This window comes from Melanerpes formicivorus, unplaced genomic scaffold, assembly GCF_026170545.1.
Source record: "Melanerpes formicivorus ecotype bairdi unplaced genomic scaffold, bMelFor1.0.p_v2 SCAF_21, whole genome shotgun sequence".
In the NCBI taxonomy this organism is placed as follows: domain Eukaryota; kingdom Metazoa; phylum Chordata; class Aves; order Piciformes; family Picidae; genus Melanerpes; species Melanerpes formicivorus.
Genome location: NW_027142373.1, coordinates 1,800,233 through 2,086,386, shown reverse-complemented (window position 1 = coordinate 2,086,386; position 286,154 = coordinate 1,800,233). Strand labels below are relative to the sequence as shown.

General features: G+C 49.4%; 1 protein-coding gene across 2 annotated transcripts; it reads left to right on the top strand.

Annotated features, from left to right (window-relative positions):
- The first annotated feature begins 119,548 nt into the window (after nucleotides 1-119,548).
- On the top strand, nucleotides 119,549-247,403 carry CA10 (carbonic anhydrase 10). 2 transcript variants are annotated; one of them, XM_068151005.1, is made up of 10 exons: nucleotides 119,549-119,762; nucleotides 120,356-120,837; nucleotides 147,518-147,592; nucleotides 172,841-172,983; nucleotides 218,451-218,636; nucleotides 238,397-238,492; nucleotides 239,492-239,564; nucleotides 243,463-243,617; nucleotides 245,832-246,006; nucleotides 247,238-247,403. In XM_068151005.1, exons 2-10 carry the CDS (start codon nucleotides 120,777-120,779, stop codon nucleotides 247,258-247,260), a joined length of 987 nt encoding a protein of 328 aa, XP_068007106.1. In that variant the 5' UTR covers nucleotides 119,549-119,762; nucleotides 120,356-120,776; the 3' UTR covers nucleotides 247,261-247,403. The 2 variants fall into 2 exon arrangements, with proteins under 2 accessions (XP_068007106.1, XP_068007105.1); XM_068151004.1 differs by lacking the exons at nucleotides 119,549-119,762; nucleotides 120,356-120,837; nucleotides 147,518-147,592 and adding an exon at nucleotides 159,870-160,245.
- The last annotated feature ends 38,751 nt before the right edge of the window (nucleotides 247,404-286,154 follow it).

Here is a 286,154-nt window from a genome sequence, read left to right as displayed (position 1 = left end):
TGTTATCTCCAAAGCCTGGCAGCCTTTCAAGCATGCCTAGGGGTACAGTTTGTAGGTGACAACACATGGCATTGCCAATCCATCCTGCCCTTTGGAAGAGCTCTTCCTTAGTTTTACAATCTAATATTCAGTGCTGAGCTGTCCTTGCTTGTAAAGTCCTGGCAGGTTTAAATGTAGAATCAGATGATCCAAGACATCTTGTCTCTGGTGAATATCAATTCCAGAGCATTGCAGTTGCCAGCAGAGCAAGGAAGATGCCTGCTCTGTGTTTGCAGACTACCAACGAGATCCCAGAGTGCTGCACAAACCACAGGCTCCTCACACAGGGTGGATGCCCCGGAGCCCCAGGAAAGCCTTGGAACCTTCCTCCCTGCTGTGCCGCAGCATTCATTCATTTTTCAATGCTAATCTGCAATAATCAATGCCCAGAGCTGTGAGAGGTGTTGCAAACAAGGTGCAGTTACAGAACTCCCAGGCTGGTTGGTCCTCAGCAGCTCCATCGTGGGCAGGGGAAGGTTCCAAGAACAACAACACTGTCAAGGGAAGCACTGAGGGAAAGAGACAGGCAATGTTTTGTAACATGGATCAAATGACAGTGAAATAAAGGATTTCAGTTCCACAAAGCTCCCAAGCACTCTGTTATTATCTGCTAGGAAGGTTTCCTGCACATGGAAATAAACATTCCAGGTGCAAGAGAGCAAACCACTCCCCGGGCTGTATTCCCAGGGACTGCAGCACTCCCAGCAGCTGCTGCCCTGTAAAATGGTGTTGGACACTGTGGGGCTGCCAGAGTGAACCCCCCCACACACACACTGCAGCTGTGCAAGCCCATGGAAAGTACTCTGCAGCCTTCCTGGAGGACCCCTTCAGGTACTGGAAGGCAACTCTGGAGTCTTCTCCAGGCTGAACACCCCCAGCTCCCTCAGCCTATCCTCACAGCAGAGCTGCTCCAGCCCTTGGATCATCTTTGTGGCCTCCTCTGGACTCACTCTCCAGGAGCTCTGTACCCCTCTCATGCTGGAGACAGCAAGACTGGAGGCAGGATTGGAAGTGAGGTCTCAGAGTAGGGCAAAGGGGAATTTTGGTGGTTTTCCTCCACTGTGTCACACACAGCTGCTTTTATTGAGCTGAGAGACAGGAGTGATGGAGGGCTTTGTTTTGACTTGCTGCAGTCAAGATGGGTGTGAAATAGTAGTGTCAGGAACTTCATAAAGTGAGACAAGAGTGAGATATCTTGAGCTAAAGTGCTTGTAAATGTTTTGATTGTGGAATAACTCTACTAATTAATGCAAACAGAGACTGGTAAATAAACTTTTAGAACACTTCAGAAGTCATTAAAGGGAGCTGAAGTGCTCAGTAAGATGCAGCAGCTTATTAAGACAGTGCAGCAGTTCATCTAAAGCTCCTTAAGCCTTTAAATTCCTACTTATTACAGAGAAGTGTGCCATAAATTATATATATTTAGGGAAAATTTAATTACAGTTGCCATTGGCTTTCTGACACCGAGACTCATTTAACATTTCAGTAAACACCCAGAAATTTGTAGGGACAACTGCAAACATTCTCCCTAGCACAGCTGAGGCTGGAAAGATTCAGGGTGTTTGGGGGGGGGGGGGGAGGGCTGATGGCATTCAGCACCCAGACCTCTTCATCTCTGGGCTTTCCCCACACCAGCTGCACATTCCAGCTTACAGATTTCACACCTCTGCTAAGTATTTATCAGCTGGGGTGGGGTTTCTGCCTTTGAAGCAGCACAGCACACCCAGAAGAGTTAATAAGGAGCAGCAGAGAAGAGTCAAGATGATCTCTCAGTAGGTGCCCAGGGTTTGCTCCTCCACAAGCAAACTTAAATCTCCTGTGTGAAGGCTGCCCCCTCGACAGCAGCTGCCCCTGCCCAGACACACTGCAGCCCTGCTTGTCTCTGTCACCATAGCTTTTGTCTGCTGTGCCACCAGGAGCATCCTCCCACCACGGCCACCTACCTCCCTGAGGCAGGTTGCTCACCACTGAGGACTTCATCCAGCTTCAGTCAAAGCCAATTGGATGGGGCCAGCCTCAAGCCTCCCTCTTTTGGCTGGGCCAAGAGGTCTGCCTCATAACATTGAGTTCAAAACCAAAGAGCCTACTGGGGCTGGGGAGCAGGGGAGAGAAACGAAACAGGGCATCAGCTGCACAAAACACATTTAGAAGAGAACCAGGCACCCATTTCCCCTCCTTCCCCCGCAAGGTTGTTTGGCAGTGACTTCAAAGGAGTTCTCCTGCTGTCAAACTGCCCTCCTGCTAAGCATAAAAAAGAAACTAATAGTGCTGCTTGCTCCTTGGAACTGTCACACACAGCTAAACATGGCCTTGAAAAACAAACAAACAAAATCAGTGTATGAATCAGCCCCCAGAAGGAGCTCCTGCTCAGTGAAGGCAGGAGCTGTACAGGACACCAGCCCCAGCTGGGATTGCTACTGGAAAAGGCAGAAGTGAGAAAACCGAGATCCTCTCACAACTGAGCTGACAAAAGTGGAAGAGATTTAAGGTTGGAGCTGAACCAAGGCCACCTGTAGGCAGAGTGGAGCTGAAGACACCCACAGGTACCAGCCAGCCCCTGAGGACAACTGTAAGACAGCAAAAGGAATAACAACAAATCCAATCCACAGGAACAGCCAAACTTTCTTGCAGCTTTCCCATTATCAGCCCTATTTGACTTGCAGCAGGAAGAACAGCAAAGGACACTGCCACATCAGCATGCTGATAGCACCAGCCCCTTCTCCAGGGACCTCTTTAACAGCACAGCATTGATCTGCTGCCAGGCTGCATGAAGGGAGTGAGCCTGGTGGGGGCATCCCCAGTGAATTGTTCAGCCCCTGCTCACTGAGCAGTCCTGGGACCTTGTGTAGTCACACAGCATCAGTGCAGCTCTGGGGCTGCTCTCTGGGGAGCAGTGTAGAACCTGGGGGCTGTTAGAGCTGGCAGGAGACCAAAGAGAGAAACCCTGCCTGCTGCTGACACCTGCTCTGCATCTGCTGCAGGCTGGGGGCCAGGCTTTGGAGTGCAGTCCGTAGCAATGGCACAGAAGGAGTCCTGCTAGGAGTGGAATCCAAAGATCACCCAAGTTTGGCCTTACAATGTTCCACCCACTTCCACTGTTGATCACTAAACATCTTTAGGAACAAGTTTTGAGGCTGCTGGAACACTGGAACAGGTTGCCCAGGGAGGTGCTTTGGGCTCCATCTGTGGAGACATTCAAGGTGAGGCTGGACAGGGCTCTGGGCAACCTGATTGAGGGGAGGATGTCCCTGCTGACTGCAGTGGGGTTGGACTGGATGAGCCTTGGAGGTCCCTTCCAGCCCAAACCATTCTATGATTCTATATCCAAAAGCCTGAGACACACCTGGGGGCATTGGACAGAAGAATCTCCCAGGCTGTTCACAGCCTTGGGAAGTGTGGAAACAGAAACACAGAACCCCCCTGTGCTGGAAGGATGGCAGACAGAGGTGGAAGGCTTAGCAGGAGACACAGCATTCCTATTCTCAGTGCTCACCATTTGAGCCCCTGCTCTGTTGTATTGATTTCATGCTGCACCAATTTAAAACAAACAGCCTAAGAGGCGATGGCTGTGCAGTAATGGTCACCCTGGAACAGACCTGGGCTGTGGAGCTGCATGCAAAGTGATTCACCAGGCCTCAGCTGGGGGGGGGGGGGGGGGGGGGGGGGGGGGGGCGCGGAAATGGAGCTGCACTGATGGGAACAGGATGAGGCATCTTGTACTGGAAGACAGACAGCCTCCTAGCATTGGTTGGGTTGGAAAAGCCCTCTGAGATCATCCACTCCAACCAGCAACCCAGCACCACCACGGCCACTAAGCCAAATCCCCAGGTTCCTGGAACACCTCCAGGGATGGGGACTCCACCACCTCCCTGGGCAGCCTGTTCCAATGTCTCCTAACTCTCCCTGGAAAGAATTTCTCCCTGAATCTGCTCTCCTCTGCCCAGCAGTCCTAGCCTTGGGAAAAGCAGCAATTTCAAGCTGCATGCCAGGCTGGCAGAGGTGAGCAGCTCTGCCCACATCAGCATTCACTCTCCTTCTGACCTCCTAAGTACTCAGCACAGCTCTTCCTAATGCTGCTAACGTTCCTTTCATTAAGGTAAAAGCAATTAGAGATTTGCATGCTTGCCTCTTTACCTTTGTTCACCATTCTAACAGCTAATGCCAGCTGCCAGCCCACCTCTAATTGAAAATTGATTTGGGATTCAATTAAATGGCTGGGCCTGGAGGGAAGGAGACTTGCACAAGTCTCAGCAGCTGGCTCCTTCCTCTGCCAGCATCCAGCCTGGATTTCCCTGCCACAATCAGGATCTGTAACAGGGGCAGTTGGAGAGATGGCTAAAGAATACACATCCATAAACTTCATCATTTAACTTCTAAGGAGGAGACATCCTCACATCACCTCAGGTGTTCCTCAACATGGTGACAGCAACTTGTGGTGGTCAGGCAGTGCTAGACCTGGAAGAGGAGCCCAGACTCCTGCTGGCTTCCTGCTTTACCAGACTCTGGGGCTTTTTCCCCTCCTTGCACAAGTGATGCCTCTTTGGGCACTTGCTTCCACAATAAGTTTCAGAAGACCTGGCAGTAGGATTGCAGGAGCTGGAGTAAAGCTTGCTTTCAGATTCCTGGAGTCTGCTTTATCATTCAAAGCAGGGGTTCCTTACCCCTTCCCAGGTCAAAACAGGAAGGATTCCAATAACAGAAGTGATCACAAGTTGTTCAGCTCTGAGTGAAAATGCTCATTCCAAGTACTTGACACTACAGTGACCCTCGTGGATCTGGGCAGATATCAGCTCTCACCAACGAGACTAAGCCAAACCTGCTCACATCTTCACAAGCCCCAAAAAGGAGCAAGGCTGAGCTGTCCTGCTTTGCTGTGTGGAAGCTGAAAAGCATCCTGGCACCTGGGCAGGGGAATACAGATTTGTGCAGCAGAAATGCACTGTGGTGACCAGTCCAGAGTGGAAAAGAATAGATGACCAAGGCAGAACCAAACACAAAGGGCAAGGAGTTGCAGGGCATCAGCAGCAAGAGAGGAATGCTCTAGACAGAGTGAGGATGCATAATCAATAGTATGAAATAGTATCCAGAGTGGAGAAAACCTCTGATCCTCTCTTTGCTGGTGTAAATCAGCCTGGTGGTGGGGGCATCAGCTGATTTCTCCACATTTAAGACAGCCAAAATGTTGGCCTCAGAACACAAGACCCTCCCTCTGAAGGTGATGAATCACCAGGCACTGAGCTGCTCTTTGCAGAAGGAAAATGTAGCCCAGCTCGTGGCGGGGAGGGGGAAGGCACAATGCTCTTTGATAAAGCTGCTTGTAACTCCACAGGCCTTAATTACCTCTTGTCGCATCAGCAGCGCTCAGCAGCTCTGTTGTGAGGACATGAAAGCTGCTCATGGCCCAAGGCAAGCCATTGAAGATGCTCCAGCATTCTTCATCCTATCACTCCTGCAACAGTCAATACAAGGCACTCCTCAGACACACCTGGAAGCCACTTTGCTCCCAGAAAGACAGGGAGGTAAAAGAAAAATCTCATGAAAAGAACCAAAGGCTTGGAAATTAACTGCAGAAAAGCACAACCAAGTCATCCCTCCGTGCTGGAATTCCACACATGGCTCTGACTCACAGCAGCAGCTAGGCATTTGTGAATTAAAGCAGTGTAAGGGCACAAAAGGCTCATTCCAGCCGAGCTCAGGAGTCCTGCAGCAGTTGTCCTTCTAGGCAAGAACCACAGCAGTCAGCTCCAGACACTTCACAGAGGCAGTGGAGAAGCACAGGGACAATTTCAGGCACTGCATTCGAGGAGAGTCCAGCCCAGAATGTCAAGGGGATTTCATTTGCTGAGGTCTGCAGGCAAACCAGACTTAACTTCAGCACTTGACCTAATCCCATCCTGAAGCAGATTTCTCCCTCGTACTCCTATTTCAATTAGTAGGGATCCTCTCACAAATTAAATCACAGCAATAAAAAAGAGGCTGACTTCCTCCAAAAGTGACAGCCTAAGACTCTGCTTTTCTCTGTCCTCTATTCTTTGGTTAAACCTCCTCTAGCCACATTTTACCTTGTGTGTCAGCAAAGGCTTCAGATGGAAACAAGGTGACCCTAGAGAGTCCCTTCCCACCCAGTGCAGTCTCTGGATCTAAGCCTCCATTCCTCCTGCAGCAGGCACTTTCTATCCTGGTCTAGCCATGCAAAGACACAAAGTGTGGCACTTTTCCTGGCTCCACTGACACAGGAGATCATCCCTGGAGAGCAGCTCTGCACAGGCTGATGAGCACATCTCACCTGGTGCAGGATGACTCTCACCCTGCTTAATCAGAAGCTATTAAAGGCTTTGTAAGCATTTGGACAGCTCCAGCCTGTGGTCTCAACGACTCAGAGGGCTTGAAGCTGCTCCATGCATCAGTTCCTAACGCACTGGGACACAGGCTGTGGACTCACTACTCCAAGGCTCTGTTTCTCATTTGCTGCCTCTTTCAGGGTTCAAGACTACTTTTGATAGCTTGCAACCATCACAACAAGAAAGCACAACACGTCACACTGCTGCTCTGTGCCTAAGGGGAGCTCAGGCTGCTAAGGCTTTGCACTCTCTCATATAGCTCCCAAATTAAATCATTAAAAAGGAATAGCCAAAAAACAAAGAGCAATCTTCGTTGTCCTGTGGCAAGAGAGTTCTGCTCTGCAGCAGAGTGCACCTGGTCTGGAACAAAACAAGGGAACAGGAGGGGGGAAAAAGCACCACAAAAGGTCACAGATGTGATGTGGAAAAGCACCATCCAGAGTAGGATGCTCTGAACTAATCACAGGTTGTTTGGGGTGGAAAAGGCCTCTGAGGCCATCCAGTCCAACCTGCAACCCAACACCACTGATGCTCTGAACTAATCACAGGTTGTTTCGGGTGGAAAAGGCCGCTGAGGCCATCCAGTCCAACCTGCAACCCAACACCACTGATGCTCTGAACTAATCACAGGTTGTTTGGGGTGGAAAAGGCCTCTGAGGCCATCCAGTCCAACCTGCAACACAACACCACTGTGGCCACCAAACCAGGGCTCCAGGTTTCTTGAACACCTCCATGGCTGGGGACTCCACCACCTCCTTGGGCAGCCTGTTTCAATCAATATAGATTTGGTTTTGTCAGAAGGCTTTGCTGCTCTTTGCTAGCACAGGAGGTCCAGGGCATCACCCAGAGAATGGCAGGAAAGGTTTTAAGGTTGTGTTGATGCTTCTGTGCCATCAGTGACTGATTAGTTCAATGCAGATCGTATTTGAGTGGTGATGGAGAAATAAACTCCCATAAACAAGCCAAGACTCACAAGTTAAGAGGATCACATTGAATAAGCTGGTGAAAGCCCTCCTGGTACTGAGTGAGGCTCCCCTGCCCAACTCAGGGTGAGAACTGGCAGGGTCAGGGCAGTAAAATGCCCCTGGAAGGTCTGAATTCCACACTCAGAAGTCCCAGACTACAGAAAGTGAGCAGCTCTCCACTTTGCTGACCACCTTTGTTCATCTTAGCTGCCTGACAAATAAAGGTGCTTGGGGCTTTTGCTTGGGCAGCTGCTGGGTCCAGTTTGGTTGCTTGAGGTTTTTGTTTGATTGTTGGGGGGTTGGGGGTGGTTTGGTTGGGGCTTTGGGGTGGTGGTTGTTGTTTTCCCCCAGGCAAACAGCTTGCCAATAGCAATTTTCTTTTCTCTGATGAGTCATTCTATAAAAGCACAAAACAAAACTGCAAAAAGAGATGAAAAACAGAGAAGTGGATTCACCTCTGTTACCCTCCAGAACACTCCGCTAAGGACAGCTTCAGAGGTGAAGAAAGCTAAAGTAAATCTGAGGCTGAGAATCAACTCTGACAAGAAAGATAATGAAAATTATTGAAATGGACACAAAGCCTTTAAGCTCCTTCCACGACCTAGGGGCAGAAGAGGCTGATGAAACACTGAATGCTCCACCAGCTGATGGTTTGACATGCAGCAGTCCAGCCCCTGGAGACCAGTGGGCAGCAACCTGCCAGAGAGGAGAAACATGAGGATGTGAACTACCTTAGAGGATGGGATTCATTCGTCCTGCTCTCAGATTGGGGTGGTGAAGGAACTCAGGGATAGGATGAGGGGCAGTGGTTTGGAACTGGAGCAGGGCAGGTTTAAGCCGGACATAAGGAGGAAGTTCTGCACAGTGAAGCTGGTGAGAGACTGGAGCAGGTTGTCCAGGGATGTGATTGAGGCCTCATCCCTGCAGACACTCAAGATCAGAGTGGATGTAGCCCTGGGCAGCCTGCTTTAGTTGGAGGTGTCCCTGCTGCCTGGGAAGGGTTGGACAAGATGCCCTTTGAGGCTCCCTCCCAGCCTGGGCACTATTCCCAGTTTCACCATGGTGCATTTGCTGCTGCAGTAATTGTCTGAAGATGCTGAGATGATGTCACTATGAGCAGCGGCACTGGGTGGTGCCAGGACAAGAACTCCAAGTCTCAGAGGACCCTGACCTATTTAGTTCCAACTTCAAGCACCCTGAATCCATTATCTGATGCATGCACCAAGCCTAAAGGAGGATGCCAGTTCCTCTTGCACACAGGTCACCCAGATGCGTGCTCCTGAGCAGATCTGACAAGCTGCAGTGTGGCATCTGCTCAGGGGCACTTGGCACTAGAGACACAAAGTGTGGCCAGTAGTGAGGAGATGAAAGTGAGGGAAGCTATAAATGCAGAAGGAGAGGGATCCTTGGTTGACCCAGGCTGGGGTTAGGTAAGGCTGGCTGCTGGAGGTGATACATGGAGTAGAGCACCCAGCAAGGAGAGTTCTCTGCACAGAAGCAAAAGGGAAGAGCAAGTACAGTGCAGAAAAGCCTCTGCAGCACTTCCAATCCCTGCCCTCTCCAGCAAACTGAGACCTGCTCTGCTCTGGAGGTTTCCAGCCTCATCTGCATGAGGTCATCCCTTAGAAACCAGCTGTAGGGAGTGAGTTGCTGTGTGCTGAAGTTCAATCCAGGCTGAACTCCATGAGATCCAGTGTGCAACCAGGCACCTCAGTCAGATGTCACTTGGTCACCACTGGAGCTTCCTGCAGCAGTTGTCCACAGAGCTGCTGAACTAGGAAGAGTCCTTAACACCACACTCCTCCCTCCAGCTGCTCTGCCAGCTCAGCTCTGCACAAATCCCAAACCTGACCAAGGAAAATGGACTTCAGGTAGCTTTAAAGGGAGAGTGCACCACTATCAAACACACATGAGTACAACTGCACCACGATCCTGGTTCATTAATGAATTGTAGGTACTAAAGGAACTCCTCAGGCCGCAACACTCTGACTTTAGATCCACCTGCAGGGACGTGCAGAGAGGTCTGAACACATCGGACGATATTGGTCGTAGGATGCCAAGTGCTTTGCTCTCCCAGAAATGCAAACTGCTCCTCCATCTAAGGAAAGATGAGGAGCAGCACAGATTGATGATGTGGAGCTAATTAAAGAGGTAAATAATTGTGGTGATGTGTTGTGAACCAAGAGAGGCCACAAAGAGTGCAGCAGGAAAGAAGAAATGTGGGGGGTTGATTAACTGCATTTCTAAAAGTAGGTAGGGCTATAAAGCACCAAATATGACTTCACTGCAGAGCAGGCTTATTGGAAAATTAAATTATACTCTAATATAAATTAAAGAGTTTGTTTTCTGTAGCCAGCACTGTTGTACTTCATTGGTAGAGCTCACTTTTTGAGAGAGAAAAGAAGTTGCCCACAACTAAGGGGAAGGCTCCAGAAGTCCCCTCCCTCCCAGGGATGGGATATCGGGGTTCAAGAGGCAGCTCAGTGCAATCTGTGTTCAGGAAAGGACTCAGCACACCTCCTGGAGCAGCACACATTCATGGCTAGGAGTGGGTCTGAGCATTGTTGAGGCTCTGACACACAAATTCCCCACACGAGATAGAGAAGGGGCAAAGAGCTTCCAACCTTCTGTCCCCCTGCCCCACCCCACACATGCAAGAGCAGAGGGAAAGTAAAAGCTTTAGCTCCAAGCCTCCCCAGCACTCAGGTACCTAGGTTTGGCCAGGACTTTGCCCATCACACAGCAGGGCACCCCCCAGTATAACCCCTGCAGGTTTGTCTGTTGGGTAGAGATTCACGAGTCTGATGTTGCATCCACTCTGGCTCTCAGCACAGCACCGGTCCTAACTCCAGCACCATTACCATGGTTACACTGCCACTGCACTCCAGCCTTGCAGCTGCCTTAGCAAGAGGCCTAGGAGCAGCACAACTCCAGGACTCACTCTGCCCATGTTCCACAGGCATCACTCAGCTCTGATCTTTGCTCTGTCAGCACAGGGCTGCACTCTCTGCTCCTTAATTGACAGCAGCACAACAATGCCATCCCTTGTGTGAAAAGCAAGCTCTTGCATATCAGAGACACAACCCAGCAAAGCTCCTAATTAGCTGCTGCCCATCTTAGGGAGCTGCTTTCCTTCAGCTCACATTCCTGTGTCACCAAGAGCCCTTTCCCCCTCCAGCAGCAGGACCACTGAAGTTGCAAAACCATCCATGACACAAAGCAGAACAGAGCTCTGACAAAGGGCTGAACTCACAGAGATGCTGTGAAAATGGTTTTAAACCAATGAACATCTCTCCAAGACCCCTAACCTGGAGCTGTAATCCCAAGGGGACACCACCTGAAGGCAAAAGGAAACCTTAATTGATGCAACAGACCTAAACCAGGAGTGACTCTGAAGGTGCAAGCAGACTTTGGTGATTTGACCTCATTCTTTTGAGCTTGTTGTGACTTTCATAGAAGAGTTCTGAGGTCCCTTCTAACCTGAGCCAATCTCCTACAGTCTCCCCACCATGCCAAGGGACACCTCTCAACTAGACTCAGCTGATCAAGGCTTCATCCAACCTGGCCTTGAACAACCCCAGAGAGGAGGCAGCCATAGCCTCCCTGGGCAGCCTATGCCAGAGTCTCACCACCCTCCTACTGAAGAACTTCTTCCTCAGCTCCAGTCTAACCCTGCTCTGCCTCAGCTTCAAACCATTCCCCCTTGGCCTGTCTTCAGACACCCTCAGGAAAAGTCCCTCTGCAGCTTTGCCTGTAGGATCCCTTCAGGTACTGGCAGACAGCTCTGAGGTCCCCCTGGAGCCTTCTCCTCTCCAGGCTGAACACCCCCAGCTCCCTCAGCCTGTGCTCACAGCAGAGCTGCTCCAGCCCTTGGATCATCTTTGTGGCCTCCTCTGGACTCACTCCAGCAACTGTGTCCTTCTTTCACACAGCTCAAGCCCCAGGATAACATCAGCATGTCTCTGGTGGGGAAGCCCCACTTTTACCCCAGCTGCCACAGCCCTTGGCCCTATCCTCTGAGGGCTGAAAAGCATCAGTAAGAAATGCCCTGAAATACAGAGCTTAAACGAGCCATGACCAAAGCAAAGATCCCTGGCTCCATTGTTAGCTGTTCTGGTTTCCCAGCCTCCCTCCAGCATTCCTGCCTTTGTACTCCTGTTGCTCTTCACTTGACATATTTCCCTGCAATGTTTCATCTCCTTGTGACTGTGAATCAGAACGTTCATTATCTGATGATTAAGTTGATAAACACTGATTCATTCTCTCTTACTTCATTAAGCTGCTCTGCTTTGCTCCTGATTTATTCCATGTCTGCCTGCGAGTTCACCTACACCTCCCGCTCTCAGAAGTGCTTTGCAGGAGCCTTGTGTCATGTTTGAGGCTTGCAGGTGAAAGGTGTCCCAGGTGTGTTTAGCCCTAAATCTATGTCCTCAATATGTCCTCATTTGAGCAGGGCCCTAGACTTTCAGTGAACTAAATGATCATAGAATCAATAGGATGGAAAAGACCTCAGAGATCATCAATTCCAACCTGCCACCCAACACCTCATGACAACTAAAGCATGGCTTCAAGTAAGCCAAGCTGCTAGAAAAGTGGTTTAAAAATCACTTTGTAGGGATGTGGAAGATTCAAGTTTCAGCAAGAATGAGTCCTGGCTTTGCCTTTCTGATCCAGATGGATGTCTGCTATGGAAATCAGGAGAAAAAGAAGTCCTAGAAGCACATCTGGAACAAGACAGACCCAAAACTGGGAAGGCAAGGCTCAAAGTGTTGCTATGAGCACAACAAGGGCACTGCACATTTAGATACACAAACATTTCCCAAAGGTTTCACAGCTCTCCTGCTCAGGACTTCAGCCTTCAACTTTTCTTAGATCTCACTCAACTCAGAACTTAATCCCACCTGCTTGCCTGCCCAGAGTTTGATTTGACCCTAATCTGAATGCCAGCACCCCTTTCAGTTCTCTATTTAATGTTTCTAAAGAGGCATTTTTCACTGACTCATATCATGGGAAACCATTAAGGAACTGGAAGAACTGAAAGAACTGAAACAAAGATGTCAGAAAGAGCTGAAGCAATCACCCCTTCAGGTCCTTAATTCAAGATGACTCATGTTTGTGCAAGAACAAGCAGGGAAATGGAAAATATCCTCTTCTGTCAAAACTGCTTAGGGGCAAGATATCCAGAGTGATTTCCACTCACAGCAAACACAACCAGGAAGCAACTGGTTTGGATTCTCTCATGTCCAGTAAGAGCTGAGCTCCCACCACACCATTAGTGATGCTGCTGTTGATGGCACCACTGCCCTGGGAATCACAGATGGTTCTTTTTAACGGGACTCTTGCTCCTGGGGATACCTACTGATCTAAACTCCCTTGAGGTCAGCCCATTAGTGAAGAGGTTCCAAAGGGGCTCATGGTGGGAGCCTTCCAAACCAGACTAAGAGCTTCAGCAGCGCCCCTGCCTTTGAGCCTGACTTCTAAGCACCCTGATGGGGAAAGCAACAAGTGCCAGGGTTAAGCCATAAGAGAATTACAGCAGTGCACTGGATGCTTCAGATGCAAGTTTCCAGGCAAGAGCAAAACAAGAAAATCAACCCAAATTCTGCAGCACACCCTCCCTGTGGCAGAGAACAGGGCCAGATCCTCACAGCAAAGCTTCTCCTCATGTTGAGGTGGAAGTCCAAAGAAGTTTCAGAGATCTTGGTCCAAGTGATGTAGTTGAAGGTGTCCCTGCTCGCTGCAGGAGGGTTGTGCCAGATGACCTTCAAGAGGCTCTTCCAACCCCAGGCATTCTGTGATTCTACTACAGGGAGCAGGTAAAAGAATTCTCATTTCCACTTAGCTCAGATCAGCTGAGAGGGGTCTCCTGAGCAGCCTTCTTCCACAAATCCATAGGGATCTCACAGCCAAGCCTTGGGCTAAGTCAAAGACTTCTCTTTTTCTTCTGCAAAATACCTGTTAATCCTTGAATCTTTTGTGGTGCAGTCCCTAAACCTCTGAGGCCCTCCAAGCTTGTAAGCTCAGATTTAGCAGGTTACTGAAGCAGCACCTCAGCAGGCACTGTAGCAGATCCCACACTGGCAGCACTTGAAAGGCAGCAGGAACAGCTCAGGCACCCTTCCCGGCAGAGCAGTTTCTCCCTTTGAGTGCAGTTTCTGTCTAAATGTTGTTCTGCATTTTGGGCCCAACCAACACCTCCTGCCACACCATCGTGGCCCTCTCTCCTCTACCTTCACTGTGCAGCTCTGCCACAGCACTCAGGTGTCAAACTGAGCTCCAGGTCATCCAGACCCACTGGATGGAAGGGATGGAGGAATCCCAGCCCAAGCTCCTTAGGTCACCTGCACATCCAGGACACAACTCCATACCTCAGCTTGGTTTTGGCAGCTTGATGCACATAGAAGGTCTCAAGTCATGATTATTACTACACCCACCTGGCAGAAGCTGCCATCCATCCCAGGAGCAAGTGACAAGCAGCAGAAACTGCTTGCCCTGGCACTCCTGGCAGGGCTGCCCATCTGTCTTGGTAACCAGGCTGCTACCTACCCCATGCCAGGCAGGCCCAGGTGAGCCACTCTGTCACCATTGCCTTCACACCTCAGAGAGCTCAGGATGCATTAGGCTGGGCCATAAACCCTCCTGCTTGTCACCTCTCCAGGTGACTGCAGCAGCATAACTGATGCTTCCATTTCACTTCTCCTGTTGTTTAAAACCGTGGCTGGTTCCTAGCTTCTCCCACATTAACTTCCCTGGCAGCATAGCCCACAGCTTCTATTTGTAACCAGAGAGCAGTTAGTCTCTCAGAAGTTCCCTTCACCTCCTGAATGGTTTCCAGACCTCACATTTAGTTAAAAAAATCACTAACTTTATTCTTGTAGATGACTACTTCAAAGGCAAATAATACACTGGTAACTTAGATGAGGTGGAACCAATAGGATCATTTAGAGAAGCAAAGGAAGCAGAGTTTGGCCCACAGCTCAAATTAGGCAAGGCTGATAAAATTCTGCAATGCTTGGGCCATCTATTCAGGGAGCTGTGACAATGCATCAGCTGCTGCAGAGCTCAATGTCACAGGGTTCTCCCTGTCAGGCTGGACGAGGCCAGCGGGAAGTGGAATCACTTAGCAGCTCCAGCACATGCAGTCTGCCAGCACTGAGCTCTGCAGGCTGCTTGGCTAGGGGCTGGCAAGCACCCCCAAACTGCAGATAGGGCAGATTCCTCCTTGGTGAGGTTGAAATGGCCTGAAATTGTGCCAGGGGAGGGTCAGGTTGGAGATGAGGACAAATTCCTTTGCTTCAAGAGTGGTCAGGGATTGGAACAGGCTGTCCAGGGAGGTGGTGGAGTCCCCATTCCTGGAGGGGTTCAAGATTGTTTAGCCTGGAGAAGAGGAGGATCAGGGGAGACCTCATTGCTCTCTACAGCTACCTGAAGGGAGGTTGTAGCCAGATGGGGGTTGGTCTCTTCTCCCAGGTAACCAGCACCAGAACAAGGGGACACAGTCTGAAGCTGCACCAGGGGAAGTTTAGGCTCGAGGTGAGGAGAAAGTTCCTCACAGAGAGAGTTGTTAGCCATTGGCATGTGCTGCCCAGGGAGGTGGTGGAGTCACTGTCCCTGAAGGGGTTCAAGAAGGGATTGGATGTGGCACGTGGTGCCATGAGGTCTGTCATGAGGTCTGTGGTGACAGGTTGGACTCGATCTTTGAGATCTCTTTCAACCTTGGTGATACTGTGATACCTGTGGCCATGGCACCTGGGGCCATGGAGGTGTTGGGTAGAAGGCTTGGGTTGGAAAAGCCCCTCAATTCCATGATTCTATTAAATTCTATTAATTCCCTTTCCCTCTCTCTCCTAGTTTACATCCCTGCCTCATAAGCTGCACAGCAGCAGTCAAAGCCAGAGTGTGCTTTGACCATGACCTAGTGCCAGAATTCTCCTCAGTTTTCCTATTTTTCTGTCTGCTGGGATTATTCCAGACACTGCTGAAGACCCAATTCCAGCTGCTGGAGGAGCAGCCATCATTTCAACAGAAGGCAAAAAGTTTGTACCCAGCTCTCCTTCACCCTCTCTCAAGAGAGGTGAACTTCTTAATCCTTTAAGCATTTATTGTTAAGCCCAGGTAGAGCCAGAAGGGAATTTCCCAGGCAAGTCAGCCCCAGTGTCCAGTAAAGGCTTCTCCTCACTGCTGTGCACAGCTCTGGGGGCATTAAGGATTCATTTGAAGATGACAACTGGAAATGGCCTCCCTGGCTGACTCTTGTGGCTCTTCCTTCCACTGAAATCAGCCCTTGCAGTATCTTCCATGCTCTGCAGAGGTTGTGTCCGTGTGCTCAAAGACAGCAGAAGAGATTTGAGCTCTCTCTTTCCATAAAGTTGTTTTTCTTTCACCACTTCCAGTTGGATCCTTCAAAGAGGTGAATCCAGAGGTGCCTGGAAGTGGCAGTGTTTGTGATTCCTCAGCATGGCCCACGTGGATGATAACTCAACAGCAGAAGACATTTGTTGCCTCCTGACTTCCCCCCCTCCCTCCTTCCCTTCAGACTGAGAACTGTCAAGGCAAAAGAGAGAGAAAAACAAACCCAAAATAAATACAAAGAAAGAAAATCTTTTCTCTTGGCTTGCATCCCTCCAAACTTTTGTGAGGCTCACAGCAGCAGTGACCCACCTGGGAAAACAATAGATCAAATCCATCCATTTTCTTGATGGATGGCCAATAACTGGGAAGTCAAATCTAGAGACTGTGCCAGCATTAAATCAGATCTGAAGGACACTGCAGGACTTGGGTCACGCCATAAATCAGGAGAAATCATTCTTTGCTCCACTTTAGATTTGTATTTACATAGGAGCCAAGTTTTAGAAAAGAGCTGACCTTGCCTTCTCTCAAGATAAAATGTCTGGCCTCCTATCAACACATCCAGGAGTTCAAAGCAGGGATTGATCTTCTGTAGTTTGGCTATTAGGCCAGGCTGGCTGGAACAAGGGTAAAAAAAAAGTTATTTCTGTGATTTGTCTAAGAAGAAACATTCTTACATCCCATGGAGAAGTTTCCAAGAGGTAATAGCAGTTGGTTTTCCATCCTGTGACTGAACTGGTGAACAAGAGAAAGCAAACCTGGCTTCAGAATCAAGCAGTGAAGTGGGACAGCACAGGAAGGGAGTTAAGCTGGTTTGTAGTCTGGATTAGAGGGGCTGTTATCAGAAGTTCTCTCAGATAAAGCCTTCCTACTTACCAGGCTCAAAGCCCATTTCATTTCTGATTCCTCTACAAGGAGGTGCTCTGAAGTTTCCAAAACTTTTCATTTTTTACATGTATTTGATCCAAAGCACTCAGACAACTGGCAAGAGACAAGGGGGCGGAATCATAGAATGGTTTGGGTTGGAAGGGACCTCCAAAGCTCATCCAGTCCAAACCCCAGCAGTCAGCAGGGACATCCTCCACTAGAGCAGGCTGCCCAGAGCCCTGTTCAGCCTGACCTTGAATATCTCCAGGGTTGGAACCCCAACCACCTCCCCAGGCAACCCGTTCCAGTGCTCCACCACTCTCATAGTAAAGAGTCTGTTCCTCACATCCAATCTAAATCTGCTCTTCCCTAGTTTGAAGCCATTGCCTCTCATCCTGTCCCTGCAGGCTTTTGCAAACAGTCTCTCTGCAGCCTTCTTGTAGCCCCTTCAGGTACTGGCAGGCTGCTGTTAGGTCTCTTTTCTCCAGGTCAAATACCCCCAGCTCCCTCAGCCTGTCCAGGCAGCAGAGGTGCTCCAGCCCCACTGAGTGAGCTCAGGTTAAACTACACAAGGTCAGCAGTCCAAAAGGACATTTCAATCCAAGCAGGGGAAGCCAGTCTGGGTTTACAGCACCTCTCCCATCCCCACATCCTACAGAGCACTGCCTTGGTGCAGTGTGTTACAGGGTTGTGTGGTAAGCAGAGAGAGAAAGCAGCCATCCCACTCTGCTTCCTATTGCTGCTATTCCAGCAGGAATACTTTCACGTGCAATTAACCATCCTTGCAATATACCAGAGACAAACAAAGGTAAATTGAAAAAAAATCCAATTAAATTAGAGACCCACAGAGGACACATTCAAGTGACCAATAAATAACACACAAAGCACTGCTGGAGCAGCTCGGTGTGCGCTGCTGGTTATCAAACGTTGAAGGGAATTCCTGGAATAACAACAGGAGGGAGAGAGAAAGCTCCATTCATTAGGGGGCTGCAGCTGTGCCAAGCAAGGGAGCCAGCACAGCTCCATGGCACAGGAACTGGCCTTGAGAAGCTGTGTCCCAGGTCCCACATCCCCCAGTGGAAAGGTTGTTGCATCTCAGCTGGCTGGTGGGGATAAAATTCCCCTCTTGCCCTCCCTACTGCACTCCAGTCCCCATCTCTGATAGATGCACAGCAGCCATCTCCACCACTTACTTTGGTGCTGTAGGTCCCAGCAAGCACTTTTGTGCTTCCCCCCCACCCCCACTGCTGCTCACTTCTTCACCTCCCCAAGCCTGCTGCCTGTCCCTGAGGCAGGGACAAAAATAATCACACCAGAACACTGCCTTTGGGGTGTCCCTTGCCTTCAGGAAGCAAGCTCTGTGACCCAGTACGTGTGAGCCGTGCAGCAGAGCTGGAAAGGGTTCAGTCACCCTGGAGCAGATCCTGAGATCCCTTAGCTCATTACCCTGGGTAATCCCCAGGTGTAACAGCTGCATGTCCTCCCTTCTGCGTGGGGAGAGAGGGGCTTGTGAGAGCAGGCTGTGCTACCCCAGCACACATCACAGAGACCATCACCTTCATCTTGACATCCACCTCTCAGATCTATAAGCAGTAAGATCCCCTCTCAGCCTTCTCAAGACCAAGCAGCCCCAATTCTCTCAGCCTGATCTCCATCTGGGTTTTTGTTTCTGCTAACAGCACTTCAGAGAACAGTGAAGTCCTTTCAAGCCTATTGACTTCAAAAGGAACTCCTTTTGCATTTGTTTTGTTCAGGTTTCTTGTTTGGTTTGCTCCCTTCGGTTTTAAGTTTCCACCCTGATTTCAGGGGCACTCGCAGCAAAACTCCCTCTGAAAGGTGCAGCGAGGCTGAGAAGTGTTTTGGGCACCACCTAAAAGAGAGGAGCCACAGCTCTTAGGTAATAGCACTGATATTAATCTTGCTCTGGGCTAAAGAATACAATTTTCTTACCGCCACATCCCTGCTATCAAAACAGCCCTGAGTTACTACAGAGCATGAAAACATTTGCATTGTATAAAGGGATTTGTTCAGTTGTTTTTCCTCTTATCATCCACATGGCAAGCAGCAGCTGAGCTGCAGGCAGGGGGAAGGTGGCACATCAGAGCTGGGATGTTCACAGCATTCCAGGAGCAGACATGAAAACACTAAGTGCAGGAGGAGTCAGCTGAACTCTCTCAACACGCTGGGGTGAAAGAGCCTTTGCACACACACACACACTTGAGAGCACACTGTGAAGTTTCTCAGCTTCTTGGTCCCTCTGTGGAAAGCCTGTGGTAGGCTTTGGATAGTCACAGTGTGCCTGTGCTGCTCACAAGGAGGGGAGCTGATTGCTTCCTGCCCTCTTAAAGTGCCTTAAATGATGCTGCACAGGGATGAGCACAAAGCCCTGGCTGGGGCTCATCACAGCATAGGGAAATGGCAATAAAGCACAAAGATATCACAGCTGGAGAAGAAACACTAACAACTTGTTCTGACCAGGAACTCCTAATTTATAGCCTGGGAAACCATTTTGCTGCACAGACATAATTTGTTCTCTCAGCCTACCTCTACTCATTTAGCACAGCTGCCTATTTAGGGACCAGCAAAGGCTATTAAGCAGCTAATGAGTTTCCAAGGAACCTGGTGGAGGTTTGAAGCAAGAATTATCTTCAGCCTGGGCTTCAGAGCTGACCTGCTGCTCCCATCATCCTCACAACTGATTCATGGCAGCTACAGGTTTGTGCACCTTGGCCTTTCTCACACAGAGGGAACAGCAACACAGCCACTCCTGTGCCACAGAGAAGGATAGCAGGGGGCTGAGCTGCAGAAGTGCTACACTGAACTAGAGTGGACTTCTCTGTTGGGGGTTAAGGAACAGAAATTAAGAGCCAGGAGAGTCCTTCCCAAGTCACCCACGGGCAGCACAAGCAGAAGGACTACAACTACCTGATGAGAGGTTGTAGCCAGGAGGAGGTTGGTCTCTTCTCCCAGGCAACCAGCACCAGGAGGACACAGTCTCAAGCTGCACCAGGGGAAGTTTAGGCTGGAGGTGAGGAGAAAGTTCCTCACAGAGAGAGTTGTTAGCCATTGGAATGTGCTGCCCAGGGAGGTGGTGGAGTCACCATCCCTGGAGGTGTTCAAGAGGAGATTGGACGAGGCACTTGGTGCCATGGTTTAGCGGTCATGAGGTCTTGGGTGACAGGTTGGACTTGATGATCTTTGAGGTCTTTTCCAACCTTATTGATTCCATGATTCTATGCAGATATTGAGGGGAATGGCAGAAACACAAGAATAAACTCTCAGAATCCTGCTGAAGCACTTCTAGAAGATCTGATTGGACTTCCCTGTCACAGGCACTCTGGCTGAAGCAGAGAGCTTTCCCCAGCAGCCTCCTGCTCGAACCGAGGCCTTTCTCAAGCAGCATCACAGAATTGTTATATCTATTCTGCTCTCTCTAACCTGGCAGCTATGCAGCATTTGAAAAGTAAAATATAGGCATCATTAAAAGCTGAAATCAAAGCACAAACAAACAAGCAAGGCAGGAGGAGGTGTGCCAGGAAGTCCAGAGAACTTCAACCAAGCTGTGGAGGGGTTTGGGTGTAGCAATGCTTTCAAACTGCTGCTGCAGGTCTGCATTAGGGCTGGAAGCAAAACTGTTGCTTTTCAGAGGCCCTTCCCCATTCTAACCAGAGCCAGCTGGATTCTTCTCTCCTAGAACCACAGCCAGGATGGGATTTTCCCTCTGTGAAGCCTTCCCAGCACTTGCTGCTGGTCTCAGGTGTGCAGCCTGTGCACAAATGGATAATACTAAAAGGTGCCTTCAGGCAGAGCCTTGAGCTATGGCAAGTAAAACAGACTGCCTTGTGAGCAGCCCCTGGCACAAGGGAAGGAGGTTCAGAGAGCAACCTCATGTTCAGGTTCCTTCTTACTCCCCTAGGTCCTTTTTCCTTTAATTCTCTCTCTCTCTTCCCCTCCTCCCCCAGCTTGGGAAAGTTCTTTGGCATCAGGCTTCTGAACTCTGAACCCTCAGCTCCCTCAGCCAGCCCCGAGCAGGAGGGGATGTCTGCCTGGCTCCCATCTCCTCTCACAAACCTTTACACCAGACCCTGCCAGCCCACAGAGGAGAGCCCTCCCTGGAGCTGCTGCTCCAGTCTAGTGTCACCTGAAGGAAGGTGCAAAGGGAAGCTGCTGTGTCTGCCAGGAGCAGGCAGGGGACCTGGGGCACAACACATCTCAGGAGAGGAAGCTCAGGCCTAGGAGCAGCTACACAAAACCACTAAGGATAGACAAGAGAGCTTTGCAAATCCTTCCCCACCTTCCCCCACAGCACACTCCCCAGCTGCCACCTTTGGTTCTGGAGTCAAGCAAAGGGACCACAAACACTTTCCTTGCACCCAGTGCAGTTGGATGTAACCCTACAGCCTCTCCATTCCCAAGAGAGTCTCTGCACAGTGACAAAACAACCTCAACATTTTGGTTAGACTGGAGAGACTCACTCAGCCCAGCCAGGACAAAGCCCCCAGAACGCAGTGCCTGCAGAGAGCTAAGCTCCACAGCTAGAAGCAGCTCTCCTGGCCCTGCTGTCCTTGCAAATAAATCTGTCTGTAAGCATAAGCTACTAAAAGTGCTTCACCCACCTCCTTCTGACATGTTTCCCAGGCTCTGCTCAGCCTCTCACTAACCTTTCATGCTTTCTTGGGCTCCCTCAGGTCACTGGGATCTCACCACCAGCAGCTGCTGCTCTCTTGTACTCCAGAGCTTAACTGGGCAGCCCCAGCTCGTGCTCTGCTCCTGCCCCCTGTAATCAAGGGCAGTCATGGGCAGCACCTGTCCTGTTTGAAAGGATCCACACCTGGAGTCAAGCTCCCCACCCCACCATCACTGGAGGCTGGTCTCTGGAGAGCACAGCACTTGGCTGTCCTTGAAATCAGAGAATCCTGCAATGGGTTGGGTTGGAAGCAGCATTAAACCTCATCCAGTGGCAACCCCCTGCCATGGGCAGGGACCCCTCCCACCAGCCCAGGTTGCTCAAGGCCTCATCCAGCCTGGCCTTGAACACCTCCAGGGAGGGAACATCCACAACCTCCTTGAACAGCCTGCTCCAGTGTATCACCACCCTCATTGTCATGAATTTCTTCCTAATCTCCAGCCTCACCTTCCCCTCCTTAGGACACTCTGATTTGCCTGCCTCAAAGTTTTCTAGGATTTCTGTTGTGTTTTTCTCCAATCTATCAGAAATAATTCTGCTGCCTGTGCCAAGCTGGCTCTCAGCTCTTCAGGAGAGTTAAAATCCACAGACAATGTCATTTGTGACTGGGTTTCAAACTCTTGCCTGTGAACTAGCAGACTGCACAACAGATGCAGGAACACAAGAGGATTCAACCAAGACAAGCCCACACAGAAGACATTGTCAGTGTCAAAACTTCCCTTTCTGCTAAACCCAAGATTGAAAACCAGGAGAGAAATCATTCCTGCAAACGAGATGTGTGTTGTAAAAGCCACCACCAGCAAGTCTCTCCTGTTCAAATCATTGTCAGGATGAAAGGTTTTGACTTAGAAGAGAAAAATATCCTCCTCCCCACAGCAGAGTCAGGGCACTACAGGTAACCTTCTCTCCATCACAGAGGCCATCTGCCAGGCTGCCTGGGGAGCCCACAAACACAAGGCTTGCTGCAGGGAGCTGCTGCTGCTGCTGGCTGTCTTCTCTGCTAGGAGAGCAGTCAGTGTGCCAGGGCAGAACTGCTGCAACAGGGCAAACCTCTGCTTCCTCTGCCAGTTTGCCTTGTCCCACTGATTCACAGATTGCACCAGGTTGGAAGGGAGCCTCAAAGCTCATCTTGTCCACCCCCCCAGCACTCAGCAGGGACACCTCCAGCTACAGCAGGCTATCCAGGGACACATCAAGTCTGATCTTGAATGTCTCCAGGGGTGATGCCTCAACCACCTCCCTGGGCAGCCTGTTCCAGTCTCTCCCCACCCTCATAGTGCAGAACTTCCTCCTGATGTCCAACCAAACCCTGCCCTGCTCCAGTCCCAAACTACTGCCCCTCATCCTGTCACTCCAGGCCCTTCTGAGCAGTCCCTTCCCAGCTCTCCTGCAGATCCCCTTCAGACACTGAAATGCAGCTCTAAGCTCTCCCTGGAGCCTTCTCTTCTCCAGGCTGAACAGCCCCAACTTTCCCAGCTTGCCTTCAGTCTGCAGCTTCCATCTTCTCTTTTGAACCCAGCAGGCATTTGTGAGGCTTGATGTTGAGGATCAGGCTCTGGATTTCCCTAGAAATGAGGGCCTGCTTTCAACAGGGGGTTGGTGTTTCTGAGGCCATGCCCTGCATTTACTGCTGCCTTTTCTCACAGAAATGCTTAACATGCACAAACTAACCCCAAGATCTGCATTCCTTTCACGTGTGCCTTGGAATTAAATGTCAAGAATACCCAAGAGAAGCTGTGTTAATGAACAGCCTTAGCCCACAGCACCCCACTATCTGTCATTCTTATTAAACACAGAGAACAAGAAGGTTACTATAAATGTTGATATTTAACCAAAAGGGAACATTTTTTGTGCATATTCATGAGGCATTAACATTAGCACCTCTTTTGTTCTGCCCAATGAGTTCAGTGATAAATAGACATAAAGCAGGGTTGAAGGTGGTTATTGAAAATAAAGCTGTGCTGGTAGCTGGCCAGCACATCAGGGATGCTGCATGCCTGGCTTTGCTCTCCCATTGCTCACTTCAGCCTCAGGTTGAGAATTTTCAGAAGCCAGCAGGAACTATTCAGAGTCTACAACTGCTCCTTAGCATGGAACCCTGGAGTGGCTCAGGTTGGAAGGGACCTCAGAGTTCATCTCCTCCAACCTCCCCACCATGCCAAGGGTCACCTCTCAAGTAGACCCAGCTGCTCAAGGCTTCATCCAGGCTGGCCTTGAACAGCCCCAGGGAGGAGGCAGCCACAGCCTCCCTGGACAACCTGTGCCAGAGTCTCACCACCCTCACACTGAAGAACTTCTTCCTCAGCTTCAAACCATTGGCCTGTCTCCAGACACCCTCAGGAAAAGACTCTCTGCAGCCTTCCTTTAGGGTCCCTTCAGGTACTGGAAGGCAGCTCTGAGGTGCCCCTGGAGTCTTCTCTTCTCCAGGCTGCACACCCCCAGCTCCCTCAGCCTGGCCTCACAGCAGAGCTGCTCCAGCCCTTGGATCATCTTTGTGGCCTCCTCTGGACTCACTCCAGCAGCTCTGTGTCCTTCTCCTGCTGGGGACAGCAGAACTGGAGGCAGGATTGGAGGTGAGGTCTGAGCACAGCCAAGGGGCAGAATCCCCTCTCCTGCCCTGCTGCCCACACTCCTCTGGCTGCAGCCCAGCACACAGCTGATGTCTCTATGTTTTCCTTTTCTGGGTTGTTTAACTAAACCTGAAAAACGTTGGAATTGAATTTGCCATTCAAAAGCTTTCCATAATTTCTCCCTCTCCTTTAATGTAAGATAAATATCAGAGATCCTCGATGATCTTAAGGGCTGGGGCTGGCAGGGTGACACTATGATGATTCATTCATGGGTTTATGTCAGGAAGTGGTGAATTCAGTGCTTGGATTATTTCAGCCTCCCAGAGCCTGTGTGTAAATATTAGCCTGGGCAAAGCTTCCACACATTTTGACACCAAATCATTTAACTGAAAACCTGAATGAAGCCCATCATTCAGATTTTTATTTTCCAAGTCATCCAGGCTGGGGAGAGGCCTTAAGCACAAGCCCTGTGAGGAGAGGCTGAGGGAGCTGGGGTTGTTTAGCCTGGAGAAGAGGAGGCTCAGGGGAGACCTTATTGCTCTCTGCGACTCCCTGAAGGGTGGTTGTAGCCAGGTGGGGGTCGGTCTCTTCTCCCAGGCATCCAGCAGGGTCCTGGGACACAAGAGAGCCCAAACCATGATCCCACCAGAGGAGAGCCCTTTCCAAATGTATGGCTGGACTGCAACTCTGCAGTGGAACCTAGTTAGCAAAAATAGGTTGTAAGAGAGAAATAGGTTTGTGGGAAAGTTGTTTTGCTCCCCTAGGGAGCAATGATTCCTGAAAGGAGAATGTGCAAGTGCCAGGGCCAGGCTATGGAACTATTTCTGCTGCCACAGTGCAGCCACTTCACCAGTCTGTTTCCTTCCCTCCTGCCACCTAGGATATGTTGGATCCTACTGCACAGGGTCTTCAGAGTAGGGACCAATTAACTACTCCTGCATTCAGCACTAGGCTGGAGTGGTGCTCTGATGACACTTGGGGCCTATGGATGCTGCTGGAATGTCTGTAAAATTACCATAAAGTGATAAAACCATAAAAAGTAATTGTCTCATGCTTCACTGGTTGACTTAATATTAATCTATAACAGTATAATTAAGGGATCTTTTACAGTTTCTCCTAAAATCAATTCTGAATCATAACAGCAGTGCTGAGCTCTCCTTCCCAGCTGAGCAGCACATGTGGCTGTGTCTGCTGTGGATGCTTTGCACAGCCCAAGTGTCCCAGCAGCAGGCTGCAGCGGCCACTGGAAGTGCTGCACTGCTCAGCAGACAGAAAGGGCTGGAGGCTGACTGCAGCTCCTCACCTGCACAAGCTGCAGTCCCTATCCCCTCTTGCAATAGCATAACAGGGAATGGACTGAAGCTTCAGGAAGGGACATTTAGCCTGGAAATGAGGAAGAAAATCTTGGCAGTGAGGGTGGGGAGACGCTGGCACAGGTTGCCCAGGGACGTAGTTGGATGTCCCCTGCCTGGAGGTGTTCAAGGTCAGGTTGGATGAGGCCTTGAGCAGCCTGGGCTGGTGGGAAGTGTCCCTGCCCATGGCACAGGCTTGGAACTGGATGATCTTAGACCACACCTTGAGTACTGTGTCCAGTTCTGGGCCCCTCAATTTAAGAAGGACATTGAGACACTTGAACGTGTCCAGAGAAGGGCAATGAGGGTGGGGAGGGATTTGGAACACAAGCCATACAAGGAGAGGCTGAGGGAGCTGGGATTGTTTAGCCTGGAGAAGAGGAGGCTCAGGGGAGAGTTTATTGCTCTCTACAACTACCTGAAGGGAGGTTGTAGCCAGATGGGGGTTGGTCTTTTCTCCCAGGCAACCAGCACTGGAACAAGAGGACACAGTCTCAAGCTGTGCCAGGGGAGTTTTAGGCTCAAGGTGAGGAGAAAGTTCTTCCCAGAGAGATTTGTTGGCCATTGGAATGTGCTGCCCAGGGAGGTGGTGGTGTCACTGTCCCTGGAGGTGTTCAAGAGGGGATTGGATGTGACATTTGGAGCCATGGTTTAGTTAGTCATGAGGTGTTGGGTGATAGGTTGGACTTGATGAACTCTGAGGTCTTTTCCAACCCACCCCATGCTGTGATTCTATGGCCCTTTTTTCTTTTGTTGGGATATGTGAATTTGACAGGGTAGGGACAATCCCTCAATCTGTGCCCACACCAATGCTTGTCTCAAGAACCAACCCCAGTGCCAGCCCCTGGCACCACCACAGCAGGAACACAACAACAATTTAACCCAATCCAGTGCTGCAGTTTCACTTCTTACCCTTTCCCTTCCTTCCACCTTGCTCTGTCTTTGGTTTACAGCTGGCTCTGGTGACTCCCTGCACTCTGCAATGTGCCTGTCAAAGAGAAATTGTCTGGTTGTGGCGTTTACAGTGCTCACCACAAGCATCACTAGCAGTGAGTGACTGAAATGAATACCAATGGAAAACAGCTCAATAATCATCTAACGAGGCAGGGAGGGCGGACATAAAAAGACTTTAATATCTCACTCTGCATCTTGCAAACTCTAAGCTCCGGTATGAAATGCCTCAAGGTAATTACTGCTAAATTTCAGGTGATTTTCTCCCTTTGGCTCCTAGTGCTGTGTGTGGCACACGAGGTACCTGTCCAAAAGTGGATTATTTTCTCACATATCCAGCCTGCCACTGTGATGGCAGCTCGGGCATGAGCTGAGCCAGAGCAGGGCAAGGCTGCACTAATTGCTCACTGCAGGACTCTCTGCCTGCCTTTAACCCTTTTTAAAGCAGACATTGCAGATGCAAGCAAATACTGCTTAAGGTAGCAAGGTCAAAACCAATTTAAAAGCAAGAAGACAAAGCCTTAAATAGTCCAATATTTACCCTGTGACAATTCCTTCCATTGGGAATTTGCTCTGCAAAAATTTGCTGTAATCCCTTCCTTAGCCAGATTCTCAGCACCCTCCACAATCCCCACTGGCTCTTTAGAGACCTGGCAGTCCCCCTTGTCACTGCCCTTTCTCACCCAGCTCCTTAAAAACCTACCCTCCTGCACGCTGCAGAGGCTCCATGGGAGACAGAGCAGGAGACAGCTGGGTGACTGCTGAGGGAGGGCAGCCAGGAGCCATCCAGAGCCATTCCTGCTGGACCTGAAACCAGTTGAGCCTGCAGTGGGACCCTGAAACCAGCTAACCAACAGTGGGAAACACCATGGATCAGCCAGGCATGGATCAGCCAGGCACGGACCAGCCGGGAACAGCTCAACCAGATGTGGATCAGCCAGAAAGGGATTAGCCAGACATGGATCAGCCAGGCACAGATCAGCCAGCAACAGATATTAGAAGAAACTTCTGCCCTGAATGGGCTCTCGACCACAGGAACAGGTTCAGAGGGAATAGTTGAATCCTCATCCCTGGAGGTGTTTAAGACCTGCAAAAGTGTGGTGCTGAGGGCCATGGTTTAGCAGCAGCCTTGGTAGAATTAGTGGTTGGAGTGGATGACCTTAAAGGCCTTTTTCACCCCAAAACACTCTATGACAGCCCTCAAAGACTGCAGTCTGTGGGCAGCTCAAGCCAGAGCAGGTCCACCTCTGAAGTTTGTGCTGATTAACAGCTAATTAAATACAATACCTTGGCTCAAGACTCTTCTGCTCATGACTGAAACACACCAAACACAGACATCAGTGGTTGTGCTCAGATCATCACTTCTCATGCTGACTGATACTGGCTTTTGGTCCTGTGCTCCCTCCCTCTATGTCTGCCTGGGGTTTTTGTCCTTCCCTGCAGTCCTCCTAGAGAGGCACTGCTCCGTGCTCAGAGTCTAGACAGCCTTGGCAAGTGACATGCAGGCTGGAGACTGGCAGTGGGAGCTGCTATCATGAAGTACTAACCTGTGTGCTTCTCCTTGAGCAGCATTCTTGATGCTGCTTAGCAGGAACTGGGTGGGCAGCTTGGCCAGTCCAAAAGCTGGCAGCTGTGCTCTCTAACATCCAGTCTGAATGCAAACTTTTGGCATCCAGATCTTGGTTCAGCATGCAAAAAGCCAGTCAGAGGTGTAAGAGGATTAACTGCCAGGCAGTGCAGAGAATGCTTCCAGTGCAATGTGCAAAGCAAAGGCTGTGCTCTTATTGCTGCCCACCAGCAAGATACTGCCAGCAGCTGCTGGGTCTGAAAGCATTCTGAGTCATGCACTGACGAAGAACAGGGTTTGTGCTTTCCTCTCTCAGCTTTGCACTGCTTATTGGTGGGAAATGGAAAGAGAGAGTCTGAGACAGTCAGAGAAGCCCAGGAAAGGGAAAAGCAAGAGTGTCAAACTGTCTCCCAATCAAAGCCATTACAGCAATGAGCTAGACAATGGGGAATGGAGAGTGTCAGTGAGCAGGGAATTAAAGAATCAACTGGAAGTGTAAATCTGAGGGGCTGGGTGTCTGTCACCTATGTTATTCATTATTCTTCTTAGCCACTGACTCAAATGAACCTTGTAAATTGAAATGTGCACTAGAATGGGGTGTTCATAAAACCCTTCTCCAGAGTTCCACAGTTTGGGCTATAATTACTTCTTTAGCACAGTTTCTTTGAGACAGTGACTGCCTCTCAAACAAGGACTGATTCTCCACAGCTCCTGCTGCCTTCCTTACAGGCTCATTGGGGAAGGCCCCGTGCTAGGCATTGCCAGTGGAAAATGGACTAACAAACACAAATGGGATGATTGATTGAAAGCCAACAAGTGCCTAAGTACTGCAAATGATTCATTCTGCTGCTCAGTCCATAGACAAAAGAGACAATGGAATGCAAGATTGAAGAGGCAGTGGCAGAGGGAAAGGAAGCCAGAGGCCAGCGTGCTGGTTACTAATCTGATGAATTTATTATTAATAAAAAGTACCTGGCAAAGAGGCTGTCACAGGGACAAAGCAGCCCTGCCACATTAGAGCTGCAGCCTGAGAGGGTCTCTGCCAAACCAAGTAATTGCAGCCCTATGCGCTTGAGCTGCAGCTGTAATAAAACAAGCAAGGATTAAACAAGTCAGTTTAAGGAACAAATCTTAATCTTGCTGTGACTCACGTGTGGAATGGCTTCTCTCTTACTCACTTGACTTTTTTAAACAGCTAATGCCAGAGCCTCATATTTCTTCTTCTCTCCTGGTCCTAAACCAGGAGAAATGCCAACACGTCAAGGAGGAGATGGGCTGAGAGCAATTCTTGTAGGGAGCTGACACAGCATTGATCTTTAGCAGCTTATCTACGGCCTTATCCAAAGCAGAGAGATCCAATCATTTAGGAATGATTTCCTTCTCCTCACTAGAGCATCCTCCTTCACATTTTTCATCTAGTTTCAATTAATGGAGGGCACTCACCAAGGTGTTTTTCTAGGTGAAATGATTCATGGTCTGGAGCTGTGAAGTTTTCCTCCTCAACTGAAGAGGGAGCTTCAACAATTTCTAAAGACAACTTATTTTTGCACCATTAAAATTAAGAGAAACTAATAATGCTGTGGATGAAAGGGTTCAGTGCAAAACCTTGTTAGCCCAAACCTTGTTGCCATGAAAACAGCACACAAAAGAGAGGCCTCAGTCAGCTCAGCCTCACGATTTCATGATAGCCAGAAGCTTCTTTGGCCCTGAGTTGTGGCAACTCAGTTGTGGTCCTGCCCTTTAGAAACTTCCACAAGTCCACTGCTAGGCTGAGGTCATGAGACAGGTTGATTGCCTGTGAGCTGTCCTGCACTTAAAAGATTTCCTTCCACTATGAAAATGGAAATGGGAAGCTGGTTCATGACTTTTGAACACTCCAGGCTGTTGGGATCCGTTGCAAGCTGTGGCCTGCACTTACAGTTCTAGTTAGCATCACTCCTTGGGAGTGAGACCTGGAGCTGCAAATGTGTCCACTTCCATGAGAGATTAGAAATCACTTCAAAGAATTCACTGAAATAAAGAAAAGGCTAAAAATTAAAAACCAGTCCCAGAGAGAAGTCTGCTTTGAGAAGATATTGATGAAGATGAGGGCAGTTCTCAGTACTAATGCAGAGCAGGAGACAGTGGGAAGAAAAGTGAGAGGAAATGAGTTTAAGTTGTGCCAGGAGAAGCTTAGGTTGGAGATGAGGAAAATTTTCTTTCCTGCAAGAGAGATGAGGGACTGGAACAGGCTGCCCAGGGAGGTGATAGAGTCCCAATCCCTGGAAGTGTTCAAGAAGCTGTAGATGTGGAGCTTCAGGATATAGTTTAGAGGTCACAGTTGGACTCAATAATCGTAATCTTAGTCTTTTCCAACCTTACTGATTCTATGATTCAGCCCCAGCACACCAAGCAGGCAGTGTTGCACTCAAGTGCTACTGCCAAGTCTCCTCCCAATGAACCTAAGGAAAGACCAAAGGCTGGAAAAGGTGGGGAAAGAAAAGAATAGTTCATTGAAACATGAAAACAGTGTGTAAAACAATCACCTAACTACCCTTAGTTATTTGAGATGCATTAGTGCACTGAACTTCTCAGACAGAATTACTTTCATATGGAAAGAGTCTTTCGTGCACCTTCACAGGCTTTAGGATCTAGCTTCCAAGATCCTAAGTAGACTTAAAGTGCCTCCTATTCCTCAGCTTTGAAACACTTCCTTTTGAGGGGCATAAAACATTCCAGCAGTGTCACCCTCACAGCTCCAGGTAGGCCTTGAAAATGGTGCAGCTATCATTTCTGCCCAGGGAGGAGGTTATGAGCAAGTTCCCTTTTACTGCAGGCTTTTTTAATCCCTATTAGGATGCTCCAAGCCCAGACACTCCATTAAATTCTTGGGTGTGATTTAAAATGCCTGTAATGATGTTTTCATTTAAATCCCACCAAATTTGTCCATAAAAGTATTTCTGGTAGACAGGAGAGGAAGAAAGAGCAGAATTTGTCCCTCCTGGCTGCCCAGCCCCTGAGTGGAACGGGAGGCATTTGCAGATGTCTCCAGCCCATTTCTTTCCTCACCAGATTTTCTCCATGTATTGTACTATTTCATTTTCACTTGTGCAACAAAGAAGAAGAACCCATAAAAAAAGATGATAGGAGAGAATTCTATGCAGGGCTTTGAAGTAAGCCTGATAATATATTCCCCAGGAACTGGATTGCCATTTGCATAATTAAATTGGCCAGAACTATCTAACTGTCCAGCTTGCAGGAGCTCAGCTCCTCTGAAATGCAGGCTCTGTACCCAGGAGATGCTGGGCAATTACACAGGTGAATTGATGGAGGAGTTGAAGGCACTGGCTGCTCAATTCCAAAGCACACCTTAATGGGAAGGTTCCAACAAGTTGGACACTCTGCAGCAGCAATTTGTTAATGTTTGGGGTAAATAACTTACAAGTGCTGAGGACGTGGAATTGTGGCTCTGAAAAAATTGAGGTCAACAGAGTTGAGCTTTTGTTTCTTTGTTCATTTTTAGGTTGCTTCTGTTTGTTTGTCTGTTTGTTTTCTTTCTTTTTGATCCAGTCAAGTAGGGAGTAGCCACAAGGATGTGGTAGTAGAGGTTGTGAAAAAGCTGACTTGGTTTCCCCCTCTGTAAATACAAACTGTACTGAGAATGGACTGAAGCCTGAGGAGGGGAGATTGAGACTGGACATGAGGAAGAAATTCTTGGCAGTGAGGGTGGGGAGACACTAGAACAGGTTGCTCAGGAAGGTTGTGGCTGCCCCCTCCATGGAGGTGTTCAAGGCCAGGCTGGATGAGGCCTTGAGCAACCTGGGCTGGTGGGAGGTGTCCCTGCCCATGGCAGGGGGTTGGAGCTGGATGATCTTGAAGGTCCCTTCCAACCCAAACCATTCCATGACAATGATGATTCGATGCTCTATCACACATGCTCTGCTTGACCCTAATCAAAAGGTGACTCATGAGCTGCCTCAATACCTTACTAGCCTCACATCCATCCATCAAAGACAATTCCCTGTGAATAATAAAGCCTGATGAGCCACCTCAAGAAGAGTTGGACCATCTGTCTGCCTCCTTCGTCATTAACATTCACCTTCAGTCTATGCTTGGCTTGTTTTATAACTACTTGAGTGACAGGAGAATTAGTTCATTCCCATGGTTTAGGATTTTTTTATTTTTTTTCCTGTAGACTCTCTTTTTTCCCCCTCCTCTCTGCATACATTTGTTAAACAGAAGGTGGGGGCGAAGTGTGTGAAGTCTAAACTAATTTGAGGCACCAGCACCGCTCCTGCTTGCAGATGTCGTGGTGCTGGCGCTTTCCATATTCATTGAAACAATTCTGCTTCTGCAGGGGCAATCAGCACACATCCTGAGGCTGCCTCTGAGGCTCAGCTACTCCCTGGAGCTGAAAACTTTGCCAAGGTCTTGCTAGTGCCGAGGGCAGCTCTTCCTCCAAATGTCCCTGCACACTGATGGCCATGCACCCCTGGTTTCTGGGCTTCTGTAAGTGAGGAGCATAGTGCACATGGGATCTGAGGAAGAAGTTCTTCAGTAGGAAGGTGGTGAGGCTCTGAACAGGTTGTCCAGGGAGGTTGTGGATGCCTCCCCCCTGGGGGTATTCAAGGCCAGCCTTCAGCAGCTGAGTCTAGTTGAGAGGTGTTCTTGCCCACAGCAGGAGGAGATGATCTCTGAGGTCCCTTCCAACCTGAGCCATTCTAGGCTTCTATGATCTTGGATCTGTCTCACAGCAGGTTTCATAAATGAAGAATGGCCTCCAGAGAAGTGCAACAACTTCTCATAGAATGGTTTGTGTCAGAAGATCATCCAGTTCCAACCCCATTGCCATGGGCAGGGACCCCACCAGCCCAGGCTGCTCTAGGGACATGATTTAGCAGCAGACTTGGTACTGTTGGGTTAATGGTTGGACTCTATGATCTTAAAGGTCTTTTCCAGCCTAAATAATCCCATGATTTCTAATAAAAAAGTGCTGTGCTAGAACAATCTCCATTTCCATTTTTAAGGTGCAGGTGGAGCTGGGCTTGTCTGCATCAGAAGGCACAAACTCACTGTGGAGAAAGCAAGTGGCATGGCATGACCTAAGCAGAGGTGGGCATTGGAGATGCACAGAAAGGGTATAAATAATAAAAGTGGATGAATAAAGAATCAATAACGTTAAACACTTCTGCAACTGTTGACAGCAAGAAAAATTGCCCTGTCAGTGAGGAAAGAACAGAGGCAGCCTCTGATGGTTTCTGCACAGCTTCACGGTGCTGCTACTTTCTTGGGGCCTTTTCCTACCAAATACCATGGAGCAGGCAAATTAAATTAAGTAGTCAAAATCAATGAAATCAAATAATTGAGCCATCATATTCTGCACTGGTGATTATTAATTGTGTGGCATTTGTCTGAGTTAAGAGGGCAGTTTGCCACAGAATGCAACAAGGTCTCTTTTCCTCCCCTTTACAAGTGCCTGCTGCTTCCATCTTTAAAGTCCTCTGCCTTCAAGGCTTGGCAGACGTCCTGAGAGCCTATTCCACTACTGCAGACACTAGTGGGCCAGAGCTTCATGGAGTGAGGGAAGTTGTCCAACCACAGGACTGTCAAGTGATGGAAATCACCAGCAGCCAAGGGGTCCTGCCTGGAGCAGACACAGCTCATCCCCCAACAGCCATGCTTGGGGGCAGGCAGTTAGGAATTGGAGGTTGCTCTGGTTTGCTCCTTTCCACAGGGGGTAAGGCTGCAAGCCATGGAATCAGGGAAGGGTTTGGGTTGGAAGGGACCTTCAAGATCATCCAATTCCAACTCCCAGCCATGGGCAGGGACACCTCCCACCAGCCCAGGTTGCACAAAGCCTCTTCCAGCCTGGTCCTGAACACCTCCATGGAGGGGGAATCCACAGCCTCCCTGGGCAACCTGTTCCAGTGTTTCCCCACCCTCACTGTCAAGAATTTCTTCCTAATATCCAGCCTCAATCTCACCTCTTCCAGCTCAAATCCATTGCCCCTCATTCTATCACAACAAGTCCTTATCAAAAGTCCCTCCCCAGCTTTCTTGTAGCCCCCTCCAGGTACTGGAATGCTGCTCCAAGGTCTCCCTGGAGCCTTCTCTCCCCCAGGTTGAACAGCCCCAGCTCTCCCAGCCTGTGCCCATAGGGGAGGTGCTCCAGTCCTTCCTATCACCCCTTTTGCCCATGCTGCTGTGTTCAGAATTATTCCTGTCCTTCAGGAAGATGGAATGAAGAAAGAATCATTGACTTCTGCTGACCCACAAACACCATGGCACTGAGTGCTTGAAATGCTTTGTTGTAGCTAGACCCAGCCCTGACACAGATGAAACTGAGCCCTCAAAAATGTCATTAGCAGAAGGCAAGGCTGTGTCTAAAGGGAGAGATCACACACACAAGGCTTGGAGGAGTCAGGCTCTGCCACACTGCTTACTCTGTCTCTGCCTTCACGGACAAATGCATGCTTCAAAGGCTCAGAAGCATTGGGTTCTTTCTTCCAGCTCTCTCAGCTGGAGCACTCATTGAAAACATTTTAAACTCCTGCAGTTAAAAAAAAAAAGAAAAAGAATGCTTCCTTCATGTGCATTTTCAAATGTTCCTAATTAAAGCATTAAACAAATCCCAAACAGAAATACCACCTCTCAGAGCTCGCCATCTGATAGGCAGGAAGGGCAGGTGGGTGGTGAATCCCAGCAGGAAAATGCCAAGAGCAAAAGAAAACTCCCCAGAGCTGGTTTTCTGCCAACCTCATCCCGTTTGAAAGAAGCTACTCAGCTTAACCCAGCCACTCACCTTCCAGTCCCCAGCACCTTCTGTTGTGAGAGCTCAGCCTTGGCTTCCAAACATGTATTAAATAATAATAATAAATGGAAAAAAAATCAACATTTATGCCAAGTGCCAGAGCAAAAGCCTCAAGTATCTGAAAGTTTAAAAGGCATTGGTAATGCAGCTGAGCTGGCTCCTCAGGTGGGATGTTGCCTGATTGATAGCCCTCTCCACCATGCTCTTTACAGCTGATTCCCTCTGAGGATGCAGGAGAGATTCATATGGATTCAGAGAAGATCCAGCAGCTATCTTACAGGAGTCTCTGCTCTCTAATCTCTTTTGCCATCATTTTTTTTAGGTGATTTCTTTTTTAGTTGATTTTTTTCCTCTTGGTATAATCTCCTCTGCTTAGAAGGTTGGCAGAAAAGGGAAGGGTCAATGAAACACAGCCTGGATTGGTCACTGCTTTGTCTGCAACTCCTCCCTGTTCTGTACTTGGTCAGCACCAGCTTCACCTTGGATAAAAACTGTGTAGCTCCACAGTCTGCAGGTGCTGAGGAGGGTGAGCAGCAGAGTGCTGCTCTGCAGAGCTCATTACAAACACACAGTGAGGGCTGGCATTTCCTCAGCTGCACTTCACACACAGCCACAGACTGCAGTGAGTCAGAGGGGACACTCAGAGCTCATCTCAGCCAAGCCCCTGCAGGCAGCGGGGACACCTCCAGCTACAGCAGGCTGTCCAGGGACACATCAAATCTGATCTTGAATGTCTCCAGGGATGTGGCCTCAACCACCTCCCTGGGCAGCCTGTTCCAGTCTCTCCCCACCCTCACTGTGCAGAACTTCCTCCTGATGTCCAACCTAAATCTCTCCTGCTCCAGTTCCAAACCATAGCCCTCATCCTATCACCACAGGCTCTTCAAACAGTCCCTTCCCAGCCTTCCCATAGGTCCCCTTCAGACACTGAAATGCAGCTCTAAGCTCTCCCTGGAGCCTTCTCTTCTTCAGGCTCAACAGCCGAAACTCTCCCAGCCTGTCCTAGTAGGAGAGGTGCTCCAGCTGAATTTCTGCCAGAAGCAAAATTATTACCCTAAAAAGAAATCAGATAAATCCAAACCTGAGCCAACAAAACTCCCCTTTCTTTGTTCCCCATCCTCTCAGGTTTTTACTTCATGAAACAATCCATTCTGTACTCAGGGCCTGTGGATGTGTGGGCGATGGGGAAATGACTTCTCACTGCACACAGGCACAGTTTTATTGGTTTGCCTTCTGCCTCTCTTTTCCTCCCTCTTGTTCACATCTTTTCTGCCTCAAATGCCTGCAACAGGATGAATTTCCTCAGCATCTGTGTTAGTTTCTCCTCAACTCATTACTCACCCCAGCTCTTATTACACTTCTCCCTGCCTTGGAGCCATCATGCCATTCTTTTGTCACCTTCTCAGTGTCAGTGGTCCTCAAAGAGCAGACAACATCCCAGGGGGAGTGTCTGCTCCCAGGCACAGCAATGGGAATGCAGAGCAATGGGATTTACTGCAGAGAGAGAGAATTCAGGTCTGATATTTGCCTATCAGAGAGCAGGATTTGGTCCCTTCCAATGAAGAATGTATTCCAGAGGAGATTCTACTGGACAAAACTTGTCCTTAGAAGTCATTCCTTTAAGATCTGGAGGAAATGAGATCTTGTGCAGAGTGGTCTGCATGCTGCCTGAATTTCTGAGCAGCACAAGTGGAGACTCTGCAGCGCATTCTCTTAATCTGCTCTGCGTGTTTTCCCCTCAGGACAGATCCATTTCTATCTCTAAACCTATCAACACAGCAGCCACTAATAGACACTTCCACATGTAAAGTCTCCAACACACACACAAGGAAATTTAAAAGAGAAATAAAAGCCCTTGACAATAGTGCACTTGATCCTCTGCAAATCCCCAGGGATGTACAGCACACAGTAAGTCAAAAATAATTAATAGGGTCAGCTCCAGAAGCTGGCAGGTGCACTGAAGCATTCTGTGCTCCTCTGAAAGAGAAACAATGCTGACACATTTGTGAAAGTTGGGGTAAACTGAATGTTGTCTCTAGAGATTGGCACTTCCCTGATGCTCGGAGGAGTTCTCCTCGCTGCCTGCCTTTGCTCCTCGGCTTAATGGGGAATGCTTTGCTTTCAATAAGGCTGTGGAAACCTAAAGGCAGGGCTGAGTGCAAAAGCCCTGCTCTGTCTGTAGCTAATCAGGAAGTGTAAAGGGGTGGCCAACATCCCTCTGAGCTGCTGCTCTGCTTTTTCACTGGAAAAAGGCCTCATTTCCATAGAGAAGACCCAGACCCAGAACATGGACCTGAGAAAGTGCTTGGTGCGTGCCTGCCTGAGCCCATCACAACCACCTCCCAACAAGCTTCAGAGCAGGGAAGTCAGTGCTTTGAACAATCTCCATTGTGTAGGAAGCCTTAAGAGGCACTTAAACTGTGCCATCCAGTCCCACCTGCATCTAAGCAGCTCCAAGGTTTGCTTTCCTAGAGACAAACAGCATCAGCAGTGGCAGGTTGAGATTTCAGTCAGCGAGCAGGAGAGGAGATTCCTCCTCTGCAAACAACAACCTGCTAAGCTGCCCTACTCAGGAACCTCTCCTTCCTAGCGCTGAAAATGCTTCCCCTGGAATATAAATTTATCCCAGCATCACCCATGATAACTTCTTCTGTCAGTCTGGAATGTAAAATAAACCCTGAGGATCTGCTGAGCTGCTCAGGAGCTGCAGTGAGCGCTGCCAGCTGAAGCCCTTCCAATTGTCTGTTGGGTCTGTTGGTAAACGTGGGGTTAGCAGGCAAACAGTGGCTGAGGCTCAGTGCTCGCAGGCACAGCTCGAACTTCTCGGTGACACTCCCGAGGCCGGCAGGCAGGACGGGAGTCATTAGGAGAGGGCTGGCAGCTCCAGCAGCACTCTCTGGTGGCTGTGACAAGTGACCTCTGCCGAGGCAGGTCAGTGCTATGAGAGGAGCCATACAGGAACCAGGGAAAGAATGAGGCAGGAGAAGCCAGCAGCCTAATGCAGGATAATTTAAAAGCTGACCCTGTACGTTAAGGCTAATGGAACTAAACAACTGTGATCCTGGAAGGAAAATGGAACCTCACTGAGAATGGAGCTACAGTACTTGAAATCTAATTAACTCTTATATCTCCCTAAAGATTTGGATCACATTTTTCTTGCTTTCATTAGCTGAAATTTGGGAGTTTTTGTCTTTGATTAAACTTAATATTAACACACACACAAACCCCAAACAGGCAGAACAGTAATCAAAAGCAGGCATCATCTGTGGCCCACTCCACATTATTAAACTCTTGCTTCTCAGTCCTTTGCAGGGTGTTTCACCAGCAGTAGGCTCACTTAGAATCAGCCAGGCTGCTAATTAGCAAAATCCTCCCCAGACCCACAGCAAGCAGATCTCTGCCTTGTACTCCACTCTGACACCTTCAGCACCAAGAACTCTGTGACCTTCCCAGAACATCCAAATCCAAACTTAGCCCAGAGCCGGGCAGTCTGAAACCTCGATGATCTCAAAGGTCTCTTCCAACCTCAACAGCTCTATGATACAATTAATTAACCTTCCTTTAATGTGTCTGGGATACATTTGGGGTAAACCCTCTGCAGGGAAATAAAATAAAAGGACAGATGAAGAGCTTTCTTTCTAACTTATTTATGAAAGAAAGAAAAAAATAATAATATAACTTAACATCTGGGTTTGGTTGGAGGTTTGTTTTTTTTCAGTTGAAGAAAGGCAGAATTAGACCACTGGGTGCCTTCAAAAGAGAGAAGTGCAAACACAGTCAGTGGTCATAAAAGAAATGAGATATATGGAGGAGTCTCTCAGCAGATAATTAAGGACAGACAATACCTCCACGCTTCCTTGATGCACTCAGAGGTGCCAAGCCTGGGGTAAGCTCTGTGGATTCTGGCTGTGCTCATCTTCTGTATCTTACAACAAATCCCAGACTAAACAGCAAAGGCATTAAAGAAAGGGAGATCAATATTTCTCAGCCTACTTTTGTTCTCCACCCTGCACCTCAGAGCCAAGACTCCCACTAATCTTTCTCTGTAGCCTTCACCATCCTGGCTGCAGAAGCATAGGCCTGCAGCTTAAAGGAGGAGATGCAGGATTTCTGCCATCTTCACCCCATGACAAGGCAGAGGTTTATCCAGCAGCAGCTGACCCCTGTGCTCGACCCAGAGTGACATGGATGGAGCCATTCCACAGAGCTGCCTCCCATGCAGCAGTGTTGGGCATTCTGGACCAGATTCTGCCTTAAGTACAGCACCTCAGACAGACAAACTGGCTGGGATTGCTGCTGGACAACTGAGGACATGCCTTGCTTAGATAAATATCATGGCTATTGGCAAAAGGATGTTTGCTCTCCAGAACTGTCACTTGGAAATATAGAATCATGGAATAGTTTGTGTTGGAAAAACCCTCAGAAATCACCCAGTCCAACATCAACCCAACACCACCATGGCCACCAAACCATGGCCCCAAGTGCCATGACCACAGGTTTCTGGAACCCCTCCAGGGCTGGGGACTCCACCACCTCCCTGGGCAGCCTGTGCCAATCCCTGACCACTCTTGCAGCACAGAAATTTTTTTCCTCATCTCCAATTTAACCCTCCCCTGGCACCATTTCAGACCTTTTCTTCTCTTTATTACCTGAGACTAAGAAGAAGAGCCCAATCCCAACCTCAATGCAACCTCCTTTCAGGGAGCTGTAGAGAGCAAGAGGTCTTGCCCTCAGCCTCCTCTTCTCCAGGCTAACCAATCTTGTCCTTGGGTACAAGATCAACCAAAGCCACCAACTGAGGGTGCTCTCACTTTGATAAGGGAGTGTTTGCACAACCTGGCTGATTTGTAAGAGCTTTCCATTAAAATTCATGATTTCAGTAATTTCTTACCTGATTTCCCATCAATGAGAAAAGAGAGAGGACGCAGATGCCCTCATTTGGAACCAGAAGTCGTCAATTAATGAGCCAGTTTAGTTCTGTGCTGCTGTTGCCTGGCACAAACAGAATTATTCAGCAAGCTAACACACATCTTTTAACATCTTCTGCAGCTCAGCTCAGCAACTCATTAAGCAGTTTGAGAGGATCAGAAGCTCTGTGTCCACCCTGAACACATCCCAGCAGCCAGTCATGGTTTCAACATATTCTGGTCTTGCTCCTTCAGCCACAAGAAGCTGAACCCAGAAGCATAGCTGGGCTGGTCCAAAGCTGGGATTTGTTAGCTCCTTTCCTGACAGCAAATTCCACAGCTAAGGATCTGTTGTGAAATTTGGGTGCTTCAACTTGATCTGGAAATGACTGAGTACAAGAAGGTTTGCAGCCCAGGAGTGTAAGTGAAATTTGGAAGCTAATTTTGTGTAAGATCACAACCTCCAAATTAAATAATAGATGGAGCCTGCCTGCTGCATCATCAAACTTTAATTAGATTCTTTGCAGCTGGATGTCTTTGATCTCAGCTAAATAAATCATGGATGTGTGGTGGTTTGTTGGGTGGGTTTTGTGTCATGCTAAACTCACATATGAAACAGAATAAGGTGTTGGAATCAGCATTGTTACAAGGAGGGAAGGAGGAGGAGGGAATTCCCCCTGGATCTTCACCTGCAGCACTGAATTCCTTCAACACCTACCTCATTCCTGCTTTCAAAATCAGGAAAAATCAACTATTTTTTCATGGCAGCACCACAACCTACAGCTGCATTGTTGGGACTTCTGAAGGGAAGACACAGGCAAATCCAAGAGCCACAAGGGCCCCTCTTGAACCCAGACTTGAACCCCTTTGCTGCTGGATGCTATCAGCTGCTGAAATGCTTTTGTGCTGCCTTTTGGGTTTTTTTTTACTTCTCCATCCTGAATTCTTGGGCAAAGTGAATCAACATCACCAAAGTTTACAGTCCCAGTCCTGCAGCAAACTGCTCCTCAGACTTAGGGCAATTTGATTCTGGTTCAGAAGATGAAATGATAAGACTATGGATAAAAGATATGGGTAGCACATGAGGAGGGAATGGATTTGTTTGCTAATTACTTGCAGCAGGCTTTGGATTTTGAGTGCCACTGGAGTTCCAAGAGCTCTGAAAACACATACACAGCCTTAACCCAGTTCTGAGGGAGATCAAAGGGAATCCCTCCAGGAGCTCCTGCTGGAGCTGGGAACTTCTCTGCTCTCTGTTTCTGAGAGCATTTTAGGGTCTGTTTTGCTCCTGCTCTGGTGACAAGAAGTGATTAAAGCCAAATGGAATTAAAATGCAACTTGCTGTAAGGGGCAGGGGAATGATTGCATCTGGGAGATCTCATCTGCTCCTGCAGGACCAGCCAGAGGCAAGAAATAACCCAGCACAAAGTACGGGAGAGGGTGACAGGGGTCAGGCTCTGGTCACGGTTATTAGTCATAAGAAAAAGTTTCTTGCTTTAAGAAGAGCATACAAATGGCTTTGTAACCCACCTGAAATCAGGTAGGATTTATCCACAAATTATTAAGGGCACTGAAATTGTTGGTCTCAGAAATGAGGATTGTTAAGCACAGCCCCACTGTAATGAAGGCAATTTAATTCTTTTCATGCTTGTGTGTGCAGTTGTTTTTGAAACATGGGAGTGCTCAAGCAGAGAAAAAGCTGCCCTGGAGCAGCTTTTATCCTTCAGAATGTAAATATCTATAATATACCTCCCAGGAGGATGTAGCAGAAGGGGCTTCCATATGAAAAAAATCTATCAATACAAGATAGCTAATCAAATCCTGCCCTATTTATGCACTGAGGACAGATTGTGATTTAAGCCCAAAGCCAGCTCTTCTAGGAAACACAGCAAGCAGAGCTCCTACAGCAGTTATTCCCCAGGCTGTCTCCCAGAGAGAGGCTTCAAGGAACACTTTTGTAACTCAGAGGACAGCAAATCCCTGGATTTCTCTCTGAACAGGATGGACATCTGCTGCATTTCATTGTGCTGTTCTCTGCACTCCTCACAACAGCCACAGCACCACTCTTCTCTCACCGTGTGATGAAAGATGTCTTCTACAGATTTGCAAACCATGAGCACAGAGCATTGCTGGCAGTCACATTTCCATGGATCCTGATTCCTTCTCATTTGCTAAACTGGTTCCTTAACCAAGAAAGCAGAAAATTCTTGCTTATCATAGACTGGTTTGGGTTGGAAGAGACCTTGGAGATCATCCAGTTCCAGCCTCCTGCCACAGACAGGGACACCTCCCACTAGAGCAGGTTGCTCAAGGCCCCATCCAGCCTGGTCTCCAAACACTGCCAGGCTTGGAGCCTCCACAGCTTCTCTGGACAACCTGCTCCAGTGCCCCACCAGCCAGTGGTGAAGACTATCCTCCTAATGTCTGATCTCAATCCAGCTTCTTCCAGCCTGAAGCCGTCACCCCTCACCCTGCCACTCCAAGCCTTTGTCAAAAGTCCCTCCCCAGCTTCCCTGTAGCCCCTTTCAGACCCTGGAAGGCTGCTCTAAGGTCTCACTGCAGCCTCAGCTCTTCTCTCCACCCTGAAGTCAGCACAGCAGAGGCTGGGGGTGTCTGCAAGTGCCTCATGGCTTTGCACACACTGCTCTCTGCTTTGCTGCTTTAGACCTCCTGTCCTCCCTAAGTCAGCAGCTGGTGGCTGACAGACCCTGCACACACACAGCACACAGGGACAGGCTGTCTCTGTATCACACCAAGAGGGTTTTCTGATTCTTCAGAGCATCTCCCTCAGTAAGCTGCACGGATTTGAAACCAAGTGTTTAGACACAGACCATTTGTACAATTTAACCTTCAGGATTTACACAGCTACAGAAGGAATCTGCTGTGTTTTCCTTCCCAGAGCAGTACATAAAAGGAATAAAAAATGCAAAGAGTGAACAGAGAAGCTTTCAAATGAAAGAAAAAAAGGGGAAAACCCCAGAGTAGCCCCTGCTCTTCCATTGCTGCATAATGGTGTGTAAAATGTTCTCCAATTTGCTGCTCACAGGACACAGTGTGGCAGGACACCAAGAATATTAATCACATTCATTTCACCTGTCACTTGCCTCCACACCTTCCCATGCCAAGCAGAAGTTCCCTGTTCTCCCTAGACTAATTGTTGTGCTTGTCCTTTTCTCTCTCAAGACGGAGCCCTCCGCCTGGCAGAGTGTCTGATCCCCTGCTGCTGCGGCACAAAGCATGCCCCGAGGCTGCCGAGGTATCCCAAAGCACCGGGGCTTGGCTGAAGAGTTCTCTCCTCAGTTCTTTCTTCCTCAGCGGTTGCTCTTAACACTACTGCAGCACAGGGTGACTCAATCCCTTCGTTTCTTTGCCACACCGAGAACGTCTTTTATAAAGTAAATAGCCAGGAGTGGCTAGGAGCTCTGCTGTGTGTGAGGAAGCCCTCGGTGCTGCATCTCCTGCCCTGCTCTCTGGAGCTTAATGGCTCTAAGATGTTCCTATGTTGAACAGCTTCTTCAGCTTAGAGCTGCCTCCCTTTAGCACTCTCTCTGTAAGCTCCAAACGCTCCCAGACCTCTGGGAACCAGCATTTAGCTTTTGGAGAATATTCCTGAAGTTACAGAGGGGTCCAGCTCAGGCCACTTGGGGAGGCTCTGATCCACAGAGTAAGAACGTGGCTGATCCTGGAAAGCCTCTAAGGATGCCAAGTTCACCATGGGCAAGGACTATTCCATTCCAAAGTGAGAGGACATTGTGAATCAAATGCACGACAGACCTTCAGAAGGAGCCATGGGCCTCAGCCTAACTACCAGCAGCACCCCAAGTCACCTATTCCAAAGGGAGCAGCAGCAGATCCCTGAGAGCAGACAGCCAGACTGAGCTGAACCTCAACTCAGAGAGACAATAACCTGGCTGCTCCTGCATGCAAACTGCTTTTGCTGGGAGGAGAGGAACTGAGACCTGGTTTCCTGCAGGAACAACGAATCAATCTCCACAGCAGTGTTTCCAGGCTGCATCACCACAGAGGACAGGAGAGCCAGGGGGATGCTCTGGTACCCAGGTACTGGGAAGGCAGCTGAATGCCACACACTGGCACAGACCTGCTGTGTGATTTGGGTCAAATCCTAGGACCACAGTGCCTGGGAGAGGCCTGAGCAGCCCCACCAAGAACACTGCATGGGCCTGTGTAGGTCAGCCTGCCCTGCTCCTCTGCAGTAGGACTGACTCATGGTGCTTATGGTGCCTGCACCACTCCAGGTAGCTCAAGCACCACTCCAGAGCCCTGCACAGCACAGACCACCTCATAGTCTGTGTAGGAAGCAGGGACAAAACCAGCAGCCTACCTCCAAGAGACAGTTTGAAGATAGACACATTGAAGAGCACTCAGGAACAGCTCAAAGTGACTTGTCCCATCCCCTGGCTCAGCAGAAGACAGCCACATACAGGCACAAACGCACACAGAGGATGCAACAACTTGTTGCTGCTGCTGGAAAGCAGAGAGACTGTGCAGAGGAAAGGCATTTCCAGGGGCTGCTTTACAAGCCAAGCAACAACTCTGTGCTCTGCACCAAGCAGCAGGCTGTAAACCTGCCATTAGTCCCCCTGAGCCTGGCTGCAGGGCTGCTGCCTGTCCAGCTGCTATTGATCACACAGAGCCGGGAATGAAAGCAGTGCATAACCCGAATTCAAAGTATGAAATGCTTTCTTCAGCTCAAAGCCTGTTTGAATCCCAACTCCTTTAAATAAATTAAAATAAAAAAAGAAGGGAAAAAAAAAAAAAAAAGGAAAGAAAAAAAAATGTAGGCTTCTAATCAGGTCAGAGTGAATTTTTCATTTCCTGGATTTGAGAGACCAAATTCTCTCTTTATTATGCATGTCACATACACTGCCACATCTTCTGAGCACCTCAGAAGCATTCTTCAGGGCAAGCTGGGTCAACTCATTTAGTCAACACTTACATAAAAGTCAGAGGCAGTTCAGGTCTCAGTCCTAGCCTGCAAACCAGGCAGTGCCCCTGCTACCACCAGTGCCTGCCTGGGGACCGTGAGGAACCGGGGCTGCACGAACTGGAGAAGCAGAGCACAGGCACAGAAGAAGAAATGAAATTGTATTCAAAACAGAGATCTAAGATGAAAAGAATCAATTACCTGCTGTTTGAGCCCTGTGTGCTCTTTAACAGAAAGATCTTTGATAAAATAGAGGCTGGAGGCTGTCAAACACACAGCTCAATGTACAGAAGGTGCTGTTTTTCTGCTGCAGCCTCTTTTGCCTGCACATGTTCTGGAAAACAAAAGCAGACTCAGAGCTGAGAGCAGCCAATTTTCTTGTTAAGTCTCTTACTGCTCCATGTTCTAACTCTTCCAGACCCTGAGTCATTCTTGAGTCAGATGTTTTCCAAGTAGGGCAGGCAAAATAGCATGGCTCAGACCACTTGAGGGAAAGATTCTGAGCAGCCTAAAATAGGCCCTTCAGATGCAAAGGCGAGATCAGGACAGGTATGAAATCAACAATGCACTGAGGTACTGTTGGAGATGACACAAGGAGGACAGGAGGGAAATAACAGCACCAAACCTGTGCAGAGATGGGAGACACTAAAGACATACCACAAGATTTTCATCTCTATTTTTGCCTCCAGCTGCTTTGCACATGTGAAGACTGTGACTCTGGGGGCATGGATGGAACTATTGATTTTCAGAGGGCTTTTGCTCTGCAGCAGCAGCTGGATTATGAATTGGTGCTGCTTTACAACTGAGGGGAATATCCCAGAATGTCTTTGCTTGGAAAAGATCTTCAAGATCATCTACTCCAACCTTCGACCCAGCATTGCAAGGTCACCACTAAACCTTGTCCCTGAGCACCAGATCCACATCTGCCTGCAGCTGTAAAGAGTCTGATCTCCTTCCCAGAGGAAGCACAGAAAACCCTCTGCCAGTTCTGGCTGGATAAGAGCATTTCAGAAAACTTCCTGTGGAAGTAATGTCAAACACCCAAAAGCACAACAAAATTCCAGTGTCACAGGAGAGCACCAGGAGCTGTTGGAGCAAGAGGACTCTGGCAGGGGTTGGAGATGCTGAGTACCTGGCAGAGCTGGATGCAGAGCAAGGCTTTTACAGAAAGAAGCAGAGCTTTCTGCTGGCTGTGTGTTTAGCAACATGACAGATCATACCCAGGAGGGGCATAGCTCAGCTCCCTTGTAATCAAGCTGAACAGCAGCACTTACCTTAATTCATGCAGCTGCCAGGGCCAGATAGGAGATGTCACCACAGTATGAAAATGGAAGATGTGATTGTTGCACAGAACGGCTCACAGCAACTTCCTTAAAATAATATCACCTTTTAAATTGTGCTCTCAGGTAGAAAAAGTCAACAGAGACACAATAAATCAGACCTCAACATCCTCTCTCTTCTAGCGCTCCTCTGAGGCACCTCTGTAATTCTGGGGAGGAAATTGTCCTGGTGGGACCTGGCTCTACAGGTCTGCCTACAGGAGTGGTGCAGCGTAGCAGATGACCTGGGTGGCCAAGGAGCAGCCACATGGATCCAGGAGGATCATTTGAGAGAGCTGAGCCTAGGCTCATCTCAGAATCTGAAGGAAATGTTTACTCCCTGCTCATTCTCTGCTTTCCCATCCCTGAATTCAGCCAGACCCTACTGCTCCCCCTGTGTGCAGGCTCCGGGGTCTGATCTGGAGACTGAGAGAGTGAAGGAGGGGGGAGGGGGGGGAAAGGAGACATTAGAGCTGCTCATTGGCTCCATGACAGCCTCACATGAGAAATGGGAATGTTTTAGCAGCTTTACTCACAGCTTTTCTATTTCCCATCAACATTTTGAGCAAATAATCAGCTTTGCTGCGGTAAATGACATTCAGTGACAAACAGTTGGAATCTGGGAGAACACTGACAGCAAACTTTGAAAAGCTGGGTTTAGAGCACAAAAACAAACCCAGCTCACTAAGAGCCTCCCAAGCTCACGTGGGAGCCAGCTCCTGAAGACCCCCCCCAGGTCCCTGCCCTCCACACAGGCTGAGAGTCCAGAGGAGTTTGGGTATGATGAATTTAATTGCACCACACGTTAGCCCTGCCATCGCCCTGCTCCTGCCTTAAATACATCTTCCACGATTACCATATTTAGAATGAATTATTTATTGCCTTAATTAACTGGGAACAAAAAAAGAACAACCTGGCTCACTACAAAAACGAAAAGAAAAAGGAAGGGAGAAAAGTGGCAATTGATAGAGAGTCATCTGGATGGGAGCACAGAGAAAGGAAATAAAATGAAATGGAAGGCAGTTTCCCTCCCTGAGCTGAGCAAAACCACTGCAAGCAAGTTTGCAGCAAGAGTTCCTACTGTCAGGAAATGGTTTTTTTGGTTGATTATCCAGAGCTGAGCACAGGAAGCAAGGAGATCCCAGGCTTTCTCCAGGGGCTCTGCAGACTTGAGAAGCTGGAGAGCCAGTTCCTGCTTCTGTCAAAGGACTTGGATTAATCCCTGTGCCTGAAATCATTCTGTGGCACTTGCATCTCTATTATCAGAGGCCCACAGATAAAACAGGGATTAGCATTGGGAGCAGAAATGAAGCAATTGCACACAGCCCTCCCCCTCCCCCTCCTCTCCTCTCCTTTCCCCCCAAGTGCTGGGGTTGGTTTGCACCCAGGGTTTAGCTGTTAGCAGGCAGGCTTCTCTCAAGCCAGACCTCCTAGGCTTGATGCTGTGCACTTGAAACTCCCATACAGGTCGCTGGGAGTGGTGTGAGCCTCTTTATGGACTGTCAGAACCGCAGGCACAGCAGCTGCATCCCTCCTACTGGGAAAAGAGCCCCCTCGCCCAAGTCTGCTAGTGGGGGCTGATTCCTTTCAATTCCTCAAGTTCCAGCAAGAGAGGTCTCCATTTATCCCCTGCCTTTGGAGGGCTCCGGGAGAAGGTGACTCATTCACAGACACATTGCTCATGGAACACCTCAGCATTTACACTGCAGGGTGCTGAGCAGCAGCCTCACCTAGTTTCATAGTTTCATTCAGGGTTGGAAGGGACCACAAGGATCATCTAGTTCCAACCCCCCTGCCACGGGCAGGGACACCCCACACTAGATCAGGCTGGACAGAGCCTCATCCAGCCTGCTCTTAAACACCCCCAGGGACGGGGCCTCGACCACCTCCCTGGACAACCCATTCCAGCCTCCTTTCAGGGAGCCGTAGAGAGCAATGAAGCCTCCCCTCAGCCTCCTCTTCTCCAGACTAAACATTCCCAGCTCACTCAGCTGTTCCTCACCAGCCCTGTTCAGATCCTTCATCTTGCCCTGATCCCTGCCAGCTCCTCAAAGCACCACTGCTGACCATACCTGACCAGCAGTGAGCCTTAGAGCTGCTGCTGGGGTTGATCCTTACCCACCAGCCGATTCTTAGCAGATTTGGGCTCTACATGCAGTTCCCTCCCCTTGTTTCCCAGTGAATGTTAGAGCTTCAGCTGCCTTTTATGCAGCTCATAAAGCCTCAGATGAATTCACTCCTAAATATGATTTTAATCTCATTTCAGAGTTTGCCTACATTGTGCTGTGTGTCACAGGGCAAATTAGCAGGGGATGAGTGATGGCTTTGGACTGAGGCATTCTGCATCTAGCTTCAAACTGGGTTGGAACCAATCTCCTGATATCAGCCAGAGCAAGTTAAATAAATAATAATCAATTCCTGTGGATTTCCCCAAGGAGATGATCTCAATTTCAGGTGGTCAGGATTTGTCACAGTTTGGAGCTGGCCTCTTCCACAGCTCTCTCAAAGCACTATCATTACGAGTTAGAAATGCTAACACCAATTATTAATATTTCCCTGGGGTCTAAAACTCTTTTTCTCACCTCTCAGACCACGGCTTAGCTTTTTCTTCTCCAGTTAATATCTAAGCAACATGAAAAGAAATCCATCAAGATGACTGCAGGCCTCAGAGGTCTGGCAGGAGGATGCTGAACCTTTCACCCAGAGGTCCTTGTTTCTGATGTGCCCTGGGCTGGTCCTGGCTGCAGCTCATTAGCATCTGAAGGCACTCTGCAAACCTGCACCTTTAAAATTCAACTTCTCAGAAAGTCAGACCAGGTATGCAGAGGAAATTCCTCCAGACAGGGTCAAATCTGTACAGAAGTGATGCTCTTCCCTTGCTGACAACAGGTTTGGTCACAAGTGAGTTTTAGACAGCCTCTTGTATCTGTCCTTGTTGTAGCCCAGGACAAACAGCCCTGCTCAGGAGCTAGGTGTCTGCCTCAGCACTGCTGAGGGACACAGCAAGAGAAAGGACATTGCTGGTGAGATACCTTCTTGCCCCCAGAGAGGGTCCAACCACAACAACACTGAGATGAAGTGACAGAAGTCCTCTCAGTTAAGCTGAGCTTGTTCCATGGATAAACAGAATTTCAGTCTCTAGGGCTGTCAGCACAGCACATTTCATAAGCTCTGAATTCTTCTGTGAAGAACAAGCAGAGAGATTTTAGATGTGAGAAGTGTGAGAAATAATTGCTGGCTGCATTGGCTGCAGTGGAGCAAGATGAGCTCCACTACAGAGCACTCGGCTGCAGGTTGCACAGAGACACATCAGCCATGACAATGTGTCTGCTGCTCATTAATGCTCCATTAATGACACTCCAAGAGCCTGCCCAGTAGAGCTACACAGATGCTCCTATTTTCCTCTCATCTCCTCCCATGTGACAGTCACAGTCCCAAGCCCTCCCTGGTGCTTTATTAAAGAAGTCCACCAGTTGATGGAATGTTGGAGTTATTGATAACCCAACCCCCTGAGCCCTTCTCTTGTTGGCTGCCTCAGTGTCAGATGTCCCTGAGCCTTTGCTGCAGAAGTCAATGGGAGCTGGGAATTGCCTTGCCCTGGGATGATGTCCTTTAGCCATCTCAGAGAGATAAATCAGCCCCTAACTGTGCTCTGAGTTTGGACAAGCATTGCAGCAACCCCCTGCACACAGCTCTGCAGACACTGAACTGAGTTGTGGAGGCATTAATGCCACAGTGACCAGCATGCAGCAGGGCACTGCAACACAGCCTTCCATTGCTTCTTGGGAACACTACATCCTGGGCACAAAACCTTCCAATCCCTCAAGGCTTTGCCTGGCCAGGTTTTAAGGAAAAAAACTTCACTATAGCAACAGAATTCCATAGGGAACCCATAAGCTTCTGCTCACAAAAGAAGGAGGTGGGGGTAGGGAATCCTAATAAATAAGGGAAAGAATCCCCAAGTTCATGAAAATGTTGCTGGTTAATGCAGTGACCTAAATCAGATGGAGTCTGCTTCTTGAAATGCAATCCTTGTAGTTAGAGGCTTGGAAATACTGAAGGTCAGGTTGTGACTTGTGTTTGGGAGCAGAAGCAACTGCGTGTGTAAGTAGTGAGGAAATGATCTCTGGAATAAGTGCTTCTCACCCTGTGGCTTCCCAAGATATTCAAAGTCAGCTCCTGCATGATTCCCCTCCCTACCAATCTCCCCCCCAGCCCAGACACAGCTAGGTCGGACATAATGTCCTTATGCTAACAAAAGAAGGATGTAATTTCTCCCTATTAATTAAATTCATCTTTTTAATCACAAGTATATTAAAATATAGATGGAGCTCGAGCCACAGATCATAAAGATGAACACCTGTGGAATGGCTTCAGCAAATAGCTTCTGCATCAATCACAGCCCATGGGCCAGGTCTTCAGCTGCAGCAGCTCTTTAATGAAGCTGATTCTGCACCACTGGAGGACACATCCTTCCCTCTCCTCCCTGGCAGCCACCTACCTCCTGCTGTTCCCTCTGTTCCATCCCCACCTTCCAGGCTCCTCTCCTCCTTTCACCCAGCACAAGGCCTCTCTAACCACTGGCTGTGTTTGCAGAGCATGTGTCCCAGGGAAGGGTCCCAGCTTCCCCACAGAGCCTGTTCTAGGCAATCATTTTGTTCCATCTGGAAGGGTACAGAGTAGAGAAATCCATAAAGAAGAGCAGAGCTGTACCACACACTGAAATGGAGGAGCTGAAGGGAATGCTCTGTGCACTTGGGTTTATGGAGGTAAATCACATCACCCTGCAGCACTTCACTGAGAGCAGCCCTGCACAAGTGCAGCTGTTGAAAACAAACTCAGAAATACAAGCAGAGAGAAGCTGCTTTTAATCTGGCATCGGAGGAGCCCCATGAAGCTCTGCTGGTTTATGTGGCTCTATTCACACTTTATCTGATACCTCCTGTCTCAGACAAGCCCTTAAAACATGGAACAACCCAGGGAACAGGGAGCTTATTCTCCCTTTGTGCTGCTCCCAGTATCCTGGGGCCTCATTCTTGCTTTAATAGCACCATAATAAACAGAATGCCTGTGCTGGCCCTTGTGATCCCAATACACAGAGAAGAAACTAATAGTAAAGTCACCTTTGGAGCTGGCTCAACCCTTCCAGCTGAGCAGCAGGCACCTCAGTGTGCCCCTCACAGCATACAAGCAGCACACAGAGCTGCCTGCTGGCACAGGGAGCCTCTGCTAAAGCCATGAGCTACATCCATCTCCCCCAGGTCACAGCACAGTAGTCAAACACAAAACCATCTTCCCACTAGAGGACACAGTCTCAAGCTGTGCCAGGGGAGGATTAGGCTGGATGTTAGGAAGAAGTTCTTCACAGAAAGAGAGATTGGCCATTGTAATGTGCTGCCCAGGGAGGTGGTAGAGGTGTTTAGGAAGAGGCTGGATGGGGTGCTTGGTGCCATGATTAGTTTAGTTGATTAGATAGTGTTGGGTGACAGGTTGGACTCAATGATCTCAAAAGTCTTTTCCAACCTGGTTAATTCTGTTCTATTCTATTCTACTAGTGCCAGTTCAGAACCTGATAAAGCTTCCAGAGAGCCCAGGGCGGGGAGTCAAGAGCTCTGACCTCCCCTGTCTGAGCTCCAGCAGCACAATCAGCACCCACCTCTTGCAGGCTGCCTCCAAAGGCTTTTCTTCTGGAGGACCTCCCCAGGCTATTTCTTCTCTTGGGCATAATGGTGACACCCCAGAATCCCCCAAACCTGAGCAGGGCTTGCTGTGGAAATGTCAGGAAAGCCCAAGGAGGTCAGAAGCCCAGACCCCAGCAGGGGATGCTCAGCCCTTGCCTTGGAGATGCTCTCATCCTTCTCCAAGTGGCTGCCATAGCTGTTCAAGCAGTTAACAGAAACACTTCCTCTGGCTTCCTGACTCTTTCTCCTCCACTCACTGGTGCTAAACCAATAAGAGCTCCAGCAGCTGATTAGTTCACTAATCTTAAGATGCTGTGGCTCCTACAGCAAGTTCTTTGATCCTAACAGCTCTCAGCTGCCACAGTTTCAGCTTCTCTATCCTCATTTCAGGCCTATTTGACTTGAGAAGCTTGTGGCCACTCTGGCTTAACTCTATTACTCTTAAGGAATGCCGTGGATGCATTTCTTATTGCTGCCTGCCTCATTCTTCTTGTGTTTTCCTGCCTCTTCCTTGTGTCAAGTCCCAGCCTACTCCCTGGCAAAACAGCCTCAGGTGCCCCTCTGCAGCTTCCAAGCAAAGCAAGGTCTCCTCTTTTACCCAGAGATGCTGGCTCCCACAGCACCACCAACACAAATGGGACTGCCAGAGGGGTGCACAGCAAAGTCTTACTGCCCAGCTGGTGGCATTTGCCTGCCATGGGCTGGGATTCTTCTGTATGGAAGACTCCTCACAGCAGGCCATGGCTTGGTGGATGTGCAGTTTGGTTTGATTTGACTCTGTTTCCTCAGCCAGACACACTATGGCTTTGCTCTATTTACTGCTGCTTCCAGTGCTAGCAGCCTGGATGTCTTGTTTATTAGAACTGGCATAATGAAAGTTTGCCACCTGATTAATTTTCATAGTGGAGCAGGGAACCTGAGGATAATGCACACTGGCTGCCAGGCTACAGATAAATTTTGTCCATTTGGTAACAAAGGCTTTGGCAGAAATAAACCCCTGCTCACTGCTCCTCTGCAGAAACATTTTGTTGGGTGAAATGATGTTTGCTTCAGGAACCCACAGGCTCAGCTGCCCCTGTCATGCACCAGGACTCCATAAACCCAGACAAACAGACTCAAGATGAAGCAAGGTCCCAGCTCTGGCATCCCTCAGGCCGAGTGATGCTAAGAGACTTAAGGACACTTTGTGGATCCGGTGCTAGTCCAGAGCCTGTTTGCCTGGCAAAGCTCCCCAGGGCAGAGAGGCAAGGACTCGCTCTGTTAATAGCCACTTCTCTGTGCCTCAGTTTCCCCAGCTGAAGTGCACATCCTGGCTCTGATTTCCCCCCACAAAGCACTGACAGCTCTGCTGATCAAGGGCCTTGCCTAAGTGCTCATTACTATCAGTTGTACTAGCAGAGTGCTCCCAGAGAACCTGAAAAGGCTTCAGAGGTGGCTTGGAGAGACCATCTGCAGGTGAAAGCCTTTCCTAATTGGCTCTGGACTGTGATGCTGAACGCCCCAATACCCATCCGGTCCGCAGGGGAACCTTTTTATCGAGGCTTCAGAGGGTTTGGGAGCTGCTGGCACCCCGAGGTGCCAGGCTTTGTGCGTGCTTCTTCCAAAGGGGAAAGGAAGGAAGAAAGAACGAACAAACTTTTGATCCTCCCCTGGTGTTATCCTCAGGGCCTGTCCTTCAGAGACATTTTAATGGGGATTAATGTTCATAACATGGGCATGTTCTAGCTGGGTGTTTGAATCCTGTGTTAGGGACAGGGCTAGAGAAAGTAAGGTGCCGGGGGGCTTTGATTTGTAGGATGGATGTGTCCTGAACAGCTCAGGCTCTGGCAAGAGAAAGAAAATAAAAAATCATCTTAAAATAATAATAATTAAAAGGAAAAAAAAAAAAAAAAAGGTTCTCTGCTCTTTTTCAAGGCAATTAATTTGGAATATAAATAATTTACACTGAAATGATTAATCAATGCATTCATTACGCTTGCATGGTGACTGTTTAGCAGCAATGAAAGTAAACAACAGCCTGCAGATTAGCCGAGAAGATGAACAACCTTAGACCTCACATCTACACATGAATATCTTAAGTGAAGATCAAACTCTCTGAGCAGAGCCAGCTTTAGCTCAGCCCACACAGAGCAGCAGGCAGGACCGAGGCAGCAGGACATCTATTCTAATATCGCAGGGTGCAGATCCTGCCCTGCTGACTGAGCATCATCTGTTAAGATTAGAGGGAGTTACACAACTTGTTGTTGGCACCGTGAAAAGTAATCGCTAATTGTGTTCAAGGAGCACAGCTCCTTGCTGTGATCCATGTGCAGGGCTGGGCTGCTTGTCTGGATTCGCCCTGAAGGCTTTTCTGGGCAGTCACCTGACTCTGTGATTCTGAAACCTGCAAAGACTCTGATCAAATTTCCCTACCAAAGGCATCAAACTGTGGCTGAAAGCAGCGATTTGAGAGAGCCCTTGGTTGGTTTGTTTCCCAGCTATCCACTTCTTGCGGTGGCTTTTCCTCAAGTGCCTGCGCCTTTGACGAATTATTGCTCGTTTGCTCCCTGCTGTGGTGCTCTGCTTCCCCATCCCTTGGGGCTGAGCAGCTCCCCTGACATTGCTGTACTGAGCCTCTTTTCTCCCGGTGCCCACCCCGGGAATGCACCTCCAGAGCTACAGGTGACAAATGAGGGTTGGGTTCCCTGCTCAGCTGTTGGATTTGTGCCTTTGCATGCAGGGTCTGTGCTCGGTGTCTTTTTCTCATGCACTTACATCTCTGTGAGCTGGCATCAAAGTGTGGCCTTTCCTTTGACTTCCTTTGCTGCTCTGCACTCAGAGGGCTTCCACAAAGCTAACTTTAGCCTGGCAGTCCTAATACCCCTGGGCTCTCCCTGCAGGCAGAGAGAAGCAGCTTCTCCTGAGGGTACCTCAGGACAGGAATCCCTCCCTGCTCCCCAGATCCTGGAAGCCCCCACTCTGCAATACTCAGACTAAAACATATCTACTGCTGCCTGCTTGTAGATCCACAGCAACCCACACCAGCTCTGCTGACACTTTCAGCTGGCTTGAAACAATCCCTTGTCCCTCCCAGCTACAGGCACATCCCTTGCTGAATGGTTTTGCCCAGCAAGCAGAACCTACGTCCCTGCAGCCTGGGACATGACAAACAGCGCAGAGTGCTGGCACTACCTCCTCTGCCACAGCAGCACCACTACTCTCTGACTTGAAAGGACAAGAAATGCAGGCTGCTCTCATTTGTCCCAGTAGAATCAGAGACCACAGAATGTTAGCAGTTGGAAGGGACCTCTGGAATCACCCAGTCCAAACCCCTTGCCAAAGCAGGGGTACCTAGGACAGGTCACCCAGGAACACATCCTGATGGGTCTGGAAAGTCTCCAGAGAAGGAGACTCCACCACCTCTCTGCCTGTTTGCTTTGCAACACACAGAGAGAGAAAAACAAACCCAACCCCAAATCCCTCAAAACCCAGCAGAAAGCTTCCTGCCATTTTCCAGATTCATTAAAATCTTTGTCTCTGGAATGAGCCATTAGAAATGAGATGCTTAATGCATTCAGTGGGATCCAGCACAGCTGCTTGACCTTTTCAGCATTCTGTGTGCTAGGTTTTGATTAGCCACGTACTGCTAGAAAATCCCTCCTGATAGCAGAGCTGGCTCCTGCCTCTGCCTGCTTCTCTGTAAGGTGAAATCACTGCAGGGTGGCAGCAGCCAGAGCAGCTCACAGCCAGCCTGCAGCCCCACAGGCTCTGCAGGAGGCTCACATGCAGGTTGTACAGCACAGAGGAGTGGGCACAGGGAGCCTCAGCTCCTGCAGCCCTCCTGAAAGACTCTTCCAGCACCAGCAGCACTGAGGAGTGAACACAAATACATTTATGGAAAGAACAAAGCTCCAGTGCTCCTCTGTTCTCAACATCCTTACAAGGAATGTTGTGCTTGGGAATATCCACACCCAGCTCAGCCTTCTCTACAGTCAGAGAGAAATCCTGGTGGGTTGGAGGGGCTGGAACATGCCCAGATGCTCACATCTGATTGCTGTGTCCATGTTGTGCAGTGCCACCTCAACACGTGAGTGCCAACAAAAGCCACAATGCCACTGCAGGAGATTCCAGCACTGAGTGAGAGACTTCCTTACCCAACAGGAGGCTGCATCACAAAGCCACAGTTTTATCCTTTAATATTATTGTTCTAAATTAAACAGAAGAGAGTGGCTACTTCCTCTTGCTGATTTAATAAGTTAATAAAAGCACTGGCAAACATCTCCTTGATGTAGTGGAGGATCCAAGAGCTCCTTCTCCTCTTGAGGAGAGCACTAAAAAAGAGCCTGCTTAGGAGATGCTGCATCCTGCACTGGGCTCAATGGAGCCAGTATTTACCAACATAAAGATTTAATTTGCTCCCTGCCTTTCTTCTCAGCTTACTCTGCCTTGACTACATTCTGGTAAGTTCTCTCCATCCCTACAAATCTCCTTCCCTGTAACACTTACAGGTGTGGCAGTGATCCTTTTTTTCATGTCCCATTCAGGGAGAGGGTTCTTCTCCAGCAGGCAAAGTGCTGTGACAGGAGAGGCAGGAGGGCGTTCTTTGACGGAGGGGAGGAGGAAAGCACCTTCCCTACCACCAGCTGGCAACAGGATCCAGCCACCCAGTTCAGTCCTCTGCCAAAAATGCAAAGCCAGGCAGAAGAGAGGCAAAGAGAAACAACCAGGCTGACAGAGCCACAGGAGGAAATTAAAACTTGACTGGAAAGGAGCAAAAGTCAATTAGAGAGAAGATAATCAGGAGGAGAATTTGAGACAAAGGCTTTCATTTCCTCTGACATTGATTGTACAATCTGGAAGGGATGAGCACAGTTTTAATGAATGTTATTTCAAAATAATTAATATATCACAGCCTGGCATGGCAGAGACAGAGGAACATTGCAGGCTTAGAAGTACTCCCCTCACTGCCTGCAGTGCTTGGTTTGGAGGAAACCAGAGCAGGAGGAAAGCACAAATACCTGTGTGAGGTGCTTCCTGCACCAAGCCTCCAGCCCCCAGGCTGAGGTGAGAAGCCACCACAAACATTAGCCCTCACACTGCCAGGACCAGCTCTGCTCAGCAGCCCTCCCAGGAACCAGTGCCCTCTGCTTAAGGCAATGTTATGCACATAAGGTAATGAACTTCTCTAACTTTGCTGGCTGCAGAGAGAGGCCAGAATGAAGACACTTGCTCAGGCCTGCTCAGCCCCTCACCCAGGCAGCTCTGGTTTGGTTCTCAGAGAGACAGGGCTGGGCTGTGGTTAATTACAACCTGCTGACTGAAACACAGCCCCAGAGCATCCTGAAATGAAAGGAAGAAGGTGCTGGAGCAGATATTGTCCAGTAAGCTCCCTTTGCAGATCAGGTGCCACCAGACCCCAAAGCAATAAACACTCTGCTTGGGCTGGGTTAGCCATGGAGCTTTGTGGGGAATTCATCCCAAATCACCAGAGTGCATCCCACAGGTTAGGTGGGCTGGGAGGGGGCAAGAAATGGAACAGTTTCCGAGAGCTGCCAATGAGTATTTACATATTCAAAGCCAGGAAAGCAGCTCTTGTAAATCAGATCCCCCCCAAATCCAATCCCCTGCCTGAGGTGGGAGCAGCAGATCCTCAGAGCTACAGATGAAGAAGTTCTGAATGCTGTGAAGTCCACAGCTGCTGAGAGTCTGCTGGGAAAGGCACTTCCTTGCCTCAGACAGGTTGAAACCAGGGCTTTTGGTTGTCTTTTAGCCACATTCCAGATGCTTCCAGAGGTCCCCAGAGGGAAGGGATCAGTCTCACCATTAGGGAAGACAGGGACTGGGAGTGAGAGGGGAGAGGTGGGGATGGTTTTGCATGTTTAACTCCTACTTCTTTTCCTTTTCCATCATGGCTGCACGATTTGGTTCCAGAGAAGTAATTATGGAAATGGGCTGAGGAGATGACATCTGAGATTTCAGAATTAGCTGAATATATGCACAAACCTTTCCACTTCTCAGAGCAGGCAGCACTGGAGGCTCCCTGTGGAGTACCTGTGAGGCATGAAGAGGCCAGAACCTGAATAAGAAGTGTTTGTAGCAGCTATTGTAGCCCTTCTCCATGCCAGGAGAAAAATTCACCCCTGTGCAAAGGAGCAGCATGAGACCCACATCCCCTTCAGCTTCCACCCCACCCCTAACAGCAATGTTTATGGGGCACCTCTGGACCCAGCAGCCCTAGGACTGCTGGACAAGCCCTAGGACTCCCCTCCTCCACCAGCACCAGGCTAACTCCTCTCCCTCCTCCTCTCCTGCAAAGCAGATTGTACAGTTCTGGAAAAGCACAGAATGGTGAAGCAGCCCCATCCAGCCTGCCTTTGAACACTGCCAGGCTTGGAGCCTCCCCAGCTTCTCTGGGCAGCCTGTTCCAGTCCCTCACCACCCTCACAGGGAAGAATTCCCTCCTAATGTTGAATCTCAATCCAGCTTCTTCCATCCTGAACCCATCACCCCTCACCCTGTCGTTGCATGCCTTTGTACAGAGTCCCTCCCCAGCTCTCCTGTAGCTTCCTTCAGATCCTGGCAGGCTGCTCTAAGGTCTCCCTGGAGCCTTCTCTTCTCCAAGCTGAGCCACCCCAGCTCTCACACTCCAGCCTTTGGATCATGCTCATGGCCTCCTCTGGATCTCATTGTATCAAACACAGGAAACCAACAACAGAAGCTGTTCAAAAGCAGAGCAAATATTTGCTTGCACAGTTCACTGCTGTCTTCTTTGAGGTATTTGCAGCAGTTGGCTTACAGCTCTTATTGCCATTTGCTAGAACCAATTTTCCTGATAAAGCACTGAACAGGTGTTTAACTAAAATCAGATCTCATACAACAACAAGGAGAAAAAAAATTAGTGCAAATTGAGAGAGAGGACAGGAAGAAAATTGCAGTGATTAAGGGGAGCACATCCCAGTAAAGGAACAGATTCTAATCACAGCCATTAGGTTAGGGGAGGTTATTCCAGTCCAAGACTGAGATAAAGCCACTGAAAAAGCTAAGGGAGTGTTCTCCATGACACAGCCACACAGCAGCCTGCCTGGGTGATCCACAAACACACCTTTAGCAAGGGAGCTAAATTCAAATGTTTTTCGCTGGGGGAGGCTGAGCTGCTTGCTCAAAGTGGTTGTGTGTTCACACCCACCACCTGAACCCAGCAGCCAGGGAGTTACAGACCACTGAAATCTGCAATCCGAGACCTTAAATGGTTTGCTTGGCTCCAGCAGAATTCAGAAGAGGCTGAGCCTGAAGTTTCTCCACTGCCCACAAACTGGAGATGCTGAAAACCAGCTGGGAGCACAGGGCTCTGGGAGCACAGGGCTCTGGGAGCACAGGGCTGTGCAGCCAAAGCTTTCTGCAGGCTTCAGGCTTTTCTGTGCTTTGGATGTTCACAGCCCACTTTCTATCAGGTAACTCACACTGCTTAACACCTAGCTATCAAATGCACAAGGTTTTTCCCAGGGTAAGTCTGGTGTGCAGGTTGTTGCTGCATGCATAAACCTGAGGTAGGTTCTGCAGCAAGCAGCTGCTCTTCTGCCTGGTGAATTTATAACCAGGGGTTTCTGCCTCCCAAGGCAAAGCTCCTCAGGGTATTATGCTTCCCAAGTACCCACCAGAAGGAGAACTCTATCTGCAGGGCCAAGTGGCCTTCAATATGAGCCCAGTATCTGCACAGGATGAAAGGGAGAAGATCTGAGCTTATTAGATACTTGTCAATAAGGGGCAAGCACACCTGACACTGCTGACAGCAGGGAAAAAAGATGAGTTTAATATTGCTCACCCCCCAGAGCAATCCAGTTAGGCAGGGACCAGAAATATTGGTATGAGCAGCAGCAATGCTGCACACTGAGCTGGCCTTGCAGCTTTCCCATGGAGTGCAGGTTGCTTTCCTGCTTCAGGCACAGAAACATCCATGTGTGATCCATGCCAGCTTCCTGTGACACATAAATATGCCCTTGGTGCACGAAGCTCCATAACCAATCCCCATCAGTGCCCACACAGAGCAGTGGCACCTGGTCTGGCACAGGCATTTGTCAGAAGCAGCAGTTCAAAGGCTTGCAGAAGAAAGAGGGGTTTAGAAGGCCATTATGAGAGTGGAGTTGTTTTGTAGCTGCTTTCACAACCATTTTGTCTTATGTGTCTTGAGTTATTGGATATTGTCCACTCTTGTCTCCATAAAGGCTCAAAACACACTCTTTCCCCAGTAATTTAGCACAGAACCTCCTCCTCCATAACTGCTCATCCAGCCCTTTACTGCTTTCTCTCTCTGATTTCCAGCATCTTTCGCTCCTCGCAACATTTTCCCTGCTGTTCTATTTCTTTAACAGAGAAAAACAACAACAGAAAAACAAACAAACAAACCAACCAACCACCAAAACCCTCAAATAACAACAAAACCCGAGCAGTGGGGGAACAAACCCCCAAACAACAACAAAAAGCAATCGAGCAAGGGAACAAAACCCCAGACAAACAAACAAAACCCCAACCCAGTCCTCCCTCATCCTAGAGCCCTGATTTATTTATCAACAAGATCCACACTGAAGGGCAAAGGAAGAAAACCTGGAAGCAGGGAGATTCCTCATTTTAATTGCAACCATTTAAAGTCACAGATGCTTCTAAATCATCAGTGAGAATCTGCTGGGTTATAAAGCAGGCTTCTTATTAACAAAATATTAATATCTGAGTCTGCTTCACTTGTCATTTGCATGGTGAAAGTGGGGATGCACAGCCAGGGGTTGCTGAGCACCCTGCTCCGGGAAGGAAGAAGTTCTGCCCACTGTTAGGAAGAAGTTCTTCACAGAAAGAGAGATTGGCCATTGGAATGGGCTGCCCAGGGAGGTGGTGGAGTCACCATCACTGGAGGTGTTCAGAAGGAGACTTGATGGGGTGCTTGGCTGCATGGTTTAGTTGATTAGATGGTGTTGGGTGATAGGTTGGACTCGACAATCTCAAAGGTCTCTTCCAACCTGGTCTATTCTATTCTATTCTATTCTATTCTATTCTATTCTATTCTATTCTATTCTATTCTATTCTATTCTATTCTATTCTATTCCAACAGGCCCTGAGGAGGTTAGTAGATCTACATTCCTCTGGCCAGCAGTGAAACCAGCCCATGCTGTAACCCATTAAAACTCCAAATGAATTAAGTGTAGAGATGCTGGAATGCAGATGGGATGCTTGGTGCCATGGTTTAGTTGATTAGATGGTGTTGGATGATAGGTTGGACTCGATGATCTCAAAGGTCTCTTCCAACCTAGTTAATTCCCTTCCCTTCCCTTCCCATCCCAATGCTATTCTAGTATTTACTGGAGGTAAAGGCAGTTCAACAACTCCCCAAAACGACAGGGTAGCCATCAAATACTCCAGAAAAGGAAATTCTCTCTTGCATTCCTTCCATTTAATTGTCATTTTGATGTTTAAAGGCATCTCAAGCTTAACCAGCCAGGGTGGCTCAGCTTTCACCTCTCAGCAGTGGCACAACTTTTGTGGCGGTTGCTCTTCCTACCGCTGCGGAGCAGGCTGAGTGCTGCTGAGTGAGTTACAGAGTGGCAGAGCTGGGAGCTGAGGCTTAGACCAAGGTAAGTGATGCAGTGTATTCCACTGAACTCCACCACCCTCCTTGCCTGGCATTCAACTGAGTTGTGTTTCCTTCCCCTCCTCTGTCAGAAATCCACATCTGCAGTGTGCACTGAACGCTCTTCATTATGATCTTGCTCCAGCACAATTGAATTTCTTCCTGTCTCTATTTCTTTCCTTTTCTCCTCCTGCTGCTAATTAAGATAAATATATCAGGAGTGCTGCTGCTGAAGGGAGAGCTGCAGTAAGTGTCACTGGGCCCTCTGATATTTCCCATTTTGCCATGAGCTGTCACCAGTGATTTAGGACCCAGTGCCAAGGATTATATTAATCTTGATGAAATTAGCAAATGCTCTGTGATGTTGACATCCCTTGGTACTAAATGACATTCCCCTGGCTGGACCATTACCCCTGTGAAAGGGGGGGAAAAAGCCAAACCAAACCCACACTTTCTCCCTCAGAGGAAGGCAAATGAGGCCATTAGGTGAAGAATTTTTTTATCCCCCAGAAAGGATGAAGGACAAATTCAAGTGTTACTGGCTATAAACACTTAGCCTCTATTTCAGCACCCTGGGTGAAAACCTGTGACAGACTCTTAAAGGATATGGAAAAGCTCATCTGAGGCCAAGGGATGAAGGAGGAAAAGAATCCTGGCCTAGTTCTGCTTGATAAAGGACCACTGTTATATAAGCAAGTAGTATGCAAGAAAGATTATCTTTGTAGCCAAAGCACACCAAAAAGAAACACAAATAGGTCTTCTTTTCTTTAACAGCAGGTTGCATAACTCTGCTGCAAACAGACACTTGCACATCTCCACCTCTTGCACCTCTTCCCAGATACAGGACAGAACAGCCTGGGGAAGAACAGCTCCATGGTCCAGTAGAGGCTGGGGGCTCATCTGTTGGAGAGCAGCTCTGGGGATAAGGACCTGCGAGTCCTGGTGGGCAGAAGGATGCCCATGAGGCACCAATGTGCCCCTGTGGCCAAGAAGGCCAAGTACATCCTGGGGAGTGGTGAGTAAATCAACAGAGGTTCTCTTCTCCCTTTACTCTGCCTCTGCCCTGGTGAGGCCACATCTGGAATATTGTGTCCAGTTCTGGGCCCCTCAGTTCAAGAAGGACCTCGGGAACTGCTTGAGAGAGTCCACCCTAGAGCCACAGAGCTGCTGTGGACAGTAGAACATCTCCCTGGGAACATAGGCTGAAGGAGCTGGGACTTGGAGCTGGGAGCAGAGGAGCCTGAGGGCTGCCCTCATTTCTGGGGATAAAGATGTGCAGGGCTGGAGGCAGGCTCTGCTCAGGGATGTCCAAGGACAGCACAAGGGCACTGGGGGCAAGCTGGAGCAGAGGAGGTGCCATGGGAACAGAAGGGAAAACTTTGTCCCTGAGAGGGTGCAGAGCCCTGGAGCAGGCTGCCCAGAGAGGTTGGGGAGTCTCCTTCTCTGGAGACTTTCCAAACCCACCTGGATGTGTTCCTGTGTGACCTGCCATGGGTGCCCCTGCTCTGGCAGGGGATTGGGCTGGATGATCTCTGGAGGTCCCTTCCTACCTCTAACATTCTGTGATCCAGGAATTCCCTAACACATTCCCAGCCTGGCAGTAGGGCAGCTGAAGTTGCTGAGCACAACTCTATGTGGAGTGTGAAACAGCTGGACAGGAGCAGAGCCCCCTGCCCTAGCCCATAAAGTTTATGAGCTCTATTGAAGGACTGCTCCTCAGTTTGATTTTCACTTAAAAAAATAGTTAAAGTGAAATAAAATCTCCCTCAGCCTCCTCAAGGCTTTCTGCTATGACTGATTAAGAACACTGCACTTAGCTCCCCAGTACATGAAAGTCATTCTTCCCAGCAATGCTGCTTCAAACTCCAAAGAATTGATTTCCACCACCCCCCCAAAAAAAAGCTTTGCATTAACATGGGAGAGAAATCTGTTCAGAGACTGCAGGCATTCAGGGACAGCCACAGGCAGATGCAAATACACACACCAGCATCTAAACCTGGAGGAAACTCAGGGATGACTTAATAATGCAGGTGCAGGAGTGTGTGGAAATAAAATTATCCTTTTGTTGCACTTCTCCTGGCACTGGAACAATCTCTGCACGCAGTCTGTCTCCTGCCTGGCCAGATCTGGATGGGTGGATCATGGCAGGTTCAGGCTTTGGGAGCCAGGTGCTGCTGGAATAGAATTTCTGCCTAGGAGAAATCTTGCCTTAGGAAAACAAATATTTGGGGGAAAGACCTCATGAGTGGAGAAAGGGATGGAGGAGCTGGCTGTCCATACAGGATCTCCCCACCAAATCCCATCCATTCCTCCTCATCCTGGCCTGTATCAGGAATAGTGTGGCCAGCAGGAGCAGGGAGGTCATTCTGCCCCTGTACACTGCAGTGGTTAGGCCACACCTTGAGTCCTGTGTCCAGTTCTGGGCCCCTCAGTTTAGGAAGGAGGTTGACTTGCTGGAACATGTCCAGAGAAGGGCAACAAAGCTGGGGAGGGGTTTGGAGCACAGCCCTGTGAGGAGAGGCTGAGGGAGCTGGGGTTGCTTAACCTGGAGAAGAGGAGGCTCAGGGGAAACCTTATTGCTGTCTACAACTACCTGAAGGGAGGTTGTAGCCAGGTGGGGGTTGGTCTCTTCTCCCAGGCAACCAGCCCCAGAACAAGAGGACACAGTCTCAAGCTGCACCAGGGGAGGTTCAGACTGGATGTTAGGAAGACATTCTTCCCAGAAAGAGTGATTGGCCATTGGAATGTGCTGCCCAGGGAGGTGGTGGAGTCACCATCACTGGAGGTGTTCAGGAGGAGACTTGATGGGGTGCTTGGCTGCATGGTTTAGTTGATTAGATGGTGTTGGATGATAGGTTGGACTCGACAATCTCAAAGGTCTCTTCCAACCTGGTCTATCCTATCCTATCCTATCCTATCCTATCCTATCCTATCCTATCCTATCCTATCCTATCCTATCCCAACAAGCCCTGAGGAGGTTAGTAGATCTACATTCCTCTGGCCAGCAGTGAAACCAGCCCATGCTGTAACCCATTAAAACTCCAAATGAATTAAGTGTAGAGATCTTGGAATGCAGATGGTTTGGGCACTACCATCACAGGCATCTTGTTTTCCCGACAGCTAAACCCAGAGAAATTACCTCCCTTGCCTGCCCAGGCTGGAGCCATTTAGAGTAAGGGGCTGCAAAATGTTCCCCTTAGGTGATGGATCATAGAATCACAGAATGCTTGGGGTTGGAAGAGACCTTTAAAGGTCACCCAGTCCAACCCTCCCCTCCCAGGGAGCAGGGACATCCTCAAGCAGAGCAATTCAACCATCAAGAAGAACCTAGAAGCCCTGAAAAAGTTCTCAACCAAAGCCCACAGCTAAACTCTGCATAGCTGAGTGTGCCTGGGCATGGAAGTCTGGCCCTGCAAGAAGGAACAGAAAGAGCTGGGGAAAGAGAGCCCCTCTGGGAGCAGCAGCACGATCCAGCTGGAGTGTTCAATGTCAGAGCTTGGCTTTAATGTGTTTTAGAGACCAATTATCACAATTAGGAGAGGGGAAAGTCACTCAGGCTCCTCATTCCATTTTCATTCATAAAAAAGGCAAATCCCTTGCTGATTAACTTTGTTCTGTGTTTGATGCTGATGAGGCAACAAAAGAGGGTAAGAAAGTAGAAGAAATGGAGGGGAAAATGGTTCCAAGCCTCTACAAAGAATTGCCAATGACATCTCTGATTGTCACAACATATCTGTGTTCTCGGTGCCAGGTTCTCTTCTGCTGTTCAAATGCTCTTTTCCCTTCACAGGACTCACCCTTCAGAGCTGCCCAACTGAAGTTCACAACAAAGCAGATTTGTTTTTTTACTGGCTTTGCTCTGCAAAGGCTACAGGAGTCCCAAACTCCACACAGGTCCCACCAGGCACAAGCTTCACAGACCTGAAATGTTCAGGGAAGGGGGAGAAGGGAGAAGGGAGAAGGGAGAAGGGAGAAGGGAGAAGGGAGAAGGGAGAAGGGAGAAGGGAGAAGGGAGAAGGGAGAAGGGAGAAGGGAGAAGGGAGAAGGGAGAAGGGAGAAGGGAGAAGGGAGAAGGGAGAAGGGAGAAGGGAGAAGGGAGAAGGGAGAAGGGAGAAGGGAGAAGGGAGAAGGGAGAAGGGAGAAGGGAGAAGGGAGAAGGGAGAAGGGAGAAGGGAGAAGGGAGAAGGGAGAAGGGAGAAGGGAGAAGGGAGAAGGGAGAAGGGAATCACAGAATGTTAGGGGTTGAAAGGGACCTCTGGAGATCATTGAATCCAACCTCCCCACCAAAACAGGATCACCCAGGGCAGGTCACACAAGAATGGGTCCAAATGGGTCTTGAAAGTCTCCAGAGGAGACTCCACAAGCTCTCTGGGCAGCCTGCTCAAGAGCTCCAGCACAGTAAAGAAGTTTTAGGGACAAAAGCAAAGGGAAGTGTACCAATTCTAGGAAGAGTAGAGATGTCAGAGCTGAGACCAACTGCACCAGGCTGCTGTGACACGAACAGCACTCCAGCAGCCCAGCTGCAGCGGGGAGCAGCTGCATGGCCAGTCCTGACACAGCCTCCGGGCTGCCCTGCAACCCCCACACCAGCTCCCACAGCAGTCCTGGCTCTTATCTGTGAGATGGCAACTCCTGCAGATCTTCAGAACTTTAATTACCTTATTTTCCTGCTTATCATTTGCATCTGTGAAGCGCCAAGGAGCAGCCTGGGTGGACTCCTGAAGCCATCTCTGAGCAAGGCCATTCTTCAGCAACAATGAAGGCTGCTTCTGCCCTGGCTCTGAGAGCAGCTTTATCTCGCTGCAGCTCTTAATGATTTCTCCTTTTGTAATATTTTACACAATCCAACAAAGCCTTTGGTGCTTCTCTTTATCCCCCTGTGCCACAGAGCACAATCACCATCAGGAGCTCCATCAAGGCTGCACAAACACCACACTCCAGCCAGGCTCCTGGGCTGAATCATTTTACTCACATGATTAACGTTTTTCTCCCCAGAAGATGGCAAATATTTGCTTTCACTTCTCTGCTTCTTTGTATTTATTGGGGGTTTTTGCTAATAAGCCAATTTGCTGTAGCAGGAATAAAAAACAAGACCTTTCCCACCACCCCCCCCCTTCTTTAAATAAAGTGAATGGAATTCAATCTCTTTCACTTACCCTGTTAAAACAAACAAGAACACAACCAACCAAGAAGCACCAAAAATCACAACTAAGCAACAATCCTGGGCATGTGCTCTAGTGGGAAGTGTCCTTGCCCATGGCAGTGGCCTTGGAAGTAGATGCTCTCATGCAGCCCAGCAGGCAGCTGTGTGCCGGCCTGAAGCTAGAGGAGTGTGGGCAGCAGGGCAAGAGAGGGGATTCTGCCCTTTGGCTCTGCTCTGCTCAGACCTCGCCTCCAATCCTGCCTCCAGTTCTGCTGTCCCCAGCAGGAGAAGGACACAGAGCTGCTGGAGTGAGTCCAGAGGAGGCCACAAAGATGATCCAAGGGCTGGAGCAGCTCTGCTGTGAGGCCAGGCTGAGGGAGTTGGGGGTGTTCAGCCTGGAGAAGAGAAGACTCCAGGGGCACCTCAGAGCTGCCTTCCAGTACCTGAAGGGATCCTGCAGGAAGGCTGCAGAGAGACTTTTCCTGAGGGTATCTGGAGACAGGCCAAGAGGGAATGGTTTGAAGCTGAGGCAGAGCAGGGTTAGACTGGAGCTAAGGAAGAACTTCAGTGTGAAGGTGGTGAGACTCTGGCACAGGCTGCCCAGGGAGGCTGTGGCTGCCTCCTCCCTGGGGATGTTCAAGGCCAGGTTGGATGAAGCCTTGAGCAGCTGAATCTAGTTGAGAGGTGTCCCTTGGCATGGTGGGGAGGTTGGAGGAGATGAGCTCTGCGGTCCCTTCCAATCTGATTCTACATAGTGAGGTTGGGGCACTAGCAGATCTTCCACTCCAGCCTGGTTATTTCACCACTGAGCAAAGTGGAACATGGAACTCCTTTGATTAATAAGATGAGATGCATCCATAAGATGAAATGTGCATTCCACAGGCCACCCACTCCTTGCAGAAGAATCAAATGAGTATGAAAAACCTGACCTGGAATTAAGAAGCCACCTGAAACCGACTCCTTGGTTAATCTCAGAAAGAACTCAAGGAAAGGAAAATTCCCAAGGTATTGCCTGGACTTTATTCTGCTGGATGAAAACATTTCTATTTGGTGAAACTGCCACTTGTAAGCCAAGCCTGTCGTTAGCCCTGGCAGCCAGCTCCAGCAAAGATGTTTTCAACTCTGCTCTCTGCCATTAAGTTCATTACTTTGATTTTCTTTCTATTGTTTGGTTGTTGGTGGGTTTTCTCCTTTTTTGTTGCTGTTGCTGTTAGGATGACAGGCAGCACAATCTACCACAGCTAATTATTGAAATGAGCAAACCTTTCAAGCTCCAAGCCCGATGCCATCTTGGAGGGGGAAGAGGGTTTTCAGCTCCTCCTTTTGAATCCCATCCACTTTGCCACTCAGCCTAATGTAACCAGCAAGCAATTAAGAGGCCACTCAGATTGCTCTGCAATTGTCACTCATCCTCCCAGGCCTCTGCTGAAATGTTTAATTCATTGCCTTTACAGATTACCATTAAGGAGCCATTAAATTTACCACAGAAGAGACTAGTGGAGACCCAGTCTTCTGCTGAGAATACCATTAAAGTTCAACTAAATGCCACTAATTATTTTAGCAGCAGTAATTACTATTTGTAGGCAACGTGGAGGGCTTTATAAAATTATTGAGTTTTACTATTTAAGGCTAATTGCAACATGTCCATCAAGAGACCACACGTGGGCACTGCCTCAAGGACCACATCTGGGCACCAAGAGAGCAACCTGCCTGGGTGGCCTGCCCAGCCACACAAATACTGCCAACACCCAGCTCAGCCCTGCCCCTGTGTTTGGGGCAGAATGTTAGGGGATGGAATGGAATGGAATGGAATGGAATGGAATGGAATGGAATGGAATGGAATGGAATAGAATAGAATAGACCAGGTTGGAAGAGACCTTCAAGATCATCGCATCCCACCTATTATCCAACACAACCTAATCAACTAAACCATGGCACCAAGCACCCCATCAAGTCTCCTCCTGAACACCTCCAATGATGGTGACTCCACCACCTCCCCAGGCAGCCCATTCCAATGGGCAATCATTCCCTCTGTGTAGAATTTCCTCCTAACCTCCAGCCTAAACCTCCCCTGGTGCAGTTTGAGATTGTGTCCTCTTGTTCTGGTGCTGTTTGCCTGGGAGAAGAGACCAACCCCCTCCTGTCTGCAACCTCCCTTAAGGTAGTTGTAGACAGCAATAAGGTCACCCCTGAGCCTTCTTCTCCAGGCTAAGCAACCCCAGTTCCCTCAGCCTCTCCCTATAGAGATCATCCATTCCAACCCCTCTGCCAGAGCAGGGTCACCCAGGGCAGGTCACATAGGAACACATCCAGATGGGTCCTGAAAGTGTCCACTGAAGGAGACTCCACAGCCTATCTGGGCAGCCTGCTCCAGGGCTCCAGCAGCCTCACAGCTAAGAATTTTTATCTCATGTTGATGTGGAACCTCCTGGTGCTCTGGAAGGCTCAGAGAAAGCTTTGCTCAGAGCTCAGTCTAGATGTGAGGCTGGTCTCTGGGTTCTGGACGCTGCACCAGCCCCAGCTCCAGAGCCAGCCTTTGCAACCATCAGCAAAGCTCAGCTGGAGACACACACAGGGCAGACAGCACAGCACCAGGGTACTCAGTACCCCTCACAGCCACTGTTGAGTGTTCTCAACTCTGAGATGCTCTGCACTGTGCTCCACAAACAGGCTGAACCCAGGCCACAGGCTCTGCTCAGTCACCCCTGCAGCACCAAGCCCTTGCTTCAGTGTGGGCAGCAGAATTCCAGGGGTCTCCCTTATTGACTGGAAGAGGAGAAGCACCTCGGGGTTATGATTGCTTCTCTGCAGTAAATAATGCAAGGATGGAGAGAACAGAAGATCTGGGGCTTAGATGAAGGTAGCCAGAGAGAATCAGTAAAACCAGACACTGCTGAACTGGATCAGTGCCTGCCTCTTAGAAATTCATCCAACATCAGGAAAAAGATTTAAGAGACCATTAAAAATGAAGAAAAGAAAAAAAAAAAAAAGAAAAGTAAGTAAAAATCATCTGGAATATTTTATAAGGCTTTAGGATGAGTTGGTAAATGTGATTTGTATGCAGAGAATGGTTTGGGCTGGAAGGGACCTTAAAGATCATCCAGCTCCAACCCCTGGGAAGGCAGCAGAACACTCCCTTGTTTTTCTAGAGGAATAGAAAAGGATCTGTTGGGAGCAGAGGAAATGTGAACATCCCCCTGAAGAAGTGGGACGAGGGAGGGGGCACCACAAACTGAGCAAGGTGAAAGGGGAGAGAGCAGGCTGTTGGGAGAGCAAGAGGGATGCTCCAGCTGCCTTCCCTTTCCTTGCCCATCTGGGAGGTGCTCACGCTTTAGCCTCAATTGAATGCACAGCAGGGTGCTGAGGAAACTCTTCAGATCGATTCTGGGCTCCTTCCAGGATGGCAGCAGGGAACAACAAAGGCTGTTTAAAGCTTTGTTTGTTTGTTCAGTCGGCATAAAGCGATTATATAAATACAAATGTCTTCAAAGAGCCAACACAAGGGCTGCAGGTAGCCTAGTGCTGCACACACGGCTGGGGAGGGAGGGCTGGTCCCTGCTCCTCTGGGCATCTGTTTGGAGGACAGGAGATACAGGGCATCATCCTTACAGAGGCTGACGGGAACTCATCCTACACAGCCCAGCCTGAGGGTTTGGATGGATTCCCCTGCGCTATCCCAGGAAATCCCTTCTTTCCCAGCCCTTGCTCTGCAGTTCCGAGCCTGCTGTATCTGTGTGCAGACACCGGTTTACAGAGCAAGTCGCCAGAGCTTTGCAAGCACAGACAGCAGGCCCTGAATCCGCTGGGCTGAGCTCTGCACGGCGTTAAGCTCTTGCTCAGGGGCATATCCGATGGTCAGTGACTCACAACCTCTGCAGTGACTGCTGCAGCTCAGCTCTGCCAGGAGGAGGGAGAGACGTCCCTCTGCATCCTTCTGCCCCGTTCCCTGAGCTGTGCCCCTCTCACAGGGCACAAATGCCTCCAGCAGCAGTGCAGACAGCAGCTGGAGCAGGACATTACCAAGGGTGTCATTTTTTCATGCATTGCCAAGGGAAGAGTTGTAGAACTTCATTTCCAAAGGCTGCAACTCAGCCCCGTTTCCACTGCCCAGTTACGAGCATTGCTCCTGTGCCTCACTGGGATGGAGGAGAATGGAGCAGCCTCCAGAGCAGGGTCTGCTCTTCAGTGCTGGCACTCAAAAAGACATTTCTGTAGAACATTGCTGTTGGATCTGGGAAGTCTGAGGCTGTGGTGCTGCTAGCAAGGGCCTTGCAGGGTTGAAATGGATTTTTCAGATGAATTTGTAGCTTCTCAGCTAATTTATGTTTTCTGCCTGGTTTGCTTAACAGTTGCTGTGCAGCTTGCTCCAGAAGTGTGGAGTCTGAGGCTGTACAAGTGCATCCTGTTGAGGAGCTGCTGTTGTCTCCAGGTGCCTATTCTGCTGGGAGCTGTTGTACACTAGTAGCACCAGGAGCTGGCTCTGCTCACAGGCTGTTCAGTACATTAAGCCTACCTGCCAGGTATGGCAGAGGAGCCAGGGAGCCACAGGGGTTAATTGGATAAGCCATAGGAAGCTAAAGCTTGAGGACAGGAGCTGGCACTTATCTAGGCAGACATATTCCCCCCCTCTCCTGCCCTGTTTTTCCCTGAAGTCCTAAGAATCCTGGATGTAGAGGGTGACCATCAGCTCAGCTGTTTGCTTCTGCGGAGCTTTCTGAGCTCTGCCTGTCTAACCCAGCTGCAGGAGCCCAGCTCAGCCCCAGGCTGGTGCCAGGTGATTGCCACACAGGCAGGATCCTTCCATCCTTGGAGCTTCAGGTGCCAGAGACCAACCAGTGATTTCTGCGCAGCTTAAGCTGTTGGGCTGTGCATGCAGAGGCAGCTCCAGAACACCCCACACCAGGCCATGCCTGTCCACCTGCTGAGCCAGACACTTGCCATCAGAAAAGCCAACTCCCCACCCCTCACCCCCCACACCTCCCCTGCCGTTTGCAAGTGTCTGTTGTGTGCAACTGGCCCAGAAGCTCCTGCAGGTAAATGTCAGCATTTCCATTAGCCACCCAGAGAAGCACTGATGTGACAATGCTGATTTCTGGCCATGGAGCCAGATGGAATATCCACTCTCCAGCCCCAGCCCTCTGGACTCAGTAGATTTAATGGCTTCTCTGTGACCCCCACAGCTGAGCTGGGCTCCAAGCCCAGGACACCTGCAGGACACAGGCACTGCCTGGGTCTGTCCAGCTTGGTGGAAAACCTTCAGCATCCAGAAAGAGCACACTAAGCTGTTTGACAAGTCCTGACTTTGCACTTCAAATATTATCAATATCTGGCAGCAAACTCTCTTTAATTAACCATCTCTAACTTTAAAGGCAGAGATTTCCTTTTAATGAAACAACAGCCCTGCTGCTTTGAGGAATTCAGAGCGAGATGAAGCTGGCACCTGATGATAATGCTGAGGAGCCTCCTTGCATCTCCTTGGCAAAGCTGATCAGAAGCTGTTTCCCCCCCACACCTCTCTCATCAGTGGCTGGATGCTGCTTTCAAGCTCAAATGCACATTTTGCTTTTTGATGATGCAATGAAACTGATGTAAATAAGTGAAAGGCAGCATCTCCAGAAAGCAGACCTTTGGAGAAGGGGGAACTGAGATCCCTCTGTAGGAAGCTGGGGAGTTTTTAAACTCTGGTGGAATCTAAGATCCAGAAAGTGTTGGAGATGAAGGTTCCAAAGTGGTTTGGTTTCTTTAAAACAATGCAGCTGGAGTTGTACCAATGTTTGTCAGAGGTTACTCAGTAAGGTCACTCTGCTTTGCACTCTCATTTCTTGTCTCATCAAGAGATACACAAACTCTTCCCTGCCTACCCATCAGCACTGCCATCTCCAGCAGGGCAGGAGCCTCGAAAGAGGTAGCAAAGTAGTGCTGAGGTCTTGGAAACCCTCACACACACACACACACACACATACACCAACCAAGCCCACCAAATCCCAAAGGCCAAACCAACCATCAGAGAAGTAAAGCAAGCCTGAGGGGAAGAGCTCCAGCCCATGAGGGGCACTTTCTGCTCCTTAACATTCAGCTTTCAGTGTGGATGAAGCTTCATTAGAGTCTAATCTCTTTAGGGCAATGAATCACCCCAGGTTTCTGTCCCAATCAATTGGCTGATGGTTTGGTTCTCCCAGCGAGATGGCAGCAGTAGGAAGGTTTCAAGAGAGCCATATCTTCACACACACAGCTCTGGCACTCCTTAGCTTAAACAGTGCACATCCCCTTTATGAGCTGCTAATAACTCCTCAGAAAATTACAGAAATTAATTATTAGCAACAGATCTCTACAGGTAAATTACCTCAAGTAGTTGTAATTCCACTTTGATCCACATTAAAGCTTCCATCTTGGTATTGATTTCTCTCGGCTTCCAGATACAGAGTCAGTGTTTAAAAAACAAGGAAGAAGGATTGCAAAGGCATTGCCACCACCCTGCACCAGCCACAGAACCTGCCTGCATCTTAAACACTTCCAAGAGGGCCCAAAGAGATGTTTCCCTGCCCTCTCTTTAGAATAAACAAGTCTGAAATCAAGTTAAAGCTCAGGAGAAGGTCTGAGCCCAGCTCTGCAGTCCCACTCCCAGCCTCTCAGGGCAAACAGAAGCAGTTTCACTCTGAAACACTTCTCCTCAAGATATTTGGTGTGTAAAATGCTGCAGTAGGTTTTTAAAGCTGAATCCTCTCTCCAGCAGAGGACACAGAGCCAGCAGCATCTGCCCCGTGGCAAAGCCCCATTCACAAAAATCCTCCTTCGAGTCAGCTGCTCCTACTCTGTACTGCAGTAACAGAGCACACAAACCACCCCCTGGTCAGCTCAGGAGCTCAGAGGTGCAGCTCTGCCATGCAAAGGATTAGGACGGAAAAGGTCAGGGGAAGAGGTAGGGGGGAAAAAAGAGTTAACCAGCAAGGAGTTTGCAGTTGGCAAGAAACAGTTTTGCAGCTCCTGGAGGAACAGATTCTGAGGGTTCTGTTAGCAGAAGGATTTGCATAGACACAATTATCTGAGAGCAGAGTGGAATTTCCAGCTCTCACTGAACATTTGCTAACTCTCCACTTTCTTCTCAGGGGTATTTGCTTTATAGTTCAATAATGTCAGGGCACAGGTCAGTCACTGGTGCTCCACAGGACATTTACCAGGAGACTGCTAATTAAATTAAACAATTTACGTAATCTCACTTTCCAGCTCTCAACCTGAGCACAAAGGCAAAGCAAGGAGAAAGAAATTAGCTCCAAAACAAATGCCTCATAATTAAAGTTTAATTTTCATAAACATGAGCAAAGTTAACAGCATTCACTATCTCAAATGAAGAAGTCAGCCTGCTCCCCTCCTGCACATACGCACTGCCACCATTAAATTTTCATGTTAATGCAGTGCTAGCAGTTCTCATATGCAAGGACTCCAAGAGTCATCTGCTCCATCGTGATCTCCTCTAGCAGCACTCAGGGAAGTCTGGGCACCCTTTACCCTGGGAGGGAAGCAGGGGAGACAAAGCCCAAGCTAAGGTGGTTCAGTGAAGTTGAGCAGAGACCAAACAGCATCGTTCTCAAGCATCCATTCCAACCCAGAGACAGTCTGATTTGCTCTGCTTGCTCTCTGCAAGCAAGCAGAGAGATGAAGTTGATATGGAGGAGTAACTGAGCGGCAGATGTAGCACAGCATCTCTCAAACCACAGCGCAACACTCAGCAGGGTCCCTGGCACTGCCCATATGAACCTGTGCTGCCAGAGCAGCCCAAACACCACCCTCAAAGGGCTGCCCAGCTCCTCACTGCAGCTGTAAACATCTGGAGCATCACTTGCTTCATCAGCCAGGTCATGACAGGACAAAACCAGAGTGGATCCACCCAAACCATTTGTCTGGAAGGGCTCTGCCAACCCCCCCACCCCCACCCCCCCCGCAGCTCCCCAGATCAATACCAGCAGCCAGACACGAAGCTTTCTATGGCAGACACAGATTTGCCTTCCAGGCCAGAGCCAAGAACGTGGCATGGAAGAGAAATACCAAACAGCAGAGGAGAGGCAGAGCTGGGCAAAAGATTTTTCTTGCTGAATATAAACAAGTTGCAGCCACTTCAGACTGCCAGAGAAGTCAGTTGGCAGAGTCAGAGAAGCCACAGCTCTCCCTGCCTCCAGTTTCCATGGACCAAAAGCAACCCCAACCCCTTCAACCACCAGCAGTGCAATGAGGGTTCCCCAGAGCTTTCAGCTCCTCAGGAGGCTGCTCTGACAATGCAGAACTGGGGCAAGGAAGTCTAAAGACCGCCTGAAAAGGTGGAGAGATTTGATTTCAAATGGGATTAAGAAAGCAGCTGGGAAGCACATTATGTTTGTATGTGGCATGAGCCTCAGAACTGTGAACCACTGCTGACTGAGTGAACACCAGGCTGCTGGGAGGCTCAGCAAGGCTCAGCCCCAAATGAGAGCATTTAGGGTGTTTTGCTTATTAATTGTCATTAGAAAAGATTAGGAAAATAGCCTCCCCTAGGAAAATCATTTGAAGCCGAAGCAGCAGGACGAGTGCACCAGGAAAAGTTGGAACAAAGGTCCAAGCACTTCCAGCATCAAACAGTTGGAGGTTTTTGTGCAAGAATAAAACAAGCAGCCCACAAAAGCTGACAGGAAATTTACTTATTCCAACAAGCCAAAAGGCTGATTTTTCTTTCCAGTTCAATCCACTCAGAGCACTGGAAGCCATAAATCTGGGCTGCACCCTTTGGGGATGCTCAGTTATGTATTAGGAGCTGATGCTGCAACGCTCTGCGCCGTGCGCCCCTGCTGCAGCAGTCAGCCTTTTTGCTGCACTTTATCTTCAGCATAACTACAGCCCCTGATAGAATTCTGCAGGAGTCCCCATTAAAAAATAGTGGTCATAAATATTTTTTTTCCCCCCCTCCTCCCCCAAAATGCAGGTAGGGATTCGGAGTCAGCTGGTTTCAAGTTTATGAAAAGCAGCAGTAATTTAAACGTGAGCTGGGGAACAATTTTCTTCTCATTTCAACTAATGCTAATGTTCAGGTTTTCATTATTAAAATTAATTGGCTTCAATTATATTAAAATCAGTGGAACTGTGTGCCACTGCCTTGATGGATAGCAGCAATAAGCACGGAGTGTGATGTCTGAAGCCTGCACTCACTGTAAGCAGGAAGCACCGACGCAGCCACAAAGGGAGAAGAGCAAAAGGAGCAGGAAACTCATCCCTTCCACTGGCAAAAGCAGTGCACATAAAACCTGTAATCCACAAAGCAAACTTCTGTCTGCACTGTAGCTGAATCCTCTCCTTCCACACTGATCTCACATTCATGGACTCACAGAGCCTGGCCACATCTCAAACTTCATCTCCTGCAAAGTTCTCTCGTGCTGACCTTCAGACACAGAGCTCATCAAATTCTGCTCTGCACTTCCTCCACCTAAGGCAGAGCCAAAGAGGCTGCTTTCCCCCACACCACCACTGCAAAGCAAACGCAGGGATTTAACTTCCCAGCAAAATGCATGGGCAGGGCTGCAGAGCAATGCCCGCAGAAAAGGGCTTTGCCGTCTTGGTGATCTTTAAAGCAGCTCTGATTGATCTTAGTTACCAACAGCTGCCACGGACGTGGGCTTGCTTCAGCCTGGAAAGCATTCAGTGGGAAACCACAAGGCTGAGGGGGGTGGAATTCTTCAATATCTGATCAATTACCAACTCCCTCACATTCATCACAAGTGACTGTTTTTCTCTGAGCTGATTCTAAGACCTTTATCTTCTAGATTTCCCTTCTTCCTTCCCCTTTTAATATGTTTGTTGAGTAGTCAGAAAACCTTCCACAGAACACAGCAGAGAAATGAGCCGGTAAAGCATTTGTGCATCCAGGCAAACCCAGGTGAAAACTGAAACCCCTCCTCATGGATGCAGGGATCCTTCTCATGGACCAGAACTGAGCATGAGGGAAGACCTGAGAAGACACTTCAGTGAGAGCTGTAACAACATCAGGCACAGACTGTGTGAGGAGGAGGACAATGCTATGGGCCAGGCTGCCACATGATCTGGAGCACTCCATCCTATCTTGAGCAGCAGAACCCACTGAGATCCACTTTACTGTGAGGCAGGAGCAGGTCCCTGCAGACTTCACTCACAAACCTTGCTTAAAAAATCTTGCAGTTGAGCTACTGAACAAGCTTGGGGTGACTCAGAGGGTCCCAGTCCTACAGTCTCAAGGTGCTACACAGAAAGCACAGCCGTGGTTATAACCATCCCCACAGTTCACCATCTGTGTTTCTGTGCCTTCCAGTGCTCCAGGAGAAGCCACAGCAGTTCACCAAGCACACTGCAGCTCCTTGCCACTGACCCTCAATAAGGTGCAGAATAAAACCCAGGGCTGCTGGCTTCAGAGGCAGAGAGGTTTAATGTCTAGAAACACAGAAATTCTGGTAGTTTAGGAACCACATTATTTACACAACCTTGAGAGAATGTGTGGTGTTTTTCATGGAGGGTTTGACACCAGCTGTAAAGTTTCCACTGAAAGACAAAAAGAGAGGAATAAAGCTACAGACAGCCTGCAGGCTTGAGATCTGGTTCTTGGAGGTTTCCATGCACTTGCAAGCCAAGCCAGCTTGCAGACAAGGTTGTGGGCCAGCAATTAGAGTTTCAGAGCTTGGCATTCATTAATTGGATTGTGGGATAGTAGTTTAAAACAGTGTTTAGAGGTGCAGGTTGTTCCTAAGCAACATTAGTCCCTCAGTCCCTGCTGCTGAGAAGAGCTCTGCTGGAGCTCTGACATCCCCTTTGCTGCACGAGCGACTTCAGGCAGGGGAAATGAGCCCACACCTTACACTCACGTTTACATCTGCTGTTTGTTGCCTTTCAGTTCTTCAGGGTAGCCTTAGAAGAGGTCTCTTTAGGGCTCCAGTGTTGTTCTGTAAACTGCTGCAGCCCTTTATCAGGGCTCTCATTTGCTGGGAGTGTGAGTTATGGATCCCTTCAATGATATCGAGCAGGCGAACGTTGCAGGGTTAGCACTGCCCAGAGCTAATGCACATCACCTGCCTGGCTGCAGATGAAACCCAACTGCCAGCATTCTCCCACCACACCACTCTTTTATTATATTATTATGACAGCGATTATCATCATCTCCTGCCTTAGGAGAGGACGAGGCAGTCAATAATCCTGTGGGGGATAGATCACACAATGGGCAGGGCTCTCCCCAGCGAGGAGCTCGCTAATGAAAGCCTTGCAGCCTGATCTGCACATTCTAATGGACCTTGAACAAAGATTGCAGCTTCCCTTTGCTTTTGCCTTTCTTTCTTTCTTCCCCCCCCCCTTTCTTAGCACACCACATGAATTTTTATTGGTATATTACTCCAGACTTGTTTTGAATACTTGGGGTCACCTTCTTTGTCGGAGCCCGCACGGAGCCCGCATAATGGCAGAGAGGGCAAAGTGGAGGGGAATGAATAAATCAGGGAAGATGCTGTGGAGCCTTTCAAGGACAGGAACTACATAGGAAGTTCGGGGGGGGGGGGGGGGGGGGGGGGGTTGGGGGCCTGTGTGTGCCCAGTTGTTAGCTTTATTTTTTTCTTTTTTAAGCTTGCCAAGACTTCACAGATGGAAAGCATCCACCAGGGCTTGGGACCAGCGATTCGTTTCACAGCATCCCAGACTGCCAGGTTAGAAAGCACCCCAAGGCTCATCTGATCCAACCTCTCCAGGCTATGGTGTAGTTGAAATGAGTCTTCAAAGTGCACAATGCAGGGGACTCCACTGCTTCCCTTGGGAGATGATTCCAGTGTCTCTTTTTTTCCTCTAAGATTAGAGTTTGTTGTCAGCCAGAAGCAGCCCTGATAATTCCAGCTCTAAATTAAGTTTGCCCAAGGGTACCAAAGAAGAGCTAATGATAAGTTAATTACAGATGTCATTAAAAATGTCACCTTATCACAGTAAGCAAAGCCTAGCCCACATTCTTCAGCTGGTAACATTCAGCCTGGAGGGAAATAATACCCTCCTAGAGCACAAAAAGCCCAACAGGATTAGGTTGGTGCAAGCAAAGCTCCAGCTCTAGCCCTGGTAGAAGAGTCTACACATGTGGAAGCCTGCCTCTGGCAGCTGGAAGCATCAGGTAGAAACCTGAGCTGAGCTACAGTGGCAAAGAACTGAGCACCCTTGGCTGCTGCTGGTGCAGGGGTGGGATAGCATCCTACAGCCTGAGCTCCTGAGGGTGGGCAAGGCTCAGAGGCAGGGATGGATGATGGCCACAATTCCTGCAGAGGGAGGAATCACCAAGAAAGACAGCTCACTTCCAAGAGAGTTGTACTTCCAGAGTCTGATGGGATCTCAGGATTTGGGAAGAGGAAGCACACAAGGAAGTGGTTCAGCTTTTAAAATAATAATCCAGATGGCCAAGATCCTGCTGTCTCCATGACAACTGAGCTGGAATGGTTCTCAGTGCCACTGCAGAGTGCCAGCTTTTAACCCTGGTGAATAAGAGGGCACTGGAGGAGGCCCATGATGTGGTTTCAGATCAGGTTTGCAGCAAGGAAGTGCTTGGGTGTGTGTGTGACCTTCTGCAAAGGAACAGAAACAGCCTTTCATTTATTGTTTGAACCAAGGAACACAGATGAGGTGCTCCCCAAATGCTTTTTCTTCAGACACCCAGCCTGCAATGTCAGAATCCCAGCCAAAACAGCCTCAACTCTCACTTCTCCAAGAGTTTTCAGAAAGTCACTGTGCAGCCAGCTCAACAAGCAGCAGCTCCCTAAGGATGAAACCCAGTGACACAAACCTCACACACACCATGTATGGAGATATCAGCTGAAGGAAAGCCAAGCTGCAGCACATTTGCCATGGAGCCACAAACAAAGCCCAGCTGGCTCTGTAAGTTGGGACCAGCAGTCAGCACAGTGGCCTTGGCCTTGTGTTCTAACAACAGGAGTCCAGAAAACATCAGTGGCCTCACCAATTCCAGGATCAATCCTTTATCAATGCAGGCATCCACCTGCATGCATCCCATCAGGTTGCTGGTCTCCAGCACCTAGTTGCATTGCTCAGTCCTGAAAGACCCAGTGAGGAAAGAAAGAAATATAGTCAAAAGATCTTCTCAGCCCTCCAGAGCACCAGGTAGAAAAGACAGTTTGGGGCAGGCACCATCCTGCCTTCACAGCCTGCATTAAATTCAGTTCCCTGAGCACTTCCCTGGAAGTGAAGGCAGACTCAAGGGGAGTAAATGCAGGAGGGAGAGGAGAAAGCACTTGGCTGGCACCCAGGAGCAGGCAGGGCAGACAGCAAGAGCTGCAGGAACAAAGCCTGGGCATGCTGTGCTCTCTAGCAGCAGCAGCAGGACAGCTTCCTCGGGCAGGACAGAAGTACAGCCAGGCACTGCTGCTGAGGATTGCTCCATAAACACCAGGCTGAACCCAGGGGATCACCAGAGATGTACTGGACAAAGAACCACAGCATCACCAAGGCATCACCACAGCATCACCAAGCATCACACCTGCAGAGAGCACAGCAAAGGGGAGGCAGCCCAAGTGAAGCATCCCTTGTTGTGACACACTCCTTCCTTAGCAAAAACAATCCCCACTTATCAAAAGTAATGACACTTGTCATCCACAGACACCCCCCCCACACACACCCCTCCGTGCTTACACGTGGCAGCAACTGGCAGACCACTGATTTAATCCTCCAGACCATTTTTTTCCAAGCCAGTGCACGCTTCAGAGCTAGGAATTTGTGTGGTGGTTTGTTGGGTTGGTGGTTTTTTTTTTTCCCCCTTAATAAATAAATGCAGCAGTTATTTTTGTCCTACCCCATTTTTATTCCAGCAGAGCCCAGCTGAGTTCAGTATTATTACTGTTAAATTACATTAGTATAAATTGAAGAATAATCAGGCCTGGAAGACTGCAATGAGATGTGCAGCTGGGGGGCTTAAGATAATGTTTTCTGAATTACAACAGGCAACAGCACAGGGTAAATGTGTTCCCTCACCCTGGCTATGTTAATAAGTTCCCTCGATTGTGCTAAACACATCAGAATGGAGCCTACCACGAGAAAACAGATAAAAATGCACAGCCCTGAAAAGCTGCACAGATATTAAACATCAGAAGTGCATTTTTAATTGTATTTGCTGAGGGAGGGGTAAAGCAGAAGCCAGTTGCTCATCTTGAGCTACAGGTGATCGGGGCCAGGAAACAAACCCCACCGAACCCAACCACCCCAGGAAACCCCAACCAACCCCAGCCACCCAAGGAAACCCCAACCAGCCCCAGCCACCCCAGGAAACTTAACCACCCCAACCAACCCCAGCCACCCCAGGAAACCCCAACCAAACCCAACCACCCAAGAAAACCCCAACCAGCCCCAGCCATCCAAGAAAACCCCAACCAGCCCCAGCCACCCCAGGAAACCCCAACCAAACCCAGCCACCCAAGGAAACCCCAACCAACCCCAGCCACCCCAGGAAACTCCAACCACCCCAACCAACCCCAGCCACCCAAGGAAACCTCAACAAACCCAGAAAACCCCAACCACCTCCAACCAATCCAAGGAAACCCCAACCACACCCAACCAACCCAAGGAAACCCCAACCACCCCCAACCAACCCCAGAAAACCCCCAACCACCCCAGAAAACCCCCAACCAACCCAAACCACCCCAGAAAACCCCCAACCAACCCAAACTACCCCAGAAAACCCCAACCAGCCCCAGCCATCCAAGAAAACCCCAACCAACCCCAATCACCCAAGGAAGCCCCAATCAGTCCCAACCACCCCAGAAAACCCCAACCAACCCCAGCCACCCAAGGAAACCCCAACCAGCCCCAACCAACCCCAGCCACCCCAGAAAACCCTCAACCAACCCCAACCACCCCAGAAAACCCCAACCAGCCCAAGAAACCACCAACCAACCCTAACTACCCCAGAAAACCCCAACCATCCCCAACCAACCCAGAAAACCCCAACCAACCCTAACTACCCCAGAAAACCCCAACCAACCCTAACTACCCCAGAAAACCCCAACCAACCCTAACTACCCCAGAAAACCCCAACCAACCCCAACCACCCCAGGAAACCCCAACCAGCCCCAACCACCCCAAGAAACCGCCAACCAACCCTAACCACCCCAGGAAACCCCAACCAACCAAAATAAATCCCTAGCCAGCCACAAAAACACAAACCCAAACATCTAAAGAGCCACAAGACTATAGCCCTGCAAAGTCCTGAAACTGAAAAGCAAATTTGACTCTTCTCCAGGCTGAAGAACCCCAACTCTTCCAGCCTGTCCCCACAGGGGAGGTTCTCTAGCCCTCTGATAATCTTTGTGGTCTCCTATGGATCTTCTCCAACAGTTTCAAGTACTTCTAGTGCTGGGGGTCCCCAGATTAGGTGGGGTCCCAACAGAGCAGAGGGGCAGAACCCTCTCCCTTGTCCTTCTGCCCTCACTGCTGCTGATTTCACTCCACTGATGTCAACGTTGCTTCAGGGATCTGTCCCCAGGCACAGTGAGAGGCTCCTGGTTTGCTTCAATAGTGTAATCCAGACCCCAAATCCAGGATTTCACGTCAGAACTCTGAATTCATCACAATTAAAGACCACAGGACAGGGGTGGGCAGTGAGAGATGCCAACGTGCCATGGTGTTTTGTGCGGGTTTCCACCAGCCAAGCTGTGGGGGGCAAAGGGGGAAATTCAGCGAAACCAAGCCCATGCTACAACATCTTGTCAGCCCTAACCATCTGCCATTAGCAAAGTTGCCTTCTCTTGCCCAGAGCTGTCACAATCTCTGCTCTCTACCTCCCAAACCCTGCCATCACCACAGGGCAGCCTCCCATTTTGCACCACTTAGAAGCACAGCATCCTCTGGTCTGAGCAGCTGTGGTGCTTGGGCAGCTCTTTGTGCCCTCTGTTCAGAGATTTTTAAATCCCAAGCCCACTCTCTGCTCTCAAATGAATTAGCCTGGGAAAAAAAAAAAAAATGAAATAAACTAATCCTCCATTAAAAATAATTGAAGATGCCACACGGAATTATTTAAGACTTCATTCCTCCTCCAATTACAGGCTGATGGATTTGCTTTGTGTGACATCTATGGACAACACTAAGCCCCTCCATTGCCGCCAAATATCACTTTAGCGTTGCTGGAGGCAAACTGTAATCCCTGGTGTCATAAATTCCACAGCCCTTACACCCCTGGGAGCAGAGCGACCCTAAACCTGCAGCAGAGATGTCCATGCAGCAAAGCTCACGCTTCTCCCGGGCTGCACCAGCCCCAGCAGCTCCCAGAGAGTCCTTGGCCCTTTTGGTGGCAGCTTTGCATGTTAAGTGCTGGTACTGACGATGCAGAGCGCCTGGGGGGGGAGGTGGGGAGGGGAGGGTTAGCTCCGAGTGAAGCTCACTCCCGAGGGTTTAGCACTCCCTGTCATTTCTAAACACGCAGCCTGCTTCCCGGAGTTTTTGCTTGCAGTATCGATTTCCTGTTAGTTTCTGCTGTGACTTATTCTTGCAGGTGTCTTAGAGCCACGGAGCGGCATCAAATCTCATCCACATCCCACAGGATGGCAGCTTCAGGAAGTCTGCCTTGAATCCTGCTCCTCAGGGAGAACCTCAGGGGCAATGTCACCCCCCATTCCATGGTTGTTTTTCAAGAGTCTTTTAATCAAATAGTGAGGTGTAGGGAAAAAAACAAAGTCAGACCCAGCTTTTCAGAGGTCCACCTCATGACTGACAGCTATTTATCATAGTATCAGTCAGGGTTGGAAGGGACCACAAGGATCATCTAGTTCCAACCCCCCTGCCATGGGCAGGGACACCCCACACTAGATCAGGCTGCCCAGAGCCTCATCCAGCCTGGGCTTAAACACCTCCAGGGACGGGGCCTCAACCACCTCCCTGGACAACCCATTCCAGGGCTTCACTACTCTCATGGTGAAGAACCTCCTCCTCACATCCAGCCTGAATCTCCCCACCTCCAGCTTCATTCCATTCCCCCTAGTCCTATCACTACCTGAGATCCTGAGAAGTCCCTCCCCAGCCTTCTTATAGGCCCCCTTCAGATACTGGAAGGCCACAATGAGGTCACCTCAGAGCTTTCTCTTCTCCAGACTGAACAGCCCCAACTCCTTCAGTCTGTCCTCATAGGAGAGGTGCTCCAGCCCTCTGCTCATCCTTGTGGCCCTTCTCTGGACACGCTCCAGCACCTCCACATCCCTCTTGTAATAGGGACTCCAGAACTGGAGGCAGTACTCCAGGTGGGGTCTCACCAGAGCTGAGTAGAGGGGGAGGATCACCTCCCTCGACCTGCTGGCCACACTTCTCCTGATGCAGCCCAGGATCTGATCGGCTTTCTGGGCTGCAAGCGCACATTGAGAGCACACATTGAGCTTCTCATCCACCAGCACCAGCATTTATTTAACCACCAGCATATATTTAAGCACCAGCAGCAGCTCCTGAGCTTGAAGCAATGTACAGGGCACGCCTGAAACACCCCACAGAATCCTAAACCTGTTGGGGGCTGGAGTAGACCTTTGAGATCATCAAGTCCAGCCTCAACGTCCCTGACAGGTTGCTACGGATGGTCAAGAGCAAGCAGGAGGAGAACTGGAAGTCAGCAGCTGGGATGGTCTGCAGTTGCTGGTGGCTTTTCTCCAGAAGCTAAGGATTTTGGACAAGTTTCACAGAATGTCTGCATTTGGACAATATCCAGCTGCTTAAACTGGTTTCTACTTCAGCCTGGCAGCAACCCGAAACAACTGAGATAGAAATTCACACATCCATCTTAAGGAGATATCAATACAGATACACACACTGAAAGCTGATGAGGTGACACAGAACTGCAGAGCAGCGTTGTATGAGTCCCAGTAGGGCAAGGAAGGAAGGAAGATCAAACCAGGAGTCTGGTGAGTGGATCCTGACAGTGTCCATCAAACCCTCCTGGCTGACTGGCATGGAGCTAATGAGCAGTCCAGGGTGAAGGTGACACAGGAGCAGGCACAGCTGCAGGAGTGAGTTCCTGTCCTCCTTGAGCAGGTGCAGAGGACAGTGCTGGCTGCTGTGTCCCCTGGCTGCTCTCATTTACAGCTCCACACCACAGCACTGCAATAACCAAACCATTTGCCAGCCACAGCTCCCCCTACCCCATCTCTTCCTGCACTCATTATTCTCCAGAAGACATTAAACCATCAAGTCAGTCCCTTCTGCTTCCTCTGGGAGAAGATGGCAGTGTGGCTTGAATGCAGAGCTGCTCAAAGGCAGCCCTGCAGCATTCTGCTTTGATTCTCCCATGGCTTCTGAATCAACAGGAAATTCTCCACCACACTGAGCTCTGTTCCAGATGCATCTATTAATGGCACCTGTCTGAATGGCAGAGGCATTAGCAGTGATTAACTGCTGATTGTTTTGCCTATCATCTTCGTTGTGTTAACATGCAAACCCAACTGGCCTTATTAAAGTATGGCTTGGAGTCTCTGACTTCAGTCACTAAATCAATATATTGTATTTTCTGGCATGGAGGAGCCTGTCTGCTATGATCTGATTCTCATGCAGGCAGCCTAAGTGTAAATAAGCCACTAAAGCAGACTAGCAATTAAAGATATGAAAAGCCTTTGATGAGTTCCTGTTCCTGTGTTGCTCCCCTGGTCAGGCAGGGGATCAGGAGCTCCACTGAAGCAACACAAGAGTCACCCCCTCGCTGTCAGGCTCCCCCACAAATAAAGGGTGGATCAAACAAAGGAAACGGTGTCCAGAAGCACAGCTCTGATAATCAGGAATGAATTAATGCTCCTCCAGTGCTTCAGAAAGCATCCCACCAGTACTCTTTCAAGAGTCCCTGTGCAATAAGCAGAGCACTTCAGGTTTCAGCTCACCACTGCCCATTCCAACAGCCATGGCTGCAATGAAAAAGGTGTTGAGAACAATCTTCAGCTGGTTCAGAATCAAATCCATCTTCATCCCACAGTTGGAAATTCAATAGAAGGTAACTTCCCACCTGTCAGACTTGTGCTAGCACTTGTGCCATGACTCATTTAAACCAAGGAGCTCATTTAGGACAAGCTGATTAGAAATGCCCTGAAATCCTCCTCACCAGGTCCTTTCTGTAGCTGGAGCATTGCTCTGCTGCTGGGATGAGAGGTGCTAGCACATCCCAGGGTTACACACAGCCTCCCACAGCCCTCTAACCTGTAGCAAAACAGTCCAGTGACTTGGAGATCCTTGCAGCTGAGGAGGTTAATTGATATCCTGCAGCTGATGCAAAGGACAAAGGGAGCTGCCACTGCTACAGGGGGAAGGAGAAGAGTTCAAAATCAACATGAATTACCCAATTTAAAGGAGGTCAGGCCAGCCAATCTGAATGGTCCTTCTTGCCCTCAGCAGCTATACACTTCCCCATGCTTACATTGTTTCCTCTGGCCTGCATTCAAGCTTGCTTGTAAATGTGTTTTATTGTGTCAGTGGTTTGCTGATGGATGGATCTAGTGCCCAGGACAAGGTCTTCACCCATAAGAGCCCACAACAGTTGAGTTTATCTAGCCCAAGATGCTTAATTATCTACACCAACAATATTTTCTTCCAGCAAACAAAGCACCAAGACACTGTCAGAGACCCAGAGGACAATCAATCAGAAGGAGCAGAGGTGCCCTGAGATGCCTCATTTTGATGAGCACTCCTCACCAACCCAGCAAGCTTGGACCTGGACTGGGACTGATAAGATAAAAGACACAAAATGGAAAGGACAGAAGTAGCCAGAGAGAAAGGGCAAGAGCAGTTCTGAAGCCAGAGCCTTGTGTCAAGAGGACAAACGTGCTTAGGGTCTCTTCAATGAAGTCAGAGTGGTCAGAGGCAGGCAGGGTATTCCTGGGGATCCCGACTGGATGAAAAGCAGGGGGATGAAGACGACATTTAGCGAATCACAGGCAGCTGGCAAACCCATGATCCCATCCTCCTTTCATCCTCATCTCCAATTGAGTATCTGTGGGGAGAAGCCTTCAGAGCACACTGGCCAGACCAATTAAGACTCCATAAACATGGCTCTGAAGAGGAGATGATCTCCCCAGTAAACAGCCACTCCAGCAGGATCACAGTGAATGCAGAGAGGGGGGGAGGGGAAAGGAGGATGCCCACGTTTGATACAGTTAGACATCCCTCTTTTAAAGGGCCCAGCATAAAAGGATGTAGCTGCACAAAGTTTCATCAGTAGGGAAGTTGCTGCTGTACAAAACCTTTCATCAGTGCATAGCCAGGGGTCATTAGCAGAGGCCTCAGGCTAGGGCATTAATTTCCCCAGGTGCCTGCAAGTCAGAGCTTGCAAAATAAGCTCTTCATTGTGTGTTTGAACAGTGTTAGAGCCTGCACCGGGTCTGGGATTCGGAGGTTTGCTTTGTTGGGAGGTTTGGGCACTTTATTTCGGGTGATGAGGTTTTTACAGCCTGGTCTTACCTTCTGGAGTATGTCCTGCATTCCAAGGTGGCCACAGGAGGGGCTGACAAGCAACACAGCTGCTGCCATCCCTCATAGTATCATGGTACTCAGCCCTGGTGAAACCCCACCTGGAGTACTGCGTCCAGTTCTGGAGCCCCTATTACAAGAGGGATGTGGAGGTGCTGGAAGGTGTCCAGAGAAGGGCCACAAGGATGAGCAGAGGGCTGGAGCACCTCTCCTATGAGGACAGACTGAAGGAGTTGGGGCTGTTCAGTCTGCAGAAGAGAAGGCTCCGAGGTGACCTCATTGTGGCCTTCCAGTATCTGAAGGGGGCCTACAGGAAGGCTGGGGAGGGACTGCTCAGGATCTCAGGTAGTGATAGGACTAGGGGGAATGGAATGAAGCTGGAGGTGGGGAGATTCAGGCTAGATGTGAGGAGGAGGTTCTTCACCATGAGAGTGGTGAAACCCTGGAATGGGTTGTCCAGGGAGGTGGTTGGGGCCCCGTCCCTGGAGGTGTTTAAGCCCAGGCTGGATGAGGCTCTGTCCAGCCTGATCTAGTGTGGGGTGTCCCTGCCCATGGCAGGGGGTTTGGAACTGGATGATCCTTGTGGTCCCTTCCAACCCTGAATGATACTATGATACTATGAAGGTGGCCACAGGAGAGGCTGACAAGCAACACAGCTGCTGCCATCCCTCCTGGATTTGCCCCACCAGCCCCCCGCAATCTGGGCAGCAGCCACCCCAGCAACGCCAGTAGAAATGTGAGCACTGACTGCAGCTTGTAGGCAAGGGAGGGAACAAGATGCTGAGCACCAGCACTGCCTCCAAGTGCTAGACCACCCATCCCCAGATCAGTCTGGCAGGGCTGAGTCACTGCCTTCCAGCCTACTTGGCTGCACCAGTTCATTATCATAGCTTATTTGAGTGCCTAATAAAATGACAGCATTGATGGAAGGTAGCAGGCATCTAACTTCCCACAGCAGCACAGTTTGTGGTCCAGGAACAGGCATGTTTACAAAGCTTCACAAGAAAGTGAAGGTAAAGAATTCTTCCACAACTGGAGCAGAAGAAATGTGTAAGAATTTTCTCAGCCTTGGCTCTTTTGGTGTTTTGTTGGGTTTGTGGGTTGTTTTTTTTCCTCACTCTCTAAGATTCTCTTTGAAGAGTAAGTTGCAGAGATATTTTGAATGTGTTGGCCAATTGAGGGGGTTTGCAAAATAAAGACAGATGGCAGTGGATTACCCAAATGTTTCCTCATGGGAAGTCAGCCATTTGCTGTGCCTCCAACGTGAAGATCCTACCCAGCTCACTTCCCTGCAGCTCACAAACCACCTGCTGCCCATGGCATGAAGAGAAGCATGGCAGGTGACCGCTGTTCTGACAGCCATGGGAACAGAGCAGTGAGGGAATCCCACAGGAAATCCTCCACACACAGCTTGCAGGATGCTGCATGACTGCAGGCAGCCAGGACCCTTGCTCTGCAGTCACCAGAAGCTGGTGTGGCTCTGGATCTGGGCTGGAAGAAGTTCCTGGTGTCCTGGGTGAGTTCTGATTTTTTCCAAGCATGAAATGGATCAGGTCAGCAGCTACTCAGAACTGTCTAGCAGTATCCCCAGTTCTCCTCTCACAAAGATACCAGGCTGGGACCAGATTAAAGGGAAAGTGCAAGCCAGCAGCCTGTGCCTGACTGAGCCAGGGGAGTGCAAATCACAACAGCAGCAGAGCAAACTTTCCAGGATTTCCACCACTCAAAAGGCAGCCAAAGATCCACTGTCTAGGAAAAGAAGCTTCCAGGTGGTGCCAGCTTGGGAACCAAAAATCTTTGTTGCTGCTCCAAACCAATCTGTTTTGCACAATGACGACCACAGCAAGAGCAGTTCTCACAGCGGGGGCTCTCCCACAGCAGCACCCAAGGGGTTCATTCCCAGGGCTGGCTGCCAGGATCACTCAGCTAAGACTTGCAAGGGGACTTTTCTTTCCATCCTTCTTCCTTTTAAACAGACCAAGAGGACAGGGCAAAGTTCCCAGTCTCTAAAGCCACGTTTTATTGCAAAGCACAACAAATAATGAAGTGGGAGAGCAGTCCTTGTGTATATAGAAGTCTCAGGTGTGCTGAGGGAGACAAAGTAAACAAAAGCTCAGAAACTCCCCCCACCCCCAGCAGCACCAGGAGGGATGAGTGCCCCATGTCCTGTTTTGCAGCACAGCTTTCCTCCAGGGGTTGCTTTGGGTTAGCTCTGTGACCCAGGTGCTTCCCTGGGCTCAGGCTCTCTCCTTTCAGCAGATTCCCAGCCTGACACCAGCGACTCTCCAGCCTGCCTCTGCCCTCACCTCTCGCACAGCTTCATTCCCTCCTTCCCCATGGTGACCCAGAGCACAGCCCATAGGACACACAGATGGATTTCCATGCCACTAGCCCCAGTCAAAGAGAAGTGTGCTGCAAGAGCACAACATACAGGCAGACAGACAGATTTCTTCCCTTCTCCTCCAGACTGCATCCTCCTAATCACAGATTCACAAATTGCATCAGGATGGAAGGGACCCTTAAAGGTCACCTAGTGCCACCCCTGCAGGCAGCAGGGACAGCTCCAGCTAGATCAGGCTGCCTAGGGACACATCAAGGCTGATCTTGGATGTCTTGAGAGATGGGGCCCCAACCACATCCCTGGGCAGCCTGTTCCAATGTTTCACCACTCTCATGGTGTAGAACTTCCTCCTGATATCCAAAACCCTCCTTCATGTCCTCACCTGCTCAATTCCCCCACAGCAGCTCCGTGCAGCAGCTTTGTGCCTTGCCAGAGCTGCAGCAGCCAGACCTGGGGGGTTTGTGCACCACATTTGTACATAGTTTGTTCTGCAAATGCCTTCCCCTAGCATGGCTCTTCCCCTGTTCAGACAACACTTTATTTTTAGGCTGTGATTCATCCCTCACCTGCTTCCCACAGCCATGCTAGGCCCCACTCAGGATGTTCCATTTCTTCCCCACAACACTGAGCACTTCACTCATATGCTTCAGACTACTGGGGCCAGTTACAAGGTTTCACTCTGAGCTGTGACAACGCCGCACAGGACAGGGCACTGAGCCTCATGATCCTGTTTGCCATCTCCAGGTCAGGGCAATCAAACAGGGATGAGCTCAGAGAGCAGCTCAGGGAAGGTGGAATCATGCTCTGCAAAGCAGGGTTCTGTGGAGCACATCCTGCCACCCAACAGAGCTCCTGGGGAATGGCATCAGGCCTCTTTCTGTCTCTGCCTGTACAGCTCAGACACTTGGTACCCTCACAGCATTCACATTTCTCCTCCCTGCACTCTCAGCTCCAGACAGACCCCCACTGACTGGGGTCCTATTCTCTTTTCTTCCTCACAACCACACGGAAAAATGGAAGAGGAGAGAGGCAGCCAAAGGCAGGAGGAAAAGAGGAAGAGCAGCTTTACTGTGCAATAACTTTGTGAAGCAGTGCTGCTGACATGTAAAACATCTCCCTTGCAGCTGCAGGAAACCATTTAAACCACCACCTCCCCAGAGGAGCAGTTCAGGTATCCCTTGTGTGACCACCTCTGTATCAAGCCACCAACACTGAGTGATGAACCTTGAGCAGCTGAGCTGCCAGTCTGTTGCTGCATTAAGAGAACTCCCATGGCACAGAATATTTTGGTTGGAAGAGACCTTCAAGATCATCCAGTCCAACCTTCAGCACTGCAAGGTAACCACTAAACCATATCCCTAAAAACCAGCTCTGGCAGGAATGGGGGAGGAAGATACTCAATGAACTGTTGCCAGTTTGGAAGGGGATGGGGGAAATGGAAGCCCCTTCCCATAGTGCTGCAAGGGACACTGGTTTGTGTCCTGTGCTCTTGGGTAAGATAGGCCAACAGCTACATTCATCTCCTGGGACCTTTGTCAGTGGTTTCAGAGGCCACTTCACTGTATTTTCACCCAGGATGCAGTTAATCAGATGAAATGAAAAGGATCATTAGGTTAATTAGGAGAACCAGGCTCACTAATGGCAATAAGCAACAGATTGCAGAGAGGAGGCTTCAGTGGATAAAATATAGTGGCAGCTACTGGCACAGAGCATCCACAGTTACTTAAATCAGCCTGGGCTGAAGAAAGAGTAAAGTCCAGGCTAAGAAAACAAGGAACCCACCAGCAGCCACCACAGGCCACAGCCAAAGCCTGGCCTGGAAAGACCTGCTGAAAAAGAGCACAGAGGAGAGCCCTGTCCTGTGGACCTCCTCCCAGCTCGGAGCCACTTCCATGGCAGCACACGTTCAAGATTTATGTCCAAAGAGATCCCCAGGAGACATCAGAAGTTGCCTGATTTGCCATGTGCAGCTCAGCCTTGACTCAGGCTCTATTCTTGCTTGTTACATTATGCCAACAGCTTCATCAAGCTCCATAATCCCCTCCATGCAGCCCACACTGTGTTCAGCACTCACAATCACCATTGTTTCCCTGATCCCTCTAATGGGATGCTGGCGTGACTAACACACAGCACTGAAGGCAGCCGGTTAATCACAGGTAATCGTCCTGGGTTACATTTGCTCCACACCAGGTATTGCTAAACCCAGCTGTTAGGTTGTCAATGAACATCAAACCTGCAGCCTTCAGCTTCTCAGACACACAGCACCTCTGAATCAGCACAATAGCGAGGCAGGGTGGGAATGCATGGCAAAAGAGCAGTGCAAAGGTAAAGAATTGCCTGCCAGAGCCTAGGGGTTCTCCACACTGCTCCTCAGCTGGTTGTGGATCTTCTCTGCATGAGAGAGGCAGAGAACAGGAGGAGCATTTGCCCTCCCTGTGAGGCTTAGGGCATTGGCATCAGCTGCTGAGAAACCAACAAATTCCTTTCTGCTTCTCCTCCAGAGGATGAAGAAAAGAATGGCAGCAACTTTGGCTGCCCTCCTCGGTGAGCAGAGGAGCTGGGGCCTGTGCTAAACCCAGTGCCAGACACTGCTGCAGGAAAGGTGGCACCGGGAACTGCTTCAGCAGGGCTCACTCTTCAGGAGAGATTCTGCTGGCTGAAGCAAGTCCCAGAGTGAAATCACACTGAGCCTGGAGACACATCACTTAGTATGGTAGAGTACTTGTGTGCCTGGCTGCAGAGAATCACAGGTTGGGCTGGAAGTGACTCTCAAAACTCATCCTGAGCAACCCCCTTGCAGCCAGCAGGGACACCTCCAGCTAGGGCTGGAGCAGCTCTGCTGTGAGGACAGGATAAGGGAGCTGGAGGTGTTCAGCCTGGAGAAGAGAATGCTCCAGGGGAGGCCTTAGAGCTGCCTTCCAGTACCTACAGGAAGGCTGCAGAGGGACTTTTCCTGCAGGTGCCTGGAGACAGGACAAGGGGGAATGGTTTGAAGCTGAGGCAGAGCAGGGTTAGGCTGGGGCTGAGGAAGTTCTTCAGCATAAGGGTGGAGAGACTCCAGAACATAAATTCCTTGATTAGGGGAAGACCTGCAGAGGCTCTGTGGCAGACAGCAGCAGTAGAGGACAAGAATACCCCAGCCTGAGGTACAGGGGCAACCCTTCCTGAGCTGGCAAAGGAGAAGCTAGACAGCAAGCTCTTAGCTAATGCTCAAGTGTCTTGTCTGAGCCATTTTCTGAAGCATCTCAACCAGAGCTACTCATTAATTTTTAAAGACTTCCTAATAAATATTGATTTGCTGATCATTGTGTGGAGACTCTTCTGTGGTGGGATTTTTTTTCTTCTTTTCCTTGCTGAATTTTTCTGTTCTGACATGAAAAAACAAAGAGCTGCACGTGGCTGGGAAGTTGTGCTTTGACATTTTGTAACAGAGGTCTTCATTTAGACCTCAGAGCTACAGGATGTTTGTAAGTTTTGTTCTAAATGTAAGAGGTCACACCTTGATGAAGTGCCTTGAATGAACTGGAAAAAGCATCTTTTTTTACCTTCAATTTGCAAACCATTCAAAGGTTGGAACCTCATGGCCCTGCTCTGAGAAAAGAAATGTTTTCCTAAGCTCTCTGATGCTCATTAGACAACAACAAAGCTTTTTATTACTCATTCTGCTTCCAGCCCATCCTCACATTCCTACTTTAAAGGCCCATTTCTCTGTTTCCCTCATGCTGAAATGTTTATGGCTGGTAATTCATGTGAAGAAATTGAACAGAATGCTTAAAAGTTACTGCAAAATGTGGTACAATATTTGGGTGGTTGAGAGGGCTCTGAATCTCTAGAGGACTCCTTCATTTGGGAGGAGAAGATGGGAAACACCTCAAGCATTTCAGTGCTGAGACTCTGCCCCTCTGCTCTGCTGAGACCTCATCTGCAGGGCTGTGTCCAGCTCTGGAGCCCTCAGCACAGGAAGGACATGGACCTGATGGAACAGCTCCAGAGGAGGCCATGAAAATAATCAGGAGGTTGGAGCAGCTTTTCTATGGGGACAGGCTGAGGGAGCTGGGGGTATTCAGCCTGGAGAGGAAAAGGTCCTGGGGAGACCTTAGAGCAGCCTTCCAGTACCTGAAGGGGCTACAAGAGGGCTGCAGAGACAGGAGAAGAGGAGATGGATTGAAATTAGTGAAGAGCAGACTTAGGTTGGATGTAAGGAACAAGTTCTGACCCATGAGGGTGTGGGAACACTGCAACAGGTTGCCCAAGGAGGTAGTTGAGGCCTCTGGGGATATTCAGGGTGAGGCTGGACAAGCAACCTGCTCTAGTGGAGAATGTGCCTGCTGAGTGCAGGGGGGTGGACTGGATGAGTTTTGGAGGTCCCTTCCAGCCCAGAGCATTCTAGCATTCTATGCTTCAACAAAAGAAAGCTGAGGTTTAGCTATCAGAATACATTTTTGGGGCAGGGTCAGAAGGTCACTTTTCATAGTAACACCAAAATAAATCACCTGCAATCTAACTTGTGAAGCCATTGCAGGAAGCAGTCATCCTTAATGCCTTCATAACACTCATTAGAAAACAAATAGTAATTGGCTGAGCAGGAACACTCCTGAGCAGTCAGATGAAGTCAGTGTTCTCCTGAATTAAATAGCTACCACCTACAAAGCAGATATGAAGCCACATCAGATGAGTGGAACCAAAGTGTGGCATGAAACAACACAGGAGGAGGGAAAACACAACACACTATTGAGAAACATCACTCCAGAAGCATCCAGAGGCCACAATATTTGCCTGATATAGTTTCTAGAGGGATTAAAAAACATCCTCCCAAGCCTGTCAAGCAGGAAAACACAAAGCTGAGATGTCAGCAGAGCTCAGAGGTTCAGCTGCAGAAGTGGAGCTGCCACTTACCTACAGCAAAAAGAGGTTAGATTGGGTTAGGGTTAGGCAAAACCAAACAGAACCTGGGGCTGAGTCAGGGTTACCAAAACTACACAACACCCAGGGCTGGGTCAGAGTTACCAAAGCAAAGATCAGAGGCATTTCTAAATGAAACAGCAGAAGGGTTTGAGGTTAGTTTTTGCAATATCTGCACAGCACAGGGTAGGTGGTATGGATTTGGAAGGTACAGAGGTAAGGGTGGCCTTGTGGAGAGGGGTGGGAGTGGTTCATCCTTCATCTGTGAGAGCCTGCAAAGTCCTGGCAGTAGCTCTTGCAGAAGCTGCGGGGTTTGCTGTCCTCTTTGTGCAGCAGTCATGCTAGAGTCACAGAAATGCCAAATGAAATCCACAGCCTGTGTTATGCAGGAGGTCAGAGAAGATGACCATAGTGGTCCCCCTGGTCCCTGTGACATGAGCAGGTGGAAATGGCAAAAGCTGTGGAGTGTCAGTAAGTCAGACCTCAGTCTGGCTTGAATATGGAACAGCCTCTGCTCCCAACAGGACTGATGCATGGCAGCCCCCATCCTGAGGGCTGAGACCAGGGCTCACAGAAACTGATTATCCCTGAACCACACCAGCACTGATCACAAACCAGAACCAAAAGCCAGGATCCTCCTTTCCTTTTTGATCCCAGCAGAGAGGATTTTAGGGATGTGCAGACATGAGAGAGCAGAGGTCAGGCTCTGTGGTTACGAGGTTGCATTGGAGGGACCAGTCAGAGCATCCCACTTCACAGAGGTCACAAACCAGCTCCTTCCCCATCCCTCCTGTCCTACCCTCTGAGCAGACCAAGGGAAGAAAGGAACATTTTCTCCTGCCTCTGTCTGTGTTCATTGATTTCCAGCTCATCCTGGTGCACTCCCTGTTCCCACATTCTCCTCAGCCACTGTGATCATCTCTCTTAAAAGGGAGGGGAAATAATGGAACTTTGGAGCTTTAGCAGCAATCTGCTGCTGAACAGACCCCTAGCGGTGTCCTCATCAATGTAAAGGCAAAAGAGCTTCCCCAAAGCATTAAACCCCCCCAGCAAGCCCCATCCTGCTGTGGCAGGGGTCCTGTCCCGAAGGCAAGTCGCAGAAGCTTGGTTGAATATTGAGACAGTGCCTGAGAAGGAATAAAACCTCCCCTGAGACTGAAGGCAGTGAATAGAACATCCAACCCTTGGCTCAGGTAGGTGGAAGGTGGCCTCAGCATCCTTAAGCATCCCTGCACAGTCTGGTTTGGCTTTATAGATGTAGTAGATTTCAGAGCCTGAATGTGTTTTGTAGAAGCAATAAATCTAAATCATTACTCCTGGAGACTCCTGGGCCCCAGGATTCCTCCCTCCACTCCCCTGCATGATCTCTACCAGAGCTACTTTAATTAGTATCTTCTGTACAATGCTACCACACAGTGTTGTTTGAGAACTACAAATACCATTGAAACAGGAGGAACAAAGGCAGCCTGGCACTGCCCATGTTGAATCACAGATGGCTCCAACCTGGCTGTGGCTGAGGAGGCAGCTTTGCTCCCCGGTCCCAGACACTGACTAATTTCTTAGCTTAGCAATAAGAACAGATTCAGCCTCAAGTTTCAGCTGCTGTGTTTGGGAGGCTTTGCTGTTATGGAGAACAATTTCCAAGTGTATTTAATTTTTTAGAACTTGTTGGGTTGCTCCAGAGAAGTTTTCCTTCCTTTTATTCTGTTTCTTGCTTTGCAGAGTCTGTTGGAATGAATAATTGAACTGTTTTCAGTAGGGGAAGGGGAGGGGGTGGAAAAACTGTGGAATAACATGAACAGTTACATAGGAATAGACCAAAAAAGTACTTGGAGTTTGGTAAACAAGCACTGAAATCAAGTCTGCATGAAAAATACATGTGAGGCTTTAACAGCAAAGAGCTCAGATTTCCCTCTTTATGCAACAGAAAGTTAATGCCAAAGGAGAAAAAAAAAAATAGATGATAGCATCAAATGTGAATCAGCACAGACAGCTGCAGCAGCTCCTGGTTCACACCTCAAGTGTTGTGGGGCTGCTGGAAAGGAGTTTCTCAGACTGGTGCCACACACCAGCAGCGCTGCGAGGAGCAGCATCCCCAGCCCCCAGCGGGCAGCTGGAGTCACCCAGCAAGCGCCTGGTCGCATGGAGAGGAAAAGGGATTTGGGTGGCTTGGGCCTGCCTTCACCCAGCACATTCCCTGCCAGCTCAACAGGCTGGTGTGGTTGGTTTGCAGGTTCTGCAGCAGCTCTCCTGTGCTGCTTTCTGCTTGTGATGGAGAAGAATGGAAGGAGAAGCAGCGCCCACCCAGACTGGCACTGCCAAAGGGCCTTTCCTCAGCTGAAACCAGGGCAGCAGAGGATTCCTGTGGAAGGGCAGGCGTGGGAAGGAGCAATTCTCCTGTTGACTTTTCAAGCCAAGGTGACTGCTTTGTGTGTGCAGGATGAAGACAACAGGGGAAATAAATACTGTTACTGAAGCTCATTAGTCATGTTCAGGGGCCAGTCGCAAACAGACCCCACTGTGCTGTGCACACAGGGTGGTGAAGGGCTCCTGCCCTGCTGCAGGAGACCTGCCTGGCTGCTGCTCCTCCCAGGAGAGCCCTTGGCTCTCCTGAGCCCCAAAAGGCAGAAACAGGAACACAACACCACCTCCTAGCCAGGAAGGCTACTACCCAAGCTAACCATAGAGCACATACCTGGTGAAAAGACCACACATAGTCCCTTCTTGCAGGTTCTAAGCTGTTTGTGAGTCAGAGACTCTGGGCAGTGTGAGCAGGTCTGCAAGCAGCAGCCTGGTTGGCTTCCCTGCAGAGCTGCCACTGCCCAGCATCCCTGCACTCAAAGGAGAAAGGATTCCTCCTGCTTTTCCAGACACAAGTCAGAACACATCATTGAATAAAAGCAGGATATTCTGTGACACAAAATGATCCCTCTCCTTCAGCAGATGCTTGCAGCACCTGGACACTGAGTGCAAAGCCCCCTTCCCTCCAAGGGTGGATGTTTGCAGGCAGGTGAAGTCCCAGCAGCTCAGTAATGCACAAAATTATAGAGTGGAAAAAACTGAGGGTGACAGCATCCAGCTGTGGCAGCAGGCACACAGAATAGAGGTAAACAGTTTAATTACCAAGGCATTGACAGCTCTGCAGAGAAATTGATGAAAGATTAAATTTCCTTTTTAATCCCTTTGCATTCCCCCCACATGAACATTTGCCTCCCAGAGGCACAACTCCAATGCCGAGTTAAATCAGCCCAGACACAGCCTGGCCATTCCTCCTCAACTCCACTTCCCTTCCACTGAGCACTGCACCACCTCTCCCTCTCCTCCTCCTCTTGTGGATGCAGAGAACCCTTTGAGGTAACTCAGACTTCCTTCTCCTGGTACACAGACAAGTGGATCTTCCCTGTGGAAGCCCTCTGCAGCTCCTAAACAGGAGTTTAAGGCTTCAATATTCTGTCAGCCTGCACAAGGTCAAGGTGCCACAGCTTCTAGCTGCCAAAACACCATTGGATCCACTGCTCTTGCCCCTCCCAAGCCACTGCCATCTCCCAGAGGTGCCACCTCCCTTGCCCACCTGGCCATTTGCTGGCCTCTTTCCCATGGCTCCTAGCACAGCAGCAGGTTACAGCTCAGAGTGAGCAGAGCCAGTTGCTCAGAGGATGCTCATGGCAGAGGCTCTACCAGGCTGAAGCAGCAAATTTTGCTATGCAAATGGCAGTGGCAGCAATCTTTGAAGAGGAGTTGTTGACAAGCTTCAGGCAAAGGGAAAACAGAAGGAAGAGAACAATTAATTCATTATTTTTCCCTGCAAAGAGCAGTGCTGAGGCAAAGGCCCATCCTGAGCATGAGTAACAGCCAGGCTGCCAGCAACCTGCTGCCATCTGAACACTCCACAGCCCTTCTTAATCAATCCTATTGATGTTCAGCACATCCATAAAGCTCAAAATAATGGCTTTACTAAACTTAAGGGAAATATAAGACCTCATTCTGTGCCTTTCAGTTTCCTCATGATGCTGCCATAATGTCCCCAGTGCAGCAGATTTCCACTTTTGCCTCTCCTTCACCTGGCACTGCAGGCACCTAGATGTTATTTTTTAATGAATGGCTCATTCAGAACAGCAAAGTCCAAATTCCTACTCCAGACCAGGCAGAAATGGAATTTAAACCAGGGACCCTCAAGCCACTGGGCTGCAGGACAGTGAGGACAAGCTCTGGGCAGACACTTTGCCTGAGTGTGTTTCAAGAGGTGTTAGGTGTTCAAGAGGGGATTGGACATGGTACTTGGTGCCATGGTCTAGTAGCCATGAGGTCTTGGGTGATAGGTTGGACTTGATGATCTTTGAGGTCTTTTCCAACCTGATTGGTTCTAGGATTCAAGCTAGGTGGGAAAACAAGGGACTCCTTTTTGTACTGGGGCTCACCCCATGCTCCTGTGTCTTCCAAAAGCCACCTTCCCCTCACACCACCAAGACATCACTGCCCAAGAACTGAGACTTAAGAAAACAAAGTTTCAGAGCTGAAATACACAGAGCTTTGTCCGAGTTCCTTGCACAAAAGGAGGATCAGAACCATTTCAGCCTTGCCTTGCAAGGGATGCAATAACAAAGGGAAGGAAGCAAAGCAGAGTGAAGATGCACACAGGGAATTGCCCACCTGATAGGTCTTGTTTGACTTGGAAAGTTTCTGGTTTACCTGACAAGTTTTCAAAGTCATCACTGAGCATCTTGAATGAGATTATTGCAGAGCTGTTTATAGCCACAGCCTGCCCTCAATCTGCCTCGTCTCAGTTTGTAATTCTTTGGAGACAATGACACTGGTTTGGTTCGTTGGGTTGTTGTTTTTTTTCCCCAGACAGAACAGCAGAAAGCAATGGCTTGGAATCTTGCCACTTTCTTATTAAAAGTGAGTATCTAGGCCCAGGCAATGTGTGCAGAGAGGAAAAAAGAAATAACTCTGTGAATCCATCATCTGAAGCACAAGTGCATGCAAATGTATTCCTCGTGTTTAAGAAGCCTCAGGAACAAAGCACACTAAGAAAGTGTGGAGTGCTCCAAATGCACCCTTGCAATGTTTGCAGTGAGCAGGTAAAAGCAGTGCAAAGGATGAGAACTCCCCACCCATTGCACACTGGCTCTGTAAAGCAGAGAGACAGAGAGCAGGAGGCCACAGGCAGATGTCCACCAGTGGAGCTGCTCAACCACAGCTTCAGCAGCAGCTGCCCCATCCACCTCTCCAAGTCCCTGCACCTTAATCCATGAACCCCTCCCCTGTTTCCCCCACCCTGAAAAGTGACAATGGACACCCAAGAGCAAGAAAGAAAAGGCAGGAGCTGCTCAGCCTAGCAAAAAGCCTCCCAGGTAACTTCAGCCCAACCAACCTCAGATGAAATATTAAACCCTAAATGCACCTTTGAATAATTTAGGTCTCCCAGGTCCATAAGTTAATTTACTTCCATGTAATTTAAATACAATTAAGATCACCTGGCAGATTTTTATCATCAGTTAATGAGTTTTGAAGGAACCTCATGGAGTTTGGAAGTTTTCTTTTCTTTGCTAAATCAGGTTTGTGACCTGACCAGTTTGAGATGTGCTCATCTGAACTCATGGCAGTGACATTTCTGGTGGCAGAGGAAGCACACAGGACGTCAGAACTTGATCTAACATCTCCTGACAGTTGTGGCTGATTAAATGCTTAACCTCTCTCTTTTCTTTTTTCTTTCCCCTGTGATGCAAAACAAAGATGAGAACCTTGCTAAACAAGGCAAGAGGCAGGACTCACCCCAAGGAGTGCAGATCAAGAAGCACCCAGGATCGTTTCATCCTGCCTCAGTCTTCATCCCACACCAAGGGGCCCTATGCTGTCAGCACACCTTGGGAAAGCTCCTGGGGAAACACCAGCAGAGGAGGCTGAGTTGTGCACAGAGAGGCCACAACTGCAGCTACAGACTTGGCTCAGCTATACCTAATGCAATTCCCCAGCCTCTCCTGCACTCCTCTGCAATTTTCAGTCTCTGCCCTGCCCGCTGTTTGCTGAGACGTTTGCATTAGTTCCACTGTCTCTTTTGAAAGGCTTCAGATTTCCAAGTTCACTTCTGTAGGCTGGGTTCAAACAGCAGACATCTCCTGAAGGTACACAGCATCAGCTCAGCAGCAAACCACACTGACCTCTGCTCATCCTACTTAGCCTCAGAAGCAGCAAGCCAGACACCAAGGGATTTCCCCCCACACCTCTTGTTTCTGGGAGGAAGGGAACAGAGAAGGTTAACATTTTCTGACAGTTTTTCCCTTCAGAAAGATCCCCTCCTGCTCCTTCCTAAAGGATCTTGATTACATCCCAGACGAGGAAAAAACTCTACAAATAAAACCACACATTGAAAATAAAGGTCCCCATCACTTCCTCTGGGAGTCAGTGTAAGACATGAGCCTCACCTTTAACACTTAGCAAGGCTAACATGGAGCTGTGCAGACCAGGCCAGGTTCATAGATTCATGGAATGGTGTGGGTGGAAGAGACCTTACAGACCCTTTCTGGGTGGTTCTGCTGTCAGAAGAACAAAGTCTCTTTCAGGCCAAGCATCCAAACACCTGCAGCCAGCTCAGAAATGCAGCAGCACTGTCTGGGGAGCTCCAGCACAGGAAGGAAGATTCCTCTCAGTTTTCCAGGTATGCTTTCTGGCCACCTGGGACTGCACCTCTGAGTAGGAACAGAGGAACATCACTTTAGATTTGGTGATGTAGAAGGTGATCAGCCCCATCCCTGGAAGTTTTTTAAGGCCAGGATGGACGTGGCTCTGGGCAACCTGATCTAGTGCAAAGTGTCCCTACCCATGGCAGGGGGGGTGGAACTGGATGATCCTTAAGGTCCCTTCCAACCCTGACAATTCTGTGATTCTGTGACCAGCATGGATGTGGCCAAGGACCATGCCAGATGCACATCCCTTCCATTGCAGGAGGATGATGGATTTTGCCCTGGTTTGTTTCATTTTCTTCCAAAGGAAGTTTTTAATCCACCCAAGACATCTGCTGCTCTGAGCAGAAAAACAACACAAAAAACCATCCTATTTGCTGCTAAATGTTCAGGGTGGTAACAACCACTGCACTCCCAGCACATCTCACAGGGAGGGAATAAAGTGTGGATGTGTGAGAGGGGAGAAAATGCACCCCCTGATTCCCTGCTGAGATGTGAGATCAGAGCAGGAACCCCTGATTAAAGCCAAAATGGACATGAAGCAGCACTGCAACTCTTGCTAGACAAGGAATTCCTTGGTGTGCTTTGCTTGAGGCTTTTGCTTTATCCATCAAACTGTCTTTATCTCACCCCAGCCCTTTCCTCACTCCTACCCTTCCAAGTCTGCCCCCATCCCACTGGAGCAGGAGTGAATGATGCCTGTGTGGGGTTCAGCTGCCAGCTGGGGTGACACCACCACAGCCTGTCTGCATCACCTCACCTTTAACAACCACCTCTGTGGATTTAGCCTCCTACAGAAAAGGAAAACAATAGAGTCAATTAAAAGGTGGCTTCCAGGTGATGTTTTAGTTTTCCTTCTTTTCACATAAAAGTGGAAAATCTAATGTTCTGCTTTCCTCCTGGAAGGGCAAAGCTTTGTCTCCTGCCCCCCTCACTGGCCTGGAGCTCAGAGCACTCTCCAACAATAATTAATGAGCAGGGCCTCACTGCTCTTCTTTAATCTAGATAAGCATCAGCAATATTTTACACCGCAGGAAGCAGGGGAACACAGGTGTTAAATGGCTTGCCCAAGGTCACACAACAAGGCTGTACCAGAGGCAGGGCTGAAATCAGCTCTCCCTTGCAAGACACCCATCCACAGCTTCTAAAAACAGCACCAGTAATGCTGCCCCTCTCAAATTACAAAGCCCTGTGGCTGCTTACTGCAGTCCAGGATCATCTTTTAAATCATTCTGAACAGAAGACCTTCCCCTCACAGATGTCCTGCTGCCCTGAAGTGGGGTGCTGAGCTAAGGAGAAGAGGAAGGGCTCAACAGGCCTCCAACAGGGCTGGATCAACCTTTTCCTGCACCTAGCAGAGCCTCTGCCCAAAAGCTCTGGGTGGACATAAAGGCAGGCCAAAGAAAAGAGGGCTGCTAGGAGATGATCTATCAGAGCCCAGCTGGAGCAGAGGGGGTGTCCCCAGGCCCTTCAGTGCAGGTGCAGCTAATGACAATGCACCACAGCTCACAGGCATTAAAGGAATGTGTGGACAGCTTCTGCCTTCTGAAATGTTGAATATGACTGCACTAGGAACCCTGATTGGGTGTGGGGAATTGCAAGTGAAGCTTCCCGATTGTACAGTGACAATCAAGCAGCTGTGACTGGGAACCAAGGGAGAAAGGCCAGCACCAGCATCGCCATCAGTCACACACCCTCTGATTCTGGGGAAGTAGCAAAGCTAACAGCTCCAGGTAGGGTCACTGGGCACAAGTGTTCACACTTAATTCTGAAGCAGCATCCACAGGTGTAGGTGGGAATGAAAGTCAGCCAGAAGGTAAAGAAACAGATAAAGGTCGTAAAAGAAAGCAACCTGCTTACAAGATGAAAAGCTCCCCTTCAAAGTGCAGCCACACAGCCCCCATTGTTTGGTTTGGTTGTCTCTGAAAGGATTGGTATTGATCCTGAGCATCTCCTGAGAAGATTCTGAAATGAATGGTCTCGGCCTCTTGCTGGCTTCTGGCTGGGATAACCCAGGAATCATCCTTAGCAGGGGATCTGACTTGCCTGAAAGGGCCCTGGGAGCCGAAGCGTTTACCCAGGCTGTACAGAGACTGTTTCTCACCTCTCACCCATTGCCCAGTGTTTGGTTTGAAGCAGGAATTCTTCCTCGGTTTGCTTTGCAAAACACAATTGGCAAGATGAAGAAAGATGTTTGATTCTTTCATACTCCTCTGGAAAACTTCAGCCTTTGTAGCACCTTCAGCCAGAGCATCCTGCTCCTTTCATCAGCGCATAATGCAAATCAGGCTCCCTCCCTTCTCTGCAGCAACACACCCTGGTTAGGGATGTCAGAGGATGTTTTATTACAAAAGTCAAACTAGGCTTTATCCACAATTTTCTAAATCTCATTAAAGGTTCTTTCATACTGCAGATAGGATACAGGAGCACTTTAAACTTTATAAATCTCTTTCTGCCGGCGCAGGGATCTGCTGCCAGCTGTGGCTGCTGCAGCTGACAAAGGGATGCCTCGGGGGTGAGTCTGTTCACATGCAGATAAGGTGGCCTGCAATGAATCACTGTCCTCAGGAAGGGACCAGCTTGTTAATAAAAGGTCAGAGATCAGAGCATCGCTGTTGTCCCACTCCTCCAGCAGCAAGAGGAGCATCGGCCGCCTTCGCTTTGCTTCCTTACCCCCCACCCCTCACTGAAGCGCTCTCGAGTCCCTGCTCCTGTTCTGCAGCCGAGCAGAGCAGCAGGATGTGCTCCTAACTAGCAGGGACTAAACAGCACTGGGCTGGCCAGGCCTCAGGCTGAGCTTCAGTTTCACTTGCGTGGTTAAGAACATTTCTCAGCAGCTTTTAAAAATGAGGCTAATAGCAGGAGCTGTGCCTTGGAGGACCTTCCTAATCAGGGATTATCCTGCAGGCCTGCCCATGCTGGCAGGTTTATTTCTCTTGACTAATTCCACTGGATTTTCTGAATGAAAACAAAGTAATGAAAGCTCCTCTCTATAAATTACCAATTTCTGTGTGGCACTCAGGGTTATGTTTCCATTTAAAACTTGTTTAGCCCCAGGCTCCCATTCAGAGAAGAACTCGGGATCACGACTAAGTGCTCTGCAGAAGCAGCACTTGAGTTGGTGCACCCTGGCCCAGCAGTCATTTCACAAGCTAAAAATTCCATAAACACCAATCAGATGCACTTAACATCTACCTTTGTATTTGCCCAGGAGCCTGGGGATACCCCAAATACCCAGGTGTGTTTTTGTCATGATGATTTACCTAGTGAAGTTTGCAGCTGAAGGCTCCAGGGCAACCACTCAGCTATCTGGACTGTCAAGACAGTCAGGTACCAGAGCCCCAGCTGGCCAGGAAGCATTGCCCAACAAAATACTACAGAACTGGAACAACCCTGCTGAAGTTCATCAAATGGACTCGAGGCAGCCTGCTGCCAGAACATAATGCTGCAAGTAAATAAACACACCAAGGCCAAACAGAGACACAGTCATGTACCAGAGAATCTCTTCATTATTACATCTTACAGCAAATGTTTTCAGAGTGATCCAAAAGCAGCAGGGCTCCAGAAGTCAGCAAGGCAAATGGGAAACCTCCCTGAGAAGCTCACTGACTGACAGATGGAGAGGACCTGGAGATCCATCAGGCTGAGGACTCCAAAGCAAGCAGCTGCTCACTGCTCCAGGGGTTTGACAAGAGTGGAGGATTGGATTTCCTTAACCTTCACAGACAGAGCCAGAACAATCCACCTGGGCAGAGCAGCACATCTGATACTGCAGCAGACTTTGGAGACTGCTCAGTGTTGTGTGGTCCTGTCCTGATATGAATTTCAGTGAAGAAAGGGAAATAATAAAGGAGACTCTTGAAAGGCAGTTTCCCTCAGCTGCTTTTCAATTTCCTTGTTAGAAACTCCTGTTACATCCCAGCTCCTCTGACCTCATCCTACCCCTAGAGGAATCTCAGGCTCTTAAAAGCATCTTTCTAGGCTTGGCCATCTTTTCATTACATAAGGGCAGAACACACTCCACACAGTTCTTGATGCTTCTGATACCTGAGGATTGCTGCCATGGCCCTGGCAGAGGCACTGGAGAGAGAATCTCCCACTACAGCATCCTATGGACTCAGCACAGCTGCTGGATTAATCCAATGCAGTGGGAGCCACAGACAAGACCAGGATGGTTAAGGCTATTTTGTGTCTCAGTTTCCCCTTTCTTTGCTCAGACATCTTCAGACATTCCCCTGCAAGGAGTAATAGGATGAGAGGGAATGGATTGGAGCTTGAGGAAGGCAGATTGACACTGGAAATCAGGAAGAAATTCTTTGCAGTGAGGGTGGTGAGACACTGGAACAGGTTGCCCAGGGAGTCTGTGGAGGTCCCCTCCCTGGAGGTGTTCAAGGCCAGGTTGGATGAGGCCTTGAGCAACCTGGGCTGGTGGGAGGTGTCCCTGCCCATGTCAGGGGGTTGGAACTGGACAATCTTTAAGATCCTTTCTAATCCAAACCATTCCATGATCCTATGAACTGACCAACAGCAGGTAGGATACCACAGCCTGACTCTCTTCTGCAGTCACAGCTGAACAAAATTGCCACAAAACTCCAGCAGCACCATTCTGCAGCAGCCTCAGCACCTCTGTGCAGATGTGCAGGGGCTCAGTGAAGCCCAGTGACACTCTCCCAGCCACAGGAGGATGGCTCTGCAGCAGGGGTTGAGTGAAGCCCAGTGACACCCTCCCAGCCACAGGAGGAAGGCTCTGCAGCAGGGGTTGAGTGAAGCCCAGTGACACCCTCCCAGCCACAGGAGGATGGCTCTGCAGCACACAGGGTCCCCACAGGGGGAGAGAGCTCTGCCGCTTCTCTCACGCAAAGTTTGAGCCCGTGCTTGGAATTCCGAGGAGCGCACAACGCACTCCAGACTGAGCACAGCTCTCGCTGCCACAATGCTCCATTTGTCCCAGTCTGTCAGCCTAAAGGACCTCTGGAGTAGGAGTAATTACAGTTATGCACACTTCATGGCCCCATTATTCTGACAAAGTGGCACAAGGAAGCCCCGATGCAGAAGAAAATCAGCTCTGCTTATTTTTTAATACAGTGACTTTAATATGGTTGTGTTTTATCTTTACTTCTGTCTATATATCTCAGCCCTCTCCCGTGCTTTTGTGTCTTGCTTCTATTGCTTGATACTACCCTGGGTCTCCTCAGAGTATTGCATCTTCAATAAAATATGGGAACATGAGGGGTGAGGAGCAAGCTCTCCATTCAAGTCACATCCTGAGTGACAGGGGACCAAAAGCCTCTGTGCTCTGAACTTCTGCCACTGCCATCCTTTCAGATGGGCTGCTGGTCCTGCTCTGACTGCAGGGCTGTCCTCAATGCTTTATTTATCAACAGCAGCTCCACACTCCCTGCATGGTGATATTCTCCACTCAGCTCCTGAGGCAGCTCACACATTTGGACTGATTTGATTCTCCTTCCTGGCAACACTCCTTGCTTTTGCCCTCCCCAGTTTTAGCAGCAAGTAAACTACAGAAAGGAGTTAATTTCTCTCTCTTAATACTCTTTCTCCCATAAACCAGATACAGGGATTGCCCTTGGACATGATGGGAAAGCTTCTGGACTTTTATTGTGCTCTTCCCGCCACACCGCATTCTGGGGAGGTCACTAGAACTGTGAGGTGAGAAGCAGGTGAGGTGGGACAGGCTGGAGGCAAGCACATCAGAGGATCTCAGTATCAAAGGAGAGGCTCTAGGGAGCCATCTCAGTAGAGCTCTGGATCTCCTTGGGGGTTTAGGTACACAGCAAGGTGTCTAGATAAACCTGACAAGGGATAGCAGATCCAGCAGCTCTTGGAAAGCCATTGGGAGATATCTGAAAAGCTCTTCAAAAGCTCCTAGAAAGATTCTAGGTCAGTGAAATCCTAGAAAAGATCCAGAGCTGGGAGTCATTAGAAAGCTCTGGGGAAGTCCTGGGAAGGTTTTGGACTGGAAAAATCCTAGAAAATATATAGGGGTTCCCAGAAAGGCTCTACATGAAAGAACTCCTGTAGGGGGAGAAGGGTAGATAATGCAAAGAAAGCTCTTCTGGAGCACCATACACAGTCATAGCTGGGAGGTGCATCTTTAAGGAAAAGGGAAAAGACACTCAGCAATGAGACACAAAGGACAAAAGAGACAGAGGAGCAAATGAAGAAATGAAGTCACCTGCTTAACCCCCTCCACTGCCAGGAGAGAAACCCCTTAGCAGCAACCACAGTGCCCTGCCAGGGTCCTTCTCTCTCCTAAGCAGAGTCTCATTGTCTGTGTTGCTGTGTCTAATGCTGCTTCCCAGTCTCTCTGGTGGAAGCCAGCTGTCAAGAGTGGTGTTCCTCCAGCTGACAAAGGTGCAGAGGGGGCTTGGGAGTGCTGTAACTGCACCAGCTGAGCGCCATGCCTGGTCCTTCATGAGCAGCAGGGGAAGCGCTGTGCCACCACCACGCTTCAGCATTTACACAACATCACAGCAGGCTTGGAATGCTCTGTGCAGAGAGAGATCTTCCTTCAGAAAGCACTCAGCTGATGAAAGAAACCTGACTGCTGTGAATGCAAAGGTGAGGAAGGTCCCTGCTTGACAAATCCGAGTTGGCAGCAGGAACTATTTTAGAAATGAAAACATGGGACAGAAAAACATCTTGGAGGAAGGCTGGAGAGGGGAGCCAAGAGAAGCAGCTGCTCTGACTGGCCTTTGGTTGTGCCAGCCTGCAGCTCCATGCAGGCTTGAGAGGTCTGGAAGGCTGATATCAGTCAGCCCCTCTGCATGACATGCCCCAAAGGTCTGTGGAGCAGAACTCCTGAGGTACAACAGAGGGCAGTTTGAGGACAAGCTCAGGAGGGGACACACTTCCCCTAACGGGGGCCAGCGCACCTCACTAGCAGGTGACTTTAACTACACCAGGCCCTCCTGGAGGGTCACAGGAGAAAGCCCAGAGCAACACAGCTCACCTCAGCTTTCACAGGAGCAGCCCAGCAGTGAGAGCTGAGGCTGCCAGAGGACAGATCATACACCAAGGGCATGGAGGAACTTCATTCCTGGAGTGCAGAGGACTGGGAAACAAAGAAGACTTTTTACCTCTTCATACAACATGAGGCTAACCTTAGAATTCCATTTTACTCTGAAATCTCTTCCAAACAGTGGCCTTTCAACAAGGCATTTCCCCTCAGGTTTTCATTTGATCTGAAATGTTCATTTCTGTGTGGGGCAACCACTGTGAAGGACTTAGGTACTGCATGGGGACCACTGGAACCACTGGAGCAGAGCTGCCCAGGCAGAGGAGCTGCTGGAGGGGAGCAGCGCTGCAATATTTCCTGGCATCATAATTAATTGCCTTGGTCTTTAGCAGAGCTGTCAGGCATCAGCCTGTAGATGCTGCAGGCAGTGAAACTTTCGTGTGCAGCACATTTGCATCACAAAAATCTGTTTGTATGAATTTGCCTTGTAGGACTCCTGTCCTTCATTCTTCAGTCTGAATCCTGCTTTAAACCACACTTGCTGCTAACAGGTTTCTAGCACTCTCTCGTTCTTTGGTAAGCAAAGGCAAGCAGGGAGGAATAGAGCTCTGAGTTTTTCCATCCATTAGCCCAGCTTTGCAGAACCAACCTGGCTTCTGCTCCCCTGGCTTCTCTGCTCTGCTCTTTCCAGGCTCTCCTGCCACCTCTGCTTTATGTCTGCTGCCTGCAGCCAAGTCTGCCTGTGATCAGCTCTGATGTGCAGAGCCTGGCACAGTTGTGCCCCTCCATCATCTGACACACCTTGAGTACTGTGCCCAGTTCTGGGACCCTCAATTTAAGAAGGGCACTGAGACTCTTGAACATGTCCAGAGAAGGGCAACGCGGCTGGGGAGAGGCCTTGATTCTATGATACTACCTTAAGAAGTGGAACTGGAAGTCCCCTTGCTCTGACCTGTTTGCACATCTCAGCTGCTTCTCAGTGCAGAAAAGTCAAGAAAAGTGGCCTTGGCTGCAGACATCTCCCCAAGGGGTCTGAACTCCCAATCATTCCTTCTTGGGCTAACAGGAATCTGGAAGTAGCACGAGAATTTGAGAATTTCCTGTCCCACTTGTGGCACCTTGAGCCACTGCTGAGCTCCAAGGCTGCCATGCTCTGCTCTGCCAGCACAGACATTTAGCAGCTAGAAGGGAGCACTCAGTTCAAAATATCTGCTGCAGGCTCCAGCTCCTCAGAGCCAACCCAGCAGCAGCAGTGTGTCACCACCTCTCTGGCAGGAGGCTGGCCACAAGGGTGACTTGCTAAAGCAAGCCATGAGGGAGAACTCACAGGTGGGATGAAAGAAAGAGAGGGATGATGAACAGGACCCGAAGGATCTGAATGCAGGAATCATACTGAGGAATGTTTCTAGTGTGGTTACTAAACCCTCCAGTGCTTCTTTTTGTTTGGTTTTTCCCCCCAAACATAAAAAAAATGAAGAAATCCTTCCCCTACTGCAGCATTGTTAACAGGCCTGCCTGGAACAGCAGCAAGTTACCTCCTTGCCTTGCTCTTCCATCTGTCCCCTTTACCAATTCTTGTCACTCCAGCACGGTTCGGTTGTCACAGAGCTTTCTCCATAAAACTGTGATTTCAAAGCAATTCCTGACTACATCCACAAATTACCAACTGCCACACATGCCCCTGGGTCTCCAGGGAAAAGCAAGCAGCCAGCCTACAGAACAACCCTCTGCAGATGGGGAAAGCACTCAAACAAATAGATGCAACTTAAACTTGTTGGGCAATTCCTTTCTGTTTTATGTGTCTGAACTGTTCAGCTCAGACAGGACAGAGGCTGCAGGCAGAATTCTCAAGGAGAGCTCTGCTCGACATTTCAAAGGTTTCCCTCCTAACCACCACACTGATTCTGCCCTGACATTGATACTGATGAAGGGACTTGTCCAGAGTCAAGGTTCTAAAGTGGGTGAGTTCTGTGCAAAATGCAAGCACTGCAGAGCATGTCCTACGTGGCATTTCCTGCAGCAATACTGCCATATAAATACCTATAGGACCAAAGAATCATGGAATTGATTGGGCTGGGAAAGCCCTCTGAGATCACCCAGTCTAACCATCAGCCCAACACCACCACAGCCACCAAAACACATCCTCAAGTGCCATGGCCACAGGTTTCTTGAACCCCTCCAGGGATGGGCACTCCAACACCTCCCTGGATAACCTGTTCCAATCCCTGACCACTCTTTCAGCAAAGAAATTGTTCCTTATCACCAACCTAACTCAGCCTTGGCACAATTTCAGGCCATTTCCTCTGATACTAAAGAGAAGGGACCAACCCCACCTCCCTCCAACCTCCTTTCAGGAAGCTGTAGAAAGCGATGAGGTCTCCCCTCAGCCTCCTCTTCTCCAGGCTGAACACCCCCAGCTCCCCCAGATGCTCCTCATCAGCCCTGGTCTTACTTCTATCATCAAGCTGCTTTCCTCACAGTGGCAAGCAGTGTTTGAGGAAGAGAGAAAGGAATCCACACAATGCAAGATGGTAATGGTAAGGAATTCCTAAAGAGCCTCCAATAAACAGAAGAAACAGATGAGAAAAACTGGGAAATTCATGGCAGTGCTAACAGATTGAGTGAAATGTGGTGGAAAATCCAACAAATTGGGAAATAAATATTGAACTTCTCAGCTGTTCAGATACTTATGAGTAATATTTACAAACTGGGAATGTATGGAACCCAAGCCAGCCAGCAGAAGATGAAATCCCAGAAAAAAACCAAGGCTTTTATTCCCTCTTTCCCAGGTTAGCAGCACAGTGACTCCCAAACTCTTTTGCCTTGATCTGCTAACTCCCAGACTGTTTTGGCTTAGGGCCTGACTTCATTTTACCTTTTCACAGAATCATAGAATGTCTCAGGTTGGAAAGAACCTTGGAGGTGATCTACTCCAACCTCCCACCAGCCCAGGTTGCTCAATGCCTCATCCAACCTGGGCTTCAACACTCCCAGGGAGGACACAGCCACAGCCTCCCTGGGCAGCCTGTGCCAGAGTCTCACCACCCTCACACTGAAGAGCTTCTTCCTCAGATCCAGCCTAACCCTGCTCTGCCTCAGCTTCAAACCATCCCCCCCCTGTTCTGTCTCCAGACACCCTCAGGAAAAGTTCCTCTGCAGCCTTCCTGCAGGATCCCTTCAGGCACTGGGAAGCAGCTCTGAGGTCCCCCTGGAGTCTTCTCTTCTCCAGTCTGAACACCCCCAACTCCCTCAGCCTGGCCTCACAGCAGAGCTGCTCCAGCCCTTAGACCAACTAGGCCTCCTCTGGACTCACTCCAGCAGCTCTGTGTCCTTCTCCTGCTGGGGAAACCAGAACTGGAGGCAGGATTGGAGGTGAGGTCTGAGCAGAGCAGAGCCAAGGGGCAGAATCCCTTCTCCCGCCCTGCTGCCCACACTCCTCTGGCCACAACCTAGGAGGATTTGCCTTTTCCTAGCCAAGGGGCAAAGCATCCAAACGTGACACCACCACCATTCCAGCTTTACATGCTTCCCCTGCATGAATACATAAATGTTAATAAACTCATTTCTAAATGATTGTCTGCAATGCTACTGTAAAATGCATAAAGAAATCTAATTAAGCACAGGGAGTCTAACAGCACTTCCCCTGCCAGTCAGCAGAGCTGCACTGGATGATGAAATTATTATGTGTGCTATTTGCTCTATACACAAATTAATTGACATTTGGGGTGGTTGTTACCACGATCCTTTTACAGGCTGCACTTGAAATAAAGTAAAACACAGAGCAAATGGAATGCAATCTAATTGAATAATGTAATCCTAGCCTCAGTCCATTTCTCCCCAATCAAAGCTGTAATAGGTTTTGTAATATTAATTATTAACGACTCGCAATTTGTAGAGCAGATTTTTAACAGTTGAGTTAGGGCCACTCATCAGCCTGCAATTTCCCCATGATCTTCTCCTTTCCTGGGATTACAGACCTGGGTATGTGAAGAAGCTTCTCTTCAAACCCCTACTGCACTCAACGGGTTCTGGCAAGGCAGAGCTCCTCCGCTCTGCACCCACGGCTCTGCTGAGAAATTCTTTGGCTCCTCTGGGCCACTTCAACAGCATCAACATCCCTAACCTCAACCCAAAATCCCCTGGGTCTGCCAAACCCATCCACACTGATCTGAGCAGAACGGTGGCTCTGGAGGGTGACAAAGGTAAGTGGAGAAGAAGTAATCAAGACAAAAAGGAACAACAAGTAGGTAAGCTCAAACGAATACCTCCCCCCAGCCCGTGGGACTGACCTGAGCACACAACCAGCAGCAAGTTCTCCATGTCGCAGCTCCAGAAGATGGCAATCCTCAAGTATCAAAACCTCCACGACCTCCAGCTCCCAAGAAGGACCCAGCTCTGCAAACACCGAGGTCACTCTCCGAAGCACTTTCCAGCTTGATGGTAGCCACAAGCAGCTATGAGTGACCACAGGGCCAGGGGCCCAAGGGGTAGAAACTTCTCCTGCTCCACCTGAGGAGCTAAGTGGTGTCAGACAGGGTGGGGGCAGCAATCAAGTGCTTAATTGTAACCACATGCTTCAACGCTGAGCAAAGCCTTCTACTGGGGCACAAAACTCGAACGTTTAGTTTAATTTACCACCTGTTACCACCTCTTGTTATTGTACTGAAGAGGGAAAACATCCACGACGTTGCTAATTAGCAATCTTATGCAGGGGGTTTCTGCTTTTGCAGCTGTGGGGTTGTTTTTTCCTTGCTGCAGGGCAGAACTGAGATTCCAGCCTGGCTATGCCACTTGCCCACATTAAACCAGGGGTTCGGTTTAGGGATACAGAGCATGAGAACAGAAAGCAATTCGTGGGACACAAAATTCAGTGTTCCTGAAGGAGTTGAGGCATTCAGCAGCAGCAGCACTTTGAAAACAAAGGGAGCTCTGCTCCATCACTTAGCTGTGAGCTCTGGTGACATTTACAACCAGCGTGTATATTTGGAGACGGTTGACAATGACATCTTTATGTTTTTGTTATCAAAGCTTCCATCTTACAATCCCCTTTGGTCCTGAGCATTGTTAAAACTGTGCCAGGGTTATGGCTGCTCATACCTTCCCTCTTCTAAGTGCTTCAATGATCAGAGAAGAGCAAAGTTTTATGATCCCTTCAAGGTATTTGAAAATGACACTAAATGGCGTTTGTAAAGATTTCTAAAAGTCAGAAGAGCCTCATTCTCTCTTGGAGGGCTTGTTCTCATCCTTTTGAATTGTGTTAGGTGCCAATTCCTCCATCTCTTTCTGGAAAAATACAAAAAGTAAATTTCCCAGCTCCCATAAATCTGATAGCAGCTGCAGGTCTGACAGCCTGGACCTTTTCTGAGCTAACAGCTTTGCTTAGGACCTCCGTGGTATTCATCTCCAGAGCCTACTGCAGGCGTGAGCTGCTGTCTTGTTGCATCCCTGGGTGCAGTATCCCCATTTTACAGAGCTTCCTAAAAATCTAACTTAGAGCCAGGCATCGGTACAAGTAAATCACCCTGGAGCTTGAGGGATGAAGAGGAAGGAGTCAGGAGAGAGCTGCAGATGAGCACAGCAGTTTGGTTCACACCGTGGCTGAGGAAGAGCCTCTCACTGTGGCTACTCCACCCTAAGCTGAGTGAGACTTTGTGCCTCTGGAAGCCTCCTGCAAAGCAACCTGAATGCCTGGGCAGTTTCCAGAACATGAATGATTCCATTTGCTGAATTACTTCTGTGATGAAAGTTATCCAGCTGGGGGGAGGCTGAATTGAGCCTGAACTCCAAAGGAGATGTGCTAAAAATCAAAGGGCGTAATTCCCAGTGGCATCAATGGGAACAGAGCTGATGCTTTATGGACATTTGCAACATGTGACAAGTTGCAGGGAACAACAGCCAATGATTAAGTGGGCACATTGGCCTCTGGGCTCAGAAAACTCAGATTCACTGCTTTTGCCTCAAAGCATCCTGGAGAAGGGAGGTGTTTGGCTGCTGAATAGCAATCTGTTGGAATACCACCTTGAGTGCAACATGCAGGAAAGCCTAAGGGCAGCCAGAAACCACACTGCTGGCTCAGAGTGCTGCCTCTTCCCTCTCAGCTGCTCTTCCCAACTGCAGACAAATCCAGAAACAGCTTTCCCAGAAAGCCCTTTCCCAAGGCTTTATACGGATAGAGTGAAGGGCAATGGCTTTGAGCTGGAAGAGGGGAGACTGAGACTGGAGATTAGGAAGAAATTCTTGACAGTAAGGGTGGGGAGGCACTGGAACAGGTTGCCCAGGGAGGTGTTCAAGGCCAGGCTGGATGAGGCCTTGAGCAACCTGCGCTGGTGGGAGGTGTCCCTCCCCATGGCAGGGGATTGGAACTGGATGATCTCTAAGTTCTCTTCCAACCCATTCCATGATTCTATGATTTGTGCATCAACACAGAAAAGTAGTGAATAGAAACAGGCAGGAATCTGAGCAAGACTGTCCCTCATTGCCCATGCCTGCAGAAAGCTAAACAACATCCAGACATGAAGCCAAGGAATAGGATTTTTCGCTCCTAGTCATACATCCTTTTTGTTGAAGCACACAGCTTGGCAGAGAACTGCTCCAGTGCTCCTGCACTGCTCACTGGGCAGTGACACAGGACATGATGTGTGCTCAGTTGGCTCCTTCCTGCCAAATGCCTTGGTGGCAAATCGCAGCACCGTGGGGAAAGCACTTTGCAAGCAGATGTGTGTGGCATGGGTTGTATCTAATCCATACATGCATGAGGTGGGAACACAGGTTCCCAACCCAATCCACTCTGAGAGCAGCACAGCCTGAAAATTTACAGCATGGCTGCCTGGAGTCACACACACCTCCTATTAATCTGGCAGTGCAATCACCACAGCTCCATGTGGCACAAGAAATTACATTAAGCAGGCACCAGGTGACAAGGAGCTGTCAAAATCTGTAATAAGGAGCCAGCAAGACCCAGATCAGCATAATTCTATTTTCCTTCAGATTGAGATGACAAAGAATCCTCAATATCAGGAAACAGAGATTGCTTTTGATCTTTTAATTAATTCAGACTGGCGCGAGAGAAGGACAGAGGCAGAAAAACAAAGGAGGAAGCTCTCTTCTCTGCTTTGTAGCTGCTGCAGGTGGCTTTAGAAGAGGCAGACAGAGGGTGACCTGCTGAGGTACATGACAGCAACTTTTGTCTCCCTTTTGCCCAACAAAGTTGGTCTGAACGAGGCAGAAACGGTCCTGCATGGATTCCAGGACAAGGAGCTGCAAGGGGAGTGCTGAAGCAGCCCATCTCTGGTGGCTGGGCCAGAAGAAGAGGGGCTGCAGAGGAGGCACCACCAGAGACCAAACTGCCCTGCTGTCACAGGGCTAGTTTGGCAAAGCTTGCACCAGTCCACAGTCTCTGAACTGAGGCAAACCCAAAGGCCGGGTGAAGAGTGTCCCTTCTCATCAGCCACCACCTCTGCAGTCAGTCATGACAGAAACAATCCCCCTCCAAATCTCCTTTTATCTTTTGGACTATTTTAGCAGGCAAGCTCGCTAACAGACTCCCTGGCTGTGGGCAAGGAGGATGTTACAAGGATATTACAAACTGGTGTAATCCCTGCACCACCCAAAGTCAGTGCTGCCTGTGGAGCTCTCCCACTCTGCCGTGTGTCTACTCAGAGGAACCTCCTTCGGTGCGGCTCGAAGCCGCCGAGGCTCCCAAAGAACCTCCCGAGGTCTACTGAGGAACTGCAAGACAGCCAAATGCTTTAAACACTTCAGTGAGTGATTTCTCACTCCCAGAGAACCGGAATCGCTGCACTTTCCATATCCCTTTTGAGTGAGAAGGCTGTTATTTCACAAACACTTGATGTCTTAACACTGTTTGCTGGAGTTCAGACATGAAAAAAGGATTTGGACGGAAGAGGAGACTTTATGATAATGAATTGACTGACTCCCAGGAAAACCACATTGATTGACTTGGTAGTTAACTGCCAGTCACGCTCCTCGTCCCTTTGTTGGGGGTGTTTTGAACTTCAAATGAATGGCATCATTATCTCCCCCACAAAGACATGAATTCCGTCTCAGTTTTGATAAAGACCATCAATACAAGAAAATAATTACCCCAGTGTCCACTGCACTGATGGATCCTTCCAAGCTGCATGTTTACAACGACCTGCTAAATTTTTTATCAGCCTCCTCAGTGAGCTCAGCACTATTTATAAGCACTGAAGAGATTCTCAGCAAACACCAAGCAGGATGGCAGGAACGATACAGGAGCACTAGAAATTAAATGGCAGCATTATCCCCCGGGATTTACAGCTATTTTCTCAGCAACCCACCTGTTGCTAGTGGCTTGCTAATGTTCACTTGCTTAGCCTCTGAACTAAAAAGGTACTTGAGCATCTTTGTCATTTAAGTGAGGCTACCTAAAAGCTTAAGCTAAAACACTGGCGGTGAGGATTGAGGTCAGGCACAGACTCAGAGGAAATTGTTACGGGCAGCAGACTGCTGACAATGCTGAAACCCCAGCAGCCCAAACAGAGCGTTTCAGCCCCAGCCTCCTTGGCTGGCTTGCCCTGGGCCACCAATGCAACACACCGCACGCAAAGGGAGGACTGGAAGCTGGCCCAGAACTGTGTTGCCTCACACCGTTTAATCCTTGAGGTTAAGGAAATAGGAACCAAAGGTTTGAGCAGACAAAATCTTACTTCTCATTTTGGAAGGAATTTGAAGCTGTGGTAAAGAATCACCTACATATGTTTGCATTCAATGCACAGAATTCTTCTGGCAGTTTTTTGTGCTTCCATCCACACAGGGTAAGCCACAGTTCAATCCATTTTGCTCAGAAGCTGCCCAGTTCAAAACAATTTCTGCAATTGATCCTTCCTGATCCAAGCTAATTTTGAGTCAAATTAGTCAAAATGCTGGCTCCAGGAACAGACCCCAGTTCTGCTATACTGATCTGGAATGTGTGACGTTGGTATAAAGCCCTTCAAGTGTGAGGATTTTGTGAGTACTTTGTGAACACTGTTTACATAGCTAAACCAAGAAGTCTTTCCCCGTAAATTTGGCTTGAAGAATCTGGGTGTCCAAATTGCAATGAACATATCAGGCACTATGAAACACAGAAATCCCAGCAGCTGCTTCCAGATAGTAAAATCCTCACCATTAAGATCCCTAAAGCATGCCTCAGAGACCCGTCTGAAACCACTCTGCAGTCGTTTTTACCTCTAGGCACATGAGTGACTTCAGCACTGAGCTCAAGCAGTTTAGCCAACTGTATAAACATGAATGGAACTCACATAAATGCAGCAAATACTAACTCCCCTCCATTCCAGATGAGTTACTGAAGGAGCCTGGAGTGGAAACTCCTGCAATGAAAGAAATGGATGCTGCAGCCAGCAGGTTTGCCTGCTTTCAGCTTAAAGCTGCACCAAGGTACACAGGAGAGTTATGTTCTGCTTCTCCCCCAAACACACTCCACTATCTGAAACCATTTCCTTCGGGACTAGATACACTGCACCAAGTGAAAGCCTGATCCATAGCTCTGCAGAAAGACTCCCCTGGATGTCAGAGGGCTGTGGAGCAGCCTACATCAACACCCAGTCAGCTTCACTGAGCTAAGCTCTCCTGTGGAGCTGCAGCAGCCAGTGAGGCCAGAAGGACCCCAACCCCAGAGTCCTGCCCATTGTCAGCCAGATGCCAGCACGGTGAGCAAATGCCAGCAGAGTGCACTGGTGATTATGGATCTGGGGTGAAGGAAATGCATGTTTGCTGAGCTCACTGCTCTATCCTCCAGGTGAGGGAAACTTTCCATTTGCCTTTGAGCCCTCCTAGGTTTTCCAGTCTGAGTCACAAAGTGCTTATCTGTCACAGGCCCCTGAAATGAGGTTTGTATGAGGATGATAACCATACCTCACCACAATGATGCACAGAAAACTTTATATATTTGAGAGTTCTGGCTCTCTGCTGGCAGCCAACGTGAGCTACCCAATTCCCCCCTGCCATTAAACTCCTATTAAAGTTCCACTGATATTGACAGGAATTAAATATGAGCTTGTGGCTTAGGAGCTGGCATTATCTCCCATCACCAAATCAATTTCTTGCTGCCCTGATGGACAACACCCCCTTTTAGGGGGTCAGCTCACTTGCTAGAGACATTCACTCTCCCACAGGCAACGCCAGAATTTCAAGGAGAGTAGTTAGGAAGAAGGCTGTGTGTGTAAATCTGAGCATCAAAGATAAGGGGCCCTTTGTGAGTTTGTTACGGCTGGATCGGGATGTTATTGAAAGAAACCGGCTGGGAAAGCCCCAAAGAGAAAACAACATTGTCTGTTTGAGTACAGGAGTTTGGTAAACATCAGTGGAAACATTTACTGAGCTTTTCCTAAAGCATGTTTAAATACCTCTGGAGCACAGGTAGAGGATGCCACCAGTGCCTTTTATAATACCAGAGGAGGAGATATCAGCCTGGATTTAAAAAGGCAAAGGAGAGTGTTGCAGCTGCTGTTTTGCATGACTCTGAAGACAGAGAACACTCAGCAAGCAAGGTCTCATTGTTTCTTCTGCTGATCCAATCCTTCACTTGAGAATGTGATCTTACAGGAATGGCTGAGGACTCCTCGCACTCCTTTATTTCATTAACTTTTCAAGAACCAGATGCAAATCATGTTTCGACCTCTTTGAAAAGCTGTACTAGTTTGGTGCTCCTGGACAACACACTCAGTGCCCAGAGCCATCCCTACACGACAGCAATGCCTGATCAATGCCTGCTCAGCCACAACTGCCTTAGCTCCCCAAATCCTATGCATTTCATTTTAGCCAAGAGAGACCAATTCTCAATTGCCTAAACTTCGGTATTCAAATGACACTCAGCATTCTGCAGTCCTTTTTGCTGCACAGTTCCATCCTTGAATGAAAAATCCATCAAAAAAAAAAATGGGAATTCTTTCAGTCATTTATCCCTGAAGCCTTGGATGGTTGTGTTCCATGCCCAGCCTCGCTGTTCTCAATGGGCAGGTGAAGGCAATTATCTTGTTAAAATCCTGAGTCTTGTTACAACCCAGGAGAAGAAAGGGAACAAACCTCAGCAGAGGCTGCTGCAGTGCAAAGAGCACTTTAGCCCGAGAACGAGCAAAACGAGAACAAGCAACAGCACGCTGAGAGCCTGCAGCCCAGCTCTGCCTTCCCCAGAGCGATGATTCTGTCCCTTCCAGTTGCTCTGAAGCATTCGGGAACCCTGAGCCACGGCAATTAACCACCGTCGGGATGGCTTGAAACCTGCCACTCCTACACATAGCTCAGAGCCGATGGAAATAACGACCTAGCCCTGGTATCTTAACGATCGTCTCCTTCCCCGCTCAGAGATCCAGGCGTCCTGATTTTGCTAGAACCCAGCCAAAGGTGCATTGCACAGGTGCGGGCTGTAGAGCTGTTTATAAACCCATCCTGTCCAATTCGTTCCACCTGCATCCCGCCGGAGGATCCGTACCGTGACCTCCGCGTCCCTGCCAAAGGCTGGGACATCAACTTGAAGCCCCAGGCACCCACAACCTCACAGCGGAAGCAGCCGCAGCAGCTGCGCGATCACCTCTCCCACCTTGTCCCGAGCCGGGACCTCCCTGTGCAGCCCAGAGCCCCTGTCCCCGCTCCTCCTCCGCGACAGACCGAGTCCCCCCGCCTCCGCCGGGCGCTGCGCCTGGGAGCAGCCCCTACCCACCCACCCCCTTCCACTACACCCCCTCCCACGCACCCCCTTCCACTACACCCCCGCATACCCCCTCAGCCGCAGCCCCCCAGCTCTGTCCCCGCCGCCTTACTGCGGGAAGGCAAACCCCGCACCGGGGGCACCGCTTTTTTTTTTCGGGGGGTGGGAAATAAATGAACCCGGACCCACGTTTCAAACAAAGTGAGCAGCGACTCCCGGGATGCGCCGGGGCGGGCAGAGCCGAGGCGGCCGTGCCGGGCAAGGTTCTTTTCCCTCCCGCCGCTCCCACCCCACCGCCGGCCCGGTCCCAGCCGCAGACTCCGCTCTCCGCGGCTCCACCGCCCCCGCCCAGGCGCCGCCTCCGCGGCGGAGCCCCCCCGCACCCCGCCCGTGCGCGCCGCCGCGCCCAGCCCCGCCGTGCCCGGCGCTGCCGCCCGCCGGCCCCCGGCACCCCGCAGCACCGGCTCCGGCTGCGGGAAATGGCGAAATAGCGGGAACCGGTGGAGGAGAGGGGGCAGAGCCGCCGGCTATGGCACCTGCTCACAGCTGAGGCGGGGGGGCTGAAGCCAGCGGCTGGGAGCCTGACCTCGATTTGTCTGGGGGGCTGCGGGCAGAGGCAGAGCCCATGAGCTGAGAAAATAAACAGCAGGAGGATTCGGGGGTAAGTAGGAGATTGCCCCGACAGAGGCACTGCTGTGCTTTGGTCTGGGGGATTGGATTGTTGAGGTTTGGGTTTGTTTTGGGTTTTTTGGTTGGTGTTTTTTTTTTTTGGGGGGGGTGGTGGTGGTATCTATAAAGAAGTGCCGCGGGCGGGGGCTGCCGTGAGCAGTGCAGCTCCGGCACTCGGCTAACTGTGGGCTGCAGCCCCCCCGCCGCCCTTCGCCGCAAGTTCGGGGCTGTTTTCCTTCTTCTTTCAATAAGTTGATCGGTACCGGTACTCTCCGCCCCGACCATGCCCGCGGCCCCCGCTGCTTGCAGGATCCCTGCTTCTGCAGCTCAGATTTTTGGGGGAGTGGGGGGTGTCCCACACAGCAGCGCCGGTGCGATGCAGCTCCCCCATCGCCGGGCGCCGTGGGGCCATTGTGGCGGGGCTGGGCCGCTCGGTGCGCGGGGCACGAAGGACCCCTGCAGTCGACTGGCGGAAATCCCGGGGAGCGCCGGAGACTGCGGAGCCCCGGCAGCAGCGCGGGTGCGGGGGTGGATGCGTGGCGGGGGCGGTGCACGGGGGCTAATCTCTTTCCGCTCCTTTTGTAGCAGCAGCAGGAGCAGAAGAGGACCCCCCCCGCCTCCATCCGCCGCCGGCCCCCCCGGCACTGCCCCGCCGAGACCTGCGGAGTTGGGGGCTGCCCGGCGCCCGCCGCCCTGGCACGGAGGCTGCGGAGCGGAGCGGCGGGGGGCTGCTGTCTATGTCGTGTGGGGAAATCTGGTGGATTTGGTTCTCGCTCGTGGAGGAAGAGCCCGGCGCCGGCACTTGGCTGCGTGGTGTTTTTTGGAGGGCGAAGGAAGGGATCTCGGCTGAGCCGTGCGGAGGCAGCGCTCGGACATGAGTTGTCAGCACATCTGGGGAATACCGGCTGCGGGTCCGAACGGGAATTTGCTGGGATCGTTTAAGCTGCGATATTGATCTTTGTTGTTTTTTTTCGCCGAGGGATGCACTTGGCATGAGAATCAGAGGATGGAAATTGTTTGGGAGGTGCTTTTTCTTCTGCAAGCGAATTTCATCGTCTGCATTTCAGGTACGCAGAAGGGCAGGGGTGGGAAATACCACACAGGGTCCCCCAAGCTTCCACATAGCAAGGGGCAGAAGGTATAGAGAGACCCACATCAAAATAGCTGAAAAATCCACGAGTGATGTGTCTTGAGTGGGTCGTGACAGAAAGGGAAAAACAGCGATGCTCCCCCCCCGCCAGCTCCAGTAACTGGGCAGTAATTGTGATCCAGTGGCTGCAGTGAGTACCTCAGTGTGCTGATCACAGATGTGTGGCATTCCTAATGTACCTGCGAGTGGGTTTAGCCGCACCACTGTGGGAATCCCGGGATTTCATAGCTCCCGAAGTTCCTAAACTCAGCCGATCCGCAGCTCTCCGAAGGGCTGCGGTTTCTTGGCAGGGCTGTCGTGCGCTGGTGCCACGGCTTGGGGTCTGCAAAGGGAGTGGGACCACTGAAGAGCGGTGCCTCAGCTTTTCAGAGGGGCTTTGCCGTGGCTGTACCCTGAAAATGAGTTTAAATAAACGGCAGTCGCGTTCGGAGGACTCCTTGGAGGCTGGGACTCCAGCGTTAGGCTGCTCGGTTTACGCTTGCGGAGCTCTCTCCCCTCCGGTATGCAGCAGTCGGTGATTTCAGTTGTCACCAGAGCTTGTCCAATTAATGAGTAGGCACGGCCGGGTGTCTGGCGTAAGGCTTTGGAACAATTTATTCTCGGGGAAAACGCTGCCTTCTGCTGCAGGAGCCCTGGCTGCCGTGCTCGTTTGTCATGTCAGTCATGCTGGAATCATCGCCTTGCAGGAGGCATGAGCAGGGAGGTGGCCGGTTTTCTAGTTTGGGACACTTCAGGGAGCCCCAGGGGGATGCAGGCTGCCAGCTTCTCCTGCTGTGCCCCTTCTCTGCGGGCTGCCTCTGCCCTCCAGCCATTGCATAAGTCCGGAAATGGGAACGCAGGCAGCACTGCTGTTGGGAGCCGGGAGATCCTGGAGGACACCCTGGTGTCCAGTCTGGAGCTGGTTAGAGGCAGGGAGCTCCAAGCTGCCTTGGGACTATGCAGAGACTGGCCTGAGCCATCTCGCAGCCACAGCTCCCAGCCAGCAGCACCCTGGCAGTGCCTGCATCCACTGCACCTTCTGCAGCACTTCCCGACTGAGCCACCCTTGCAGCCCTTGCACTGGTGGCACCAACACCAACGACTGGGGCTTGGTGTTTAGTTTGTATTGCCTGTGTCTGCCCCAAAACTCCCATATTCCGGAGCATACAGTGTTGCTGTCAGCCCACGGGGGACGTCAGCCCTTCTTTCATCCCTACAGAGTGGCACCAGGCTCCCAGGTGACACCGGCAGTACCCCAGGCTGACCTTCCACATGTGTCCATTGGTACCATCAGTACAATTCCCTCCCTCACTCTTCAGAACAGCAAAACCTGCTGCCTCTTGTCATTTAAATCTCACACTTATCTATTTAGCTCAGCGTGAGGTGCCACCTGTCCAGCTCTCCTCACAGGAGGCACTTCACAAGCATCGCACTGAGAATGGAGAAGCTCGTGGCTTTCCTGCCCATTCTGACAGTAATATCCTGAGCCAGAGAGAAGCTGTCCCATCCTGTGCGGCTCCTTATGGCGCACGTTTGGCTGCCAATTTCCTGACCTCCTCCCCTGCTTTCCTCAGACATGGGCTCCCAGGCATGGCAGTCGGCAGCGGGCTCAGTCTTGCCGCTCGGTCCTTGCTCGCCGTCTCCCTCTAGCACCAGCGCGCACCGACAGCTATCTCTGCTTTCTTTCTCGCTGGCTCGGATGCTTTGTTTAGGGGAATAAAGTGGATGAGTAACTGGTACGATGCTTTTGCTGCGTGGCCAAAGCTATGGTTTGGCTTATTTTAACCCCTTTGAGGAAGGCTGTCTGCTTTAGCCTTTCTTGCCTTGTATTTTTTTTCCCTCTTCCTAGGGATTTAAATTCTCCTCAGGAATCCCCAGTATTTGACATCTTGGTAAAAGGATTAAGATGTGTAGATATCTGACTGGCACTAATGCTTCCTATCTTTCCTCTGTCATCTTTTTTACGCTAGGGTTTGTAGCATATAATCTAGCTGGGATATCTGGGTGGCAGTGTGAGTAAGAGGAGGTGTAGCACAGCTGGTTAGGGTTCGCCTCCACACTGGGTTCCAGAAGCTGCATTTTCAGCCCTTCAGCACTGGTCATTCATTCAGTGTGTCACTTCCAAAATCCACTGGTTGAGCACGCAGCTGCAGATGACAGAACTGTGAATTAAGCAGTCTGGGAGCATTATTTTGTCCTTCTTCTCTAAGTCAGCTATTCCATCAAGGAAGCAGGCTGGTCTTGTGTGCGTGGATCCTTGCTGAACATTAGCAGTCACTCAGTTCCACATCACATAAACCCGGGAGCCCTCCTCCTAATTCCAGTGGCTGTTTGGATTAGGGCCTATTAAGGGCTGCTGCTCCAAGGGATGATGTCAGGCACTGAAAGGAATGGACTGTTGAGTTAGTTTATCAGCAATTAAACACAAATTCAATGCTATGCTGCATTGTCTTTTGCTGTGTGACATTGAAATCATGCTGAAGGTATCACTCAGGCTGTGTTTCCTCTTTGAATGAAGTAATGAAGTTACACAGTTGGCTTTTTGTTTCCCCTTTGAATTAAGTAATGAAGTCACACAGTTGGCTTTTTGGTGCCTCTCATGTTCAGGAATTTTTGTGAGACTTAAGTCTATGGGAAGTGATTTCCTCTATGAAAAGGAGGCATATATAGTTTCAAAATATTTTATACCTAAGGGGTTTTTAGCAGTCAGTTACCTGTGTGTAGGACAGGTTGCTGGCTTTGGAAGAAATGATGCTGAGATTTAAGGCTACCTGGTTATAGTTAATTTATTTTTAATTACTGGCCCTTGTGCTTGGCAAAACAATTCCCTGTGAACTTTGCAAGCTGAATAGTTTTGCTTTCCTGGCATTCTGAATTAAGGGGTTTGCTTCTTGAGATTGTGTTTGAAAATGGAATCTGGTCTCTTTGTGCAGATGCAAATGAGAAGTAGGAGCAGGCTGAAGGACCACGAAACCAATTTCCATCCTTTAGAAAGGAATGAAAGCCCTCTCTTTCCTTCTGAGTCACGATTCATGTTTACTCCTTTGAGTTGCATACTCTGTTTCCTGAGAGTCATGGTTTGTGTTATGTCTTTGGAGGCTGTGGAAGGGAAGATGTCCTGTGGATGGAATGCTGACATGAGACCTCTCTGGCTGCTGTTGCTTTGAAGATGGAGATAATCATGGCACAGGGATTTAACTGTTCCTATGGAAAGAGGATAACAGCTGTTGGTAGGGTCCAGAATTTCCTTCCTGGATAGCAATACCACCAAAGATGAGTTAGCATCAGTGTTCTCAGATGGGATGTTGTGCATCCCATAATGGCTGCCACCTTTGCTTGCAACAGACATTTGCATAAACCATCAGCAGTTTTGAAGTGATTCTAAATACCAGCCATCCGTTTCCAGAAAGGCAGCAGGATGCTGTGTGCAAACCCTTGCAGGGCACCTCATTTAAATAAGAAAATGCTGCTGTCGTGGACATCGGTTAAGAAGGTTTCTGTGTATGTTTTCTGCTAATCCATCACAATAGGATTTACAGAACCTGCATGTTCAACATCTTTGTGGCTTCCTATGGGTTGATGTATTAGCTCTGATTGCTTTGGCTTGTGGGAACTAATATGGATTAAATTCACACAATCCCAGCAGCTCCCTTCGTGCTTTGCCATCATCCTCCAGTCACATGGGGACAGATCCCTTTTATGATGTGACTTCTTTGGCCTGTTTGGCAGCACACAGGGCTCATAACTCATGCATTACCAACAGCCAAGATGCCATAAAAGCCTGCTCTCTGTCAAGGAATTTCAGTGTATATGGAGCATCTGATGGAGCATCTCCTGGCATTAAGGGCCAGGGATGTATTTGGAGCCCAGTTGCACTTCATCTTCTGTCTTACTGCTTCTGCAGTCTCTGAGCTCTTATTACCTGGCATAACACAGAGCTGTCCTGTAGGAACTCTAAATTATGCCAGGACTTGAATTATCTGTTGAGTGATGGTCTATAAGGTCTGATAATTCTTCTTCTCTTAGTATTGTTCAACATGATATAATTCAAGCTGAGGTAGTCTTGTAGAAGAGAAGAATATCAAGGCTCTGATGTCCATTAGTAGCTAACAGTCAGTGGTTCATTGTTATAGTTGGACAAAAAAATGTTGACAGCAAGTTAATTGTTCTCAAAATAGCTTTTTTCTGGCACTTTCAAGTAAAAAATGTGATATCCAAGGAGAAGGAATTGTTCACAGCATATCCTATATCCATGTGTAGGTATAGAGGGCTGAAAGGACTCGCTGTGTCCATACAGGAAGGTTTGCCATGCAGCCTTTGGCCTCCAGTCCATCACAGTGTGATCTCATGCCTTGTCCCATCACACAGCTTCACATGTGTGGGCAAACCTTCATGCCTGCACGGAGTTTGTTGATGTTACTGAAAATCCACGTGGCTCCAACCCTCCTGCTCACACTCAAACACAGGATGGAGGCCATATGCTGGATCCAAAGACTCCCAGTTCCCCAGCACTTGGATGCTTTCTCACTTCAGAGATGTTGCTGCCTTTCCTAAGGGTGTGAAGATGTTTGTGCTTTCAAATGCTATGGAAATAGCCTTGCAGCCTCCTATAAATGCCTGCTGCAGGGGTGGGCTCTTGTGGCCTGCATTTTTCACCGTTCTATTTCGGTGGCTGGTTTTGCAGCTCGAGCGTGACCAGCTAGGCGCTGAAGTGCCAACACAACACACAGATTCTGGCTTACGTAAAGGTAAGCGAAGGAAAGGTTTATGAATAGTTTTGCACATCTTCTGCTGAGCTGTTTGCCATCCAAGGAGTTGGTAATCGCTGCTATTCTTGCCCACATCTCGGTGGTGGAGATAACCCAGATTTCAGAGGGACCCCTTCGCCTGGTGGCTTTGCTCGCTGCTGATGCAGCTGAACTAGACACCAAGCCTCCAAAACCACCTTAGCAAAAGCAGGACTAAAACCTCAACTCACATAAACACTCTCAATCTGAGGTTATCTTTAAGTGTTCAAGATACAACTGATGCTACAGAGAAGTTTTGCTGATGATATTCTTGGAAAGGTTTCAGTTTTGAAATCTACAACAGCCAGATTTTAAATTCAGCAAGGGCTGAATTGGTTTTCCACTTGCATCATGAATATTCCTTGCCCACCAATGCAGAAGGGATTTCTGCTTAGCCTAGGCTGCTGGTTTGCCTATTTGCTGCTCTTGGTCAGAGTATCATTCGCTTTCCCGGTTGAAAGGTTGTAACTGAGCTGAGGGAGCTGCTGTTTATCATCATTACTGATTGTTTATGGTTAACTCAGCATGGCAAAGACTGGGGTTGGTGGCTGACCCATCTGGGCTGTTAATAGAAGAATATCTAGAACTGGTTCACCAGCATCTCATTGCTAGCTCAAGCAGCAGTCAAAATGAGCTGACAGTTAGTTATGGCCAACATGAGTACCTATAAGAGCTGAACTTAGTTGTCAGTGTGGGAAATCACCGAATCATTGAGGTTGGGAAAGACCTCCAGGATCACCAAGTTCAACTGAGAATCCTACTCTACAAGTTTCACCCCTAAACCGTATCCCCGAGCATCACATCCAAACCACCTTTAAACAGATTTTGATGCAGTACTTAGCAGCTGACAGCAGGCATGAGGAAACCTGCATTTCCAGCCACCTCGAAAGGCCTTGGAACTCCAAGAATGCTGTCAATGGCATTAGTCTCAGTGAGATTTTTGCCTTACAAATGGCAAAAACTTAAAAGCTTGGCAATGAGAAAAGCTTTCGATGGCTTTTAGAGGTCTGCGTGCTGCTGTGGAGTGCCAGGTACAGCCTACCCAGGGTTACAGCCCTAAAATACTCCATTGTCTTTTGTTCATCATGGAAAATGGCAGCTGATCAGTTCCCACATGCACACTGTGCTGAAAGCAGTGGGCAGAACTGAAGACAATGCAGGCTTTCATTGTTTGATGTATTTATTCCCATCCCCAAACACTTCTGCTTGAAAGGAGCAGATCTGTACCGTTTGTGTTTCTGTAGTGCTATCAGCATTCAACTTAAACGCCCCACAGTTTTATCTTGTGTAATATCACTGCCAAAAAAACCAACCCCACAGCAGCTGGGATTCACAAATAACTAATTAGAATGCACTTTTTAACAGGATACTAAAATAAGTACAGAGAGAAGAAATTATCCATACTCTTATCTCTTCGTTTTGATGCTTTCCCTTCTCCTCTTTATCAGTGGTGCTTAACTTGGTCAAGCTCAGGGTTGTATCCTTGTCACCTGGCATTGAAGTATGGAACAGATCCAATTGTGCACTGACTGCCCAAGGGGCTCCTGAGCACAAGCATGCAGGAAGAAGCTAAGCAACCTTCTCCCTTTCCTCCCCTTCTCTGAATGTGTTGACGTCTCCAGCTTTTGGAAGTAATGTTTAGGGAGATGGATTTAGAGGGAAAGATGTTTTTTGAGCAATCATCCTCTTGGCAGTTTTGTGGGTTGTTTCCAATTTAGGTTCTTTCCTCCTGTTAGCTACTGTAGTGCCCAGCTCTGCTTCAGGAATAGTCACCAGGATGGAGTTTTCTCTTCTTCCATGGGTAGAAAGGCTGGCAGAGCAGGACTCCTACAGAGTGTGCCTGGCTAATGCTGAGAGAAAGAGATGATGAGTGTGTGACTATGGGGAGCTGCATGGTTGGAAGTGCTGCTGGGGCCTCCACCAACCCCATGATGTCTGTGACTCCCCACTTTCTATTTCCCAGCATGCTCACCTGTGGGTTTTTGGTCCACATCCATATTCAGAGTGTTATGGCACTGGTACAGGGGTGTTGTGCCTGCTGGAAAACCAAGCAGTCTACAAGGACTCCAGAGCCTTCTCTCATTTGCCCAGTTGATCCTGAGGCTGCTATGTGGCAGTTGGTAATTGCAGGTGGGATTTCAAGTTACCTGCAGCTGCATAATTTTTATCTTCAGCAGCCCCCTCTGGCACTCTCACCAAGTTGTTATCAATTCATCTTTGCTAGGCTGCAATTGTGCCTTTGTTGTGCAGTCTCAGGTATTTAACTCACTGAGGAACAGGATGCAAAAGAGAGCAATAAATAATATGATTTGTTCCCATCAGGTAGCAGAAGTATGAGCTGAAAATCTCGTCATCATCTTCAGGTTTTGTTGTGATGCATGAATACAGAGACTGGGCAAAATGCAAAGCTTAAGAGCACGCTGAAGTGGTTTGCTGTGTCTGAGTTCTTTACTTTGAGGTGGTGGAACACTGCAACAGGTTGCCCAGGGAGGTGGTTGGGGTCCCAATCTTGGAGATCGTAGAATCAACCAGGTTGGAAAAGACCTCAGAGATCTTCAAGTCCAACCTAATACCTAATGCCTCATGACTAACTAAACCATGGCTCCAAGTGCTACATCCAAGCCTTTTTTTAACACCTCCAAGGATGGTGACTCCACTACCTCCCTGGGCAGCAGGGTGGCAAACTTGGGGACTTAAAAATCACTACTTAGAATCATAGAATCAGCAAGGTTGGAAAAGACCTCAAAGATCATGAAGTCCAACCTGTCACCCAAGACCTCATGACTACTAGACTATGGCGCCAAATGCCACATCCAATCCCCTCTTGAACTCCAGGGACGGTGACTCTACCACCTCCCTGGGCAGTCCATTCCAATGGCCAACAACTCTCTCTGTGAAGAACTTCCTTCTCACCTCGAGCCTAAACTTCCCCTGGTGCAGCTTGAGACTGTGTCCTCTTGTTCTGGTGCTGGTTGCCTGGGAGAAGAGACTAACCCCCTCCTGGCTATAACCTCCCTTCAGGTAGTTGTATATTCAAGGTGAGGCTGGGCAGGGCTCTGGGCAACCTGCTCTAGTGGAGGATGTCCCTGCTGACTGCAGAGGAGGTTGGACTGGATGACCTTTGGAAGCCCCTTCCAACCCAGAGCATTCTGTGATTCTGAGGTTTAATCTGGCATTGTGCAAACCAGTTTAGATGCAGGATGTGCTGCAGTGCTTTGCTGGAGCAAGGAGCAGCAGTGCTGTAAGAGATAAATAATGCAAAATCTTTGGAAAAGGCCAGCAAAGCTCAGCAGGAATCTTCATGATCTCTGATTAATTGATACAGTTCTGTAGGAAGATATCTTTTGATCCAGGTAAAAGAATATGAGTGCTTTGTGTGGTAAAGATAGGAGCAGTGGATAAAAGCAGCGTGTGACATAATAACTGCTGCATCCTTTTCCAAACTCCTGAAGTGGCTTGAGCAGAACTTTCACTGATATTATATAAACTGCACAGAAATAATCTCCTGGCATTTGCTGGCAATGACAGTCATCAGTTCCTACACGCTTCTTTAAACTCCTAGGTAGAAACAACCAAGTGTTTGTTTTGCACAAGCCTGGGCTGGGTATTTTGCCAGGCAGAAAGCAACTGTTGCTAATCCAGGCTGAAGGAGAGCGTGCAGCAGAACCTTTGAATCAGCTCTGGGTTCATAGGGGAGGTGTGCACTAGAATTACTCTGCCAGAGCTGCTGGGTTTAGAACACAGAATCAGTAAGGCTGGAAAAGACCTCAGAGATCATCAAGTCCAACCTGTCACCCAGCACCTCATGACTAACTAGTATCACAGTATCACTTAGGTTGGAAAGGACCTCGAGGATCATCGAGTCCAACCTATCAACACAGACCCCATGACTAAACCATGGCTCCAAGTGCCACATCCAGTCCCCTCTTGAACACCTCCAGGGACGGTGACTCCACCACCTCCCTGGGCAGCACATTCCAACAGCCAACAACTCTCTCTGGGAAGAACTTTCTCCTCACCTCCAGCCTAAACTTCTCCTGGTGCAGTTGAGACTGTGTCCTCTTGTTCTGGTGCTGGTTGCCTGGGAGAAGAGACCAACCCCCATCTGGCTACAACCTCCCTTCAGGTAGTTGTAGACAACAATAAAGTCTCCCCTGAGCCTCCTCTTCCCCAGCTCCCTCAGCCTCTCCTCACAGGGCTGTGCTCCAGACCCCTCCCCAACCTTGTTGCCCTTCTCTGGACACATTCAAGAGTCTCAATGTCCTTCTTAAATTGAGGGGCCCAGAACAGGACACAGAACTCAAGGTGAAGTGTCAAGCAGAAGGCTTCTGGTAACCAGTCCCATTAGAGACAGGATGTGACCTCTGCTGCTGGCATGCAGGTGTGGGAGGGAGCCCTGCCCAGCAGCTTTACCAGTCATGTGGGCAGCCTGGTTTTCAATCACTTTGGTCATTGCTGGATTAAAATTGAGGCTGCAGAGATTAATGGTCTGTTGTTACTAATCCACTAAACCCTGCTCCTAGATCTTTTAAGTTGACTGAACATATAGATTGTTAAGTTCCTCAGAGATATGGATTTGTAATGGTTTTAACCATCTTGGTGTTTAGTGTTAGCAGTATCCTATTATTTATTGCTCTTGGAGACACTGGTCTTGGCTGTTCTGGAGTGGAAGCGAGCTTCAGACTCTTTTTATGCTGATGTACAGCACAGTAAAAGTGTGATCTGAAATGTGTGTGGCTGAAGAAAGCTTTGCTGTTGTTTAGATACCAGCTGGCATTAGCTGTAGCTCACAGGAGAGCGATGGAAATCAAAGATTAGTTTTGCTTCAGTGTTACCAATGGTGGCCAATGTCTTCCTTCAGGCTGTCCAGCACCAGCAGTTGTCCCCTCAAGTGATGTTTGAAGATGTAGCCAACAGCAGAATGGCTGCTCAGGCTTTTGGGAAATGATGCTTTGTAAGGGAGTGCAGCACTTGGAGCATCAGGGCTCAGGGCTGCTCCCAGAGATCTAGCAAAGAGACTTCATTTCAGTGCTCAGTTTCTGTGCAGGGGGGAGAAGTTTTCCCCAGATACAGAACAAGGCACACAGACGCAGAGAAAGGGAAGAAATGAGGGAGCAGTTCATCCATCTCCTGGGATGTGAGCACAGGAGTGCAGTGGTTTGGCTTTCAGCAGGGATGTTAACACCAGCACAGTATGGGAGAGACAGGAGTTAGGGCATGGCTGGTGGAGGACATCAAGCTCTGATTGTGGCTGGGAGAGTTCTGGGGGCATTTGGTCTGAGTGAGAGCTTTGTGTTAGGCAAAGGGATGGGTGGAGCTCCTCCTGGGTGTGTTTTGGGCCCCATTTACCACACCTGTGCCTAAGGTTCTGCGCTGGAGTTGGTTTGGCTTTCAGATGTTTGTGATTTTGGGAAATACTCCATGCTGAAAAAGTCATTAAAAAAAATAAACCACAATAATTTGATGTTGAGTTCTGCTCTGGGTGGGTTTTAACTGCTGTTCTTGAACATTAGGAAGATGTGGAAAAGCCAGAGCAGAGCATCCTGCACTTTATCTGCACTTCATTAATCTGCTTGGGAAAGGGGAGGAAGCTGCATTAGTCATTTGTATAAATTAATAACTCATTAACATCACTGCAAAATACTGCAGTGCTGCTGTGAAGGGCCAGCAGGTAATAAATACCTCTGATTAGTAAATTACTACAGCTGTATTCTGTGTTTACACTAACACACAGCAGAGTAAGGTGGCTTTAACTTTGTAATGGACTTAAGCTCTGGCAGGGTAGTCTGGTGATTAAAATAAACCCTTTATTTCATGCAGCCCTCTCTCTTTCTGAACCCTGGCTTATTCCTTGCCCTTCTGCTTATCTCAGTAATAGTATGTCTTGATTAAGGCTGCAAGGAGCTTTTACATCTGTTCTTGCCACAAAGCTGTGCAGGATAAAGTAGGCCAAAGAGAACTCATCATGCAAACTATGGACCTCCAGTTATTCCTCTGCCTCCAGATTTAATATTGTGTTCAAATAAAACTGGGACTGTGGAAGGAAACCCAAAGCATTTAAGTGGATTTTGGGCAATATCTCCAAGCTTTCTGGTGGAAGGGGGAAATATCAATGGGGGAAATGTGTATGGCTGGATGGCATCTACTGAGAGGAGGCAGTGAGGTACCTGACAGCAACTAAAGCAAGGCCTGTCCTCAAGTCATGTTCTAGAGAAGAACAATTTGTGAGACCTAGACACTAATTAACCTCAACCACACAAAGGAGTTCAGGTTTGCAGCTTCACACCCAGGCTTCGAAGCTTCAGCTGCAGTTCCAAGTGGTTTAGACTTGGGTTTGAATTATAGGTTCACAGTAGGGTGGAAAAGAGTAGTCTGACCTTTAGCTAGCACTTAGGCACTGTGCAGATCCTCCTCCTCAGCTTCACCCTGCAGACAAATGAGGCACTGGCCATGGAGGTGGTGGAGTCCCCATCTCTGGAGGTGTGGCCATGGCACTTGGGGATGTAGTTTAGTGGCCATCTGGATGATCTCAGAGGGCTTTTCCAACCTTGATGACTCTATGGTTCTGTGATGTGTTGAGTAAAGAGGCATCAGGGAGCATCCTGCATCCCTGCAGTGCATTTGTGACTGCCTGCTGAGGGGCTTCATGGAGCTGAGTTGCTCTAGCCTGGTGTCAGGCTTTGCTTTCTGTTGAGACACCTTGGGGACCAGGGGCTTGACTGTCCTCTGCCCAGCACCCAGAGTGGTTGGTTATAACCCCACTGATCAGGTGAGAAGCACTGCCAGGAGTTCTTCCCAGCTTGCCTTGAGTGTAAAGCAGGCAGCAGCTTCATTTGCATAAATCTGCATAACTCCAAGGATCTTTTCTGGTGTGTAAGAGAAAGGAGGTAGCCTGGAGCATGGCTACTGAAGGATCAGCTCCTGGGGGGGCAGCATATTGGGGAGACTGGCTTGTGACCAGAAGCAAGATACCCACCAGCTCTATTAACCTGGGCTTTTACTGAATGGTTCTAGCCCAGATTTAACTCTGCCTTGGATATTGCAAGGGTTGCAGAATGAAGCTGTCCTCTGCTCATCTGGGGGCTGTTTGTGCAGCACTCCTGCAGAGAGCCCTGTTACTGATGGTCCATTTTGTTCAAGCTTTTGCCATCTCCTGCACTCCTGGTGTTGCTGTTTTTTTTCTCAGTTGCTCTTGGAGGCAATAACAGATGGCTTGCATTGCTCATTAAATCTGCAGCTACACCTCTCCAAGGACTGCAGAGATGTTGGGAAACAGACCATGGTGCTGTGGAGAGCGCTCAGAAGCTTGGAACTCTCTGTGCTATTCACGAGCAGCTTTCACCTGCAATGTTTGCAGAGCTGTGCCATGAGTTACAGATATGTTGGTGCCATCTCCTCACTTCCCAAGCCCGGGTGTGTGCCACTTTCCCACAGACTGGGAGAAATGCTGGAGGTTTGCTTTGCTTTGCTAAATGTTGGAACAGGGAGGTTAAGTTGTTGTAGATCCCATGGGTCATGGAAGGTTAGGATATAGTTTGCATTTCTTTCACAGGTGACCTGTGTCAGGGATAGGGAAGGTGACAAGGGGGCAGTACACTAAGGGGGAGTAGGATCTATCCTCAGCTCTACAGAAACACTTCAGTCCTGCCATATTGCAACTGGTGTAAGTGGGCCCAGTGAGGTGGGGAAATTGAGCTTCAATAAAGGGCATTGCCTTTGGTTCTGCATCTAAATCCTGGCCTGCATCCTGGCCTGCATCAAGGAAGAGTGTGACCAGCAGGAGCAGGGAGGTCATTCTGCCCCTGGACACTGCACTGGTTAGGCTGCACCTCGAGTACTGTGTCCAGTTCTGGGCCCCTCAGTTTAGGAAGGAGGTTGACTTGCTGGAACGAGTCCAGAGAAGGGCAACGAAGTTGGTGAGGGGATTGGAACACAAGCCCTATGAGGAGAGGCTAAGGGAGCTGGGATTGCTTAGCCTGGAGAAGAGGAGACTCAGGGGTGACCTTATCACTCTCTACAACTTCCTGAAGGGAGGTTGTAGACAGGCGGATGTTGGTCTCTTCTCCCAGACAGCCAGTACCAGAACAAGAGGACACAGTCTCAGGCTGTGCCAGGGAAGGTTCAGGTTGGATGTTAGGAAGAAGTTCTATACAGAGAGAGTGATTGCCCATTGGAATGGGCTGCCCAAGGAGGTGGTGGAGTCGCCGTCATTGGAGGTGTTCAGGAGGAGACTTGATGGGGTGCTTGGTGCCATGGGTTAGTTGTTTAGGTGGGTTGGATTGGTTGATGGGTTGGATGTGATGATCTTGAAGGTTTCTTCCAACCTGGTTTGGTTTATTCTAAATAAAGGTTTATTCTATTCTAAATAAATGGACAGAAATTGGGTTGCTGGCTTCTGTAGGAGCAGGACAATCTTTGTGTCTGAAGAATGACAGAGATGGAGCTATGGAGAGCTTGGCTGTTCAGTCATCACATCTTAACTTAAAGCACAGAAACTGTCAGAATCCTCAAAGACAAAATTGTTAACAACCTCAGTGCTGAAGTTCTTCACTACCTATCTGCTGACCTTTGAGGAGTCTCACTGCTTACTGACATTATTTCATTAGTATTTGCACATTGACTTCCTGCCAAGAAGTCAATCTGCTCTTTCTTTGCATGGCTTTGTTATTCTGAAGGTCTTCAGCTGTGGAATCAAGTCTACGATGCAACAAAGGCCTGGCAGAGCTGGAAGCTGTCCAGTAAAATCCTTCCCAGGTTAAACTGCAGTGATGCTGAAATGTTACAAGTGTTCTGTGTGGCCTCCTTTCCCTTGTGCCTCACCTAAGGTCACTGCTGCTGAGGAAGGGCAGCAGTTAGCCTGAGTTCCTGCTGCCCCCCAGAGAAGGTTCTCCTCCTTATTTACACGGTGGAATTTGCATATCAGTTGAACTTGGGCTTTGCTTTCGTTGTTCTGTCAGCCTCCAAGCAGGGTTGTTAAAGATGCCTATGATGAGCTTAATGATCCCTCTCCTGGAGCTGATTAGTTACCATGTAAATGGCAGTGTGGCTCTCATGTCAGCTTTAGGTGCTTGGCATTTCTGCACTGTTGAGGATGCTTGCACAAGCTGTCAAAAATAACCTGTAAATACCACAATTAAAAAGAGCAGGAGGAAGGGCTGACTCAAAAGCAGACTAACTGCCAGTGGCCTCCAGGAAAATACCAATTTCTTTCTGATGCAGGGTAAAAAAGGAGGAAGGTGGATGTACACCACCCCTTCCTTTTTCTTTCCTTCCCCTGGTTCCCTCCCCAAAAGGAAAGGAAGGTGGAAATGTCACCTGGAGTAGCTGGACGGAGCTAGCAACTTTCTGTAGGCAGTTAAAGAGGTTTGAACTGTGAATGTCCTATTTATTGAGCCTACAGGGCTGAGATCAGAGCTTTTATGATGGGCAGAAATAGATGAGCCTGTCAAAAGCGTGGAGCCTGGAGGATGAAGGTATCTTTTATACCTTATCATTAGCCTCTGCGCTCTGTCCTGTGGGGTGCTGGCAAGGCCTGCATTTCACAAGGGACAGACCAAAGCAATTCTCCTGTTCCAGCCCAGTGGAGTAAACAAAGAGCTGCACTCTGCAAATGCTGCAGATCCAGGCTCAGTTTCAAGGAGAGTCCAATTAGAGGTGTATGGAGGCAGCCTGGCCTGGCTCCTGGGACAGGCTGTGCATGGCTGGAGGTGTCCATCCAGTGCCTGGCAGCATGGAGCTTTTGGATGCTGCTCCAGCCTAAATGGTGCTGTGCACACTCAGCACAGCTTCACTGCTCTTGCTAAATCTCCACCTGATTGGCCCTAGCTGTGGGCTGCCTCTTCCTAGAGAGGAGAGCTGTGAGCCCTGGTTTGCTCTGCAGGTAGCAAGGGAACTTGAAGCAAGTGTGAGCAGGCAGCATTATTAGTCTCAGTTTTCCAAGGCTAATGCAGTGGAACTTCTGGCTCAGGAGATTCCTAAGCCTCTTCCTGTAATGGCTGGAAGGCTTTTAGATGAAGGATCTCTCTTTGCTGCCTAGTTTGTATTCATTTTTCTCACACTTTTGCTGCTGACTGTTGCTGCAGACCCAGCAGGTCCCCAGTTTGTTTGCCCCTGCATCCAGGGTATGGGCTAATGGGGATGGAGCAGCTCTGAGAGTCCTTTTCCAGAGGAGGTGAGGGGGGAAATGTGAGATATCTGGAACAAGAAGTGCCCATGGGTGTTAGGAGCTCAGAGCTCAACCACTGCTTTACAGTCATCCCCCACTGGGATTTCTTTCCTTCAGGACCTCTGCTACAAGCAGGAGTTTATCTCCATCCCTTGGCCTCTGGTTCTGCCCTGCAGTGCCTGCTCCTCTCCAGTTTCTCTTCACTGCTGCAGCTGCTGGGCCAGTTGCTCACTTCCCCAGGCACATCTCCTCTTCTACTCCCAGGAGCTCTTCAGTAGCCCACTCTTTAAGGGAGCACTCAAATCTCATCTGCTGGGCCCTTCCCAGGCTGGCTGATCCAATCCGCTGTTGTTCCTCCTTATCAATTCCATTCACATTTATCCTGGTTGCCAGTGTTGTGCACATCCACACACAGATGTACACACATCTCACACACATCTATTTGCATACATAAGTGTGATAAAAATGGAGTTAGCATCTGAGAGAAACAGATTTCCTTCAGAAGCCTGAAATAAGTCATCCAGCCTACATCAGCTAAGTGCCTGGGGCTGCAGCTGGGGATCTGCCTGCGGTGGGGCTGCCTGGCTGGGTGAGGACAGCTGTGCTGGGTGCTGGGTGGGAAGACAAGCAGACAGTTGGTGTGGAGGAGACGGTGCTGTGGAGTGCTGGAGGCAGGGAGAGAGAGAGAGGAGAAAATTAGTCCTGGGAGCCAGTTTGATATGATGGGAAAGAGAGAGGCAAGAGCCAAGCTTGCCAGCACTCTGGTAGGTGACCGTGACAGATGAGGCCAGTTGGTAGGGTTTGGTTAAGTCCTATTCAAAAAACAGAGTGGGGGAGAGGCAAGGGAGGAATTCAGACTCACAACTGAAATGATCTTAGCACTTTGGAAATACCAAAAGTGTGTTTGCCAGTGCAAGAAGACACAAACTTAGCAGCATCTTGTTTCCCTGCAGAGGTTGTGGGACGTTCTGAGTAAAGGAAGGGACTGCAGGAAGAGGAGATAGTGACAAAGGGACTTGAGGATTCTCTAGAGGATAGGATTTCATCACTGTCCCTGATAGAATTTGTGTTGCTTGGCAACCCACTCCAATCAAACTTTACAGGGGCGGTCACTAGTTGTATGTTGCTTGTTTTCCCCAAGGCCTGATTTGCAGAAGTGCTGAGCAGTTCCCACTAAAGCAGGGCAATGGGAGACAGTTTGTGTCTAGCAAATGCTCTGCCACAGCTGCACACTGGGGCTACAAACTGCCTCATGAAGGGTAGAGGCTAGCTGGCTCTGGAATGTATCTGCATACCTGTAGAGAAGAGACAGAACCTCTCCAGGAACACCTGGGGAGTTTGGATCATGTCCTAAATCTGTGATACTTTTTTACCTGGAAGTGCCAGGAGCAGTGGCTGCAGGGGGCTGCCAGGGCACTGAGCTCAGGGACTGGCTGAAGGCAGATGGGAGCCCAGCAGTGCTATTGCTTAAGCAGGCACTTGAGTTAGGGTTTAACCTTTTCCATGCTTTGCCTCTCTTCAGCATTTCTTTGTCTCTTTTTTTAAACCTGGGATGAGTGACAAGTCACTGAGGGGAGAAGAGCAAGCCTGACACTTGAGCTCAAAGGTGACATGGTTCCAGCATTGTTGAGACAGGATTTGCTCAGCTGCTGGCTCACCTTGGCACACTGCAGCAGTGTTAGCTGAGGGTTGCCATCATGTTTAACAGCAACAGAGAGGTTAATGCCTCCACTGGGCTGTGCGCTGAGCCTCTTGTCTGTGGCAGGGCTGTAGCTGTCCAGTGAAAACTCTCTATAGATATATGATGAGAGGTAATTAGTGATCTCTTCTAGATGATTGGCTTCATTCCCACACTGGATGCCTTCTCTTGTGGGTTGCTCTTTGCTTTCATACTCAGCAATGTAGCCTGGTGGTCCATAAAACTTTACATGTTGGGTTTTCACTCTTTGATGTAGAATTGCTATAAAAATAATTGAAGGGAATTAAATGTTGATGTTCCTATGTGGTAAAGATAGAGTTTGTTAAATGCCAGTCATGCCAAAGTGGCATTTTACTCACCCTCAAAGCCACCAAAAGGTTTTGCAGCTGAATGAATCAACCACCACCTGAAGCAGGAAATCTCTTCTTTTACTAGGAGCTATTTCTGGAGCAGGGGAGAGGGAAGGGTGCAGATCTCCTTGCAACTCAAATCCAGCCTGCTCTTATCCCTCCAAAAGCTGTTAGATTAAATACTGCCCTGGGACTGCCAGGGTGAACAGTGAGAATTGTTGGATGGCCTTGGCAGAAAAGCATGACCCCAGAACTGGTTTTGTTGGAGCAGCCTTCTGGGTTTTTTTGAGAATAACCTGACCTTACCTACCCCCCTTAATATCAGAGGTTGCTTTGTTTACTGCCCTGGCATCTCCCACCCACAGGCTGCTTCCTAATGGCAGAAACTAAGGAGAGGAACTGGCGAGTGTTTGTGAAGGGAATGTTGTGACTGCTGGGTGACCCTGCTGCTGGCACAGCCCCCAGCCAGCCAGCAGAGCTGTGCGGCAGGACTGTGAGCCCAGGGCCACCTTCATCACACCTTCCTTGGGTTGCAGTTGGGGAAGGCACAGTTAAAGAAGCGTGCACTCAGAAGGAAGGCTGCAATACAGATGGGTGACCAAAGCTCCTGTTTGTCCCAGGACCACACTCAGGGTGGATTCAAAGTCATCAGGAGAGCTCCTATCAGCTGGGAGGGTTTAGAATGCGCCCGGCGTAGGCTGCGGTGAGAGCATCATTCATCAAAGAGCTGGGGCTCTGCAGAGTGCTGCTGCACTCCTGCTAAATCTTATTAATCTTCACTCATACAAGAAAGCTCTGAGAGCTACAGGCACTGCTTGCATTACTGAGAGTTATGGACTCGGGCTCCTTATGGCGGGTGATGTACCAGAGAGATGGGCAGGCATGTGCAGCAAAGAGAGGGCCAGGAGCTGGAGGCAGGACCTGCTCCAGCACTGCAAAGCAGAGGACAGACAGAAAGGGTTTGGCCTGCAGCCTGCAGGTCAGCAGAACAATTTGAAGCAGCTGGGGCTAAGCTATTCCCCAGCTCTGGAATGGGTCTGTCAGGCAGAGGTGAGCTGTGCTTGTGCTGTCCGTGCCATAAGCCCTCTGCAACCTGCTGGTGCTGCAAAGAGTACGGAGAGATAAATCTTATCAATATGTCCTATCAAGATGTTGCTGCACAGAGCTGTGCTGGGGAAAAAACAAGCAGGTGCTGCATACACAGTGCCATAAGGATTTAAGAAAACATAAATCCTTTTAGGTATGGGCCTGGATCAGCTCCAAGCATGTGTGCAAGGGTGGGGATCAGTCTGGCTAATGCAAAATCTTCTGGTTCTGAGCTTTGTTTCAGTGTAGCTGAGTGAAAACCTGGTACTGCAGCATGCCAGTTGCAGTGAACCAGGTATGAAGCTGGAGAAAGGATTCTTTCCATGCATCCAGTTCCATCATCCAAGTTTGACCTTAAGCATCTGTCTAACAGGGCTCAAAACTGAGTTTACAGCCAGTGGTGTTGGTGATTGCCTCTGTGGGTGGGCTCTGGTTTGTGTGCACTCCCTGGATTTCCATGGAGTTCAGCATGGAGCTCCAGTCAGTGTCTTGGCCAAAGGTGGAACACTGAACAACACAAAGGTTTGGAAGTAAACCTTTAGAAGACTTTAGAGTAGAGGTAAATAAGACAGGGCAGAGCCCTGGGTGCAGGGGCAGTGCTGCCTGGGCTCCAGAGGACACTGGAACTCAGGTATCTCTGCTTTAGCTGTGCCAGGCTGCTAAGAAGCAAACATGAACATTTACATCTGCAGCCTCTGTTCCCAGGCCCGAGCTGGCTAGCCCTCACTACAAAGGAATTCTTTCCTCTTGCTACAGGCAAGGATAAAAGACTGCCTGAAACTTCTGTGGACCTTGACTTGGAAGAAACAAGAGCACAGAGATGAAAAGAAGGGAAGCTAGGAAATCTGTGATGAAACCTTTGCAGCCCCTCTTTCTGCAGACAGTTCCCCTGAACTAAATCCTCTTTGTTAATTCTTACCTGTAGTGGGGTTGATTTTTTTTTGCTTCTGTCAGTGTCCAAAGTCTCATCTCTCAAAAGCCAAGGAGAGCAAGCTCTGAGCAACAGATACCCAGCTGAAGGTGGGGTTTGTTCTGCCTGTAGAATGCTTGTGATGCACAACATTCCTGCTTGGCTGATGGGATCCTGAGCTGGACACTTTGCCTTGGTGAATGGTTTGGGGCTCATTATGACAGCCTGGGTAAGCATCATGGCACTGTGCAACCTTGGATAGCTTCTTATGCTGCAGGGTGAGAGGCTCTGCTTGCTCCTGGGCACTCAGAGTCATTTCTTACGTGGGAGTTGCTCTAACAGGCCCCAGTTATCTCAGCATCAAATACCCTTCTGCACTCCTTTTTCTTGCCTCCAGTAACACACACTGAACTTGCCACAGTTTTTCTGGGAATGTAAGTGAAGGAAGCCCTGGATCGTTAGCATGGACCTTGGGATTGGTGTTAGCCTGTAGCATCCCATTGTTTGGCAGCACACAGAACAGATCTGGTGATCCTAACCTTTTCTGGCAGCTTGAAGAGAATTTAGTGAGTTCTTTGTTATTTCAAGTTCTCCTGCACTTGCCATGTGCAGCCATGGGGATGTGCACAAACTGAGCTCCTTTGGAAGCCTGCATGATGCAGAGAGACTGCTCTGAGAGAGTCAGAATCTGCTTTAGTCTGAAACAATGCTTGTGTTGAAAAATACATCACAGCCTTAGCACCCCTGGATACTGCTCCTTGCTGGAAGAAAGGCTGGCACTTGGCAGCTCAGAAAAATTAGCTACAGAGCTTCTTTTCCCACCCATTCTGCTAAGAAATATCCAGCAACCAAGAACCAGCAGTGGCTGGAACCTGCTGAAGTGCTGTGGTGAGGGTGGAGAGCAATAAAGCCGTGCTAGGATGGGGGCAGTTTTCTGTTGGGATGCCCCTGCCTGGGGTGGATCCATCTCTTGGCTCCTCCTCTGACATCAGGTTTCTTGCAAAGCTGTTGTTGTCTGGCCAGCAAAACACTTCTCTGACATTGTGAGCTCAGAAAGCAGCCGGACAGACAGTTCAGATGCTGAGCATTTGGGGGCCCAGAGAGCTGTGAGATGGTCTGGGTTAGTGCCCTGGCTGTCAGCCCCAGGATGAGCAGAAATCTAGGGCCATGGAGCCACTTCAGTATCAGCAAAAGAATTTTGGTCTCCCCTTTGCTGCTGGCTTTTGGATGGCTGTGTGGTGTTTGTCGCAGCTCTTCGCACCTGGCCATACTGGGCAGGAGGTGACTCCTGTGTGCTCAGGACTGTACATGTTCTGTGTAGGCCCCCAGCCTGACACAGCTCTGCTGGGTTCTCAGGCCAGGCTGAAGGCATGCTTCCTTCTTTTCCAGGTGTTAAGGCCTGGGGGATGCTGTGATGGCTCTGCTGAAGCATTGTGGATCCTCTGCACAGAGTGCAGCCCTGCAGAGTGTTTCCATGGCACGCTCTGGACCACAGGTGCTTGTGTGCCGTAGAATCCCATTGGATTTGGGGCTGCTGTGTGATTTGTAGGATCAAGCACCTATTATTGATGCCATGCCATTAGGTTAATTGGAAGACCTTTATTTTTTTCCCCTTGAGTTTCCCTAAGGAGTGATGAATACTGAAATTCTGGGCACAGCTCCCTCATAGGAAGACTGCTGAGGAAATGATTTGGCTTTTCTGGAGCCAAGGATATGGGGAAAGAACAAAAAAGCTCTGCCTGTAGCAGTTCACAGGACAGTCCATGACTGTGCCATTCCTGATCTGTAACTTTCTGTTCAGAGAGTGCAGAGAGCAGCTTGTGTCAGAAACCTGATGAGACATCGATAGCTGTGTGGAAGGAACTCAGTGGTTTCCTTTTAGAGGAAGCCCTATTAATTTAGCATTAATAATGTATTGAACTTTAAAGGCTCAAGGATATTGAGGCCATTTCTTTGAAGTTGCTGAGTGTCCCCAAACCACATAGAAATTAATGGGAGTGGAAGGCATGCAGTGTGATGAAAAGAAAGAGCTGTTCTGAAGTTAATGCCACAAGATATCTTCCTGCTTCCTTCTGCATTGTTTTATAGAGCTCTTCAGACATTATAGCTAGACATGATTAAACAACTCATTGGAGAGGAACTGTCCCATCCAACACCAGACAGAGCAGCATTTGTTCCTGTCAGAGGCTGGAGGGCACTGAGACAGCCAGATTGTATTCATGGTGTTTAGGAGTCAGGAAAGCCTGAACATGCTGATGGTGACTCAGGTGAAAGTGCTGGACCTGGCTCTGGGTACCCCCCCACTGCTGCAAGGAAGTCCTTAACTCATTCCATTTCTACCCTTTCTCAAACAGTGGGATGAAAAGAAGTGATCTGACAAAGCTATTTTAGAGGTAGCTAAAGGAAAGTGCACAGTCATTGGCAAGATTAATAGCAGAGGAAGAAATGATGTTCTAGAGCCCTGCCTGCCAGTTCTGAGCAGTGGCCTTCAGAATGCCTCTTCCTTGTCTTTCTCCCTTTTCCTTGCCTTTTAAGAGTTGAAACCCTTCAGTGGAAAGGTTCACAAATAGAGCTGAGTGGAAGGGCTGCCAAGAATACCTGCAGCAGAAGATCCTATTTGCTGCAGAGATTTCTAGATGTTCCCCAAGCCTTGTGGAGTTGTGATGAGAGAGCAGCCTTGAGCCCTTGCAGACACTCATTTATAGTTCTTCACACAGCACTACTTGAGCAAGTCTCCAGCTGGACACTCAGTGGCTCTTGCCCATGGCCAGCTGCACGGGGGCAGCAGATGCAGCAGTCAGCCATGCTGCAGTGCTCTGCCACTGCTGCCTGTATGCATATCAGCCTGCTCCGAGGGAATCTCACCCTTTGGCCTGGGTTTTTAATTGGAATCTTATCAGAGGCAAAAATTATAATAAATAGGAAAGGCACAGAGCAGTCAGGTCCCTGTGCCAGAGCAGAGTTCCCATGATAGCGCCTTCCTTTTGCCCTCAGAGGTGATATAAACAGGTCACGTCCCTCTGCCTGCCTCGAATGCTGCTTGGAATTCACAGCAGCAGCGAGAGCTTTTCCACAGGGGGCTGGTGGGAGAAGGATTTGTGGAATTGCAAAGTATTAAGTTAATGAAGGAGCATTTGCATGTTTTCTGATTTATTACAAAGGGCTGTGGCATAGTTGATGAGAGCATTTTATTTACTGATCCCTTTCTAAGCCTTTGTTTGCTTTGCCTCCCTGGTGGCAGGGCTGCAGCATTTAGGAGCAGGCTCACCTCCCCTGTCCTACAACTGCTTGCTCACTAACCATGCTTTAGATAGTGCCTGAGGTGTGTGTTCCTAGGTCCTTCTCATACAAAAAAAAACCCAAAAAAAAAAAAAAAGGCTGTATAAAAACATCTCCAATAATAGCTGCAATTATGCAGGGGCTGGTTTTAAACAAGCCCAGCATTAATTACAGAGGGCTGTGCCTCCAGCACGCTGCATCTGCTGCGGTCCCCTGCTGCCAGCCCCACTTTGGCCTCCTGTGTTCCAGTTGCTTGACAAGCCATTTGGTGGAGGGAGCCCACAGCTGAAGATGTTCAGTCTGACTGTTTAGACTGACCAAGTTTCCCCCCAAAGCATCCTTGGGTTTAGCAGTCTCATGAGCAGAGTCACTGAACCCAGAGACAGGAACTTCAGAGTGTGTGCAGCACCCCAGGGGCTGCAAGTGGAGCAAAGAAGAGGAACCTTTTCCTTACAGCTTTGGTTTTAACCCACCCTGCACTCTTCTCTGGAGGGCTGCTTTTCTGTCACCCTGTACAGTGCTGTTCCAGAGCCAGGGAAGCCACCAGCAGACAGACATTCACAGCATCCTGCAGAACTCAGCCTGTAATTTAAAGCTCCACAATGGGACAGCCCTGCAGCAATCTGACAAGATGAAAGCAACACGGCTCGACTCGGTTCAGCTGCCAATAAATACTCTGTCTCCTCTTCAGAGCTGCACTGAGAGAGATCTGACATAATAGTGTTAGAGCAGCAGAGCCCTAATCTCAGCCATGGGTGCTTCCAGTGCTGAGGGACAGAGCTGCACCAAGGGGAGTCCATCCCTGGCACCAATGTGGCCTCTTGGACAGTCCCTGTGATGGCAGAGCAGGGTGCTCAGGGTAAAAACTGCTGCTGCTGAGTTACTTGTGGAGGTAGCCTGCTCCTAACAGCAAAGGGGCTGTGCAGTGTGGCCTCTGTTTTGATGCCTTGCAGAAGCAACAACCTTTCTTGGAAGCCAAAAGCATGCTCGAGGTTTTAGTGCTAAAAGCAGAAGTCTTGGACTTTTTTTAAAGCTATTTAAGCCTCTCTAGGAATCCAGAATTGCTCTCTAGACCTTTTGTCTTCTCAGGATCTTACATGCCATGTCATGGTAAGGAAAGGAGCTGCAGAGCTCTGGTAGGAGCATTAGAGTCTCAGAGTCCCCCCTGCAGGCACGAGTCCCTCTTTTTATGGCCCCCAAGTGAGGAACTGCAAGGAGAGGCACAATAGCTTGACTGAAACAAGAGGGATGCTGAGAGAATTTTGCTATTTTCAGTGTCATGAGCTGGCACATGTGAAGAATCTTTTTGCTTGGCAACAGTTGCTGAGCCATAAGGTTGAACCTGTTTACCCAGGCAGAGTGCCACGCTGTCAGATGGGCACTGCTACCCCAATTGCAGAGAGCCTGTACTGTGTGTGCATCAGGTGTAAGTGTCCCAGATAGGATTCCCAGCAAGGACTGTCCATATGGCTGCTCATGCTAATTCTGTATTCCCTTGTTCCAGCACTAATCCAGGTATGGCTCTGACCATGTTTCAAAACAGAGAACAGCTTTGTTCTCCTTTGGTAAGACCTCCTGCCCACTTGTGTACCATCCATTGGAGTGATTGTTTGGGAGAAAGTTTTAGAAGGCAAACTTTGCTCCCTGGCCTTAGCAGACCCTGTCCTGCACTCCCAACAATGAGATCATGACAAACCTTTTTCCTTTCCAAGCAAAGTCCCTGTAGGGTCCACCAGAGTAAGTCTTTGGCACCAAGCTAGGTTTAATATGCAGAGCAGAGTGGAAATCTGTGTTCAGTCACTCTCTGCACTATTTTGCAGGATGTTTTGCCTGAACTGCTATAAAATGTTGAGATTTCAAGGTTTTGGAGGGCCTAGCACTGGGGGGTTGTCTCCCTAGCTGCTCTCTCCACCTGCCTCTTGCTCTCCTCACTGGCCTCAACTACCTGTGTATCAGCAGGATTCCCACCACTGCCCCTGCCCTTAGATATTTAGGATGGCTGGGCTGCAGCATCTGATCTGGCTTATTGGTTATGTGTTGCATTTTCTTGTGTATTGAAGGGATAAGGATCTGACATCTGTGGAATGTGGAGAGTGATGCCAGGTCCTGCTCTTGGCCAGCTGAGGCAATTGCTCAGGCAGGCAGTTATTTAGCACAGAGCTTTGCTAATCTAATTGTCTTGCTCAGCTCCTGCAGCCTGCTCCATACCAGTGCATGAGGAAAATCTTCCTTTTCCTGTGTTTGGAATTGGCTTTGCTGGGTGGTGGGGCAACAGGAAGAAGTAGAGGTGCAGAGCCAGCACCTTTAGATTGTGGTTTACTTTAAGCTCTGAGTCATGGGGCACATTTTTCTTCTGGAGCTGGCTTGTACTACTGGGACTGGGTAGAGGCAGCACAGGGTTGGTTTGTTTCTGGGGCTTGTAGTGACAGGACAAGGGGCAGTGGCTTTGAGCTGAAAGAAGGGAGACTGAGGCTGGAAGAAATTCTTCACTATGGGGACGGTGAGACACTGGAAGGCTGCTCTGAGATGTTGTGGATGCCCCATCCCTAGAGGTGTTCAAGGCCTTGAGCAACCTGGGCTGGTGGGAGGCATAGGGTTGGAACTGGGTGATCTTGAAGGTCTCTTCCAACCCAAACCATTCTGTGGGTCCATGACTGCTGACAGTCAGCTGTTGTGTTGGAAAATGCACATCCTCCCTGAAGCCTTCTCAGCCTCTGTACACCTTTCTCACTCCCTTCCAGAATGCAGCTGCCTGTGGTTGGCTGGACCAGCTTTAGCTGTGGGAGTCACCACAAGATGGACTTCAATGCAATGCCATTTCCTGGGAAGCTCTAAGCAGAGGGCTTGCTGTGCTTTGGGGCTCACTCAGGACCCTTTCGTGTCACTTGCAGCCTTCTGAAATCTTTCAGGGGTTCTTCAGCAGAACACAGAGGTGCGAAAGCACCTGCAGAAACCAGTGCTGAGAGCCAAGGCCTGCAGCTCTCTGTTTTGATAGTGGATTAAGATTTGGCATTTCCTAAATGTTTGCATAGTGCAGTCCAGCACAGCAAAGCCATACAGAGTGTGAGTCCTCTGGGCAGTGATATACAGCTAAAATAATGAAGCTAGTGGCATCTGCAAGCTGCTAAGAGTGCCCAGTGAGCCATCCTTGCAGACAGAGGTGTTGCCATTCTACTGATGGAACAGGCTTCAGCACTGGGAGGAGAAATCTGCACCCACCCCACCCTACCCCCATTCCACTCCTGGGCCTGGCTTGCTGGGACAGCAGAGTGTTGGTCCTTCTGTCAGTGTGTTTAATTAACTTCAGCTTCACTTTTGTTTCTGCAATTTACAGTCAGTTAAATCATAAACATTGTTTTGTAACTGCTAGAACAGGATGTAATGGTCCTCAGCCTGGATCCTTTCAGCCTGCCTGTCACATCCTCTTTGTCATTTTTAATGATGACAACAACAAGTTTTAGTCAATTGCTGGACCCCTTCCCGGGGTAATTGTGCCTTTTGTATGTAATGTGTGATCTAGAAAGCAGGCTGCAGCTGAAAGCTGCTAAATCCAGCAGCCTCACTGGCTGTGCATTTATGGTCAGTCCTTCCTGCGCTTAATGCAAGAGATTGCAAGCATCTTAGAAACCCAAACCAGCCCAAGTTTCATGCTGCAGAAGGCAGCTGAGCTTTCTGGAGCTCGGGGAAAGAGGATTGCTCTAGACATGAAAACACCAAGCCAGATACAAGTGGAGGCAAGAGAGCTGCTGTCCTACAGAGGCTGACCACAGGTTTGTCTCTGTGCCCAGTGGAAGCACCTCCAGTGAACAGAGATTTTTGCATTTCAACCACAGAATTTGCTGCAGTTCTGATTTCCTTCTGGACAAAGATGAGTAATGACCTTATGGGGAGCAAACTGATCAAGACCTTTCTTCTCTTGGCTTCCCAGGAATTTGGAGAAGTCATTTTAGAAGTCATGGGGAGAGGAAGGGGAGAAACTGCTTCCTAGCCCCCCAGCTTGGCCTCAGAGCTTGACTCCTGTACAGGAGCACACTTTTCCTCTGCATTTTTGTCTCAGATTGAAGTTATGGGTGGCACAGCTAGCATCAATAGTGCCATAGATCCTCATTTTCTACCCCAACAGTTCAGAAGCCAAATGTGTTTTATTGCATAAGAAGCAGAGAAAAGGTCCTTTGAGATACAGATGAGTAGCATAAGTCAATAAATTGAATCACCATCACTTGGGAGCTCAAGGAATGGCCCTTCTCTAGCAGGTGCTGCCCTGTTTAGTGCTTCCAGAGTTTGTGTCATTAACTAGTTCCTATGCCTTGCCTTTATTTTATGGTTCTTTGATTATTTCTAGCTCAACAAAATTCACCAAAAATCCATGAAGGCTGGTGGGCTTACAAGGAGGTGGTCCAGGGAAGCTTTGTTCCAGGTAAGTGCTATTTAAAAATCTGAGTGTTTGTTAATCTTTTTTTCCCCCCTGGAATGATTGTGGCTGAGTCTGGGGGAGGAGTCGGGGGGAGGGGTTGGTGTGTGTTTGTTTGAATCCAAATGAAGCATAGAAAGCACCTTGGCAGATTTCCTTCTGGTTGGTTTGGGCTTACAAAGATGCTGCAGTGTATTGCTCAGAGAGTCACAGAATGCCAGGTTGGAAAGGAACTCAAGGCTCCTCTGGCCCAACCTTTCTAGGTGGTAGTAAAGTGTCCTGGTTTTAGCTCAGCCGGCAGCAGTCTGGGTTCAGCAGAGGGGGTTCCCCTTTCTCCCTGCTGAGGGCAAGGAGGAAAGGAGACAGAGGCCCAGAGTTAGGTGAGATAAGGATAGCTTGCTGCTCTGTTGCAGGGACCTCAGGTTACACAAAGGGAAAACAAAGAAATCAGGAGCAAAGGAGTCAGGCACAGAGCAGACAGAGCCGCGGGCACCACGCACAAACCCAAACCATAACAGACGCTTAAGGAGGTAACAGCCACTGTTGAAAAGCTCCAGAAGCAGGACCTTTTAGAAGAAACACCTCCTTCAGAATTACCCTAACATGTGTGGACTGGCCTAGCTCACATCCTCTGGAGCTGCTGCAGGACAGCTATGAGCAGCTCCCTGAGGCAGCCCTGAGGAGAGCAGGGGTGATGTGTGAGCACCTTTCTGGCAGACTCCTGCCTCATTCCAGCTCAACCTGCAAGCCTCAGCAGAAGAGAAATCCCAGGAATACTTACAGAACAAACAGCTAACTTTTTCTGTAGCAGCACCTAGATTTTGGAGCCTTTGAAAAGTGTCTGTAAGGCATTTCAAGGCTGCTTTTTATGGTGCTGATCTCGGGCTAACACACCACAAAGGCTCTGGAAGTGCACATGAAGTTTATCCACACCGTTAGCAGTCACGTAGCAGAGCTCGCATGAGATGCTAATTAGCACCTGAGAGGTGATAGCTGGGAGGCAGTTTGAGGAGCTGGAGCTGAAGTTGCTGACTGATGTGCACTGAAGCAAGCAGCCATAGCCATCTGCTAAGATGCTTCCTTTCCACAGCTGTGCTATGTCTTAGGGCTGGAAGTTACCACTCCCCAAGACACTAGAAGGGAGTATTTGTCCAAGATTCTGTCTCTGCAGTTCAAAACTGGCAGCTAAACTGAGCTGAGTGACATGAATACAGCTCCTCAGATGCTTGGGGGAGCAGCCACAAGTATGGAGATGACTAACTGGGGGTAATGGCCTTGTAAAACACTCCAGGATGAGTGGCTGGAGCTTGCCTGTCACAGCTTTGGCTGTGTCAGTGCTTCTCACCTACTTGTAAGCAAAGCCACTGCCTCCCTTCTTCCATGGCGAGGTCCCAGAGGACTGGAAGCTGGCCAACGTGGTGCCCATCCATAAGAAGGGCCGGTTGGATGAGCCAGGGAATTACAGGCCTGTCAGCCTGACCTCAGTGCCAGGCAAGATCATGGAACAGGTCATCCTGAGTTCAATAACACAACACTTACAGGATGGCCAAGGGATCAGGCCTAGCCAGCATGGATTTAGGAAGGGCAGGTCCTGCCTGACCAACCTGATCTCCTTCTATGATCAGGTGACCCGCCTGGTGGATGTGGGGAGGCCTGTTGATGTAGTCTACCTGGACCTCAGCAAGGCCTTTGACACCGTCCCCCATAGCAAACTGCTGGCCAAGCTGTCAGCCCATGGCTTGGACGGGAGCACACTGCGATGGGTTAGGAACTGGCTGGAGGGCCGAGCCCAGAGCGTGGTGGTGAATGGTGCCACATCCAGCTGGCAACCAGTCACTAGTGGTGTGCCCCAAGGATCAGTGCTGGGCCCTGTGCTCTTTAACATCTTTATTGATGATCTGGATGAGGGCATTGAGTCCATCATCAGTAAATTTGCTGACGACACCAAGCTGGGGGCAAGAGTTGATCTGCTGGAGGGTAGAGAGGCTCTGCAGAGAGACCTCGACAGGCTGGACAGATGGGCAGAATCCAACGGCATGAGATTTAACACATCCAAGTGCCGGGTTCTGCACATTGGCCACAACAACCCCATGCAGTGCTACAGGCTGGGGTCAGAGTGGCTAGAGAGCAGCCAGGCAGAGAGGGATCTGGGGGTGCTGGTTGATGGTAGGCTTAACATGAGCCTGCAGTGTGCCCAGGCAGCCAAGAGGGCCAATGGCATGCTGGCCTGCATCAAGAACAGTGTGGCCAGCAGGAGCAGGGAGGTCATTCTGCCCCTGTACACTGCACTGGTTAGGCCACACCTCGAGTACTGTGTCCAGTTCTGGGCCCCTCAGTTTAGGAAGGAGGTTGACTTGCTGGAACGAGTCCAGAGAAGAGCAACAAAGTTGGTGAGGGGTTTGGAACACAAGCCCTATGAGGAGAGGCTGAGGGAGCTGGGGTTGCTCAGCCTGGAGAAGAGGAGACTTAGGGGTGACCTTATCACTCTCTACAACTACCTGAAGGGAGGTTGTAGACAGGCTGATGATGGTCTCTTCTCCCAGGCACCCAGTACCAGAACAAGAGGACATAGTCTCAAGCTGCGCCAGGGGAGGTTCAGGTTGGATGTTAGGAAGAAGTTCTATACAGAGAGAGTGATTGCGCTATGGAATGGGCTGCCCGGGGAGGTGGTGGAGTCGCCGTCATTGAAGGTGTTCAGAAGGAGACTTGACAGGGTGCTTGGTGCCATGGGTTAGCTGTTTGGGTGGGTTGGATTGGTTGATGGGTTGGACACGATGATCTTGAAGGTCTCTTCCAACCTGGTTTGGTTTATTCTAATAAAGGTTTATTCTAATGTGCACTGAGGTGCATCTCAGCAAGTCCAGGTTAGAGGATGCCATTCATAAGCTTCTCTGCTCACTCCCCTGGTTTGGGGGTGTTGCATATGCTCTGGGTCCTGTGCACATTTGTCTTTGGGCAGTTCAGGAAAGTCAAACTGCACTAGGATCACAGAACTGTTTAGACTGAAAAAGAACTTTGAGATCATCAAGTCCAACCATTAGCTAACCCTACCAAGACCACCACTAAACCCTGTCCCTCAGCACCACATCTACACAGCTTTTAAATCCCTCCAGCCATGCCGATTCAACCACTGCCCTGGGCAGCCTGTTCCAGGGCTTGACAAACCTTTCAGGGAAGAAATTTTCCCTCATATCCAACCTAAGCCTTCCCTGCTGCAACTTGAGATAGATTTTAGAGAAAACTATTTTAAATGCCCTTCTAATGTAGTAGGCTCTGGACATGGGTTTGTGCCACTGGAAACCAGTGGCTTATAGTCACTGAAGTGCAGAGATGAGGTCTCAGGCCCATCACACTGTCCTTCCCAACTTCCCTTCTTGCCTCATGAGGCAGAGAAGGGAGCAGTGGTGGCTGGCAGCTTCTCTCCCTGCAGTAGCTGTGGCTCAAGTGTTTCTTAGTGCCTAGCCTTACAGGTGAGGGCGCAGGAGTTGGGGCAGGAAGGTACAGCCATGGCTGGAGCTGTGTGCAGGCTGCTGGTGCAGAAGGCACTCACCCATCCCTCACCTTATCCAAAGCAGAGGATTGCTCCCAGGATTTAAATCATGTAGGCAAACAAAACAGCAAGTAAGTGGTGCTTTAAAATGTTAATTGAATGCAGATTAGGTTCCAAATTAAACTTCAGGGAGTGTTGAAGGATGACAAATGAATACTTTTGCCAGGCATGCTGATTTGCATAACAATCCAATAATCCATAGTATTGCCACCTTCCCTGGCATGGAGTGAGGACCTGGGTCAGGATGGGTTAAAAGACATACCACCAACCTTTGAAATCTCTTCTGCCTGGATGAGTTGTGCTGCCTGTGACCACCCTGAACTGTTTGTCCATGGTGTGAAACAGAGAGATGAAACTTCAAACCCAAGCACATCTTAAGCTTTCTCCAGAGATGACCTGCTGGTCCATCCCCAGCCACACCAGGGTCTGTTTCATACCCTGAGACCTGGGAGCACTTATTGTGGCTGCCTGAAGAGCACCAAGGATGAACCTGTTGGTTGCTGCTCCTCCCCTGCTCACATTGGTACCAACTATGATGTTACTTCCAGGCCCATTTTAGCCTCCAGGAGGCTGCAGCATCCCTCAGTGTCTGCTGAATGCTGCCTGTCAGTGCTGTGGCATCACCCTGCACACACTTCAAGCCCTCTGAAGAATTAACCAGGCCTGGATAATTATTTATTGGACCAGTAATAGCAGTTTTTCTTTTAGAAAGCAATAGATTGGAACACTTCCATTTCTTCAGAGTGATGAAACTTAGGTTCTGGAAATCATTCACTTATTGATTCAGACTTGGGTCAGTGTGTGTAATATTTCAGCTCTAGGTGTCAGTTAAAGGTGGCTTGAAGGAAAAATACATTGCACCAAGTATTTTCTTGGTTTCTGTGGTGATTCTGCAAAACCTGCCTGTTTACAAACCAGGCAGGAGAAAGGAAATGGGATTGGTTTGTATTTTTGCAGGGGAGTTAGATGTGAAATGCAAACCCATCATCTCCTTTCCCAGAGAACTGCTGAGACAAGTCCTTGTGGTAGCGAGGACAAGATGAGTTGGCTGCTTTTAATTTGGGGGAAGAAGGGAGCAGTGTTGAGGGGAGACAGTTGCTGCCCTCAGCTCTAATACAAATGCTCATCTCCCTGTGAACAGTAACCAAATGGCAGCTCTGGGTTTGAGACACTCACCTGAGTGCTGTCCATAGTGAGACTGTCAGCATGAGGCTGGAACGTGAGTCTTCATCAGCTCCACATTGCCCTCAGCAGCACTGCTCTGTGTGTGTGTGCAGGGAGGAGCCCTGCTCTTTGGCTGCTGGCACTGGCAGCTTTGCTGTTACTCACAAAGAGCCTTCCTGTCAAACCCTGTCCCCTGGAGAAGGAGGTCAAGAAGAAAAGGAAATGAGGCTGAGGGCAGACGCATCATACAGCATGCAAACCCTCTGCTTACAGCCTGCCATAGTGTGCATTGCACAGAGGGAATCAGAGGATTGGTTTATCACAGTATTTATTCAGTAGCCTGCAAGAACTATTTCTGAAAGTGCCATCTGTAAGTGTAGGATTACTTAGGCTCCTCAATTAGGGGATTGCTGGTGACTGGGTTGTCTGAAACCACTCATTTGTGCCCAGGGCAAAATTCCTCCTCTCATAACACCTCTCTGAGAGGGTCAGTTGTGAATTCACTGAGCCATGAATCCACTAAACAGTCAGGAGCAACACCCAGGCTTATCATTTACCAAGTCTGCCTGCCTGTGGGTACCCAAGACCATCACCTGGAGATGCCTGGCAGCTGCTGCTCACATCCATTCCAGCACAGCTGTCCTGTGGCATCACCGCAGCGCGGTTCTTCTGGGCACATGCTCTTTGTGGTCATGGAAAGACTTCACCATCCCTTCCAAAGAGGCTCACCATAAAACACCCCTCACCCAGTTAATGCATTTGTGGCTGCCTGCTGCCCCAGCTCAGAGCTGTAAATCCCAGCATGGTTAATGACTGCCCAAAGGAGGAACCTTCCTGAACATTATTGATTGGATTTCTTTTCTGCTCCTGGAAATACCTACTTACAATTGTCACTCTGCTTTCTGAGCAGAGTGTGGCTTGCTGTGAGGGCACTTCTTCATTTTGTATTTACAAAATGTACAGAAATGCATTAGTGTTTCCAGAGCAGGCAGTCACCAACTTTACAGTCAGCACATAAACCCTGGAAATAGCAGCAGACATCATCATGGGGAAGCTGACAGGTCGTTAACCACCGCCTGCAAATGGCACTGCTGTAACTCACCAGGGCAGGCAGGCAGCAGCCCAGCCTCCTGCAGCTCTCCCCAGCCTGCTGGGAAGAGGAAAGGAACAGAAAACAACCAGGTCAGGCTGGGGGCTGGCCACTGACAGTACAGCAAGCTGGTTTTATAGGAGGCTTTTATGACCTCCCTGTAATGCATTTTTTCTGTGTCTTTAATAGCCAGGAGCTTCAGTTATGGGGTCTTGGGTGAGGGATGCAGGTCTCCACACAGAGAGGCAAATTTACAGATGCTAAATGAGATGTAGGCAAAGTAAGATAGGTAAGAGGAGCTCACAGAATGGCTTGGAGTGGAAAAGCCCTCTCAGATCCTCCAGTCCAACCACCAACCCAACACCACCATGGCCCCAGGTGCCGTGGCCACAGGTTTCTGGAACATCTCCAGGGTTCCACATCCCTGGGCAGCCTGTTCCAATGCCTGACCACTCAGGATAGAGGCTGGAAGAGAATGAAGCAGCCAGTTCAGACCCCTGTGTCATCAGGCAGCTCTGCCTCGTGTCCCTCTGCTAGTGATAAAGACAACAAAGGCTGTTGGGCAGAAGCTCTGGAGGAGCCCTTGTCTCTTGGCTGACTACATCAAGGGGCAGAGCTGCCCCAGCAGTGAAGCCACAGTAGGTAGCAGGATGGGCACTGTGGACTTGGCATTCCTTCTTCATGGACATGAGCAGATTTTCCATTTCAAAGGCTCATTCAGCAGGGCTGCAGAGTGTTCCATGTCTGTGTGCAGTGCTGGCATTGCTTCCTGCTGTGTTAGAGCTGCAGAGGTGTAGAGGGAGGGAAGCCAGGTGGCAGCCAGCTGCACAGCCACTGGGCTCAGCTTAAAGGCCAAAGGCTGGCAGGCACTAGCATCTAAACAGTACTTCAGGCAGCTGGTGAGGAGATGCAGCTTCTCTCCCTTGCTTACAAGGAGTCCTTTGGTCCTGCTGGGCTGAGTGCTGCCTCTGAAACATTAGAGCACCATTAGAGCAGGGAAGCAAGTCTGGCTGGAGCAGTCCTACCAAAGGCAGCCACTGCCAGCTGTGACAAGCCCAGGTTATTGCTTCCGCCTGACAGCAGCGGGGTTTGCTTGCTGAGGCAAGTGCTACATCCTTTCAACAAGGACATCAGCAGCTGATTCCTTTAAAAACATTAAAAATCAATATTTACAAGAGTGCTCCTTTTACAGTGGTTTTATTTCAAACCATCTCTTCCCAGCTCTAACTGGAGTGAGCTGGTTTGTGTACACAGCTGTGCAGCACAGGCTCCATCTCCCCTGGAGTGTTTGCAGTTGCATCAATAATGTGCTTCTTGAGCTGCCACCACTGTCTCCTCTGGTTCTCATGGAGGGGGTTCGGTGCTGGAGCCACCACAGCACTGACAGGGAGATGCTGCTCGTGAGAGGAGCAGTTGAAGGTTCTGCTCCTTTGGATCTTGGTCAGATGCAGTTCAAACCATCCCATGGGCCAGCTGCCCTTCTACAACCTGCAGCCAGCAATGGTGGCTAACTCCCAGCTTCAGTCCCTAGAGCTGCAGGATATGGCTGCTTTGTGTGACTCAGAGAACACAGCATCTGACATGGGAGAAGCCTCTCAGATCATGTAGACAGCCTTGCAGTATTCTCAGCCCAGGCCAAGGCTACAGAACACATGCCCTGTCCCAGCAGTGACTTCTGATTCCAGCTTGCTTTTCCTATCCAGCCATTGGACATCTCCAAATGGCTTTTTTCCCCCCCTGTCCCCAGTCTCAAATTAGGCTTTCTTAAAATAAAGAAGAGCTAAATGGCTGAAGTCTGATGGGCTAGGGCTGAGAGGCTTCCATCACAGAGCCCTGGCAGCTCTCTTATCCACTCACTGACATCTTTAGAGCTCCCCAGCATTTTAATGTGCATCTAAAATTGGTTAACAGGAGCATAAATTACAGCAAGAGACAAAGCAGTCTCTCAAGGTTTTATTGCTCATTGTAATTTCACTTTTATGGGCTTCCTGCTTTGTGGCAGGACTTGTGGCTGTGGAGTTCGAGGGGCTATGGCAGGAGGTGCCTCATGGCTGGTGAAATCAGTGGAGGTCATTCCACCTGGTTTGACCAGGCTGCCTCACAGCCACAGTCACTTGATTCTCACTGCTTCCATTCAGTTTCCCAGGTAAAAGCTCTGTCCAGCACAAATCCATTCTCAGAACTGTAAATAGTGCACCTCAATTGATTTGACATTGCCATGGAGCTCCTGTGCCCAGTTTAAGTACAAACAAGAGAGGGGGGGGAAAGGTGAAAATGAAAATGATCTATTTGTTGAGATCTGGCATAAGAGTTGTGTGCAGAGATCACAGAACCACTAAGGCTGGAAAAGCTCTTTAAGATCATCCATCCCAACCTTCTACCAGACACTTCCATGGCCACAGGTTTCTGGAACACCTCCAGGGATGGGGACTCCACCACCTCCCTGGGCAGCCTGTGCCAATCCCTGACCACTCTTGCAGCAAAGACATTTTTCCCTCGTGTCCAACCTAACCCTCACCTGGCACAGCTTGAGGCCATTACCTCTTGTCCTGTCATTAGTTACTTGGCAGAAGAGACCAACCCCCACCTCACTCCAACCTCCCTTCAGGGAGCTGTAAAGAGCAATGAGGTCTCCCCTCAGCCTCCTTTTCTCCACACTAAACACCCCCAGTTTCTCAGCTGCTCCTTGCCAGCCCTGTTCTCCAGACCATTCACCAGCATCCTTGCCCTTCTCTGGACCCACTCTAGTACCACAATGTCCTTCTTACTCTGTGGAGATGTGGCTCTTTTCCCACATCTCTAACTCGGTGTAACAACAGAGTTCCAGAGAGGGCTGAAGGGAGAACACTTAATTGAAGTGACAAAATTGCATTGAACAGCAAGACACAAAACTCTTCTGTGTGAAGCAGGTTCCTGTGTGCCCTACCATCATTTCTCCTTTGTTGCTACTGCTGTAACTACCCTTTCACAGTGCTTTGAGCTGATAGCTCAGCTGAGCAGGCACAGACACAGACACACACTAGAGAAGGGATACAGAGCTACAGGTAGTAGTTGGAGAAGATAACACAGACATTCTCCCAGCTTCTTACATCCTCACGACTCTTTATGTTCATTGGCATTCATTAATCCATCGAGCACTTTACACTTGCATTGTTTCTGCATCCCAACTCCACCTCAAACACCACCAGGCTGTAAGGAGGTAAAGCAGCTGCAGAATAGGGGCACTGAAAAATGCTGAAGGAAGAAAAAAAGTTACTCAATGTCACACCCAGGCACTCCTGATTTAGAAAGTCCAGCTGAAAACAGAGACTATTTCTGCCTAACTCCCAGAACTGGTTTAGCAGGCTGGGTCCCAGTGGCTTTTTAAGATTGATGGCCACATCTCCAAAGCCTGCTGAAGAGCTTTAAAATGCAAAGGACTGGCTGAGGAGCAGGAGCTCCGAACATGAGATACAGATCCTCCCAAAGGGCTCTGGGAATTGGGCATCCAACTCATTTAGGCAAGATGATAAGAAGAACCCAGGAGGCTCCTACTGTATCATTTAGTGCCTGAAGACCATCCTCATTCTGACTGTAAAGTTCCAAAGTACCTAAATCATCTCTAAGTAAGAATTTGAGTTGCTAGAAGAGTGTTCTCTATTCTCTTAGGGGCTGACAGTGAGGTAAATAACTGAGGTATGAGTTACCCCCACACCTCCCAACCCTTACCACATATGAAATGGAAACCCAGAGAGAGTTAGAAGACAGCAACACAGGCAGAAGTGAGTTCAGGTGAAAGCTGCTCCTGCTTCTTGCCTGCTTCTGGGATGATTTCTGGTAAACTGCTTCTAATGCACCCTTCAGGAAGCTGTTACTGAGACACTGGCATTTAATAGTCAATTTCCTGCTTGACCTTGCTCTGCAGGATGAGTTTGCATTATGCATAATGTACATAAAGATACCTCCAGCCCCCCGGTGCAGGGCCACAGCTTTACAGCAGTTTCGTGGTGCATGCTGTTGGAGAAGAGGAGGCTCCTTCTTGTGGGCCCTTGAATACAAAGCTGTTGGAATAATGTCAGCTGGCCCCAATAAGAAAATGTTTTCACAAGAGTCCTAAAGCTGTGGTTTTGCTCACCAGTGTCACACCTACAGTCACACTGCTGTATTGGACCAGAGGATGTCCTGTGCTGGGTCAGTGCTCTCTGCCTGCAAACCTGCTCGTGGGGCTGGGCTCTCCTTTGCATTCTGTGTGATTCTGGTGCTGTTCTAGACAGAACAGTTACTAAAAGCCCTGCCATTGGCTGTTCCTGGGTAAATAGATGTTTTTGTCATGCTTTGCTGTGCTAAACTTGCCTTGTGTCAGTGAAGCTCCACTTGCCCTGCACATGGCCAGTTCTGCAGCTCGGAGGGCTTGCTTCTGTAGCCAGAGGCCTCTGTCAGAAGCAGTGCAGTGGCCAGCCCAGTGACATGACAGACCTGCAGGCAGGTGCAGCTTGTGATGAAAAATTTCCTTTGGCAGCAGCAGTTTAACAAACAGAAGCAGATTCAAGTGCCCTGATTCAGAGACTCTCTACACTTGGTGTTTTCACTCCCTAACTGGACACTTCATGGTAGATACCTTCAGTGGCCCCAAGATGATCCTGTGCCTCACCTCAAATGGCTGTGGATAATCTCACAGTCCAACTTTACTTTCTCTTTCCTCCCTGCCATTCATTGCATGTGAAATGCAGAGAGAGGCACACTGTGAGATGGACACAATCCCAAATAATATCCAGGTCTCCTCTCTGCCTGCCTGAGCTATGCCCAAATTTGTCCTTTGTCAGAGTCTGAATTCACTGAGCTTAACAGAACTGATCACCTTCTACATATTGCTGGTATTGGCTCTCCTGCAGGGGATTAATTTGACTAAGGGTTGTAGGAGCCTGACTGCTGGAATCCTCTCACCTGCAGCGTTCCTGTGCACACACAACAGGCAGCTGCTGGCTCAAGCAGCAGAGGAAGCCTGGGAGGTGCTGCTCCTCTGCCCCAAATACCCATATAGTACCAGCAGGGCAGAGCAACAGAAAGGAGAGGCCCTGTTCTCATCCCCAATAGCAATGCAACTCAGCCCAGCACTCAGTCCAACATCCCTTCCAGCTGCTCTGTCTAAAATTAGGAATGCACTGGTGGGAGGAGCAGCAACCCACAGTGAACCCTGAGAATGTCACCAGCAGCCTTGGCTCTGACTGCTGGGGCCATGAGCAAGAGTTTTATGCAAAGTTGGGTTTTGCTTTGACTGAAATAAATGGGAAATTTTATTTAGCAAAAACAGCAAGCCCAGGATTTTTAAACTTGCTCAAAACTGGCAGCTAAACCCAGGACCATATGTCCCCCTGAGTGTGTGGGCAAGGCATTGCTGCAGGGCTCTAAAAATAAGTTGTTGTGTATGTTTGCTGAGGGTGGGGGTGACCTTCTGGAGATACTTGAGCTTTTAGGCATCATCTTCAACAGGAAATGAATCACCTACTGAGTTCACCATGTTCTGGAGGTATTTCTCCTGCTAAATATAGAGCCTGTGGTACCAAGCCCCTGCTCACCACTTTCGCTTTGGCTGTGCCCTAGTACGAAGGGGTGTGGGGAACAGTCTGGGTGGGGGGAGTTGCTTTTGGATTCTACCACAACCAAAATGATCATAATACAAGGTCTAAAAATAGATCAGTGAAAATGGCTACCCTTTGGTTTGTAGGTACACAGGAGGTGTAGTTGTGTGGGACTGGTGTGTAGCTCCCCTTCTAATCTCCACTGTCAAGCTGATTATAAAAACACTACAAATGCAATAAGGATTCCCTCTTGTAGAAGCATCCCAAAGCATCTCTGTCCAAAAGCTTCCTGCACATGTGAGGTAGTGAGCCTCAGGATGCAGTTCCCTCCTCCAGAGAGCTCCATTCCTCTCTACTGGAGAAACAGCCCTTCTTGACTGAGAGAACAGGAAGAGAGCAACAGCTGTCCTCACCCTGCTGAGGAGATGCCAAGATCCAGAGAACAGTGGAAGGCAGTGGATACTCTGCAGCCATAGCCTTTGGGCTGGGTCATGTGGAAGAATTCACACAGCACGCCAGAAGGAATGGAAAAAAGGCAGCAAGTCCTAAGTAAACACTTGGAGCACTGCTGTCAGCAGCTCTCCTGAGCCTCACCCTGCCATGCCCCCAACAAGACCAGCCAGAGAAGCCCTGGAAGTCTGAGCTTTGGAAAGAAATCTGCTCCTCATCAGCTCTCAGGGTGAGGAAAAGCAAGTGGCACTTGTTTTGAGATATGTGCTATGATTTCATGGGCAAGCTTCCCAGAGATTGTTTGATGAAGCAGTGAAGCCTCCTGGCAACAGGCCAGCTGGCACCCTCAGCACCACTTCATGATCTTTGGAACCCATGGGAAACAAGCAAAGCTTCCTCCACAGGTGGCTATCAGCCTCCTGACTCACTCCTCAGGCTGTGACTCTGAAATCAATATCTTCACAGGCAGTTGGACCTTCTATGGACATGGTAACCATTGCTGCTGTTTCTACATGGGATGAGCCAGTGGTTCTTGGTGTTAAGTGTCTTCACCCCCAGGTGACAGGGATTGCACTTTCCGAAGTGAAATTACTCTATCCCCCCATCTGTTGTCTTCAGGGACCCCTGCTCTCCTCCAAGTGCCTACCACAGCAAAAGAAATCAGCTTTGCAACGGCAAAGACTCAGAGTCTATCTTGAACACCAAAGTTTTCTAGCTCCAGTCCCTATCTGTTTGCTGTTGGTCCTTGTTCTGGGTTCCCTAAACCCATCCTTCCAAACACAGGAGGAGTCACTGGTTCCAGAGAGCTCTCTTAATGAATACTTTGTCTTCTACAGCACTGTGAAAGGTAAATTTTCCTCATAGCCTGGCTGTGACACCATTGTGTTTGAGCAGAAGAGTCCAGATTAATCAAGCCTTGAAAGTAGCTAATGGTGTGGACACCCCTCTGGGTCATCAAGGACTTGTCTTGGGTCACACAGACAGTTTGCATTCTGCAATGGGGGCTGAGAGGAACTTACTTCTTGCTCAGATTTTCTGCCTCCCTAACCATTACAAACAGCCCTAACACAAAACTCACTCAACCCCACCTGGGAAAGGACTTGTTTCAGGCTCCACAGCAGCTCTGTGCACCTGTGGTACCAACCCTGCAGGCCTTCAGAAGGCAAGAGGAAGGAATTCCCAAGTTCCTGGCTCTGGGAGCCGAGTGCTCTATCCACAGCCCAGTGCATTCTCCACAGCTGGGTGTGCAGATCGCTGCTGCCCTCAGGGTGCTCTTGGAAAGACTCCTCAGGATGAGAATGGACACTGGGATCAGGAAGCAGAGTCTCAAACCCAGTATTTGCATTCTGGAGGTTTTGTTTTAGAAGCTGGTAATTAAAAGAATCCCCAAGGGAAAATCATGTCAGAGCAATGAAGAACCTTAATTAGAGGCCTTGCTGCAGCCTCTGATCCTAGCTGATGGTGTTCTGGCAGTTTGAATTAGGGAATATCTGATCCACTTTCATTAGACAATGTTCCATAAGCATTTCCTTCACTCTTTCTGGCTGTAACATCAACTTAATTATAAAAAATTATTTCCCTAGGGACACACAAGTGTGAGCAATGGAAATTAGGAGAAGTCCTATCACATCTCTACAGGGCTGCCTCCTCTGGGCTTACTGTTCTCCAGAGCTACCTCAGAAAGGCTGCTCCTCAGCTGGCTTTATGAGACAGACTACAGAGTAACATGGCACAGTGGAATGCTGCATTTCTGTGTTGTGCTGTGCAGGCAAATTTATCACCACCCTTCTACTGAAGAACTTCTTCCTCAGCTCCAGGCTAACCCTGCTTTGCCTCAGCTCCAAACCATTCCCCCTGGTCCTGTCTCTAGACACCCTCAGGAAAAGTCCCTCCACAGCCTTCAGGAACTGGCAGGCAGCTCTAAAGTCCCCCCTGGAGCCTTCCCTTCTCCAGGCTGCACACCTCTAGCTCTCTCAGCCTGTCCTCACAGCAGAGGTGCTCCAGCCCTTGGATCACCTTTGTGGCCTCCTTTAGATTCCAAGTAGGAATCGCTGGGCAAGCACCAAGCAACCTGAACAGAGGGTTACAAAACTGGAAGTGGCTGGCTGAGGAAAGGTCCCTCTGACATTCACTGTTAGAGACAACAGTGGCTGTTAATAAAGCAGAGTTAATTCTACAGCAAGGAGTGAAATATTATTTAATCAGCAGCACTTCATACATAATTCAATTAACTGCCTTTGCTCATCAGCATTAACGAGAGCTGGAGCCTGGATTAATGTGCTGAGCTCCAGAGCAGCCCTCCCAGCCTGCTTCAACGCTGCCAAAACTTAATACAGCAGTGCCAGTCAAACACCAGTGTCTGAGCCCCCTGCAGCAGCCTGCTGCTGCTCCAGCCCGGCCTGGGCTCCCAGCACTGCCTGCTGCTCCCTATGCTGCAGGACCTCTGCCACCTACTCTGCTCTTTCAGTGTCCACAACCAGAGACCTCCTCACCACTGGCACCTTTGGAGAGACCCAGGCAGGCCTTGCACCTCAGGCAGCCCATCTGAGCAGTTCCTAAGAGCTTTTGGTTTAAAGTTCATCACAAAGCCCTTCCACCACTGATGGCAGCAAGAAGCTTCAGATGGGACCAGGGAAAACACTACCCAGAGGTCACAGCTGATGGAGTTGTTCAACCTGCAAACTGGAGAGTATTTTTTCAAAGGAAGAACTGAAAATGGGCAAAACTCAGTGACTATGTGAGCAAACCCAGAGAGTCTTCCTCAGTCCCCTGCAGAGGTCCCCAGTTTCAAAGGCTGTGCCCATTTGGCTCTCACCTGCTGAGTAGGGAGGACAGAACATGGCTGAGGCATGCCAGGGAGAAGTCAAATGGGGAGACCCAGGGGTTGTAAAAGACATTAAGCATACATTTAGAATTAGGTGTGGATGGTTAATTCACTGCCTTTTGGCAAGCCAGATGTATTCAGGAGGTGTCTGTAAGTCCATGCTGAACTCAGAATGTTTCAGCCAGCAGGGGAGGGGGTGCCTGGGTGCCTCTGCACCTCTGCCTTCTCCAAGCAGGCAAAGCAGTGGAGGCTGTTTTGCTCAGAAGTTCTTGTAACACACAAAGAACCACCAGGAGGGAACTTCAGGTAATCTAACCCTGGATATTTTTCTATCCAAAGCAACCTGCAGGACTTCCATGTGAAGCCTCAAGAGTCCCTGCTTTCTGCAAAGGCAGATCATTTCCCACTGGGTAGCTGGTGCTGCCTTGGCAGGAAGCACTCAGTGCTCACAGTGCTTCCTTTGGAAGCCGTTAGGAATCTCAAGCTGAGGATGTGTTGCCCCTGCAATCATCACCCTGAGGTTTCAAAAGAGTGAGGATTACTAAAAATCACAATCACAGCAGATCAGTGGAGGAAGAGCACCAGGCACTGGCAGGGCCCTGAAGTGTCTCACACCCAAACCCAGCAAAGTATTGCTGCACGTCCTGAGAGCGAGGAGCACATCACTGAGCCAGGCCCCAAGAAATGATGTATAGAGACTATTTTCTGATTAAATTGGCCACAGTTAATGCTACAGAAAATAAATTAATACTCCCCTTGTACACAAGGTAGTAGGCTGGTTATAAGTGGTGCAGGAATTGTCATTCTATTGCTCTGCTGGTTTCCCCTGGCAGCATAATGGATATATCTGTTACCCTGGCTGACAACAGCTAATAGTGCAGAACAAAGAGGAAGCATCGCTGCTGAGCTGGGTGACAATTGCCTGGCTGGCAGGCTGGGGCTCTGCCCTGCTGCTCCCTCACCATCACTGAACAGCCAGGGGAGCTCAGTCCAGACTGCAGAGAGTGTTGCTAGCACTAACCCTAGGAATTGTATGGGATTGTTTTGCCAAGGCCTTGTGGTCCTTGTTCACCTCTTTGCTCAGAAACCATTCCTGCAACAAGGGCTTCCCACCTGCCTGGCAGCACGTTCAGGGCAGGCAGGCTGCAGGCAGTTCAGAGCTGCTCTCTGCTTAGATGAATGCAGGCCAGGAGGGATTTGTATTGCAGTGTGTGCCACAACAGGTCAGCAGTGTTTCTACAGCTGCTTGAGAACTGAATTGTTTTGATTCCTCAAATACCTCTCCTAAAGCTCAGAGAGCAGAGTCATGGTGTGTGCTGCTGTGGGAGATCAAGACAGAAAGCTTCTCTTCAAAGAAAAAGCCCATCAGGGCTCAGACATCCCTGCATCTCCTGCCTGCCCAGGGCAGTGCAGACTGGGTTAAACCATCAGCAAGAAAGCATAGCCTGGCCTGCAAGCCTGGGGCTCTCTGAGAAAGCCCCAGAGGAGGCTTCAGCTGGAGCACCTGGCAGTCCTAGCAGGGTTTATGGTCACTGCCTCACCCTGGTAGCCTTGTGTTAGACATAAGCAAGAACACTACAGACCAATACTCTGTCCTTACTAAGCCTTCTGGACATTACTTCTATGAGCAGTGCCTCAATAGTGTAAGAATTAAGCCACAGCTTGAGGTCTCCACCCCCTTGAGAGTGCAAACAAACCCTGTCAGCTAACACTAAATGCATCCACACCACCTCATATCACTTCTGCTTGACAAGGAGCTGATTTGTTGCTAGTTTTGGAGCCAGCCTGGTGCACTGATGAGAGCTGCTGGCCAGGAGATGGAACCAGTTTGTTATAACCAGCAGGAGCAGTTTATCCAAGTCAGGGAACCTTTCCTTCAGTTATGTTTAGTCAAATGGAGACCAAAGGATCAAGTGGGAACTTAGGATGACTTTCTTTCCCCTTAAGCAAAACCCCCACCTGGCAGGAAAGGTGAAGGGCTGGGAGGGCTGGGAAGCTGCAGAGCCTGAGGAATTGCCAGAGCTGGTTCAGTCCCTCCTGTTTGCAGCATGGCTGTTCATGATATTGGTGACGAAGAACGTTAGCAAGCCTGACAGAGGACAACAGAGACTGGGATTGGCAGTGTTGATGAGGCTACAGATACTGCCTGAAGGCAGGGTTTGACTGCCTGCTGCATTTGCTAAGCATATCAGCAATGCATTGTGGAGCTGGTTCAGGAGCCTGCATCCATAAGAGAGGTGCCTTGAGCCCCCTCTGCACCCTTCCCCACGGCCATACATTTTCTACTCCATCTGCACATAGCCATCTAGCACTTCCCTTTCCAAACCTCCTTTTCTCAAGGAAGGTGTGACTCTATTAGCTGCTGCTGGAAAGAGCATCAACTGCTGCATCCACAGGCTGAAATGATTCACAAGATTAGATGCATTCCATCCTGGGTGAAGGTCACAAGTAATAAAGCCCCCAGGGCAGCATCTTCCAGTGAATCTTTGCTGCCAGAAAAGCAACATCCATTATCTCTTACACTGCTCCTTGGAAAGCAATTGCTGCTGGTTCCTTTGGAGCTGTTCCAGGCTTTGGCAGAGAGGAATGGGCTGTCAGGAGTGTTCTAGAGCTGCAGGCCCTCCATTCCCCCACACACAGCAGCTCTGTGTGATCTCTGTGCCTGTAAGAGATGTCAGGATTGTGCATTCTGTGCCCTGCCCCTCTGCCCAGGCAGAGCATGGGGTGCTGCTGGCACCCCTTCAAGCTGGAGCAGACAGCTGCAGCCTGGCTGAAGCCCATGCAATGCTCTGGGTCTGACCTCAGCTGTGTGCTGGCTACAGCCATTCTTCACAAGATGAAGTCATCACAAGCTACAGAAAGGAAGTCCCCATGGTTATTGCCTGACAAACCTGTGCCAGCTGCCAGTACCTTTTGTAGTGCTCCAATGGCACTGGAGAGAGACATACACAGAACCAAGAGAGCAGTTGGCCAAGGAAGGGGTCTGGGAAGATTCCTGCTGCTTTCCAGTCAGCTTGTGGAGCTGCTGGCTGGAAATAGAGAGGTGTCCTTGCAGGAGCTGTTTGAGCTGACCCTGACCATCCACCTGGCATTCACAGCTCAGCTGCTGCTCTTGGCTCTGCAGGTCAAGGCTGCATGCTCCACTTACACAGCACATCCCCAAAGCCTGCCTCACACCCAGACAGTGTCCAAGCCATGCCCGTTACCTGCATCAGTTCTTGATGACGCATCCAGAGCAAATCTGATCTGATGATTCAGTTGCTAGATTGAGCTGTGCATTTGCCTGCAGCCAGAAGCTTCCAAAGCAGCCTGGGGGAGTCTCTCTGATGTCTTTTATGTGTTCAAGTGAGATCAGGCATGGCTGGGTTAGCACTGCAATAGCAGATCAGCCATCCACGAGTGACAGCAGAGCAGACAAGCCCTTTAGCCTCCACCTTCAGGAGCCCACTCTGCCCTGGCCCTGGGGCTTACACCAGCAGCCTGCCTGAGCTGTCTGCAGTAATCCTCTCTGAGCAGCCTGTTGCCAGGGGTCCATTCTCTGACCTGACACTCAGCCCTGTTAGCTCCTGGCCTCCTGCCAGCAGCTGGGATCCTGCCACCATACACAGCCCTGCTCTGCTGCACAGCCTCCACTCTTGTCCTCTGGCTCCTTCTTTATGTAATCCCTGGCCTGTGCCTCCATCCATCAGCACAGCCACTCAGAAGGCCATTGGAGACACTGAGCAAGGGGAAGTGCTCTATGTCCTGCTCATTTCACATCCCTGAGCAGCACCCAGACCCTCTAAGAGCAAATGATCTGTCCTCTGGGGGTAACTTTGGATGGATAATTGAGATAGTACCTTGGCATAGCTTAACACCACTTGAAGGCCTTTCTTTAAGCAGATTAAAGCACTGAGAAAGTTATGGCTGGTCTGACATCCCTCAAGCTCTAGTACTTGTCACAGAGCTAACCAAGCTCTAGAGCTGATTTAGAGAGGTAAAGGGTAGGAGAGTGCAGCTCAAAATCTGTATTCTGTGCTATGTTTGCAGTCAAACACAGAAGCTTTAAAGTAACTGAGAAAACACTTGCTGGAATCATTAAACACACCTTTAGGTGAGTACTTAAGAGCCTTCCCAGCCTTGTGAAAACCAATACATTTGCAAAATGTTTCCTCCCTGACAGAACTCAGCAGTTTCATTTGCTGTATCTCTGTCCAAAAGCAGCCTCAGCAAGATCAGCAAGGTTGTTTGGGAGCTCAGAGGCACAGCAGAATTCAAACCTGAAGGCATTAATGGAGCAAAAGGTTTGAAACACGACCTTGTCACTAGAGTAGAGCAGCATGAGCAACACACCCGGCAGGTAATGCCATGGCAGAGGGATTCCAGCAGCCAGTGTTTGCCTGGAGGTTGCTACAGAAGCCAGCAGCAGCACTGAGCAGCTCACTGATAGCTGGAACAAGCAGAAGCAGGTCTGAGGTGCACACCAGCAGCTGTTTCTTCAGCTATTTGCTCCATTTAAGCTGTTTGGTGAAGGCTGGAAGGTCATTTCCTCAGCTTGTAGAGGGCCTGCAGACAGCCTGGCATCAGTGCCGCTTCCTGCCCCTTGAAGGAGTTACTTATGTTTGCAGTGGATCTTTCTGCACAAGCCACCACACTGATGGAGTTTTCACAGCCATGGAAGTGTCCCAGGCTCTCAAGACCAAGGAAACAATCCCTCCCCATCTCCCTCAGAGAATGCACTTCAGCATTGCTGCAGATCAGGCCAGCAGTGCCCAGCCCTGCACTCACCATGCTGGGTACCAGCTGGTGTCAGCTGCTGGAAGGTGCAGGAAGCTGTGGGTAGGGAGCCACAAGAAAGAGTTAAATTCCAGCTCACTGAAAGCTATCTTGGAGTACCAGCGAGCTCTGAAGCAGAGGGACAGCTCCTTGCTGCAACAAATGCTCTCGGCTCTGTAATTGTTTCTGTTCCTCCTTTCATTGTTATGTTTTCAGCACAAAGATCAATAGTATCCCAAAGACATTAAAATAAAGCTGAGTCCACAGAGGAGCCCCAGCTGCCTGCTAAGCAGTCTCACCCTGCCCTGAAACCAGCACTTCCAAATTACTTGTCTCTCAACAACTTTCTGCTCTGTTCCAGTTTCACCTCTGTGAAGCTTTCTTCACTTTTCTTCTGGTTCATCTCCAAACCCTCAGCTCTCTCTCACCCTGCCTCAGGACAGTCACATTGGGTTAGCCACAGCCCCAGTTCAAACCACAGCACAAACTCAAAGCTGAAACAGGCAGAGGAAAAACTGCTCCTGGAGATCAGGCTCAGAACCTGCTCTCCTGCATTCCAGTGCCTTCTACAAAGGGCAGAACCAGTGCAGATTTGTAGCATTTCATCCTTTCCCCTTTCTCTCTGCGTTTAAATCCAGGCCAAACTCCCTCTTCTCCACCCCCCAAATTACAGCCAGTTCCAGGCAGACTCAGCTGGGATTGCCAGGCTGCTGAAGCCTGATAGTGGCTGAGGACCAAGGGACAGGCCAGGCTGGGTTAGGAAATGCCAGCTGAGTGCCAAGGGATTGCTGCAGCATTGGTCACAGAGGGAGCCCAGCACTGGCAGGCAGAGTTGGGCTGGATGGCAGACACAGGCATGGAGCCAGCCCCTGTATGTGCTTAGTGCTGAGGAGATAGTACAGAGCCTGCTGCTTTCCTCCTTTCATTTTCAGCTCCTTTACCAAGGATTTGCTTCACCCAACACTGATATTCTGATGATCATCCCTGTGCCAGCTCCACTACACATCCCAGCTGCTTCTTAACCTCTGAACCAAACTGGCCTTGGTCTGTTCTCACTCCCATCCTGGACACAGTTGCTCTGTGAACCTTCCAGCAGCAGGAGTTTCACTGCCCCTGCACAGGCAGGCAGCACTCCCAGGACTGAGGCCTTTTAGCTGCAAGGAGAGCAGCACCTTGGTTTTCAGAAGAGCCTTTGTGCAGAAGCAGAGCAGCTCCTGTGGCTAGCCAGAGGCATTAGTATGGTGATTTGCTTCAAGTTGAGTAGGTGGAAATAATTAATGGCCTGCTTTATTGATGTACATAGATAGCTGATTCTCTCTGTGGTTTCAATTCCCAGTTTCAATAAGTAGCCTGAGATTTCATCTGAGGGGCAGTAATTACACAGGGCAAGAATAATTGCTGCACAAATGCAACCCGATTGTGTTATGTGCTACAGCCAGGGCTGGAGTCAGAGCTTAAGGATCTAACCATGGAGCTGCTGCATGAGGAAGTGCACTGCTTTCATTTAAGCTCATGAACTCTAGAATAGCCTAAGCTTAGAGAAATCTATGCTCCTGGAAGCTGAGCAAACTCCAGACAGGAAGCTCTAGTCTCAGGGCAGGGCAGCACAGGAGCAGCTTGGCTGTCATGACTCAACTGCATCTCACACTGGCAGTGACCAGCAGCAGATGCCCAGAGGCAGATGAGCAGCTATGAAAGGAGCACTGAGAAAACTGGATCACATTTGCTGCTTTTCACCTATGAAACCAATGCAGATTGCAAGTGGTGTTGCTTCTGTAGCTGCTTCTGAGCCAGAGTCCCTGCATTGCCCAGACACAACCCCAAAGTGTTTTCCCCAGTGAAAGATTGGCACAGCTACCACTGGCTCCATGTCCTGCTCATTCCAAGTACTGGTGCAGGAAGCAGGACCCTCGGGTCAGGGAGACACCAGTGGGCAGGGGTTGGTGGCAGGACAGTCTTCACCTGTATCTCATTCTGGGGGTGCAGAAGCAGAGCATGGGGTGGAACTCAGAGATATAAACAAGCCCTGAACAGCCAGACATGTGTTTAAGGAGGCAGCACTGTACTGTCCTCAGGCCTTCCACGACCTAGACCTCAGAGTCCAGTGCTGTCCAAGCTCAGGTAATTACAATGCTGCACACAGCAAGCACCTCTGATCCAACAAAGCTGCTCTCAGCATAGGGATACAGCCACACATCCATCATCAGAGGCTGCAGACAGCACCATTATCCTTATCTGCTGCACCTACAGAAGGGCATCCTCATGGGACACTGTTCTCTCTCTGCTTTGCTCTGGAGAGGGGAGGCTTGCATTCATTTAGGCAAATCCTTGGTACTCATCACCAGGAGAAGATTATTCAGTCCTTGGTTTATTGTCCTAGCTGCTATTATTTCACTGTTGTTATGCATAGGTTGGGGAAAAGCCATCAGAATCCCTCATCCTGTTGTGTCATGCTGATACCAGAGCATCTTCATCTATCTCAATAGAAATTGTTCCCAGTAAATTGAAAACAGAGAAGCTGCAGTAAGATACAGGCTGAATAAGGACAGCAGGATTTCAGCACAGGTATAAAACAGAAGTGACAACCTCCCCTGCTCCCCCAGCACACACAGGCTGTCCAGAGCCTGCCAGCAGAGAGGAAAGAGACTTGGAATGGTTCCAGTTTTCTTTCTGCTGTGAGAAGGCTGAAGGCATGACACTGATCAGGCCAAACCTTATCACTTATGGCTATGGAACTTGCTTGCTCAGAGCAGCTGCCCAGCAGTGTGGACTCAGGGGATTCATGGATGAAGGCAGAGGTGAGCAGCACAGTTCTGGTGGAACAACCAGTAGCTAGAGAACCTTGTGGATGGGATTGCAGCTGGTGTGGGGGCTGCCTGAAAGCCAGCTCAAAAAGGTAGCTGCTGGCCAACAGAGAGCAGGCTGCAGTGCCTCAGGTCCACCCACACAGCTCCTGCCCACCCACACAGAGCAGAGCCTCATGGCAGCACAAGTGTGGGGAAGGGGGCACTGAGTCATGAATGCTTAAGCCTGCCAGCTAGCTGAGCTGCAATAATAAACCAGCAAACACTTGGATATGTTTTGCTAGGTTCAGGCACTAACTTCTCTAGACTGGGCAGCTCCTCCTGTCCTTGTGTTTAGGTCAGACCTTGGTTTCCTGCATGAAACCTCCTTGGATTTCTCTGTGAAGATTCTGATCACTTCTTTGTCACTTTGAGCATCTAAGCAGCACCAGCATCTAAGCAGCACCAGCAATTACTTAATTAAGTGCAATCAGACATCAATATTGCACAATCTCCCCAGCCATTACCTAACTTGGGTCAATCACCCTTAGTGAACCTTCAGTGGAAGCACAAACAAAGCCATTCTGATCCCTGGGGTCACAGCCACCACTGCTGCCCTCTGCCCAGCCAGCCAGACCAGGAGCACCAGCAGGCACACACTGGAGAGTCCTTGACCATGAGCTTCCTGAGCATTCAGAGAGAAAACAAAACAGACTCACATGCCTGGGTGACCAGTGGGACCTCTGCAGAGCAGCATCACAGTGCTGGAGCTCCACTTTCTCCATCCTGCAGGGCAGGTGCCAGGCTTCCCTGCCAAGAGCAGAAACCAGAGTAAGACCTCCCCCTCCTAGCAGCCATTTCCCACTGCAGCTTTGCTGGAACAGCCCCAGTGACTCCAGCAGCTCTGTAAGCAGTGGGAATGGAGGACCACAGCTGTTTGAGTGCCACTCTTTTGCACTCCCCCAGTCCTGTTTGGTTCTTTAAGCAGCTTGCTGAGTGATTTACCAAGAGCAGGAGTATCTCTGCCCACAGGATGTTTCAGTAACACCAGAAATCATTTGAGCAACAGATTTCCTTTTTAATATTTTCCCCTCATGAACCCAGAGCTCTACAGTTCCACAATTAATTTACTTACTTTAGATACCAGAGGGGGATTTACCCAGGCAAGCCAGGCTAGCACAATTAACCTCAACTTCTCCATCAGACCTCTGCATAAAGAGGGATTTTCTCCCTGACTGAAGTGAGATCCTGTGGTATTTAGAAACAGCACAAATAATTAACTGTGCTCTGGTTGGGGTTTTGGTTTAATTACACCACATTCATATGATACCATTTCAAAGCATTGGCACTACCACTGGGGGAGCTGCTGGAGCCTTTCAAGCCTCCAGTGGGAATGGACCGATAGGGCAAAGAGAGAAGCTAAAAGGGTTTTTAGGACCATACTGCCTGCTCCTTTTGGTGACCACACAAAGCTTTTCTTACCTCAAAGGCATTGCAGCCACCTTTCCAAGGGGTGGCTGAGCACAGGGCTTATTATCCAAAAGAAAGATGACTGATGTCTGCTGCGGGTGTCTGCAACTCCAGCCCCTTTCCATCACCTCTGTACAAACAGTGACCTAAAGAGAACCCTAGAGCTGACCTCCCTTTGAAGCTGCATGTACTTAGGAAGCTACAGACCAACCCAAACAAAGCTTGCACCCAAGCAGGCTCAGACTTAGAGGACAAAGACTGAACTGTTCTATAAAATACAACAGGAAATCACTCACCAAGACCAGCCACTTTCCCAGGGCTGCACTGCTCAGGAGATACTTTCCACACACTTCCCCTCCAAGGAGCACCTCTCTAACAGGGTAAAGACTCCCACAAACAGGGGGTTCCAATTCAGCCAAAGCTCTTTGTGACTCCCATTAGAACAAGCACTAGAAAACCCTGCATACAACTGGCCATAGCAACCAGAGAGCTTTTATAAGGGGCTGATGGGGAAGGGCAGAACACCTGCCCCAAGACCAGAGAGGTTTTATAAGCAGCTGATGGGTAAAGGCAAAACACCTGTCCCAAGGACTCAGTTTCATGCTCTAGCCCCACTTGGTTACACACATCAGGAGATGCTCTGAGGTTATGAAAACTTTTAACAGCATGCAAAAAGGAAAAGCCAGAAAAGGCATCAAGATCTGCCCTGTGAAGTTGCCACCTGCTACACAGCACCACAGAGGAGCCATGACACAGTCAGGGTTGTCCTCTGTACCTCAGACAAGACCAAAGGGTGCAGGCATAAAGCTAAATGTGGCCTTTGTCCATCCTGGCAGCTGCTCCTTACTCATTTAGTCAGGCTTTTTTCAGCACCCAAGGAGGAGTTCAGGTTGCTCTTGGCTCTGAGCTGCAGATGAGATGCAACAGGACCTGCAGCTCCCTCAGCAGAAGCAGGCGATGGTGACTTCTCTCCTTCTCTAGTTAGGGGTACAGAAAGTAACTCAGCTTGTCAAAATGGGGAGCTCCCCCACGTTCCAGACCATTGCATGTCCAGGGGAGGAGCACTGCTTCAGCTTTTCCAACCAGAGTTTGTTTGGAGCAAAACTTTGACTAAAGAAAAGTTTGAGTGACTCGATTGAGCAATTGGCAGCACCTGTGCAGAGCGCTGGGCTGTTCTCTGGGCTCACAGGGTGTGGGTTTCTCCTACAATCATTCTGTGGTCTTTAATGAATTATTCTAAATGTGAAGGGACCTTTTAAAAGGTTGAGTGGAATGGTTTCAGTCTAAGGACACTTGGAGTGGATGCAGAATCAGCCTAAGGAGCTGAGCCCCATGCCTCTCACCCAGGAAATGTTCCCTAATGCTCACAGCAAAGCAGCTATTTGCAATTGCATCTGGGTACCTTCAGCAGAGAAAAAGCCAACAGCCTTCTTTGCTGAGACAGAACCTCCTGAAGCACTGTTTTGGTGTTTGTGTGTGAAGCATTGTGTTGGCAGAGCTGGCTGTGTGCCTGCCTCAGGTGTGTCACAGGCTCAGCCGCCTCTGCGCCGCGTGGATGTCCGCAGCCTGTCCAGGCTCCTCTCACACTTGCACTCTTTTGTGTTTTGCAGTTCCCTCCTTTTGGGGTTTGGTGAACTCAGCCTGGAATCTGTGCTCTGTTGGGAAAAGGCAGTCACCTGTCAATATTGAAACCAGCCATATGATTTTTGATCCCTTCTTAACTCCACTTCGCATAAACACAGGGGGAAGAAAGGTAGGTGTGGTGTCTGCTCCTGAGCTGAGCCTGGCCTGCAGACCTTGGCCGTTTCTTGTCTCTGAAGCAGTTACATTTTTATCTCGGGTGGAACAGCAAAAAGGCTTTGCAAATCACACTGGAAACAGCAGGAGGTGTTGGGATCCTGCTCTGCTTGCCATTGAGGGTCTGGTGGTGCCTGTGCACATCCATCAGAGCTGACGTCAGGGGATGTGAGATGGTGGTGGTGCTGCTGCAGGACAAAGTGCTTCCAACTCTGCCTCAGATTTCTGAGCAGTGCAGTGAGGTTTATCGTTCTGATCCCAGGAAGAGTGTCACTGACTCTGCTCTTTCTGTGAAAGCTGAGGTAGCTCAGATTGTTCCTGAGTTACAGCACAGCATAACACCAGTCAGGGACAGCAGAACACAGAGCTGTCAGTGAGTGTCAGAATGTTTAACGTCTTCAGCAGCCTAAGAACTCAGCTGGGGTTTGTAGCAGCTTGGGGTGCAGCAGATGTCTGATTGTTACTGTCGAAGAAACCTGGGAGATGCTCTGCCAGGTGAGATGATCTCACCCCCCTCCAGCCATCCTGCAGTGATGTCCTTCCACCCTGCCACTGAAGCAGCTCTGTTCTGGCTGTGGTCATTCTGGCTGTGGTCACTCTGCTCCAGAGAGGTTTGTACAAGGGTGGATCACAGCTCTCCTTTGAGGGAAGGCTGCAATTTGAATGCCTTTAAAACCCTTCTTTGCTGCTGGTTAAGGCCCCAGTGAGGGTTTGCTTTGGCAGGTAGTGTATTTGTGTTCAGGTTTTGGTTGTTTCCCTGTGTTAAAGCTGGAGCTGTGTTTCAGGTGGGCTGCAGCACTTCAGTTTTCAGGGCAGTGAACCAACTGATGTAGCAGCCAGGGAACGTCTTAGACAAGACTTAACTGTGATTATGCTGTACAGGGAAGGATTTCATGGAGCTGATCCTGAGAAAAATGATGAGTAAATAAAAAAGGGATTTGCTATGGTTTCAAATCAGAGTCGTAATAAGCTACCTGACATGCATGGTGAGCAAGAGAGACAGCCAGTTCCACACAGTCAGACAGCTCTTTGGAAAGGAGCTGGGAGGAGAATCAAGCCTTGGGAGAGAGCTGGGGTGGAAGAAAACACTCAGGAGGGCTTCCCTTGGAACACTAACTGCAAATTTGCAACAAAAGGCTTTGCTTTGTGAGTGAAATCTGTTCTGCTTGAGTCTGAAAACTGAAATACTCACTTGCTATTGAAAAGGACATTTCTGCTGTGTGTGCTTCACTTCTGAAATGGACTGCAGAAGGAGCAGCAGTGGTTGAGCCATGGGAACAGAGCCCAGGACCAGCCCAGAGCTATGCCAGGGACACCCCTGGGTGATGTGAGCACTGATCTCGTTCTGCTTCTCGTTCCTTACCATTATCTGGGGGTGAGGAGCACTGCTTCATTTCTGCAGAGTACTTGCCTGGGCAGTTCCCACCTCAGCAGACCCAAACTGCTCCAAACCATTCCACTGCAGAATTTTTGGCTGAAGACCTCACCTCCAGCACAACCTTTCCACTCCAGCCCACCAGGGCTTGGTTTAGTTCACTGGCAGTAATGAAGGCATTTTGGTAATGGAGGCATTTCAATAAAGCAGATTGAGACTTTCCTACAACTATTTAGATCCCTTGGGAATAAAATTGTGATTTTCTTATTTCTGAAGAAGAGGAGTGGTCCTGGAGGAGAGTCTGCAGGACCACATCACTGTTTTCCTGCACCACAGCCTACAAGGGGAGAGAAGTGCAGGCTGACCATGGCACACAGCTCACTTAGTGGTTACTTCTGAGGCTGAGAAGAAAATTCTTCCCATTCCATTCAGGAGCAAAACAATGCAAAGTGCCAGCTATTGGTGCCTCTTGGATCCAGTTTCTTGCAGTGAGCAGCAGCAGGTTGCTTTCTGGGTGCCAGCCATGGCAGCAGGCTTCAGGAACCTGCAACTTACAGCCCAGGCACCATCAGCTGTGCTGCTGAGCTGGGATGGCTGCTTCTGCTTGCTTCTACTTGCTTCTGCTTCTGCTTTTCCACTTCCCGAGAACGTGGCTGTTCAGGTCCTGGAGGCTGAGTATCATTGATACAGATAATTGGATTTCAAGATCCAGAATCTCAGCACAAGTAATGTAATGAGTTTACATGCAGATAAATTCCCCAGGAGAAATGCTGCTTTGGAGGCAGCTCCCCAGGTTTCAGCTCTCTCCCAGGCCCACCTTTGTCTCTTGATTATCCCTTCCAGTGAGCCTCAGCTGCAGCCTAGTTCAGATAAACAGCTCCTTTCCTGTAAACAATGCAAGCCCTGTTTGATATGCACCTCGCAGTGCTCACTCTGCCACACAGACAAACACTGCCTCATGTCCTCTGCTTGTTCCTTTGGAGTCACACAAGCACCAAAACAGTCAGCAGGAGGACAGCAGGGCGGCTGCTGAGGAGCCAGCAGTAGCTTGTGACAGTCAGGAAGCACTATGGGCTCCAGCCTCCAGAGCAGTGGATAGACAAACCACCTCCCTTCCCACTGAGTAGTCCTCTGCTGGGATCTCTTCCTCCACTGACCAGTGTTGGCATCTCTCTTCTTCAACAGTCCACATCTGGTCCCCCAGAATGTATCCCCAGTCTTACCTGGAGCCCATGTGCCTTTGCTCTCCTGATTCTCTGTGGACTTATTTTTGAGAGTCCTAGTCCCAAGCTTCTTTAAGCTGAACTGCAGTTCTTGCTTGTAGGGTGGTTTTTTTCCCCCCTCCTTTAGACCTTCCAGTTCATTAGAGCTTGTCACCTAAGTGATGCTGGCTCTTACTAACCACTGTTAGACCTTCCAGTTCATTAGAACTTGTCACCTAAGTGATGCTGGCTCTTACTAACCACTGTTAGACCCTCCAGTTCATTAGACCTTGTCACCTAAGTGATGCTGGCTCTTACTAACCCCTGTAGGTCATCCTCAAGAGCATTAAGTGGTAAAGATGTGGTTTAGATCCCTTTATTTGAACTCAAGGAAGGTCACTGTTGACCTTTGAGGAAACAAACAGAGGGCTTCCTGCTGGCCCAGGACTCTGCAGTGCACTCCCTAGCTCAGACTGCATAGCTGGAAGTTCTCCCTGAGATGCAGGAGCCTCCTCCTCTGGAACATTAATGAATGCAATCAGATGTTATTTAAATTGATCCCTTCATAAAGGATTGGTTCCTTCTACGCCCCACAAGCTCATGGTGATATTTAGCAGCTTCTAAGCTAAAACAGGAGAGGAGAAAAGAGATTTATGAATCGGAATCAGTTAAATGGTCTCTCTGCCAGCTAGTTCTGATTCCATGCTGCTCAATCAATCCAGAGTATTACCAGCATTTTTCTCCAGAGTGCAATAGCTGACAACTGCCAAGCTTTGCCGTGGTGATTGCTGGAAGGACAGACACTGGGGTGAGCCATCCTTCAGCGCCGCAGGAATATAAAAAATGAATTGTTAGAAGCGGTCCAGGAGGGATGGATAGCAATAAGACATCAATGTCATCTGTAAACTGATTTGTGATGAATTTTTAGAGGGTTTAATAAGATGATGTTTTGATTCAGGGTGGCTCCAGAAAGTCAAAAGCCTGACGCGAGCGGCAGAAACTTTGATGAATAAAAACTGCAGCAGAGTGGTGCTGCCTGAACAGTTGGGTAACATCTCTGATGCTTTGGCTCACCTGCATGTTCTCAGCTGTGGCAGCAAGGGAAGGCAGAAGGAGCCCAGCAGGTTAAGGTGACTTATTTGTCCCTCAGCATACTTGACCTCAGGGCAGGAAAAAACCCCAAGTGTGACTGCAGAGGGCCTTGCACCCTCGGCTGTTAGCAGCACCAAGTGCAGCACCCAGAGCTGCCTCTGTGCTGGGACTTCTGAGGCCTTACCACTTCAGTGACCCTTCCTTAAGATTGGATCAGTCTGGAGTACATGAGGACTCCAGTGTGCACCTTGGTGTGCTCTGGCTGCCTGTAGTAGTGGAGCACCTCTTCAGTGGTCAAGGAGTGCTGAGTGGGCACAAGGATGCACTTGGCAGCTCCTTCGCAGGGTCAAGGGCTCTGCTCCAGCACAGCTGCTCTGCTCGACATTTCATCTTGTCTGGTGTCACAAACAGGCTCCTTGGCTGCCCTGGGCAGCTCCTGAGTAGATCCTGGGGCTGACAAGAGGCTGTGTCATACCTGGTTGAGAGCTCAGGAGGTGCCCTCATTTTGGCAGCAGTGCTTTTCAGATGAGCTCTTAAACATTATGCCAGCTGCAGCTGGGTCCTGATTCAAGGCAGCCCACGGGATGCTTGCAGGGGGCTCTGCTGACAGGGGCACTGGGCAGTAGGAGGCTAAAGAGTCTGTGCTGCTGTTGAAGCTAGGCTAACAGCTTCTAGCCACAGCTCCTGTCCATAGCCTTCTTTTTTCCCTGCTGAGTTGTTTATTTCAGTAATTATTTCCCAGTTGTGAGTTCCTAATGATGGAGCTTCAAAAAGAGGCTGGAGCAGCAGCTGGCCTCCAACTACTTGGTGGTTTGATATATTCAAAGGAACCTTCAGTAGTACCAAGCTTGTCCTTAATGGATTTTATCTGTCTTCTGCTGTGCATCCTTCAGTGTTTGGTGTCTTGTTCAGGTTTACTCAGGTCTGCTGGGGTGGGCAGGGTGCTGGGGCAGTGGTGTGCCAGGCAGAGCTCTGGGCAGCAGTGTGGTGCTGCAGTGCAGGTTGGCTGGGCAGCAGTGGGGTGTTGCAGTGCAGGGTGGTTGGTTTTTCTCTGGCACTGCTGGTGGCTGAGGGTTTGCTTATGGACAGGAGAATTAAACCATGCCTGTGAGGATTAGAGGCTGGAAAGGAGCTTAAGGGGGAAAGTGAAGCAGCACTCAATGAACTGTATCTAATACACAGAAACAAAGCTTTGCATCAGCAGCTCCTGGGCAGGCTGGGAGCTGGCTGGCAGGGCAGGGGTGGGTATCTGTACTGCACAGAAACACCATTGCATGGGCTCCTGGTTTGCTGTTGCCCAGGGACAGCTGGAGAGAGAATCTCTGCATCCAGAGCCTCCCTGCCAAGGGGGATCTGGCGTGGGCAGGGACCTTGGAGAGCTCCCTGGATTCGCTAGCCACCCAATAGGAAATCTGTGCCTCTAAAACTCAACTTCAGACCTGAAGCTCTGGCACTTTCACTTGGCTGTTTGAGGTCTTCTCCATGCAAGTAAGCCACTGCCTACCCTTGCCCAGATGGATGCTGTGCCCAGGTGTTTTATAGTGCTTACACCACACTGCACTGCCACTGCACTTACCCTGAGCGAGGTGACAACTGAAATACTCTTACTGCTGTGTGGAAAAGGCCCACAGGCCAGAGCTGCACTAGGAGAGCATCTGCTCAGGGGTACGAGAGCTAGCTCAGAAGGAAGGACAGAGGCATGGAGACAGAGCACTGAGCTGGTACTGCACAGCAGGGCTGCAGCTCCCACAGCCAGGCTGGGCACCTCTGCATTATCCCTGCTGGGGAGGAGCTGCTGCCTGAGCAGCTCAGGATGTTTGGCTGCACTGATATTTTTCCAAATGTCAAGTTCTTTAAACGCTGTTTGAAGTCAAAGGTTTGCTCAGTTCCCCTCAGAATATCACTGCAAATATCACCAAGATGTTTGTACGTGTCCAGCTGCTTTTCAACCTCCTCTTCCTACTCTCCCAAAACAGTGCAAGGAAAGAGGAGAAATTGCTTGGCAGGAAGAAGGCTTAGCCCAGATCCATGATGAATGCTCACCTCTGCCAGCCCAGCCATAATAGCCTCATGGAATCCTTCACTCTCAGTGGCTCCTCCCGTGGTGCGTGCTGCTGCCTGGGCTCTGACAATTAGACCTCCTCCCTGCAAAGTCAGCAGAAGGTACAAAATCAGAGCCTCAGTGGTGAGCATATTGCCCACCACAGACTCCAGAACTTCTTTTCCAGCTCAAGCAGGTCAGAGATCTATTCAAGATATTCAAGAGACCTATTTTGCAGGGTTGTTTTTTTGCAAAATGAAAGTTCCATTTCATTAGCCTTTTAGGCTGTTTTGAGCCCAATCAATAAGCTTTGCTACCTGCAGCCTCTGTTGGCTCGTTGAAGCTAAGTGGGCAATCAGCTGCCTGTCCTGATGCACTCGAGATGGGCAATCACTTCACTGAATGGCTCAGATGGACACCTTTGGTGATACCAGATCCTTCAGTGAGATGTGTAATTGTCCCCAGCTTAGGCAGCTTTCATTGGATTATTATTGAGAGCAGAATTTCATGCTTGGCTGGGTGGTAAATTTAATTCATTCCCTAGCAAGGTACAGTAACAAATATGATGTAACCAGAGCTCATTCTAAGGAAGGAGAGGAAGCTCTGGACAGGCAGCCAACAAATATCAATCAGCTCAGCACTTTCATAGAACTCTACAATGGGTTGGGCTGGAAGGGACCTCAAAGCTCATCCGGATCCAACCCCCTGCCATGGGCAGGGACACCTCCCACCAGCCCAGGTTGCTCAAGGCCTCATCCAGCCTGGCCTTGAACACCTGTAGGGAGGAGGCATCCACAGCCTCCCTGGGCAACCTGTTGCAGTGTCTCCCCACCCTCATTGTCAAGAATTTAGCAAGCCACTCCTCATCCAGCCTGGATTTTTACTGCTGAGGGGTTCAAAAGTGCATGGAAGAAGGTTTCCATCCCAAGTGGGTCAGTTGTGACTGAAAAGTGTCACTTAGCTGTGATAAATGTTCATTGCTGTGGGTACCTCAACCCCAGGTAGCTTTGGTTGCATGGAATTACTTGGCACAGCCAGGAAAAAATCCAAACCCTACTGCTCTATGAAAAGCCTTTGGTTGCCTGTTGCTGCTCTTGATACCCTTCCAGAGTAGGCTCTTTACTGGTGCCTGTTGCCCTGCTCTGTGCCAAAGGAGCTGCTCTGTGTAACTCCACATTTCCCCATGTAAACAGCCCCTGTCCTGGGTATTTCCATCACCACTGTTTTAAAGTTTCAGCAGTGCAGTGCAGTGCAGACAGGTGTCCCTTGTTAGCCCTCCTGGCTTTGTCTCTCATGGTCCTTCCTCTTTTCTTTGCCTGCTCACACCTTCCTCTGCTGACTTCAGGGGAAGCTGCCCATGTGCAGGGCTGCACTTGCAAGGCTGAGCAGAGTGCCCTGCAGGGTTATATATAGCTTACATAGTCCTCCTATGGATTTATTTCATCTGTGCTTGCACACAGCTCTCACAGCGTCCCCCTGCATCATTTGGCCTGCTTAGCCTCGCCATAAAGCCTTAGCCTTAAAGGATAATGCCCATGATGGGGGAAGGATACAAGGCAATAAACAGCTTTTGCAGGTGATTAAACACACTGAGCAAAGCTGAGGCCTTTGGAAACCCCAAAAGCTGTTTATTGTAAGCAGGCAGCATGTCAGGAGGAGAAGCTGTGCTCAACAAGCCACAGCATTAAATAAAAGCTTTTCTTTGCCTCCCCTTGCAAGGGCTGGGAGGTGCTGTGGGGCTGCCTTCTTTTCACCCAGCAGATCTTCCCTCCTCGTTTTGCAGAGCCTGAGTGGCTTTGCTTGTGTCACATTTGGTGTCAGAGCAGACAGTTGCAGTGTAATTGCTTGGGATAAAAGCAGCAGAGTGGCTTTCTTCCAATAGCTGTGGAGCCTCTTGATGCTAGCCCTTTCCTCCTCTCCCCACCCCACTAGAGGCCCCTTTATTCCCACTCCTTTTTTTGCTCTTGCTATGACTCCCTTTGTCTGTGTTTCATGCTTTGGGCTTTTGGTTGGGTTTGGTTTTTGTCTTTTACCCCCCCCCTTCTTTTCAGTGATATCTTCACCTCTCCTTTCCCCAGCACTTCAAAGTTCTCCTAACAGGAATGCTGCAGCTGAAACATTTAGCCTTGAAGGAGCATACTAGAGGCAGGAGCGTTGTGAATCACAGTTGTAGTGCTGGGGAATGTCTGTTACACAGAGCCCTGCTTTTTGTTCTGGTGAGGAAGCTAACTCCCAAAAGCCTTTTCTTAACAATCACCATTCAGTAGTCCCTGTGATCACCCTGCAAGTGTGCTGAGTCTCAGGTTTTGTTTTTCAACCCAGGAGCTGCTGTTGCTCCCTGTGCCAGGCAGTGCCTAAAGCTGCCCTTTGCCATTTCCCAGCCTCAACCTCCTGGCACACAGAGGGGTATTGCCCTGGCAGTTGGTAAGGCACTGAAGTGGCACCATAGAGAGCTGCTGGCACAACCTGGGTGACAGAAAAACAATTCCCAGGCCAGAAGCCGTCGGGGAAAGTGGAGATTGTCTAGGAAAACAAGTGGAAGGAAACTTGCAGTCTAAGACAGGTGGTTGGCAGTGGTTCACAGACACATTTTTGTGTTTGTTGCTGAGAGTTACAGCCTGCCCTTTCTCACTTAGAAATTAGACCTTGAGGCTGCATCTTCTATGAAAGAGAAATATGAAAGGAATCCTGAAGTTTGGTGACTGGCTTAGACTGAGGCCATATGCTGTAAACCAGAACTCATCAGATCAAGCAGGAGTCGGGAGGAAATCTGGTTAGCAATTCCAAGTAGTTGTTTCTTTGTTGTTGTTGTTGTTGTTCTACTTTCATCTTGTCCTTTAATCATTTCTACAAGAGCAATGTGTTTTAGGGAAACCAATATTTACTCCTTTATGCATGCAAACCCACTGCAGCAGAGCTGTGAAACACCCCTATGTGCATGACATCCCTGCCTCAGATGAACGCAAATCCAGTCTAATTCTGGATTTGCACCAGTATTACTGAGGCACAAATCTACCCTTGGATATCTTTATCCATTGTGCCCTGTTCAGTCTATCTAGGCCACATCCCAAACCACTAAACCTCTGGCTGAACAGGGAGAGGTGGCATTCCTCAGGTCACCCAGAGCCAGCAGCAGCTTCCACTGGTGGTAGCCCCATGGGCAAGAGGTGAGGTCTGCAAGGAGAGGAGTGCAGCCTGTGGGGCCAGCCTGGGAGCAGGCATTGGCACCACTAAGAGACACACAGGGGAGAAGGGTTTCATCTGCAGGCATGGAATGCATCCAGAGGGCACCACAGCCTCCCACAGATCTGCTGTGCTCCTGGGGAACACACACCTGGAGGCTGTGCAGGGCAGCATGAAATGGTAGTCCCTCAGGGGGAAAAATAACCCCTGGCAGGACTGCCATGACTGGCCCTCGATGCTGTGTCAGTCAACGATGTGCTGAGAGTTTCAACAGCTGCATTTCAGCAGAACAAAGGCCAAAGGCAGCAAACTTAGGGACATGCTTTGGGAAAATCTCGTTGTTCTCCAAAGGGAACAGGAGAAGTTTGTCAGAGGCTGTCAGCCTGGCTTGGACTGGTTCCCCAAAGGGTTACTCCTCAAACTCTCCATTTACTGTTGTCCTGCCAGTCTCTGTTATGACCATGAAGCAAAGCTCCTCAGACAGCTCTTTGTGTTCCTTGCCTGCTTTGAGAAGACACAGAGCTGGTTTGAAGGAGGGAGCAGAGGACACCCAGATTTTGTCATCTTTAATCAGGGCTGGGTCTGTAAATATATTTTCTCCTTTGTTGCCAAAGAGGTGATGTTCTCCAGCCAGGAATGTGAGGTTGTGCCTATGGAGAAGATTGCTCTCCTGCTGAGCAGCCAGCTTTCAGTGGGAGCTTCTGGTTGAAGCAGATCTGGTGGAGCTTTTCCCCCTGTTGCACTTCCCATCAGAGTGTTTGTTGCTCATTTTAATTAAAACCATGAATTCTGTGATTTTTCTGCACTGTAGGGATAAATATCACAGTGAGAAATGTTTCAGGAGAAATAAAGCTGTGCCATGAGAACTCTGTTTCCAAACCACGACGCCATTTCTGGCACAGAATTTCCAGAGGAGCTTTGTGAGGGTTCTGGGACCATCTTTTCAACACCATTACAGACCTAATGCAGATTTACAAAGGTGCTGAACCCTGCTTTCATCAGCAGAACTGGGAGCCAGAATGAGTTTGTGTCTCTCCAAATCACTTCAAGAGTCTGTTAGCATCTCAAGGGCCAGGCTAATTTAAAGCCCTGACCCTTAGCCTGCTGTAAATGATCACTGAAGGCAGCGCTGTCCTCCAGCAGATTCAATTGACTTCTGATATTGTGTCTTCATCTGAATGTTTGCACTGATATGGACTGGACTGCACTTTGCATTTGCTGCATGAAAGAAAGATTGATTTGTTTCAGGTAGTTTGTAGGCTATTTTGTAATTCACATCAAGATCTGCTCTGTTCCCTCTGCATTCATATTTTACAGCACCTTAACAGATAGGTTTGATTTGACCCAACATTGCTGGCACCTTTGCGGCAGAGGCTGCACACATACAACACAGATCATTTACCTGATTCATTCCAAAACTATTTACCTTACCCTTGGGTTATTTTGTGAACCTCTGGCCTTTTGGTTCTGAGCAGCTGAAGCAGGCAAATGCAGGTACAACACAAGTTCCCAGTCCCCAGGAGTGAATGCCTTAGCCACTGCTTTGCCTCACTGTCTTTACAGTGCTCTACAACTCATCCCAACAGGGCCAAGACTTCAGAGCTTAGGCCTGAATTTGTCTAATCTCCAAAGCATCCCCTGGTGCTTGTTTTCCTCTGTCTGGACTGCTAGGAACAAATCAGATGTGACAGAAATTATTTCATCCCCACCGAAGTCAAATGAGCAGCTCTGGCACCGCCTGTGTCTGAATTTGTCCATCTTGAAGGCAAGATGAGGTTTTATTCCCTGAGGCTCAGTGGTTTATCTGCAGAACCTGAGGGGAGCTGGTGATGGTGTCTGTGGCAGGGAGGCAGCAGCACAGCCTGGATCTCTGCTCCCACAAGCAGTCAACACCAGAACAAGATGTGCATAAGCTTTAGCTGCAAAGCCCAAAGCCTGTCCTGCACACAGGCTGGAAGTCCTGCTCACTGCAATGCCAGCACAGTGCTGAAATGAGCCCTGGAGCAACCCTGCAGTAGCAATCACTGCTGGGCTCAGAGGAGCCCTGATCTTAAGGAGGTTAACTTCAAGACAAGATTCTGCTCTGTGTTGCTGTGAGTTTCAGGCTGTTCATTCATATGCTTAGGTCTAAGTTGATGTAGTTCAGGTTGGTGACTACAGCAACTCCTAGTTGCTCCTTGAGAATTCTCTGCCTAGATCAGGCCTCTTGTTTGCCTTGGTTCCTAAGTGCCAGTGCTAGAGCATGCTCAGCAGCCATAGGATTAGTCTCTGCTGGGGTCTGTTTGCTGGGTGCCATCTTCCCACACTGATCCTGGGTTCTGTTTGGTCCCTGGCTCCACTTTAGGTTACAAACATGCTAAAGCTGTGCTACATCTCAGAGAAAGGGAAAAGAACGTTCCCAGGTAAGAGGTTCTGAGTTCCCAGCCTCTCTGCATGGATGGGCCAGGATCTGGTGCCTGATTTCCCTCTGAGTGAAACCCTTCCAGCCTGTGGCTCTGTGGGCAGCAGGGGCTGTGGAAGCCGGTGGGCACGGGGCTGTGTTTACACAGCGGGAGATGTCAGATCACAGTCAGGGTGATGTGGGCATCATGGGAAACAAGGGGAGTGCTTCTAGTCCTTTCTGTGGAAACCTTCAAATTCCCATTTCATTAAAAATTCCACTCTGCAGCTGGTAGCAGAGATTAGGAGGTTTCACCATCTGTGCAGATTAATGTTTCCTAAAGGAGAACGAATGCAACAGATGAGATGTTGGCTTTGCAGCTCAGACAAAACCCAGAGCAGAATCTCCTCCCTGACTCCTGCATCTTACACCTGCTTCCTTTTAATACATGGCAGAATTGTTTAGGACAAACAATTCCAGCTTCCCTTAAAGCTGATTAATTTTAAGCCTGCAGATCACCGAGGCGTTTGTGTGCGTGTAAGGATGTCGAGTGAGTGATGGCAAGAGGTAGATTTTATCACAGGCTGGCTGAACACCTTCTTTCCATGCTCCTCTGCTCATAGCCCAGCCAAGAGTCTTCAGCCAGCCGTGCAGAGGGATCTGAAGGCAGCACCCTGTGTGCCCCAGGCTGGCTGAGCAGCCAGCAGGCAGCATGGGGGAGCTGGGCTGCGTCAGACCCACGCCCCTTTCGTTTGCAGTCTGTCTCTTTCCTTCCTGCTGGCCATAACTAATCTTTCCAGGGGAGCAAGCATGGGATCCATTGAAATGGTGTTTTTAATCAATCCTGTGTCACTGCAGATCTGACAATGCTCTAATTTTCAAATTACATCAGCTTCAGAGCACACCAAACACCCAAATAAATTCTTGGCAGCCATCGCTGCGTTGGGATGAATCAGGCACATAACTGGAGCTGCTGGCTGTGCCAGGAAAAGAGATCATTCAGCTGCTGCTTTCGTGAGGGCACAAAAAGCAAAGTGCAGTAGGCAACTGGGGTGACCTTGAGGCATCCACCCTGCTCACCAAGCTGGGTACCAGCCCTGCCTGCTGTCCAGGCACCCTGGCACATCTGCCCTGCTTGGCTTTGCTCTGAGGAATGATGGTGGCCAGCAGAGAGCTGCTGGCGCCCAACACAGGGCAGCTGATGGCAGGCTGGCCTCAGCACCCTCCTACACACAGCAAATGGGGGGATGGGGACAGCGGTCTCCTGCAGGGCCAGTGTGCCCAGGGCCTCCCTTGGTGACTGGGGTCACTATGGGGGTGTGCTTATGGAGCTTCCTGGAGCCACCATACCCTCAGAGGTGTTGGGGTGCCAGCACCCAGCACCCCAGTAGTGCAGAGCCCACTTGAGCAGCACTGGGTCTCACATCTGGGTGTTTTGCCTGCTACTGTTTCCTTGCCCCCTTGCTGTACCCACCCTGGTGATTCCTTTCTGGATCCTTTTCTGCCAAGCAAATAGTGTACAGAGTTCATTAAAGCACTTTCAGAGGAATAAAATCAGAGTTTTATGGGAAGATAGGGAAAAAATCCATTCTGTTAAATGGGAATTCTGTGGTGATTCATCACACAGTTCCCCTTGATGTGGGTTTGAAGTGGTTGGGAATGTGCTGTATGGTTTCAATTGGGGGCTTAGTCTGTTTTTTATTTCACCTCTATTTGTCTATTGCTCACTTTACACTTTCTATGTAAATATGCTGCCTGATGGGGAGCTGGAGAAGAATGGCTCTTTCCAAACTGGTGTGGTGGTGGCTGTCAGCTCCCCCTCCATTGGTTTCATTTCATCACTCTCCAAAGCAGGCTTTTTCCCTAGAAGGATGGTGCCTGAGAGGTGAAGATCTGGGAGTGGAGGGATCAAATTGTGGCTTCCTCAAGTGAACAAAACTCTCCTTGTGATATAAGTGGGAATTTCACCTGTGCAGAAGCAAAACAGAGTTTTCAATTCTGTGCCCACTGTTCTCTGTGCTCCCCTGCGTGCTGCCAGCACTCCTTAAAGCAGCTTCAAATATAGGCTGGAGAAAGGCATTTCCAGAGTGAGCTGAGATGGCAGAGGACTCCAGGAAGGGTTTGAACAGTTGGTAGCAGCCAGGAGAATGGCAGCATCTCTGTGGGACTTGGCTTTACATAGTTCATAGCACCTGGCTCAAGGGCTGTGATGCCCAATCTATGTTAGCAGTCCCCAGGCACAGCAGAAATGCAAACAGTGAGCAGCTGCCTCATGGAGACCACAAACACGTCAGCAAACACTGAGAAAAGGTTCAGGGTTGTGTAATAGGCATGTAAAAAGGGCAGCAATACTGGGACAGAGTCCACAGTGCTCCTGCAGTCAAGCTGCCTCCATGTGCTGCTGCTTGCCCTGACCTCATTCCCATCACTCCTCTGAGTACAAAGCAAAACAACACCTGGAAGTTTGAGCCTCGTATTCTGGGAGGGTTCTCCTCTGGAAAGAGCCCCAAAATACCCTGGGAAGGCTGAATAAAGCCTCAGGGCCACATTGTCTCTTTTGGAGTCGTGGGTAAAAAAGAAAAGACCATCCAAAACCTGTTCTCACCAAATGCTTCCCAGCTCCTTCTCACAGGAGCCCTGGACTGGTCCTCAGCCTTTTGAATCTGCAGCTGCATGAATGGTTTGGTCCTTTCAGAGCAGGACCTTTTGAGCTACTGCTTTTGAGTCTGGCTCTGAAATTCCTAACCTGGGGCCATCTGTCTTCTTACAAGGGCTAAAGCAGAGGCAGATCTCTGCCAGCCCTGCCTGCTCCTCCCCTCACCCTGCCTCTGAAGTGAATTGCTGAGCTAGCAGCAGTGAGGAGCAGCAAGTGCCACCTTCCCAAGGTGGAGCAGGTTTGCTTCCAGGTTGTAACCATTACAACCTGCTCCACTGGGCTGTGAAACAGAAGCCTCAAAGCAACAACTCTGTCTGTTGCCCTGAAGAGCACCCATGCCTGATGCCAGAGCTCTGGGAGAGTGGGGAAGGGCAGGACCTGCATTACAGGAAGGGAGCCTTGCTGGCTGACATCTCCAAGCTGGCAGTATAGGTTTACAGTGCTGAGAAGAGTCAGGAACAAATAAACTGCTGCTGAGGCTCAGAGCTGAGGAGCTTGGGAAGTGGAGTGGCAGTCCTTAGGCTGGGGATTGTTCTCTCAGGCTTCCACCGTGAGGTAGAAACTGGCCCCAAGCATCTGAGTCAAAGAGGTCAGAGTCTAAATGGGTCAGAGCCAGGCATTAATAAGCAGAAAGTGTAGCTCATCCTCACTGACATTTTCCTTTGCTTTTAGTTTAACAAGAACTAGCTCTCTCTGGGGCTTTTTTGAACCTGGCTGTCGTGATTTGCTTTTTAGTCTGGCTGAGTAAAGAAGGCTTGAAACATGCACTGCAGCCAGATGAAACTTTAATGGCTAAAGTGCTGGAGTAGCACAGGTTTAGTGTTAGGTTAAAAATGTTGGTTCTGACCAGAGGAGAGCAGGTTTCCATTTTTATTTGCTAACATAAACACCCCCATCAATAATTAACCTGGGACTCTATTAAGCAATACTTTGTTGTCCAAGGAGAGAATAAAAAAGGGAGCAGTGAGCACAGGCTCAGTGAGACAAATGTGGCATGGCCAGCTAGTGCAGATGTGCACTGAAAATGCAGATCTTTGCCTGACAAGGAATCTTTACAGCTCTCTGATCATTTTTTAGAGCCTACCTAGACCTGCCAGCAGAAGGAATCATTACCAGCAGGTTGTGTCTGTATTTCATAGAATCATAGAATCAACCAGGTTGGAAAAGACCTCAGAGATCATCAAGTCCAACCTATTTCCTTATAGTCCAACACACTCTGCACCATCGAGATGAGATTCAGGCCCCAGTAATAAATTAAACTACCTGCCATAGCACCAGCAGTGTCTCTGGGGGCTGCATCTGTTGACACTGAATGGATGGGACAAGATAAGAAAGATGCCCATGCTGAAAGCCATGAAGGTGGTGGTGGTGGGGGGTGTTAAAAATCTCTGAACAGCAGAGTTTGATTCAAGTGCTGATTCAGGTGTAATCCAAATGGAATGTTGATGGTCTGCTCTGAGCCACCCAACAGCTTGAGCACCCAAATGCTGCTGTTGCCCAGTGACTTTATTCCTGCAGTGTTCACCCAAGGCTCAGGAAAGGGGAAGCAGAGTCCAGTTTGGTCCTAGATGTGCTGTAACCAAAACTGATGCTACCCATGGGCAGGATTAGAGGCAGGAGCACATAGTCTGTGCATCTTTACTCAGAGGAGTAAGAGATAAGAGTTATCTTGCCCCAGGTAACCATCCCCAGGCACTGCAATGGCTTCTCAGAGTGTCTGCTCAGAGAATTCTGCAAGTTGTTAATTGTGAAAAGACAGCAAAATTGTGCCAGGAAAGACTCAGCCTGAACCTGGGTTACCCTGCTGAGCCAGGAGAACTGTGTGGAGGGACTTAGGGGCAGACCTGGAGAGCAAACTGAAGTTGAGGGTCAGGGATAGCTTCCCAGCTGCAAGAGCTCCCAGCCTGTGAAGGACTCCCTCATGTGAAACCACAAGAGAGACTCCCTCCCATTTGAGAGTCTGAGCTGAGCTGGACAGAGATTTCTATGAGGAATCATCTCAAGCAGCTTTGCAAACTCTCCTCTTCTCCTGATGTACTCAAAGCACTCAGAGAATGTAGAAGTCACTGTGGCCTTGCCAGGAAGCCCTTGTTCCTTTCTTTCCTTGTCACTGATACCCCTTGACTTGGTTTTTACATGAGGTTAAAAACATTCATTCAGGTGATTCATTACCCTTTTCCTGTACAGTCCCATGGACGTGCTGGGAGCTGTTGGCTTTTATTGTTCAGTCAGAAATTTCTCTCCACCCTCCTTTAGCCTTCCAGCCTACTCACAGAGGGCTTGGAACGCTCCTAAAATGTCTAAGTGGGCTTGACAGCACTTTGCAGAGCAATTTTTGTTTCTCTAATGCCATTCCAAGACCAGTTTATAGCCATCTCTCTACACTTCTCTCCAGTCTGGGGTGTAGAGGTCTTGCCCTCATGGCACAGGACGTGACAGCTCTTATCTGCTGTTATATTTGCTGCTGAACACAAATGCAGAGCTGCTCTGTGAGTGCTGCTGCTGCTGCCCTCCAGCTCTGCCAGCTCCTCATGCTCTGGGCAATGATTATCTGCAGTCCTTCTTCTCAGTGCTTTGTGTGCTGCAGTCGGGAAGTGTTCACCAGCACCATGAGATGTTGCATGAGGAGGGAAGGGGACTGGATTATTTAAACTGCATGGGGAAATGTGCAGAGAGCAGTGTGGCACCGGGCTTGCCCTAACTCATAACATCAGGAGCAGCCCCACAGAAACCAGTGGCCTGCCAGCACTGCAGACCCAGCCTGAGCACCAGCACAGCCAGGGCTGCCCTTTCAACAGGCACCAGCAGCCTGGCTTGCAGACCCCAATTTAGTGTGAAATCTCCTTGCTTTGTGCCTACCTCACTGTCAGCAGAGCTAAAACTAATTAAACCTGGCGCAGAGCCTCTCAGCTCCTGGTTGCTGTTTCTCCTTTAGCATCCCCCCACCCCCAAGCAGTTTCTCTCACTTTATGTGGGTTGGGGTTTTTTGGTTTTGGTTTTTGGGTGTTTTTTTTTTGCAGTAGCAATAACATTTTACTATTATTGCTTTTATTAGTCACTGTTGTGAGTCGGGAGCTGCACAAATTGGCCAAGATCTCAGGGACTCTTTTGATGTCAGAGCTGGTTTGAAACTGCCCTTGCTAAGCTGTGGATTGCAAGTGGATTGGAGCGTGCTTGGCTCGGGTCACACAGCATGGAGTGAGCAGCACAAAGTGCTCCAGATTTGTACCAGGGCAGTGGAATTAATGACCTGATTCTTGATGTGGGATTCATCTCCTGTCACTGTAACCAGCCAAGGCCACTCAGGCTCCACCAGTGCCCAGAGCTAGGCACTTCCAGAAGTTGTCTGTCCTGCTCTGGCAGGATCATTAGGGACAGGAGAGCAGGGTACCCTCTGTGGGCACCAATCAGTCTCCTCTAAGCATAGTGGCAGCCAAAACTGTTAGATTAAGATAATCAGGTATGATAAAATAAACATGAGGCAAGATGATCCTGGACCCTAGCATCTGACTCAACTGAAACAAACCAAGCAGACAAACCACCTCCTGAGGAAAAAGACTGTCTAGCTTCACTTGGCTGCTGGTTGTATGTCTGCAGAAGCATTCAGACTGTGTATGAGATAGCTGCTGCAAGGTATGGAGGTGGTCTGTGCTGTGAAGCCTTTGGGCCAGCCACACGCGGCCCAGCTCTGCAGCCTGGAGCAGCAGCCCAGCCCAGCAGGTGCCTGAGCTGCAGGGATGTGCTGGTGGTGCTGATGTGACCGTGCTGGAGGGCAGCCTGGCTTTAAATCCTGACACACAAACAAGGCTGGAGCATTACATAACTAGGCACAAGGACTTCTGCTGGCTTGGTTTGCTGTTTGAAGTGAGCCAGGCTTTGTTTATTAGTCGTTTCCCAGGGCTGCTCGTGTGCAGTGCCGCTGTAAGGAGACACTCTGGATGCTTTCTTACCCTTACCTCCAGCAAAGGAAAGATAGCACCAGGGCTCAGCTGATTCTATTATACTTCTGTAGTTTAAAAGATTTTCCAATTTTATCTATTTATAAAATTACTTGAAGCTGAGGATTAAAGGGAAAGGTTTAAAGCAGAAAAGCTGATTTAAGACTGAAGATCTTTCTTAGCAGCATCCATTTAAAGTTAATCTTTGATCATCTGTGAAGCTGATTACCTAACATATAAAACCTATAAAAATTATCCTCTCTTTTATTATGCAATACAAATATTGTATTCTTCCCAATTCAGCTGAGCATACTCAGAGGAGCTGTTAACACCACAGCAGTCACGAGTGCCAGGGAAGGGCTGTGAGCAGGCTGTGGTGGTGGCAGGAGGCAGCAGGACACTGAAAAGCTTTGTCATTGTCACTGGCAGCAGTGAAATGGAATCGCAGGATCACGGAGAGGGCTTGTAAGGCAGAGATAGACTTCTCCCAAGATAGTGAAGGGCTTAATATTTAAACATACTTGACAGAGAACATACAAGAGGTCCATGATACACTCGTACAATCCATCTATTGATTTCTCATGCTCTCCTGCCTGGATATTAAGTACTCCAGATTCTCCTCCATGTATCACTGCCAGAGGGAAAATCAAGACGGATGCTCAGCTCAGGGTTTCCTTATTGGGGCTCCTGGATGTCTGCTCCTTGCCTTCCCCTCACTCCCTGTGACACATGCTAACTGGGTTTCTCTAGCCCACTGGCCATGGCAGTAGTGCCACCACCCCGCACCCAACAGCAAAGCCACCCATGGGCGGCTGGCGGAGCTCCCGCAGCTGCCATGCTCAGGTGTCTCTGCCAACCGCCCCTTGGAAAGTGTCTGCATCTGGGCAGCCTTACACAGCAAGCAGGAAAACTCTCCTGAAGTTTTCACAGCTTCAAACTTGCTGCAAGTGGAGGAGTGCTCATAAAATCTTCTACGTTAATCCCACAAGCCAAGGGGAGGGGGGCAGATGGGAACCAAGGACAACCTCACTGCCTAGCAGAACCCAGGCAAGACTCTGGCAGTCCAAGGCCATTTCTCCGTTTCTAAACCACTCTGTGTCCATCTCAGCACTTTGATCAAGGACAGCACCACTGCATAGCTGCATTCCAGAGGTTCGGTTTAAATGCTCTGCCCACATGGGCAGCCAGGAGAGCTGCTGGGGCAGGCTCCTCTCTGCACCTTCAGAGTGACACAGAATGAAACTGCCTGAGCCCAAGGCCTGTTGGGGCTTCAGATGGGAAACCAAACCCCCTTTGCTTGCCACAGATCAGGAGCTGACACTGCCTGGATGTGAAACCTTTCCATGGGACTCCTGCATCCAGCTGGCATGCAGTGCCTGCTATGCCATGGGGTGCCTGCTATGCCTCTGTCACACCAGCCCAGCACACCCGGCATTGGGGTTTTGTGTCTATTATGTGCCCCCTGAGCTTGAAATCAAGGGCAGGCTTAGTTAGCTGTGTGTTTAGGCAAGCTCTGGATATTCATTTGGAGAAAGAAAAGATTTGTCTATTTTTGACACCCAATTTGGACACAAAAGACTAAGGGTGGGAAATTTCTGGGTGAAATGTGTCACTGGCAGAGCGGTGATGCCACTGCAGAGTGCTCTCACATTGTCTGAAATTGCAGCTGTTGAGATGATTCCAGAGAAAACCTCTTTGCTCATTAAATGTGGCTCCATTGGCACAAAAATCTGTCCTGTGGAGCACGTCTTCTGCACTCAGAGCTGAAGAGTGATGCAAAGACCCAGCCCAGGGAATCTCACAGCAGGGCTTGGGGGCAGAGTGCTGCTTGCAGACCCTAATCCACTGAACACCTGGAAGAGGGGCAAGTGGTACCCAGGCAGCACCTACTGGGGTAAAAGCAGAGCTGCTGGTCCCTTGTGCAGTTTGTTCATGCCTGGGCTTTGTTTCTCCATGACTTTAGAGGGCTTGGTGTCACACAGCACTCATTGCCATCCCTGTGTGACCTCTGTTCCCTCAGGACACTGCTGCTGAATGCAGGAAGCTGCTGGCATGCCAAGGACAGCCACGTCCTGTGCTCTGGATGACTTGGAGTGCTCAAAGAGTTGCTGTTTTAAATAGCCCAAATAATACCCTGTGCTTGCTTAGAGAAATAAAATCTAATTTATAGTAATTAAAGCACATTAACCTGATTAAAAATGATCTGCATCATCCTGTATTTACTGCCTAGCAGCTTTGCTGCCCTGGCAGCGTTGGTTTAGGCTGAGAAGGGATTGCTCTGTCACACAGGGCTGGTCAGCAGCAGGCAGAACAGGGGCAGCTGGAGACACTGAAAGGGAAGGAGGAGCTGGGAGTTCTAGGAGTGGGTCTTTAATTTCCCAAGAAGGGCTGTGAATTGTTGAGTCAACAGAGGAAGGAACCTTTATACCTTTTAGATTCACATTCCAGCCTTCTGTATTCCATCTGGAATTCAGAAGTGAGGCATTTCCTGCACACTCAGAGGGGTGGGAGCAGAGTCACTGCCACCCTCCAGCACGGTGCCACAGGAGCCCTCCAGTTGTCTTCCCTCCTGCGGGTTCAGCCTTGCAGTAACCTTACAAAGTCAGAGGCATTGCAAACTTCTGAGTGGAATTCAATCTGCCACCAATTAAGTTGTTAAAATATCCTCTGGCAGGAGAGATGGCAAAGAGGTTAAAGATCTGTTTACCATCTACAGTTACCTACTAACTGTACCTCATGGTTCCTGTTTCAGAGGGATGCAAATGATGCCTCTGGAGTGAGCTGGGAGTTCATTAGCTCAGCAATGTCCCACGGCCCAGAGCCACAGATCCTGCCTGACGCAGGATGTGCAAGGAGAGAGCTCACCTCAGAGCTTCCTGGGCTTCCAGATCTCTCTGTGCAGTGAGTGCAATGCACAGGGCACCACTGCACCTTAGCACCTTGAAGAGCATTAAACATAAATCATTCTCCTGCATCATATGCTACTTTTTAAAGGAAAAATAGGCATTGAAAAGATTTGTTCAATCCTGGGTCTGCCTTCTAGCATCAAAGATCAATGTGCACTCTGATTAAGTTGTGCTCTATAGATTTCTGCAGTCAAGTTCATCAAAGAACCCATTTCTCTTCCTCTAATGATGCTTGAACCTAAAGTTCTTCTCTGAAGTGCTTTAATTTTCACTTGGTCATTACAAGAAGACAGTGACTTAATGAACTGCAAATAGGAGAAGAAAGTAACTTAAATCATTTTTGCATCCTTTTGTGTGTGTGTGCGTGTGTGTGGTATTAGCATAACTCTTCTTTCATCATTTCAGTGCCTCCAGTGATTTCTCCACATCTGAATGTAAAAGTTAAATTATGCTGCATTTTTGCAAGCCAGTGTACCAATAAGAACACACAATCATTGGAATAATCCAGAGAAACGAACGGCAGCGAGCTGTAGGATTATTGTGCATCCTGCCACGGGAGCCTCCTGATGAGATGAAAGTCACTAAACATTTAGCATCAATGATCAGGACCTGATCTGCAAACCCTTCCTCTGTGGGGACCTTCTCCAAGAGCCAAACAAAATTCATCAGGGAACAGCACAGGGGTGGCTGCAGAGTGCAGAGCAGGAGCTGGCCCCCAGCTCACCCCCTTCACTCTGTGCACTTTAACCACACCTGGCACTTCCTCTGCCCTCTTTCCATGTTTGTTCACGTTACACTCACTTGACATCCGTAGTTTTCTTTCTACAATCTGCCTTCCCATGAATGGAAAAATGAAAGGAGGAAGTGCTTAGTACCTTGCAGTGCCAGTGGAGAGCTTGTGTTAGCCTTCAGCACTGACTGCAGGTGACGAGGTCTTTGCACTTGCCACCTCCTGGAAGGGCTCTGGCAAATATGGATAAATATAAATACAATTAATATTTGTGCTCACCTTTGAAAAACTCAAATGTAAAGCCTGAAGGAATTGCAAGTGAATTATTCCAGTTTGTAGGCACCTCTGCCACCTGACACTGAGGAGGATGAATGCTTTCTGGCAGTGATTCCACATACAGCCTAAGGAGAACACAGTGCCCTGTGTCCCCGAAGGCAGAGCTGCTCTGGCCAGGTCTGCAGCATCAGTAATCCCATTTTGCAGGAAAAACTCAGTTAGGGTCCTGGATCCTCTTCAATATTCCTGGCTCACTCCTAGTAAAATCTTCTTTTGCTGACAAAGTGAGGTGGCAGTGTTGGAATGGGAGGTGGTGGAATCCCAAATGTCTCATGAACTGACTCTGCACTGCTCTCTGGCTTGTTAAAACCTAGGAGAAATTAAATAATGCCACTTGCATTGTCACCCTCCAGTGCTGCACAGCCTGCCTCTCAAACCCTCTCAGCTCATCCTGAGAGCTACCCAAAGACCTGCTTAGAAAATTCCCAGCTAGGACCAGAAGGGAGAGAATGGATTGCTCCTGATTCTCCTGTGTCTCTCTTGCACCCTCCTCAGGCAAGCTGACAGAATTTTTGAGCCACTGCAAGCCTCTCCTTTTCTGTTCATCCTCCCTGAGAAAAGAATCCCAACCTCTTCTTTCTGGGGAATAGAGCCTGCATTAATTGCTGCTTCAAACAGCATACACTTAGAGATGGAAATGCAGGCTGAGATGAGACAGTAATGGAAATCTTGCCCCAAAAAAGGCAACAACTTTTCTCATAAGGATTCCAGCACAGCAGAAAAGAGACAGAGAAAATATGCTACAGGGCACATAAAGAATTGATTCCAAACAAAATGTGGTTCAGAGATTTCCCACCAGGCCCCAGCAGCTCCTTAATGCAGCTCATTCACAAAGTCCTCCAGGGAGCCCAGGCACTGCAGGCTGCTGATGCTGCTTCTCCACAGCTCCACGTGAAGGAGGACATTCAAATGTTCTTGAGGGTTCAGGGGTGCTGGGAGCTCCCAGAGCTGCTGACAGGCAGCTGGCTGCTCACTGGCTCTGCTCCTAACATTCCAGGCTGAAGTAGGGACAGAGGTCCCAAGGGCCAGAGCTGGGCACCCTTTCCTCATGGAGATGAAGTGGTGGCGGAGTGGCTTCGTACTCCGAGTGTACAAACCTAGTGCCAGTGATGGCTAAATGAACAGAAACAATTCCCATGGCACAGGACTCCCTTTGTAGCTCTGCAGCCACGTTATTGCTCACATCTCAACCATCTAACTCAGTAACAGTTGCAGAAATCCTGATGGAGTTCAAGGACTCTCCAGCAGCAGCCCCTGGGGTTGGCAGCCAAAGCAAGGCTGCTAGCAGTAACTGCAGGCTGGAGTGAGGGGCTCTGCTGGCTTCCTTATGCTTATTAACCCAGGTCTAAACAAGTCTGAAGAGAAGCTGGAGGCAAAAGGGTGGGTGAGAAGGGAGAGGACCAACACAGCACTAAATCCAACTTCAGTAACCATTAAATTCTTTCTGCAGTTGATGACGGTTTCTACTCTGACCCTTGGGTTGTCATTGGACCAATGATGAGAATCCTACCAGGACTGATAGGGCAATGCAGGGGAGGCTGGAGATTACTTTCCAAAGCCTTTAAAAAGTGGTGCCAGTGGTGGAGCATTCCAGAGACTTCTAAGGTCCTGTTGCTTGGGCAAGCAGTGTGGCAGTGCTCACTGTGCCCATTGCTTCCCTTTGCCCACAGTGGTATTTGCATAAGGGCTGGAGACTGCGGTGCTGTTGGTTTGGAGCTGCAATTTATTGTTCACTTAGCTGCTCTGAAACAATCCCATTTCTCAAGCCCATAGAGAATTGTCTGAATTATTCACCTTGGTTCATTATTAGAAGATATTTTATGGTGACACCACAGAAGTCATTATTTATAACATATGGGATCGTCTTTCACCAACTGTTTTTTCCTTTATCATCTTGTAAATGTCTTGAAACTCTGAAGTAAATCTTGACTCTCCCAGTCAGGAGTGCCCAGCGATGATAAACAGGCACATTATGAGCACAGGATTGCAGCTGCAGTGCTTCTCCCCCCCAGCTGCAGATTAGCTTCTGAGAAACAAAACTTCTGGAGGAGTTTTTGCTTAAGTGTCTCACTTCATCACAACACAAATGTCTGCCCTGCAGCTCGGATGCAGATGGAACAAAAATTAGGGTTAGGGAGACTGTAGGCTTCTAGTTTGGAGAGAGAGTGACCTAAATCAGAACACAGATTTAAATGTGAAGGAAAACCTGTGAGGTGCCAGGGAAAAGCAGAGTGTGTGAGAGACTCTGTGTGTGATAAATTGTGAGAGGGAGCTGAGCTGCAGTGGTTGGACTTTGGCAGATTGGTGCAACAGAGAGAAGGTGACTTCAAAAACACCAAACCAGAGCTCTTCTTTGGATTTGTGGCTACAGCACTACCAGGGATCCTCGGGAATAACGCTCACCTGTGCTACTTGATGTGGTCAAATCAGGGTAAAGAAGGCTCAAACTCAGTGAAACACCCTGGTTTGATTGTTTGTCATCCTGGTTCTGGTAAGATCAGAAGGAACCTTCCTCATTTCTGCAGAACACATTCAGTGAAATGCCAGCTCAGAAGCCTCATTGCCTAGTGTCTCAGAAGCACCTTCCTCAAGTTCAGTGGCTTTGTGGGCACGCTGACCCGAGCAATTCCACTCCAGCCAAGCCATCCATGGCTCTTAAGTAGTTCAGGACCTGGTCCCATTCTTTCTGTGTGCTCACAAATTGCTGCTACTGCAAGCCTTGAAAAAGATGCACTGGCCCAAAGCAGCCCAAAAAAGTGTCAGGCTTTATCAGCACAGCTCCCTCCCAGCTTTGCAATCCCAGAATGCAACCAAAGGGGATTTTGTATTTGTTTTGAGCCTAGGATTCTGTTCTTTGAGCTGCCTGCCTCTACACGTGTCCTGGAGGTGGGGAAAGCCAGGACACCACTCTGGAAATCCATGCTGCTGCTCTCTTCCTGGGAGCAGCACGGGAAACAGCAGCAACGTTGTAGCCAGGTGGGGGTTGGTCTCTTCTCCCAGGCAAGCAGCACTATAACAAGAGGACACAGTCTCAAGCTGTGCCAGGGGAGGTTTAGGCTGGTTGTTAGGAAGAGGTTCTTCATAGAAAGAGAGATTGGCCATTGGAATGTGCTGCCCAGGGAGGTGGTGGAGTCACCATCACTGGAGGTGTTTAGGAGAAGACTTGATGGGGTGCTTGGTGCCATGGTTTAGTTGATTAGATGGTGTTGGATGATAGGTTGGACTTGATGATCTCAAAGGTCTCTTCCAACCTGGTTAATTCTATTCTATTCTATTCTATTCTATTCTATTCTATTCTATTCTATTCTATTCTATTCTATTCTATTCTATTCTATTCTATTCGCCTGCTGCGGATGAAACGTTCTGAAAGCAAAACCAACAGGGCAGAAGTGAGGGCAGAATTTAGTTACTAGGCAGTAAATCAGGTGACGCCTTGCTGATGTAAGCCTCTGAGGAGCTAGAGTAGCAGTGTCAGGCACTGACAGGCTCCTGTGGAGCTGAGCAGAGCTTGCTCCCCATGGACCACAGCCTCTGGGCAGCCCGGGATGTGCCTCGGTGCCTGCAGATTCCCCTCTCCAGCAGGCTGTGTAAGGTTCCTGTCAGGCAGGCAGCAGCTGCTCAGGGTGGAGAGGTCTCCCCAGGGGTGCCAGCACTGGCAGATGCTCACAGCGTCCCTTGCAGAGCAGTGACACAGCCTAGGCTGAGCAGTGACGTGTGCCCTGCACAGCTGCGGAGCTGCTCCCAGCGCTGGGACGTGGGAAGTGGAGATGCCAGGGAAAGGGAGATGTAAGTCACCATTCCTGAAAGACCCAAAGCCTCCCAGCACAGAGCAGTCCATGTCTGCAGCCATTAACCCTCTGTCCCTTACTGATGAACTCCAGAGCACGCAGCAGGACCAAACATGGAAATGCCCTTTGGATTCCCCCTGAGCACTGCAAATCCTTTGCTTGTAAGCTGGCTGCTGGGGATGGACTCTGAATCGCTGCCTCTTCCAGTTACAGCCCCAAAATCGATGGGCAGGAAGGCAGATGATGGCTCTTCTCCTAAGTCTCTGCTATTATGGTCTCTGTGGAGTGAAATTCTTTACAGCTAATTAGATTTTTTTCTTTAAATACAGGCTGGCTTCTGTGTAACTCCCTTGGGTGCTTCTGGACCTCTCTGACTTTTTAAATCCATTTCTGGGAGATGAGGCATTGATTTTGAGGAGATTTAATAACCTTTTGGTGACTGTGTAATCACCTGTAGCTGCCATGCCAGCATTGCCTCAGCCCTTCCAATAACTGTAAGCAGGAGGTCAATACCTGCAGCAGTGTTTTGTGTGTCTGTGCATAGCCCACACTGCAGGCATCAGCTGGAGTCCTTAAATGTGCATCTGCTTGAGAGCATGGGTTCAGCTCCAGAAGGTGCTTCCAGGGCAGATCTTCTCCTCTGCTTAGGAGGTTAACCTAGGGAGCCACCCAGCAGAGAGCAGAAACACCCCAGTGTGGGCAGCTGCATGGGTGAGGGTGAAGAGAGAGGCAGGGTATCTCACAGCCGTCTGAGAACACTTCTCACAGCAAGAGCCTCCCTCCAGCCATCCAAAGCTTCTGGTGTCTGGGACAGTGAGGTCTGAGGCTTCAGCAGAAGCACTCTGCAGCTAGAGACTAATTGCAGAGGCATGCTGAGAAAGGGAGCAGGGTTTGATTTCTCATCCTTAGCCATCACTGACATCTGGTCTGGGCTCAGGTTGGTGCCTGCATTGGGTTTGAACTTTACCCCATGAGCTGAAACCAGAAGCAAAGATGACCCTCCCATGGAGATCCTTGCTGCTGCCACTGGGCAGAGATGCCATCTCTGGTGTCTGAGCAGCATGGGTCAGCTGGCAGAGCAGAAGTGCCCTCAGTTTCAATCTCCTGTTACTCCAACCACTGTGCTTTTGAGCTTGAGGTGAGCTGGAGAGGTAGGCTCTTGAGGTAAGCTCTGCCAGCTAGCAGCAGTGGCACACAGAGAGCATGTCTACTGGAAACAGTCCTCCAAATGCCCTTCATTTGCTTGGGTGTTGTGCAGTTGGAAAGTAATAGCTGCAAAACTCTGACTTTCCAGGGACTGTGACCACCCTGGGAAGTGCCTTCAAAATATCTGCAATCTTGTGCAGTTTAGTGATATTTGCAGCAAAATATTTGCTCTTCAGAAATGCCTTTGCAGGGGGCAGAGAGGAGCCTTCCTCTCTGCTTAGCGTGGTGGCATCTGCAGCACCAGCAGTTCCTCAGCGCTGGGGAAATCATCCTCATCCCTCCTTTTGTTTGCTCTGACGTTTTTATGGGGCTCTTCTTTTAGCACATCATTGATTGAGCTGGAAACAGCCTCATCAACTCCCTGGGAACTGCTGGGGAGAGACTCCAGCCACATTCTGCTCGCAGTTATGGCCAAGTCCTCATCGCTGTGCCACAGTTACTGGAGGGTTGCAGGGATCAGAAGCTCTAAGTCTGCACTGCCCAAGCAGCTCAAGATTTAGAAACCTTCCACAGCAGTTACTAATTGCACTTCCTTCATTAACTGCAGGTTGTTTTCCTCCTGAAGAGAGCTACCCATTAGCATTAATTAACACTACTTAATCAAGGCTCTGCGTTCCTTCTGATTTTTTAGCGACATCCACACTGAATACCTCCAAACCACAACTCCGGTTCCTCACACTGCACTTTAAGTAGCTGCTGTAGTCTCTATTCCTGGGGTTGCACTCCATGCTCTCTGGGGGTCCCCTCCAACCTCTAACATTCTGTGATTCTTGCTTTTTCCTTCAGTTTTTATGTTCTTTCTTTCCTCATGCATTCGTTCAGTTGTGCTGAGCTTGGTTCTACATGGGGGCGAAGGAGAGAGCTCTGCTGGGGCTTCAACGCCTTTGCCTCACTTGCTGATCATTGAAGTTTGAATTCTTGAGGCTGTTGCACACATCCTTGATCAGGTTTTTATTTTGAAGTTGTGTCCTATTTTATGGAGAGACCCTCTTGGCAGTGTCTGGAGTACAAATTGGAATTTGGAGGTTTGAGTTTGGGGGTGGTGGTTTTTTTTTTGATCCCTGAGCCTGATTTTCAGTGAGTGCTGCCAGCAGGGCTCCCCAGCTCCATAGAGCTGCTGCAAGTCCTGCAGTTGGGTCTGAGAGGTGGATTGTACAAACCAAGCCTTCACTGTTTTAAAGAAAGGGTTTGTTGCCAAGGGATGTGTGAGGAAAACACACGATGTGGCATGAAAACAGTCACCTGCTAAAAAAAGCATCACTCCATGTTTCTTAAGCCACCCTCAGCACGTCAGTGTCAGTTCTGAGCACTTCAGAGTGGCCAGGCAGGCAGAACCAGCGTGAGAGCTGCCCCTGTGTCCTCTTTGGCCTTGGGTGAGCATGCAGTAAGCCTGTGGAGCTCTGGGGGTTGTTCTCTGTGGCAGTCAGCTCTGAGCAGCTGGTTTGGGTGCATTTGGGTTTTGAGCAGCTTTTCAAAATAGCTCAGTTCCCAGTTAAGAAGTCTGGGAGGCATCACTCATTTTGAACCCCCAGTAGCTTCTCTTGTTCTCAGTTTGAATTTCTGGGCTCAAAACACTGCTGCAAATGTCAGAGGACAGGTGACATCCACTTAACCGGAGGGGACATCAGCTGGGGGGACCTGCTGTGCTGGCAGCTGAGCAGAGACGTGGATGGTAGAGCAAAGGTACAGCTCCATCCCCCGAGCTCCATCCCCTGCAGGACTCTGAGCAGAACATCTCCTACCTGCTCACTTCTCCTGACTTACTCCAGAGCTGCAGGCTGCTGCTGGGTGCAGTAAATAACCAAGTGCAGGCAGGAGCTGCCCGTGTCTGTCAGGTGTGTGGGCAGGAGGATGTCTGGGGCTGAGCTCACTCGGAAGCAGATGGAGCCCAGCAGGTGGGCAGATGCAAGCCATCTTCGGTGAGCCCCTGACAGAGAAAGGTCGGAACTGAGACTGAGAGGGTGTCAGAGTAACAGGGAGTGTGTGCCTGATGGCTCCAGGGGGAGGAAGCTGCCCTTCCTCCACAGACACTGCTTCCGTGCAGCGATTTAGCTATCAGCTCAGCCCCGGGGTGAAACTCCTTTAATGCTGACTGACATTTCCTTTCACTTGCAGCTCGTGCAGCTGAGTGATAACCTTTCATTTTCCTCCACCCTTATAATGTGAAGGGAAGCACCAAAGATAGCAAGAGGTAAATTGCAGGCATCAGAACTCCTTTTCTCAGAGGAGTGCAGGGCATGCATCCCTGCACTGGGAAGTGTGAGGCCATCAGCATTTGGTACTCTTTGGCTCTGCTTTGTGACTGAGAGGAGAGAATTCTCCCCAGGGCTAGCACTACCCCACCTCTGCACTTCAGCCTGGCTTGTCTTGTGCAGTCACATTGTGCCCCAACTCTCCCAAGCGTTCTGCAGTTTCTGCCCTCTCCTGAGCCACTCCTCGCAGTTCCTGGGCCCGCTGGAGCCTCTGCTTATCCATCTGCCTTAAACAACAAACCAACTTCAACCTGAAACAAAGCCAGCAGGACTTGCCCCAGCCTCCCTGCACCCCCTAGACACTCCCCCTTCTCCATCTCACCCTCTAACATGTTGTGCAAGCTCACCAGCACCTTCCCAGCCTGCTCTAACCTTACTCCTGATCTCCTTGTGCACGTGAGCCTAATTAACAGCCATCACTCAATTTATTCTTGATTTAAACATAATTAACAATATGCCTAAGTAATCATTTTGCTTATGCCTACTAACTGAAGCCAAACTTGTCAAACTGCTGCTCCATTAATTTAATTCTTCCTCCTGGTTTAGGGAAATTCAATTACCCCAATGCAGTTAGTGGCACAGTGAATGTCTGCACTTCTCTTCTGTTGCTTAGACACTTCCAGAGTATTTTCTGGATCATTATAATTTGTTGCCTAGGGAGTGCACAAGCAACAGCTGATCTCTAGGAATTGCCAGAGGTACCTGAGTGTTCTGTGCCAGCTCTGCAGCACCAGAGGCTCTGGCTTCCTTTCCCTTTGAAACCATCCAGCAAATGGCTTGCCCCCCACAATATCATTGTACAGTTGGGGAGGAAAGGGAGACGAATAATTGTTATGACTGATGGTCTGAGCTGTCCTGTCAACCCAGCACAAGTTTGCAGGGTGTTCTGGAGATGGGGAGGAAGGGAAATGTTCCTCCAAAGTGAGGAGCTCTTTTCCCTGCAGGGGCTGGGGCTGGTCTGCACCAGTTGAGGCTTGTGTTCATTTCTGCACCTTACTGAAACCTTGGCATGGCAACTGCTCCCTTCACTGGTGAGCTTCTGCCCCATGGCAGCTGGAGGGGTGGTTTCAAATATGCAGCATGTCACCTTACCTCACTAATCTGCTGGGAGCTGCACTGGCTTGGTGCTCAGCCTGGTGCCTGGCATCAGAGGAGCGTTCAGTAGCAGAGGCAGCACCCATCAGGTCTCTCAGGCACAGACCAAGCTACGCTGGCTGACGAATGCCATTCACTTGCTAGCAGAACTCTGACTCTTTGACTGCTTCTCAGCTGTGTTCCTCTATTCAGCTGCCTGGAACAAGGCAAGACAGAGAGATGCTGTTGTGATGTCTCCCAGGACTTGAAAAGAGAGCCCAGCAGCACTCCCTATTGATGCAGGGATTGCTGTCTTGTGAATACTGCTGGCATTTCAGCCCCTAGCAGCTCAAAACATAGCCTGAGTGAGGGAAGGGGTAGGCAAGGACCATGTGGGAATCCAAACGCAAATGTTCTGCCTTAGAGAGCAGAGTCTTGTTAGCTGCCAGCTTTTGAAAGCTTTGTGGTCATCTGGGGGAATCTTCAGACACCTCCACTGTGCTGTTCCAGCTCAGTGCAGGCTCCTCTGGCTGAGTACAGCTGAGGACACAGGCCTGATTTTCTGAGTGATCAGGCCTCTTAAAATCTCCCTTGATGAATAAAATAAATGATATGTGCCTCTGCTGTCATCATTTGAGTGAGAGACCTGGCTTGAAACCTCCCCAGCTGCCACTGGTGCTAGCAGAGCTGTTGAGCCGAGGGTCCTGTCTGCAGTGCAGTCTGCAGGGCTCAGTGAGCAGCACAGCAGCTTTGGTGCCTGGACACAGGCCCTCTTCAGCCACCAGCTGCTTGCATTCCGTGGCCCTGGCAGTTAAAAACAAGCCCATGTAAACCCTTACACAGATTCACTCAAAGGCTTGGAGCAATCCAATGGAATTGATCTCAGAGTAACCAGACCTTGCTCAGCGCACACACAGTGTCTGTGGTGTGTGCTGGGCGCTGGGGGGAGCCTGCAGGAGACAGAGCAGAAGTGTTTGCAGGAGCTCTGGGTTCAGCAGAGGAGCATTAGGCAAAGGGATTTCAAGCTGTGAGGGATGGCTCCACACAGGATGGCTCCAGAAGAACCACTCCAGTGGCTGGCTGTGGCCTCTTGCTACTGAGGTGTCAGGGTGACCTTTCCATGTAACTCAAGAGGTCTTCTTGTCACAACTAAAGAACATTTGGAGCTCTGGTTAGAGAGAAAAGTCTCTCCACAAGCTGGGGTAGGGTGCTGTCTCCTTCCCCAGTAGAAAGAGCCTCAGTGCAGCTGATCTTGTTGTGGTTTTGACCCCCAACCCTGGATTTCTTTCCCAGGACAATCTGCATGACAGTTCCTACACACTGCAGATCTGCAAAGTTCTGTGTCTGCCAGGAATGCTGAGAGCTCCAGGACACTGCACCACTTAGTCAGAAAATGCAAACAAACATCCCCAAGGAGATTTGAATCTTAAAGAAAAGCAAAGTATTTGCTTGAACTCTTCCCCTGTGTGCACAATGCCAGGCTGGGGTGAGGAACCCCTTGGACAGTGAACCCCTTGGACAGGTCACCACCTGCAGCCACCTCACTGGGGCAAGTGCAACACTTACCCAAGAGCTGATCTGATCTCTCAGAAGCACCCAGCTGTAGGGCATCATTGGCTGAGCATTCACAGCAGAAACCAAGTGAGCTATGCCTAAAGAGTGAGTAATCCTCACAGGGCAGCCTCCCTGTGCATCCTGAGGGCTTCATCTCCCCTCAGCTACAAACTCCAGCTCTGATTCTGCTCTCACACCAGTGGAAATCAGCAGCAGCTACACTGGAGCCACTGGATTTACACCACAGTAAATCCAGCATGAGAGAGGAATCACTCAACTGCTCATCCACAGCCATAAAGCAGCAGGCTCATAGAAATAAATGGCAAGAAGCTTCCTTGGGTCCATTCCAGCTGGTAAAAGTTATTGATAAATACATTTTAATGAGGCCCTTTTACGCTGTGCTGTATTTCACCTGATGTTTGTATGGTAATTCTCACAAACTGCTTTACTGCAGGAGCTGCAAGAGGCTTGGATGCAGCCTCCTCCATGTGTGTGTGAGAGCAGGAGGCTGGTGTGCCACATATGGAGGGGATGAACAGTTTAGGGTTCCCAAATGGCATCTTTACATAACTGTTGGCAGACTTGGGGGAGCTGGAGAGCTGCAGTGGTTAAAAAGAGAAAGGGAATCGTAAAGCTGATGATAAATAAATATTTGCACACACATGCCATGCAATAATTACTGACTTCCTCTGTCAGAAGACAAAGAGGAGCAGCTGCCAGCTCTGGTTTCCATCCTATCAAAGTTCTTAGGAAGTTTCATGGGGAACCCACAGCAGATTGGAATCAGGGGGCTTCAGGGGGCTGTTGTTTGTCTGTGCTCAGATACACACAATCAGCACCAATCCTCCTGCCTGAGCTTTGCCCTGCTGGTTCCCAGAGCTCCCATCTGAACCCAAACTGTCTCACCTCTCCCCAAGAACTGTGTGTTGCTCTTTCATCACCACTCGTCTCTGTAACTGCTGCCAGAGTGCACGATGCCCTCCCTGCTTCAGCCCCTGCTCAAGGCTGGCTGCTCACCCAGCTGATCAAATACATTTGACTCTTTTCACTGCAACAAGCTTGAGGGCCCTGTTTGTGGCATCCCTCACACGGTCACGCAGTGTTAGCTCCATTGGTGTGGAGTTAAGCCATGAATTCCAAACACAACAGCAGCGGTTCTGCCTGACTGGGCTGAGGTTGGGCTCTGGAGTATAATCAAGCTCCAGCAACTGCAAGCACCTCTTGCTGCAAATGGGAAACTGTCTGCATAGGAAATAGCATAATTAATTTAAAGGGTATTAATATTAACTAGAATTAATTAATATCAATTAGGATTAATTATTCTCTGCTGCACACCCCTAGCCTCTAAGTGGAGCACCTATGGTTTAACACTTTCAGGCAGCAGCCTGCAAAGCCTGAAGGACACTGCCTGAGATGAGTGTGCTGATCCCAAGGCTGCTCAGCCATCCCACAGCTGGCCCAGGAGAGCTTTGCTCAGCTTTGGCAGATGGAGAAGATAGATCACACAGAAGCTGGCAGCTCCTGACCGGCTGTGGGGCAGCTCCCTGGTTCTGACCCCTTCCCTTGCCCCCAGCTGGGGCTCTTTAAGAGCTCTGCTTCTACCTCTGCAAGGTGCTTGAACAGCTCCTCCTGGCAGTCCTGCAGCCTGCCCACCCCAAAGGGCTCCTTGCTCACAGCAGTGTCACCTCCTGGTCTGCAGTGCTCCCACTGATCCCTGCAACAGATCCCAAAGTGTGGAGCCAGGAAAAAAGCCCCAAGGCCCCAAGCTGGAGCCCTGCCTGGAGCACGCTGCTGATCCTTTGTGGTGTCTGTGGGCTGAGCTCTCACTAACAACTGCATGAGTAGCAGAGAGCCTGCAGATAGGCTGGTCACAGATCAGAAGGATATCAGGGAACACGAAGAAGCTCCTTAATTAATTTCTAATCCTTTTTCAGCCTTAATCTTTTCCATAGTAAGATCTGGCATTACACATTTTCTGCACACATGTTTTCTAGATGATGTAGATTAAGCCTTAGGTCTCTGATTTGCCAGAAGCAGCATGTTGGTGGGGGAGTTACTCCTGCAGCCTCAGGCTGGAATACCCCAGGATTATTCCCCCTAGGCTGATCAATTCAGCTGAAATATTCATTTAAAGTATGTGAAGTTGGGACAGTCATCCAGGATTTTAATCCCTGCTTTGTTCTGTGCTTCACCAGGCTTCGTTCAAGCTCTTTGCCATGGCTGCTGCTGCCTGCTTGGTGCATTTATCCCAGAGCTGGGCTTTGCAGAGGGCAGGAGGGCCAGGGGCAGGAGGACTGTGGAACACCCCATGGCTGGGAGCAGAGGCACACTCCAGCCATAACAACATCCTGTGGGGAGGTGGTCTGGGGCCTGGCTGGTTAGAGAACCCAAAGGTGAGGGGGTCCTGGTTAGTTAATGGCATTATGCCTGCTAATTCCTGGTGTGAATACAGAAAAGGAAAGGAGGAGCCTCTTCTGTGAGCATGGCAGATGTGGGTGCAATGAAGCCAGCCAGCAGTGTGAGATCCAAGGTGGACAAGCCTGGCATTAATCTTTTCTACTGAGCCTCCTAACAGCCTCCTCCACAGCAGCCTGTAGCAGAGTTTGAACCCTCCCAGTTCAAGAACTCTGTCCCTATAGTATTCTGTAGCAAAACAGTTCCAGGATCCTCTTGAAGGACCAGAAGGGGCTTTGGTTCAGTGCTTCCTGGAGGAGCTTCTGGCTTTCCCTGCAGTTCAACAGGAGTTTTTCATAAAGCCAGGCAGTTTTTTCCATAAGAGTTAATCAAATTTATAACTATCTGCACTACTCTCCCCTGCTCTGGCCTCAGCTGACTCTGCCAGGAGTAGCTCAGGATGTGGCTACAGCAGGGACACAGAGCAGTGCCCTCAGCCTTTCAGACTCAGAGAGGAAGGTAGGGCAGTGCTGACAGCATGGCTTGGATTGTTCCTCTGTCTGCTGCTCTCACAGCACCATCAGACCCACACTGAGATGGGAGTTTATAGTCTGTCCCACAGCCTTGGCCAGGAGAAGAATGTGTTCATGAGGCTGGGTGCAGCACAGCACCATGGAAAGGGAAGGGAAGATCTCCTGAGCATCACTGGGTGTGCAGAAGGCTCCCATTGCTGCCTGCTCTTGTTAGGGTTTGGGTGTCCTGCAGACAGCAAACTGCAGAAAGCATTCAGGAGTTCTTCTGCAAACAGCAGCAAGAGAAGGGGCCCAGAACAGGCAATGGCTTTACCCAAGGAGCAGAAGACTCTAGAGACCCTCCCTCAGGTATTTCAGTTGCTGCAGAGGTGCCCAGGAGCAGCTGCTACAGCAGGAACAGGGTTACAGCTGTGGCTGCCAACTGCCCACATCTACAGGGCAGCAAAAGGGAGACCAAACTAACCAGGCCACTGGCAGGTGAAGGGAAAGAATCCCTGTGCACAATCACAGATTAAAACATCAGGATTAGCATTTTCCCTGGAGCCTTAGGGACAGATTGAGCTGCTCCCTAGGATTATTGAAGTCACCTCCCTGTGGAAGTGTTGTGACCTGTGGGACTCTGCTTGCTCAGCACTCCTGAGAACGAGGCCATGTCTGCTGTGGTGCTGAGGTGTGGGAAGTGCTGACCTAGATCAGTGTGACTCAGACTCTGAGCATGTGTGGAGCACTTCTGCTTCATCACCTCTCTGTGGCCACATTTCTGTGTGGTGGCAGCAGAGCCAGAGCCTCAGGGGCACTGTTTGGCCTGGAGAGCAGAATTTTTATCTTAGAGGCTGTTGGTTGGATTTTGGTTTGCTTCTGAGTGGCAGGACGTAGAGGGCATGAGAGGCAGGGGCTGGGAGGGTTCCATTGTTATTATTTTATACACAAATGAGAAGAAAGTGCCCTCAGGGATGGAGGCTGCCGTGAAGGCTGGGTGCAGCATGCAACTTGGTGCCTGAAATCTCCTCTGGGAAGAGAAATTCTACCACAGGAGCAGTTAGGTGGCCCAGCCTGTCTGGTTCTCCTATGCAGCAGATCTGGCCCAGCGTCCTGACTGCAGATGAGTGTCCACAGCAGAGGGATGATGGATCTGAGTTCTAGCAAAAAAACTCCCCTCATAAATTCAGCTGTTTGCAGAGTCAGTTGATGCCCTACTTTCCAGACTGTCAGAGCAAGCAGTTCTGCACAGTCTCTGCTTATTAAAAATGGGGTCCTGAAATCGATACAGCAATATCTTCCAGGAGAGAATTCAATTTATCAACAGGTTTGTTATTTTAAAGATGATTAAAGGTCTTGTTTATTAGGCATCATCTCCACTTCAGAAAGAGTTGGTATGAGAATAATGAGACATAAGCCACAATAGACTCACAAATCTTTCAATTACTTCTGGAGTGGGTCTCTTTCTGCAAGTGAAGCCTGGGAGCAGTTCCTGTCTCTAGTCTGCATCAGTCACCAATTACATATTAAAAGCTGGCACCGCTCACAGACTCCAGTAGCTCAGGGGCAGACTCATTATTCAGAACCAGGGCATTTAAAACTGTTAGGAATACCAAGTGTGCTGAAATTTTCATTAATGCCTTGTAAGAAATACTTTCTGTGATCTGCAGGAGTTAAGTTTTGAAAGCCGCAGTTCAGCTTCTGCCTGAGTGCTGTCTGCTCGGGAAGAACAGTTAAAGCATTTCCTCTGCTGCAGGCAGGAACAGCAAACCTGGGTGGGAATGAGCCTCGTCCTCATCCCAGACAGAGGGAGCAGAGGGCTCTGCTCCGTGCAGGAGTTCATGGATTCATAGAATCACGGAATGGCTTGGGTGGAAGGGCACCTTGAGGATCATCCAGCTCCGACCTCCTGCCATAGGTAGGCACCCCTTCCACCAGCCCAGGTTGCTCAAGAACTCATCCAGCCTGGCCTTGAACACCTCCAGAGAGGGGACATCCACAGCCTCCCTGGGCAACCTGTTCCAGTGACTCACCACTCCCATTCTCGGGAATTTCTTCCTCATCTCCAGTCTCGATCTGCCCTCTCCCAGCTCAAAGCCATTGCCCCCCACCCCCGCTTCCCTGCACTGCAAGCCCTTGTCAAAAGCAGGAATGTGCACACAGAATGCATCTGCAAACCCCAGAGGTGGGCAATAAACCCCTCCCCAAGCTTTTGGGAGCATCCATCCAGCCTCTGCTCTGCACGCTGCAGAGAAGGGAAGCAATGCAGAAACAGGAGGAAACGCAAGTGCCAGGAAATGGGAATGCTGCTCCTTACCTGCACAGCAACTGCTGGTTTGAAGGAGCCTTCCTGGGAAGATAACAAAGATGAGCCTCCAACACTTTTGTTTCAACAGATTACACATTCTTGAAACTCTTTAGGATATGTATGATAAAAGAACTCTTGAAAATGAACTGCCTGGAAAGCTCAGATCCTGCCTAGCCTGAATTGTATCCCTGGCGGGAAAGCATTTATTCCCATGCTGTTTCCTAGTTCACTTCATCGCTTCCTCCTTTCCTCATGGACCCTGCTGCAAAGCCAGATGAATCTGGTTTGGGGAGCACAGTGACCAGACAAAGCAGAGGGGAAGCTGATGGTAAATTGGCACGACACAAATTGGTTTTCTAAAAGCCATTTTCAGAAGAGTTTCTCCCCACTTCTTTCAGACCTGAGCTAGCGGAAGAGAGTCTTTCACCCTGCATGGAGTAACACATGCTTAGGAGAGATGCAAGAGCAAAGATTGCTTCTTGGCATTCAGAGCTTTGTGTCCTTTTGATTCCTTGTACAAACAGTAATTTACACAAGTGCAGAGCACCTGGAGCTGCTCAGGAGAGGAGCACACTGAACAAAGGAAGAGCCCTTGCCCAGAGCCATGCAATCTAGAGACGCATCAGGGAACCTGCAGTGGGCAAGAAATCAACCAACCAACAAAACCCAAGAGATAAACACAAAGTCTCTTGGCCAGGGGCTAGCAGAAGAGTGCTCAGAAGTGAAGTCCTGGGAAGGCTTGTGACTGAAAGGGCTTTGTGTGCACATCCACAAGCAGGACAAGGGACACCTCAACAGAGCTCTGGAGCCATCAGGGGAAGGAAGGTTTGCCCCTGGGCTGCCATTCCCCCTGCAGCTCTAACTCATGCTGTAGTTCCAAATCCCCTGCATCTTCCATCCAGCTTGGGCACCGACTCCCAGACAGGTTTGAACTGGAGCTGTACTGGGACACAGAGCAGATCCCTCTGGGGAAGCTGAAATTGGTTGAGCCAGGAGATGCTCAACAGTTGAGAGCAGAAGCGCAGGCAGTCAGCTGGCTGCCTGTCACCTCTTCAGCAAGGACAGTTCTCTACCATTTACAGCCTTCTGCAAATGTGTAGAAGCCTTCAGCTCTTCTGACATCCTTTATGGGAGACCAAAATTATCCTTATCACTGCTTTAATGCAGATCCTTCAAACTAAACCCTCGTTACCGACTGCTGCACTGAATTAGGGTAATGAGCTCTCTGAGCCCCAGTTATTCCCTCAATTACTTACGGCCTTAGCCTAATTCTACACTGAGGTTAATGAACTAAAAGGAGCACACCACAAAGGTAATCTTTCCCTTTTTCATATCAGGCTTGTGCTGTGTCACAGCACAGGCTGAGACACGTCCCCGGGGTGGCTGCAGACACAGGAGTGTGAGCTCTGCAGGCAGGCAGTGCAAGTCCAGCCCCAGAGCAGCCTTCTCAAGCACAGGAGCACCACACTCCAGAAGGGGCTTGAATCCCCTGCTGATAAACCAAAGAACCTGCCACAGTGCAGGCCCAGCCCTGCCCACCCTTGAAGCACTAATTTAAAAGCCTGGCAGTGGCCTCAGCGTGGGGCCTGTGCCTCATCCCCCTGTGGTCACAGCAGACTCAGAAGGTGGCATCAGCCCCTGAGCAGTTCCCCCCTGGCTGAAGGCAGCTGTGGTGATGCCTTCTGTGCTGGGTACCTGCGTGTGGCACTTCCCTTGCTGTGTGAGGTCTCTTCAGCTCACCCTGCGTTTGTTTTCACACATTCCTCTTCCCCACCTCAGCTTGTCTACCGATGTTCAGGCTGCAGGCTTCAAGACAGTACAGAGCAGAGGACAGTGAACAGTGAGATTCACTCTGCTTTTCTACAGCAAAAAAAAAGCCAAACCCCCAAACAACCCTCCTCATTATTTCTTTTTTTCCACCCAGACAGCACATAATGGATCCCTCCTTGCAGGAAGCCCTCGGCATCGCATCACCCACTTAAAATCCTCGCTGGTCCCTCAAGCCTTAACCCAGCACTGGTGGAAGCAGGTCCCTTGCCAGTTCCTCTGTTTGTCTGTTTCAATAATTTGATTTTCATTTTCAAAATCCAGTGAATCACAGAATGAAAGCTGCAGGATGAAATTCTCCCACTGCAGGTGGTTTGAGTGTGGCTGGAATATTGCAGGTCAAGGAGAGGATGATCTCCCTATAAAGCACACAGCAGTTAGTAACACCAGGCACCATCAACTTGGCTGCATCTGCTTGAGGCTTTCTAGCTCCTAACAAGCCAAACCCATTGCATTAATAGAGTAGTGGTCATGCAATAAAGAACTTCATTAGCCTAAAAGGCAGCATGTGGCATACTGACTCTGCAGGGTGCCACCAGTGCCCCAGGTGCAGCCTCATTCACCTCTTCCTGGGGGGTGTCATTATCTCAGACTAACCACGACCCTGGAGCCCCTGCCCTTACAGTCCTATTTTTGTTGCAGAGTGGGGCAGGCATTGCTTGGGCACATTTCTGTGATCCCTGGGAGCTGACATCCTATGCTCATTAGCCAGGCAGCCTGAGCAGTTCACTGGTGAGGCTGGCTCTGGGTTTGCTACAGATTGGTCACTGAAGGGAAGCAGAGAGGCAGCACTGCGGAGGAATGAGCAGGGAAGGCTCCTCCTGAACAGGCTGCTTTAAAAAGCTCCAACAAGTGTGTGGTGCCATATGCTGCCACACCACACGCTGCATCAGGCAGGTAAATGGGTTAATTGGACTCATTAACATCACTGCCTTTGCAAAACTTTTCAGCTCAGAAGATGAAAAGCTGGTTTGAATCTTTGCACTTCTGCATTCTGCATGCTTGGCACAGGCTGTTTTTAATCAAATATTGATGCTGCTGCCTGTTGTTCTTCAAAGCTCTGCAACTACACCACAGCTCCCTCGCAGTGCGTGGCTGTGTGTCACAGCTCTGCTGGTTCCTTATCTTTATTTCCCTCCCTTCCACTTTCTGCTTCACAAACACCGCATAGGATCTGTTGGATTCTTGCCAGGAAAGGTGCCCTGGGTGCTTTCCTTCTCTGGTGGCCTCCAAGCAGCCTGCATCCCCCAGATGCTTGGTTGTGACTAGAAACCTGCTTGACTGCAGCAGCATCCCCCAGGGTTGTGCCGCACAGCTGAATCCAGCCCTCGTGGGACCAAAGCCGCGGCTTAGAGCTGTGCCACACGGAAGAGTTTTCGTCGTCCTGGCTGTCCCCCGGCAGGAGGTGGCAGCTCCGTGGGACGGGCCGGCAGCGCCCTCTGCTGGCAGCAAGGAAGGCTGCGGGAAGCAGGGCTGGGATTCGCCTGCCGCTGCCTTCGACTAAAGCAGGAAAGACTGCGAACGTGTGGCTGAGACTAACCCCGAGACACACACAGGCACAGCTAAAGAAGATCTTGACTGGGAGGGTCAGGAAGCCTGCTGATCGCTGCAAACAGCACTGGGAACGGTGTCCTCGCAGCCTGCCACTATTCCTTTCCATACTGTTGGATACAATCATTAAACCTAGACAAGAAGTTCAGTTCATGAATGCACCTAGAAGCTCCAGTTCAGGTGACCTGAGCTACAGACAAAACCCCTGCACAGGACAGTCTCATCTGAGCATGAGGAAGCCAAGAGGACAGCCTGGAGTTCCTCTTGACTCATCCATGGAGACCACAAGCAGCTGTGGGGCTTGGCATTTTTTAAGCCCTTTGGGGCCCACAGTTCAGTATCAGTGGTAAAGTTTTACCATTCCCATGGAGCTTTTCTCTTCTGCTGGGGTATGGGATCCAGGAGGAAAACGTGGAACTCAGGTGGCAGATGATCAAAACTTGGTTTTTGCAGGATATAGAACTGGGACACCACAACACCTCAAGAGGACTCTTCAATCCTTGGTGATTTGCTTCCCTGCACAGCACCAGGCCTTCTCTGGACTATGTCTATTTCTATCCTAAAGAAAGGAACATCTGACAGTGCAGATAAGATCCAAGGACACCACAGCACACAGCCACACAAGATTGATTTGCTTGCTCCCTTACATTCAGTGCAGCTCTACTGGCAGCTACTGGTGCAAGTATAAACCTTCTTGGAACTAACCTTCAGGCCACTCTTCCCTCCATGAATCCCAAATGGGCTGCTTCACTGCTTCCTAGGGGTTCCTGCAAGCAGAGAGCCTGCCCTACTCCTTGGAGAAAGGTGTCAGTGAAGGCAGAGTGGGACTGGAAGGCAAAGGATGCATCTGAGCTGCTTCTCCTTTCCTCCTGCATCCCCTGCTTGCATTTCTAGCGTGGCCTCACCCTTCAGCAGGATTCTTTTTCTGTCGTTTGTGCTGAGGGTTTTGAAGGCTATTTTAACACAGGCTGTAATGTAAAGATGTAGGCCACCAAGGAAGTTCTGAAAATATTTAGTTCAGGACTAGTTGTGGAAGAAAAGATGAAGGGAAGAAGCTGTACAGTTAACTAGGACACAAGAAGAATCCTTCCACAAGTGCAGGGCTAAAGCACATCATTAGAAAAAGATCTCTGAGGACTGCTTTGGGGGCTGGGTTGTTTTGTTGTGTTTTTTTTTCCTTGTGGTCATAAAGGTCTGTGGAATTCCAAGATAAACATACACCAAAGAGTTTGTGTGTGTTTGGGATCAGGATTTCTATTGACTTGGCTTCTGTTCCCCCTTTCAAAGAGCAGAACTGGGACATTTTTCTGATCACAGCACCAGCAAGTCCTACACAGATTCCACAGAGTATTCAGATCCTCCTTGGAAGCACAACACAGAATATCTTAGCAGCCTGTGCCTGTGTGGCTGCCTTGTATCAAGATAAAGAGAGAATAATGCTGCTGGGGAACTATGTGCACAAAGCCCTGTGAAGCAAGATTTTAAAGTAATGAGATTAAATAGAAAATAACTACATCAGGAATATGTTAATCATTTAATTAAAGTCTACCAAAGTTGAACCGTTCCACAATTAAGGCTGAAGCCCATCCACGTGCTATCTTCTGCTTGGGGATTTGATCTCAGGTAAAATTACCTGCTGGAAGCCTTCCTTGGTGTGTGAGGCAAATGGGGTCAGCTGAGGATGTGATATGATCATTAACTCTGGCAGTGGTGGACTTTGTCCCCTCAGACAGGCTCTCACTGATGTTTAACAGATGGGTTTGCACTGCAGCCTCATCTCTTGTGCCTAACGGAAGCGTGGTTATTGATCCTTCTGATAAACAGGATGGCAACATTGAGTGCTCCTTTTCCCCAAGTTTCTTTGCTGTGTTTTCCTCTCTAGGTAAAGTTTCAGGTCAAACAGAACACAGAACAAAGGAGCTACCCAGCAGCAGAGCAAGCAGCAGCACAAGAACCATCACTGTGAAGGGCTGGGCACCAAGGGTTAGTCTGCCACGTGAAGGAAATAGTTACACAGATCTTGACAGATCTGTGCAGTTATCCTGTTACACTACCCCAGAACATCTCATCCAGTCCACAGAGCAGTACCAACAATGGATCCCCTGCTTGCTGCAGCAGCAGTGAGTGTTGGCTGCAGCGGGCAGAGTCAACACCTTTCCCAGCAGTGTCCCTGTGGATCTGTGGCAGAGTGTACAGAACACAGAGAGCAGCCCTCCCCTGACCTCTGTGCCTGCAGCCTGTGACAAGGCCACATCCATCTTTGCTTTCCACAAACCAAGTGAGTTCAATGCCCTGAAAGGAGAGGCTGCCATCACTTAAGAGACTTAGTGCCATAAAATATGGAAAACCCATTTTTGTCTGTGGACTCTCAGGGTGCAAGATCAGAACCTTCTTGTCCTCTAGAGGCTGTCAGCACTGCACACAGTGAAAGGACAGCAACAACAGAAGGCAAACTGCTTTGGACTGGAGCCATTTTTTTTTTTGCATCACACTTTTCTACTGAGGATAATGCTTTGGGGGGCTTGGAGCTCACACACAGATGATGACTGCACTTACAGGACACTCTGTCCTAGCAGCTTTGAGTGGTCATACCTGAAAAGTGCCTTTTTCAAGGTGGTAAGATACTGAGTTTGTACATAAAGCAGACAAACTCCTGAACTCCACTGAAGAGTTTCTCATACCCATCCTGGTGGTGCTACCCCAAACCAAGCACAGCCTACCCTGCAGTCTTGGCAAGCCAGAAAGCCTTCAGGGATAGAAATAAAATGAGCTATTTTAGCCTTGCATTCAGATACAACCTGAGTAGATGGCAAATATGAGACACTGCTCTTGTCCTTCTAGCCAGCAGATGCCCATAAGAGGAGTGCCCATCAAACACTGCTGGGAGTGGTGGTACCTGTTGGCAGCCTCAAGAAAATAAATGGGCCTGGGCACATCCTGAAGGTGCAGCCTGGTCTGGAATCTGCAGCTGCTTGGGCACACACTCACATGAATAAGACTTCTGCTTCACTTGCACCTGAGAAGGCAGATTAAAGGGCAAGAGTATGCAGCTTTGCTGCCTTTCCTGGTGACAAGTCTTTGTGTGCTCAGGCAGGAGAGGTTTAGAGTCTCCCTTCAAGTGTCCATCCCTCCCTGCAGGTCAGACACAAGGCAGACCCTTCAGGTCAGACCCTTCAATCCACCACTGCATTGCTCACCTGGAGCTGGGAAGGGAAGCTCTGTTCTGAGGCAGCCAGAGCAGTCTCCTCTCAGACACTGCCTTTTGATGAGGGGGAAAATGAGCAAGACAAATCTTGTTCCTGGTCATCAGTTTGCCTCATATAATTTTCTCTCTCTGCTCTGCAGTCATTTGATTCATATTAGGGGTTATTTGGGTCTCTTTGGCCTTGAGAGAGAAAATAATGGTAACCTAGTTTGAGATTTGTACCAATTTAAGGGAGAAAATGGATGGTGAATATTTTGCATAGCTGCTAAATTGAGCGGTGAGTTTCCAAAGGTGAGCGAAAGGCTTTCAACCCTTCCCTCTGTTTGTTTTTAAACTACAGCTGTTCCTTCTGCTTAGCAACTTTCTGTCCCTCCCATGCAGTGCACTGAAAGTGACTTCAGTAACTGACCTCCTTGCACCTCTTCACTGAGCTGGGTGTTTAATAGCCCTGCGTGGAGCACCCAGTAGAGACCTCCGGAGCGTTGGTAAAGGAGGTCGTTGTGGTTTATTTGCAGCGAAGAGGAAGCTTTGTGCTCATTGCTGTTCCTATGTATGGCTGCTTCTTTTGAATGGGAACAAACACAACCACCAGAACATCTGTCCCCAGTCTGGGAGGCAGAGCAGGCAGGGGCTGGCTGATCTCCCCCTGGCTCTCTGTCTTTGCACACTCTGTGCCCTGTGACTTTTTCCAGCGCGCCGCAGGAGAGCAGAGTAGGAAACACACTAATTAGTATTACAGATAAAATGACACTGCAGCACCGTTAATTACTACAGTACTGATGTCGTGTGGGCTCCAGCACATAACTGCCATGTCTTTAATTTTAAACTGAAGTGCAACAAAGCATAGTATTGCTGCACTTCCCTTCCTCACAGCCAGGGCAGCGTTTGTAGCCCTGCAGGATGCTGAGAGATGAGCCGCACTGACTGGCACATGCCACTTCCCGATGGCATCAGCTGAGCAACCTCTTCCTAAGGAACTTCTGCTCTGGCAGGGGACATTGTGACAGCATTAGATCCTGTATGAGGCTTGTCCACAACCACTTTGCACAACCTTTGGTCTCTTTAACATAAAGATGGCGACTCCTGGGGAGCATTGCAGCTGTCTGAGGTGTGGTGGGAGCTGGGGGTGTAGGGTCAAGCTGTGATTAGTTTTCCACTGCTATAGCCCAAATATCTGGCAGCAGAGAGGATAAAATACTGTCAACAAAACTAAGAGACTTGCAGAGGAGGACAGTGACAGCCTAGCCTGTCCCTGCAGCTCCAGCAAGAGCTGGGCTCCTGTTTGGGAGGGATTGCAGCCCTGCTTTGTGCAGCACCTTTACTTTGGGATGACTTGGTTATAAATATTCAAAGGCAGGAGAAAATCAGTTCAATTTTGGATTTGTTCAAATGTACTGAAATGAATTGATGTCAGCTGAAATGTCCCCATTTCCAGTGCAGAAGTTTTGTAATGAAGCCATTATTCAGAGCTTGTACAAAAAATATTCTGAAGGCCTCCTTGTGTGGAAGTGAACTGAGGCTGCTCCTGTGCCAGCCCTCTGCCTTGGCCAGGGTCCATAGGTTTGTAAATTCACAGAATCACAGAATGGGTTGGGTTGGAAGGGACTTTAAAGCTCATCCAGTTTCAACCCCCTACCATGGGCAGGGACACCTCCCACCAGCCCAGGTTGCTCAAGGCCTTGAACACCTCCCAGGATGAGACATCCACAATCTCCTTGGGCAACCTGTTCCAGTGTCTCCCCACCCTCACTGCAAAGAATTTCTTCCTGACCTCCGGTCTCAGTCTGCCCCTCAAGCTTCAATCCATTGCCTCTGTACCTGAGCAAAGTGTTTGACTGTGCAGAGTGAGGTTGCTGGGGTGGAAGAGTGCCCAGGTTGTCTGGACAAAATGCCTGTTTTGCCCCCCGTGCCAGGTCAGCGGGACCATGTACAACACGGGCAGGCACGTGTCGCTGCGGCTAGACAAGGAGCACCTGGTCAACATCTCTGGGGGGCCCATGACCTACAGCCACCGCCTGGAGGAGATCCGGTTACACTTCGGGAGCGAGGACAGCCAGGGCTCCGAGCACCTCCTCAACGGCCAGGCCTTCTCCGGGGAGGTAAGGTCAGCCTGCTGAGCTGGGGCTGCACCAGCACCAGCCACCCGCCTCCCATTGCTGCCTGAAGGGATCTGCAGGCTGCTGGCGACTCAGCAAAACTGCTTCCCTTAGCACAGGGTCATAGAAATGGTTGGGAAAGCCCTCTGAGGTCATCCAGCCCAACCATCAACCCAACACCACCACGGGCACCAAACCATGGCTCCAAGTGCCATGGCCACACCTTTCTTGAACACCTCCACCACCTCCCTGGGCAGCCTGTTCCAATCCCTGACCACTCTTGCAGCAAAGAAATTTCTCCTCACCTCCAACCAAACCCTCCCCTGGCACAATTTCAGGCCATTCCCCCAGGCTCAACCTGCTGTGTTTGTTGCCTACACCTCTGGGAATAAGCAAATTGCCACCTGTGCCATCTCTTCCAGGGTCCTGGGCTGAGTCAGTCATTGCAGTTATTAAAAAGCAGGGAATTAATTGCAGAGCTGTCAAATGCTGGTGCTGTAATTAATGGTAATCATTTGCTCTGGTCGGTAAGCTGCAGGGATGTAGAACACAGCCAGTGGCAGCTCTCTCATGGAATCATTCATGTCTTACACAACTGACTTCTGGTGGCCTTCAGTCAGCTGTGCTCAGTGACCATGTGCTGTGGTGCTCCTTTAAGAGCTGGCACTCAGGTGTGCTGCAGTAAACAAGTTGTCTGCTTTGCCAGCCAGAGTCACTGCAGAGCAAGAGCCAAAGCAAAGCAGGAAGGCTGAAGGAGAGAGCAAACCTTTGGCTGGCAGATACCACACCACTTGGAACACCCTGTCAGATGTTTTACAAGGAGTTGTAAATTCATTGGCCCTGGACTACAGCAAAAGGTCAACCCATGGAGCATTGCTCTGCCACACCTGCTGTTAACTCTTAACTGGGCTCTCCTGGGTCTGAGAGCAGGGCTTTGGCAGGACTGCTAACGTTTGGTGTTTGCTAACAGAGACCTCAGGCTTCCTTAAGGGAAGCAGAGAACCTGCCTAAGTGGAAAACTCTGCCAGGCAGCCAGCCATGCACAGCTGGATCCACTGTCTGCAGCATCCATCTGGTTATCTGATTGCTCCTGCAGTGAACAGGAGCAGATCAGCATCTGCAGGGAGTGATGGTTCCTGATAGCCAGAGACACATCTCAGGGCAGGAAAAATCACTTTGTGGAGATGCATCTCCCTTGACAACAGAGCAGAGGCAAGCAGCAGGCCAGGGAGCTTAGAGCCCTTTTCAGATGTGAGATGAACTCTGTCCTTTGAGGATGTTTTTCAGAGCTCCAGACAGCTGCCTGGGGCAGCTGGACAGGTAAGTTCCTATCAGGTCAAGTATGACAATGCTCTTTGCATGTCTGGAACCCCCACCTAACATCTAAGGGAGGGGGGTTGCTCCTAGGTACTTTTTTCTGCCTGGTGAAGATGTGGACAGCACTCAGAGCAAGCTCAAGAGCACTGCAGTGGTATACCATGGCAGGAAAAACAACTCAGAAATAGCAAATTGCTTCAAAATATGCTGTGGTCTGAATGACACCGAGAGGCTTGTAATTGCCAGGCTTTAATGCTTAACTTGGTGTTAAAGGCTGTCAAGAGAGATCTCTGCAATAATCTGGTTACCTTTGAGCCCCTAATTATCACTTTAGCAGGCAGAACAACTGAACTAATGCTTAAGCAGTTTGAGTGTTAGGGCTTTAAAACTGTCTATCAGGTTATCATCAATATGTTTTGCACTGCTGACACAGAAAAGACAGGCAGGTTTGGAATGCTTAGATAAATAAATGGAGCATTTATTTGTCCCTCTGATGCATACTTGAGGCTGTCTAATTCCCTACTCTTTGCATAAGCATCCTGCTGTATTAGAATGATTAAAGAAAATCTTGGCTCAAGCAAAGTCCCCAGCTAAGACACCAATCATTGCTGTCTGCTGCCTGGTGGCTCTATGCAAAGCAGTTTTTAATGCATCAGAGCCCACAGAGTTGCTGAGAAAGGACCTTCCTCAGCCAGCAGCAGCACAGAGCACAGCACAGCGAGCAGAGTGCTGGTGGCCAGGCACTGTCTGCCCTGTTCAAACAAAAGGTCATGACCTCCAAAAATGGGGCCCTTGAACCCTCCCATGTGGCTAGGCCATAAAAATCCATTTCAATATTTTCTTGCCCCAAGCAGAAAAATTCAGGATGTGTCTCTGTGTGGCTGTGCTCTGTAGCAGCCTCATGGATGCAAGGACAAAAAGCCAAGGAGCTGAGTTGCTTGGGGTTAGACACTTTTCACAGGCTTCAAAGAAGAGACCCCAGTCCACAGCACATAAAATGTTGGACTCTTTTTTCTCTGCTCACTAAGTCACCCTTCACAAAGCCATTGGCAGAGCTTACCAACACCCAGAGATTTCAGCAGCTGCAGTGCCCAGGTAGACAAACATACATTGTAGGCTGTGCAGATGCTTTGGAACTGAGATTTGCTTTTGCTGCCTCTAAGAAATGAAATAAAATACAGGAGAATGGGAAGGAAAGGGAGAGGCTGGCAGTGCTGAGCTGCCAGCCTGCTCCTGCCACTGCCACGTCTCTAACTGCAGGCGTGGTCTGAGTGGGAAGGTCCGGGAGAGTGAGGGATCAGAGAGATCAGGGCTGCAAATCCAGCTGCTGGTATTTTTAGAAGCAGGCTGTCAGACAGCCTGGGAGAAGCATCTGGCCAGCTGGAATCATTTAATCCATCCTGCTGCATTAAACTGCAGCCTGGATTTACATCAGGAACAGTGGCTCTGGCTTCGGTGCATCTTGGACTTGCTTGCATGGTTCTAAGCAGCCTCCCCTGATGTTGGGATTGGTTATGCAGAGCAAAGCCAACTCCAAACCAAGCCCAAAGCCCCTTTCCTGGAGCAGTCCTGTAGTGTGCTGTGGCTGCAGGGATGCTGGCAGAACAAACAGGTCCTGGCCAGTCAGCAGTCAGAAGAAAGAGGCAGCACAGGCCAGCTCTCTGCTGTGCCCCCTGCTACAAACCTCTCCTATCCCCTTGCTCTCATAAGGCTCCTGCCTTCTTCCCCAGAATTTCATCACCTGGAAGATGAACATCCAACTGCACCTCCCCTGGGACTCAGGGCCTTCCCTGCTTTTCTGAACTCAGGCACATTTTCTCCACACAGTTCCCTACATTTTCCCAACATCCAGATCTCTTTCCCAGGTCTTTTTCTCTTCTGTTCCATGTAGGAAGCTTCACTGATGTGGCAATGTGTGACCCTAGCATAGTTCTTCATCAGACTGTGCTAGCACATAGTCCTTCCTCTTCCTCAGGGGAGAAGCTGGAGATGTCACTGGGCAGGGGACAGGAACCTCCTGCTCCTCCAGAGCCACATTGCTACCAAAGCAGAGTGAGCTGTAAGCCAGCCCCTGTGAGCCCTCCCAGCAGCTCTCCTGCCACAGCTGGCAGAAGGCAGTTTGAAATTCAGCCCCATCCTTTGCCACAGGCCTCCTCTGCTCCATTTTGGAGACTTTACTGGGAAGGATGCAGGTCAGGTTTAAGTGTCTCAGCCTGCAGATAAGTTTACTGTACTCCAGTGCTTATTAATGGTGAAAAATAAGCCTCTGAGGAAAGCAGCAGATGAGGGAACACATGTCTAATGGAAGGGTGCTTTAATAAAATCTCTATAACCTTCAGATTAATGTTCAGCTTCAGAGGAGAAAGTCAATAGGATAATGAATTAAATTGCTATAGGAACAGAATATAAATCAGGAAGAGGTGGTGGTATTGTCATCACTGCAGTGTGAAGAGACTATTCACAGGAGTAATTCAAAGCCAGTGGGAGGTGAGCATGGGCATTAGCTGCAAGAATGCACCTCTGTCCACCCTCCAGATTACAGAGGTGTTATCAAATATTCATAGCCATGAAAAGCAGAGTTGAAGTCCAACAGACACTTACTCATCAGCAGCTGCTTGTTGTGTTTTCCTAAACCCAGATCGATTTTATATTGGAAGTTAAATGGAGGTTTATTGCTGGTTAATAGAACACAAAATGGGATTGAACAGCACATTAGCGCAGGCTGAGGGGTATTCACACCCGGCTGTGGTCTGGCTGAGCCCTGGGAAACCCCTTTCCACCCTCTCCTGACTTCATCGGGAACTTCAGCTCTGCAGCAGGTGTGGTTTGGCACCAGGCTGCCTGCTCTGCCTCCCTTCCAAAAATCCTTGGAGTTGGAATGGGCATGGCCCATGGGAAAAGAGCAAAGAGTGTGTTCCAAGGAAGAGCACTGCTGGGATGATCCAGACAGCAGAGCTTGCTGGGGGGCACACCTGGAAACCTGTGAGACCTGTCCAAAGTATTTCTAAGTGCTCCCAAAATGCTTCCCAAAGAACAGGGAGATGATTGCTCAAGATGCTAAGCAGAAGTCTGGCTGACTGAAAAGTCACTGAGGTGCTAAGGCTGACACTGCTGTCCTGGAAGCAGCAATGGAACAGCCACAGCTGCTGCTGCTCAGAGCCAGAAGAAGTCCACAAGGGCTGAGCGTGGTCTGTCTGGACAGACCTGGCAGTTAGATCACAGCCTGCTAAGCTCTCACTCTGTGGCCTCACTTCTGAGAGAAGCAGAAGCTGGAAGGGCAGCTCACAGTGCTCTGAGGCTCCTGGGCAGTGCAGAGCACTTGAACACCCCTTAGGCTCCTAGGGAGAGCACAACATCTAAACCCCAAACCTTCCACACCCCTACAGACACAGAGCTGCTGGCTGTTCTCACCATGCCCCTCAGCTCTGTGAAGTCCTGCAACAGCTCCTGCAGTTCAGCTCAGCACCAGCCTCCTGCCTGATCCTGACCTGCTCCAGTGGAAGTGGAGAGCAAATCTGGGGCACACAGCAACTGAACAAGCAAGCACAGCCCCCCTGTCCTACAGGAGTGCAGAAAAGGACAAGCTACATATCTGCAGGTGTCCTGAGATGCTGCACTGAATTCCCAGCATCCAGTCCTGCACATCTGGGTGCCAGGGCTCATTTCTCAGGTTCCTCTCCTTAGTTTGTTCTGACCCTTGTGTACTTTCATGTCTTACATACCTCAAAGCACCTGAGTTACAGCCACTGCTGGGGGGGAGGAGGTGACAGGGAGGGATTCTTTGAAGCCAAAAGCTGAGAATGGGTGGAAAACAGAGCAGGGCCTGAGCCAACAACATCCAGGTCTACAGCACAGTGACAGCACTGCCAAATAGCAGCCAGAATAACGTGGTGGCATCCAGATGTTCTGTGAGCAGCAACAGGACAAGGTTCAAAGTACAGCTGCTGTTCCTCACTGAGGAAGCCTCTCCTGAGCTGCTCTATTGGAGTCCAGAAGAAAAATTACTTTCCAGGAGCATGGAACAGAATTTTTTTTGTGGTGTGTTTTACATCAAAAGGCTGCAAAGCCCCTACACAGCCACGTGCTAGAAATGCATCTTCATCCTGAGTGACCTTCACTGGCAGCTTCATCTTTACCACTTGGAGCAGCTGACTTGTAACTGATGTCCCTTCCTGCGTTATTTGGCCAGGCAGCCATCTTCAAGTGCTGGGTAATATACACTTGTTAAATAACAAAAGCCCGGAGCTGGAGAGTCAGGGGAAGCTGCAGAGTCAAGGGAAGGTGTAAGCAGCTATAAATCACTGGTTGGAACTGCAGGAAGGGCAACGATTCAGAGCCAGTGAGGCTGGGCTGTATCTGAACGGCTCCATTGCCCCTCTGCACTCTCAGCCTTCCATGTAATGCTGCTGCTGGACCCACACTGCCATTTCTAAAGCAAAATGAGACTCTAGAACCATGCCTGGGTTATCTGTCCTCTAGGAAAAAGCCTTAATTACACAAACCAAGTTATATAACAGCCAGACTTTATATCAGCAATAAAGAATTTTACCTCCTGTATAATCAGCTCCATAAACAGCATCCAGAGGGGGCTTCACCTTTCTGAACCTGATGAGCAGAGGAAATCCAAGCAAGGTCTCTCCCTCATTGCTTTGCCAGGGAGAGGACTGACAGACCCTGCTGCAGGTCTGCTGTGTGTTTGGTGAGAGCACAGATAAAACTGGGAAAGTTTCAGGGTTTAGTGGAAGCAAATTGTCAGAGTGTTTCTCTTGGTGTATGAACCACAGGAGTTTAGTGTTGCAGCAGAGAGGAGTGAGGATGGGCCCTGGATGCAGCTGTGGCTCTTTGTAGAGCACCAGCAGGGAAAGAGGTACAGGGGGAGCATCAAATGTTTACTTCTTGAGCAGCAAGGCTGACAATAAGCCATAACTGGTAGGAACAGGCACTGCATTTTACAATCCCAGACAACCATTAGATACCATCTGGACTGAATGATGCTTTGGAAGAGGTCTTTAAGCACTCACAATGTTTGAGACTGAGTTTCAGGTACCTGAGCAGCATTTTGATCTTTGGTTTAGGTCTCAGCTTTTTTCATGCTCTCAGATGTCTGAGGGATCTGTGTAGGCACTGGCACAGCAAACAAAGGAAGGACCTTTACAGGCTGCTATTTGGATTGGTTCCACATGGTACCAGTGCCCAGCACAAGGCTTTCAGGATGAACTGAATGCATGAGCACTGCAGACAAGGAGCCACAAAGAAGTCCCCTGGGGATCAGTAACTGTTTCTAGGAGGCCCTGTTGAGGTGAAGGCTGTGACATTTCTGGGTGTGGTGTTTGAGAGGGCCATCCTTAAAGCAATGAATGAAGGGCTGCTGAAGTCTGGGGACCAGCTGCTGTGTGGCCCTGGAGTTCTCTCCATTAGCTCAATTAGTGTGCAGTAGGACTCCTGCTCTCAAGTCACTTTGCAAATGTTTCTTGCTGTCGCCTCCTTCTGCTCTGTTGAGACACAGCCTGACAAGAGTTCTCAGCACAAGAATACGGACCTGCTGTGACAGGACAAGGGGTGATGGTTTAAACTAAAAGAGGGAGATTGAGGCTGGAGAGAAGGGAGAAATGTTTGACACTGAGGGTGGTGATAGCCTGGCACAGGCTGGCCAGAGAGGTGGGAGATGCCCTGGAACGCTCCAAGCAACCTGCTCTGGTTGCAGACATCCCTGCTGACTGCAGGGGAATTGGAGTAGGTGACCTTTAAAGGTCCCTTCCAACCCAAGCCACTCTGGAATTCTAGTCTATGATTCCATGACAGCATCCCAATTCCCTGGCTTCCTCAGTTGCACCACAGCACATCATTCTTCCTGGATCCTGCACAGGAAGTTCTGAGTGCTGGATCCCAGGAGCTCCATTTCTGGGGCCCAGTGGTTTTGCTTCTGTGTATTGGCTTCTGGAGTGTTTGTGGTAGGAGCTCCATAGATGCAGCCTGCTGGGACTGGAGAGACTCTGCACGCAGATTTGTAAAGGGTTGGGTTTGCTTTCCCTTCATTTCCATTATCCACACATATGTGGCTGTTCCCTGCCAGAAACCTTCCCTTCTTCCTAAGCTACTTCTTGACTCTTCTGGGCTAGCCATCCCTCAGCAGAACTGCAGGAGCTGTCCCAGCAAAGCACAAGCCCTGGGACAATGTCACCTTGCATCAGGGCAGCATGTGACAGAGCAAAATCTCTGCTGCACAGAACGAGAAGTGCTGCAGCTCTGGGCTGCTGAGGGAAGCAGAGCCCTTCACAGGAAATGGGGGCTGCACATTTACTCTTCTGCTACCAGCTGCTCTCTGTTTTGGCAGGGGAGGGGAGGAGAGGAGAGCCTCGGTGCACCCAGCACAGGCTGTCAAATCCAAATCCCTTTGCTGCCCTCATTTTAAAACTCAGCATCATAAAGCAATAAGGTGGAGTCTTTCTGCTTAGAGTAGCAGCTGCAGGATTTGCTCTTAAACCACTGGGACATGAAAACATTCAGCACTCTAAAGCTCCAGTGTCACTCAGGAAGCATTTGCTTTGCCTCCTTCCAAACGATGCTCATTTGCTCGGGGTGACCTGACTTGCTACAGGATGATTCTGCCTTAATTAAAGAGTAATTTGCCTCTGCAGCTAAAACACTGCACTCACTTTGAAATGGGTTTTATGTGACCTGGCAATGATTTTTCCATTACACTTCTTGCAAATCTAACTTTCCCCCCACATGCATTCAGTGTAACATTCCAGAGAAAGGAGGACTCAAGCTGGCTTCTTGCACAAAGGGTCTTGCAGTTGCTGTGGCCAAGCACAAAAGAAAACAAAACCAAGCAGAGGTGAATTTTTGCTATCTTTGCAGTTTACCAAACTGTAAAAAACAAGTGAGCAGCTACTGCAGACCTTGCCCTGGACAGAACTCTGGTGGAGGCAGTGCCCTTCTGTCTGAGCAAAGCCACATCAGCTGCTATTTGTATACCAAGCACGGACATCAGGCTGCCAAGAACTGCAGTTCCCACCTAGCCCAGCCCAGCCCGGTGCTGCCTGTGTGCCGGAGGATGAGCACCATGAGCAGAGCCCAGAGTCAGGACAGATGAGACACAAGGCTCCCAAGATGCTGGCCCAGCAGCACCGAGCACAGCAGCTCCTCAGGCAGTGGCAGGTCTGGTGCTGAGCACTGACACAGCCATGGCCCCTGGGTTGCCACAGCTCATTCAGTGCCTGTGTGCAGGCAAAGCCAGTTGGCTCTGGAGTCAGGCATGGCCCTCAGAGCCCACACTGGGCATCCACATGGGTTTTATGTTACTCTGTGCAAATGGAAGATCTTCAGACAGCAAACACGACCCTAGCTGAACAGTTTGAACTCACTGGTAGAGTTTTCCTGAGTGCCTAGCTCATACCCATGTCCAGATCAGCCAAAGGAGCCCAGACAGTAGGAAAGGTCTTCCACATCCTAGGTGGACATTTTAGTCACTGTGGCTTGGGCCCTGGATGGTGAAGGGACCACATTCTTCTAGGACTCAGTTACCCAGGAGCTGCTCCAGCTCAGAGCTCTCCCTCCTCCCTCATAGTCACCGGTGTCTAATGCCCAGTGGCAGCTTTCACCCCCACCATTAGCTCTCTGACCCTCAGTTTATTTCTGTCACTTCAGCTCCTCCTTTCCTGACTCTTTGGCCCTTACCTTATGTTCAAGAGTTTCTTCTGAGGTGTTTTTTGTGCCTCAGTCAAAAGCCAGCTAGTGCCTGTCAGCTGCAGCTGCTTTGATTGTTGTGGCAGGGCAGGCTGCGAGCTGCGGTTCCCCTTCTCATTGAGCAGGCAGGGCTGACCTGCAGCAGCACTACAGACCTCCCCTTCATTAACAGCACACAGCCACACTACCTCCCAAAGCACTCACAGCTCAGGTGTGGGGGTTTAACCATCTAGGTAGTTGGTACTTGCAGGAAAGACTGAGAAGGAAATGCTCTCTGCTGGCAAAATGGTGGCAGGCAGTGGGCTTGGGGATCTTTCCAGCTCTGAAGGGGAGAAAACTGAAGGTTCTGTTATCAATTCATAGGCAGCTGTCTGAGGTAATTACAATGAGATAATTTCTGAGGCACAGCTACCTTTAAAACAGCTGAGTGAGAGCAGGCACAACAGCATCAGTGCTGGGGCTCTGCAGAACTGGATCTGACAGTCAAAATCTCCTTTCTTTCCCTTTATCTTTCCCCATCTCTCCTTTATCTGTGCACTCTTATCTCAGTATAAACTGGCTGGACATTACTGACACAGCTGCCAAGATTTGCTGCTTTGAAAGTTGGTAGACATGAATTCATTCTCTTTAGTTACTTCTGAGCTCTTGGGGTGGGGTTTGTAATCCAGCTGCCAGGAGAACATTTCCTACCCAACAATCTCCCACAGAGCACCACGTGAGAGTTACTACTCTGCAAGCCCTATCAGAGACAAGGAGGGATCTGGAATTTAACTGGAATGGGCAGGTCCATTACTGGCCATCCCTTTCCATCATCTCAAACCTTATTTGCTCTTTCTTATCAGAATAGGAGCATGCCACTGCCATCTGCTCCCTGTAAGCGCTGCTGATAACACAGCTGGCAACACGGCCTTGATCTGCTGCCCCCTCAGCGTGGGGCTGCTCAGAGGCCCCTGGCACATCCTCCCAAATGCAGAACTCCTATCAAAACATCGTTGATAGCTTTTCCTTTCCAAGGCATATTCAGTGTGAAAAGTATACAGCTTTGCCAGAGCTCTGGCCTTACTTCTGTGGCTTTGGGGTCTGTGGATGGTCCCTAAGGAGCATTGTGACATTGAGCTGTGGAGACAATCTTTGGAGCCAGTTTTACCCAAAATACAAATTCCTACCCCAAGACTGCTCCACTTATGCTGCACTTTGGCACATTCTTTCCATTTTAACCTGCAGAGCAGTGGTTGCTCTGAGCTGATGGACAAGCTGGGGAGAATGGTGCTGCTGTGGTTCTAAGCTGTGCAATCCATCCCTGACTGTTCCTGCTTTAGGCACTGCCAGTGTCATAAGAGAGGCATCAGGCAGGGAGATTACCATGCACATCCAAGGCTGCAAATTACAGCCCAGCCCCAGGAGTGTGGTTCAGGGCAATCTTCTCTACAGGAGCCTGAAAGCTCCCATGGACCATCTGCCTGTACCCACCACCACCATTTCCTACACGAGGACAGCCCTGCTGAGGGGAGGGACAGCACAGGAAAATCCACAGATGCCTGCAAGGCAAAGTGGTGATGAAGACATCAGGTCCCCAGGCTCTTGGCTAGATCACAGGACACACTGGCAGGCAATCAGGGACGTTTCTGATAGCCTCTGCTTGCGTTTCAGCCAAACTCCTTTGCAGTGGAGGTCCCTGCAGGAGGTGCTGTGCTCCTGACACGTCAGCGATTCCCAGCAAAGTCCTGCTTCAGCAAAACGAATCCCAGCCAGCCCTGCCTGTGATCAGTGCAATGCCTTGTTCTGTGGGAAGCCCAGGGGTGTGTTCAGTTAAGAGGATTTTCACTGTTTGATTTGTAGCTTAGAGCCTCCCCATCCACTGTTCCTAAGTCACAAAAGGCACAATAGAGGAACCGTTCTTCCTCCTCGCTGGTAGAGCTGCTCCCTGGGGCAGTTAATTAGAAAAAAAAAAGGGGGGGGAAATCACCCTCATTCTTGCAGATTGTACTGAATATCTGTCTGCTTGGCTCTCCCAGGGTCTGCTTTTAGAAATCCAGGAAAATGATGAAAGGGAAAATGGTAGGGGAAAAAAAATAATAAAAAGTGAAATCAGTCCCTGTAGTTCCAAAAGCCTTTTTCCCGTGGCCTACTTGAAAATCCACACCTGCTCTGCAGCCACTCGGTTCTGGGGATGGACACTTCAAAGAGAGCTGGAAATCTTTTGTTGCAACCCTGGCTGGCAGGCTGCTTGCTTGGGGTCTCTCCCCACGAATCCTCACAGACACTGACAGCCCAGTGGCACAGGGGCATGCCAGCAAAGGTGGAGAGAGGCAGGATGTGTCCACAGTGCAGCTGTTCCGGGAGCACAAGGGAGGGTCACGGCCCCAGGGAAGCAGGATGCAATCCCTAGGATGCAAAATATTGAAACCCATCTCAATGCAACAGGTTTGGGCACCACTCTGATCTTCTTTAGGAACTTCATGGTCAGTTTTGATTATTTGATGCACACAAAGCATTGCCAAGTAATAAAGTATCTTCTCCCAGGCAGCCAGTACCAGAACAAGAGGACACAGTCTCAGGCTGCGCCAGGGGAGGTTTAGGTTGGATGTTAGGAAGAAGTTCTATACAGAAAGAGTGATTGCCCATTGGAATGGGCTGCCCAAGGAGGTGGTGGAGTCACCATCCCTGGAGGTGTTCAGGAGGAGACTTGATGGGGTGCTTGGTGCCATGGGTTAGTTGTTTAGGTGGGTTGGATTGGTTGATGGGTTGGACGCGATGATCTTGAAGGTCTCTTCCAACCTGGTTTGGTTTATTCTAAATTCTAAATAAATGGCCAATCCTGCAGGAAGTTCCAAGTGATGAGAGTGAAAAGAGAGCTTTTGAAGAGACACAGCCCTGCTGGCTATCAGAGGAGGACACTTCAGCTTTGTGATGCCATCCATCATTGGTATTCTCTTGGAAACCCATCAATGTTTTGGTTGTGATCACCAAACAATCTCTGGGCAGCTTGAAGCAGGTCGATTTTACCTGCTGGATGGTGCTCCTGGTGCTGTGATCTAGAAGTGGCAGCTGATAACTCACAGCAAATGAGCACTGTTAAACCTGGAGGTGTGCATCCTTTGAAGCACAGAACAAAACAAAAGGAGGATTCCAGAGAACCAACAGAACTGCTGAGCTGCATCATCCTGTAGCAGCTGCAGACCAGTCCCCCAGTGCTTGTGAAGAGCAAAATGTTTAAAGCACAGTTACACACAGCTTGAAGCACAGTGAAAGCAACATTTGGGAGCTTTTGCATGTCTGAAATTCAGTGATGCTAGTCATGCCACATCAGAGCCAAAAACCAGGATGCAAAGCCACTGTTGGGCAGCACAAAGAGAAGGGGCAGTGCTGTAACCTGCCAGGGAAGCTCAGCTTAGTTTTCTGTGCTTGGAGAGCAACCTGTGACATCCTCAGCGTGATGCTGGCCACAGAGCAGCAGAGCTGTCCCTTCCCACTGTGCTGGGCAGCAGTCTGGCTTCAGAGCTGTACTCACTGCCCTCTGAGCACCACTGCCAGAGGAGCCCAGGGTATATTTAAGGACCATTTTGCTCACTGAGCAATGGCACAGCTGGGCAGCGATGCTGAGAAAATGACAGATGTGAAGTGACAGGAAGAAAGAAAAGATCAGGGAGGCGTTTGGTGCCCACAAAGCCAGGGAATGCGCAGGCCTGTGTCTGGGCAGGGCCAGCATCATGGGCTGGGGTGGCACAGGCATCGTTACAGCAATGGCTGAGCAGGAGGAGTGGCTCATGACTAATGCTGGGCACATTAGTCCATGAGCTTGGGTTCGATTTCATCTTTTCATCTGCTGGCAGCACCCAGACTTGACAGGGGGCTACTGGGGTAAACTTCCAGTCAATTAAACCAAGGTGGGCAGCCTCAGTTCTGTGCAAACACACAGCCCAGCCTGGCAAAGCAGCTGAGCTGGGCTGGAAAGCAGAGAAACTGATCTCTGTGCTGGAGCAGAGAGCCAACAGCAGCTTTGGAGAGATGTAATGCCCCCATGTACTAACAAATGCACTTTCACAGCTCAGCCTCAGAGCCTTACACATTTCTTTTCTTCTTTACTTTGTTTTTTTCTGGAAATGTCCTAAAAAATCTCAACCTGGCTGTTGAGGCTCACAATTATTTTGAGCCAACCTATTTCCCTGGTGAGTTGCCCTCTTTTCTTCTGCAGCAAATTTCTTCTGCTTGACTCCCGGTTCGGCACAAAGTGATTTATTGAAAGATTGCGGTTTTGCTTCCCTCCTGCAAGGTACCAGGTTCTGAACAAGATCAAATAATCTCCTGCACTTCAGTATTGACTAATTTGAATTATTAAAACCTTTCTCCCAGGAAAAGCTGCCTGCTTGTTTGCTGAGAAACCAGCCATTTCTCATAGAATTCAGGATCATCTTTTCTTGAGGACCTCCAGACAGAATTCAGGCTTTAAGCTCAGCTCATAGTTCAAGGGTGTTTTGGTTAGAGCAGCAGGAATCAGCTTTTACCTTGCCCTTTCCCTCTGTGTCGCTCTTTAGACTCGCAGTAAGAGACTTGGCCAAGGCTGGAGGAACAGCAGCACATAACTTGTTGTGCAGTAAAACTTAATGATACATATTTGGGTTAATTAGAAAGCTAAAGACTTGCTTTGCATATATCCTGCTCTTACCAAATCAGAAATCAACCTTCTCTTAGGTATCTTTTTGCTGGTCCCCAGTCCCCATTGCCTTCATTTTCTCTGGGTTGCTTAGAGATGGTGACCATCTCAGCACACAGCACATTGCCTGCAGATGGTGACCAGCTCACCACACAGCACTGCCTGCAGATGGTGACCAGCTCACCACACAGCACTGCCTGCAGATGGTGACCATCTCACCACACAGCACACTGCCTGCAGATGGTGACCAGCTCACCACACAGCACTGCCTGCAGATGGTGACCAGCTCACCACACAGCACAGCCTGCAGATGGTGACCATCTCACCACACAGCACTGCCTGCAGATGGTGACCAGCTCACCACACAGCACACTGCCTGCAGATGGTGACCAGCTCACCACACAGCACTGCCTGCAGATGGTGACCATCTCACCTCACAGCACACTGCCTGCAGATGGTGACCAGCTCACCACACAGCACTGCCTGCAGATGGTGACCATCTCACCACACAGCACTGCCTGCAGATGGTGACCATCTCACCACACAGCACTGCCTGCAGATGGTGACCATCTCACCACACAGCACACTGCCTGCAGATGGTGACCATCTCACCACACAGCACTGCCTGCAGATGGTGACCAGCTCACCACACAGCACTGCCTGCAGATGGTGACCAGCTCACCACACAGCACACTGCCTGCAGATGGTGACCAGCTCACCACACAGCACTGCCTGCAGATGGTGACCAGCTCACCACACAGCACTGCCTGCAGATGGTGACCAGCTCACCACACAGCACACTGCCTGCAGATGGTGACCAGCTCACCACACAGCACTGCCTGCAGATGGTGACCAGCTCACCACACAGCACACTGCCTGCAGATGGTGACCATCTCACCACACAGCACTGCCTGCAGATGGTGACCATCTCACCACACAGCACACTGCCTGCAGATGGTGACCAGCTCACCACACAGAACACTGCCTGCAGATGGTGACCATCTCACCACACAGCACTGCCTGCAGATGGTGACCATCTCACCACACAGCACTGCCTACAGATGGTAACCATCTCACCACACAGCACACTGCCTGCAGGTGGTGACCATCTCACCACACAGCACTGCTTGCAGATGGTGACCATCTCACCACACAGCACACTGCCTGCAGATGGTGACCAGCTCACCACACAGCACTGCCTGCAGATGGTGACCAGCTCACCACACAGCACACTGCCTGCAGATGGTGACCAGCTCACCACACAGCACTGCTTGCAGATGGTGACCATCTCACCACACAGCACACTGCCTGCAGATGGTGACCATCTCACCACACAGCACTGCCTGCAGATGGTGACCAGCTCACCACACAGCACTGCCTGCAGATGGTGACCAGCTCACCACACAGCACACTGCCTGCAGATGGTGACCAGCTCACCACACAGCACTGCCTGCAGATGGTGACCAGCTCACCACACAGCACACTGCCTGCAGATGGTGACCATCTCACCACACAGCACTGCCTGCAGATGGTGACCATCTCACCACACAGCACACTGCCTGCAGATGGTGACCAGCTCACCACACAGAACACTGCCTGCAGATGGTGACCATCTCACCACACAGCACTGCCTGCAGATGGTGACCATCTCACCACACAGCACTGCCTACAGATGGTAACCATCTCACCACACAGCACACTGCCTGCAGGTGGTGACCATCTCACCACACAGCACTGCTTGCAGATGGTGACCATCTCACCACACAGCACACTGCCTGCAGATGGTGACCAGCTCACCACACAGCACTGCCTGCAGATGGTGACCAGCTCACCACACAGCACACTGCCTGCAGATGGTGACCAGCTCACCACACAGCACACTACCTGCAGATGGTGACCATCTCACCACACAGCACACTACCTGCAGATGGTGACCATCTCACCTCACAGCACACTGCCTGCAGATGATGACCAGCTCACCACACAGCACACTGCCTGCAGATGGTGACCAGCTCACCACACAGCACACTGCCTGCAGGTGGTGACCATCTCACCACACAGCACTGCTTGCAGATGGTAACCATCTCACCACACAGAACACTGCCTGCAGATGGTGACCATCTCACCACACAGAACACTGCTACTGCAGCACAGGGACATCAGCCCCACACTCAGCGATGGCAGCCTGACAAAGCAGTGAAGTCATACAGAAGGTCCACACTAGGGAATACCAGAATAGCTCAGGTTAGAAGGGACCCCGGAGCTCACCTGCTCCAACCCCCCTGCCATGGGCAGGGACACCTCTCAACCAGACTCAGCTGTTCAAGGTCTCATCCATTCTGACATGTGACTCTAATGCATCCTCTCATCCACCACAGCACTAATATCCCTGAGCACTTTCAGTAAGTCACTAATACAGGCATTCCAGAAATGTTTGAGGGTACTTTGATCCAGGCTGAGCTTCCTCAGACTTTGCTGTGCTTTAGCCCTCAGCTCCCATTTAGAGGTTTAAGGCTCCAATCATTGGCAGTCATCTCCATCCCAAATGCTTCTCCTCTTTTCCCAGGCTTTAATACCCTGCTCTCACTCTGTAAGGCGCTGGCAGTGCAGGTGTCCCACAGCCTCCCATCAAAGCTGTTGGCAATCTGAGCTTCTTTTTGCACCAGTAGCCTCTTCAAACACAGCCTCAGTTCTGTGCCTCCCTCACATGCAGCCTGTGCTGCTGGTTTAAAATACAAACTCCTGTGCTTCAGGTTTGCCCCAGAAAAATGATATTTTTAACAACATGACTCTGCACTCAAGAGAGCAGGTCCAGCTGGTAATTGCTTCCTTCCTGCTTCTGGTTTGCAATCCTAACCCTAACCTTTTCTTTGCTGTTAGTCAGCATCAGGCACATGGAGCTGGACTGGTTTTTTCCTGCTAGATTTTAAAATGAGGACAAATAAGCCCAAGATGAGCAACTGGGAGCTCACTAGCCCAGATTCTATGGATTCCCCTCCATTCTTTTATCCATCAGTCTGTGATATTTCTCCATCTGCTCTTGCCCACCATGCCAGCCTTTGAACAGGAATGCAGCTCCAGATGGTGCTCTGGCACAGCAGGCAGAGCCTGGCTGGCATCATGTGCTGGTGAGAGGCTGAGCACCTGGCATGCCTCTGTCACACCACTGGGTCACCTTCCACCTCTGTCCTTTGGCTCAGAGGCTCAGGGTGGCACAGAGAAGAACAGGAATAGCATCAATCACTACTTTTGACTCACAGGAACCATTTTCTGCTGCTTTCTGGGCTGATTGCTAAAGAACTCCAGAGCTCTGCCAGCCATTCCGAGCACTGTTATAGAATTGAGCCTCCCAAGTGCAGATTTCATCACTGTGGTGCCTGAGCATCTGCTGTGCTCAAAATGGGAAAATGGAGTGTTCAGGCAGAGCATCCTGCAGGGGCCCAGAGATGATGGCAACCTTGTTCCCTGCTCCCTCTTAAGATGTATCTTCTGTAGATGATGGATTGGGTCAGTGCCAAATTGCAGCTTGCAATGAAACTTTACATCAGCCGAGACATAATCAACATTAAGCGTTGGAGTTTGATGCTCTCACAAAGTGAATTGCAGAGCAGTGTGGTTGATTTGTTTACCCAGCTCCTGCTCATCAGCTAATGATGAATGACAGCAGTGGCTGACTGGCAGGTCATCCAGAAACACCCCTGGGGAGGGTTCTGGGCCGTGGAAGGCTTCAGCAATGACTGCCTGTCAGAAAGCCTCCTGAAGTCACCCAGCAGCCAGCAACACAGACACAGCTGTGCACCTCTGGGGTTCAGCTTGGGTCTTCCCTTCAAAGTATTTCCTACTGTCTGGAAGAGAGGAGGAGGTTTCCATGAAGCAGGAGCCGGAGCCAGAAGGAGCCTTGGTCAAACACCATGCAGAAGAGATCCAGCTCTGCCCAGAGAAGCAGATTGCACCGGGGGGAAGGAGCAGAGGAAGCAGCAAAGGCATTGCAGGAGAAAACCAGCTCAGGCAGCTGTGCCCTCAGGGCTGAGTTGTACCAAAGTACAGGCAGAGAGCAGGTTGTTACCATTGCAATAACAGGCACAAGTGTGGGGAAAGAGAATTGGGTGTTCTCCCCATGGGGACCAGGACAGGAGCCACCAGAGCAGCCCCCTGACAGAGGTGGGCAGGCTGAGGAGCTCAGCAGCTCACCCCTCCAGCTTGGCTGTCTAAAAAGTGCTGTGTCTGCTCCTGACCCAGAGCACACTCCTGGGGGATGGAACAAGAGCACAGTCTGGATTTTCATCAGCTAAAAGAGAGTAATTAATCTTAATGCTCCTCTGCTCCTTGCAGCTGGAGGAAAACAAAGAACTCTCCATTGTTCTGGGGCAGATTAATCTTAAAGGGGGAGGCTTCCAAGGCAATCGATAGCTTCTGACGAGATCCTGAGCTGTGCCTGAGCCCTGCAACTCCAGCTGGACTCCAGAGGCACTCTGGGCACTGCAGGTTTGCTCTGGTTGTGCTTTGGGTTTAATGCAGCAGCAGCATTTGCAAGAAGGAGGTTCTCACATCTGCAGCTTCAGCTCCACAGGAGACTCCAGCAACACTTAGTGCAGGCTGCAGGCTCACAGCTGCTTGGGCAACTTTCAGTTATCCTCCAAAGAAGGAACTGAATAGGGAATTATGGGGTTTGCCCTGCCTGTGATGTGCTCTAAGACATCTTTATCCATTTGTACCTTTCTAAATTAGTCTGTTCCATGTGAGGAGCTTGGGAAATTGTCTCCCCTTCCATGGTCACTCCTCCTGTTTAAAAAAGGCAAACCACAGTGCCATGGAAACAGCTTCAAAATGAATTTGGGTGCAGGCAGGAGAAACACAACTTCAAGAGAGAAAGTGCCAGGCTTCGGAGGAGAAAAACCAGGCTGTCTTCATTGAGCTCTGGGGGCTCTGAGGAACATAATGCCTGGCATGGCACTGGGAGCCTGTCAGACCACAGCAAAGCTAAGCAGCTCACCCCCAAAGCAAGGGGTGAACAGAAGATGGAATGGGGCAGAGGATGTTGCTGTGTGCCCAGGTCACACAACACCAGAACTGCACTGGGCAGAAGGCTCCTTGCAGTGAGTCTGGGGCAAGCAATCTCTGTGGGGCCACATCTGCTTCAGGGATGTTGTTTCCGTTAGCCCCATCAGTAACAAGGAGACTTTGATGCTGACCCAGGTCTTCCATGGGTGGAAGGAGGTTGTCTGTTACCCAATACTGCACTAGGCATTCACGGTTGCTAATCCAATGCATCATTCTCCTGGGACCTTCTGCAGAAGACATTCCAGCCTGAGGCAGATCTGACCACTTACTCCCTTGACAATTCACAAGCTGGTGTGGATGGCCAAGTGAGCAGCTGTACACACAAACACCTCACTAAGCCTACAGGCTGCAGAGGGCAGCTACAAATTGCAATGTTCACGGTGACAGTGTGCCAGCAGCCCAGCCAAAGCAAGGAGCCCTGTTCTGGGTAAAACATTGACATATGCAGGGAAACAGAGAAACTGTGGCTTTATAATTTCCAAGCTCCAGCAAATCATGGAGCCCAAAAGCAGAAGGAAAGCTGCAGGAGCTTGGGAGAACCTGTGAGCAAGAGCACAGCAAGTGCCTAGCTGCAGGAGCTTCTGGAAGCCAGTTTGCAAAGGCTGGAGTCAGGGAATGGCAGCGTTCTGAGTCCTGCCTGTGCTGGTTACAGCTCCAAGCCCCTCTCCCATATGTTTCCCAAGTATTTAAACCCCTGACTCCCCTGTGCATGGCTGCAGGCTGAAAGGCACAGATCAGTTGCTGCCAGTGGCAAGTGCTGCTGTGACAGAGAGATGATAGCAACCCCTGCAGTGCAATTCATAACTCCGTGTGGGGAAATTCACTTGCTGGCAGTTTGCAAGGAAACGTGCTGGGGCTCTGCCAGTCAGAGCCAGATGGAGACTGAAATGATGAGAACCAGGCCTGCTGCACACCCCTGAACAACTGCACTGCTGCCAAACACCAAACCAGGGCTGGGATCCTACCACAGGAGTGTTTGCAAACAGCCACGGGGATGATTTGCTGCTGTTTCATTGTGATCTTTCCCTTCCCTCTCTTCTAGGTTCAGCTCATCCACTACAACCACGAGCTGTACACAAATGTCACAGAGGCTGCAAAGAGTCCCAACGGGCTGGTGGTAGTTTCCATATTTATGAAAGTAAGTGCCCGGCGTGGTCCAGAGCTAGCAGCCAGGGTGGAACCAGAGCTGGGCTTTCCCGAGGGCTGCCTGCCAGGCAGAGCTGCTGGCAGCTTTTCCAACAGCCTGGTTACTTCCCTAACTCTTAATTACATTTTTGGAGAAGTTTTCAAAATAAACTGATTGGATTCTGGGTAAATGTGAGGTGTAGAACAGCAGCAGCCAGTCCCTGACAGGAAAAAAAAACACATCACAGAGGGACTGAAAGCTGAGCAGGGGATTTGGAGGCTGGCTGCAAAATTAACGTCTCCAGGAAAGGTGACACAGTTTTTGTTGCTAGCCAGAAATAAATGTACAGTGCAATAAAATCTCATTAAATTACCTCTGATGGTCAGCAACGATCCTCTTGATAAAGTGCACACAGCCCAGCCCAAAACCCAGCACAACAACAGTGCCTCTGAGGCCTCCACATCCTCTTCAGGTACCTTCATGTCACTGCAGACAGCACCTTATGTGTGTGCTCAAGTGTGGGGCTCTCTATACACTGGATGGTAGGGGTTGGAAGGGGCTTCTAGAGACCATTGAGTCCACCCCCACTGCCAGACCAGGGTCACCCAGGGCAGGTTGGACTTTCTCCAGCAGGTCTCTGTCTCTCTTGGACCAGGGAGCCCCAAACTGGACACAGTACTGCAGCTGTGGTCTCAGCAGGGCAGAGCAGAGGGGGAGGAGAACCTCCCTAGCCCTCCTGGACAACTCTTCTAAATGCCCCACAGGATGCCCTTGGCCCTCTTGGCCACAAGGGCACATTGCTGTCCCATGCCACCAACTTCCCCACAAGTGTTGTTAGAAAAATACCTAAGTCATTGTTGCCTCTTCCCACAACAGTGGAAAAAAGCAGCCAGAAGCCATTGGGAGGAGGGGCAGGAAAGAGAGAATGAGGGGAGAGTAGGCACAGAAGAGCTGAAGTGCCAGAGGGGAGGTGGCAGTGAGGTGCTGACCTCTGCATTGTCTCTTCCATAGGTATCGGAGTCATCAAACCCATTCCTAAACCGAATGCTGAACAGAGACACCATAACCAGAATAACCTATAAAAGTAAGTTCCTTTCCATTTCCTTGGCTACCAGTTGTGTGCTTTTGGCATCAGACAAATGCCAAATGAAAGGAGAGACTCTTGGGCATGGGCAGAAATCACAGAGACTTCATTGCCAGCAGCGCCGCAAGGTAAACCTGGGAACTCGAACAGTCTGCTGAGGTCATCGGTTCATCGAGTGAGGTTTGAGCTTCAAAGTCTATTTTATGTTTGAAGGAGCAATAAATTAATGAAATGACACTGAACAAATGCCCACTGTGCTCACACAGAGCCCCCAGCAGAGGCTGCCTGCTGTTAGCACTAAAAGCAGCAGGCGGAGCAGCCTGGGCTGCAGCAAACGGAGCGGTGTGGGACGCTGCCCCATTAGCTGTGGCTCTGGGGCTCATCAATGCCTTCTTTTGCACAGAAAAGTTCTGACATTTCTGCTCCGCTCTTGCTGCATTGCTGGTTGCATAAAGAGCTCATTAGCACAGCGCCTGCACTGGTTGTGCTCACGTCTGGGAAAGCCCTTCGCTGACAAAGCTCAATGATTCCTGGAAACTGTGCTGAACTGGTGCAGAACTGGAGCTTAAATGTCAGTGGAAATTAGGCTGCTCTAGAGAAGGCCGTGAAAAATACACACATCTGATGGGAACAGATCAAACCTCCTCTGAAAACCCTACTCCCTTTGTCAAATATCCACTTGAGCTGCAAGCAGCCAGGAAGTTACTAAGTTAATTGATACTGGAATTCAACTTGCAGAAAGCCCTCAGTCATCTGGAAAAATAAAGAGTTGTAAACTCAAACCTCTGGTTGCTGCTCAGTGAGCACTGCCTGAACCCCTGACACAGACTGCCCTGGGCTGTGCTTGTGAGTGCTGTGATGAGAGCTGGGCTAGGTGTTGAGACTCCAAGGTCTTCAGTGGCTGGCCAGGGGAGCAAAGGCTGCACAGCTTGCGGTGTCTCAGGGCAGTGGAGAGCCCTTGACTAGGGGCACACAGCTCCAGAGGGCAGGAGCACTCCCTCCTTGCATGGCTGAGTGTGCAGCTTCACCCACAGCAGCAGGAAGCCCCTTTCCAAACCCAAGTGATTGCTGTGTGCACTGCCCTGGGCTGTGTGCACTCCTGCCCTCTGCAGCTGGCACCATCCTGCCACCTTGCATCAGTGCCTTTGCCTCTTCAGAAGGAAAATGCAACTCCAATCACACCTCATCTGGGGTTACTAAATGAGATCTCACATGAAGAAGAGCACAAAAGAGGCTGCAAAGCCAACCATCCAGAGGTGTTTGAATTTTTAGCCATGGTTACCACCAGCAGATTTCTCTGCCCAGCTGAAATCCTGGGCAGGCAGAGTGCCCAGAATGTTCTGCAGGAGGCTGAGTTCCTGGCTGTAGTAACAAGTATTGACTGGGAGCTTTATGGTGTAAATTGGGAACTTGAAAGTGCTATTGGAAGTAATTCTGCAGTTGTCTGGTGTGATGGATTATAGCATCACTGCTGAAAACTGATTTTCCCCCTTACACTGGGAGGGTTTCTGGGCTGCCTTCTGCACCTGGAGTGTTTTAGCTCATGCTTTGGGGGTCCACTCCTGAAGTCAATACTCAGGAGGCTGCAGAGTGGCCAGTCCCAGCGTGCTCAGTGAGAGTAGTGGTTCAAAGTCAGGGCAGTGAGGAACATAACTGAAGTTATTTTTTATTTCAGAATAGCAACAAAACTGAGAGCTCTGCATGACATTTCCATGGGTAAAATGCTTTAAAAGGGGAATTTCTACCCTTAGATATTGATGGCTGCAGCAAAGTGGACCCCAAGGAATTTTTAAGTAGATTTAAAATGCTTATTTTATTCCTCCACCACAGCACAGGCAACCTGCTGTGACCCAGCTGAAACAAATGTTCTCTCATGCATGGCTTTGGTCAGGAGCTATCTGAGTATCTCTGAAGAAAAAGTGCTTCAGTATTCCTCTGGATGGATGACATCTGGGGGGCTGGCAGCTTGCTTTTGGAACAGTTAATGCTGTATTAGCTCTCACTTGGTGCTTGCTCAACATCAGAACAAAGTGACATTTCAGATTCCCCAAACTCCACATGAAAACTTGGGCTTGTTCTCCACCACAGCACTGCCCCATGCCCAGCTAGGCAGAAGAGCTGCAGCACTCCCAGCTGGCCTGAGTCCAGCTTCTACTGTTCTATAGATAATGAACAAGTGAACAAATATTCCTTTTTTAAGACACTGCCCTGAAAAGGCTCAGGATTCAGATTTCTGGAAACAGGAGGCTCTGGATGTCTCAAGGTCCATGTTTCAGGGCATTCCCTGAAGAGCTAAGCTTTTGCAGCTCCTGTCACCAGCAGAACAAGCTCAGCAGCCTCACACTGGACCCCGAGGGACTAACCTCAGGTACTCAAAATGAGTCCCTGTCAGCCTGGGTCTAAGTGACTTGTGCAGGCTGCTGCATGGAGAACTCCAAGTCAGGATAGAAAACTGAACATCTCCAACGCTCCTTTGTCAATATGAGCTAGTCAGAGCTGTCCTCCCCTGCTTAGATAACCATGGTAGGAACTTCAGAATGCTGTGGAGCTGCCTTCAGTCAGTAGATAAAATACCCTGTTTGGAACTTGCTGTGAAAGCAGAGCCCACACACCTACCACAAATCCAGGAGTGAAAGAGAAGGAGTTCCATGATTTGTTAAGCAAATTGTCAGTCAGGACCTTGATGTAAATGAATATGAAATCTAATTAAATCTACTGTGTAGAGCAGAGTTCATGAGTTCAGAAACCGCCCTCGGGTGCAGGCGGGTCGATACAAACAGAACGTGGGCTGCAGGCAGGAAGGATGCTGAGCACCTAGCAGAGGCTGAATGGGTTTGTCAGAGGTTTGTTACTGCAAGGGATCACACAATGTTTGAACTATTCCCTTATCTTGAGGCTGAACAGTATCTTCCTTGCCCTCCATTAAAATCAGTGCCACCTCCTCTTGTGTTTCAAAAGGGGAAACACCTGAAAGCAGCTCCCCTTGCCCATGGTTTGGCCTCACTCTGTCCCACTGAACACCCTCCATGCAGCTGAGAACCCCAGCACTATGGCTGGTGAACAGCACAGCCTTCTCCCAGCCACACCACAGCAGCAGAGTACCAGAAGGGAAGTGTCTACATCCCTGAGTGTTTCCCATTAAGGAACTCCTACAGCCTAAGGTTTGGCAAGAAAATCACAGCTCCAGTTTTGATAGCACTGCCAAAAATATTCCAGGGCCAGCAGTGCACAAGGAAAATAAAGCAGAGAGTGTAGGAAAGGCTGAGCTTGGAAAGGTGTAACCATATCTCATTATGGTGTGGTGCATGTGCACAGAGTGAGGCCTGCTGCAGAGAGCTACCTCATTAATTCCCAGGGAGACACAATAATGGCAGAGCCCCCATGAGCTGCTTTCTGGTGTACTTTTCCACCCTGACTGTAGCATTCTGAGTGAGCTCAAACTGCATCCCCCCCACGGTGCACATGAAGGGCCAGCAGGCATCACTGAGCAGCTTTATTACCATGCATTAACCTTAACTTCTCCCTGGGGTAGAAGGGCAACTCAGTTTTAACACTCTTGGCATTCCCGAGGCTTTGCTGAGCAAAAGTTGTTATCCACTCCCAAAACAGTGACGGCCCCAAAAGGCTGCTGCATCAACAGCCTTCAGCTGCAGTTCTTCAGCATGGTTCAGAGCTGCACTGTGAAAGCTTGTGCTGAACTCACCAAAGGTGTTCCTGGCCAGCTAAGAGGAGAACTCAACCCAGTCAGGATTGATGACTTCTTGTCTGGACTGCCAGAGCATTCAGTGGAGATTCTCCTATCACTTCCTGTCTCAGTGACACTGTCAATGATGTTCTGGGGGGGAAGTTTTTGTGTGGAGCTGTTCTATCTCCCTTGTTTTCCCTCTTTGCTCTCCAGATGATGCATACTTACTACAGGGGCTTAATATTGAGGAGCTGTATCCAGAAACCTCTAGTTTCATTACGTATGATGGGTCCATGACAATTCCACCCTGCTACGAAACAGCAAGCTGGATAATCATGAACAAACCTGTCTACATAACAAGGATGCAGGTAAGAGCAAAAGAATTTTGGCACAAAAGAGTATTTCAAACATAGATTTGTAGCTTTACATGCAAAGATCAGATTCGACCTTTTGCTGCAGGGAGCCCTCTGCCTGCAATTTATGCAGTTGGCAAAGGCATTGCCCTGCCAGAAGAAGAATCTTCACTCTCCAGAGCTCCCTGAGTGTCTGCACACACACACAGAGGTGCTCTGAGGTGGCCCTGCTCTCAGTGAGGCCTTGAACCAAATGGTCTCCGGCAGTTCCATCCAAACTAAATTCTATGTGGGGATGCTAAACAATGTCTGGCAGTGCTGTAGAACAGTAATTGAGGTGATTGAGTGTAACAGAGGCTAGGAGGAAGCAGACAGACTGATAGTGACGCTTGTGGCCATTTCAATACACATTGGCAGCACAGGAACGTGACAGAGATCCAGCAGCTGGGGTTTAGTGCTCCCCAGCACAGAGCGAGGGGGCAGGGTAGGCACTGCAGATGGAAACTCATAGTGACCTGATGAAGCCCCTTGCAGAGAGAAGCAGGACAAGTCATGCAAAAGAAAGCGCAGCTAATTTCTGAGTCAGAATGGTGCTGTTGAGGAAGCAGAGCATCTGGAAGTCACCAAGCCTTGCTCACAAGCCAAGGCTGAACATCAGACAACAACAAATCCAGCACCAAGCTCTGCAGAGCCTCCATCAGTGAGCTGAGAGCTGAGCTAACCCCCATTCTCCTGCACATCAGAATCCCAGAGGAATCCTTCATCCACCATCTGCCCAGCCCCAGCAAGCAGCAGAAGCAATCTGGCCTGAGAGAAACGAGGAATGATAAAGCAACCCTGAGTATGGCTTTGGGATTCAACTCGATATTAACATTGTAAATAAGATGGCTTTAAAAAGCCTGGGAGGTGTTTTATCTTTGTGATACTCCTTCTGCCCCATTCTGTGGGGATGCAGAGGAAGCTTTTTGCTTCCTTTCTGAATGGGCAGTGTGGGAGGAGGAGGGAGCCAGGCACAGCCACGCTCAGGCATTCACCATTCTTCAAGCACAGAATCTGAACATTTTCCTACAAGCAGCGTTTTCAGTGACAACATTAAGGTACAAAACAAGGATTAGAACACTTCTACAGTCTCTGCCAGTACCTAGGAGTTCTAATCTCCTGATACTCACTCCTTGTCACGCTTTGCTGGTTAGTTACATCCTCCATTATTAGCACTGCAAATTGATTTCATGCAATACTTACTAATTACATTGTGTGCTTGGGTGGAAAGAGTAATGCACAGCTCAGGCTTTCCCCGAGAGCTGCTAAAGATTTTCAGTACATCAAACCCAGCCTCTGGATTTCCCCATTTAAGCTTTCAATGGCCCAGCCCAACCTCTGAAACTGTACACTGACATGGAAAATATTTCCATTATCTATTGTTAAACCAAAATATTTGGAGGGTTTCTGATTCACAAACTGCAGCCTTTTTTTTTTCCCTTCCCCCTCCTCTCTCCAGTCTCCTGCACAGAGTCTGGAGGGGGTTGACTCGAGCCAGTTCAGCTGCTGTGCTGGTGGCACAGTTGCATTGCCATCACAAGAGCCATTGCTGTCTGCTGGTAGTCTGCATCCCAGCACCGTTGGGTGCACTGAAAATCCTGAGTGATTCAGTGGTTCCCTCTCTGCTGAGCCATAAAACCACTTCCAAAGTAACCCAGAGCCTGCTGGAGGAGCACTACGGACAGCACCGAGGCAGAGCTGGCAACAGAGAGAGGATTTCCCTTTTCACCACCATTCATGTCATGACTTCAGCAGCATGCCTGTCACTTATCCTTCCCATCCTGAGCTGCCCTGCCTGGGACCTGAACACCACCTCCCCCAGACTGTTTCTTCTCAGGTGGAAGCTGCACTAACAGCTAGAAAATTTTGGAATTAGCTTTTGTTGTTCATCAAGTCCATTGCACCAGCTGCTGCCATCCTGCACTGTGGATACCATTTGTCTCCTGGTCAGCCAGGAACATCTGGTACCATCTCCATTTACTGCACACAAAACCAGTTACTGCCATTTGAAATGGGGCTCAGGAGCAGAGGAGCACAGAAGGGAGGGGTTTAACCTCGTTTTGACTCTTCCCACCCCACTTCTGACTGAAATCAGTTTTGCTGCTGTTTATTAGCTTGTTCAGTAGTGGTGGTGGTGTTTCCTGCGCAGGAAAGCCCAGCACTAAAGTCCTTGCTTTGTGCTTTGTGCAGATGCACTCTTTACGACTGCTCAGCCAGAATCAGCCATCCCAGATATTTCTGAGCATGAGCGACAACTTCCGACCGGTGCAGCCTCTCAACAACAGATGTATCCGAACCAACATCAACTTTAGTTTACAGGGCAAGGACTGTCCCAACAACAGAGCACAGAAACTGCAGTATAGAGGTAGGTGCTGCCTCCAGAGCCAGCCTGCCCCTGCCTGCACCCAGCTCTTCCCTCTGAGAAACCCATGTGTCACACAACTGAGGGAGCTGAGGGTGTGCAGCCTGGAAAAGAGAAGGATCCAGGGGGACCTTAGTGCTGCCTTCCAGTATGGCCAGCAAGAACTGCCCCTGTACTCAGCACTGGCTAGGCCACACCTTGAGTACTGTGTCCAGTTCTGGACACAGGAAAGATGTTGAGTTGCTGGAACGTGTCCAGAGAAGAACAACAAAGCTGGGGAGAGGTTTGGAGCACAGTCCTATGAGGAGAGGCTGAGGGAGCTGGGGTTGCTTAGCCTGCAGAAGAGAAGGCTCATGGGGAGACCTTCTTGCTCTCTACAACTGCCTGAAGGGAGGTTGTAGACAGGTGGGGGTTGGTCTCTTCTCCCAGGCAACCAGCACCAGAACAAGAGGACACAGTCTCAAGCTGTGCCAGGGGAGGCTTAGGCTGGATGTTAGGAAGACGTTCTTCCCAGCAAGAGAGATTGGCCATTGGAATGGGCTGCCCAGGGAGGTGGTGGAGTCACCATCACTGGAGGTGTTTAGGAAGAAACTGGATGAGGCACTTGGTGCCATGGTTTAGTTGATTAGATGGTGTTGGGTGATAGGTTGGACTGGATGATCTTGAAGGTCTTTTCCAACCTGGTTAATTCTATTCTATTCTATTCTATTCTATTGGAAGGCTGCAGAGAGACTTTTCCTGAGGGTGTCTGAGACAGGACAAGGGGGAATGGTTTGAAGCTGAGGGAGAGCAGGGTTAGACTAGAGCTGAAGAAGTTCTTCAGTACCAGGGTGCTCTGGCACAGGCTGCCCAGGGAGGCTGTTGATACCTCCTGCCTGGGGGTGTTCAAGGCCAGGCTGGATGAGGCCTCAAGCCACTGAATCTAGTTGAGTCGTGTCCCTGCCCTTGGTGGGGAGGTTGGAGGAGATGAGCTCTGAGGTCCCTTCCACTCCAAGCCATTCTAGGATTCTATGATGGTACTGAAGGGTTGAAAAGAGAGCACATTCTCAGCACCAGGGCTGAGTTGCAACACCTCAAATGAATATTCCTGAAGACTTCAGCCTTTATCCCAGAGAAGGAAACTTAGCCCCCTGGCTTTTCCAAAGCATTTGAAGTGCCTGCTAGCACTCCCTCAGCCAGCTCAGCGTTGGCAGGCGATTAAAGCACAACTCTTGGTGTTTTGTCTCTCTTTCAGTAAACGAATGGCTCCTCAAGTAAGTCAGGCGGAGCACGCAGAAGCCATCACCTCAGCGGAACGGACACGACTTGGAATGCAGCCAGCCCCCCCTCTGCGGGCTGGGGCAGCGCTGGGAGCGTGCTGCGGGGAGAGCTGCCGCGGGGGGGACTCAGCTCACCATTCATCCATGTGGTCGGTGGTTCATTAACACACAACCAAGTCAAAAGACAGTATGGCAGTCAATGTGATTAACAATTTTGATACCGTTTTCCTGAACTAATTTAGCTTCACAAAGAAAGACTTTTCAGCCTTTGTACATAGGAAATTCTTCCTCCTTCTCCCCTCCCTCCCCCCCCCCCCCCCCCCCCAGTTTCCCTCAAATTAAAAATAAAGCTAAAAAAAAAAAGAATAAAAAGTTTAAAAAAGGAAAAAAAAAAAAGAAAAGACAAAAAAAAAAGACAAAAAGGTGGCTGGGTACAGCATCAAAGTGGAGTTGTGTTCTGTGTGCCAAGTAACCCTCGGAAAGCTCTCATTACTTCACTACCATTCATGGATCCCGACAAGGGCAGAGCAAGAAGGCTGCAGAGGAAACTTATTTCTAGGTTATGATCTTTCTGTTCATTGAATGAAAAAACAAAACAAAACAAAACAAAACAAAAAAGGGACAGACTCTGAGAGATAAGTGCTGTAAATATATCACTGCAGAGCAGCAGAGGAAGCTGAGCTATTTCCCTCTTTGTCACATCACCTGTAGTAGGATTTGCCAAAACCAGAACCGATCCATTTTCTGTTTCTCGTTTTTACAGCAGCTCAGGCTTTGTGTTGGTTCCTAGTAACAGCTCAATAAATGTGCTTCACAAAGCTCAGTTAGTAAACTTCCTTTGAGTTCACTTTTTTCTTGCTGAAACAATGAGCCTCTACCACCGCTGGCTGCATTGGTTGTGGGGGGGGTTGGTTTCTTTTCTTGGCTTTATCTTTTTTTGACATTTTGTTTCCTTTTAGTTTTGTTTGGGTTTTTTTTTTATTATTATTATTATAATTATCATTAGTTTCCTTTCCATTTTTTTCTTTTCCACCCCCTACATTTATTTGTTTGCAGCCACCTTCGGTGAGTTGCTGGCAATTGGGAATGCACTCATAGCTGGTACAACTTCAACTCCACTTGATGGTCCATTGTTACCAGGAGCTGGACTCAGAAACAGGAAGCAGTTGAAACCTATCTCAGTTTCAAATTCTCATTTTTTCCCTCCTGACTCATTACTGGGACAAACAAATCCAACCCTGTAAATCGGTGGTGAAAAGGGATCTTTTCTTCCCAGCTGCAGCAGGAGCTGAGCAAGTCCAATGAATGCCTTTTCTCTTGTTTCTAATGGTCATTCACTGTGTTTGGTTACTGTCAAGAACTCAATAAATGTGTTTAACAAGTTCACACAGTGCACCTTTGGCCTTCTTGCACGTTAAAGAGTTCTTTTGGCAGGGTTTGGGGGGTTTTGATTCTGCAGAGGGGGCAGACCTCCATTGCTAGGCTGCTCCACCCCTAAGCTGCTCCATTCCTACCACTGACTTATAAATCACACTGAAGTCTACATAAAAATAGAAAGAAGCTAGCAGGTACCAGCCCTGAGCAGTGAGCTGTTGCAGCAAGTGGGAAACAGGCAATACAAGAAGTGAGGGACCTGGACCACTCTAAAGACATTTCAGATGTTGCAAGGCCACCTGGCTTCAACAACCTGAAGCTGTCAACAATGCAGCTGCTCAGGGAGGGGTGCAGAGAAGTTACCAGTGAAGAGGCAGAGGCTGGCCGGGGTGTGTGTGTGATACAGTGGTGCTCCTGCATGTGTAGCAGCGTTCTCGGCTGATGACCCTGCTCCAGGATTCTATTAGCACATCTGTAGTACTGATCCTTGGGTTATTTCACTCTGAGCACTCCAAATGACTTCCATCTACCAGCTTAACACAGTGCAGTGACCTGAAAACTCCCCAGCACCATTGCAGAAATGTCACCCAGGGACTGTTCCGTGGTGGGTGAACGGTGTCAGCCTCTGCAGCTGAAACAAACCACAATCAGCACCTTCCAGCTACCTCTCCCCAGCACAGAGCTGAGCACGGCATCAGCCACCCAGTCAGCATTACAGTGTCTGTAGGGATCTCTAACACTAAAACTTGTGGTGCTGGGACTGTTCCCACTTGGGGAGGGGGGCGGGGGGATGAAGGGGCAGTTCTGGGTTTTTTGAGGCTGCCAGGATTGCTAAGGCTGTGGAGCTCCTGAGAGCCCAGAGTGCCTCAGCCTCTGGACAAGTATCTAGCAGTTGAAGCAAGTTTGCAAGTGACAGAAGGTAGGGAAGATAAGGCAGGCCTCCATTACAAAACTTTAAATGAGTAATAAAACCTATTTTCTATTTTACTGAAAGCTGATTGAAGGGATTTAAGAGGAGGGAGAGATATGATAGAAGGGACTAGTCCTGGGAAGGAGTCACACTGGGCTTCGGATTAGGTGAGGCTGCAGCACAGAAGCCCTGCAAATAGAGAAATGGAGTCATCACTCCAGGGCTCTGCAGATGTGTTTGTCAACACTGCAGCTCCATTCTGCCAGCCAATGAGCTCCATCTTGCCATCATTTGCCTAGGTTTGGGTTAATGAGAGACTGCAGTAGAAAGAGACCAAGCTAAAGCTTACAATTAAGCATCTTGCACGTTCCTCACGTTCCAGTAGTGCTCAGACCTAGCTCCAGCTCCTCAGCTCAGTCAGGTAGCTCAGTGTTGGGAGGCACTGAGCAGCCAGAGCAGCCATGGCTCACCACAAAGCCCTCGAGCAAAAAGAGAAAGATCCAGTAGCAAGCAGCTGGCACAGGCAACCCTCTGCTGTTCAGAGGCAGGCAGCATGGCCACATGTACCCTTGGTAGCCCCTCCAGCTTCAGCGTCTTTTGCTCATAGTGCTCAGCAGGAGGCTGGCTACTCACAGAGTTGAGTTGGTGGCCTTGATACCATCCCTGCCCAAACCATTTAGTTGAGATCCTTTGCCTACCATGCCATAGTGAAAGCAGACCTGAAGAACTTCATGCTGGGAGGAAGTGCTCAAAATTGTCCTTCTGCTAGCCCAGGTAAGAATGTAGTATCAAACCAGGCAGCAATCTTGCCAAGCTCATTTGATCATAACTCATGAGAAAACCCAAATTTAGAGCTACAAAAACCTCTGCTTCAAGTAGTACCCAAAAATGTTACTAGCCAAAGAGCTCCAGTGCCACCTGAAAAGAAAGCTGAAACTTTCCTTAGCTGCTGAACCTTCCCCCGAATCAAGAACTGGAAGGGAAATTGTACCTGGTTGATAGCTTTATTGCAATTAGCTGAAGAGCAGCCAAAGAGCAGATGCTTTGCATGTCCTGCTGCATATCTCAGAGCTTTAGTACTGGACACTGTGCCAGAAACCCCCAGTGCCTGGCTCCTGTGCTGCAGAAATGTGGCAGGCAGATCAGCCACAACTGTCCCGCACTTTGATTCTTGTGTTGGATTTTATTCCCCAGCTATAGTGGCTGACAAAGCACGGAGAGTTTGCTGTAAGAAATGCTGATTTACTAGCAAATGGCTTACTGCAGCTCTCAACAGCCTACCCTGAAATTATTCCAGAAGCCTGTTTGCACAGCAGAGAACAAGAACCATTTATAATGTGAGACCTAATGCAGGCAAACATTTTCTGTTTCCCACAGTGTCAGGCTTCTATTCTATAACTAAGGATGTGTCAAACACATACTCAGACCAGAAAAATGAAAAACAGGATAATAAATCTTCTGAGGATGGGGAAATAACTCTTAATATTTAAATAGAGAGGGGGGAAAAAAAAAAATCCTTAGAAGAGGCATTAGAAAAATAGAAAGGGGGGGAAAAAGCTGCCAGTTGGTGAATTTCAGCAGATGCTCCCACCCGGGAAGGGAAGGAAGAGCCAGGGTCTAGGCAAGGTTACAGCTGCCCCAGGATGCAAGGTGAGGCTGTGAAGCTCAGCCTGGGGTGAGCATTCCCAGCATGAGGAGACAGATACTAGGCAGCAGAGAGCCCATTTCTGAGAGCTTCAGGGCCTGGCATCCAGGGCACTGCTCAAGTGCACAAGTGTGCTGCCTGGGTTTGGTCGATGCTGAGTCACTCCAACAGGGTCCTTTCCAATTCCCTCACTACTGCTCTGGGGGAGCCTCCTCAGTGCTGTTTGGAGTGGGTTTGTGAGCATCTCTCCAGGGCTTCAGGGAAAGCCAACAGTAGCATTGCAGTTACAGCCTGAAAGCCTCTTGGATAGCTACCAGATTTAACTTGCAAGATGAATAAGACAGAACAAAATACATATGGGAAAGAAGTGGGGGAGTGTCAACACCACGTTAACATTGGAATAAGTGATACAAGTCTTATGGAGGTATGTCAGGGCAACACAGAAAGTCATAAGCACAACAGCAAGAACAGAATTCAGGAGCATCAGAGGGGGACAGATTGATCTTCTCCCTCTGTCCCAAGTTTTCCCTGGAATGAGGCAGCACCGCAGCTGATTTCACAGCTTCCTGCCTCCTTTCCCACGTAATTTACAACGTGCCAGCAGCAGGGAGGCTGCTGACATTTCCACCATTCATGCCAAAGTGCTGCCGTGCTGGAGCCCTCCTTCATTAAACATTTAGTTCTCTCTGGGTGCTGGCAGCTGCAGAGATGGAGCTGCAGTGACGAATGCCCAGCGCTGCTCCAGCACAGATGGACAGCTCCAGCGCTGCCTCCGAGCCGACCCCAGCAGCAGGCAGACAGATTGGGCTCCGTGGGCTCTCCCTAGAGCACTGGGCTAACTAAAGCAAACGTCCCCTTCTGAGACCTTAGATCAGATGGCCCAAAGTACAGACCAACAGGATTTGGACTCTTAAAAGTCCTGCTGAATCCCAGTGTCATTCATAACACAAGTGGGAGGCAGCAACAGAGTAATTCCAGCCTCCATGTTTTGGGGAACTGGTTCCTTTTCCAGCTCCTTCCATCTCAGTAGCCTTACAGACAGGGGACCTGCTGTGCTGTGAGCATGGCAGACACCAGAGGACACAGCTGAAACTTTAGGTAAGGTGTCTGCAGGGACTCTCAGTGCCCTGAACTGCAGTGTCAGTGCAGCCCTGCCTCTGGTGGCTGATAGAAACCCAGAGGGGAGCAGGTGACAGCCCCCAGGTCATCAGGGTGTTGGGAGGAGCTGCTCCTCAGCTCTGGCTCTCTTTCCATCACACTTTGCATTTCTGCAGTGGGCACCTTCTGGTGGTGAGAAGGAAAAGGAAAGAGCAGACAAGAATGGCTCCAAGATGCTTCCCTTAATGAAAGCTTTGGTGTCAACAGTCAGTTCTGTGTAATGTCAACAGTTCTGTGGAAGAAGTGGTACCCTGCAACACTCCTTAGGGATATCAGAAGCATCCCACAGCATATGGTGTCTCAAATCCAATTACTTCCCTGCTCGAGCCATGACCTTCAGTAGGTTGTTCAAAAGAGGAATGAGCACACAGACAAAGCCTCGTTGCTTGTTTTATGGCTTAGGAGCACACTGCTGCAGCTCAGAAGGATGCCAGGCTGGCTTTGTTTGTTTGGCTTTTCACAAATTTCAAAGCATCATGGAAGCTGTTTTGAAGAAGCAGGGCTGGCAACATCTGCCCCTGGAGATGCACCATGCACAGGGAAAGGACACTGGGAAAGGCTTTAGCCAGCCGGGGCTGGCCGTGGTTTCAAGTGTCTCTGTCCAGCAGGATAACGCTGAAATTCTCTGTGTCCTGTGTAGCTTGGAGCTCAGATTCCCCTCTGGGTCGTGATAACTTCAGGTGTAGGCTCACACCAACCAGCTGCCTGTTTTCTACCATTCCTGAGCATCAGTCTGTCCACTTCAACCCAAGCAGGAAAGGACAGAAAACATTCAGATGAGAGTTTCTGGGGCTATTATTTCAGCCCTTCACCTGGCTGAGTCAGGAACCAAAAGAAACCCTTTCCTCTGTTTTTGCAAGCACTCACTTCATACAGGGATGGTTTGTGGGACAGAGCCTCCCCTGTATGGTTTCAGCCAGAGGTCTAAGGGGATTTTACTTATCTGAGGAACTGAAAATCTGGCCCATTCTATGTCAAGCACTTTATGCCTCCACTGCAGTGTGCCATTATGTCCAGCACATGCCCAGCTGCCCTGTTCACTTTGGAAACATTTTCTAACAGATATCAGAAACACTAGCAGACAAAACAAGCTCTGGAGCTGTATTAGCAGAGATAAATACAGGGACACAGACCTCTGCTGCCGCTGCCCTTTGCGGTGCTGAGGGAAGCATTAATTCCAGCCATTCACTCAGGAATGCATTCATAATTTCCCTCTTAACTTTAAAGCAGCCTACGAGCTATGGACAGGACAAATATGATGAATATTTCAGAGACAGAAATACTGATGAAAGAAAAAGCCAGGGAAAAGAGAACCCAGGGTACAGAGCGTGCAAAAAACCTGGCCCAAAAGGGCTGGCTTGTCTTCAGAGCCATCAGGGTTATTGATGGGAAGGGAGCCCAGCAAGAGAAGCCATCTCTTAAAATATTCCCCATTTGTGAAGTTATTTACAGTGTGAGCCGAGCAGAGTGAGAAGCTGCCAGCACTGCAGAAGGAAATATGGGCACTCAAGAGAAGCAGTAATCAGCTCCCAGGGACCTGCCCACAGCCCGGGGCTTGGGGGAGGTTTGTTCCACCGGCGCCGTGCTTGCAGCCAGTGACAAATCACTGCCCCTCCTAGGTCTGCCCTCACACCTCAGACACCACCAGAGAGCCACAGCACAGCAGGGAAGGGTTGGTGTGCAAACAATCACAGCAGCAATTCAGGGGCTGCAGCAATGGAAGCCCTTGGAAAGTTCTGGATAGGTTCACAGCACAGACACAGCCAGGACAGGGCAGGGTTTCCCCATCACTGCCAATATCTCCAGAGAAAGCTGATCCCCACCCAGCCAGTGCCATGGCTGGATCTGACCAGCAAGAGCTGAGCTATCAGACCCCAGCCAGCAAGGTTTAGCTAACAATAGATAACAATATTTAGCATTTAGGTAATTATGGTCATTTTCCAGATGCCTTGGGAGTGACAAACCATCCTTGCTAGGGGAGGTGACCATGGCAGGCTCCAGTGGCTAGTACAGGGCTACTCACAGAAGTAATTCCACCCAAACACCACCTTCTGTGCCCAGGCTGCACCTCCAAATTGTTGTTTTCCATTTCCAGTTCATTTCACTGCTTGTGTATTTCTCTCTGCATCTTCCCACTCCCCACAGAGAGCACAAAGATAACACTGAAAAGCTTACTGAGCCGCACCAGTCGGGGTACAAATCAAATCAAACCATACCAGAGTCCATCCCATCAGAGCTGGCTTCCCTAAAATCCACAAGTAGCAAGATAACCAAACCATAGGGAGGAAAGGGCTACTTAAAAAGCCAAGTGGTAAGGTTAAAGATTAAAAAAGAGATGGCTGTAAACAGGAGCAAATGCAAACCTGGACCAGCAGAGGCTATTCCTGGGCCATGGTGCTCACAACTCGAGTGCCATGGTAGCAAATGCTGCTCTGAGCACTCCAGGCTGTCCTGCCAGGATGCTGTTGGGCAGTGGCACAGCAGGAGCAGGGCAGAACTGAAGGTCTGAGAGCCCAGAGAAAACCATGCAAACTGGGGGCTCATGACCAAGCCCACCTGATCCTGCTTCATGAGCAGGCTTCTCAGAAATATTCATGTCCAGAGCATTTCAGAGCAGGGGACATGCTCCAGGGAGGAGCTGGAACACAAATGGTACACAGCAGTGACCTGTGCTTTGTGAGACAAAGAAATCTCCTCCCCAGCCCTCTGCAGTGTGCCGAGGAGCTGTTGCCATGAGACAAATGTTGCCGCCTTCTTTTTCCCTGTGTTTGAAGGCCCCAGCTCAGCAATGATCCATTTTTAATGGTGACTTCAGAGAGAGCACAAAGCCTGCAAGTGCCAGAGCACACAAACCACCGAGCTGTGCTCACTGAGACACCAGCACAGGGCTCCTCACTCCCACTGGGATGCTGGCTGGGGACAGCCACTGCACGCTCTGCAGCACGGGCACAGTGCAGTTCTGAGCCTGAGCTGCCTGCTGTACACAGCAGCACCCCCAAACCCCTAAGCACTAGGGGCATTTGCTGCACCCCAGGCAAGACAGAGAAGGCCTTTGGGCTGTCTTAACTGCTCTGGGCTCCTGTCAGCAGCTGCACATCACTACAGAGGTTCAGGGCTGAAATTCATGCCCTATTGTTTTGCTTCCCCTTCTCATTGCAGCAGAAGTTCTCCCTTCTCCCAGAAGCATTTCACCACCCCAGAAACATCTGCACTGGATTCCACTGGAGACTGCTGATTCCAAAAGGAAAACCCAGCAAGGCAGTGGAGCCAGGAGGATGCAGTGTTCACAGCCAGGGATGCCTCAGACCTGCTGCTGCTTTCTTCCCTCAGATATTCATGGGATTTCTTTTGGAAGAGGCCAAAGCTCAAGGACACAGTAACCTCCCCACCCCCCTGCAGCAAGCCCTCCCCAGGTCCCACCACAGCGCACAGCCCGACCTGCCCACAGCCTCTGAACCCTGACACGAATCCGGGGTGAGAGGAGATGTTACCTGCAGGGAGCTGCAGCCTGGGGAAGCAGCCTTGTGTCCTCACTCCTCACTGCCTGGGCACCAAGCAGAGCTCCTTGGCTTTCTGAAACTTTGCAAATGAGCACAAGTTCAGCTCCTGAAGGTAACAAACAAATGTGCACAGAGGTCAGGTTAGTGCAGCCTGAGCTGTTGCATCACAGCTGTGGCAAATTAGGCCCAGGTGAACCTCATGAGACTTAACAGGACCAAGGGCAGGGTCCTGCAGCTGTGTCAGAACAATGCTCATCACCTGTGCAGGCTGGGGGATGAGATGATGGGAAGCAGCCATACTCAAAAGGAACCATTCTCCACCTTTCAGTCAGCCAAGAAACTCTCCTGGCTGGCAAACCCCAGACATCTAAAACCTCTGCAGAAGCTGTGTGAAGGCTGAGAGACCTGGGACAGAGAAGCTGCCCACAAAACCCCACAGCAGCCCACACAGGGCATGAACCAGCAGCAGTCCAGCTGAAAGCAAGGAGCAGGGTGGGAGCTGTTTGTGTCTCACTTAAGGTCCCCCAGGCCAGCACACCTGGTGCCCAGGCAGACACTTTGGGCAGTTGCATTTATTCCTCTCATTAATAGTTTCTTCTCTTCTCCCTGTGTACTCCTCATAGTTTCCTAGTCCCAGCAGGCTGCAGTGAGCTCCTCCTCACAGCCTGGCACACTGTTCCAAAGCACAAGGTGAGCACAGCTCCTTGTGCTTCACAGTGCTGTGCCAGTGAAAACGGGCTCCAGACTGCTCCTAAATCACAGAGATTTGGTGAAATCCACTGCAACCCAGTGCCACTGCAGACCAGTTCTTGTCCCCACTGCCACCCCAAGCAGTACCACTCTTAGATGCATGTTTCACACACACAGCCCCAGTGCCACCCCTGTGGCAGCCAGCCAGCAGGCTGCAGTGGGCAGGGAGGTTCATCCATCACAGCTCTGGCACGCTGATGTTTTCATCTTCATCTCATGTTTGCAGAGCCCTCAGGATTTTCATTTTTTAGGCTGATGCCATCATTGCTCAAGCTGTCAGCTCCCAACACGTGTATTGACAAGGCTGTCAGGAAGTTGCCTTTCGTGCATTCATTTTCTCTCCCTCAGTTAATTCAGAGCTTTTCACGTTATGAGGAGATAATTTATCCTTGAAGGTGTAAATAAATTCGATGGAAACAATGCCCTTAAATTTCCTTCTGGTGCAGTACACTCAGCTGCTCCTTTCCTGGGAAGCTTGATTTTTGTGGGGCCCTTTGGCATTCAGCTAAACCCCAGCTCTGGGTCCAGGGCTTAGGTAGATGAGAACTCAATGGATGACCTCATTGGATAACTTTCTGTGCAGATCCATGTTACAGTCCAATTTAATTATACACACCATATCTTAGCAGTTTTGGTTCCCTACTCTCCACCAGAGATATCACTGCAATGGAAAACACTCTGGGTGAACTTGCAGAGAAGAAATGTGCATTTCTACTTCCTTTTGAGGGTCAATAAACAGAAATTTATGTGATATTTCCCCAAAGCAGATCTTTAGACTCAGAATCACTGCAGCCTCTAAGCAGAGTGTAAATCTCAGAGGAATCAGAGGTGGAAAGCATGGGTGCTGAGGGGGCAGGAGGGAGTGCTGAGGGGGCAGCAGAGGGGGAGGCAGCCTCATCCTCAAGAGCAACAGTAATAATTCAACAGCAAAGCAGCTTCTTAGCTGAAAGCCAACTGGTCACAACCATCACAAAACACTGAGGATTTGTTAATCATCTGAGTGTGTAATCAAGTTGATTATTTAGCAGCATTAGAAATGTGGCTGGCGATGAGCCTCCACATGTGACCAAACCCCCTTCCCACCCCCCCCCCCCATTCCTCTCTCCTTCAGCAAGGGTAGGGCAGAGTGTGCTCAGCCATGGAGGAGGCTTCTCAACCTGAGAATAAACCCAGCCAAAGAAACTTCCTGAAATCTGGGGTTGATTTTCAATGCCCAGAGGAAAACCAGCCAGCTCCAGAGAACATCCACCACTGCCTGCTGCCTTCCAGCCAAGCCCATCGCTCCCTGTGGAGAGGACAATCTGCAGGGCTCCTGGGGAGCCTTTCTGACCATTCAGCCACCAGCCACTGCAGGCTTGTACACATATGTGAGTCAGCCCCTGCCACAGATGGCTCTGCTGGCAATCAACAGCTGCTGGGATTTATGCAGGAACTCCCAATCCATCATTCCCTGTGGTGGCAATGATTTGTTGTTAGCTCTCTTTAGAGGGAAAGGCAGTGGACACCTGATGAGCTCCTCCAAACACATCAGATCCCATGGGAATGATTCTGCCCACACTCTGTCCCTATCCAGGGGTGAAATGACATCCCTGGAACACCCCTAAAGACTTATTTCCTCAGCTTCACAAATATGTTTCCTGATAGCAGCACCTGAGAAGGGACTTCAGGTCAACCCTGTTCCTATGAAGCTGGGCAGCCTAAAGCTAAGGACAGAGCAGGAGCTGGGCTGGCTGCAGCTACCCCCAAGCACAGAAGCCATGCACTTCAGCAGCAGATGCTAAGCACATTGCTTCAAACCAAAAATCACTTTCTCAAGCAACAGCAGCAAACCCAAACATCCCAAAGTCCTGCATTTTGTGCCAGCTGTGAGCAGGGAGCATGCTGGGGACTGCATTAAGGTAGAGTAGCAGCAGTCAATTACTTTACAGGAGGAGGGTCTAGGCTGGGCACTTTGCCTGGACCAACATCTGCCTTAAGCTCTTCTTTCTGATTCAAACCCCGTGCAGCCCAGGTGTCTTTACAGAGAGAGGTAAAAGGTTCCTTTAAAGTCACAGCTGCTGTCTAGGTCTGTTCCTTGCTGAAGACATTGTGCACATCCCTGAGGAGGATCCCAAGTTCTCAGTGTAAGCAGTTGGAGCTGCAATTAAAGCTTTCAAAGCTGTCTCCAACAGTTCCAATCTCTGCCACTAATGCCCTTGTCTTTAGGTATTCTGAAAGCAGGAGCATCCTGGCCTTCAGGCTTCTTTGCCCTCTTCACTTGCCTCCTTTCCCTTCCTGTGACTGTATACTCGTCCCCTTTCAGGACAGTTCATGGCCTCAGTTCCCCCCACAGACTGGAGGCTCACACTAAGGTTTGTGCCCCAGAGGATGCAGCCCTGATTCCTCAGCAGAGGATCTGGAGGCTGAGAAGAGCCACTCCAGCTTTGTCCCACAGTAAACATTTACTCATCTCTGTCTGCTGCTAAAGACCTGCTCCCAGAATCTCTCTGAGACCAGAGTCCACCAGTTCATTTCATACTGCTGAACTCTTTCATTATGGGAACAAAGCTAAGCACACAAAAGCATAAAAGACACTTAGAGAATAACTGGAGAAGGGGGGGTGGCTGCAGGTGGGTTGTGTCACCTCTTTTAACCGCAGAGGACACATTTTTCACTTGTTTCTCTACAGGAGGGTTAAGCTTTCAGGTAAGAAGCACCAGCTAATGGTGCTGCCCCAATCCAGCAGCCACCCAATTCCTGGCACAGGCTCATTGTGAGGGATGCTAAAGATGAGTGATTTGCCCCAGCTAGTTTTGGTAGCTCAGGAGGAAAGAAAGAAACCCAAAGGTTTCAGAGCCCACATCCCTGCTGCCCAAGCAGGTCAGCTGGGTGCAGAGGTCACCTGCAGCCACTTCAGCCGTGGGTATTTACAAACTGGAGCAATGTGTTTGTTAAAGGAAGGCTCCTGGGGAAGGCTCCTGGGGATGTTGGCTCCTACCAAAGCAGTTCCTCATGGTGTTTACATCAGGAAAAACCTGGTGGTTAAGTATTGACAGATGAACACCATGGACTATAAATGAGGCATGAGGCCTGGATGCTAATTTTCACGTTCCGAATGTGAAGTTTCTCGCGGCTGCAGGATCTGAAGCGTGCTGTACCTTCAGTGTCTCTTTCATTAGCACAATCAGCCTGTCCTGCATGATGCACTGGAGCTATGCCTGAGCCAGCAGGGAGTGCACAGGGCCGTGCTCTGACATGATTAATGCTGAAGCCAGCATCTCTTGGTCGCCGAAGGATTCGGTAAATAAAGCTGCAAAGTGAATCAAAAGGTGCTGGAGCAGAGCTGACACCTTAAAAGCATATTTTGAAAGTGCTAAGTATTGCTACAAATGATTACTGGGGCTAATAAAACAGTTTACAAGGATTGAGTTCCTCCTTCAAAGAGAGGATGATGAAAGAGTTCAGGGTAGTCTTCACACCCTTTTAGAACCACTCTTTAAGAAGGAAACTAATGGCCTGTCCTAAAAGGTAAGGCAGCAGGTGAACCATAAATACCATGGCCAATGTACTGCTAGCTATCACACCTCACAAGTCCAGAGGGGCAGCAGCATTCCAGCAGGGCTGGAAACTTGTTGGAACTAACAGGTAAATGTTTATCAGTTACTTAAAGGAGAATGGGGAGGGGGAAGTACACAGCAGCTCTGTGAAATAAATTCAGCTGCAGGGAAACAACCTCTGCCCTCCACAGCGCGGCTGAGGAGTGAGCCAAGGAGGTGGCTGTGGGTTTGGGATCTGCATGAAGAACATCTGTAACAAGTGGGTCACCAAGAGGTGGAAATATTGTTCCTACTGCAGTCAAACTGAATATTATTTGCTGACAGCTTAAACAGGCCTGGATTTTGAATGCCAGTAGTAACCACAATTATGGCAGGGGCTTAAAGTCCTCTTCTGATCAGAAACACCAAGCTGCACCCTCAAATGCAGGTGCCCAGTGCAGATGCCTGACATCCTGTTTCTTTGACCTTATTCATAGGGAAAAGTGAGTCAGGGTGCAAACATTGTCAGATATTTACATCTCACATGGGGCATCACTTCCATCACCACCACCATGGTGATGATGAGCTTTCCCCTTTCCTTCCTCAAGCCATGGATGGTGCACAGGAACAGGTCACATCTCCATTTCTTCAGCCCCCCAGTGCCCTGTCCTTGGACTCTTCCTTGGAAGATCAGACCCCAGGGCTGCAGCTGAGTGTTGCAGAGCAGGCCATCAGCTAAGCCCCTTGCTCACAGTGCAGATCATCTGGAGCTGACAAATTGCAGTTCATGCAGATCATTAGTGCTGTGTTTATGACCTCGTGGTGCTGCAGGAAAGAGTTTGTTTACAGTTTGCCTTAAAATAATCAATAGAGTTATTGCTGGAGCTCGACCATTATTTTATGTGCTTCCTGGTCCTGTTAGATTTTATATTAGATTAGAATCAGATTTAAGCACCCTATAAAAGAGCCTGCCCTCCACAGGGAATTACCACATCATGGACAAGAATCATAATGCAGAGGATAAAGAAATTACCCTCTTACCATATAAATTGGATTAGATAATCACAAATTTATCATGCACTCAGAGATCTATCTCAGAATTTTAAAAGGCTGAGATTCTTCAAAGTCCACAGAAGAAGAAGAGGGAAGGGAAATGCAGATCAGAAATGCAGATCTTCAGCTGCTCTGTGGAACTCTCCCTTGCCATGGCCATGCTGCCTTTTCCTTTCAGCACTGAAGCAGTGCCTTAGTTTATCAATGGAGCCTGTAGCTGAGCCCTGTCACATCTAAATTCACCTGTCACAGGCATTGCTTCTGCCATGGTGACCACACACAGCCTGTGAGTACCCTAGAGAGGGCTCCATGCTCAGTAAAGAACCAGGACGGAGGTGGTGAGCATTGATAAAATCCCTTGGGAATGCAAAAGGGGCAAGGAGCTTTGAATTCTCCCTTGACTATGCAATAGTACTTCTGGCCTCAGAAGGTTTTGACTCTCTTCACTGATTAAAACAACAAAAGAAACAAAACAACATACACACACACAAAAAACCCCAAGACAAACTCCCAAAAATCCCAACCTAACCAGTAAAACTCACTCACAAACATACCAACAAACAATCCCAGAGGCTCCCCACAAAGATACTCAGCTGTTAAAGTTATCTCACTGAAGAATTTTGCTGAGTATTGTCTTGGGCAAAGCTGTGCATGGAAGGTCAGGTAGAACCCAGAAGTTTGCTAGCATGAAATATTTATCTTTCCAAGAAGACCTTTGCAAAGTGTTTTGTACTTTCTTTACTGTAAAGTTCACTTCATTTAAAAACCAAAATCCAAACCCTAACAGCCCAAGACATCTCAGCACATGAGAGGACTTCCAGGGCACAGGCTGCTTTAGCCTCCTGGTGCCATCCAGCACACAGCCCTCAGCCTCTGTGTCAGCCCAGGAATGGCTGACACCAAAGAAGTGGAAGAAATGGATGGCTAATTCAGCGGGAGCCAGATCAGACTGCAACTGAAAAGCATAGGAATGAAAGTTCATGAAAATACAAGTGGCAGGAAGCAACATAGCCACAAAGTTAAGAGCCAGGGAAGTCTAACACTCATTAAACCTCCTCTGCTGAGAAGCTGGCACTGGGTATGCACTCAGGACTTCTAGAGGAGCAGAAATGATTCCTCAGGCTGGCACTGGTTATGCTCTCAGGCCTTCTAGAGAAGCAGAAATGATTCCCCAGGCTGGCACTGGTTATGCTCTCAGGCCTTCTAGAGAAGCAGAAATGATTCCTCAGGCTGGCACTGGTTATGCTCCCAGGCCTTCTAGAGGAGCAGAAATGATTCCTCAGGCTGGCACTGGTTATGCTCTCAGGCCTTCTAGAGGAGCAGAAATGATTCCTCAGGCTGGCACTGGTTATGCTCTCAGGCCTTCTAGAAGAGCAGAAATGGTTCCACAACACATGGGCAGTAAACTTAGACATACTCATCTGGCTCCAGAGCCAATTGTTTCAGGTGGCAGGATGAGAAAAACTTTGATGCGTGACTGAATCTGAACATTTCCCATCTGTTCACAAGCTTTTTGCCAACAGAAAGATGCCAAAATCCATTTAAGAACTGTCAGGAGCTGCTGGCTCTATTTTTGGCTGTGCATGGCCATAAGACAAAAGCAGCTCATGCCTGGGCTACTCCTGACAGAGACCCAGACTCACACACAGCACTCACAGAGCAACTCAAGTGGATCAAACATACAGCAGCAGCGCAGCCCTCCCACGGCCGCAGGAATGAGCAAAGGTTTTGTTCTTGCACTGGAGTGAGCTGAGAGTTTACCTACTTACAAGGTAAGGAAGCACACTGGTAAGGTTAGCAGCTGCAGAGGAGCTGCTGCTGTAAGGAGCCAGGGCCAGGGATAAAACCCCAGCAGCCTGCACCACTGAGTGAAATCTGCTTGCCAAGTGCCTCCACCGAGCTGAATGCGACTACCCAGCTTGGCTTCAGCTTTGTGCTGCAAGATTTCCTTCCATTCACAAATCCCAGTCAGCCTCATTCATGCTGCCTCTGCCAGCAAACAGTACACCAAAGCTCAGGCTGTGCAAGGGTGCCTAAGAAGGGAAAACAGAGAGGGGGTGGAGGGGAAATGCAGCCCACTTGTTGACAGTTTTTGAGTATTGAAGATGAGAAAACATCAAGATGGAAAATAAAAACATTTCCCAGTGCAAAAATACCTCAGTTCCAACAGCCTGGACACTCTGCTCTGAAGGAATTGGAATCCTAAGAAGCCACCAAGGCTGTTCCCAAGGCCATCACACCCATGCCCATCTCAGTTCCTGCCATCTGGCTCATGCCCTACGTGGTCTCCTGGGCTATTGGAGCACTTCTCATGGTTCAACATTCTTCAAATCAAATTACTCTGACTATAACAGGGACTGAAAGTATAATTTATCTGCAGAACAAAATGCTGCCAAGGACTGGGTACAGGAAGGCACTGCAGATTTCTAGGCTCGGGAAGTTCTCACTCATTTTAACTGACATTAAAAGCAACACAAAACCAGCCAGAGAGTTTAATACAAAACCTTTCTCTACTCCTAAGGCTTCCAAAATTCACAATGTATGCACTCGGTGGAGAAATCTGAGCTCCCCCCAAGCATAAGAGAGTTTTAATAACTTCTTCAGCAATTGAGATGTGATGTGTACTGGTGGTGATTGCCTCCAGGGTTCTAGCCAGGTGACTTCATTCAAAGGTGCTCGGAGCATCCTTAATGGCAACTAACACTTTCCAAAGGAAGGGGTGAATGCCAATGGGCGTTTGCTCGTTCACATGAGGACTTCTCCTCTCGTTAGTATTCTGGTCAGTTTTGCATCCGTGAAGAAAAACCCAGACAGGTCAGAGGACAAGCACGGCAACACTCAAAGGAAGCTAGCTGCGAGGGTATTTCCCGTGGCACTTGCAGGTGGCAGCCACGCCAGGACTCCTCCACACCGCTGCAGAGTCAGGAGCCTTAAGCTCCTTAAGAAGAGAAGCTTCTTAGCAGTATGAGTTTCACTCAGCGCTGACAGCCCCCCAGGAGCGGGGGATAAAGGCAGCGCAAGCAGCCGCTGCAGCCTTCATGAAGCTGAAAACAGGTAGGAGGGGCAAATCCTGCCGGGTCCCCCTAGGCTACCCGCAGGCTCAGAAGCTGTCCCCAGCAGCCGCTGCCCTGCCTCGCCCGTGCACACCGACACGGCGCTGCCCACAGCCTGCCGCCCAGCCAGGAGCCATGCACAGAGCAGGCAGGTTTGGGAGGAAACTGCCTGCAGCCCAATGAAGGCAACTCCCAGCCCAGAAAGCACATTCGGAATACAGACACTCCTGACAAGGAGAAATCTTGAGCAAGCTACAGCACTGCTTTTGGCTTTCTTTGAAAGCTTTCCTCCCAGCCTTGTCTGCACCTTGGGACCACTGCCTGGCTTCAGATGGTTTAGGCACTCCAGAGCTGTTCAAAGTAGTTCATTGATTTATACATTTGATTTGAATATTGCAGTGGCTGCAAAGAAAGAGAACTATTCCCATTCTGGCTCCAGGTGATTTACAGGCAGCACCAACTCTTCCTACAGCAGCAGCAATTACAGGAAAAGGGCAGAAAAGAAAACAGGAGAGCAGCTATATCACTGCATCACATGCTCTGGGTTAGGCTGGCAAGCTCTTGCACCCTGCAACCCAAATTTCAGCATGCAGAGATGAGGGCAGATGTGGACTGGAAAACACAGTAAAAGACCTCTCAGTGAGGAAGGTTGCTAATGGTACCTCTGCAGCAAGCACCACTGCTGCTGCTTAGCAATTGCTTGAGGCCCCAGAACACATATTTAAGGCTTGTTCCTAGCTTTAAGTGCCCTTTAAATCACTGAAGATACTCTCTAGGACTAGGATCTCATCGGCAGCTCTTCCTTCATCAATCAGATCCCATTGTATTTGACAGGCAGTGAGCAGTACAGACAGAAGCTCACCAAGTCTGAAGGAAATAAATAAAATGTGCTGAGGTCAACAGCAGAACAAGACAGAGTACAGCACACAGAACCCTGCAAGCCCTTCAGCACAGAGTGATCTGTTGTTTCGTGGTAGGTTCAAGAAGGGCATAAAACTGAGGAGGGGGAAAAAAAGTAAACCTGGGAAATTCTGGAAAGCCTCAGGTTTTACCCCTTTGATATTCTTCATTAAAAGTTGCTGCACTGCCAGATGATGGACTGGAAGGTGAACCACGTGGGAATGGGCTGTAAGAACATCTTTCTTGGGCAGTTATGGAAATCATGTGTTTTGAAATGATCTCGTTTGACTGGGAAGCACAGAGCCAACATACAGTTAGAGAATCTAAAGTCATGCTGTAATTGCTTAGAAAGGTAAATAGCTCCATGTTAGAGGGGCAGCTCACAAACCACACTGTGAGCAGCTTCTTCCTCCTGACCTCTGCAGAGAGAGCTGTGACCCAGGACTACAACAATCACCACAAAACTAATGTTTATGGGGAAAGATCAGACCAGCTCTGCTTTTTGAGTGCAGATTTTGGGGGAAGGTGTTGGTGCCTTCGACAGCTGCATTCCAGCTCAAGAAATCAGCTCCCAGGAAGCTGTGCCATGCTGGAAGCTCAGTGCTGGAGGTGAAGTCCCTGCACAGGGGCACACACCTGAAGAGCTGGCTCTGTGCTCCCTGCAAAACCATTTCACACACCAGTGCAAAGCACCAGGAAAAGAGACAAAGGCCACTGCTGTCCCCACACACATCCATGGCCCTGGCCCCCATCCCCAGGAGGGCTCACTGCCACCTTTTGCATTTATGTTTGTTTTGTCTTTCTGAATCTCTCCCCTCCGCAGGCAGCTATTTACAGACAGCTCTCAATTTGCTGGAAAATCTTAAAACAAACATCTGTGCTGCCTGCAAATTGAGAACATCCTCAGTGAAATGGAACAAGAGCGTGGTCTGGATCCACAGCCTGCTGCTGAGGTAAATGAGGAGGGCAGGATCAGTTACCAAAGCAATCTGTTTAATCAGCTCTCAAAGCACTTAGCACTGTTTAACTTAGAGAAGGCAAAGAAATAACCCAGGTAGAGAGAAAAAATGTATTGTGTCTTGGCTCAGAAGAGCCTGAGCAGGGTTTCCATGATGCAGAGAGATCCATCCTGTCTGACTTTAATGTCCATGACTCCAGTCTACCCAAAAGCCAACTCCTTTGTCCTTCCATTAAACATTTTCCCCTCTCCCCACCTGCTTTTTGCCACAGCAGGGTGGCAAAGCCTTAACCTCCTGTGGCTGGGCACTCAGAGCAGCGTGCAGAGCTCCAGCCAGGGCTTTCCTCACCACCCTGTGAGCAGCAGGTGCTTGTCAAGTGTTTCTGAACCAAGAATAGAGATCATATCTTCCACCACATTGAGCTTAAACAGAATGCAGCAGAGAAGGGAAGAAAGTTTGTGTTGTGATTTTTGATGTATGTGATAATTGCAGAGACTGACAGGAGTCTGAGGAACAAGGAGGAAGCCATGGAAGTTTATAGCAGGCTGGCACTGCCAGGCTGTCACAGCTGTCACAGCTTTAATGCAGATGTTAACTCTCTGACTCCTGCAATAATGAGATCTCTTCTGCTTTCTGATGTTCTGGTATCAAAACTCCATTATCTGTCCTTCCCAGCCCAACACACAATAAAGCATTCACAATGAGTCACCTTTTTAAATGTGAACCAAAAAATCTGACATTTAAGGCCTGACTCCAAGGTGGGCTGAGCACCAGAAGCTTCAGAGCTTCAGCTGTGTCCTGCTCTCCACACGGGCACACAGCCTGGGCCAGGTCAGCAGGCACCATACACGTAACAGAGCAGGACTGTCCTCTGCACATCCAGCTTGAATCTCCCCAATGTCTGATCTGGTGTTTTGTTTGGGTCACCCCTTACTTGCAATGGAAATCCAGGGAATAAGGCAGAAGCTCACAGAATCCCTGGAGCAGTTACACTTCCTCCAGGAGCAGAGCAGCACTCCAGAGGACACCTCAGCCAAACTCCTCTGAGTACAGCAAAGCTTTGCTTAACTCCTCTCTACCTCCACATGAAACTGAGCCCTCCAAAGTCTGGTGAAGCTAACTGAAGAGCTGTCAAAGGCTGCAAGGATAGAAATCCTAAAATCCCTCTTTACAATTTATTTTCCCCAGTAATAATCTAAATCTAGATAAAAACTGTAATCTCAGTTAGATTGCAGTCTAAGAGCAAGCCTCATTAAGCCAACAAGAGCGTTAATTAGCTGTGAGCATCTAACATCACAACAGCGTAGTCCAAGCAGGTCATAGCAACAGACCCTGGCAATAGATGCAGATCACTCAGCTTCCTTGCCTCTGACATCTTTGGTTAGCATCAAACAGCTTCTGTCATTAAGAGAATTATTTTGCTGATCACATTGGTGCTGAGACACCACTGCCCCTCCAAGCAGGATGCTGATGGTTTGCTACTGCTTTGTGAGGTTTCTCCTTGTCCTAGGCCACACCCACTCGTTTAGGAAAGGCAGCTCCACAGAGGGACAGAAGTTCTGCTTAGATCAGCTGTATTGATTCTCCCTCCATGAGGCATTTGTAGAAGCCCAGTACCGAGGTGCAGTGTTTCTGCGCACTTGTAAAGCACTCAGATGTCCTGAGGCGCAGCACCAGTGACAATGTTGAGACCCCAACTCTTTGTGCATTTGTTTCAAACCACACAGGTTTCAGGAGACTCCAGCAGCACACAGCAGAGCTTTCCTTGAAGCAACACTTATGAGGTACCACTTCTGCACAGCCTTGCTTTCCACAGACCAAAACACCAGCAGCTTCCTGCAGCTTCACCCAGTGTCAAAGCTCCTCTGCACTTGGCTGCAGAGCTCTTGGGTGTCCTGACTTGTGTTTGCACCATGGCCTAGAGAAAGGCCTTCCAGAGTTAGGATCATTTGTGCAGGCTAACACAAATTAAAGCCATGTCACTGTGCTTCCCCAGCCCACCCTGGGATTCAGAGGTGTGTGTTGGGTGTGAAGAATGTGCCCTCTGCCACAAGTATGAATTCTTTGGTGATTAAAATCTTGATCCTTCTGCCTCTAGCTCCAAGTGTCTCGGAAGTGTAATAAGTCCCACAGGTCTAATTTCAGGTTCCCAGCTCATTGGTTCCTCTTAACAAGCCAATTTTCCCAAGCACTTTCCAAGTGTGCTCATTTAATGGCATTATCATTGTCTTCCAACTGTGCTAATGGACTCCAGGCAAATAGACCCTGGTGATGAGCAGGTCTGCTCTCACCTCCCCTTTTACACTCTTTGAAGAATTAGTTCCTCAAAGCTGAAGGAGCAATTCATTGTCAAGTTCTGCCCCCACTGAAATCAAGAGTCCTCCTGGCCACAACATCCATCCAACGTACCCAAGAGTAAGAGCCACACTGCAGCCAGGACCTGTGCTTCGTGCTGCAGTGCCTTCATCCTGCGGCATTCTGCCTCCCTTCCACTCATGCACCATCCCCTGCCTGCATTCCATCAGTGCAATGCACCCCCAGACACCTGCCCAGCTCAGTCATTTACCACCAATTCTCCTTAAAAGTCATTTTATGAAGTAGAAAAATCCTACCTTGAGGACCTGCAACCAAGAGCATGCTGAGGAGTGGTTCTCAGCAGGAATGTTGTTACTGCTCACTACAGGCTGCAGAGATGGGCTCAGGGGAAGCTCAGCAGTACGGGGGGCTAGGAGACAGCAGAGGAAATCCCAGGTGTGCAAAGATCTGACTGCACAGCTCTTAACAAGAGAGCCATGATCCCTGCCATGGCAATTTGCTTTATTTCCTTGGGTTATTTTCTTCCACCTCAGTAAACACAGCACCCCACCTGGTCTGGAGAGATTGACACCCACTTGGATAGGGCTCATTAGCTCCTGGCACCCAGGTACTTGACAACATCCCACAGCACTCATTGGCGGCGGGGGTGGGGAGGGCTGGCATTCAGCAGCAGCTCAGACCTTCACGCAAACAGAACCCTGCCATGTAGTGAGGTGATTTTCCTCATTGAACAATGTCCAAAGACATTTTTAGCAGACCCAGATGCAGAGGCTGATGCAAAGCATCCATCCAGGTTTGGAAAGCCAAAGCTCCACATACCCATGGGCCAGCAGAAGGAGCTGCCCTCCATCCATGCAGGCTCTGCATCAAAGGCAGTTTGCAGGGCAGCTTTTTGGATCCCCTAGAGAAAGGGAATAATGAGCACATTCTACAGGACAGGCTGTACACCAGAGTCATACACTCACAGCATTAAAAGCCCTATCCATAAGGGCTCCAGAGAAATGGCTTCCCAGAGGCCCCAAGTGACTTGCAGCAGGCTCAGTGTGAAGGGGCTGCCACTGACCAGCAATAACCCCCCCACACACACACAGAGCCCCCCTTGCTTTAGGGAAAAAAATTGCAAATCAGTGTGCTTATTCTGCTCCTCAGAGACAGAGAGAGCAACAAGAGTCTAATGAGAGTTAAGAACCTAAGCTACAGCAGTACCACAGCTGCCGACCCCTGTGGAATGCTTTCATTGCTGTTCCTCTTCTCGCTGAAAGCTAAGATAAAAATCCATATTTTTTCTTAATCCAAGGCCACACATTGTTGTACCAATTTAGTCAGTTCTTCCCTTGCAATAGGAGACCACAAGCAACAGAAATCAGCCTGGACACAGAAGAGGTAAAACCTCTCCCTCATTCACAGCCTGAAAAGATATTGTGAAGTAGTCATCATCCATTGCCCCCGGAGCAGAAACAGATTCCTGCAAGAAACCCACGGAGGTCTCTGTCCTAGAGAGCTCTTCTCACTGTTCTATCAAAGCTGGTTCAACATCAAGCAGCACAACCACCTCCCCTGGTGAATCCAATTTAGTATCTGCAATCACTGCTCCCAGATGGTGGATGTTATCAGGCAGGAATCCGGGTTTAATAACAACTTGTTTGATCTGAGCAGCCTCTTGCAAAGAGCAGATCCCTCTGGCACAAAGCATTTTCCACTAATATCTTGCAGTTGTGATAAAAGGGGCTGCAAAAACCCCATCTTGAAAAGATTCTTCACAAGTTTAATTTCAAAAGAGCAGAAAACAAAACCAGATGCTAGAGTTGGAGAAGAACAACTGAATGTCTTCCAAATCTCTTTAACAAGGGTCATGTTCAAAGAGGGGAAACAACAGAACCCTAAATGCAGGCACACAGCACAGACTGCCTAGAGTTTGGCCCTTTGGTTTTTGGGCTGTAGAAACACTATTTTTTATCTGCAGGCACAAAACTGTAGCCTGTTCCACTGTTTCTTGCTCAGTCAGGACAATAAAGTTAGATAAGGTTTTCCATCAGGTTAAAAAGAATGACAGAAATTAGCCAGAGTGTAAAGAAATCTTAATTCACTTCAGCTGGGCATGACACTTGTGCCACAAGAGATGTGACAGGAACCTGCCCCAAGTGCTGAAGTGTTCAGACACTCCTGGCCTGCCCAGGCCACTCAGGAAAACACAGGGAGCAAGTGAAAGGGAACAGAACTCTGCTAGTTAAGCCCTCCTGAATTTATAGAAGAGAATTTGTGTGTCTTCCTTCGTTATTATTAGCAGCACCTCCTGAAAGGCACAATTCCATTGCAGCTTTTTCCCCCCCTGCAACACCACCAGCATTGAACACAGCAACTTTCAAATGCAAACTAAAAAGAGGGAAAGTAAAATGCATTAAGACTGGAAATGAGTGAATTTAACTGGCAGCTCTCCTCAGGCACCTTTTTGCTGAGCTGGGAGCCAGGGTTTGCAAGGGGTTGCTGAAGGTGTGATCAGGATTTACTAAACCAACATGGAAAGCTCTGCAGCAGCCAGAAATGCAGGGAGTGTCACTTGATGGCATTCCACATCCTCTGCCTTGGTCAATAAATGGGGTCTCTTAAACACCTGCTTTTAATATATCATTTAACAGAAACAGGTTGTGATTTAATCTCTTCCTGTGACATGCCTGAACACATTGGGGAGAATTCAGGACAGAAAAGTAATAGAAGATTATGCTCAAGGTTTGGAGCTGGGCTGGCTCTTGGATTTACAGATGGGTGGTGACATTACTTTATCAGTGGCAGTGACAACTGCTGAGTTCTGGAAGTCTGGGCTTCCAGGCAGCCTATCTGCTGAGCCTCTTCTCCCCTGCAAGGGGACAGCTTTTTACACTCCATCAATTCACAGCAGATTTGCAGCTATCAGGAGCAGGGCAGCTCCACCAGTCAGAATCAGTCACAACTGCTGAAAATAACCTGCAAGGTTTTCATAGACTCTAAACCCACTCCAAATTAAAACCAGGGCTGGTCCTTGATTATTGTTCCAGATTTATGATTCAGTATCCATACAACTCTTCTGCTGGGCACTGTGTGCAGGGATGCATCTTCATCGAGCAATCTGCATTTTGATGCCCAGGCTTTCTGCCTATACAGACACTTAGCTCTGCATCCATTTTTCTGTTATTTATAGATAAATATATATGTAAGGCAGCTCCCAATTTCATGTTTGGAATCCAACAGTCTGGGCTCAGCACGCTTTGAATGTTAATAAATCCCCCCAGGGCAATTGCAGGCTGTGAAGACAGCAGCTGTGTCCTGTGCACACCTTTCCTGAGCTGCATCCCTGTTCACACATCCTTCAGCTGGTGCAGAAAAACCTGCTCTGGTGCCATTGGAGATCAAACCCTTGATCAAAGCCAGTGACCAGTAAAATAAACCAAACCCATTTCCCCTCCTATGAATCGGCTCTCATTCACATCTCAATCCACAGCCATGCCTGGTGCAAAGCAAACACAAGGAGAGGACCTGAAACTATTTCAGTTTTAAGAAGTCACCTAAGTGGCAGTGTAGAGATGCTGAGATGTGTCTGGGCTGTTGTTATCAATACAAAGGGAGGAGGTGTGGAGGGCAAGAAGAAAGAAATTCCAATTTACCTTTCTACCACCAAGAATTGCCAGCTAAAGCCTTGTAAGGAAGGTTAAAACCTTCCTTATAAACAACAAACATCCAAAACTTGTGATTTTGAGTCAGCAGTCATGAAAATCACTGCCCCTGGGGCATACAGCTCCACGGAGCAGCATGGGGTAGGGGAAGGAGCTGATCAGAGAAGGAAAATCGACCCCAAACGTTACAAACCTTCTCCATGGAGACACAGCAATGGTGAGCCCTGGCTGCACACCTCAGAGCTCTGCTGTGCCAGGACAGCAAGGTGTATGCCACAGCATCCCCACTTCTGCCTTCTGAGGACACGGGGGACTGCAGCCAGCTCAGCTGCACTTCTGCAGCTTCTTCATGCTCTTGTGACCCATGGGTTAGGAAAAGCCCAGCGCCTGCAGGAACAGGGATGGATTTTGCACCACTGCCTATATATTCAGGCCAGGAAAGAAAGTTCTGAGATCACACAGCTTCTTTACCAGTTCCCAGCCTTGGTCAGAGGGAGCTCTCTCCCTTGCTGAGCAGACACATCGTGTTTGTGGAGCAAACAGTGAACTGAGCAGCTTCCACCACATGGCCCTGCTGATCAGCCCCCTTGGCCACCCCTACCCCTGGGCCAAAGAACTCCAGAAAACATGAGACCCACGTAGCTAAGGATTTAGGAAGTCTTCGTGTTCAAATGGCAACAGCCTCACCTTTCCAGGAGCTTACCCATGCGTGTGAACCCCTGAAACTGCTGGGTCTCCAACCCAGGGTTCTGAAGACCCAGCCACCTCCTGTGCCAGTGGTGCTCAGGAAATGCTTCCTTTTTCTAATGTGATGGTCTATAAGAGCTTAGCAAAACAACAGCCACCACTGAGCCAGCCCCTTAAAGGCTCACATCCATGCCCAGTGAAGGTGTTTGTAATTATGGCCACATTCATCAAACCAATCAATCAGGTAAACAAATTACAGAGAAGGCTCAGCTCTCATGGAGCTTTTCTTTATGGCTAGCCCAGCACTAGCAGAATTGGAAACATTATGACTCTTCCAAAGTGTGAAGGATAAATTCCTCTCATGAGTGAAGTCATGCAGATGATTCTCAGTTGGATAGTTTTCATTTTTCATATTGATATTTGTTGTGCTCAGGGGACATTAGCAGCACAGCTTGCAGCAGGGAGAAAAAGCTGAGACCACCACTGCTAATAGCCCCTAACTGCTCTGCAAAATTGGAGACAGCTCAGGTGGACCTGGACACATAAATAATAGATCTAATACCCACAGGAAATATCCATCAGTGGAAATAACCTGGCTTTGGGTAATCCATATTGGTTAAAGGAAGGGGAAGGGGAGAGAAATGGAAGCAGCCTCAGGGCTGCACAGCATGCGAGAAGGAAGATGGAGAATTATGCTCCTGAAGCTCCTCAGAAGCCTTTGCTGCAGGACTTGCTCACACAGAAGGCATCTGACCATCCTCATCCACAACTCATCAAGCAAAACAAAAAGACCCAGGAGGACAAAGGTACTGAGAGAGGAGAGCTTCAAAGCCTCCCCCCCACCATATTGACGGTTCAGATTTGATGAACCTTTCTCCCTGGAAGGTTTCTGAGCAGATGGGCACAGTAAAAGGCCACATGAATTTCATTGGCAAAATGCCCCTTTAGCGAAGGGAAGGCAAATATTTGTCCACAGTTTATCTACAGAACTGAGAAGCAGCAGCACTGGGCCAAGAGGAGCTGCAGAGCTCTGTGCTTCCTCAGGTTTCTGGAGTTATGTTTTCCAACCCTCAAACTCAAACGTGGTCTTTGAATTAGAAGACAAAAAATGGGATCAAGAATTGGAGAACCATTTTCATGGCTCAGTGGATTTGCTGTGCACCACTGCCCAAATCTCTTCACCACTTTGGGCCTCACTTACTTGTATAATAGGGCTGATAACTCTCCATAACCCTTCCTGGGAGGGGCAAGGTATCCTCAGGGCACTGTAAGGTCCCATGCTAAGGCACTCATAGGAAATGCAGCCTGTAGGGTGTTGACTTCTCAGTTTGTCCTCTTAGAGCTCTAGAGCCACCTAGACCCTGTGACAGCTTTCACACTGGTGACTTACCTGAGCTCAGCAACAAAGCAGCAGATTCTTGCTGCAGAGGAAAAGAAATTAGTCAGGGGCCACCAGCACAGGTCCTGTGCCTAATTCCTCACCTAGCACAGCTACCCTGTGCAGGCAAAGCTCTGGTGCTTCAGTGAAGCTCCCCTGTACCCAGCTGCATGAGTTTCTTAGCAGCATACATCTACCACTGGGCAAAGCTTCCCTTTGACTGCTCAAATGAAGCTATCAAAGGGCACTTAAAGCCCTTGGTTTGCCATCACCACACCCCTGAGAGAAGCCAGCCAATCCCATCAGGACAGGAAGGGGCAGTTTTCCATGAAATGATCAAAATTACCAAACAAATCAGTTCCTCTCAGCTAGCAGCACAGAAGGGAAGGCTGCCCGTGTTTTTCTGACAGTTTTTAAGGAGAAATTCACAGTTTAGGGTCCCAAAATAGCTTTAATCCCATGCACATTAAAAGCCCCAATGCTATGACAACAGAGGGGAGTCAGCAAGAGAGAAGCAAACGCTGGCTTTGAGGAGAGCTGAACACTTTGCTATGCCACAGCCAGTGCAGCTGTGTGGGAAGGGGGAAAGAAAAGAGAAAAGAAAGAGAGAAAAGAAAAGAAGAGAGAAGAGAAGAGAAAAGAAAAGGAATTACAAGCAGGCTGATTCCTTGGCCAGGAGAAAACCCACAGATTTATTTTATGACTGTAGGCTAAAGTCATATTAATTCTGTTCAAATTGTGGTCTATGCTGCTGCTAGAAGGAATTACTGCAAAAGGTTCCAGTCCTAAATCAAGCACTGCTCCCAATAAGGTCAGTGGTGACAGGAGGAAATATTCTGCAGCTGTGTAGCCCTGACTGATGTGCACAGATAACAGAGCAGGCTTGGAGCCACACCAGCAGGGCAAAGGTGGCCAGCACTAAATTGCCTACAACAATGTAATTGTCAACTGCCATTACTCAGATTTTAAACCAGAATCTGCTGGAACCTCAGAGTGTTTCACATTTGGTGAGAGCTGCAGTGAAGGCTTCATTCACTGTAATGAATTCTGTCCCCACTATCAGCCTGACCTTCCTCTCCTCCCCCCTATCTTCCCCTGCACACTGCACCATCCATCTCCAGAGCATCACCTGCACTCCACACCTGGGCTGCAGCATGGCAGAGAGCTGAGCTCCAGCAGCCCAGCAAAGCTGGAATTTGAAAGTGCTGGAGGAAGAAGCTGAGGTTAGTAAGGTGAACCTTTCAGTCAGGGTTGCTGGGATGCTGCACTGGGTTGTCCTCCCAGGAGCCAACAGGAACAATCTACACTTACAAAGCTGCAGCAAAGGCTAACCCAACACCAGTTTGTCCCAGTCCTGGTCACAGGGGGAGTCTGTCAGTTCTTGTATCCAGTATGAAAGGCTAAGATAGTCACAGCATCTCCATTCACCATAAGGTAGATTCCTTGCAAGGAGACTGTTCTCAAGCTGAGCTCCGTCTGCACAGAGGGACTCAGATATGCTGCAGCCACAGGGGCTCACAGACTGGCATCCAGGGACTACATCCGGGCACACTGACTCGCTTTGGGTGGTTGAGTCAGTGGAAAAGTTTTTACTCAAAGAACAAAACCACAGCAAAATCCTAATCAGACTGCCCAGGGTTAGCTTCCTTCTATCTTCAAATGCAGGACACCTGGATGCATGAAGCAGTCAGAAAATGCTCCTCTGAACTCCAGTTCTGGCTCTGTGCTGAGACAGGAAAACATCTCTGGTCCCAGGTGGTAGCCCAGAGCCTACAGGGAGCCAGACCACAAGCTGAAGACCTTTCCGCATTGATGCGAAACATGGAGAGGTACTCTCTGGAGCCTGGGCTTTGGCTGAGCTCTCCAGACAGAACCAATATTTCACAAAGGACAAAGCTGTTCCCAACTTTAGAGTTATAAAGACTGATTTTTTAAAAAAAAATTGTTCTCAGTATCACATTTCAGCTCCAGGTACCTGAGGATCCTCCCTGCGATTTATGGAATCTGAGATCAAAGTCATTACCCTGCAGCACAGAAGGGAAGTGAAATAGATAATGTAAGAATCTCCTAGCATTGCTCTGAAGACCTTTAAAACTCTTCACTGAAACAAAGTCTCACAAAGTTGGGAGCAGGAGCAGTGCACCAGCAAAGAGCAGAGCCCCTGCTGCCATCAGTACTGTCCAAACCCTTATCCTCTCTCACTGGGTCCAGGCTGCTGCAGCACACTGCAACATCAGACTGAGCTTCCCCATCATGGCTCCTTCCTGATTAAGATTTCAGAGCTGAAGATGCTCTTGAGATTATTTTTGTTGTGTTGGATGAAAAAGAAACTTGGTTCAAGGGTTAATGAGGATACTAGACCCTGGCTGCCTGGAGGACTCTTCCTCACCAGTGGCCAGGGGCAGGACACTGAACCTCTGCGCAGTTGCATTTCTGCAGCTGAAAGCATCCTGAGCCACAAAACAAGCACTCAAGCCAAGGTTCTTCCTGAGAAAGGGTTTGGGAAAAAAATTTGAGTCCCTTCTGCAGCTACTGAAGATGGAGGGTTCTGACCAACAAAGCAACTGCAAGTCCCTGAGGACAAAGGCAGACAGGCAGCACTGGCAGGACACCAAACCTCAGCAGGTGGCTGCAGAGCTCTGGTCTGTGCTCTCCTGGGATCAGTCTCTCACATGCAGGGGCCAAGGCCTTTAGAAGAGAGCTTCACTGTTGTGCAGCTTCACTCTGTGCACAAACACAATCCACTTGTCAGGAGCATGGGGCAGGCCACAGAAGGGGAGTCCCTCCACTGCCAGGGGTCATCACCTGGAAGCACAGCAGATAATCTCCAGAGTTATCCACCCTGGAAATGTAACCACTTTGTCTTTCAGGGGAGATTTGTATCTTACTGAGCTTCAGGCTAAGACTCTGTTCTTGACCCTAGATAGTTCTTCAAACCACACTTGCATTTCTCAAGCTGGAGCACAGCTGTAGACTGTTGAACCTCAGGAAGCTGCACACAACTCAGCCTCACATGAGCCTAGGCTGGTGGCTAAGGGGAGCAGAAAGCTAAGCCAGCACCACGAGCAGAGGCAACATTCAAAGCAGCCCCAAAGATTTTGGGGCAATTTTTCTATTAAAAAAAAAAAAGGCTTTTTAAGGTTCTTCAAGAGAACTCTAACTGCTATTGCAAGCCTGAGTCCTTATGGTGAGCTAATAAGTTCCAACAGACCTCAGACAAAGCCGAACAGCCAGGCTGCAGAACAGGTGAGGTCCTCCAGCACCCCTGAACCGCGGTGCTGGCAGCAGAGTGAGGAAACACTTTGAATGTTTCCAGGGCAGAAAAAAACAGCGACTACTGATTTAAAACCCCTTTTATGGAGCCCTTTATTGCCATTCTTATTGTAATGTCTAAGCTTGCTCTATTGCAGGAGCCTCAGGCCTCTCTTCCCATCGACTTCAAACAGGGAATTTATTACAGAAATAAGCAAGGCTTTGGCCCAGGAAAGTACAGACAGAAAGCTGCTAACTGCAGGCAGCCCTAAACACCAACTGCTCCTGCTACAGCCCTTTGAAAAGCCAACCCAACAGAGCTAATCAGCAACCATCTTAGTTATGCAGACCCTCAGAAGCCCTTTTCTTCTTTACAGAGCTGCAAATTGTTTTCAAATCGCCCGTGGCAGAATGTGGAAAAACCTCTGCCGGTCCAAGAGAAGTGAGGTGTTTTGCTGGTGTCAACAGGTCCCTACCCTTCCATTGTTAATGGGAGATGGGGCAGGCAGAGTCCACAGGAGCAGAAAGAGCGGCAGCAATCTGCGATGCATCGGGCCTGGGGAGCTGCTTCCGTTCCAGCCAGTGACAGATGAAGCAGCCTGGCTGCAGCATCTTAAAGGGTCAGGGATGAAATGAGCCCTCAACAGCTGGAGAGGAGCCCCAGTGCAGATGATGTTTTTAACCTCCGCTATAAGCTTCCAATAGAATCAAGCAGGAGATGCTAAAAATGAGCATGTAAAGAGCCACTGAGCCTTGATGGCTCAGGACAGACCCTGCCAGGGTAGTCACAGCAGCCTGAACTTGTGCCAGCTCTATTAGGGAGCCTGAGTTGTGTTTCATCCAGTGTCAGAAAAGAAAGGAAATAGAGATGTGCTATGGGCAGCAGCCAGATCCAGAGAGAGCTCTGCCTTCAGCCTTACACTTCTCCTAGCCTGTTTACAGTGTGGATTCCATGAAACAGAGAGGATTTAAGGCAATATCCTATCCCTGTAATTCCTTTTCATCAAAGCAATGAAACAAAAGATGAGTTCTTTACAATCTGGCCTTCACAAACCTGCTTTATTCCAACCCACAGAGTGATTTCTTTTGAGACCTTCATCTCTGCCATGCCTTCACTCCTTTTCACAGCACTAAATGCCAGGCATCTAGGAAACAGCTGGAGATACTGGCACTGATACCATTCCTAGTTAGGCCTTGAGATCAGAGTTTGTTGAAAAAAAACCCAAACAAACACACACACAAACAAACAAAAAACCCCTCCCAAACAGCCCAAAACTCCCCCAAACAAATAAAAAACCCAAACATTCAAACACACACCACCACCACTCCAAACAAGCAGATGCAGAACTAACATTTATTTAATGGAACATGACTCATTTGTCAGTTTCAGCTTTCCCCCAGTGTCCATCAGTGCTGCTGTGCCATCACACCCTCAATCCTACCTCCTGAGCTCTGGTTTCTGGCTCTCATTACTCTCCTGCCTTGCCACAAAGCCACCTCTGCCTCTCTATCCCACTCCAGGGCCATTCTGGCCACCTCCATACGCAGCTGGACCAGAACACACAGCTGATGGGGCTGGGAAAGCAAAGCAGAAATAGTGCTGCCAGTTTCGGGCAGGTTTCCAGCAACGGGGAGGAGGTGAGGATGGAGCCTGCAGCGATGCTGTGCTGCAGAGCTCTGTTTCCTCGGTGGCAGTGCCCCACGTCATGCCCCTGACCCGTGGAAGTACTGAACAGGGACTGTTCCAAACCGATTTGCAGAGCCAGTTTGCTCCCCTCAGGACCGAGGTATGAGAGCAAGCAGAGAATTCGTGTAGCTGCTGCTGAGAGCCGAAGTAACAAACAGCCTTGTGGTAACTACAGCAGGCTGGGAACATCAGAGGCACATCGGTGCAGTGCTGCTGCCTTCCACTGGCCTCCGTGGTGAGGAGAAACAGGGAAACGTTCCCCAGCAGTTGGCTGAACTGTGAGCAGCTGCTCAGCAGGGCTGGGTGAGGAGCAGCATCTGCACTAGCACAGGTAGGCGCTGAAGTGACCCTGCCTGCCGGTGCTGCCTGCTGGGCTGCTTTATCCAGGCAGCATCTGGGCTCCAGGAGCATGCTACCCATCTTGGGATGCCCCTGCAGACAAGTGCCACTTGGCAGCTTGCTCTGCCATTGCCGTCTTGTGGTCACAGAAACCTGACCTGCTCCCTGCCTGCTGTGCCCCAGCAAAGCCCTCCGGGCAAAGGCAGCCCTTGAGCTGCTCTTTGAGCTGCTAGGGATGACTGAGGGCTTTGGCTGTCAAAAACACAGGTGGTGGTGTCCTAGGGGACACCCCAGCCCTGGGCACATAAATATTGGCAAGGAAGGGTTAGAGTGAGCTGCTGCATGGCTTCAGCACACCTGCAGCAGGAGCTGGCTCTGCCTTCCCAAGGCAATGGCAACTGCCTGTGGCTGAGATCACAGCACCCTGGCTGGTGTCACTATGATACCATGAACGTCACCACTGGCTCACATATGGAACAGATGAGGTCACATAGGGAGTGGAGAAATGGCCTGAAGTGGTCCAGGGGAGGGTTAGGTTGGAGAGGAGGAAAAATTTCTTTGCAGCAAGAGTGGTCAGGGAGTGGCACAGGCTGCCCAGGGAGGTGGTGGAGTCCCCATTCCTGCAGGTGCTGAAGCAAAGTGTGGCCATGGCACTTGGCAACGTGGTTTGATGGCCATAGTGGTGTTAGGTCAATGGTTGGACTGGGTGGTCTTAGAGAGCTTTTCCAACCCAAACAACTCTCTGATTCTGTTAACAAACATGGCAAGAGAATTCCCTCAGCCCACTGAGGTGCTGGGAAGCAGAAGGGGATTGCTCCAGCTGAGTGTGCCCAAGCCCAAAAAGCCCAGAGCACACCTGCCAAGCCCACATCCAGTTCCTTACTGCCATGGGCAATGATCCTCAGCCCCACAGCATGGCCACTTCAGAGCAGGGAGATGCTTTTCTGGTGGGTGTGGGAGTATGCAGAAGTGAAACAACTGCTGTAGCTGTGTGAGGCTGTCCTTTGCCACCCCACTGCCACCACTCTGCACAGCTAGGATTGTCCTGGCTGCTCTGGGCTGCCAGTCCCTGGGCTCCCTGGCTGTGGCAGCTCTACCAAAGGCTGCAGCTCTGCCACTGCTGCTTCTGGTAACTGCTGGAGAAAACTCATTTGCAGGACTAAATCCTTCCTATGGTGATAAATTGCTTTTTTTCCCCCCTTGCATCTTTGCTTTTCAACCTCACTTATTTCTTTTGGATATAACTAGCCCAAGTGGGATAAAGGCAAAGAGTAACTTGCTGCACCCTGGGTAAAATTGATAGCTCTTGAAAAGCTCCTGCAGCTCAGGATGTTAATTGTAACCTGGGACTGGAGCTGGGAGAGGTAGAGCTGTAATAACCTCCTATGCTGCTGCTGGAAAGGGGGAAGGGGGCTGAAGACCCTCTGCCCCTGAACATCCCACTGCAGAGTCCCTGCAGCACTTAGAGTGGTGGTACAAAGCCTAAGGGAGTTTTTAAAAGTCCAAAGCAGTCCCAGGCATGGATACCTGTGCTGGGGCTGTCCCCTGATTCTTCCAGCATTCAGGAGAAGGTGAATTCCGTAATGGTGACATAGACGAGAGAGAGCTGGAGTGAGGGGGCTTGGAGGAACGGATGGGAGACCTCAGCACAACCACTCAGTGCAGCTGGGGAAAGAAGGGAGACGCAGGGACAGTTGTGTCACTGGATTTCTTCTGTTCTGCTTTCTGTTCTACCTGGGGATCCTCTTGTTTACTTGCACAGACTCACAAATCCATTTTCACCTTCTCATACCCAAGGCCTGAATTCATTTCCCTTGCATGTTTTTCACTGTGTGTGAAGACAGCATCTCAGAGTCCAGCCACAGACCAGAGTCCCTTTGCTGCAGGCAGGCACAAAGCAACAGGATGCTGAAAAACCCAGAAAGGGTTGTCAGGCCTTGTTTGTGCAAAGGCAAATCCACTGTCTCCAGCTTTAGTTTGCATCCCGAGGTGGCAAATTGTTCTACACTGCTCTTTAGCCATGAGTAAGGCTCTGAATTTGAAGTGTATGGAAGAGGGTTAAAAACTGTAACAATCCCCAGAGAAATTTGAGTGAGCAGGTTCCAGGAGCCAGCAGATTAATTCAGAAAGAATCAAGTGATACATGGCAGAGGTAAGACAGCTGGTGAACAGCTCCAGCACAGGAGGCCAAATGATGTCAGCTTCATTTGCAAGTAATTGGTTTGGTACCTGGCTGGCATTGCCTGGCACCAGGCATGCTGCTCGGACAGGCAGGGCGAGCAGGTGCTGGAGTTTCATTCAGCTGGCAGCTCTTTGGCAGTCCCTACCTGATTTCTATGTGGCTGTGGCTGTTGCAGAGAGAGAACCACTGGGAAGCTGGGATGCTTCTCCAAGCTCTGCTCCGGAACTTCTCCTGGTTTGCCAAGTGTGGGTTTAGTGCTGGGCAAGGGCAGGGAGTCCCAAACTGGCTCAGGGGGCAAGGTGTGGGTGCCAAATGTTTTCAGTTCTCAAAGGCAGTTTCTTCTGGTTGACAGACAGAAGGTAACCAGCACTGCTGGCTGTGGCTATCGGAGGTACCCAGCCCAAACTGCAACACTGGCATCAGCAAATCCCTGGGAGTGCTGCAGTCTGTCCCTGAGACCACACAGGGACTATAATTCTTGATCGTTACCCATCCATAAGCACCACAGACTGGTTCTGAACTCTGCCTTCCCCTGTGCTGTTTCGAGTGCTCCATGGGGACTGGGAGGAGTGCTGGGGAGGTGCAGGGCTCTGCAGGCTTCAGGAGCCATATCGAGCCCCTGGGACTCCATCAACCCCACGACTCCACCATGCATGCAGAGCGTTCTGGCTTGGGAGATTTTGGCAAGCAAGCCAAAAGATTCAGAAGGTTCAGACTCTGCTGCTTGATTGACTGAGTGCAGCTCCAAAGAGCTCAGACTTCTCTGTCCCTTTACATTCTCTGGCTGGTGAATGATTGTGTTGCATTTCACTTGCTGTGATAACCTTAGCACAGGCTGAACTGATGCAGCCCTCAATTCTCTTCCTCAGACAGACGTTGATGAGGTCTCAGGTTCCAAAGAGGCCTCACTTCCAGCTGCAGACACCTCTGGAAACAGAGTCTGCTTTCCCTCCCGTTTGCCCCACAGGCAGTGGTGTGAGGAACACAACCCAGAGCTGTCAGTGCAAAGTGCCCATCCCCAGGGCTGGGCAGCAGTCCTGCACCCATGGAACAAGAGCAGCCAACCACAGTGGCTGTTTGTTGTCTTTGTTCTGCCAGAGGCAGTGCCCAGGCAGGGCTCAGCTTTGCACCAGCAGCTTCTAGCCCATTTGGAGCCAGAGTTAATAATGCAGAGTGGGGAAAGCACATTGCCTATCCCCACAGGACACATCCTGCTTCAGATCACTCTCTTAGAAATACTAAAAATGAAGAACTCAGGGTTTTAATGAGGCATTCCTTGGCATGCTGGGGGACTCTGTTTTCTTCAGTGGGCTCCGTGGCTCCGATGGTGTATCAGTGAATTTCGCTGCTGCTCTTTGGCAAGAGTCATATTTTCCCAGGAACATAACCCATTCTCCCTTTATTGTAATTGTTTTGGAATAAGAAGTAATCATCCAGGACTGAACAACTTGGGCTGCCCAGCGTTCTGTTCTCCATTCTAGTAAATTGCTTTGAGAATTGAGCAAAGCTCTGCTCAATCATGCACGATACCCATTCCGAGGAGCACCAGCACAGCAAACCTGCTCCAGCCCCTTGCAGTCATCCTTCCCCCTTCTTAAAGGCAACGTGGTGAGAGGAAGGCTCCAAACACATGCAACCTGCATGTCCTCAGGCACTGAGCAGGGTACTCAGTTTGTAAAATAACTTCACCTGCCTTGTCTGGATGTGTTTAACTTTGAACTGATCACCAACAGAGCAAAGCTCTGTCTGGGGATGTTGGTGCTCCACAGCTAGGGCTGAAGCCGTGGAGCTCTTCTGAAGGAACCTGCACATGGTGGCAGGTGGCAGCAGGACATGTTCTGGCCTCCTTGAGGAGCTCGTCCTGCCCCTGGGTCCAACTTTCCTTTCTCAAATGCTACCAGTCTTTGCCTACACTGAAAAAGGGCTGCCTGTGGTGTGGCTGTTCCTGTGCTCCCCTGCTCCTTGTGCTGGTGTTTGGGTGGCCAGAACTCCAAAGGCTTGCTGGTGCTTGTGTGAGCGTCAGACCAGCACTGCTCAGCTCCTGCTGTCTGCTGGGGAACTGATTCCCTACTCTAAATCTGGCCCTGCCGTGGCACCATGAGTTCTTCCTTTGTGTCTTGGTTGATGTTTATTGTTGAGATGGAGACTTCCTACAGCTTGTATCACAACCCTGACACAGAGGAGCCCTGGCTGAGCTAACAGTTTTGACACTCTGCTGTCCTCAGGGGGTCAGAGACACACGTGGGATTGGTATGGTAAAGGGAATCCACTGGCATGTGTGCTCTGCCATCCTCTTGGGGCAAGCAGAAAAGGTAATCAAAGTTTGTATGGGAATAAGAAAAGTGCCACTGGAGGTGGTCATTGTCCTCCCATAGGAGCCTTTCCCAGGAGAGCTGTGTGAAGCTTGCTTGCCCTTTGTCATTTCCCTCTGTACAGAAGATAGGCAGTGGCTGCTCGAAAGAAGCCATCCACCTCTTAAATAACATTTTATGGGCTTCTGCAGGCTTCCTTTCCTTTTCCTTTTAAGGATTATAAAATGGGAAATACAACAGGAACAAAAGTTAAGGCTTTGAAAGCACTGGGGTGTAACAGGCTGATAATGATGGAGCCTCTGCAAAGGGCAGCAGGCTGGGGAGAGCAGCGGCGGCTGCGGGCCCAGAGCAGGCACAGGGCAGTAAACCAACCAAACAGCAGCATCCATTGCAGCACCACCAGGGGCTGCCGGGTGCTCTGGGGCTGCTTTTCAGCCAGCAGCCCTCTGCTCAGAGAGGCAGCAGCCTTCATTAGCAGGAGCTCTTTGTGGACAGCAAAACTCCCCCTGAAAATCTTCACAGCAGCCTCTGAGTTTGGACTGACATAAACACAAGCCTGGGTTTGTAATGCCTTGTGCAAGCTCTTCAAAGAGAGGCAGAGATGCATTTGGTGCTTTCTGCTTTGAAATAAGACCTGTAAATAAGAGCTGGTTAATGCTTGGGATGCTGTATCAAAAGTGATCTGACTTAGAGGTCAAAAAGCTGATCAAAGAGAATGTTATTGGGGAGGGTATGGATGCTGTGATCAGGAAAAAAAGTCATTCTGGGTCATTTCAGGAAGGCTTTGTTGCTTCTGGTGCCTCACAATAAGAAGCAGTTGGCTTTCAGCATTGCAGCTTTTCTCTTGTGTGGTGTCAAAGGCCTGCTGGAAGAACCTGGTCATACACAAAGCCAGCTGCAGTAATTCCTCTGGCAGGATGTGTTCCAGCAGCAGTAAAATCCACCCACAGAATACCTGCAGTTCACTGGAAAGATGTTTGTTTAGTTTCTGCTTTCCTTTTCAAACCAAACTAACAGTAAATTTGGTGCTTTTTTTTTTTTCCTCTGAAGATCTTAAATGGTACTGAAGCCCTTAAGCTTAAGGGAGAAGGAGAGCAGCCTGATCCCTGGGAAGGGAGAGGGGCTCTGGAGGGTGGCTGGAAGGGGTGGGTGGCTGCTTGCCCTCTCAGGGGACTGAAAGGGGTCAGAGGCAAATTTCAAGGCTGGAAGAGCTTGCTCTGCACAGATGCAGGGGGGAGTGTGGTGCTCACAGCCCCTCAACCTCATCCTCTTGGCCAGTGGATCCGAGTTCTGACTGCTGTGAGAAATTATTTGCTTTAGGGCACTTCAAAGAAAGCTGTAAAGATTGAACCAGCTGCTGCTGCTGAGCTAGGGCTGAGTGGGTGCAGGGACCTGGGGTGCCCCCTCTCTGCCTGCAGTGCCTCTGTGTTTCTGAGGCACAGCTGCAGGCAGATCTGGTGTGGAATTTTGAGCGGCTTTTTTGATCCCATCTGTTGCTGGTTGCCTTTCCTAGTGCAGCTTCTCTTCACCTTCCTCTAAGGTACTGTAAAGCTTTGTGTATTTATTTATTAATCTATTTATTTAACAACCAAAGTTCCTTTTTCACAGTGAGCCACATCCACACCTCATGTTCTGCTGCCTTTTGTCTGCAAAGGAAGAGAGTCTGATCTGAAAGGCCTGGAGTGTTTGTGCTGGAGGAAGGAGATGTGCTAATTGGGTGGGTTTGGCTGGGTGTGGGAGCTACTAGCATCACAAGGAAGATGAATGCAGAGCAGCTTGGGGTGGCAGCAGGGCTAGATTGTCTCATCACTTACATAGGAGATGGAGAAAAGTGTCAGGTTGAAGCTTTGTGTTTCTCCCCTGTGAACTTTGTATCAGCTGCAGCCCTCCAGATGTGCACTGGAAAAGGAGAAGGGAACCTGGGGTCTCCTCAGCAGTAAGAGCAAGATCCTTTGGGGCAGTGCCTAGAGGGAGGTGGGAAGTCTGTGTGCCTCTCTTCTGTGTGCAGTCCCTGCTCCCTTAGCCATCTGCAACAGGCTGAGCTAGGGGAAGTTGTTTCCTCCTGGTCATGAAGCAAAGGGAGCCTGAAGAACTGCTGCCCTCCTGCTCTGTGTGGGGTGGCTCAGTACTGATCCCAAGAGAACATCCTCTACCTCAAGTGGGGTTTTAAACAGACCTGCCACCCCCCAAAGCAATCAAAGCACTGTGGTGGTCCTTTGTGTGACAGCTGGGATGGAGCAAACAGGGTTGGTGTCGCTGAAAGCACTCACAGGCT

Excerpts from the sequence above, each read along its gene's own strand:
- CA10 (XM_068151004.1), top strand. The coding sequence starts at position 159,879 with ATGGACATGGTAACCATTGCTGCTGTTTCTACATGGGATGAGCCAGTG. Across the intron at positions 172,984-218,450 it reads TAAACACAGGGGGAAGAAAG|GTCAGCGGGACCATGTACAA; the intron begins GTAGGTGTGGTG and ends CCCCCGTGCCAG. Across the intron at positions 239,565-243,462 it reads AACCAGAATAACCTATAAAA|ATGATGCATACTTACTACAG; the intron begins GTAAGTTCCTTT and ends TTTGCTCTCCAG.